At 42.4% G+C, this 265,343-nt stretch overlaps 6 protein-coding genes across 10 annotated transcripts; 2 read left to right on the top strand and 4 right to left on the bottom strand.

The window, feature by feature from the left end:
• The first annotated feature begins 36,100 nt into the window (after nucleotides 1–36,100).
• Nucleotides 36,101–101,688, top strand: CRACD (capping protein inhibiting regulator of actin dynamics). 4 transcript variants are annotated; one of them, XM_033159646.1, is made up of 11 exons: nucleotides 48,263–48,556; nucleotides 64,191–64,356; nucleotides 73,010–73,145; nucleotides 78,688–78,852; nucleotides 81,126–81,194; nucleotides 83,754–83,936; nucleotides 87,174–87,667; nucleotides 87,710–90,828; nucleotides 92,369–92,559; nucleotides 95,865–96,030; nucleotides 100,137–101,688. In XM_033159646.1, the coding sequence occupies exons 1-11, from the start codon at nucleotides 48,532–48,534 to the stop codon at nucleotides 100,295–100,297; spliced, it is 4,875 nt and encodes a 1,624-aa protein (XP_033015537.1). In that variant the 5' UTR covers nucleotides 48,263–48,531; the 3' UTR covers nucleotides 100,298–101,688. The 4 variants fall into 4 exon arrangements, with proteins under 4 accessions (XP_033015539.1, XP_033015537.1, XP_033015538.1 ...); XM_033159647.1 differs by having other exon boundaries at nucleotides 48,273–48,556; nucleotides 87,174–88,273; nucleotides 88,340–90,828; XM_033159648.1 differs by lacking the exon at nucleotides 48,263–48,556 and adding an exon at nucleotides 36,101–36,181 and having other exon boundaries at nucleotides 87,174–90,828.
• A 3,695-nt stretch (nucleotides 101,689–105,383) lies between these two features.
• On the bottom strand, nucleotides 105,384–129,778 carry LOC117052971 (beta-alanine-activating enzyme-like). The gene is made up of 15 exons (XM_033160388.1): nucleotides 129,753–129,778; nucleotides 128,797–129,048; nucleotides 123,355–123,475; nucleotides 122,183–122,493; nucleotides 119,120–119,312; nucleotides 117,972–118,213; nucleotides 117,216–117,322; nucleotides 116,171–116,343; nucleotides 114,646–114,838; nucleotides 112,717–112,832; nucleotides 110,966–111,728; nucleotides 110,116–110,279; nucleotides 109,367–109,492; nucleotides 108,540–108,671; nucleotides 105,384–106,842 (listed from the first exon to the last, which is right to left on the bottom strand). Exons 2-15 carry the CDS (start codon nucleotides 129,024–129,026, stop codon nucleotides 106,453–106,455), a joined length of 3,261 nt encoding a protein of 1,086 aa, XP_033016279.1. The 5' UTR covers nucleotides 129,027–129,048; nucleotides 129,753–129,778; the 3' UTR covers nucleotides 105,384–106,452.
• A 10,532-nt stretch (nucleotides 129,779–140,310) lies between these two features.
• Nucleotides 140,311–163,095, bottom strand: LOC117052789 (beta-alanine-activating enzyme-like). Of its 2 annotated transcripts, XM_033159959.1 has the most exons (14): nucleotides 162,816–163,095; nucleotides 160,788–160,908; nucleotides 159,619–159,929; nucleotides 156,608–156,800; nucleotides 155,459–155,700; nucleotides 154,702–154,808; nucleotides 153,658–153,830; nucleotides 152,141–152,333; nucleotides 150,189–150,304; nucleotides 148,178–148,940; nucleotides 147,328–147,491; nucleotides 144,935–145,060; nucleotides 144,140–144,271; nucleotides 140,311–142,146 (listed from the first exon to the last, which is right to left on the bottom strand). In XM_033159959.1, exons 1-14 carry the CDS (start codon nucleotides 163,043–163,045, stop codon nucleotides 141,757–141,759), a joined length of 3,261 nt encoding a protein of 1,086 aa, XP_033015850.1. In that variant the 5' UTR covers nucleotides 163,046–163,095; the 3' UTR covers nucleotides 140,311–141,756. The 2 variants fall into 2 exon arrangements, with proteins under 2 accessions (XP_033015850.1, XP_033015849.1); XM_033159958.1 differs by lacking the exons at nucleotides 140,311–142,146; nucleotides 144,140–144,271 and having other exon boundaries at nucleotides 144,866–145,060; nucleotides 154,723–154,808.
• A 5,598-nt stretch (nucleotides 163,096–168,693) lies between these two features.
• On the bottom strand, nucleotides 168,694–209,749 carry PPAT (phosphoribosyl pyrophosphate amidotransferase). The gene is made up of 11 exons (XM_033160911.1): nucleotides 209,538–209,749; nucleotides 180,118–180,184; nucleotides 177,506–177,712; nucleotides 176,492–176,604; nucleotides 176,033–176,178; nucleotides 174,615–174,687; nucleotides 172,189–172,340; nucleotides 170,739–170,866; nucleotides 169,973–170,194; nucleotides 169,426–169,546; nucleotides 168,694–169,032 (listed from the first exon to the last, which is right to left on the bottom strand). The coding sequence occupies exons 1-11, from the start codon at nucleotides 209,663–209,665 to the stop codon at nucleotides 168,857–168,859; spliced, it is 1,533 nt and encodes a 510-aa protein (XP_033016802.1). The 5' UTR covers nucleotides 209,666–209,749; the 3' UTR covers nucleotides 168,694–168,856.
• Nucleotides 182,549–221,140, top strand: LOC117053287. The gene is made up of 19 exons (XM_033160913.1): nucleotides 182,549–182,942; nucleotides 186,832–186,918; nucleotides 188,878–189,357; nucleotides 190,564–190,653; nucleotides 190,760–190,864; nucleotides 194,277–194,360; nucleotides 199,022–199,093; nucleotides 200,473–200,832; nucleotides 201,823–201,888; nucleotides 203,081–203,268; nucleotides 210,633–210,672; nucleotides 212,003–212,200; nucleotides 214,976–215,154; nucleotides 216,312–216,491; nucleotides 216,593–216,706; nucleotides 218,674–218,757; nucleotides 218,847–219,027; nucleotides 219,260–219,418; nucleotides 220,502–221,140. The coding sequence occupies exons 1-19, from the start codon at nucleotides 182,564–182,566 to the stop codon at nucleotides 220,666–220,668; spliced, it is 3,213 nt and encodes a 1,070-aa protein (XP_033016804.1). The 5' UTR covers nucleotides 182,549–182,563; the 3' UTR covers nucleotides 220,669–221,140.
• Nucleotides 221,141–223,337: 2,197 nt separating this feature from the next.
• LONRF1 (LON peptidase N-terminal domain and ring finger 1) lies at nucleotides 223,338–239,526 on the bottom strand. Its single transcript, XM_033159954.1, has 12 exons — nucleotides 238,674–239,526; nucleotides 234,239–234,357; nucleotides 232,737–232,859; nucleotides 232,316–232,462; nucleotides 231,424–231,652; nucleotides 231,247–231,343; nucleotides 229,912–230,026; nucleotides 228,575–228,696; nucleotides 227,057–227,215; nucleotides 226,806–226,968; nucleotides 225,458–225,610; nucleotides 223,338–224,612 (listed from the first exon to the last, which is right to left on the bottom strand). Exons 1-12 carry the CDS (start codon nucleotides 239,293–239,295, stop codon nucleotides 224,454–224,456), a joined length of 2,208 nt encoding a protein of 735 aa, XP_033015845.1. The 5' UTR covers nucleotides 239,296–239,526; the 3' UTR covers nucleotides 223,338–224,453.
• Nucleotides 239,527–265,343: the final 25,817 nt, after the last annotated feature.

Here is a 265,343-nt window from a genome sequence, read left to right as displayed (position 1 = left end):
CCACAACAATTTAACGATGCCCCTTATTTCAGAAAGCCCTACCTCCTTTTTTTAAAAAAAACTCCCTGGAACAAACTGCGGTTCCACGAAGGTGAATCACACGCGGGAATCGAATAACGCTCAAGTAGCCCCCCCCCCCGCCCCCAAATGATCTATTATTAGGCGAGGCTTAAGGGTGGGGCCGGAGAGAGAGAAGCCTGGTTTAAAGGGGGGGGGGAGCGAGCGAGCGATTGCGCCTCGACCTCCCCGGAGCCTGTTCCCTCCCTTCTCAACTTGAGGCTGCCGGGTTGCAGGGGGAGAGCGAGCATGTGATCGCCGGCATCGCATTGGCTCGCCTTGCCATGGTGTGGCAGCAGCGCGGGCAGCAATGGAGGCGGCTTAAGGGACGAGGCTGGGCGGCTGCTGCTGCTGCTGCTGGCTGGCTGGACTGCAGATGGGAAAGCCCGACCCAATTTCTCGTCGCCAAATCCAGGTAGGACCTTCGCACCCCCCCGCCCCGCCTTTTTGTCTTCTTTCTTACGCGTATTTACGCATAAAAGCATTGTTCAGAAGCCTCCGAGGCGTGGGTTTGAATCCTGCCGTCTGGTTTTGCGTTTCCTGACCTTGCCGCTTTCAGGCGTTCGCACCTCTTGTTCCGTTAACCCCCGAAATCCATTCTTGTTTTTTTTTTTTTGCGGGGGGACTCCGCGCCTGTCTATTGTTAGAATGCAGGCTGCTATTTCCTTGGGTGGTGTGTGTGTGTGGGTCTGTGTTTGCGTGGAAGGCTGGCTGTGCAGGCTGCCAGTCAACCTAGGGGATGTGTAAGCTTTCTGAAAACGGTATTTCTTGAGCATCAATGAAAGGCATCTGTGATGAACATACACATTGGCAGCTCTCCTAAAAGGGTTAAATAAAAGCAGAGCTATGCATGTTGGCAAGGCTTGCTTTGGCAGTACTTTCATACCCTATAGATTTCAGTGTGCACTGACTTTTGAATTTCTTCCCATTTTTTCCCATCCCTTGGGTTAGCGTTTTCTTTGATTCTTGCATTAATTTTCCCAGAGGCAAGTGGGAAAAGGAAGACTTTTGTTTGCTTGCTACATCTCCCACAAAGCTCCAGAGCTGCATTGCTTTGTCTAACCTTCTCTAAGGCCATTTATCATGGAACTCCCGTCACCATATTTTAATGAGCTGTGAAATCTGCTAGTTATCATGGTTGAAAGACGGAAGGTTTCATTTCCTGCGAACCCACCACCCACCCAATAACTAGATCAAGTGCCCCTAAAGGTTACACTACACGGAATGAGACGTCTGTTTTCTGTAAAGGCTTTTCATTCATAATATTATTGTGTGTTGTTTTTTTGCAAAAAAAAAAAAAGCCGACAGACTATAAGGGGACAATCCTAAAAAATGTTTACACTAGGAACACATCCCACTGAGCTCAGTGAGTAAATTTACTCCCTGGTAAACTGGTTTTAGGATTGCCCTTACTCTCACTTCTTCTTTTCTCCAGACAGCTGGAAAGTCTGAATTGCACAAATGCTGCTGTTTCAAAGAAGCAGGTGATCAAGGTCGGAATCCTTTGCAAATTCATGGTTTTCTTAGGAACTCTGCAAGCGGTCTTGGGGATTTAGGAAATATTCCATTTTTTTGCGCTCATCTGCCCAAGAGGGTTAAAGGAAAACTAGAAGCCACAACCGTACATGTTGAAATTTTAATATGGTTAACAATAGTGTGGCTGAAATTGAGATGCTGGGGGAGGGGAAGAGGTTAGTAGTAGAGAGAAGGGAAGGATGCCCAGAGTAGAAGGAGTACTCTAAAGCCCTTTTTTTTTCATTTGTCTCCCTTCTCAAAAGAAGTGGCTCTGTGATGATACTAGTACTGTCTGTGTGTTTTAGGGCATTGATACAAGGACGGAAGCGGAATCTTTATACAATAAATCCAATTTGCAATAAATATTCAGGAACACAGTAGGCAAGCTGAGTAGAGTGCAAATCTTGGGGGGGGGGGGAACAACCTCTAAATGTCACAGGAAAGTTTATTAGAGCTATCCAAAATGTTCACTCAACATGTGACATTTTTGCTTGTCCTAATAAAAAGTATTGTTGCGCTGTAAGAATGGCATTCACATTATTGAAAAAAAAAAAAAACCCAAAGGAAAAGGTCAGTATATTTCACTAGGTGTTACTCAGCTATTTGGTGGCGGGGGAAATAAACAGACTGCAGAAAATCATTAAGAAATGAATACTCAAGGAATGCAAGAGCAGACTCAAGATCTGCCATCATGCTTCCATCCACCTGTGGCAATGGTGGCCTCCCCCAGAATTTGCTTAGGAAGAACTGGTATTGCTGGTGTTGAGCCATAATGGTACACACCCATCTTGCCAAACTTCCCCTCCTGTATTACTGTGATGAGCCACTGCTGCACCACCAGCCCTCTGAACAATGTTACGCAATTATGTCGTATTGTTTGTAGAGGAATTGAGGTGAGCAGAGGGTTGGCACTCCTGGGCTGCCAGGTGATGGGTGCCATTTATTTTGCCCATAAGATCCCTCCTATTGGTGTTGCATCATCTAGCTCTACAATATACCCTTTTTCGATATGGAACGGCTAGAACGGTACCCATTATTCCAAATGCAGGCTGGCATATATTGATAGATCTGCATTAAATTACTGGCTATCTTGTGCATTACACTACTTGTAGGTTTTCAATTCCTTTATGTTAATCTTTAGCATAAAATTTGCGTTTTTCGCAAACACCACATACATACATCGGATTGGTTTTTTCACTGTAGGATCCACCATAACTCCAGTATAATTTTCCTAGTTAGTCACTGCCAGGTTATATACAGTCAATGCATGTGAGGTTAGGGATTTATCTGAGTCACTTTACGCTTCACAGTGCAAATCTTATACAGTACTTGGATATTCAGAAGTCATTCTCACTGAGTTCAGTGAGACTTTATCCCAAGTAAGTTGGGTTAAGGTTGCAGGCTGAACATACCTCAAACAACAACAACAACCAACAACAACAACAACATATTTATTACTTATACCCTGCCCATCTGGCTGGGTCTCCCCAGCCACTCTGAGCGGCTCCCAACAGAATATTAAAAACACAATAAAACATCAAATATAAAAAACTTCCCTAAACAGGAATGCCTTCTGATGTTTTCTAAAAGTCAGGTAGTTGTTTATTTCCTTGACATCTGATGGGAGGGCATTCCACAGGGCGGGTGCCACTACCGAGAAGGCCCTCTGCCTGGTTCTCTGTAACCTCACTTCTCACAGTGAGGGAACCTTCAGAAGGCCTTCGGAGCTGGACCTCAGCATCCAGGCTGAACGATGGGCGTGGAGACGCTCCTTCAGGTATACTGGGCTGAGGCCATTTTGGGCTTTAAAGGTCAGCACCAACACTTTGAATTGTGCTCAGAAGCGTACTGGGAGCCAATATGGGTCTTTCAGGATCGGTGTTATGTGGTCTCGGAGGCCACTCCCAGTCACCAGTCTAGCTGCCACATTTTGGATTAGTTGTAGTTTCCGGGTCACCTTCAAAGGTAGCCCCACGTAGAGCGCATTGCAGTAGTCCAAGCGGGAGATAACCAGAGCAATGCACCACTCTGGCAAGCAAGACAGTCTGCGGGCAGGTAGGGTTTCAGCCTGCATACCAGATGGAGCTGGTAGACAGCTGCCCTGGACACAGAATTGACCTGCGCCTCCATGGACAGCTGTGAGAACCTTTTGTTCTGTTTAGATGTTGATTCACCAAGATGTAAGAAACTTTTTGGTGGTGGTGGGAGGAGAGTTCTTCACAGTCTGATTGGATTTTCTCCATCAGTGATGGTGAAGAGCTACCTCACTGTTCACTTGGCTGCCTCACACTTTGCTTGGCTACACCACTGCCCTCCCCTGACTTTCCTAAGCAGATCCTTCCAGGAATCACACCGTTGATTTCCCTTCACTGTGAGAACTGGCCATTTGCTCTAAACTTTCCGCTCCCTTTTCATTACCCAGCAGTCAGAAGCAGTCTTGATTGTGTATGTTCAACTTAGCCTTTTAAAAGAAGAAAAGATAGCCTGAGAGTTCAAGTTTCTCAATGCAGGTCTGATGTTCCTGATTCTGCTGATTTACAAAATTGGGCTATTATTCAAACGTGTCATTACAGCTCTATAAGGTCACCTCAGTGGAGACAGCAAAGGGTACAGCCGTATGGACATTATGAAAGAAGGGTGATTTCTAGTGTTTCCCGTGTAATTGATTTTTATTTCTTTAGTTATTGCATCTTATGAAAGTTCTCTCTTATTCTCTTTTGGAAAGAGAAACTGAGGCTGAGAGAGATGTGACTTGATGAAAGGGAGCATTGCTCCTCCCTGGTCTTTTTTAATCTTGCACCATGCTGAACTAAGTCAAAGTTTGGTTTAGTATGTCATCTGAATCTGGGCTCATGGCTAAGCGCTCTCATCATTGACCACAAGCTGTAGCCAGCAAGGAAGCCAAGTTTGGATGACACTAAGCCGAACCTTGGTGTAGCTCAGTGTGTTATTAGAATGAAAAAGACGGGGGGGGGGGAATGCCTGCGAGTGTCTCTCCAAGAACATTGCATGTTCTTAGTAAGCCACAGTTTAGCTTAGCCTTGCTGTGCAAACCAGGCCAACACAGTCAGCTTTTAGTATGTTTTTATTCATTCTGTTGATTTTTCCCAAGTTTGTCTTAATTGCTGCTTCTATGGTCTAATTTTTGCAATGTACTATGAATTATGGTGTTTCATTATTTCGCTATAAGCTGCCCTAAGAGTTTTTATTGAAGAGTGGCATATCATTTTTTGGATATACAAGGTATTCAATGGGAAATAGTTAAGAAGTGTGACCAAAGCAGTACAGAAATTTCTGATTAGAGTCTTTTCAGAAGGTAATTTTTAAGAGTGCCATACTGTTAACCTTTTTTTTTTCTCGTTCTAGTTTGATCTTTATAACCCAGGGATAGTAATATAATTCCCAGCTCTCGCTCTCTCTCCCTGCCCCCCGCTTCTCCGCCCGAGAAGTACACATATCCTCTTACTCTGATGGAAGTATGGCATTCCTTGATGACGTAGACATGCTAATTTTCATGTTTCTGTAATGGCTTAACTGGAGGCAAGTCCCATTGACCTCGGTGGGGCTTGCTGCTGAGTAGACCTGTATGGGATTGCACTTTCTTGCCGTGTTGGTAATGGTGCAGCAAATGAACTTGGGCTGCTGACAGTTTGGTTACAGAGCAACTTTCAACAGACAGGCTCAAAGCAGGCCACTTTAAGGATGCAGTCACAAGAAGAGGCACAGCCAAGGAGCTCTCAGTGCAAGCTGTTGACCAGCCTCGCAATAGCCATGGGGTCAGCAAACTTTTTCAGCAGGCGGCTGGTCCACCGTCCCTCAGACCTTGTGGGAGGCCAGACTATATGATTCAAAAAATGAACGAATTCCTACACCCCACAAATAACCCAGAGATGCATTTTAAATAAAAGCACACATTCTACTCATGTAAAAACACGCTGATTCCTGGACCATCCGTGGACTTAGAAGGTCCGTAGTTTGCCTACCCATGCAATAGCTTCTTCCTGCTTATTTTTACAGGGCTGATTAGGAGGCAAGAGCCAATCTGAGCAGGGAAATTCAAGAGATGTCAGGCCAGTCTGCATTCCAAAACAGGGCAGGGTTGAGGAGCAATTCCAGACAATGGGTGATGGTGATAATCCACAGCAACTACTGTGGAAGACTTCCCAGCGTAGGCAGGGCTGACTCAGGATGACAACCCTCAGGGAATAGTTTCTGAATCCTAGTTGTTCGAATAGTCCCTCAGTCAGCACTTTGGGGGGGAAATAAAAATGGAAATTTTGAACTTATGGACCCCTAACGTATCCCTTAAGTTAATTATATGTAGCTGTTCATACATTTTCCCCAGGTGCTCGAGGGTGTAGCGTAGCGTTTCTTCTGTCAGTTGTGTTTCGAGTTCTTTCGTTGTATATGCCCACTGACTCTTATTGTACAAGTAGCTTCATAGATAGCAGCACCAAATCTTTAGAACAAATAAGTACCGTATTTTATGCTCCATAAGACGCACCTTTTCCCTCCTAAAAAGGAAGGGGAAATCCCTGTGCGCCTTATGGAGCGAAGGCTTCGCTCCCACTGCCTCCCCTCATCCCCTACCGCGTTCGGCGGGAGGTGGGGGGAGGCAGCAGCGATGTTGCTGGATCATGCCAGCACCTCCGTTCACCGAAAGAAGCTTCTTTCGGCGAGCGGAGCTGCTAGCACGATCCACCAACATCTCCGCTGCCTCCCCCGACCCCCCTGCCGAACGCGGTGGGGGATGGGGGGAGGCGGCGGGAAGCGAAGGGGATGTTGGTGGATCGTGCCAGCAGCTCCGTTCACGGAGCTGCAGGCACGATCCACCAACATCTCTGCCGCTTCCCCCCACCTCCCGCCGAACGCGACGGGGGATGGGGGGAAGCGAAGGGGATGTTGGTGGATCGTGCCTGCAGCTCCGTTCACGTTCATCTCTGCCGCCTCCCCCCACCTCCCGCCGAACGCGACGGGGGATGGGGGGAGGCGGCGGGAAGCGAAGGGGATGTTGGTGGTGGGAATCCTCTGGCTGCAAGTTCCACCCCCAGATTGCTGGGAGTAAATTTGACCATCCAACCCACCCCCATCTTGCGGGCGGGGTGGAATGGAGAAATAGGTTGGCAGGAAGAATGATTATTATTTACCCCGCTCCCTCCCACTGAAGTCGGTAATAGGGGTTAGAGGTTTGTGTAGATGTACTATCCTGTCCTTTGGATGCGGGTGGCGCTGTGGTCTAAACCACTGAGCCTCTTGGGCTTGCTGATCAGAAGGTTGGCGGTTCAAATCTGCGTGATGGGGTGAGCTCCCGTTGCTCTGCCCCAGCTCCTGCCAACCTAGCAGTTCAAAAGCACGCCAGTGCAATTAGATAAATAGGTACCGCTGTGGCAGGAAGGTAAACGGCGTTTCCGTGCGCTCTGGTTTCCGTCAGAGTGTTCCGTTGCTCTAGAAGCGGTTTAGTCATGCTGGCCACATGACCCGGGAAGCTGTCTGTGGATAAACGCCGGCACCCTTGGCCTGAAAGCAAGATGAGTGCCACAACCCCATAGTCTCCTTTGACTGGACTTAACTGTCTAGGGGTCATTTACCTTTACCTTTACTATCCTGTCCCACTTGCAGCAAACTCAGATTTGGCCAGCAGAGTCTTCCAGCCACTGAACCCTTCCTTAAGTATTCCAGGTGTCTGGGGCTGGGCATCTTGTTCCACTGCCACACTCCCCTATCTGCCCACAGAGCAGCACTTCCAGCACTTCCAAGGATTGAATAGCCAGAGGATTTCAGGGATAGCGCTCCACTTTTGGCAGCATTATTTTTTCCTTTGCAATTTTAGTTTTGGTTTGTAAGAGCAGGTGTGTTACCTAAGAAGAGCACTAGGAATAATGAGTGAAGTGCAGTCGTACCTCGGCTCCCGAACGCCTTGGGAGTCGAATGTTCCGGCTCCCAAAGGATCAAAAACTGGAAGTGAGTGTTCCGACTTTCAATTTTTTAAATTTTTTTATTTGGAAGCCGAATATCCTGTAGCCGATCAGAAGCTGCGCTTTGGTTTCCGAATGTTTCGGAAGTTGAACGGACTTCTGGAACGGATTCCGTTAGACTTCCGAGGTACCGACTGTACAAGAGAGTGTACCAATACTTTTATCTGCGATAACAAATTCTATTAAATTTCTATTAAGATGCAGCATCAAGATATTTATGATTAATATCATAATCACAAAGATGTTAGTGAGGGCTCAGATTGAAGCAGGTGAAATTGTTGCCAAACAAGGGGGTAATTGATGTAGAATTGTTTGATTTGAGATGTCACAATATAGAGCCCAAGACATCCTTCCTCTATAGAAAGCACGTTCTGTCTCTGCAAATGGAGCTACCATACCTGGCACCTACTTTGGCAAATCGACTCCGTTGGGGGCAAATTTGGATACGGTTCTGCGACTATGTCTTTCCAAGGACCCTTCCCCACCCCCACCCCATCAACTTGTCAAAAGGCTGCCTAGTCAGTAGCATGCCTGGCAATTTTTGTATTCCCATAGTGCAAAATAGCAGTCCATTTAATGTTTCCTGCACAATCACCACCTCAGCAAACAGGAACTGTTGCCCTATATTCTGGCAGTGGATTAATGCAGTTTAGTTAATAGTTCTACTAGGATAGAAGTAGATATTTATCTCGCAAATGAGAAGATCTTGTGTCTGCCCATTTTACTCGCTTTCGCTCCAAATGTCAACCTTCCCTCCCACTTTCTTCCATTTCCTTCATCAAAGTACACTGTAAGCTCCTCAGAGCAGGAAACTGCCTTTTTTGGGTTATGTTTGTAAACGATATAAATAATAACCTAGCAAATAAAAAAGGCACACTCAGCTTTTTGAGCAAGTAAAAGGACTGCTTCATTTCACTGCAGCAATTTGTTTTTCCTTGGTGTGCTGATTAAATATATATTGTTGCATGCCACCCCAATCTCCAAGCGGTGCCAGATTCCAAGGTTTCCAGGCGCTTACCCAGGCTTCGTGTTTTCTTTTGGAATGAGGCACAGCAGAGACTGCGGTGTCTTTATGTTGTATGGTTTAGTTACACATAAATACAATCTGAGCCTATGATTGAGAGGTTCACAGCATTAACACCCCAAAAGGGTCTTGCTTCTCCCATAACCACAGCCTTGGATTCAATCGGAAAGCAAACATTGTGCTCTGACTCTTTGCCTTTCCAGCCTGCAGCATTTTGCATCCAGCTCACATTACAGTGGTACCTCTGGTTACGAACTTAATTTGTTCTGGAGGTCCGTTCTTAACCTGAAACCGTTCTTAACCCGATGTACCACTTTAGCTAATGGGGCCTCCCGCTGCTGTGTGATTTCTGTTCTCCTCCTGAGGTAAAGTTCTTAACCCAAGGAACTACTTCCGAGTTAGTGGAGTCTGTAACCCGAGGTGTTTTTAACCCGAGGTACCACTGTACTTCTAAACTCTCTAAACTCTGACTTTATCTGTTGAGGGAGGGGGGGGCACCCATTTTCTATTTTGCAGGAGCCTTTGAGCCTTTATTCTCTTAATGGCCTATCACTCAGGTGCTCACCTCAACACAGGAGGCTATTTTGGCTTAATCTGGATCCAGGGATTAGGGATTAGTTTAACAGACCAAATCTAGATTAAATTCTAACACTTGGTGAATCTAGGGATTACAGGAGTCTGGCACCCAGAAACCTCATATAGTATTAAATGCGTGAAAAAGAATAGAGCAATTGAAGAGAGCTGATCAGATTTCTGGAAGGCTTACCATTTGGGGGTGTGGGGGAGAATGAAATCAAAGTGGATGAAAAGATGCTCTGACTATAAAACACACACACAGGCAGTTGGGGACCATTCAGATTAGAAAGTACTATAATACTCTTGATGATACTTCACAATGTTTCTGCTGAGTTATGACAGTTGTCTCCAAGAAATGAAGTTTCTCATTTTGTGGCAAGCTCAGATTTACTATGCCCCCACATTAATGGTTGTAATTAACATTTCTCCACCATTGGATAGAGGAGATGTGAACATTCTTTGATTATATAAATAACTGTTCTGTATCCCTTTTTTGGGGGGGGAAACTTTCCTCAGTACCAGTATTTCTTTTGGAAAATTTGAAACTACAAGCGAATATCATATGTGTTTCAAAATCAGCTCCCAGAGTAGCAGGTCTCCCACACATAGGACTGGGCCGTGGGTTGACTATGGCATTTCTCAGCTAGGGTGGATTTTTAAAGGCTGTGTTGATTTTATGTAGCACATTTTAATGGCGCAGTGAGTGGGGTGAGCCAAAGGACAAAGGGAAAATGAATATAAGAGATGAGAGAAGAGAACAGTGTGCGATTGCAATGCAGATGGTGATCAAATTCTGTCAACATGCAACCGAGTAATGCAAATTAGCAGTATTCTTGTTTACTATAGTTCTTGATGCTTCTCAAGTTTGATATATTTAGTTTAAGTAAGATTCAGTAAGAAGGCATGGTAACGTCAAATAATAAGCTTTGGCAACAACAGAAATTCCTAAAACTTAAAATATCTAACCAGCTGAGCAAGGGCAGGGAACTAGTTCACTGAGGCTGTTATTCAAAAGCCACACCCACGTCCCCTACACTTGAAGTCATGAGTTCCCATAGAGAGAGCTCACACACCTGAACCTTGCAGGAAAAAAAGGAGGTCAGTCTTGCTTGTTCACTATTATCTCCGTGGTCCAACTTTGGACAGGTGGCCAAATCATCTGGCATAATGATACTGCCAGATGATTGACAGTTAGGTAGTCCGGCCCACCTGTCAAAGTTGGTGTGTGGGGTAGAGGGAGATAAAAATCTGCCCAACCAAGCCACATAGGTGTTATCAAATGTTATCAAATGCACTCTGCGGGGTTGATGCCTAGCCGGTTGTAGCAAGCCATTTACTCAATTGTCATTGAAAAGTATTTTGTTTTGGGGATTATTTGAGTATTAATGGTACTTTTTATGCCCCATAACTGAGGTTCTCTTGGTGTAATTTGTTGTTGTTGTTGTTACTACCCCACATATCTGACTGGGTGGTGGCTTTGAACATCATAAAACACAGCAAACGTCAAATATTAAAAACTTCCCAATTCTGGGCTGCCTTCAGATGTCTTTGGAAAGTTGTGTAGTTGTTTGATCGCATTTTGACATCAGATGTCAAACAGATAAACAAAATACAAATACAGCATTAAAAAGTCAACGTAAGGATAAATCAAATGAAATATAATAAATATCATGACACTTGCACTGGATATCATCAAACCTCAAAAGGCCAAATACTTGGGAAGCCCCTGAATAGCTACAAAGAACAGAAAGGCCTTGGCCCTGTTCCCAAGTGCTACCTTTTGGACTCAACCATCCAGGTATGTTTAGCCTAGCAAAGAGATGATTAAGAAACTGTATGACAGCCATCCGGAAATATTTGAAGGGCTCAAAAGATGATGGAGCAAATTTATTTTCTGTTGCTCCGGCAAAAGGTTCAAATTACAAGGAAATATGCAATTTTGACTAAATATAAGGAAGTGCTTCGTGATGGTAGAAACTTTGAAAATGGCTAATCTAAGTCACTGCTTGCCATCCTTTCTGAGGTGTGTGCTGCAAGTGAAGTTCAAAATATGTAATCGTTTTGTAGGATATTCTGGATAACTGCGGGCCTTAATAATAATAATAATAATAATAATAATAATAATAAATTTATAACACGCCCATCTGGCTGGGTTTCCTGGCTCCCAACAAAATATTAAAAACACGATAAAACATCAAACATTAAAAACTTCCCTAAACAGGGCTGCCTTCAGATGTCTTCTAAACTCTGCTATTTATCTTGTTTGATTAGGGGCAACGGTCGATTCAGTTCTCCTTAAGTCATGATAAAGCTTGTTTTCTAGGAACAGCTGAAACAGTTTGATAATGAGCTTAGAAAGGTGTTTAAATGCATGGTGGGTTGTTGTTGTTGTTCAGTCGTTCAGTCGTGTCCGACTCTTCGTGACCCCATGGACCAGAGCACGCCAGGCATGCCTATCCTCCACTGCCTCCCGCAGTTTGGCCAAACTCATGTTAGTAGCTTCGAGAACACTGTCCAACCATCTCATCCTCTGTCGTCCCCTTCTCCTTGTGCCCTCCATCTTTCCCAACACCAGGGTCTTTTCCAGGGAGTCTTCCCTTCTCATGAGGTGGCCTTCAGGATCTGTCCTTCTAGTGAGCACTCAGGGCCGGTTTCCTTGAGAATGGATAGGTTTGATCTTCTTGCAGTCCATGGGACTCTCAAGAGTCTCCTCAAGCACCATGGAGTGGGTACCCAGCCTTAAAGCACATTCCTCCCCCCTCCCAAAGAATCCTGGCAATTATAGTTTAGTAACGGTGCTGGTAATTGTAGGTCTGTGAGCTGTGGACTATACAGTAGTTCTTAGGATAGTTGGGGAGGGGAGAGAGTATACTTTAAATGTGTGATTTGTACACAGACTAAGAAATAACCAGAAGTAACTAGAGTAGGTCACTTAACATGGTATGCATGTGAAACTCCTGGTAACCATAGTTGAACTCTTAAGTCACTTCCGAGAAAGCAGAGCCATGTGTGAATTTCAGCACTGAAAGGGAAGAAGAGACTTATTTGATGTCATCCCAGTGCCCAGGTAGATTTCAAGGTCCGACTCTCACTTATCCTTTGTCATCCTTGCAGCTACAGCTGCTCTGCTCCTGTGGGTGGGGAGAGGGGCATTATTTTCGCTCATCTTCTGCAGATAGTGGCGGCTGGGCTGATTCTTTTACAAGGACATTTCATTCCCTCTTTTGAGCGGAAGCAAAACCTTTTGAAGGTTGAACAGGGAGAAGAGATGCTGCCACAATGACAGAGAGGACATAATAGACGTTTAAAGAAAAAAATGACTGTGTCCAAACAATGGATAGAGCGAGGGATTTTTTTCATAATAGCAGCAATTGGGCTTATCTGCTAAAGATGTTTTACTGTAAGTTTGGGAGAGACCCAATAAATATATTCTTAGTGTATGGAATACTCTACCACATCTAAGGCTTAATGTCAGTCAAATCCATAGATGATATATCTATCAAAGGATATTGCCCATAATAGGTACTGTAAATGAAATCACCAGTTCTGGGGCCTTGTGTGTTAAGACGTAGAATCAAACACTGTGTGACAAAAAAAAAAACCCTCACAAAATCTTTGTGACATGCAAGAAATATTGTTTGTCTTATACAAAATAGGGTGCTGAACTTGGAAATGGCTTCAGATTTTTTCTTCTGCCCACCACTGTTATGCTGAGGAATTCATTATTAAGAGTCGGACATGACTGAACGACTGAACAACAACAACAAAGTGAGGCAAAAAATATCTGGGAGTGGGAGCTTTTATTAAATTATGAACACCTAAATTTTTGCTGATGTTGTTTTGCATCTGCATTTCACTTTTATATTTTACTTATGTCCCACAGTAATCTGAAAGTACGCTGAGACTAGTTCGGGCTTGACTGTCCCACTCACAACTAAAACAATAGTATCTTGTGTATTTCACATATCCCAGTTGTAAACTGAGGAGGAGTGCAGTTACTTTCAGATCACTGCAGATGTGCCAAGCATTGTTATTACAGCTATCATACTGAATGCGTTCTAGAAGACATCACATGTTGTCGTGCAATTCCTTCATATGGATGGCATAAGTTAGTGGAGCAGAAGGGTATTTGTTGCTTATGTGGAGCATCACTGCTTTCAAGTCGAGTCAAGCAGAAATAACAGTGTGACGTGTTCTATCCATGCTCTCTCCAGACCATGAGTACAGCAAACTGCATCCTGCAAGATTCCTCTTTTAGCCAGGCTGTCAGCAGGGTTATGTACCGTATTTTCGCTCCATAATACACACTTTTTCCTCCTAAAAAGTAAGGGGAAATATCTGTGTGTCTTATGGAGCGAATGGTGGTCCCTGGAGCTGAATTGCCCAAGGGCCAAAAGAGGATCATGCTTTTTATTTTACAAAGAGAAAAGGTTTTTTTGAAAGGACCCCGCTCAGCAGCTGATCAGCAGGAGATCGGGAGAGAGATAAGAGTCCTGGCTCCCTTTCAGCCCCACCCCCTTGCCCAGGCCTCCATTGTTGAATGTGCTGCAGAGGGAGGTTGTTTGTTTCCCCAGCGACATGTGACTGGCTGATTAGATTATCTGTTTGGAAACTGTAGAAAAGGCTCCCTTTCCTTTAGAAGCTGCAGAAATGTGAGTTGAACCCCATAAAAATGGGGCTTTTCCTCTTTGCTTTTCTCCCTTTGCAAAAGGAGCTTTGCTTTTTCCCCTTTGCAAAAACAAAGCTGCAAAACTTTTAGCTGATCCTCAAAAAAACCAGGGCTTTTAGAGGACGAAAATCAGAAAAAATATTTTTTTTCCCTTGTTTCCTCCTCTAAAAACGAGGTGCGCCCTATGGTCCGGTGCGCCTTATGGAGCGAAAAATGCAGTATGTTTTACAACAAATATGTGGGACCCATGGTCTTGATCTGAATACCGAAGTAAAATTTGTATTCCTTACGCACAAGTGGAGTGAAACTTGATTTCTGAGATTTAATGTTAATTCTTTGAGCACATAGCAGAAACTAAATGGGTGAATAACTGTGGCATTGTAGAAGCACAAGGACCATCCCAGTGCTATATGGGGGAACTGTGGTGCAAATGAAATATTTTGGTTCTTGATAACAGCAGCACAACACACCTGCCAAGTACTAGAGCATTGGATGAAACCTAATGGGTAACTAATCATGCGACATCTGAATATTTCAGCATACATATGTGTCTCACAACATCAATATAAACAAGTATAAACATGTTCCAGCTGATTACAAACACACATTAAAAACATGGCTTACGGAGCAATGCAACAAGGGCTGCTACCTATGTGGTAATATACCGGTAGTATGTTTGTAACTCAAAAACTGTGGGTGGTAGGCAAATTATGTTCTTATATTTGTTATAAGCATATAAAACACATTTGTGACACCTAAAAAAACGCATGTCACAAAATGGTTTTCTGTGATATCAAGGATGATGGCCTTTATTATTTCCTTGTAATAAAGCCAGGAAATTTGGATACTTGTACTCTGCTTTTCAAATCAAAACGTGGCTTATAGTATTAAACTTACAGAAATGCAATTAAACTAAATATAACAAGCCATAAAAGAAAAAATAGGAAGCACGTAAATTTAAATGGTTAAAAAGCCTTCCAAAACACGATGGTTTTTCAAGGAAACCTCAAAAAGCCATGAGGAAAAGGGAGTTGGCAAATCTCCCCAATAAGTGAGTTTCACAATTGCAGAACTAACATTGAGAATGTCCTGTTGGTTCTTATTTCATGGTTTGGCTGAGAGCATTAGATGCTTAGCTACCTCTGGACCAAAAGCATAAAATTGACATTTCTGCTTGAGGCAAGTGACCTGCATGCCACTCAACATGATGTTTCCACAAGAAAGAGTTTACAGAAAAGTGAACAGAAGTAGCCACATAAATTGACTTTCATTCTGATGCAGGATAAGGACCTATTATAAAGAGAAGCCTATATTGTAAACGGTCTTGCTCCCAAGGTTTAGAGAACAGAGTAAGACCACACTTCTGTCATGATCATCTGGTGTCGGTAGTCAGATTTTTTGTCACCAAAGCAGGCCTACTAGCTGTATCTACATAGTTGTCCAGTCAGTAATATTATGAACCTGAGCTGGAGTTTTGCATGGCATAGTTGCCGGAAATTGCTCCAGCCTCAAACCTTGGATAGCTACTGCCTGTCGGAACAGATAAGCTGGTTGGACCAATGATTGTCTGACTTAACATGAGGCAGATTTACTAGTTATTTTCCCTTCCCTTTTCCAAATGCATGAGTGTGTGCCTGCAAATACGTGATACGATTAATTATCTATCATGAATGGCACTTCCTATTCTTGGTGGAACTGAAATAGTAGTCAATTATCATTCCAAAGCAGCTCAAGTCCCCAGCCTTCAGACAAATCAAAGAAAAACCACTTGTTTCATATGTGACAACTGAGCAGATTGAAGAGCTGTTTCCCTGAGCACTCGGAGGCTACCACCACCATCATTCTATGGGAGAAAACAAGCTCTCACTTTAGCATGGTTGTTGACTACTTTGAGAAAAGGCCTCAGGAGCAGGCCAGAAATTTAGCTCTCGGAAGAGCAGGAGGACTAGTTTTGTCAGTCATATTTTGCAGCTATACATTATGCAGTTCGGGGGCTGAAAAACATACGTGCAGGGAGTTCGTAATCATATGGTCAGTTTCAACTGGTGGCCAGTCAGCCACACTGTGTATTTAAAAACTTCCCTGCTTTTTGACCAGTGTTGGGTCAAAAAGTGGGAGAAGACAAGGACATCGTTGAGTGTGCTTCCGCAAATTCGAGTTCCATAGTCAGGGCTTTCTTGAGGGGTGTATGGTGCCCCATCTCATGTATCACTCCCTTGTGGTGAAACAATGAGAAGGGGTCCGTCCATCCCCCAATCTAAGGAACTAGGCAGGCTAATGCAAGGAGAGAGGTTTCTAAGTCCCAAGTAGTTGCGGGGAAAGTTTCTTCAAAGTAAGTTCCTCTTCCAAAATGGTAGAGATTCCAACCACAAGGTGTTGAGGTTTGCTGCAGTAACAAGCGAGTATGAGGCTTAAATTAATAATCTCTGTAACATAACAGCAGCAGTTTAACCCATTCTGCTTTTCCTTCTAGGCTTGCAGAACCCTGCATACCCCTGTGTTTGCTGTATTGTTGTGAAGTGCCCTGGAATCAAGTTTTTTTGTGTTGAGGAGGATATTCTAAATTACCAAGTAGCACAAAAAATACTTGCCAGGACAAAACAGACATCCACGTGCCTGTTTGTCCCGTGATTTCCAGGCACAGGCTTGAGAGGGTTTTTTTCTTTTGTATCTTCGCTTTCCCCAGCAGAACCTGTTTACTGCTGAATTGGAGGAAATTGCAGTTGAGTTTTCTGAGGACTGCCGTTTGTTCTGATTCAGCAGCAGACGGCGGGTTTTCAGGTGTTATCTCTCCCCCCCCCCCGCTCCCAGTACATTTTGCCATCACTTTATTGCCAAAAGTCCAGTCTTTGGGGGAAGTTGTTGTGCAAGACCTTTCAATTTGCTATTATTGCAGAAGCCTTCTGGCGGTTCCCTCGCTGCGAGAAGCCAAGTTACAGGGAACCAGGCAGAGGGCCTTCTCGGTAGTGGCACCTGCCCTGTGGAACACCCTCCCACCAGATGTCAAAGAGAAAAACAACTACCAGACCTTTAGAAGACATCTGAAGGCAGCCCTGTTTAGGGAAGCTTTTAATGTTTAATAGACTATTGTATTTTAATATTCTGTTGGAAGCTGCCCAGAGTGGCTGGGGAAACCCACCCAGATGGGCGGGGTATAAATAATAAATTTTATTATAATTAATTAATTAATTAATTAAACTGACTATTTTAGTATGTGCATGATTCCCACCTGAAAGGAGCGGTTGTCTAGGACTGTGTAGACACCATACATGTACATTAAAGGCACATTATTTGCTCCAAAGAATCTTGGGGGGAAACGGAGCTACAATTTCCAGCACCCTTTACACACTACAGTTCCCAGGATAATTATTAATTATTAAATTTGTATACCACTCTATACCCACAGGTCTCGGGGCGGTTACTGCATAACCAAAATATCTTTTGAATTCCCAGCACACCCCTCATTTTTTTGGAACTTGGAAATTGAAAGTTGAAAAATTCACCACGCCTGACTGGGGTGGTGGTAGTGGTATTGTTTATGCTTGGTACTATGTTGTGCATTTTTATGTTTTCATATTGTAAACCACCATGTGATTCTTGAATGAAGGGCGGCAAAGATTTTTAATAATAGCTAAGTAAAAAAATGTATTCCCACTTTTCTGTCAGGAAAGCGACGGGGCATAGCAAAACCTCTTGGACCCCTGCCTAAAGATCACGAGACAAAAGGAAGAAATCACAGAATGAGCTCTAGGTTACCAAGTGGCAGCATGTTTACTGTACTAAATGTCTACTTCGTATACGGTCATTTGTATTTAGCCAGAGACACATTTTACCTCAAAATCTTACCCATGGGCAACACTTCATTTGTTGTCATAAATGCATACTTTCATTCTAAGAATTCTGGGCCCTGTAGTTTGTTAAAGGTCTCTGTTAACTGTAGCTCTCTATGGGGCAAACTGTAGTGCCCAAATTTATTTGAGAGACAGAATGTGTTTTGAATGTGTGTACACAGCGGTCTCAGCTTCCCATTTTGCTTTTCTAGCCTGTTTCGAAATCCTCTCTCCACCCCCAGTCATTCTGCGCACTGGCATTTATTTGACCTTTCCTTTCTATAATATTACAAAGCTCTGCCATGGCGTCGCGTCCTAACATTGTTTTTGCAAGCTGAAGTTTTGGAGCATAAAGGGCAGGGGGATCGCTGTAATTTCACGGTGCTCCAAGTGCCATGAGGTGGGAACATTTCCATTTTTTCATTTGCTATGCAAAACTATAAAACCTGGTTCCTGCCTAGAGCTCTTTATTTCCCCCCATTTGTATCCTGCCCTTCAGTGTGGCATACATGGCGGGTGGGGGGGGGGTTATCCTATTTTAGCCTCATCAGAAATATAAGTTCAAACTGACAGACAGCTAGTGCAAGGCGGGAGAACACAGAATACCCACGATTGGCCCCAGAAACTGGCATTCATTGAGTAGCATCTTGCCTCAGAAAAATGTGTGCTGGTTTTAGCTATCTCCATTAATTTGTCCTAATTCTCTTTTGAAGTTATCTGTAAATAAAATTTTGTAAATGAGTTGTGTGTTGTGTGAAGAAGTGTTTTCTGTCCTAAATCTACAGGCCGTTAACCTCACTGGGTGTCCAGAGTGGTTGGTATTATGTGAAACAAGTTCCTTTGTGCATAGTGCATAATTTTATAACCTTGATCGTGCCTTTAACTTACTCATGTCCTCATTCCCAACTAAAAAAGTCAAATGCATTTTAGCCTTTTTCTCCCAGGGAAAGTGTTACAACAACACCCTGGTCACTTTGACTGCCCTTTGCTGCAGCGTTTTCCACCTTGATATCTGTTGAGTTTTTCACCACTGCACAGTGGACTGTCAGTTTAATTCAATTATCCACTGCAACTTCAGTGAAGGCAGGTGGGACATTGGGGTGGGGGGTTGTTGTTGTTGTTGTTCAGTCGTTCAGTCATTTCCTACTCTTCGTGACCCCATGGACCAGAGCACGCCAGGCACGCCTATCCTCCACTGCCTCCCGCAGTTTGGGCAAACTCATGCTAGTCGCTTTGAGAACACTGTCCAACCATCTCATCCTCTGTCGTCCCCTTCTCCTTGTGCCCTCCATCTTTCCCAACATCAGGGTCTTTTCTAGGGAGTCTTCTCTTCTCATGAGGTGGCCAAAGTACTGGAGCCTCAACTTCAGGATCTGTCCTTCCAGTGAGCACTGAGGGCTGATTTCTTTAAGGATGGATAGGTTTGATCTTCTTGCAGTCCATGGGACTCTCAAGAGTCTCCTCCGGCACCATAATTCAAAAGGGGTTACCTCACTGCAATTCAAACTGCTCATGTGTACATAGCCTTTTTTTGTTTTTGGGTACAGCATTTATAATTTACGTATTTTCTGGAGTTGCCTGCATTTTGACAAGAAGCCTGGCCACAATGCTTCTCCGAATCTGTTCCAAACTTTTAGATTTCCATGATCCTGTGCAGGTCTGCTCAGAAGTATGTGTCACTGAGTTCATTTGGGTTTCCTCCCAGGAAAGTATGCGACTGCAGCCTTGTTTTGTTTTCTTGGGGGGCAAGAAAACCCATTTAGTCCTTTATAGAGGAGGGAAAAAACCTGCTACAAGATATCCCTAGTCATTTTCCTTCAACCGATCTTCATCAGCATTTTCATGTGCTACCCTGATTTGCTGCCGGCTCCTCCTCCTATTTATGCAACTCGCCACGCCTCCCAAAGGTGATGATAGGCTAAATGAGCTTTTGCGGGAACCCCCAATGACTAGCACAGGGAGGGGGGCCAACTCAACCAGCTGGTGAGTCCCACGTGGTCAGAGGTGCTGCACGCGGTCCCGCAAAGGGCGTCCACAGAGGAAGGTGTGAGCGCTCAATTTCATGTGCTACCCTGAGGTATTTGTGTACATTCCCTTTCCATAGGCACTCAGATGTGACAGTGAAGCTGCACCAGTTCATTTAGCCCTTTGCATCATTCCACAGGGGATGAAAGAGATGCTGTCGGTCTGTATGTATGTGATACAAAGCAGAAGCTAACTGCCTGACTCAGCACATGGGTACCACTCCATTGTTAGGATTTTCACCCAGTCTCATGGGAGATAGGGAAACTAATGCTGCCTTCTTGTCTCTTGCTAGTTGCAAACATTCACTCAAGTCTTCACTGCAGGGTTTTTTGTTCATTTAAGGAGGGACATACAAATACTGCAGTTCTGTCATCCGAAATGAACTTCGAAAATACCTAAGCAAAGATGCACTTTTTGGTTGGCACTCTTTTATATGGGTCATCTTACAACTAAGTTTGATCTGTACTATTATTAGCTAAAAGGCTATCTGTAAGAAGCCACCATTATAATTTTCTAGATTAAGAATTATGTTGGAGAAAACACACACACACACACACAGAGAGAGAGAGAGAAATGACACAAGCTTCACAGAACAAAAGTGCATTGGTCAGAGTATGTAGCTGAATCAAACCAATTCCGAATTCCTGATTCAGATCTCGTATGTTGGGATAATGTAGGGAAAGCAATAGCTATGTTGTGTAGGAACCCTGAGCATTATAAACTTGTCCAGGCGTAGGCAACCTTTGGCCTTCCAGATGTTTTGGCCTACAACTCCCATGATCCCTAGCTAACAGCACCAGTGGTCAGGGATGATGGGAATTGTAGTCCAAAACATCTGGAGGGCCGAAGGTTGCCTATGCCTGAACTTGTCCTTTAAAAAGTGAAAGCTGAGATTCCTGGGAAGCAGAACTCTACTCTATACAACGCTATTTTTATGTGCTTTACATTAATTGCTATTATTTTACTCATTTATATACTGTCCTCCATTTTAGAAATATACATCAGGGCAGCGTGCAACAAGAATATCAAAACACAATTACATTAAAACCCAATATTTACGATAGATTAAAACTGATTTACAGTGGTGCCATATCCTGAGCAGCAAAGGCATGGTAGGCAGCATAACACATGCAAAGCCTGTCTAAGATCCAGTAGAAATTTCACGCCCAAAATAATGGATTTGCTGCCCCAGTCTTCTCTCCCTTCACCACCATTTTCTCAATGTTTGGACCAACCAAGAACAAGAACTAGCCTTTATTAAACCACCACCCCCACAATGAATCCAGAGGATTGGCATTTCACCTTGTAATGGATTTTTTTCTTATGACACAGTCTTGATTTCTGCTGTCAGGAAAGCTATTTGACAAGTGCTGACAGGTACGATCTGATAACTTGCAAATAGTGATTCATAGGTAACAGCTGTAGTCACTGGGTGTTCTAGGAAAATGGGTTTTGTTTATAATTCACCTGGTTTGAATTTAATAATGTACCGATCTTTATGCACACCTGTAGTAATGTTCATAGTGGATCACATTTTAACACCCAAGTTCTCATGGGAAACTCATGCAGAACAGCTTACTCCAAAGCATGGGTAAAGCATATAAAATAAGTGTGTGGTCTTAACAAGAGCACAGAATACTCATGAATCTTTTTTTTTTTTTAAGCAGCAACCTTTAGGCTGCAAGAAGAGAGATCTCTCTCTTACAACCTAATCTGCAATCCACAGACTGAAGTACGTCATTGTATTGAAGTCAATAGCCCTAAATTAGTTTAAATCTTTGTGTGACAGGTTGAAATGTTATCTTAGCAACCATGTGTTCCCAAATCTACTAAAAGAAAAGAGAAAAAGTTAACATGAAGTAGGAAACACACAGGTGGTCCGGTTGGCAGGAGGAAGGAGTGTTTAACCCCTGCCAATTCTGCTGATTCATCCACAGACTATTGCTTTGGGTTTTGGAGCATGGAGAGGAATAAAAACCTTGAAAACGATAGAGGGAACTTTGTGGTGGAGAATCGGCAGAGGAGGAAGCAATTAAGCAACGCACCTGCTGTTAGGATCTGGCTATATCTTTGAGGGCACCTTAAGCTAGAAACCAGATCAAGAAGGAAGCAAAAGGAGAGAAAACCTGTTGTACTCAGTCATATATGTTAGAAAGCGTTTGGTCCGTTCATCTGTCCGTCCATTCTCTATAGGTTTGGCTGCCTCTAGAGCATGAGACTCTTAATCTAGGGTTGTGCGTTTGAGCCCCACATTGGACAAAAGGTTCTTGCATTATAGGAGTTGGCATGGGTGCTCCCAAGGCAAGGGCGGCAGATTCTGCCACTGCTTGGATGTCGCTTGCTTTATTGATGGTGCACCCAAACATCACTTTGGTATGACTTTGTCTGTTTTCTGGCATAAGTTTTGCCGCCTCTTGAGATATTGCTGTCAAACTCGGCACGATGCTTCCGGAGGTGGGATGGAGGTCTCTGTTAAAGTTTGTGTGGGAGGTGCAAGTTTGAATCAACATGGTGGACCAAAATGTTACTTTGGCATAGCTTGGGGCATGACAGGTCCAGACTCACAAATTGCACTATCCATTTAAAGATCACAGTATTTTTTGGTTTCTACAAATTCCCAGGCAGCCCTGGGTACTCCTCACTAGTTCCTTAGTAATACTGTTTATTGTTACCTGCTCATCAGTAAGCAGAGAAAGTTACTGGTACATCTGGCTTTGCATTACAGTTAACAAGGGAAACTTGAGGTTATGCACTCCATTTTTTTCTCTCATAACCTTTAGCTCTGCCAGTTTTTCTGAGCTTGGGGATCAAGATAACAATGGCCATTTTGTACCATGCATGTACACACACACACACACACACACACACAAAATATTGGGTTTTTAAATGTCACTTGAGAATGTTTTCCTGCCAGAATATCAATTCTACACACACACTCACACACACAGAAGAATCAGAGCTACATCTAATGGGTAGCTCTGCCCTAGACTATTGGTCCTCACTTTAGGGTAGTAAGCAATAAACAGAACATTCAGCAACGTTTTCACTGGAGTTCCTTGGAGATCAGAATGTAACAACAACAACAATTTTTGCTGTAGGCATGTGCAACTGACAGTGGAATTCCCATCTGGGTGTCCCAGTTCTAGTTTCACTTGAAGGAAGACATGTCCAAAATCAACTGGCTGCATAAATTAATGCCCCATTGAGAAGGGACAGAATTTGATGTTGCCAGAATATATATTTTTAATAACTATTAAGATTCAACAGAATGAGATGACTGCAGTAACAAAAATGAAGATAGTTTTTCAGGAAAATAGAAACACCCTTAAACATTTCAACAATTGCTTCCCTGACCCCGTCCCTGTTGTGATGGTCTGGAAAATATAAATGTTGAGGATCTGCTCATCAGAAGGGGTAGATTTTACGTTTTGTTGTATGTTATTAAACTGTCTTCCTTGATGGCTCTGCACTATGACATTTGGAATTGACAAGCACCATTTCAGGATTTCATGGGTGACCAAAGTGATTTCAGGAATAGTGGGAAATTCATTGCAAGTTTTCAGTAACCAATATTGGATGCATTTGAGATAAAATTGCAAGAACCGACACATTTTTAAAAAGCTTATTGGGATACTTTTTATACTTTGAAACAGTCAGTTACATAGCTGCTCCTGAGAAATAATTGCTTGTGGTCTGGAACACAGATGGAAAGTGTTTTTATATTCCATTGGAAGCCGCCCAGAGTGGCTGGGGCAACCCAGTCAGACAGGCAGGGTACAAATAGTAAAGTTGTTGCATGTTTAGACCTTTAACCTTCCCCAAATAAATTCATACAAGAGACAGATATTTGGTTTGGTTTTTGGCAGAATTTAGGCCACAACTTTATTGATTACAACCAAGTGAGTGGTTGCATAGGTTCTGGTTCAACTATCTCCCTCAACCCTTGCAGGCAGCCCTGCCCCAGAGCCATGTTCGTAGGACAGACAAGGATGAACACCAGGGACAGCTGCTGGTAGGGGTACCTATCAGCCGCCCTGATGTCCCCTGGACTCGGGCACTGGCCGGACCCCTTTCAGGGACCGACAAACCAATGAGTCCCTGGATTCCTGTACTGGAATATCCTGCATTTACATAGGCGTGGCCACATCATGTGTCACCCCTATCACCTGAACCAGAGCCTATCCGCAACTTAAGTTGTGACTAATTGCTACGCAGCAGGCGAAAACCCAAATGTCACCAGACAATCAGCCAAGTGGGGAAAATTCCTGCCGTGCCCCGGTCCCAACGACAGGCGACACACGACGGCATAGCAAGGTCAAGCGCAAGCCCTAAATCTAGGGTGAGGTGGGTGGGTGTTCTGATGCGAAAGGCCCCAAAGAGATAGGTCCCACGTTGCTGCATTTTACGACGCCCCATTGGTCAGATTTCACCCCAGCAACACGGGACCAACCTATCAGGGGTTGTGGCCACGATTTCCAATTACCCCCACAACACTGGGTCAGGTTGCCAGTTGCACCGCAACACGTGCCCTCTTTTAATGGAGGACCCGATTTGTTGTTACATTCAAAATGGCTGTCTCTGTGCTGCTCAGTTGGACAGTGGGCAAAGGTAAGTAGGACATTTCAGGGCTGGGTAGGCCACACTTAGAATGGCTAAGGACTACGTACAAGCCACAGGTTATCCACCTGTGTCTTAAACGGCAGCAAATGGGTTTTATCAGACAAACTGTGTACTAGATGATGATCCAGGTTGTCACTCTCCAAGGCAGTGATGATTCTATTTCTGTTGTGTTGAAGATCAATTGTTGATAAATTTGGCAGTCTTCAAATAGAGGTTCATTGCATTGCATAAAAATGAAAATCAATAGCGTGCCATCCAAAACGAAATTATGTGTCGTAACCAGAGTGCACTAAAGGTCTCTTTATTCTTTATCCAGCTGTATGAGATGCTGCAAGCACTTAATTTTGATCCATAAAAACCAGCGGTGCATAGCACACCGTCGGTTCTTAATGCAAACAGTAGCAGTGATAGATAAAGAAATGTATGCAGAATGCAATAAAAAATTTTTTTCATCTGCTCAGGGGAATTCACTTTAATATTAAAACTTCACTTCTACCTGGTAGATGCCAGGCACCAAAATGTCATGTTTACTTTCTCTTGCTCAGTTATTCTTTTAATCATATTCTAAATACTGCACTTATTGGGGTGGGAATAGTCAGTTGAAATCTAGGTTACATTGTGTGGGCTAGAGTTAGATTACAATGGAAAATTTCTTCATCTGATGAGCTTCCTATTTAATTTCAGTTAGCTTTTCCGTCTCGGTGTATATTAATTTATTGTTTATTTTTCAGGTTAGGTTTTCTCTGGTCATAAAAAGTATTTTTGCAGTTCCCAATACTAAACATTACCCAGAGGTAAAAACACTTGAGCAAAATAGGTCTTGCTTCCTGGTAAGCAAGTTATGCTCTCACTCCTCCTATGTGTTGTACCCAGATGTAGATAATCTGCGTAGGTCTGTTCTTCGTGCTTCAGGCATTCCTTGGTTGGCTGAGCTTTTTCCTGTCAAAAGAATGCATGTACCTATATAAAAATACACAATGGTAGGCGGAAAGTGCATAGCCACACTGGATGGAATCCTCCTGCAGGGTGTTGAAAACGGCATGGCATAAAAGCCACAATTATTTCCAAGAAACGAGACTTGTTTTCTTCAATTAATATTCTTTCTGTGTGGAATAATCTGTTTTCTCATCCTGTTTGTCTACACAATCATAGCTGCTTTAAAGCCAGTTAACAAACTCTACCAATGATCCACCAGAGTGGATGTTGACTCCAACAATAGTAGCTCAGCAGAGGTATTCTCATTTTTAAAAAATTGAATGACAGAGCCGCTCCTCTTCAGAGAGAGGTGAGGTTGTGTGCAGGCCTCGCACTTTCCCACCCTCAGCATGTCCCTTGCATCACAGGGGACTCCCAGCCCGCATCACGACCGCCAGCCAATCCGGCTGGCGGGGGGGGCATGGTTTGCCAGGAGCTCTTCCTTCTGCTCCCGGCTTCCATGGATCTTCCACCCTCCCACCGTTTCTTCTTGCGTTCGTCACCTTGACCTTGCTATGGACTTTGGTTGCTCGCCTGTTGAAGGGGCCTGGTAGGAATTTTTTCCACTTGGCAGATTGGCACCAGCCACTTGGTTTTCGCCTACCTCATAGCAAATTGTCACAACTTTGTAGGGTTTGGTGGTTAGGCATTGGAAAAGCTTGGTTTATGGGAGGTTAGGTTGTGGCCATCACCTACCTCTCCTCTTTAAGGGTATTCTGTTAAAGGAATCCGGAGGTCATGGTTCCTGTCCAAAGCCCGGGTGGAGGCTAGGATCATGGCATGACCTGTCCAGTGACCCTGGGGTGGTGGTGGTGAGGGAGCTCCAAGTTGATGTACATCAACAGGGCTCCCCCTACTGGTGGATAACCCTTGTTAGACTTCCTGCATGAGTCAGATATAGTCAGTTCGGGTCCAATGCCTAAAGCCAATACCACTCACATTCTGTAACCAATAAAGTTGTGGCCTTTATTAGCCCATTAACCTAAAAAAGTTGTGTCCACGTGTTTTATTCATCAAAGGAGGGTATGTGAGGCCTTGACACGCAACAACCATACTGCCACTACTGTTCAACTTACATTATGCCCAAACAACTCCTAAACTCACCAATCTCTCCTGATCTGTTGCTTGAACTGTGGGGGGGGGGGGCTGCATCAGTTTTATATAACAACTTTTCATGCTTGTGCCTGAAAGCACCCCAGTAAATGTCATTTTTAATACCAGACATATTGATTTTAGCAGGCCAGGAGTTGTCAAATAGCAATTGTCTAGAAATAAAAACATGCATTTCTCCAGTTAACATTTAGATTTCAGACCATGCGGAAACACATCCAGTTTATACCCACTAAATCATCTGAGCCGTAGACAGCGTTAATGAGTTCCTCATATAATTAAAATGAAAAATTGCTTGCTTTACAAGGCTGTAAAAAAAATATTCAATGGCCTTTTACTTTCCCTCCCTCCCTCTCTTTGGAATAACTGATGGTTCCTGAGGAAAATGGATATGCAAATTGAAAAGCTACGGGTGGCAGAGATGTTTATCATCTGCTTGGCTCTGTCTGCATCCAGATCTATTGGGTCAAGAAAGACACAACCCTGAATAGCAAAAAGGCTGAATGTTGGTTGTTGTTTTTTTCTTCAGTTGAATTATAGGCTAAGGTACCTAGGATACTTCCATAGGTTTTCAAAGTGGTGTGGATTTTTTAATTATTGTGCCTTAAAGTAGCCCTTCAAGGGTAGTTTACCAAAACAAGATAAAATAAAAATACAACATATAAATAGCATACAAAACATTCATTCATATATTTAAAAGCCTGGGAAAATACTAACATCTTTGGTGTTAAAAAAAAAAAGTATGTGTGTTGGTGCCAGGCAAACAAACAGGAGCATCTATTAAGGTGCTGTAACTAGCTTGCCAGTTGCAATCCATCAGTCATTTTGAAGTCCTGCCCAACTTCTGTTTACGCACAATACAAGCTTTCATAGTTACCACTGACCTCAGTGCCTGTTGAGTCAACACACATAGACTGTGGATAACAAAACACACAAGAGGAATGATCTAACCAAGTTAAGCAGTAAGTGCGCACTTGAAATCTCTCTCCTTGGAAATGAAAAGATGCTTAACAGTGGTTGGATCATACTTCATAATAAGTTTTACCTTTGTTTCAACTCATGACTGTTTTCCTACATGAGTACTGCGTAGATGTGTTCATTAGGCCTCCCCCCCCCCACAGTAGTGATATCCATGTAGAAAAATGAGGGTTGGAGAATTCCTTCTCTAGATGTTTCCGTATTACAATCTTTTTCTCTTCATGTTACCATCCCCATTCACTGGCCAAAGAACTAATGAAGCTTCCGGGTGGGATTAGAGTTGTTTTTCTTGAATAGCTGTCATCTTTATCACATGGCAAACTTCTTTGGAAATTAAGGGAAGGTTAAAAAGCAGTGTTTTATCTTGTATGCAGTTTGCTCGCAATGTTCAAAGAAAAAATAAATAGCAAAAATTACTCTGGCCCAAGTGGAAGCTTCTTCTGTGAGTCTAAGCAACTCTTTGGATTTTTCCCTGACCCTGTTTAAACTTTGTTCCACGCTTCTGCTTTATCTATATAAACGGAAAGAAAACAGATTCTTTAATCTGTAGAATAGAGCTGTGTGTGTGTGTGTTTGTGTGTAAATAAAATACAATAACTATTTTAGGATAAGTACGTAGCATTACTGCAGAGCAACCTCCATCAACAATTGATCAGAAAACTTTGCAGAACTGTCCTGAACTTAAGCCCGACTATGTGATCATATACTCATTCACCTTTCCGCCAATGGTAGTGATGAATCCATTACTCTATCAGCTTAATCAAATTATTATCCCTGGGTGAGTGACTTTATTGCAGTACTTTGTGAAGGTCAGATCAGGCAAACGGCATGTTTAATTACTGTGCTACGGATCACAGTTTGTTCTCTGGAGAGAGAGAGAGAGAGAGTCCACAACACAGTAGAAGACTTTAGCAACTCTGTGCTGTAATGGATCATGGGCTGACAAGACTGAAATTAGGAGTACTGTATCCTGCAAAGCATCTTGCATCTGCTATAACAAAAGGATGAATGTGCGTGCCACGGACCAGTGGTCTAGAGCACTACCTACCAAAAGGTTTTTTTTTTCTTCCACTCAGTGGAGAGAGTATTTCTGTCATGCTCCTCTGGTTATAAAAGGAAAGAATAGGCCATTTGCCTGGCTCTCTTTAATGATTTATGTTGAATTACTACTTCATAAGGCCCACAGAACTCCATTGTAAAACTGATTTACAAACAGGTACTATAGAAATGTTACAAATTATTTGCTGCCAATATGAAATGCTGGAATGTAAACGCAAGAAGCTGTGCTTGATCTCGGCCTGTACCAGGTAAGTGGGCTAAGAGGACTGAGAGTCAGGTGTTGTCACCTATGACTGGAAACAATTCGTGCTTTTTAAGTGAGTTGAAGGTCATAAGATATATCAGTAATTGTTTGTGGTGCATACCATCACATCTCTATTTTACCTATGTTTCCAGTCATTTGGAGTACTTGGGCAGTAATGAGACAGAAGAAAGTGAGATAATATGAATAGTGATTAAGTATATACCTTTTAATTTTTATATTTTGTTTTTGTTAAAAAAAAAGCCTATGTGTGCCAATTGTAACATTGCCTCTACCCTATTCCCTCCCACTCTCTTATAAAATGAAAATTTATAAAACAAAACTAGTAGATATGCTGCAAATACCTCTTTTAACATATTGAGTAAAGTTCCCTTGATTCACCACTCCATTCAGGTAATTTTAGAGATGTTGATCAAGTTTAGGCTTGGTGTACATGAGCAACCTCACAGCAACACAATTTGGCAATGGGAGGTAGCAAACCTCTCTCCTGAATGCCAAAGGAAGTAAGCCCTATTCATTTCAAAATCTATTGGATTTTGTTAAGCTTTGCTCCTTTATCCTATTCACTTTCCTCATGGGGTTATTTCACTTGCCTGAGTGAGAGTCTTGTAGGCTATCTGGAACTGCAACCGCTCTCCTTTGAGACTCCAAATACAAAGCTAAATATCAGCTTACCACAACATGAACTGCCTTTGTGAAACGTTCCTGTTGAACTGCTAAACCTTAGTATTGGAAAAATAAAATAAAAAATTCCTTCCAGTAGCACCTTAGAGACCAACTAAGTTTGTTCTTGGTATGACCTGTAACTTAGTATTGGAGTCAGTGTTTGAAGTAATCTGCATGTGAATATGTCTAAACATCAGTCAAGGCCACTTTAAGGTGCGCCCCGGTGAAGTTCCTAAAATGGGGCCTCCCCTCCCACAGAAAGGACCACAATAAATAAGGTACCACAAAACTAAAGCCAAGTTTGCATTCTTGGGTGCAAGTCCCATTAAACTAAAAAGGAAAATAAATACCTCTGGGTATATAATTTATAGAAGGGAAAGAAATGGAGGCAGTGAGAGATTTTACTTTCTTGGGTTCCATGATCGCTGCAGGTGCTGACAGCAGCCACGAAATTAAAAGACGCCTGCTTCTTGGGAGAAAAGCAATGACAAACCTAGACAGCATCTTAAAAAGCAGAGACATCACCTTGCCGACAAAGGTCCATATAGTTAAAGCTATGGTTTTCCCAGTAGTGATGTATGGAAGTGAGAGCTGGACGATAAAGAAGGCTGATTGCCGAAGAATTGATGCTTTTGAATTATGGTGCTGGAGGCGACTCTTGAGAGTCCCATGGACTGCAAGAAGATCAAACCTATCCATTCTTAAGGAAATCAGGCCTGAGTGCTCACTGGAAGGACAAATCCTGAAGCTGAGGCTCCAATACTTTGGCCACCTCATGAGAAGAGAAGACTCCCTAGAAAAGACCCTGATGTTGGGAAAGATGGAGGGCACAAGGAGAAGGGGATGGCAGAGGATGAGATGGTTGGACAGTGTTCTTTAAGCTACCAGCATGAGTCTGACCAAACTGCAGGAGGCAGTGAAAGACAGAAGTGCCTGGCGTGCTCTGGTCCATGTGGTTACGAAGAGTTGGACACGACTGAATGACTAAACAACAACAAATATGATTTATACCATCATACTGTGCTGCAAGTTAGCTATGCAGTAAAGTGAATTCTTAATGTGTACCTGTATTACAGGAGACATGCCTAAGCCTCTTTGCAAAATTTTCATATTTTGTGCTTTGCATTTTTTTGGAGGGAGGATTTTTTAACCTCCACTTACACTTACTGTGTAGTAATATTTACAGGAAAAAAACCTCTGGGGAGTTGAACTTGATCTCAGACAAACCAACCATAGGAATGATGCATCCTGGTTGCTTTGTAGAAAGAAAGGGCAATCTAAGTAGGTCCTTGAGATTTCAAGGACTAGAAAATAGCAGCCCTTCAAGATCCCAGGGATTCCTTGCACCTCATGTCCAAACACACACACACACCCCACTCATCATTCTCAGCTCTGATTTCACTCATTGGGTAAAAGCACTTGAAGGTGGGAGCAGCCAGACTGGCTAATCTCACAGAAATAGTACAGAAGAATACATGCACATTTAACTTCATAACTTTCAATCTAGCAGGACTAGAGATTTATTTATTTAAATTTAAAGCTTAGTGTTGGGGGGCCCTTGCAAGGGCCCCTAGTTGCATGCTTCTTTGGCTCCTGAACTAGTAATAGCTAATCGTGAGACCTCTGTATACCCTATACTGTATATTGGCCCACTTAGTTTTTACCCTCCTGGGAGTGTATATTGCAGTGTTGCATTAATTCTTACAGTTCATTTCAAAAGTTAGACCTTGCTTCCTAAAGGAACATTTGAGTCCTTTTTGATTTGAGTCCTTTTTGCTGATGTGATAACCACATGTCAGTGGACCACTTTCACCGCAGGAGGAAGTAGAAACAATTACTGTAAATGTGTGAAGAGCTTTTGTTTCTTACCAGTTAAGGAAAGAAGCCTCACTGGTGCTATTCAGGAGTGATAAATTTACAAGATCCCCACTTTCTCTAACTGCAGAGGCAGTTCAGGTTTATGAAACATCAAGGGATCCTTTTAGCTAGTCCTGTATATAACACACACACACACACACACTTTTGAATAAATAAAGCTTGCGTTCTCCAGACGAAGCACTTCCCTGGCATGCTATAGGGAATTCCCTCCCAACACCTTGTTAATTCAAGTGTGTGAAGTGGTTTTTTGTGTGAGAAGATAAAAGAGTGTAGTTTTCTCTGCCATCTGCGGAGTTGGGTTGGGGGAATCCAGATTGGGAGGGTTTGGAACAGGTAGTTTAGTTTTGGAGGGTGATCATTTTGATCATGGCTATTTTGTCTGAGAGAGTGGAATTCATGTTGTTCCATCTCTAAATACCTGCACCTCCCCACCTCAGAAGGAGGATGGGGAATCCCCAACATAGAAGCGTATTACAGTGCTAACCAAATACGCCGTATAATCCCATATATACTAGACAAAACAATGAATACACCTAGAGAGGGACACAATTGAAAATATCTGCACCACAGCATACCCACTCTTCCCAAACTAAGAAAAATCCCCACAACACTTAACAGGTACACACAAACCATGTTCAAAGCATGGAAAACAGAAACAGGCAAACTATCCCCAATCCCTCCCCACTAATTCCCCTGGCCTACCACCCATCATTCCACCATGCAGCACAAAACCTCCAAATAAAAACCTGGCAAACCAGAGGCCTATATCGTCTAATAGACTTTTATAAAAATAACAAACCTTTGTCAACACAAGAAATACAGGACAAACTAGAAGACACCCAAATGCCCTGGTTAGCACAACACCAATTACATGCCCTCTTAAACAATCCAGTAGTAAAATCAGCAGCAACTAGACCCCTGACAACCTTCGAAAACCTCATCCTAATGACAAAGGGACACGGCAGAGGGATAGTATCCACAATATACAAAATACCAGGGGCGTCGCTAGGGGGGTGCGGTGGGGGCGGTACGCCCCCGGGCGACAGGGGCGAGAAGCGGCGGGTGGGGGCGACAAGCGGCGCCCCTCCCGCCACTCCCCAGGCAACGCCGGTCACCCCGGGAGCAGCAGCGCTGCACGGATGGGGTGCTCCCTCGGCCGTGCGCTGTTGCTCCCGGGGCGACCGGAGCGAGCGGCGGCGCATGGGGGTGACAAGCGGCAGCCCCTCCCGCCATTCCCAAGCGCTGCCGCTCCCTCCGTCACCCCAGGAGCAACAGCGCACGGCCGAGGGAGCACCCCGTCCGTGCAGCGCTGCTGCTCCCGGGGTGACCGGCAGCGTGGGGAGTGGTAGGAGGGGCCGGCGCTTGTCAGTCCCACACACTGCCGCTGGCTCCGTCCCCCCGGTAGCAGCAGCGCACGATGTGTGCGGTGCTGCTGCTCCTGGGACAACGGAGCGAACGGCGGCACGTGGGGGTGACAAGAGGCAGCCCCTCCCACCATTCCCACGCGCTGCCGCTCCCTCCATCACCCTGGGAGCGGCAGCGCACGGCCCGACGGCGGAGTGCGCCTGCACGCGCAGGCGCACTCTGTCATCGGATCGCCGCTTCCACAGCCTCCTTTTGAGCCGGAGAGCTTAAAAGCGAGCTCTTCGGCTTAAAAGAGGGCTGCAGAAGCGGCGCCGGCACCCCCGGAAACGCCCTGGGGGAGGAGCGTCATGACGTCACAATGTGATGTCACGACGCCACGCCCCCGGGGCGTTTCCTTTGCCGCCCCGGGTACCGCGGAGCCTTACTCCGCCACTGCAAAATACTACTCAAAAATCCCACGAAATCCCTAGACGCAATAAAAAAACAATGGGAGGATGACATAGGATATGAGATCAACCCCACCCAATGGACCAGAATGTGGTCTAAACCCCCCTTTAAATCCATATCAATGAAAAGAAAAGAACTCACCCTGAAACTAACCTACAGGTGGTACCTAACACCAAGAAAACTAGCGCTAATACACCCAGGAACCTCACCAAAATGCTGGAGAGGGTGCACCTCCACAGGCACATACCTCCACATGTTGTGGGAGTGCCCCAAAATCCAACTATTCTGGACAACAACCATACGAGAAATATGTAAGGTAACCAAGCAAGTGCTGGAAATCACCCCAGAACTGGTCTTACTAAACATCTTCCAAGACAACAATGCTCACTTACACCACAAAGAACTCATAACCCACCTACTCTCAGCAGCCAGAAACACCATACATAACCAGACACTGGAGAGACCTGTCAGGAGTAAGCATGGACCAAGTAGTATGGGAAACAGCCCTACTAGAAAAACTAACTGAAGCTGAAACTGACATGGGGACAAATAGAAGAAGACACCTTCACCCCGGTATGGCTCTGCTTCATCACATACACAGCCCAACAAGACAGTGACAAAAATCTACTGACAGCATACAAATCAATATGGCTAACCTGATCGAAAACACTCACCCACCCCACTCACACAGGAAACCAAACATCACCACAGCAAATTGCAAATGAACAATCACACCCTACACCAACCCTGACCTCTCTCACAGCAAAAGAAGCACAAGTGAACAACAGAGAACCTGCACAAACTGCTGACACCAAACCTTACATATATTAAGTAAAATAGAAACATTGTCCCCCCCACCTCTTTCCCCCTCTTCTTCCTAATGTCTCAACAAACGAAACTGCTTTGTAAAAATGTTACATGGGGGGGGGGGGGGATACGAGAGAGACATTGCACATACCTTTGTAAATCAAGAAAATCTTTAATAAAAAATACTTTTTAAAAAGTGTGTGAAGTGGCAACAGAACTTCCATGGCCCAGCATTTTCCTCCCCTGTACCCCTGTACACTTTTTTTTTTTTTGCTTCCTTCTCCTTTTTATGAGGTAAAACTAATGTCCTGAGTCCTGTTTAGTTAAGGGAAATGTTTCCTTTCGGGCTCTTCTAGTAATTGGGATATTCTGGACAAGTTCTCCCAACTTTTTTTGACTGGTGCGGAAGGGCTTTTACTCTGCTGAGGTGTACTTCATGGCCTCCTTAGAAGATAGGAAGAGACCTGCTGCTTCAGGCCAAAGGTCTATCTAGGTCAGCATCCTGTTCTCACAGCGGCCAACCAGCTTCATTTTCATATATTTACAAGGTGTCTTGGACCAATTTTACGTCAGCGGGGAATTTAAATAATTTGCTTGGGGACTGGGCATGTCATGTTCCAAAGACAGAGCAGTTGGTATGGGGCACAATCTGAAAGGGAAACACAGCATGGTGGGTTAAGTTTTCTCTTGTGTTGTTTCGTTGCTGAACATCTTTCACAATTTGCTGTTTACTGCAGCTGCCTTCAGGGACCAATTTGGGTGGGAAAAGAGCACAGAGGGAAGGGTTGAAAGCCTCACCCTCCTCCCTCTGGTACTGCAGTCCTGATGCAGATCGGGGGAACTTGGTGACTGGTTTTTGTGAAGAAAGAGGCATGGCCTAAATAGTCCTAAAAACTATGTAGACATTTATATTGTATTTGGCCCCAAGTCATGTGGTAATAGCCTAATGATTTAGAGAAACTCCCTACCACCCAGAATTGGATGAGGCTTGCATTGTCTTTGGCTGGCAACTGGCTAACTAGAAGTCGTTTAAGCTTCAGGATGAAAAGAATAGAAAGAAACATGATAGCCTGTGATGACAGGCTCCAAAAAGGGTCACTACCTCTAGAGGGAAGCATGAGAAATAATTGAATTGTCGTCTCTCAGTTACAACAGGTTCTTTGTTGCCAGAGTGCTGTACTCTTGACACCTCCGCCAGAAAAGTTAGAATGGCGCTATTGCGATCGGTGTCGGGGAAAGAGACACTGGGAAACTGGGACATTGTCCCAACATAGTAGGCTCAGGTTTGAGTTTTCAGCCTTCACATTTAGTGGCTGTTTGATTTATACTAACAACTATTGCTGCTGTCTGTGTGTCATATAGAAGCCAACACTTCAGGCATATTTATGCAATGTACTCCAGTAGTTAAAACAATAGCCCCCCTTGCTTTAAGGAACCCTGGCAGCTTAGTTCATTGAAGTTTGCAGAAGCTCAGAGGTGGAGCACTTCTTTGCATGCAGAAGGTCCAATCTCTGGCATCTCTAGGTAGGACTGGAAATGTCCCCTGTGTGAAACCTCAAGAGAGCTGCCTCTGGTCAAGGTAAAGAACGTTGACCTAGGTGGACCAATCGTCTTGACTCAGTTTGAGGTAGCTTCCTGTGTTCCTATGAGAAGTCTAGGCATTTGTAATGAAATTCTTAAATACTCTCACCAAACTATAATTCTCAGAATTCTTTGGGGAGGCCATGATCTGTTTAGCAAGATTGTATTTTGTTGAATCAAATCTCCATTGACCTGGTTCACACACTATGCTAAACTATGGTTTGAGTAGTTAAACTGTGGTTTGTTAGAGCACCTGAACCAGAGTTTGTTTTCTGGTTGGTTTGTCACTGTGGTTTGGCATTATGGCAGACAAGACAAGCTTTGGAGAAACAAGCCATGGCTTGTTTGATCATGTTAGATGATGAGATGACTTATGGACTGTGTTTTAACATTAGCAGTGTGTGTGTGTGTGTGTGTGTGTGTGTATTAGTATGTACACAGCTTTAATACAAGGACTCAAAGCAATAAACAATACAATATTCAAAATATTTCAGTTTAAAACAGTTCAAAAACACTAAAGCCAAGAAGGCTGCAATTCTGTCCCCGCTTACCTGGGAGAAAACCTTACTGAACCTGAATTAAACTTACTCTGCTCTATAAATTTAGAGAAGTGTCTTCCTAAACTAAAACACTATCACTTTTTTCTCCTAAACAGCTGGAAAGAAGAGCATTAATTGGCGTACCGAAGAAGTGCATGCAAAGTTTTGATACTTAGGAAAAGCCTGAGTGGACCCGTATATAAGAAGATTAAACTTTGGGAAGGTAGGTAATACATTGTAAATAAATACATTTTGACAGCTAAGCTATTATTATTATTATTATTATTATTATTATTATTATTATTATTATTATTCTATGAATGTAGGTTTGGGTACCTCCTGACAGTGCTGTATGAAGAATCCAGTAAACATGCACTTTGTGTATATTTACCAAAAAGTGCTCAAACCTTGCCGTGGAGAGCAGCGAAAACTGTAGCTACAGACACTACAACGCTGGCTGCAGGCTGAAATTGCTGGGCAATGATAAACAAAAAGGCAATGCTACTTCTTTAACTCCAAGTAGGTACTCTGTGGGACGCAGGCAGCGCTGTGGTCTAAACCACTGAACCTCTTGGGTTTGCCGATCAGAAGGTCGGCGGCTCGAATCCCCACGACGGGGTGAGCTCCCGTTGCTCGGTCCCAGCTCCTGCCAACCAAACAGTTCGAAAGCACACCAAAAAGTGCAAGTAGATAAATAGGTACTGCTCTGGCAGGAAGGTAAATGGCATTTCCATGCGCTGCTCTGGTTTCGGTGTTCCGTTGCACCAGAAGCGGCTTAGTCATGCTGGCCACATGACCCGGAAAAACTGTCTGTGGACAAACGCCGGCTCCCTTGGCCTATAAAGCAAGATGAGCGCCGCAACCCCAGAGTCGTCTGCGACTGGACTTAACTGTCAGGGGTCCTTTACCTTTACCTTTTTTAGGTACTCTATAATAAAGCAGATAAACTTTCAGGGCTGATCAAAGAGCCAGTGTATATCTGGCAGCTAATTTTGTGGCTAGTTAAACATGATTTAGAGAGAGTAAGCTCACGACTTTTACGGTGGCTGGAGAATGGAAAGGAGGTGGGGAATGAAATTTGCTGTATCACGAGGGAATTGCTTCTTAACAGATAAAAAGAGGATGTAAAGAAGCAGAGGGAGGTTTAAATGGTAATGTTGGTTAGATATGTGTAGTTGAGGTGGCCTAGCTCTTAGGCAGGGACTGTACCATTTCAGTGTTCTCATGCAGGAACTGTGAGAAGTGATACATTTGGTCTATACTGCTCTTTCTCTCACGAACTGAATTCTTAACTTGAAGGTACTATTATGGCCTGCAACATTGGAGGATGCGTGTTCCCTACAAATAGTAAAAAGGTGCAGTCCTAAACTCTGATAGTAGAGTTTGTGTGTGCTATTGAACTCTGTGGGTTTTGCACTGCAAGTAAAGTTTTAGAAATAAAGGCAAAACATTTTGCAGAATACGAATTTTGGTCATTTATATATTATAAAGTAACTGATATTGATCCCTTTAGTTTTCCCTAAAGGTAAAGGTAAAGGGACCCCTGACCATTAGGTCCAGTCGTGAACGACACTGGGGTTGCGGCGGTCATCTCGCGTTACTGGCCGAGGGAGCCGGCATACAGCTTCCGGGTCATGTGGCCAGCATGACTAAGCCGCTTCTGGTGAACCAGAGCAGCGCACGGAAACGCCATTTACCTTCCTGCCAGAGCGGTACCTATTTATCTACTTGCACTTTGACGTACTTTTGAACTGCTAGGTTGGCAGGAGCAGGGACCGAGCAATGGGAGCTCACCCCGTCATGGGGATTCGAACCACCAACCTTCTGATCAGCAAGCCCAAGGCTCTGTGGTTTAACGCACAGCGCCACCCGCATCCCAAGTCCTACCGGTAAGTGACATTTATTCTCCCTTTCTCTCACACACAGACATACCAAGTGGTACAGTTAGGCAGCTTTTAGACTCTCAACTTACCGGTAGTTGTTTAGGTGGTAATGTTTATCGTTTTACTCAGTTGGTAAAGTGTGGTGAGCCAGCTCTCCTACTCATTGTGTTGAGTAGGGTCCTGGGCTTCTACCCCAAAGTGCTACCCTGACAGCACTACTGCCTCCCAGTGTGCCAAGCAAAACCATTCCTGCATTAACTTATGTTTGCAGCTGAAATAACTTGTACTTTTGTCTGACTGGAAGCCATGCACACTAGAAGATGCCTGCTGTAGGTGGAAGGAAATTCTTCGCAAGCATGTTGAATAAGTATGCAAGTTGTGTTGGCGTTTCTGCATTCCTTCAAATATATGCTGATTCCCAATCACCTACAGTTTTTAATATTTGGAACCAAGTGGATAAGCATATCCTGTTTACTCCGGATTGCCATAGTTATACATCTACTTTACCACCGTACTTATTTCATGTCACTATGCAGATAATTCTTTCTTTAAAGAATCCTTCATTGGCTGCAGTGCAATATGAAACAGCACACTGAATAATTTTTATTTTGCAGCTGTCTGTTGAATTATTGCATGTTGCTATAGTGCTGAAACCCATTGTTGCCATTAATTATTTGGTATGTTGTTTCAGGCTAAGGGTTCACTTTTTGATGACCTAACTATTGTTGCTGTCTTTCTTCACATACACACACAGAAACACACACACAAACCCTCTTTATTCTGTTCAAGCCTCTAGTCTCTCAAGTCTGCTATTCCATTTCCTCTTTGGTAACAGTTTCAGACACACACAGAGGCACACACAGGCATACTTTCTACTCTGTCTTAATTCCTTTGTCTGGTGCAAAATACGAAAAGCCTACATTTAGTTCTGCTTTATTAAAGCTATCTATTTTGTATGTTTCCTTCATAGTCATCTTTCCCTTTTTGATCCATGAATGTCCTTGTCACCGTTTTTCCTCCTTACAGTCATCCAAACCAATTGGGTGGCGGGGAATAAATGTAAAGTCCTATTTTATCCAGCACATCCTTTGTGATCTATTATGTTCACTCTCTACCACTCTCTCCGGGGGTAAAAGGGAATGGGGTCTGCAACATTTATCTCTGCAGTAATGCTCTGGATTGGCCAGACCTGGTATAAATGGGAGCCTTGCCCTTTTGCCTTGTCCCCAGAGCAGGTATCTGCTATGCTTCAGGCTCCAGTTTGTAGTTTTAAGTTCCCCCAGCTGGGTCGGGACGACATGGGGTTGGGAGGCCAACTCCCATCTCTTGTGGGGGCCCAATTAGTGCCAGCGCCTTCTGTCAGGAGTTTGGGTGTAACCTTCAACGCCTCTCTTTCCATGGAGGCGCAGGTTGCAGCCACAGCAAAGGTGGCATTTTTCCATCTCCGCCGTATTAAGCAGTTGGCCCCCTACCTCTCTCGCCCAGATCTGGCCACAGTGATCCATGCGACGGTCACCTCCAGACTTGATTATTGTAACTCGCTCTACGCGGGGCTGCCCCTGAAGATGACCTAGAAACTCCAGCGGGTGCAGAATGCCGCGGCGACGCTCCTTACCGGGTCTTTGCCGCAGGACCACATTCATCCAGTGCTCTACCAGCTGCACTGGCTCCCAGTGGAGTACAGGGTCAGGTTTAAGGTGCTGGTTTTGACCTTTAAAGCCCTATGCAGCTTAGGACCCTCGTACCTAAGGACCGCCTCTCTTGGTATGTCCCATGTAGGACCTTAAGGTCCTCAAATAATAATATTTTGGAGGTCCCGAGCAACAAAGATGCTAGGTTTGCCTCAACTAGGGCCAGGGCTTTCTCGGTATTGGCACCGACTTGGTGGAACAGTCTATCACAAGAGACCAGGGCCCTGCGGGATTTGGCATCTTTCTGCAGGGCCTGCAAGCCGGAGCTGTTCCACCTGGCCTTTGGGTTGGTTTCTCTTTGATACTTATGCTTCATTCTTTTATTGGTGGGCTATTTGGAAATGAGACTGCAGTTTTAATTTTGAATTTTTAAATTTGTATTTTAATCTGTATTTTAAATTGATTGTTTTTATGTTTTTGCTGTGATTTTAATTAGTGTTAGCCGCCCTGAGCCCGGTTTTTGGCTGGGAAGGGCGGGGTATAAATAAAAATTTATTATTATTTATTATTATTTGACACTTAACTTTGGAGAGTTTGAGCTAAAGAAGAAAAAGAAACCCTGTCTTTCACTTTCACTCCTCCTTTCTCTTTCCTTCCTTCTTCCTTCTCACTTTCCCATTCTTACTCATTCCTTTTCTCAGTAGTTCTTTCAGCATTTCCTCTTTCCCACTGTTTGCCCCAGTCCCACACCCTTCCTTTCTCTTTGCAACCATCATTTCCTTGCTTGTGTCCTCTTTAATTCTCAGTTCTTTCCTTCTTCCGCCCCCGTCTTCCATATTTCCCCCTTGTCCCTACCACATTGTCTTTCAAATCACTTTCTCATCCCTTTTCTTTCATCCTTCTCTCTCTTCTACCATTTCTGCCCCACCTGCCCATACTCTCCACTTCCTAGACTTTACCCAGTTCACATGAGTTGCCTTCCTCCTCCCTTGTTTCCTCCAAGGCAGGGTTTCCTAATGCTGGCTTTTGATGTGGCATTTTTTTTAATGTCAAGATTTCAGAGAATGATGTTTTGTTTTTTTGTTTCCCTCCCTTCCCCGTGGCTCCTGGGGAGGTGAGCAGCTGGCATAAACTAGTTGTAATGGGGAAAAAATTATGCAGTTCAAACCTTATCGTGCCCAAGCTCATTTGTTTTGTCTGATGACGGTGTAAACTAGAAAAACTACAACTCTCGTCATTGTTTATGAAAGGTAATCGCCATTCCCGTGTTGTGTAAAAAAAGGAAAAGTAATTAAAATAAGTTGCAGCCATTGTCTCTTGCACATTGCCTTTCTGGGGCGGGGGGAACCCAGCTAAGGTATGGTTCATTTCATTGTTAATCAGACAATGCTGAAACGAGCCTGCACTCTAATGGTGTTAAAGCTGAATTCCATGATTAATCGATGTGAACTTTGTCATGCTGTAATTTTGTTTCAGTAACATTTAGCAAAACCATGGCTACAGATGAAAGAGATACAGAACACAATGTTCAGTCTGAAGGACTGGGTAGCAATGCTGCAGGTATTGGGGAAAAAACCAAAACTCTAAACTTCTGCTTTGGGATGCAAATTAAAGAGACAGAATTTGATATTTGGTTAATTTTTTTGGATGTTCACATCCGTGTTATTTTAATTGATTTTATGGTGCATATCTTCTTTTGGAAATTGCTTGGGAAAACACCAGCACTGTGTAACCTTCCAACCTTTTGACTTCACTCCCAAAGGCGCACTCCTCCATTGTCTCCTGAGATAGACAGATGCCAACCAATGAAACAAGGGGGTGGGGGCAGAATCTGCACAGCAGAGAGAGACCCACAGGTTCCTACAGCTGCAAATGTTGTCTGTAACCAGTGGCTGAACTAGTCTAATGTTACCATAGACACAGAAGAACTTTTGTTTTACATGCAAAAGGGCCCACTCACAATCTGTCACATCTCCAAGTAGGCCTGAGAAGGAATCCTGCCTGAAATTAACTAGTGCTACTACCAGTTGGGATAGATAATAGGGCTGTGCACAGCCCTTCACAACCCAATCTGGGGGCCCTGAGCAGCCCTTACTTGAACTGGGCCAACCCAGGAAAATCCAACCCAGATTCTGTACTGGATCAATCTGTGGGTGGGGCTAATGTTCAATTAGGATTTTTTTAAAACCCTAATTAAACACACACAGTTGGGAGGGGAAGGGGTGAGGAGGAGGAAATGATACTTCTTTCACACACACACCCATCACAATGTTCAATCCCAGTTTGCTTGGGGATTCAGCACAATCTGGTGCACAGCCCTACTAGATAATACAGTCGTACCTCGGATGTCGAACAGAATCTGTTCTGGAAGTCCGTTTGACTTCCAAAATGTTTTGGAAACCAAATAAGATACCTTCCTATTTTCTAACACCCCAAGAAGACAAAAGCCGAAGGCTGCAACTGGTTTATGTACCCTGATGTCACATAAGGCCTTGAAACTCTTAAATCAGGTAGTCGAGTGCTAAGGGTCAACGCAGTAGATATTTAGAACTGAAATTATGAGGGCAATGAACTATTTTTGTTACATAAACCCATTTATGGTATTACTTACAAGCCATGGGCTTTTAAATGTGACATTAATACTACCAGTCATTTTGGCAGCCAACGTCGAACAGCGCTTCCTGTTGATGGGGTGGGATGACCCCAACCAGGAATGCAGAGCATAGGCAGCTATTTCCACGTTTACCCCAGAGAATAAGCTATAAAAAAGACAAGCAAGGCAAGTGTTTTAAAAAGCTTTGAGGCTAACACATACTGAATGAAGCATTCCACATCACTCAAACCCTTGCACCCTCGTGCATCAAGAGACATACTCTTGTTAAAAAGTGCCCCATTCATTGCTGCTATTTTATTTAGAGTTTTGTTCTCTCTCCCATAGCGCTAAACATGGAAGTGTTCCCATTGAAATCCTGAACAGATATACTTGCAATATAAGCTCATAATTTGTTGGATTTCGGCTGCCTACACTTAAGAGTTTGCAGCAGCTACAGCAGCTAATTCAAAACTTGGCACGTGGTTCAACTTGCACCGAGGCCAGAAAACAACTAAGGGTGGGGTTTGTGTAAGGCGTTGTTCCATTTTCTTTAGGCTGTCTTCCTCTGCCCTGAAGGGGAACACAACCTCTCCAAAGAAATCAGCCTCACTACCTAAGAAAGAGGGGAGCCAAGAAACGCACACTTAAGACAGAGACATATTATTGCTGCTGATGTGGAAATAAGGCACTGGTTGTGAATTATTGATGCCCTGCTTACACTTGCTTCATACAAGGAGTTGGAGAGGAGATGCAGCCTCTTAAAGGATTTGTGCCAGGTCAACAGCCAATGGTACTACAGCTCAAAGGCATAGGATGGAAATCATACTGATGCAGGAGGGGACCCAAATTGACAGACAGCTAAATATTCCAGTGTTCCAGAAGCAGCCCCAATCTGGAAAAACAAAATGCTTGCACAAGATTAGCTTTTTAAATGGATAAGAATATAAGAAGGAATGTAAGAGAGCCTGCTGAGAGCCTGAAAAAGTTTGTCTAGTAATTCTAACCCACCATTCTGCTTCCACAGTGGCAGATGCTTCCAGGAAGCTCACAAGCAAGCCTGAAGGCAATTGCCCTCTTCCATTGTTGTTCCCTAGCAACTGATGTTCAGTGGCTATTGTGGAATCATAGAATTGTATAGTTGGAAGGGACCCCTCCATCTAATCCACCCCCTGCAATGCAGGAATCTTGACTAAATAATACATGACAGATGATCATCCAACATGACACAGCCACCCTATCTCTGCTTAAAAACTTCCAAAGAAGGAGAGTCCACAACCTCTCAAGGGAGTCCATTCCACTGTCAGGCAGCAATTCCTGTCAAAGTTCTTCCTGATATTTAGTCAGAATCTTCTTCCTTGTACCTTGAAGCCATTCGTTCAGGTCCTGCCCTCCAGAGCAGAGATCCATCCTCCATTTGGCAGTCCTCTTGGTATTCAAAGATGGCTTTCTCCTCTCAAGTCTCCACTTTTCCAGGCTAAACATACCCAGCTCCCTCAACTGTTCCTCATTGATAGGTCTGTTCAACATGAATGGGTCTAATTTTCCTTTGAAGGCATCACTTTATCTCATAGAGGAGAACACCATACATTTGATTGTGGCTGCGTACATGTCATACATTTAAAGCACATTCAAAGCGCGTTCCCCACCTGAAGAATTTTGCAAACTTCTTTAGCTGTGTTACAGATGCTGAGAGTTGTAGCACTGTGAGGGGTATGACTGCTCCAAATTCTAGTTTTTTGAGAGGGGGAGGAAAAACTTCCCCTCTGTTTTCTCCATGCATTAATTTATAAACATATTGTCATGTCTCCCCTGAGACAATCCCCTTACCCAACTGACAAGGCCCAATCACTTTAGCCTTTTCGCACCGGAAAATGTTATACGAGATTTTGTCCTCATAACTTCCCCCAAAGCTGACTCCATAACTGGAGACAGAATAAAAGACTGAACCTGGTTATTTTTTCACTGGTCATTATCATATTTTTTTCACTGGTCATTATTATAAGTTCCCTCATATCTACACTGCTGAGAGGTCATAGGGTAGTACAGGGGCACTCAGTAGCTTGGGGCAGATGTTCCATTGGCCCCAATAGTTGGGTTGGAACTGGAGAAAGTGGAAGCATAAAGAGAACCAATGGGTGCAGTAGGTTCAGACTCCATTGTGATGGTTCTGTCTCTTTATAATTGCAAATAGCATGGGTTTTGTTTGTTTTTGCTGTGACTATTGGTGCAGTGTACTGACATGAAATTATTCAGCTGAAGAGAATAATTTCATTGTATGTTGAAGTGTGCTGTGTGACCTCACTAAATTCATTGCCTTTCTCCCACCCCTTACAATGGTGTTTTACACTTCTTTCAGTTTGCAGTTTTTATTTCTCTGGCTGTGCATGAATATTTTTTTAACCACCCAATCCATGAAAAGTCGCAGTGGAATTTACCTGTCAGCAGATACGTATGAGAAAAAAACAATACTGGAAGGAGCTTAAAGGATCTCCAACTTTAATTAGACAAGAAAGGCAAGGTGCCAGATCTCTTTTTGAGTAAAATATGAACACTTATGAGTTATGTCATTCAGACAAACACCTTCAATTATCAGTGTGGAGTCCTTACGAAGTTACCATAATTGCATGGGAAGTGCTGGAATACTGTTTAAATGATTACACAGGTTCCTCCTGACTAATGAATGAGCCACCTAATAATAATCACAATCATAATCATAAATAATTTATTTATATGCCGCCCATCTGACTCTGTTTCCCCAGCCACTCTGGGTGGCTTCCAACAAATTAAAACACAATACGACATCAAACATTAAAAACTTCCCTGAGCAGGGCTGCTATGAGATGTTTTCTAAAAGTCAGATAGTTGGTTTTTTTCTGTGACATCTGATGGGAGGGCGTTCCACGACTACTGAGAAGGCCCTTTGCCTGGTTCCCTGTAACCTCACTTCTCACAGTGAGTGAACCGCCAGAAGGCCCTCAGAGCTTGGATCACTCTGGAGGAAAGAGATTGGGAGTAAAATGCGCTGTGCTGGCGGTTGTTGGGGAGCTGCGATTTATATTGCCAGTTCAAAAAGTCTGCAACCGGTATCGCGATCTGAACGTCATACCAGTTTCAGACAATAAATTGAAAAGTTGCCCAGCTGTAATAATAACCTTATCAATAAAATTGATACCTAAATTAAGAAATAATTATCTTATGATTAAAGATAATAATCCTTTGCTATTTTCCATGGCTAGCACAAATGTGTGGGACAGGCTGAAGTCCATAAATGTGTGGCCCACCAAACGAAGTTCTGGAACAGTGGTTCCCAACCTTTTTTTGGCCATGCCCTACCTAAGCATCTCTAAACTCCTGATCCCTCCCCCCACCCCAGTGACATATAATTCTTACTATTCAAAAAGTGAACTCCTATTCACGTGGAGGAAGCCTAAAAGGCCATTCACTATTAATAACTCATTCTCGAATTGCCCCCCTGTGGGGCGTGTGCTACGTTGAGAACCACATCGATATTCCCTCCTGCTCTTGTGGTACTTGAGAAAGCAATAGGAGAGGTGGATTAAAGATTTTAGGAGAACATGGGAGGTGCTCTCTTGCTGGAACCAGTCCTACTACAGTGGTATCTCGGGTTACGGACTTAATTCATTCCAGAGGTCCGTTCTTAACCCAAAACTGTTCTTAACCTGAGGTACCACTTCAGCACACAATTTCCGTTCTCATCCTGGGGCAAAGTTCTCAACCCGAGGTACTACTTCTGGGTTAGTGGAGTTTGTAACTTAAAGCATTTGTAACCTGAGGTGTTTGTAACCCGAGGTACCACTGTAATTCCATATGGCGTTCTTTTCACAGACAACAAATTCAGCCCTTCGTGTAACTGCTGGGCATCTTGATTCTTTGTTTCTAATGGGGCGATTTTTGCATTCTTTTGCTAATTTTGGTTGGTTTACATTTTGTTAACATTCATCCGCGCTGACAGGCATCTGGAGCTAACTTCTCCCCCTCCCCCTCACCAGGGTGCGTATTTGTTGAACAGGCACAGTTGTCTTGAGTTCAAGGTCTAACTCTGGCATCAATTCAGACTCTCTTACCCCATTGTCTTAAGGTTGAGCATAATGCATATTTGAAAGAAGAGAAGAAAACAGCTTCATAAATCCTGATAAAGTGACCATGAAAGATTTATATCTAGATTTTAGTTAAAGAAGCTCTTAGCAGGCCCAGAGGCTGTTGCTCACCTTGAAGTAGGCAATAGAAATAGAATGTCAAATTGGTGTCAGTGCTGCTAATGCATTTCCCCAAAGGTCTTGCTAAGAGTTGTTCGCCAAGTTACTTTCCCCTATTCCTATATAAAAGACACAGCTCAAAAATGGACAAGGAAACTGCCCTTAATTACACATTTTCAGAGAGGGCAGACATGCTCTATTGTGAAGACTTGCCCATCTTTTTCTCTAGGCTTTTGTATAGCTCGAAAGCTAATTATGTAAGCTTTTTAATGGGCGTTGATGGGCAGTTGATGCTCCTGCTATTTTAATAGGTCACGCTGGCTATTTAAAAATCTTTTATTAGTGTGTTGAGTAATGTTTTCCAGGGATTTAGGGGCAACCTGTTAAGCCGATGGGACCCTGCTCTTTCTCCTTTTCATCAAACTTGGCTGAAGCTGTGGCAGTCCTGAAATTCTAGCCTAGCCTGAACGGGGAATGTAAACAGGAAGAGAAGGCATGGGAGGCCTGTATTCTGATGCCACCACCCTGATATCACTGTATCCTGGACCCTGCATTCTCCACTTTCGGTGGGGTCGGAAGGAGGCTAAAGACCTGTGTGGTTCTCAGGAGCCCTGTTAAGGCAGAGTTCCTGATTGCGTGTGGAGGCTTCTCAGTGTGTGCAGTTGAACAACCTTAGAAGCCTCTTCAGAGCTCAATATGGGAAAGTCAGGAGTGGAGGCTCGTTCACATGAGGGGATGGAGTCGACTTGTGTATGCCCAGCTCCTGCTCATGTTGACATTCCCTGAATCAGCCCTAATGCCTGAATAGGGCTGCGGTCAGTAACTAACCCAATCAAGATAAGACAGGGGTGCGGTGAGGAGTGACTCATCTGGACTCGGAGGTGATGTTGAGCTTGTTGTGGGCTGGGTGACGCTCTCCCGGAAATATCGAACGTGTAACTTAGATCTGCCATTTTCTTTGAAGGGACAAATGGCCTCTGTCGCTCCCAAGTACTTCTTACTAGCTGAGGCTGATGCACTAACTGCAATCCCTCTGGGACAGAAATGGCCTCACCACGGTCCTCAATGCCTCAGAGGAATGATCAGAAACTGTCGTTAGCAGAATATATACTGCTTCATGATCATTGGCTTGGACCAGCTGGATGGCTACTATTAAGTCGGTTTTGAATCTACTGTATTAGTCACCAGTTCAATCTCAAGCACAATTCCAAGTGCTGGCGTGTTAAGTCCACCTTTCTGCAACTTGCCTCATGCCTTGATATCGTTTCGCTGAATCTCCCTCTGTTCCTGCTCTATGCCACTGGCTGATGTCAGGATATGTTCCTGAGGAAAAGGTACCACAAAACTGGGCTTCAATTTTCAGCAGCCACCTTCTTTCTGTTCCTTAACAGCTTTAGTTCCAACCTATGCAATCAGCCCATAATTATCAAGGCGCACATATGTTTTCGCTCTGATGTGGTGAGGCTAAGTCATGAAGCAAGTGAATGGGATATATTTTACAATATTTGAGGCATCTGTGGGGCCCAAGCTCATTATTCCTATGCTAAACCTCATGAGAAGAGAAGACTCCCTAGAAAAGACCCTGATGTTGGGAAAGATGGAGGGCACAAGGAGAAGGGGACGACAGAGGACGAGATGGTTGGACAGTGTTCTCGAAGCGACTAACATGAGGTTGACCAAACTGCAGGAGGCAGTGGAAGACAGAAGTGCCTGGCGTGCTCTGGTCCATGGGGTCACGAAGAGTCTGACACGACTGAACGACAACAAACCTTTCTGTAGTTCTTGATTTAATGGGGAGGCAAAATGTCTCCAACCCAATCTTTTTCTGGTGGCCCCTAAGCTACTGTTTTTTAGAAGTCCATAGAGTTGTCATGACTTGATTAAACTGGGGAGGAGGTTTGAAGTTGGGGCTTGTGCATTTTGTTAATGCCCCCCCTTTCCTCCTGTTATATAATTTGAGTCCTGCCTTGCTGACTTTTACTGAGTAGGAACAATTCCTGCTAGAGGCTTCTTTACTTTCCAAAGACATCTGTGGGCGTTTCTTTTTTTCCTGAAATCCAAATATAGCCCATGTATTTTCAACTTGAACCACCAGGCTGTGCCCACACAAACTTCATTTGCTTTTAAATATTCTTTAACCAATTTTGGGATAAATTTTTCCATCCGTGATCTCATAGTTTCAGTTTTTCCTTTGAAGGGGATCAAAGCAGGAAAGGCTCTCTGCTTCTGCCTCTCACCTGCCGTTCAGAATGATCAATTTGCTTAAGAAGCCTTGTAAGTAAAATGCCTTTCTTGTGAATTATGAAGCACACAGTGATCTCTGATTCAGAAGCGTGCTGCTTTAAAAAAAAAAAAAGAAGAAGAGGAAGCATGTTGCTATAATGCTGGTGATTTGTAGCTTTGGTTTGATTTCTCTTGCAAGATGATTGATGAATGTATAACCTGCTGTGTTTCATATCTGCAAACCTCAGATGCTGTTGCTTTTCATTCCACGTTCACAACGCTTTTTCATAAGCATGTGTGCAAATTAGACTCTGATTCAGCTACAGCAGTAATAGGATCAATTTGTTTCCATTTATGATGCTGTTTGTTTTTTTGCTGGTAACCTTTGTTAGTATCAACTGTAGTTGTAGAATTTAGGAACCTGTTTTGACTGGCATTCGGATTTGCAACTGGTAGATAACAAATAGTTTAATTTCCATGTTTTTGATCCTGAATGCTGCAGGATTGGCAAATGAATTTAATGGTATACCCGATGGATTTGGGACTGCACAGTTGGCTACAGTTTTTTTTTGTCTGTGCTGATACTAGATTACCAGATTGGTGGCAGGTCTTTCATACCCATTATGCTGCAACAAACTGAGAAGTATCGATATGCCTTTGACTTCTGCAAGTAATCATGTGTCATTAGACTCCTATAATTGTTGGGTACTATCGTTTTTTAACAGTAAAAATTAGTAACCAATCATCTTGATATAATAACAGCACAAATCCCACTGAGTTCAATGAGGTTTACTCCCGGGTAAGTGATTATCGCCTAAGAGACATAGCAAAGGAAGGCAACAATTCTTAACAGATGAGCATGCTGATGCACAAACCTAATGCAGTAGCATCTCTTGGCAAGGCATTGATTGCAATATATATATTTATTTACATACCTGAAAAATCATCAGCAGAGGAGGTAATTGATTTAATTCAGATCCTATCGAATGAAACCACGCAATATATTCCACAATGAGTATTCATTGAATCATAGAGTTGGAAGGTATCTTGGAGCCCATTTAATCCACCCTAGGTACTAAGTGCAGCTTCTACAATGCAGGATACGATTTCAGAATCCCTGGCAGATGGCTGTCAGTCTCTGATTAAATACTTCATGTGAAGGAGAGCCAACCCTTTTTCCAAAGCTGTCTCCTACTGTTAGGAAGTGTGTCTTACTGTTTAGATGAAATCTGCTTCCCTACAGTTTCCATCCATTGGTTCAAGTTGTGTCCTCCGGAGCAAAAGAGGAGAAATCTGCTCTATTTTCAGTGTGACAGCCCTTGGTCTAGCACATTTGCAATGCTAAGCAGGGTCCGGCATGTTTTCAAATTGGGTGGGGGCCCGCACATTGAGATTCCTGCATTGCAGCGGGTTGGATTAGATGACCCTGAGGGTCCCTCCCAACTCAACAATTCTATGATTCTCTTCTCCCTGCCGAGCAAACATGTCTCTTTCAACCTTTCCTCATAGGTTTCCAGATCCTTAGCATTCTGGTCACCCTCCTCTAGAGAGGCTGTGTTCTTTTCAGCATGATTCTTGTATGTCCAGATTGGACACAGTGCTTGGGTTGTGTGTGTGTTAAACTGAAGTATTGAGCACTCATGGAATTTAGCTGACTTTGATGCCACATTCTGAGGATGACAAAAATGTTGCTTTTTTGTTTCGTTTTTTGCCAGGAGCGTCAAATCAATGAATCTTGTTCTGTACGCTGCCCACTTTTAATTGTGATACATATAGTTTTGTTCTGTTCTAGTTTTTAGGAAACGTTCATTGAATGTTGTTGCATTCTTGTTGCTTTTATGGAAGCGGCTTATAGGTTTTTATTATTAGGCGGTATAATTTATTTTTTTTAAGCAAACGATATAAATAAAACAGATACAAAAATCACTTGGAGATAACCCTAAGCAGTCAGTCTGTCCACTAGCCCAGCCAATGTGTTTTGTAGGTTTTGGTGTTCTCGAGAAAGCACACAGAATGTAACAACGCCATGGACAAGTGTAGCACACAAATACCTAGGGCTTTCTTTCTTTTTTAGTCTCCCCTGCCTCTGTGCTTTTTTCTTTTATGACAGAACAACTGCTCAGAGGCAGGGCAGCTTTAAATGTAGCCTGAAGCACTCCCAGAAGTGATGTCTGCATTTGGATGGGTCTGTTTTTTTATTTCATTTTTGAATACCTGTAGCGTTCATTTCCCTCTATGGTCAAAGGGGACAAGTTTCCTCTGCTTGGGAGAGGAGAAGGACAAATTCTCCTTCCTGCATGTGACAAGAAATGCTGCTGGCCAAATCTGGATGGGACCCTTGGTGCAGCCTTCTTTGTTTGCTTTCTTTCTTTCTTGCTTGCTTGTATTTATTAGGCATTTTGGGATTGCAGGACCAGCGAGAACAGTAAGGGGCCAGGCTTTGAGGCTGCATGGCCCGCTCCTTGCTGCACCGGTGCTCTCATTGGCTCTGTGACCCCCAAACTGTGGTCTGATTGACATAGCTCACTACCACGCTCACCCTGGAGTTAGAAATTTTAAAAATTAAAATGGCGCACAGCTAGAGCCTCTGAGGAGGTAGCAGGTGCAGTGCTTTGCCCTGTCTACCTGCCCTCCAACACAGCTAGCTTACCCAGCCAGGGAGACAGAAGAGCTTTGCCTGCCGATGGCAGTAGCAAGTGTGCATCTTATTTTTCTTTATTTATATTCCAGCCTCACCTTTTCCCTCCAAGAAGCTCAAGGTGGTGTGCGTCATTTTCCCCTCTCCCCACTTCCCCCATGTTTTTATACCCGCCAAGTGTCCTGGGGAAAATGGGACATCCCACTTTTTTGAGCGAGATTGCAATGGCCATTTTGGGTGCTGCATGCTCGTATGTGCCTGACAGGGGAGTGCACCCTCCTCCCCAAAATACAGTGGACCGCAGGGGCTAGGAGAGGTCTAGATTCAGCCCACCAGCTGGGAATCCAGTTCCCCATTCCTGCTCTAGATGGAGGTATTGATACTGTTGTCGTTATCATTTTTAAAAAAATACCCATTCAGTGGTTGGAACTGGAGGCGAGTTTTTGCAGGTCAGAGGCTGGTGCCTGTTGGTTTTTGGTGATTTGGAGATTGGAGCCTGGCAGATTTAGATGAATCAGGAGACATCCCCACTCCACAGTGCCTGATACAAAGAAGCAAAAATGCCAGAAGCCAGGCAAAATATTTGTTGGTTGCCAACTCTAGTTTCTTCCCAGACCTGAGTTTATTTTACCTGCAAATGTTGGGGACTGAACTGTGCAACTTCTGCATGCATAGTGCCAGCCCCTTTTCCCTTCTGCCTCCTCCCCACTCAACTTCCTGTTTACTAACGTCCATTCACCTGGCAAGCAAAGCAAAGTGGCATTCACCTGGAAAGCCACTTCCATTCACCTGGCAAGCAAAGCAAATCTGATCTGCCTGCTAGTTCATTCCATGCTATGTTAGCACCTGAGTCAAAGTCTGGCTTCAGTTCACATCCTACCAGGTTAATGTGTTTTTGAGGCCTACTTGTTTCCATGGCACACTTGATACGAGCGAGCAATACAATAGGGCCTCTGATATCAACTGCCCATTAATAGCAGGCAATGTGCGCCCACAATCTTCAGGAATGCCGCCAAGGGAGAGAGATATTTTTTCTTTTCTTTTTTTTCCTTAAGTACTCCAACGCATTCAGATGTCTTCAACTACTCTCTTCTTCAGAACTGTAAATTAAATGATCATTTGGCTTCTTGCACCACAGACCTGAATAATAAAGAAGCGTTTGCTTTGTCAGTGTGCGTGGGAGTACTGGGTGTTAGCGGAATACAAAGGAAAAGATTAACATTTGTCAAGCGGGTGAACTTCCTTAAAGCTCTCTTCTTTGTATGGTAGCTAAAGAAAGTTCTTTTGAGGCGCCATAGGCAGCGATGGATGCAGGCTTCCTTTCCTCTTTTAAGATATGTGAATGACTCATTACAGTACTAGCTGCTGTGAAGTATCCCAAATTCTCCAAATGTAAGTGGAGATGGTGCGATTGCAGGTTTTGATTTATGTCTGACTGCTTTCAATAGCCACTGATACAGACAGAGTACGCATTTCACGCCCTGGAAGTGTCTTGATTTTTCCAGGGACAGTCCCAGAACGATGAAAGCCATCCTCGCTTCTGATTTGATCCTGGAGTGTCCCTGTTTTCCTGGCCAATGCCGCCGCTGCAGAGCTCAGGGAGGAGGTTGAGTCGGTGCTTATCCTGAATGACTGCAGCTGCGAGGGAGCACTCCTCTGCCTCTCCATCACCTCCCCATGGCTGCCACTTCCGGCCTCCTCCCTTGGGCAACTCGTAATGGGCAAGGCAGAGGAGAGGCTGGAGCAAAGCTTGGTGTCTCCACATCTAAAAAACGTTATTAAAGTAAACTTTAATAAGTTACCATTTCAAAACTTAGTGCAACAAATACCACAAACTTTCAGGGTCCATGAAATAGCTGTTTTCTCTCTGGCACCGTGAGAGAGTTGCTGTAATTGAGAGTTTTGAAATGCTTTCCTATTAACATACTGTTTTTAAACGCTGGCTAGAAATTCTTTCCTTTTCAAAACACTTACCTTTCCAGTGTTTTGAGTATTTTAAATAATACGATCTACCACTGTGTTATGTCTGTAGCCTATGGCTGACTTTTAATTTTTTTTCAAATGCTTTGTAGGAGGTTCCTGAACTAGACAAAACACATTAAACTGTAATGAATCTTTTAAGAACAAACTTCTTATCTTTTTGCATTCTGTGTGGTTTCTGTGCAACACTCCTGGTTGCTTGTTTTTTAAATAGGCAAGACATTGTTTGCTTTAAAACACACACACACACACACACACAGACACAAACACACCCCATATTCTACTTTCATACACAAGGCGGGCAAATGGGTGGTAGGCTCATAAGAACAAAAGCAACAGAAACAGCAGCCCCCCCAACCCCACAGTCAGGGGCGTAGAAAGGTAAATTGGTACCCGGGGGCAAAAATTTTTTGTCAACCCCCCTCCCCCGAGGCATGGGAAGGTCAGGTGGTACCAGGTGCGGAAAATTTCTTGTCAACCCCCCCATTGATTTCCCCCCTTGCAAAAAATGGTTTTACGTTATTTCATATTTTCTTACAAAGGAATAATAACAAGTAATAATAAAAAAACTTTTATTTATATCCCACCCTTCCCAGCCAAAGTCTTCCTTTCTCCTTCTCCCACATTGTAATTATGCGCACTCTGCCTGTCTTCCTTCTTGGAGTCTGCGTCGCCATGACCTAACCCTGCCTCCATAACTCTATAGAGGAAAAGATCTTAAAATATTCAGGGAGAATATTTGGCCTTCTTTCATTGAGATTGGCCAATACCTAGCCAATAGGGACACAGTTAATGCATCAAGTGGATTCTTTTAGAATCTAAACCTATACCCTCAGCCAGTCCTCTGCAAGCACTTCAAAATATTTATTGGTGTCCCTGGGCCAATCAGAATTTATTCAAGGCTCTTGTCAACCAGAATCCTGCAATTCTGAGACAAGGGAGCTTAGCTTAGCCAAAACACCTTTTTGGAGACTGCTCAGGAAGCAGCAGAAAGACTGAGCATGTTGTGCTTGCTTTGGTTTAAAGCAAAGGCAAGGAACCATGACAAGAAACAGACAAAAATGGCTGTTGTGACCCCTGGTGCTACCTGCTCCTACCTTTCACCCCACCAGCCGCAGTAGACAGCTGCCACCACTGATATAGTGACTGACTGATTTCAAAGACCTGTATTGAGTTCTATGAGGAGCCGAAGTAAACGGGAGGCCATTTGGGGGCATGGCTGGGGTGCATGTGAGCCAGTGTGGTGTAGTGGTTAAGAGCGGTAGACTCGTTATCTGGGGAACTGGGTTCGTGTCTCCACTCCTCTACATGCAGCTGCTGGGTGACCTTGGGCTAGTCACACTTCTTTGAAGTCTCTCAGCCCCACTCACCTCACAGAGTGTTTGTTGTGGGGGAGGAAGGGAAAGGAGAATGTTAGCCGCTTTGAGACTCCTTCGGGTAGTGATAAAGCGGGATATCAAATCCAAACTCTTCTTCTTCTTCTTCTTCTTCTTCTTCATAGAACGTCGGGTTACCACAGGTAGGAAGCAAAGTGAGCTCCTATAATAGCAGTAGTCCCAACCGCACCCATTTACGTACTCATGACTGTAACCTGTTCCTATTGGGGGGGGGGGATTTAACAGTGCACCATGAACATCGTTGCAGTGAGCAAAACTTGCCCACGACCTATGATTGCCCAGCTCCATCAATAGGGGACTCCATTATCCCTTCACATATAAACCTTGTTCTCAATACAGTGGTACCTCGGTCTTCAAACGTGATCCGTTCCGGAAGTCCGTTTGAGTTCTGAAACGTTCGAAAACCGAGGCACTTCCGAGTTTTCAGCATTCGAGTTCCAAAATGTTCGGCTACGGCGGCCTTCGAAAACCGAGGTACCACTGTAGGTATTTTACCAATTTTTAAATAAACAGGACTGTCGTGAAAAATAAGAGCCCTACTTTAGCATTATTAATTTTTTAACATAGTTTTTATTTTTATTCATTTTCAGCTCCAAGCTGTTTTATTTGTGGCATTCAGCTATATATCTTTGTTTAAATAAAAGCCTATGAAATGCAACTATTACATAAAAATAAAGCAACAATAAAGCACTCAGATAAACGTTTATGAATATATTAACCAAAGTTGTTTCACAGTATCTATACCAAAATGATTACAGTTCTTACAGCTTAACTATGAAATATTAACTTAAGAATGGTAAAGTAAGTACTCTAGCAATGTTGCCTTTGAATAAATGACTGTGCAAATCTATTTCTAAATTCAGTAGGTTTTCCTATTGAATGCTTTTGCTTACATGGCTTCTTGACTTTAAAAAAAAAAAAAGCTTTGCATGTACAAAGGGAGATGAGGGAAAATGCAGCCATTCAGGACATAAAAGGATTTTCCCAGCATGCCGTGGGAAATCTGGCAACCTCTTTGACAGTAATCTGATGATGTTTGATAGCTAGAAAAACAAGGGCAGTTAAAACTATAATTTTATTGTATACAGAATTTTGCTTGTGATAAATGTTAACATTCATCCTCTCTTTCCAGAGATTTACAATTAAGATAGATGTTCATAGCTGTAAAATTACATCTGCCTCTACAAATCTTTGGTATTCAATGCTGGGCATATCAGAAATGTTTGCATAAACAAATGATTGCAACTGGATGCCTTTGAAAACTGGATTTTTCACTTATTGCGAACCAACCTGGCATATGACTGCTGCAGGAAAAATCTATGCCGGCTCCCAGTTATATTGTCTGCTGGAACACTCCCACACATAAGTAGAGAAAATTCAGCTGGTTTATTAATGTTTTACACAGCTCTCTGGCTAAGCTGTGCTGCTAAAGTCTGCTGCACCTTATCTGAGCCAAGGAGGGTGGGTAGGAGTTTGGATCATGGATAACAATCTACAGTTAATTTACTGTCCATAAAAGCAACACACAAGCCTACACTGCCTGTAGGGAAGAGATTTTCTAATGCCAGTACCATGTTTTCATCTTATCCTGGATCAGCTCTGGGCATGCCACTCCCATCAAACTTAGCCAAACATTTGGTGTGACTTTTGATTACCTAATACTAAACAATTTTTTTGCATTTATAAAACAGATAGACAGTTCCCTCTGAACGAATGACTAAATATTTGCTAAACTGGGGAGCAATCCTTTGGGGTCCCACAAAAGCAAAATTCCAAGGTAGCTATAGTACAGGTGAAACTCGAAAAATTAGAATATCATGGAAAAGTCAATTTATGTAAGCAATTGTTTTCATTAGCTACTGGAGTTTAATATATGAGATAGACTCATGACATGCAAAGCGAGATATGTCAAGCCTTTGCTTGTTATAATTGTGATGATTATGGCGTGCAGCTGATGAAAACCCCAAAGCTGAAATTGTTAATTTCGGGTTCTCATCAGCTGTATGCCATAATAATCACAATTACAACAAATAAAGGCTTGACATATCCCGCTTTGCATGTCACAAGTCTATCTCATATATTAGTTTCACCTTTTAAGTTGAATTACTGAAAATAATGAACCTTTCCACTATATTCTAATATTCTAATATTCTAACTGTTTGCTTTGAAATAGGATTGTCATTGCACCAATACTTCTTAGCCCATTTACAGTCTCCTGTGAAGGTAGTAGCCTTGCTTGCACATATGGCTAAGCCATATCTGTTTAAAAAACTATGGATTAACCACAAGTGGTCCCATTGATGGTCAGACTAAATATAGCTTGTTTTGCAGCTGCTTATGCATTTGATGCTTGGTAAGCATCTGGGATTCAGTGGCCAAACGACCAGTGGTTAAGAGAGGGTGCTGGGTTCACACATACGGTAACACCAAGCTGTAGATAAAACAAGGTTCATAAGTCAATAACAAACTATAGTTTCAAATTGTTTTTGTTGGCAATAAACAAGCCAAAGTTAGGTTGCTGGGTTCAGACAATCAAATAAGCCATAGTTTGATAAACCATGACCCATCAATATGTGCAGAGAAGTGTTTGCTTCAAGTAATGGATTGGTACGTTTATTCATTTATTAAATGGCTTTTCATCATTAAATTATGTAACTATTAAAACTAAGCTTAACGAACTGGTTATTTTTAAGGGTGCTATATTTCCTCAAATGTTGTCATGAGGCAAAAATGTGAAAGTCTGACAGTTTAAAAGAAATGTGCCAATATAGGAACGAGAGAGAGGAGCAGACTTCGTGAAGTTAATTCTGTATCCCCAACCACCCACACATACCCATTTCTTCCTTTTCTATTCCCTTTTGACAACAGTAGGGCTAAGAGTGGGTGTGAAATATGGCAGTGAAAGGTAATGGGGGGCAGAGGAAATGGCAGTGCGGCAGAACTTGTTATTGAAAATGCAGGAAGATATCGGGGAGATATTACAGTATTTCTTATGGCAAGCATTGATAAAACATGTTGCTTATTGAACAATGCATAAAATACTGGAACGTGCTTGTCAAATGTGAAGGCCGGGGGAGCCTTAGGTCATGGAATTTGCTTCTACAGGCCTCTTTGATTTGTGTTGAATTATTTTTATACCGTGTTCTTCAGTGGCTATAGAAAGCCGGCCTTGACCCTGAGCTTTTATTCACTTAGCGCTAGAGTGGAAAGCACATAGTAAAAATTATATAAATCAAATATTGTTTCTGGTTAGTCAGTTTTAATCTTGGTGAGCCATTTATTTTCCTATTGTATGTGTTGGTTGGTATTAGGTTTACTAGAACAAATTGCACCTGGGATCTGTATAATTTTCAGAAGCAATAGTAACACCCACAAAATAGGGAAGATTAAACAGCGAGGGTACTTTTCCTGTTTGCTGGTCAATACTTGAGTGCTCTTCTAGAATTTCAGCCACATACCATATTTTTCGCTCCATAGGACGCTCCGGACCATAGGGCGCACCTCGTTTTTACAGGAGGAAACCAGGGAAAAAATATTTTTCTGGTTTTCCTCCTCTAAAAGGCTGGGAGGGGGAGCGAAGGAGGCAGCAGCGGTGGAGGGACTGGGAGAGGAACATGCTACGGGCCTCCCCTGCCTCTCCCACCCTGCCGACACCAGCGAAAGTGGGGCAGAGAAAGGGGAAGCCCAGTAGCGATGCTGTAGGGCTTCCTGTCCTCCCACCCCACTTTCGCTGGTGTTGGGGAGGTTTAAAGATTTAAAGACAGCTGGGGAGAAGGGGTGAACGCTCAGCCCTTCTCCCCCGCTGCCTTTAAAAAAAGCGGGGATGAGCCTCTCTGAAGGGGCACCATGCACCCCTTCAAAAAGGCTCATCCCCGTTTTTTTTAAAGGGAGCAGGGGAGAAGGGGTGAGCGTTCACCCCTCGTCCCCAGCTCCCTTCAAAGCAAGTGGGATGAGCACAGGGTGTGGGGTGGTGGAGAAAGCAGCTGCTTCCTCCACCACCCAGCACCCAGCGCTGCTCCAAAAAGCCTGATTTCGGGCGCTGGGTGGTGGAGAAAGCAGCTGGGATCCCGGCTGCTTTCCCCACCGCCCAGCTCCCCGCGCCGATGCAGAAAGCCTGCTTTTTGGATCGGCGCGGGGTGCTGGGTGGTGGAGGAAGCAGCTGGGATCCCGGCTGCTTTCTCCACCACCCAGGGCCCCGCGTCGATCCAAAAAGCCTGCTTTCTGCATCCTGGGTGGTGGAGGAAGCAGCTGGGATCCCGGCTGCTTTCCCCACCGCCCAGCTCCCCGCGCCGATGCAGAAAGCCTGCTTTTTGGATCGGCGCGGGGTGCTGGGTGGTGGAGGAAGCAGCTGGGATCCCGGCTGCTTTCTCCACCACCCAGCGCCCCGCGTCGATCCAAAAAGCCTGATTTCGGGCGCTGGGTGGTGGAGGAAGCAGCTGGGATCCCGGCTGCCTCCCCCACCGCCCAGCTCCCCGCGCCGATGCAGCACCCAGTGCCCGAAATCAGGGTGGGGGGGAGGCCGCAGGGAGCGAAGCCTTCGCTCCATAAGACGCAGCAACATTTCCCCTTCCTTTTCAGGAGGGAAAAAGTGCGCCTTATGGAGCGAAAAATACGGTACCACCTAGACAACTTTGAGCCTGTTCTGACACCCCCTCATTCTTAGTGAGGGAACCACCTGCATTATTTTTTTTGCAGCTCTTTGGTCTTTAAGTCTTGTGAGGTGACATTGGGTAAATTGTCTCTACAGGAAGTATTTTTTTTAGAAGCAATTTATTCCTGGGTACAGTATCTCTCTTTGAAGGCATGGGTGTGGCACTCAGCTGAGTTTTAGAAGGTGGTAGAACAGGGGTCCCCCAACCTTTTTTGGGCCCAGGGACGCACTGGAAATGTAAAAATCAGTTGTCATTGCCTCAACATACCCATTTGAAAAACTGGCGGTCCTCGGAACGGCCCCACAAACGAGCCAAAAGCTTGCACACACCCCAAAGCAAATTTAAGTAACAGACTCTCCAAAAGAGACCAAAGGCCCCTAATCTAAAATGTATGTAAGTAGAAGCTTCTTCTTTTGGTTGCCCCAGAGGAGAGGGGAAGAGGGAGAACAAAAAGCCAGTTAATAATTGGGTTGTTACCATAATGCTAATCCATGGTTTAAGTTACATGTGAAGCTTCTTAGAATCTTCTAAATCCATTTCATATTTAAAAATGTATTTATACCGGGGGGGGGGGAGTTTAAAAAAAGATTGCCAGTTATTTCGAAGGTTAATGTGATTTTAGCTGTAATGTTCTCATTAATTTGTCCCTGATGTTTGAGTAATGCAGTATCAGAGGCACAGGAATTGCAATCTGTCGCGAGATCAGATGCTTTATTTTGTAATATTGCTTTACTAATGGGATTATGGGTCAGACAGAAAAATGGGAAAATGCTATATCTAGTTTCATGCTATTTCCATTTCCATCTTGAATTTAATTAAGTAAAGATTTTTTTGTCTGACAGTTAATATGGTTTTACACAAGTGCACCTGTTATGTTTTGGGGTGGCAGAGTTTTGAAGGTGCAAAGGTAAAGGTAAAGGGACCACTGACCATTAGGTCCAGTCGCGGATGACTCTGGGGTTGCGGCGCTCGTCTCGCTTTACTGGCCGAGGGAGCCGGCGTACAGCTTCCGTGTCATGTGGCCAGCATGACTAAGCCACTTCTGGCGAACCAGAGCAGCGCACGGAAACGCTGTTTACCTTCCCACCGGAGCGGTAGCTAATTATCTACTTGCACTTTGACGTGCTTTTGAACTGCTAGGTTGGCAGGAGCTGGGACCAAGCAACGGGAGCTCACCCCGTCGCGGGGATTCGAACCACTGACCTTCTGATCTGCAAGCCCTACGCCAGGCATCCCCAAACTTCGGCCCTCCAGATGTTTTGGACTACAATTCCCATCATCCCTGACCACTGGTCCTGCTGGCTAGGGATCATGGGAGTTGTAGGCCAAAACATCTGGAGGGCTACAGTTTGGGGATGCCTGCCCTAGACTCTTGTGGTTTAACCCACAGCACCACCCGTGTCCCTCTTAAAGGTGCAAGGGCACCCATAATTCTTGGATTTAGTAAAAGTTGGAATAAATCAAGGTTTGGTTAAACTGGGCTGAACACAGAAGCACCCTGAATTATATGTGTCCTTGCACCCACAAAATTCTGGCACCCCAACACTTCCCAGGTGACTTTGCATTTATTTGATCTTTGCAAAATGAAAAGGGCTGGCTTAAGAAATTGAAATATAGGCTGTTGCAGTGTTTGTTTACAATATTTCTATAACATAGTGGTTCTCGAAGCAGCTCACAATAAGATGAGATTTATAGGCAGATTATGTTGCCCACGCAAAAACAGATCCGGAATACCATCTGCTGCTGTTGTGCTGTAATACTGCATGGCTCATGGCTCTGTTCTCTTGAAAAGTTGTGATACTGGTGGGCATGTTGTTAAAATAAATAAATAAATAAATAATCCTGGGCAGCAGTGTTTTCCAGATTCTTCTCCTCAGTCTATCAGTTGTAGCTGCTCTCATTGCTAGTGCTTTTTGGGGGGGAATTTTATAGGCAAATTCAAATAACCCTTTATCCAAGTAGTAATATAGCAAGGTGTGGTAAGGTCTTCAATGCTGTGGCAAGTGGTGAGAATTTTACTAAACATCTGCTTCTGATTAGAAATTTGGCAAAGCAGTGGAGTTATTCTCTTCAGCTCCTGTTTGGCAGGCCATAAACGACAACCAGCTTAACAAAGTGGTTTCAAGCACACCATGGAAAATTGACAACTTCTTTATTAGTTATCTCCAGCAAGACAAAGATTGCGTAAATTCACTGGTATTGGATAAAGCTCTTTTTTCCCTTTTTTGGTAGGGCTATTCTATTCTCCCCCACCCCAAATTACAGAACTAAAATGTCATGTATTTTAAAAGAATATACAGGCAGCCCCCCGCTAACAATTGTTCAATATGTGTGTGATGCATCACACCGAACCTGGAAATGACCTGGAAACGTCATAAAGACGTCACTGAAACATAGACCCACATATTTGCTCATTTGTCAGCTAAAGTGGTGCTTCAGGTTAAGAACAGTTTCAGGTTAAGAACGGACCTCCAGAACGATAGTGTGATAGTTATATAGCCATGTATTCTAATACAGTGGTACCTCGGTTTTTGAATGTAATCCGTTCCGGAAGACCATTCAAGTTCCCAAATGTTCCAAAACCGAGGCGCAAAGGGTGGTCTGCAAATTTAATAGAGAAAATTGAGAAAAATAACATATACATTCAGTGGAAGCTGTTTGACTTCCGAAGCGTGTTAGCATTTACTTTTGGGTTTACAGCATTCGAAAACCAAAACGTTTGTCAACGGAGACATTCGAAAACTGAGGTACCACTGTATGTGGTAAAAGTCACGGGTCTAATCCAATGATAAGGCTTCCTTCCCTACATTAACCACCTGGTTACTAAATTGGTCATCTCTATGGTCATCTACAGCAGGTGTTACAGAGTAAGAATGGATTCTCCCAAGCTATTATGGAGTCTCATTGCTAGATCTGTCTTAAACAAATGTTTCTCCTTCCTGCTTTTTCTTCACATTCAGATTTTAAGTGTATGATTTCTAATTCAGGTGTTGTTTACGCGTTTTGTAGTATTTATTCCTTCACAGTTTCCCTGAGTTTTCAAAGTATTAAATTGATGTGTGCTGTTAAGTATGCATTTTGATATGTAAATAAAATTAGGCTCACTTTTTTAATATTAAGAAAACGACTGTTTATTTCTAGGAAATACTGGACAGAAACGGGGAAATGGGGTGGGGAAGCTTGAGGCTGGAATCATCCTCCATCCCAAAAGGAGTTCCCAGTTTAACTGCATGATGATCAGGTTGCTGCATTGTAATAGAAAGTTCGTTGTTGCTTATGTAAGAAACCACAGAGTAAGAAACCCTGAAGTTGCCATCTCTGTGTGTTGGGTGGTGTGTGTGGGTGTGATTACATATAATAGTTTCCCTGTTTAATAGCAACACAATCTTCTTTCTAACCCTTTCTCTTTCCTAAAAGAACTCCCAAAAACAGGAGGTGGGGGTGCTTTATTAACCTTTCGGAAACAATGCCTTCATCAGTATGAATAACCTTTATTACCGTGATAAGGTTAAACCATTGCCTTCCATCAAAATAAAGCAGGAAGCAACAACCAAAAGCTGCAGCAGTGCAGAGCCACTCAACAATTAGGGTTGAAGCAACAACGCCAGCTACAGCATACTGTACTGTACTACAAGGCTAGCCATAGTATCCCTGCACTTTTGCACACATTTAAGCAGGGGAACTTCCCCACATTAACAATGTGATTTGTTTGAGCATCTGCACTTAACCAGTGACTCAGTCTTATATGTGCTCTGAGACATAATTGAGATCCTGGGCTGCTACAGTTGCCGAGCCCTAACTGAGGCTCACCGGTGTCTAAATTGAGTTAAATGTACAACTCTCTAACTAGGGAGTGGTTCTTTATTTACCAAAATGCCATGACAGCGTAAATGGTATCGTGAGAGGCAGCAGTTGCCTTGGGATATGAGGAAGCTACCTCCCAGGTGCCCATAAGCAAGCCTGAGGAATAGCTTTGACTCAAACAAGCAAAACTTGAATCAACGTATTTGCCCAGTCCTCCCATCTTTGCCCCACCTTGTCATTAACCGAGCCATCTGTGTGATACTGACTGATATCACTATTTAAATATTAAGAACAATGAGCCTTGTGGCAGCTTCGAGACTGACAAATTTATCATGGCATAAGCTTTCATGGACTGCATTCCATTTCCGCAGACGCAATGCTGTCTGTCTGAATCCACACAATGGATTTCCCCCCCACTCAAACCACAGGTGTTAATTGTCTTACCAATGCCAGGATGTCTGCGTTCTAATTACTGTTTTTCTGTGACTGGCCATTGTTAATAAGGTTATGGTCACAGCCTGTACTTTGCTGAATTTAATTTCCTTCTGACCTTGCTGTTCGCTAACTCACCCCTTCCCCCAATGTATATATGCACCTGCAACTCAGGATGAAGTGGCCTTTAGTTGACAATACCTAATGCACTAGCCTACTAAGATGCCACAAGACTTCCCTTGCTTTTGCTGCAAGAGACTAATATGGCTACCCCTCTGGAAATTTAAAGAATAAATTAGTTGCAACTCCCCCTTCCACACTCTGATGCTTAGTATCTGTTGCAGGTAATATTCCTTCAGCAACAAAGCAGTGCGTTGCACAAAAAATAAAAATTCTGTCAAATCCACAGTGTTTTAGCATACTGGTTGTTGCATATAGTCCCGCTTTTTCCCCTTCTAAATATTAGTCTGGTCCTGACACCCGAGAGTGAATCTTTAAAACTTGAGGGCAGATATTTGAATGCTTTCCGTTTTGCTTTTGCAGTGCAGGGCCTTCAGTTTTAATGCCTCCAGTCTTGTTTTTTGATATATAGCGCCTTTCTCGGCGTTCAAGTGGAAGGCACGCATTTAAATTCCAAGCACAACGTTTGCTTAGACTTTTGACTGCTCTTTGGCCTCATTCTTCCTTGGCAAGTTGCTTAACTAACTGCCTTTTCCGTTCACCAAGGGTGCTGAGGTGCAGTGTTGATAAGCTCTTGTGTGCATTTGTCTCGTTATCTGCAGACAAGAAAAAAGCAAGCAAGTTCCAGCCTTTTAAGAAGTTTTTTGGTAGGAGGAAAAAACGGGAGGCGACCCCAGACCAAGAGGACACCAAGCTGAAACCAAGCAGTTCCTTTGGAAATGTCTGCAATGGACTGTCTTCTGATGAAGAGACAAACAGTGGTCTGAGGTAATGAAACCTGTGTGTTTTGCCATTGCTGCTGAACCTTTTGTCCTGAGCCTGCCTGGAAGAAAAATGGTTGCTATACTGAGAATTCTTATTTGAATCAAGCATGGCCCTTTTGCATTTTGTCAGCTATTACTTCAGTGCAGTTCTTTTGGAGTAAATGCTTCTGTAATTTGATGGCTCCCAAGGGACTGGTTTCAGGATTGCCACTTTTGCATCCCTGTATGCTGAACACTGAATATTATAAGGTGTTTGTTAAAATATTACTATAAAGTTAACTGGCGGACCTATAGCTGTGTAGGTGTTTTACAAAAGTTAAACTTGGAGATAGCTCCCCTCCCCCTACACACACAGCAGGCACTTCATGCATGAAACCATTTAGATGTTTATAAAGGTAAAGGTAAAGGGACCCCTGATCATTAGGTCCTGTCATGGACGACTCTGGGGTTGCGGCGCTCATCTCGCTCTATAAGCCGAGGGAGCCGGCGTACAGCTTCCGGGTCATGTGGCCAGCATGACTAAGCCGCTTCTGGTGAACCAGAGCAGTGCACGGAAATGCTGTTTACCTTCCCGCCGGAGTGGTACCTATTTATCTACTTGCACTTTGACGTGCTTTCGAACTGCTAGGTTGGCAGGAGCAGGGACCGAGCAACGGGAGTTCACCCCGTCACGGAGATTCGAACCGCTGACCTTCTGATTGGCAAGCCCTAGGCTCTGTGGTTTAACCCACAGCGCCACCCGTGTTCCTCTCTAAAATAAACACATAAATGTTCAGAACATGCAGGAGGAAAGAAATTGTAAGTAATGATGGGGTGAGTTTCTCCCCTCACCCTTGCTCAATTTGACATGAGCTCAGGTAGAACAATTTATTTCCATCCCTGAAATGGGAAGGAAATCATTCCATTTTCAAACTCATTCTGAATCTCAGCTCCTTTGCACCTCAGATTTGCAGCAGAATAGGCTTCTTCTGTTGCCACCTTCCTCCATTAGAGATGGAAGGATCTGTACATTTTGGTTCTCTTGGGTTCTGTTCCCCCCCCCCCAATCTTAAATGCAATTCTCAACATTTCTGCAGCAATTTGTGATTTATTTTATTTGAAAATTCCTCATGAAAATTATTCAACGTTTTAGCGTGACCCCCCACACCCCCATAAACACATTTTAGTATGTAGTTTGGGCTAATATAGACATTCTTGCAAGCAATGCGTATAAGCCTAATATAATGCATTTTTGTATATTTTCACTGTTATATTCATTTAAATGCAATCCCCCCCACCCATATATGTATTCTTGTCAGTATTTGGTTGGATAACTGCATTGCAAAATCTGGATAAGTGTGGATTTCAAAGGATGCCTGAGTTTCTGTTCTCATGTTGTTTAGGAAAGTGTTGATTTGATTTGGGTTTCAAAGCAAACTGAATCGACTTTCTCCTCCCTGTTCTCTGCCACAGCCCACTTCACTTTCTTATTTGTCCACAGGGTCAGCGGTGGTGGACAGAGCACCAGTTTAGCGATGTTTAAGTACTAGGAACCTGACATTTAACTAGCCAGGTCTCCTGACATTCCTAGTGTGGTGTCAAAAGTAATGGGTGCGGGGATTCTTTGCTGGAGCTTCCCGCGTGTAAGTTTAGGCCACCTACACGCGGGATTCCAGTTGCTGGGGATCCGCGGCCAGCACCTCACATGCGTAAAAGCACGGGCGCTGGCTGAGCCTGCGAACGGAGCGGCCGATAATTCTGGAGCATAAACTCGCACCGTACCGCTGTCCGCCAGGCTAAATCTGAAGGTGCGTGAGTGGTTCGGATGAAAATGCCTCATGAAAGTATCTACAAACACTTGCGACCTCCTGAGTTACTCTAAAGTTACATACCCAAGCATAAAGACTAAAGTTACGACCAAGCATTAAGGTTAAATAGACCCCGAAAAAGTTTAAATTAAAATGAAATAAAGACAGACAACATTACTTCTTTGAATGGCTTTGGCTGACACGCATAGGCTTTTATACTTCACTATTCCTAGCCCTATTCTAAGCTTTTCCTAAGCTAACAGACCCTGCACCGCCAAATCTTCCGCAATGCTAAGGCTAACTAAAACTGTACCGCCAAATCTTCCGCGATCTAAGCCTATGCTAAACTAAAGCTATCTAAACCTTTACCGCCAAATCTTCCGCAAGCTAAGACCTAACTAACTCCTGCACGCGCTTCCAACCCGTCCAACCCGTCCAACCCGCTCCCCGAAACCCCGTTAAACTAAACTGAACTAAACTAAACTGAAGATAAGCAACAAAAGACGACCTAAGACTAACTAACCGCCTAATACGGGGAGCTGCAGCCTTTTATTGACAACCAAGTGCAACGTCATGATCGATATATTTACCAATAGAAACGCTGTTGCTGCCCCCCAAAAAGGCGGGAAGCAGAATAAACGACCATTGACAACTCCAAAACCTCTGGAACTAACATTTTAGGCGGAGGGATCTCAGTGGCGAGATGCCTACTGAGCCCTGCTTTTGCTTTCACTTTTACGTGGAAGAACACATAAAATAGTACATAAATAACATTAAATTAAACAAATAACCGCGGGTTCAAAGGAACCCACGAAGTGTATTCCCACAAATGGGAACTGTGCTTCCAAGGGTTCCTGCAACATTGGGTCTAACAGAGCCCTTCCAGTTCCTGATGCCACCAATATCAAATAAATATTCAGATGGTGTAAAGGAAGTAGGTGAAGCCGAGAAAGTGGCTTAACTGAGCAGCCCCAAACTTTGGAGGATCTGGGGTCTGAATTGGAATGATTGCAGTGGTTTCCATACTGAGGAATGTTTGCTTCAAATCTCTTAGTTACAGAGGATTTGGGCATGTAAATTTAGGCATTCATTTTTTTATTATTATTAAAAGCAAAGGTTACTTGATGCTTAACTTTGAAGTGACTGGCTGCCAAATCTGCTTGCGGGAACTCTCAGCTTGATACATCCACCATGTTGACTGGGAGCCATACAAAGCCTATTGAGTCTGTGAATTCAAAATTAATAATCTAACAGAAATATTTAACCAATTGCTTTTGTCCATATTTCTAAGCATAACATTAAGCCTAATATTGTACGTGCTATTTATCTGGAGCTGCACATTTCCCCTTTCTTGCCTTTCTTCTCATTGTATAGTTCTATTTGGCACTCAGGTGCTTTTTATGATTTGTCACAATTGTATTCTGCATGTCTGAAACTTACCTCTCTTTATGCTCCCAGCTATCCTATGAGATAGGTTAGGGAGATTAACTTGACACTTGACCACCAAATGAGGCTCATAGCTGAGAGGGGATTCGCATTCAGATCTACGCAGCTCAAATCTAACCCTCTAATCCAGGGGTCAGCAACCTTTTTCAGCTGTGGGCCGGTCCACTGTCCCTCAGACCATGTGGGGGGCCAGACGATCTTTTTTTGGGGGGAAATGAACAAATTCCTATGCCCCACAAATAACCCAGAGATGCATTTTAAATAAAAGCACCCATTCTACTCATGTAAAAACACCTGGCAGGCCCCACAAATAACCTAGAGATGCATTTTAAATAAAACACGCTGATTCCTGGACCGTCTGTGGGCCGGATTGAGAAGGCGATTGGGGCGTATCCGGCCCACGGGCCTTAGGTTGCCTACCCCTGCTCTAATCCAATGGCTAGGAGTCTGTGGCCCTCCCTGATGTTATTGGACTCCACTTCCATCAGCCCCAGCCATCATGATCAAGGATGATAGAAGTTGGAGTCCAACAACATCTGGAAGATGTTCTCCATCCTGGCTCTAACCAGTTATATCTCAGAGGGGTTGGCCATATCTGCAATAATCTGAGCTGACTCCAGTCTTGCCTCTGAAAATACAAAAGAGATTATAAACACATTTTTTTTTCTGCAGGCAAGTATCTTATTTTCTCAAAGCTAGCATTTCTGGGAGGCGCTGATGCAGAATGTATGATATCGTTAAAAAGTTACAGCTTTTTTATTATAACATAAGATTTTGCATAAGGAAGGATATTTCCAACTGTGAAATTGGGTTGCATAAACTATTCCTCATCCCACAGTATGTTTGTAAAGGTTGAAGCTGCAATAAATAATCTCCAGCTGCTCTCTTGATCACTGATGTTGGGAAGTGATTCACCAGTTAGGCCAAGGTAGTCAATGAAGGAACCAGCAGGGATAATTGCATTGCATCATTCTCGTGGTAGTTAAGCCTCTGGCAGAGAGTGCATGTTTCAGTTCTGATGTGCATTGCGGGCCCAAGGCACAGTGGAGCTGTAGCTGGTGAGCCCCGGATCAGATTACAATAAACACAGGACAAGCATTGGGGATTTAAACAAGCCAAAACCATGTTGATTTCACAAGTTTTGGTGCAAGCATTGGGTGCATATCCTGAATCATCCAACCCAACTGCTGGTTGATTATCTTGCCATGGTTAACCAAGGCATACGGATCGCCCTGTGGAACACACCAAATCAGGGTGACCCTGCCCGAGATCACCTGGGTGGAGCTATGGTCCATCAGGCCCCTTCTGGGCATCTGGACAGAAGCACCACCAACCTGGATGCTTTCAATGGGATACCCTGATTCCCTGGAGTGGCAGGATTCCAACTGTGCTGTCTAACCAGACTCAAGGATCCAACCCTAAGCCTTATCCGCCACTCGAGTTGGACCCTCCAAGCTCTAACTGAGAAAGAAATGCCAGGGCGCAGCTTACTTTTATGTCCAGAGAGCAGACAAGAGTGAAGCCAGGGGGCAAGGGCTGCACTCAGATCCACTCACCAAGCCACACCCCCAAGCTCACCCGCGATTGGCTAGAATTGTGGGCGAGCTCCCAGAAGTGATTGGGGTTCATGGGAGGAGGAAATGACGTCCTCCCCTGGTTGCTCTGATCTTGGGTGGACATTTGTTGTCATGACTCAGGCTGAACTGCAACTGCCGCCACCCCACAGACACAGGCAAGCGGCCATTCCACCACAGTAATTCACAGTCAAATTTCTGATAAAAGCACCAGTGTGAGCTCAGCCTTGGATGCAGTGATCGTAAGTATCTGAAGAGTCACTCACATGTATCATGGCAACTGTTGTCATAGTATTATCATGCCATTTTAGTAAAAGGATTGTTAAGTGCACAATAGGACCTTGCTTCAAGCAATTCTTTATTCATTGTCAGGATTTAAAAAACAAACCAATAATTTGGCACCCCAAAAAGTGATATTATTTTGGAATTATTTTCTCAGGAAGGGGTAAAAACAAGAAGGCATATGGGTGCGAGCACACTGCAGAATGTTACTCGCGTTCTTTTCCATTTTCTTGTTGCTGTTTGCGAATGCCTCAGTAAGGGAGTGGGAGGCAGGTTTCTACACTCCTAAAAATATGTGGCAGCTTGAGGTTTCCAAAAGGTGATAATGGTCTTAGAATTGTGCAGCAAGGACGCAATATAGATAAATCACTATACTTGGAAATATATTCTTGTCACTGTAGGTGAACCATAAACATACTCACATATAGAAATACCCGCCAGGATATGTAGCGGATATAGCCATAAAGTATCATAAGAGGAAAGGACATAATCATAGAATCGTGGAAAGATTAAAGATGGAATGTGTCTAGAATGGACTAGAAAATTAAGTGTGTAGAAGAGCAAGTGATTTTATTTATTTATTTATTTGAATTGCCATCTTCTCTCAACTGGACACAAACAAACCACTGGGCTCAAAAAGTTCTCCCCCCCCCCCCGTTTCATGTTGAGTTTTTTTGGTTTTTGGTTTTGTTTTATGTATTTTATTAATAGTATGTAAGCCACTATGAGTCTTATTTTATAAAGACAGATGGTTTACACTTTTTAAAATAAATATTTATAACACTGGCCACCTATGTATTGTATCATTGGTTGTTCAGAGATATAATACTCTCCAGACATTACTCCATGTAGTTTAAAAACTCATTAGGCACTGCTGCCACCAGATTTACCTGCTGGAATGACACCTCAGATCTCTAATTAAATCGATAAAGTTAATTTTCCTATGTTATAACTATACTTCTGGCCTCTAATAGTGCTCCTTACTTTTATGTAATACTTGCACACTAGATACTAGGGTTGCAGGCAGTGGGTCAGATGTTGATGTGTTTTCTTTACAAATAGATCAGGAAGCGCCACTATGAAGTCTATAATTGGAACTTGTGATCCAGATAAGTCACTTGTGGAACTGCACACACAACCAGAATTTTCTTTGACAACTCCACCGCTGCAAGAAAGGCAGCCCAAAAGGCAAGCCGCTTTTAAGCCAAATAGCGGATTGACTGTTTAGCTGTTTGAAGAACTGTGGAGAAAACTTCAAAGAAAGTTCTAGCACTGTCAGGCAATTCTCCACACAGAGCTTTTTGGGGGTGGGGGGGTGGGAGGGAGGATGAAAGCTTATGCCTTAAAAAACTAGTTAGTCTTTAAGGTGCCACAATATTCTTTGTTGTTCTTGCTGCAACAGACTGTCATGGCTACTCCTCTGGAATATGATACGATATTCATAAATTATGTCTAAATTATTGTCCCGTCTGTTTTCAAATTGAGATTCTTTAGATGTAGATAAGGTTTCTAAAAACGAAGTCCCCTTCTACATTCATGTATAGTGCAATTTCATGTCCTAAAAATACATTGTGTTGTTGTCTTTATTGACACATAGCATTTTACTCTGTTGTGTCTTGAATTTTCTGCATTTCTGAATTATTCTCAACACTGGGTATGATCCTAGTGAAGTTGAGCACTTTTAAGGCTCATTGATTCTAGTGGCAGAACCAAGCAAGTGCTTAAACCTCCCCTGCTGAAATAAGTAAGACATCAACAAGTTTTACATTGGCTTGATTATGCTCAATGACTGAGAGACTTCAGCAGTAAACAATTATTTAGTGTCTCAAGCAAAACTGTCAAGTCTTATGAAGGTGTCCAGTGCTTCTTGTAGCTCTCGAAAATTATGATAACATGATGTACTGAACTACCGGTATTTTAAAGCTTACTAGCCAAGTCCAGCTCAAGAGAATTCTTTACTCTGCAAACGTGGCCTCTTTCTGGTACAACTGGCTGCATTTTATATTATACATAATGCCTTGCTTCTGCTTTGATTTATATTAGCGGCAGCTAGACTGGTGACTGGGAGTGGCCGCCGAGACCACATAACACCGGTCCTGAGAGATCTGCATTGGCTCCCAGTACGTTTCCGAGCACAATTCAAAGTGTTGGTGCTGACCTTTAAAGCCCTAAACGGCCTCGGTCCTGTATACCTGAAGGAGCGTCTCCACCCCCATCATTCAGCCCGGACACTGAGATCCAGCGCCGAGGGCCTTCTGTCTGTTCCCTCACTGCGAGAAGCAAAACTACAGGGAACCAGGCAGAGGGCCTTCTTGGTAGTGGCGCCCGCCCTGTGGAACGCCCTCCCATCACAGGTCAGGGAAATAAACAACTACCTGACATTCAGAAAAAACCTGAAGGCAGCCCTTTTTAGGGAAGTTTTTAATGTTTGATATTGTTGTATTTGGTTTCTGTTGGAAGCCGCCCAGAGTGGCTGGGGAAATCCAGCCAGATGGGCGGGGTACAAATAATAAATATTATTATTATTATTATTATTTAGAGAAAAAATGATTCAGTCAATTTGCATTTGTTAAAAGGCTCTTATTAATGGTTTACTAAGTTTTCAAAGACAAAAGCTTTTCATATCGTAATTATATAACAGCAAGAAGAAATTTTCATCTCTCCTATAACTGGGAATTGGAAAGCCTTTGAAATCTACATTCCTGTTTACTTTTGCTCTGTTTTGCTTCATAATTTAATTTCAAGGAAATCAAGCATTCAAAATAGAAATGGTAAATTGCCCTTGATTATATATATTTTACCACTCATGTGGATTAATGTTAGACTAGTGGTGCAGGACAACATATGGCTGATTCACACATCCTATATACAGTCTCTTTGGGAATAAGCGGAGCTACTGTCAGCTGATGGGCGGGGCTCTGCTTGCTTTGAGCAACCATGTGTCTGCTCAGCTGCCATGATTTCAGCAAGGTCAGTAGCTTGTTCAATTCCACTGCCAGCACAGACATTGTGAGTGTAGAGGCATTGGACCATATGAACAGCCCATAAACTGATATTAGAATGAGTATACAATGGCATATGGAATGAATTTTGAGCAATTAAAGTCCAAATTAAAACTTCTTAATTCAAGAAAATGCCTCACAGATAGACTTTTTATATTGGACAAAACAAATTCAGGATTGACTTGGGCTCATTTATTAGTCTCTGTCTTTGAAACTGAAGTCATAACTAACTGATATTCATCAATTTCAGTGGGTCTGCTCTGAGAATGATCTACTCAAGTACCATCACATGTAGCTAAAAACTAGTTTTTTGTGCCATGATTTGTATACTACAGACATCGTGCTCATTGGCCTTTTCCATATTCACCAAACGGTACTTGTGGAAAATGTAAGCTGTGGAACAAAAGTTGTGAAGAGAATGTGATTTAAATATTTTACCTCCCACCTTGAACCTTCAAAACCAGTTAGGACACAGTTTTAAATACATACATATTTGGGGAAGCAGTGCAATGAGAAATGGCAGAGATGCTTTTATAAAATAAAATCCTTTCTGTGTTGTGCTTCAGGTCTTCCAATCATAGTATGGGAACACGGGCCTTTTCCCATGAGAGTATTTTTATACCTGATGGGCGAACAGAGAGTGAAGAGTCTCTTCAAGCAATGTCACAAGAAAACATCCTAGGCAAAGTCAAAACCCTTCAGGTAAGATTTAGCAAGTGACATGACTACAGGTGTTACACTTCATACTCTTTTAATTTTTCTTGTTTCATCATCTTTCCTTCCTTCTGCTGATCCTCTTGCTATGCAAAATGTCACGCTGTTAGGAAAGTGGGTTCATTCTAAGTGTGTGTATTTGCAATTTACACTTTCTGGCAACGTTCTCCACAACCCTACTGCAGCATGAAGGCCACACATAAAATTAGGTGAAGCACTCACCACGTGTTCAAATACTGTTGTTTGTGCTACATGAAGTCTGCACAACTTAGAACCCACTAAACTGAACACAATCAGAAGTTAAATCTTGATTAAATCAAGATTGAATAATTAAGTTATCTGATGTAATGACAAAATATAAACCAACACCCAAGACAGCCTTAAAATGCACTTCCATCTCCAGAGGACAAAGGATCAGTTAGGGAGATAGGAAGACAGGAAGACTTTTTATTTTACTTCTTTAAAAAAAAGATTGATTAACATTCCTGTTTTAAAGTATTTATGCATGACTATATGTCTTTGAGAGGGACGCGGGTGGCGCTGTGGGTTAAACCACAGAGCCTAGGGCTTGCTGATCAGAAGGTTGGCGGTTCGAATCCCCACAACGGGATGAGCTCCCGTTGCTCGGTCCCAGCTCCTGCCGACGTAGCAGTTCGAAAGCATGTCAAAGGGCAAGTAGATAAATAGGTACCGCTCTGGCGGGAAGGTAAACGGCGTTTCTGTGCGCTGCTCTGGAAGGGGGCCACGGTTGGAACAAGGTTGGGAAACACTCAGGAGATATTGAAAGAGAACTGACAGAAATTTATTAATGAGAACATTTAATAGGACCCCATAGAAGAAAGTTCCCCCAAGAGCTTGGCTAAATGCAAGTATTAAGACAACTGTAGTTCCCACCGGCAAGGTCCTTATTGCTAATATATGTCAGTCGGAACAAAACACACGATAAAATCAAATAAAAATGCCATGCATAGAGGCATTTTGTTATTTCACTTCAAACACTTGCAGATTACAAAAGCCCCCCCCCCCACCAGTGCATTGTAGATGAACACATACAGCTTCCTTTGACACATAACATTTCTATCAGCAGCTCCATTCATAAACCTTTATCAATATTTTCAGCAGCTTGTGGATGGGAAAGCAGCACAATACCCATGCTATAAGAGGGCATCTTTATTTAGAGGCGCAGGTCAGCCTTTCGGAACAGACATAGGATGGGTAAAATGGCGTTGCAGTTATAAAAGATGACAAATGGATCTTCCAGAGGCTCATAGTCTGAAAGTTATGAAGGAACAGCGAGAAGGAAACTGCACAGGTAGAAATGTTGCAGGCTTGATGTTCCAAATGTTAGAAGGATGAAGGAAGAGTAAGAGACAGGGGGTTAAATGAGCCTCTTGCCAAAAGCCAGAAATTAAGGAATCGATGGAAGAGAACAAACGCATGGTTGATGGATACATATGACCCTCAGAGTGTAATAATGAGGCAGCAAGATAATAGTTCTTCATAAGCACAAGTAATTTGATGTCCATTTGAACATCAGTGCCTTGATGCCCGGGCTGCATTATGTGAAATACGACAGAAGAATTATGTGAAATCTCTAGCAGAATCTGTGCCCTTGGATGCCTAAAGGTTTCCTTAGGTAGGGAAACTGGGCTGCATTCTCTCTGGTGCCGTCAACAACAGCCAGTTCCCTTGGGGATTTTCCCATCCTTTGGGAAAGTTGGAGCTGTCCCCACGTAACGCTGCACACATGCACAGACATTTGTGTGGTGAATATGAAAGCCAGCACATGGATTGAACTCAGTAATCTGGAGTGCAGATTGGGTGCGAGCATGTTGAAGCGGTCAGGATCACTGTGTTGTGGATATTCCAGTCAGTAGATAACACAGAATCATAGAATTGTAGACCAAACCCCTGCAATGCAGGAATCTCAACTAAAGCATCCATGACAGGTGGCCATCCAACCTGTGCTTAAAGTCCCCCAAGGAAGGAGAGTCCAGCACCTTCTGAAGGAGTGTTCCACTGTCAAACAGCTCATACTGTCAGCAAGTTCTTCCTGATGTTTAGGGCTTGCTGATCAGAAGGTTGACGGTTCAAATCCCTGCGACGGGGTGAGCTCCTGTTGCTCGGTCCCTGCTCCTGCCCACCTAGCAGTTCGAAAGCACGTCAAAGTGCAAGTAGATAAATAGGTACTGCTCTGGCGGGAGGGTAAACGGCATTTCCATGCGCTGCTCTGGTTTGCCAGAAGCGGCTTAGTCATGCTGGCCACATGACCCGGAAGCTGTACACCGGCTCCCTCGGCCAGTAAAGCAAGATGAGCACCACAACCCCAGATTTGTCCATGACTGGACCTAATTGTCAGGGGTCCCTTTACTGTTCTTGTAACTTGAATCCATTGGTTTGAGTCTTTCCCTCCAGAGCAGGAGAAAACAAGCTTGTTCTCTCTTCCATGTGACAGCCCTTGAGATATTTGAAGATGGCGCTTGCCCCCCTCGCCCCACACACTTTCTCAAAAAATACTTCTTGGACAGGGTTAAATAGTGGGGCTGAATGGTGATTAAATACAGAATCTAGAGTCTATGAGTAAGATAAAAATCTAAAATGCTATTTAAATAAATTTCTTACTCATGGCAGTGTTGGTTTTTGTGCATTGCTTTTGTAGCATTCTACTGCTTTATCTAAAAAGGTTTTTTTTTTAATTGAGTCTTCTGGTCTTTCTGAGCTTAATTTCAATGGTTTATTTGTTTCTTCTGAGATACAATGTGAAACCTTGACCAAAGCTACACAGCAAATGAGTCATAGTTCTGTTTCATGTACAGCAGATATATATCTTATTTAATATATTTTATCTCTCTCCTGTTGGAAAGAATACCTCTATTTTGAAAATGTCTGTCTGGATTTGACAATCTCATATTTATTTATTTTTTAAATCAGCATGTATCCTTGTCTTTGAGCGTGCGTTTCCTGTAGATTTTCACACATTAGATGACAGGCAGAGAGACAAAACCCTGTGGTAAATTTCCCTGTAATTTGCAAAATAAAAAATAATTAACAGTCTCCTCTCTCCTAGCTGAGTATGATTCATCCAGCTATTTCAAGAAAGAAATGCTAAATTTTCCATTTGCCTGTTCCAAATACCTTTTAAAGAGTTTACTTTTCACATGAAATGTATGTCCAATTATTCAGTCCTTTGGTGCCAATCAGAGAAGTGCTACCTTTCTTCAAAGAGGGGTGGGGCGGAGGGGTGGGTGGAAGATAGCTGAACATTTCGGTGTACAATTGCAGTGAGGCCTGTGAGTTGCTAGTGTCAGTTGACGCTTACGGAACTGTCTGTAGGTAGAATCCACTGGTAGGCATCTGTCTTGGGTAGTGCATTTTGTGAATCTTTGTACTTTTGTCTATTTAATGTATTTATTTTTCCCGATTTGAACTATAAATTGGTGATTTTCTTCAGTCAAAATGAGAGTACCCCTAAACATTTTAAAAGAAAAAAAGCACTGGTCTCAAGTCATTTTATAGCACAATTGCTGCTAGGCCAGATATGTAGCAGAAAAAGAAGTGAAGCTCCTGAGGGGAATGACCACTCCCCACATCAAATGCCTTTTTTGTGGTCGTGCACAGCCCCCCCGGATCCGAGTGCGACTCGTGGTAGTTCAGGCTGGCTTCATCCTCCCCAGGCTGGATACCTGGAGGTCTCCGCCTACCTCAGCCAATCGCCCAATCCTGCCTGGGGAGGCGTTGCCAGCGGATTGGCTAGGTAAGAGGAGGGACCATCCTGCCCACACAACAGAAGATGAATCTTACCTGCAAAGCGGCAGTCGGCTCCAGAGTTTCTCCCACCCTGCCCTCCCTCAGTTAAGTCTTCTTTTGCAGGTTAACCTCTTCTCCGCAGGTACGCAGGCACTGCTACATCATGGTCTCTGTTGAAGGGCCAGAAAGGAATTTTCCTGCATTGGCAGGTTTTACCTTTCCCGTAGCAAAACGTCACAACTTTGGTAGTTTCAGGCCTTGGGCGGAATCCTTTAGTCTATCTTCCTAAATGGGGGGGGGCGGCTGTGAAGCGGTGACCCACGCCCCCCTTGTGGCAGTGATACCAGGGTTCCCCATTAAAGGGGTCTTGAGGGGGAGGCTTTGGCCATATGCCAAGAAGTCATCATTGCTCTGCCCCTCCAGCGGCAGCGAACTGGGGGCGGGCTCTCTGCTTGAACATATGTTCTCCAGAGCCAGCCCAATCCCCACACATTCTGGATAACCCTGAAGTCTCCCAGAACCCTGGCTGGGGACTGGGAAGGTTAAATGCCCAATGCCTGAGCCAAGGTCTCCCTACATCTGAAACTTAATAAAGTTGTGGACAATTTTAATCCCATAGCGTGTTGTCTTGAGTCATTATTTCCTTCGGGGGTTGCCTGGGGTTGGGGGGGACTCCGCCTGTCCACGCAAAATATACTCTCAAGCACTGGAAGCACTCCAAGTTACAGTGCCTGCTGTGGCTGTAGAGATCGATATGGGAGAGACAAGTTTTGTTAGTCATAGCAGATACTGTATAGGCGTTTGCTTGTGCTGATGCAGGTGTAGTGTGGCATTTGAATTCCATTTTGAATTTCACTTTTAGGTGAGTTTTTGGTGGCAACATTAGTGTGTCTCCCATTCTGCTGCCCATAAGCTGTCACCTTAGGTTGTTGACTTGCAATACTTTGTGTTTAGGGCTGCCTATTTATAACTTTTTTGTTGTGGAATGGAATCTTCGAAGCTTAGATACAGTCAGAACCAATTTTTACCAATAAATTATTCGTGGGGTTGGGTCTTGTTTCTCTCCCACCCCCATTGTTGGGAGCTTGGTTATTGACGGTTTTCGGGCCATTGAGTAGGGTTTATTCAGTACTGCACCCTCATGAAGATTGTCTGGTTTTAAATCTAAAAACTGGAGCCATTTGGATTTTGTGGAAACCTAGACTCAGAAGATCCTGAAGTTGAGGCTCCAATACTTTGGCCACCTCATGAGAAGAGAAGACTCCCTGGAAAAGACCCTGGTGTTGGGAAAGATGGAGGGCACAAGGAGAAGGGGACGACAGAGGATGAGATGGTTGGACAGTGTTCTTGAAGCGACTGGCATGAGTTTGGCCAAACTGCGGGAGGCAGTGGAGGATGGGGTGCCTGGCGTGCTCTGGTCCATGGGGTCACAAAGAGTCGGACACGACTGAACGACTGAACAACAACAAGAGACTCAGAAGAACAGGAGCCACTTCTGTGGAGAAACAGGATGCTCTATGGTTAAAAACAAACAACTGGTTCCAGCCACTGGGAATTGGTCGACATAAAAGATGGGAGTATTGGCACAAATCAAGATGTGCTAAGTGTAGCCTGTGATCTGTTGTTCTAATACAATTACTAAAATTAACTGCCTTCTCTTTCATCTGATAAAGCTGAATATTTTGGGCCTCATCACTGTTGGAGAGGAATAAACTGTGTAGGAGAGGGTATGAACAGCAATGTTTTTCCTTTCTAATATGCAGGGTGTTGTTGTTTTTTCCAGCAACAGTTGGCTAAGAATATTAAATTTGGCCAACCTTCACAAGTGACTGTTTCAGTGAAGACAGTTGGGGAAGCAAACGCTAGTTTGGAAGCAGATGTGCTACTCAGTAGCCCCATGGAGACTGAGGCACAGCAGGACATCGTTCTTCCAGAGAGCAATAATAAAGTAAGTCCTTGGTACCTTACTTTGGGAAAATGTCAAAAGCATTTGCCTGCTGGCGGTGGTGAGTTTGTACTTTCTCACACTGGGTGCACGTTGGGGATTGAGTTTGGAGGGACTAATTTCAAAAAGCTGCAGAATCATCAAACCTGATGCAATGTGGCTGTTGAATGCAGCACACACAACTTCATTCACTTCAGATACAACTATATGTTCACAAGTTCAATGCTCATGCAAGTCTTGAAGCTTGGTCTGAGAACCTTACATATTGGTCCAGTCTAGAGTCACTTTCCTGATGTAAAAAAACACAACAGACAATGGAAGACAGTATCTACAGTGAGGGGGGGGGGAGTATTTGATCACAACAGGAATCACAACAGGAAAAAACCTCAGAAACCCAGGTAAGACCTCTCCCTTCTCTCACAGGTCCTGTCTCTTATCTGTGGGTTTTCCTCTTGTGATTCTGTCTCTCACAGCGACAATAAACCTACCATTAAAATTATGGACTGGTCATTTCTTCGTCAGAGGGCAAACGGGCAAATTTAGCAGGGGATCAAATACTTCCTCCCCCCTCACTGTATATAGAGAAATGTACGTATGTTTTCACATTTCATTACCCATGATTCGTTTTGTGAATCGGCATTTTTTATTTGCTTCATGACTGTGTGTAATCCCACACTGTGTGCATGTCAAGGTCAAGACTTATCCATGACCTTCCAGCTCTATTACACATTTCAGCTAAGTGCTGATGATAATGTTGCCATTGCTTGCACTATAGCCCACATTGAGCTGGCCCCTCTCTCCTATTCACAGTATTTCGGGTAAGGTGAACAAGCTGAAATCTTGTGCTTAGTTCCTTGCAAATTGCGTTTTTGTATGTTATTCACATGTAACAACAACAACAACAACAACAACAATAATAATACAAAATGCATTTATGTGCACACTTTACTGTAGTATATGCAATTTTGTACATATTACATAACTGTTTGCAAAATTCAAAAAAGTTCAAATTTTGAAGGACAGCTGTCTTTCAGTTAGTGAATTGTTTCGAAAAGTGCAAATGATATAGATTTGCCTTTAAATGCATCCCTGGCTGAGCCACATAATTTCTTGGAGCTAGTTTGTATGTAGTATAAATGCAAGGACAACTAATCAGAGGTTTCGTTTTTGTTTTTAAAGAGCTGCCTACTGGGAATTGAGGTAAACAGGCAGAGGCAAGCACATTTTCTTGCAGGAAAGAAAATGCAATTGTTAAAAAAAAAGGAATTCAAGAAAAAGACAAAGAAAATACAGTCCCCACCAATTTCAGCATCCAAGGAGTTAAAAGCCTGCAATGTGGGGACTTATTTATAAAACCACAAGTGTCAGCAACCTTGAACTTAAGAGATAAATTGTTTGCTTTGCAGGCTTTCAGGGACACAAATGAATTATACACAATAAAATCCTTTCTCTTAGGGCAGCCGGGAAATGCAGGCCTTTATTCAAGAATATGTAGAGCATATTCTGAAGGCTTGTCTCGATGCTGGGTGTTGCACATTGCGCAAGTCTCTCTTAAGGGGGCTTGGAAGTGTGCATCATCTTTAGCTCAGTTGAACAGGCTTTGAAATTGTCAAGTACATTTCCCCCCCCCAGGTGGATCTTTGTAGTGCCACTGTGTGTAAGAAACTCTTAAAAATAAGTACATTCACTGAGGCTTTATTGCTTTGAATGTCAATGTAGACTAGAGTTGAATGCTCCAAGGCAGCTCCATATTTTATATGGCAAGCACAGCTATTATTATTATTATTATTATTATTATTATTATTATTATTATTATTACTTATTTCATTTCTATCACATCCTTCCTCCCAAAGGAGTCTAGGATAGCAGTCTTAACCCACACCTGTACATGTGTGTGAACTGTTTCTCTATCAGATAAGCGTACACAGGTATTTAAAGGCATGAGTATGAAATCATACTGTACATGTGTTTGTCCCTGAACACACTGGCACAACACTTCTAAGCAGGCAGCAATGTGTTCTGTATAAATTGTGGGTCTACCTTCAGTTCCCATGGCACCATATGTTCCCAGGGCAGAATGCAACACTATTTAAAATATTTTTTTTCTAATGTCCTCTCCCAGACCAAACTTCTGAGAGCAGTGAAACTAACTAGAGGGTCCCTCTGCTGAACAGAGGAGTCTGAGGAGATGGGGGGGATCGTTAAGATATTTCTACCAGTTCTGTAATGGTAGTCCATAGTTGTGATATTTGGCAAACATAATCTTATTTTTCCAGTCAGGTGGCACACCCGATTCATTAAGCCCAGCAAGTTTGCGTGGAACAAGGCAGGAAGTGGAAGATAAGGTAATAGTCATGAATAGTTCATTGCATTTGTTTCAAGGACCTCTATAGCCATTACATTTAAGGTTCTACCATAGGACCTATTTATTGAGCATTTGTCCTGGTCTGCTTACATGGCGGTTATATTATACCTGGTCTTCATTGAGCATTCGTTCTGATTTGCTTGCTTATACAGTGGTACCTTGGTTTACAAAACAGGTTGTAACCCAAGGCGCGCTTTCGCTAAGGGGGCTCCCAAAAAATTGGGTTGTAATCCAAAAAAAGGTTGCAAACCGGGACATGCACTTCCAGGTTTGACGTGTTTGTAATCCAAAACGTATGCAAAACAAGACGTATACAAACCAAGGTACAACTGTAGTATTAAAGCCATTATGCTTGCTTGGGAAGGTGGTTACTGTGGAAGAGTATATTTTGCCCATACTACTAGCCAGTGGCATAGCAGTTGCCCTGTTAGGGGTGCAAAATTTCAGTACTCATACCGCTGTGCATTTCTGTCAATGGGCTCCATTGAAAGCAGCTTCTCCACACGGACCAGGAGGTGATCTCTCCAGAAAACATAACAACTCTCTGTGGCTGCGATCTCCTGGGTGACATGGATGCCATTAGGCAGTTGAATGTGCATGCCCTTTTCTGCCAGCCCTGTGCGGCCCCGAGCACTGGCAACCCATGCTACGCCACTGCCACTGGCTATATGAGCACATCCTCTGCATGTACACTCTACCAAAGGCTAGAATAGTATGGGCAGGAAGGGAATCTGCTGATTGGAAAGAAGTCTCAGAAAGTAGAGGATATAAAGAGCAGGAAATCCAGAAACAGGAGTCACATCCACACCATACACTTAAAGCACATGGTCCCGTCCCCCACAAGAATCCTTGGAACTGTGGTTCGCTCCTCAGAGAGTTACAATTGCCAGAACCCTTACCAAACTAAAGTTCTAATTATTCTTTGAGGAAAGCAACGTGCTTGAAATGTATGGTGCAGATGTGACCAGGGTGTCTTAAGGAAGAGGACATAGGAGTAAAATGATTCTTTCAGGTGTGTCTTCTCCTCTCACTACATCACTGTGATAAAGAAATCTGTACCTGATGAAATTTTCCCTTCCAGGCAACACTTATGCTCAGGTTTTTGCAGGGTCTGAATCTGGCAACTCTTTAAGAGGGCAGTGAGATCCAAGCAGCAGCAGGTGGTGTATGAAGCTAACCAAACACATATTTGGCTGTGAGTGACAAAATAAATATAATGTCACATGATTCATTAGGCAAGAAATAGAGCTTTACAAAGCCCAGAATACCTAAAATATGGAAAGTGCTACACTCTATATAATTCTGTCATTACTGCTGCTGCCATTGCTGATTATGAGCCTATTAACATTTATGACATTTTGGCTGATTTCTACAAGGCATCTAACGAGCTTATTAAACAAGGGCAAATAAATATTAGATTTAAAAGCCTCTTAAATTTTGTGTAGGACTGCCAGTTAACATTTGCTTAGTCTCGGTAGAGTAATTAGTGATGAGTCAATGAGTGTCCCTTCCTGAATTTTTAAATTTCAGACCTCTGTGTCAGGGAACTTGTTACTGAATCAGAAGGGAAGCCACAGTTTTGTAAGGAAATGAGAAACAACTGCTTATTGACCCAGGACAAAGGATATTGCTTGATAAGGTCCTACGGAGCGGTAGAGTGGGTGACTTCTTTTAAGGAGGGGTGCTAGAAGTTGGAAGTGGGTCTCATACACCCAAAGTTTAGAATATATTACTGAGCCACAAGTCTGAATGGAGGCTTACTATAGTCCTGGCTCAATAAACAAGTATGGGTAGCATAATTCCTAGGATGAACTACAACTTTTTAAAGCATTATTTATACACAGCCTTGTGTGAACTGTTAAACTTGAAATACCTTACATTTGCTGTGTTGGCAAACAGAGAAGCTGTGTTGTGCAGCTGTCCTGGGCTTGCAGATATTTGAAGGACTTACCAAACCTAGTCTTGCCCCTAATTCACCTTCCCACTGCTCCCTTGGTTCTTGCATGACCATTGAGGAAGTGACACAAAGGGCGAACCCTTGCTGGCAAGGGGACTGATATACATCCAGTCAGCCTTTCTCTTGTGAGGCTGTACCGACGAAGTGGATTCTGTCCCAGTGCTAATTCCCAGTCCATATTAGCTGCTGCTGACAGAGTACTTGAGTGATCAAAGGGAGAGGTTGGACTAATTTGTGTGGGAGTGAGCAATGATGTGTGGCCCCATTGGGGGCGGACTAGATCTCTTGTCCTGTGTCTATAAACATCAGGAGCTGGTGGGTTGCATGGGGATAGCATGATGCTTGAGTGTCTTGGCTACATAATAGAAGAGGAGGCAGTTCTTCCATTTGACTGGAAAAAATGAGGTGCCCCCATGAGAAGCTATGTTTCCACAAAAGGAAACTTCTGGATTTTGCTCTGAGTTCATTAATGGAGATACTGTTCGATTCAGGGTTTGTTTTGTTTTAAATCTGCTAATCCTTTTAAATCTGTCGATTCAACTGTGCAAATCAAGTTCATTTCCACTTGCAACAATTTAACAGGTTACACCGGTCAAATCATCATCGCGGCCGAAAAGGCATCACTCACCTTCTGGCACAATTGAAACGGTTAACCTTGATGCAATTCCCCTGGCAATTGCCCGCCTGGACAACAGTGCAGCAAAGCACAAACTCTCTGTTAAGCCAAAGAATCAGAGGGTTTCCAAAAAGCACAGGTTATCACAGGTACTGAAATTTATCTGCTTTCTATATAGTCACAGATACAGACATAACTTAGATGAACATTTTAGTCATTGATTGTGAGACAGGCAGATCTACTAAGAGTTTGAACGTTTGAATCTTATCTGTTCACTCTTTGTTCAGTATTTATGTTCTCGATTAACCATCACAGAACACGTAGTCGGCTTAAGGTGTTCATTGCCACCAGACGCTATGATGAACACTGATTGAATCATGAAAATAAGTCCATAAACATTAGTAGCCTAGTAATTATCTAATAGCCTGTATGGCCACATACCTGTATGTATGTGTGCCAGTTGATATCTAAAAGCAGGGAGGGGTGGAGTGTTAATTTTAAGTAAACCATCTTTGCATGGTAACCTGGAGACAGTTTCTGTTTCTTAATGGTGACCAGGTGAACAGCTATTTATACACTGGCATTAACTGATTATGTTCCTTAAAAAAGAACTAGACACATTTTCTTTGCTTTTTAAAAGGTGGATAATTATAAAGGACAATTCCACCAGCTATTAGCTATAAAATAAGAATAAAGTCACGCGGGTGGCGTTGTGGTCTAAACCACAGAGCCTAGGGCTTGCCAATCAGAAGGTTGGCGGTTTGAATCCCCGCGACGGGGTGAGCTCCCGTTGTTTGGTCCCAGCTCCTGCCCACCTAGCAGTTCGAAAGCATGTCAAAGTGCAAGCAGATAAATAGGTACTGCTCCGGCAGGAAGGTAAACGGCGTTTCCGTGCACTGCTCTGGTTTGCCAGAAGCGGTTTAGTCATGCTGGCCACATGACCCGGAAAGCTGTCTGTGGACAAACACCAGCTCCCTTGGCCTATAGAGCGAGATGAGTGCCACAAACCCAGAGTCTTAAAGGTAAAGGTACCAGCAACTGGACCTAACAGTCAGGGGTACCTGTACCTTTACCTTTAAGAATCAAGTCACCTTGTTTAGAGGCAACATGTGCTTAATTACTAAATGCTGGAGGCAAACCACTGAGATGATCCTCATATTTTGCTTGTCAGTTTCCCAGGAGCATCTGCTTGGCTAATGTTTTTGTGTATTCTAGCAAGGCGGCTCTTTTATTCTCAAGCTTCCATTTAAGATAAGTACCTGTACATTATTCGTTCCAGTCTTTAGACACAAGATCTTGCCATCAGCTGTAATGCGAAAATTTCTCAGATGAGTGGAAACTGAATGGTAAAATACTTGTGATCCTGAATCACAAATACATATTTTCAAGAATCAGTATCTTTCAAACAAGTCCCTCTGACAGATCAACCCTCACAATCATGTTTGAGGAGTGGTTGTAGGGGCAACCCCACCCCCAAATAAATATGCTTTGTGGGGATTTTGGGGTGGTCTTGGGAATTCTCTTGCATGGTGGAAAACCATTGAAATGTAAATTGAGCCAGAATCAGAAGAGTCCCAAGAACAGTCATTTAGTTAAACAAAAACAACATAACAATTGGTTGTGTTAATTGCCCTGGCTTCCCGGCTTTTAAGCATAGCAAGCAATCATACCTTCTTGCCATGCACTTCGGCCCTCAGTTGCATTGCTGCCCACTTGTGCTATGTCTACTTATTTGTGCCTTTTTCACAAAAGGTTACTGCGCTGAGACATATAAAAAATGCAAGATTCAAATCAGTTGGGAATGGCTGCAAGATCAGTCATTCTTCCAATACCGTAAGTGACCATAAACCGACTGCTGCGTTGTTGTTTTCTACTCTGCTTGCCAAGTATTTGTTTTATTTACTTAGAAAATAGTGATATGTAAAGAAAATAAGAGGCTTGAAAGCAAAGGGAATCGTTGAGAAAGTAGGGTAAGCTCTGTGAAAGACAAAATTTCCTGTTTTCCAGCATATGTTTTGTTAATGACTATGCCTTTGCTGGCTGTAATGATGAAAGGCGGAGCTTTATTCTTACAGCATACACTTTTCCTTAAACATTTATTGAAAATGGTGGTAATGTGTTTTATTTTGTTTTTGATGACTTTAGAGTCAGTTCCTCCATTGGTGTAGAGCAGGCATGTCCAACTCCCCAGAGGCTGCAATCTACTCCCAGTATAAAATACTGAGCTTTTTTTTTTTTTTTGGAAAGCAGGACCCACAGTTGTTGAGCTTTTTTGAGAGTGGGGAGATCAAGAGTTGTTGAGGGTTTTTTTTTTTGGATCAACCTAGAACATCCAACAGATGACCTAGAACATCTTCGTGATTGACCTGTTGAACATGCCTGGTGTAGGGGATTAAAATGGGAGAGTTGCACCAGGGTGAAGGGATTTCGTAGATCCATGTCCTGAGGCTGCTGTGATCTTGCCTTTCTGTTCCAGAACGTCATTCCTAGTGAATGGCAAAGTATTTTGATGATCCACTGACTGCATTTTCATGTAGTGCTAAGCCATAAACTATGGGTAAGCCTAGGGGTCGGCAAGGTTTTCCTCGCCTGGGCCAGTTCACTCCAGTGGAGGTCCCTCCGTGGGCCGGATTGCGCACACGATGACAATTTCCAGCATCTGTGCAGACACAATTTTTGATGTTTGTGTCTGCACAGATGCGATTTTCGACACCACCCAAGCGAGTCCGTGCAGCGCGGCGCACCGGTTTAGCACAGCGCGTGGGGACTCGCCGAGCGGGTGGCTCGGTTTGGGGGCGGCTCATGGCCTGGTTAAATAACCCCCGTGGGCCGCTTGTGGCCCATGGACCTTAGGTTGCCTACCCCTGGGTAAGATATTTGTCTACAAGTTGTGTGCTGGTGAATGCAGCTTAAGTTCTTCCACTTTTCTCTTCCCTTCTTCCAGTGGGGGAAAATAACCATGAAACATCTGGCTTGGCATTATTTGTTTCTCTCCAACAGACTATGATTGGGAAGCTAAGAACAAAGCTTGGCTTCAGATTTTATGTTTGGGAGAAAAGAACCACAAGCACTGGTTGAAAAATAATGCTAAACCAGATGCTTCATGGTTTGTTTACTTGCTGGAGAAGAGGAGGAGCAAAGTGAGAGAACTTGAACTATGGGCGCAGACTGGTTAACTTAGCCATAATTTATGGCACAGTGTTGTGACCAAACATATGTGTATGCATTTATTTATAGCAAAAAGAACTAAAATGTAAGGTGGCTCATTATGAACTCCAGGCTTATTGACTTTAAACACTAATTAATTATTACCCTGTTACTCCACACAGCATAGGATGGATAAATAGAAAATGTTAAGTTAAACTGTTTCTGTTTCCTGACACTAGGAGATGCAAAGTGTGGCAGTAGCAGAGGTTGAACAAGAAATCCTAGAACCACAGTTGTATGAAGATAAGATCTCCAAACATGATGGCTACCATGTTGCAGACAAGCCTATTCAGCATAGGGAAAGACAAGAACAGAAGGAGGGCAAAAGAAAGCTAGAACATTGCTGGAGAAACTTGGAAACTGAGAAGAAAGTAGAAATGGGTGAAGCAGAGGTAAAAAGCCACACGGAACACAAAAGACTTCAAGAATGCCAAAGGGAAAAAGAAGGGAAAAAACAGAAGCTTCAGGAGGAAGAGCAGCTTTTGAAGATGGAAGAGAGAAAGGCTCAAGAGGGGAAGAAAAGTCTTGAAAAACGGAGGCATCAAGAATTTCAGATGCAGAGGCACAAAGGACTGGAAGAGCAGAGAAGGAATGAAGAGGGCCTTCATGAACCAGAGGAACAAATGCAACAAGAAAAAGGAAAGCAGCATGAACTAAAGGAACAAAAGCAAAGGCAACTGGAAGAGCAAAGGCATCAGGAACTGGAGGCTCAAAGGCAACTGGAAGAGCAAAGGCATCAGGAACTGGAGGCACAAAGGCAACTGGAAGAGCAAAGGCATCAGGAACTGGAGGCTCAAAGGCAACTGGAAGAGCAAAGACATCAGGAACTGGAGGCTCAAAGACAACTGGAAGAGCAAAGACATCAGGAACTGGAGGCTCAAAGACAACTGGAAGAGCAAAGGCATCAGGAACTGGAGGCTCAAAGACAACTGGAAGAGCAAAGGCATCAGGAACTGGTGGCGCAAAGGCAACTGGAAGAGCAAAGGCATCAGGAACTGAAGGCGCAAAGGCAACTGGAAGAGCAAAGGCAGCAGGAACTGAAGGCGCAAAGGCAACTGGAAGAGCAAAGGCATCAGGAACTGAAGGCGCAAAGGCAACTGGAAGAGCAAAGGCAGCAGGAACTGAAGGCGCAAAGGCAACTGGAAGAGCAAAGGCAGCAGGAACTGAAGGCACAAAGGCAACTGGAAGAGCAAAGGCATCAGGAACTGGAGGCACAAAGGCAACAGGAAGAGCAAAGGCATCAGGAACTGGAGGCGCAAAGGCAACTGGAAGAGCAAAGGCATCGAGAACTAGAAGCACAAAGGCAACTGGAAGAGCAAAGACACCGAGAACTGGAGATGCAAAGGCAACTGGAAGAGCAAAAGTGTCAAGAACTGGTGATTGAAAGGCAAAGGCAAGAGGAAGAGCAAAGACATCGAGAACTGGAAGAACAAAAATGGCAGGAACTGAAGGATCAAGAAGAAGTAGAAGAAAAGAGACACAGAGAATTAGAGGCAAAGCAACAACATAAAAAGCTCTTTCAGCAAGGGTGGAAAGACAGGCAAGAACAGGGGAAGCAAAAATGGCAGGAAGAAAAACAAGGGCATCAGAATTTAGGACAGAGAGCGCAAGGACTGGAAGAGCAAATGAATGAGGCTGAAAAGCAGGATGAACTGAAACAGGAAGTACTTCAAGTGCAAAAAAGTCAAACAGACCTGCGACAAAAAGATCTAGAGAAAAAAAGGAATCTAGAAGGTGAAGAAAGGTTGCAAGGGAAGCTTGAAAAGCAAAAGAGACCAGAAGAACTACCACAGAATCTAAAGGAGAAAATGAATAAGGACAAACAAGATCAGCAAGAACTGGATAAACCAATTAGATCAGCAGCAGAACACAAAAGATGTGAACCACAGCCATGGCCTGAGAAGAGGATGCAACAGGAAGAGTTGATAGAGAGGGAAGGAGGACGAAAGCTGGAAGAACAGAAATCCCCTAGTTTAGAAGGACAAAGACCACTGGAAAAGCCAAAAGAACAAGACAAATCCTTCCCGTTGCAACTGGACAAAAATATTCATTTGGAAGAGCAACATTTGGAAAGCCCTGAGAAAGATCTTCCACTTACAGAAACTAGCCAGCAAATGATAAAGCAGCCAGACAAAGAGCAGAAGGAAGAAGAAACTCTAAGGCACCATCAGAAAAGGAACATTGAAGCTCAAGAGCAGGAAAGAATCTTAGGTGAGGAGCTACGATGGCAGGAAGTTGACGCGAGGCAAAGTATGCCCAGGGGATTTACCTTCCAAGTATCCTCTGGAGAAAAGCAAATTATATTTCCGAAAGTAAATCTGAGCCCAGTTACGCCTGTCAAAGAGGCACCAACTCCTTCAGCTGCAAAAGAATTGATGACTCCTAAATCCAGCAAAGGTTCTCACGGTCCCCCGACTTCTTTGTGTGTCCCCCATACAGCAATTTTGGTCACTGGAGCACAGCTCTGTGGAACTGCGGTCAACCTCAATCAGATAAAAGATACAGCTTGCAAATCTCTACTTGGCTTAACAGAAGAAAGAAAAACGATGGACGCACGTAGAACGTCACCAGATGCGAAGCGTAGGAATAGTAAAATGAAATATGCCCAAGAGCCGTTGGGCAACCAAGCCATCCCAGCTGAGTGGGCTTCTATTAGGTCAAAAATCTTAAAAAGTGCAGAAAATGGCAAGCACAATGAGAGAGACAAAGGAAGCCTCAGTAGGCATAGCGATGATTGGACACCCAAAGGACAAAGCACTTCCCACGGTAATTTGCGCAAGACCTTATCTGCAAGCGCAAAGTTTTCTATAACTCCTGCTTGGCAGAAGTTTTCGGAAATCTCAAAGGCTAATGCAAGCGCTGAGAGTAAAGTTGGCCTTGAAGCAGAAAAGCCAGCCAAGCAGTTGGGTCCACCCACAGTCCATTCAACCCAAGAGACGGTTCATACCGAGGCACTTTCAGCTGCAGGGAATAATCTTGGAACACCTGCAGGAAATACTGAAATACATCACGAAGTGGCAGGCAACACCGAGGGTTGTAAATTTGCCAAAGATCTCCCATCTTTCCTCGTTCCAGGCGTCTCGCATTCTGTAAGTAAGGAAGTAGCCCAGTCGGAAAGTGCAGCAGCTGCTACGGAAACACAGCAGAAAGTTGGTACGAGGAAACTGGACAGCGCTTCCCCAAATGGAGAAGAAAATGTGTCCCCATTTGGGGTGAAATTAAGGAGGACCAACTATTCCTTGCGCTTTCACTATGATCAGCAAGCTGAGCAGAAGAAGAAGAAAAGGTACAGCGCAGGAGACAGTTTTGACGGTGTGCCCACCCCGCTGGTTACGCCTGACAACGAGAAAGGTGCAAATGATATGTTTTTAAAAGAGAACAAATCCCCAAGCCAAGACAGAAAGGATGTCATGGTTAATTCCGTGAAGAACTCCTCAGCTAATATTAATCAGAATTATACAACAGCTGCCCCGGTATCTCTCGCAGCTAGCAGTCACGTGTCTGCACCTAGTCAAGAGAAACCCACCTGCAAATCACCCCTCCTGCAGAAACCTGCATTGGCTCCAAAGCCCACCAGCCAAACTCCGCCATCATCCCCTCTCTCTAAAATGCGCAGGTCTCACTTAACCGAATCCACGGGGCAAAGGGTGGGTAAAACTGAGCCTGACACCACCTGGAGAAAAACGGAAGCTAAAGGGAGCTCTCTGCTTTCACAAGCCCACGAGGCAAGCAAGGGGGAAGAGGAAGAGTCCAGGGAGAAGAGGTCGTTTTTCCCATCCATCACCATGCCATGGAGAGAGAGAACGGAGAAGAAGCCAGAGGCATTGAAAAAAGGTAGGCGGGGGAAAATGCAGCCCCTAAATACAGCTCTGTGGTGAGCAAGGGGGGTCAGTATCCGAAATGTCAGCCTTAGACAGTATTGTATAATTTCCTCGGTGGTGGTTTTTATAGGTTCATTACTGGATTCCATCAAAGTTTTATTATGCGCACACCAGGGGTGATTTCACATGTCTCCTTAAGGACTGACGCATAAAGTGATTTTTTTTCATTGCATAAAATTAGATTACACATAGCGGGGAAAGTTTTTTTGTATCATGTCACATTGCAGCAAACGCAGTGCTTGACAATAGAAGCAACTAATTAATCTGAGTAATCTAGAGGTGTTCGTGCGTGTGTAAATGCATCCCAGTAAACTCAGTAAGGACTCCTCCACATTTTCCTACCTCTACATCTTTGGCAAGTCGTGTTATTGCAGTAAAGCCCCGCATCCAAATGTAGTGTCCCTATACAGAGCTCCTGTGCATGCAAGCCTTCCGCATTCACTTCAACAGGAGGGGTAGATCTGTGCATTAATCCTTTGGCTTGTGTTCCATTGAAATGAATGGCATTGGTGGAGTTCTGTCTGATGCCAGAGATTGCTCCACAGGGATGTAGCCCTTTCGGGCAGCAGTCTTGTGCGGGACTTCTAAACTTCATTTTCTGCAGCATAGCCATTTGCAGGCTTGAAAGTTTGCCCAAATATCCCAAAACAGCATGTCAAATAACTCCAAAACTGAACCCCCACGCTTTCTAGAAATAGACTGAGGTGTTAGTGCTCAATAGATGGTTACAGATAAAACAAGTTTTGACATTTCTAGGACAGCTTGCACCGAGATCTAAGGATGCGAAGATCTTGTTAACAAAATCGTTGAAAAAGTTGTGGCTGCTGAAGTCTTAGCCAAATGTTTTCTAGAAGTGCGGAGCTAAGCTCACAATGAAGGAGAAATGGATAAAAGGCTCAATTGGAGCCAAACCTGATTTGGCTAACAGGAAATGTTGAAGGTGAGAATAGCTATGCTGTGGGATCATCTGTTTACTACTTTTTTCAAAAGATCATAGATCATAGAATTGTGGGGTCATAAAATTGTAGAGTTGGAAGGGACCACAAGGGTCATCTAGTCCAACCCCCTGCATTTTTTTGCCCAATTTGGGGCTCGAACCCAGGACCTTGAGATTAAGTGTCTCACGCTTTAGTGACAGAGCTGTCAGCTGCTTTGATACACTGATGGGGTCTGAGCCGGCAGTGACTTGCTAGGAAAGGGATTTTAGGGTCATGGCAAATAGCTCAATGAAAATATTGACCCTGTGTTTGGCAGGGGGAAAGGTGAATTCCGTCCGTGCTAGGGATCATTAGGAAGTTATTGACTCCCCTAAAAAGAAATGTTACAGCAGTGGGAATTTGAACCTTGTTCCCCACAGTGCTAGTCCAACCCTCTGCACCACACTAAGCCATACTTCTGACAGAATACTGGGTGAGATACTCCTCTTGAATATCTTGTATGCATCTCTGTCTCTGTCATACAAATTGAAACCCTTGTGCGTTGTGTTCTTCTAGAAAGGCCGGTTCTTCAGAGCAGGCATTCCATAGACGGCTCCAAGCTGATTGAAAAAGTTGAAACCGCACAGCCGCTCTGGATCACGTTGGCTCTGCAAAAGCAGAAGGGCTTTCGAGAGCAGCAGGCAACCAGAGAGGAAAGGAGACAAGCCAGGGAGGCAAAGCAAGCTGAGAAACTTGCTAAAGAAAATGTAAGTATATAAATCTGCAGGTGATTTCCCCCCCCCTTTCTTTAAAGAGCAACAGCAGATCTAACAAATCCAAAAGAATGATCCCTGATGGTTCGTGCAGGCTTCCATTTAGCGTCGAAGTCACATAATGGTTGCTTACCAACAGGAAACGGCTATCTGCTCTCTATGTGTGGACATACTGCTCTTATTCTTTCACCATCTCCTCAATGATTATTGTGCAATATGGAAAAGGTTGCATTTCTCTCTCCAAACCACAAAACAGGCTTAGAAATGAGGACTCCCAAGATTCTTCTGGTCTCTCAACAGTCCAGTTCTACTATGAATGAAGAATGGTCATGACCACGACAATGCTACTTATTTCACCACTATCTTTACTAGTCAAAGCTTAAATAATTTCTAAAATCTGAAGGCAGCTAGGGGGAATGCTAAAGTAGGGAGTCAAGAGATAAAAGGAACAACTGGCAAGTTTGGCCTTGGAGTTCAAAATGAAGCAGGGCAAAGGCTAATAGAGTTCTGTCAAGAGAACAAGCTGGTCATCACAAACACTCTTTTCCAACAACACAAGAGACGACTCTACACATGGACATCACCAGATGGGCAACATCGAAATCAGATTGATTATATTCTCTGCAGCCAAAGATGGAGAAGCTCTATACACTCAGCAAAAACAAGACCTGGAGCTGACTGTGGCTCTGATCATCAGCTTCTTATAGCAAAATTCCAGCTTAAACTGAAGAAAGTAGGAAAAACCACTGGGCCAGTAAGATACAATCTAAATCAAATTCCTTATGAATACACAGTTGAAGTGAAAAACAGGTTTAAGGACTTAGATTTGGTGGATAGAGTGCCTGAAGAACTGTGGATGGAGGCTCGTAACATTATACAGGAGGCAGCAACGAAAACCATCCCAATGAAAAAGAAATGCAAGAAAGCAAAGTGGCTGTCCAATGAGGCCTTAAAAATAGCGGGGGAGAGAAGGCAAGCAAAATGCGAGGGAGATAGTGAAAGATACAGGAAATTGAATGCAGATTTCCAAAGAATAGCAAGGAGAGACAAGAGGGCCTTTCTAAACGAACAATGCAAAGAAATAGAGGAAAATAACAGAATGGGAAAAACCAGAGATCTGTTCAAGAAAATTGGAGATATGAAAGGAACATTTCGTACAAAGATTACCACAATTAAGGACAAAAGTGGAAAGGACCTAACAGAAGCAGAAGACATCAAGAAGAGGTGGCAAGAATACACAGAGGAACTATACCAGAAAGATATGGAGGTCTCATACACCCCAGGTAGTGTGGTTGCTGACCTTGAGCCAGACATCCTGGAGAGTGAAGTCAAATGGGCCTTAGAAAGCCTTGCTAACAACAAGGCCAGTGGAAGTGATGATATTCCAGCTGAACTATTTAAAATCCTAAAAGATGATGCTGTTAAGGTGCTACACTCAATATGCCAACAAGTTTGGAAAACTCAGCAGTGGCCAGAGGATTGGAGAAGATCAGTTTACATCCCAATCCCAAAGAAGGGCAGTGCCAAAGAATGCTCTAACTACCGCACAATTGCACTCATTTCACACGCTAGCAAGGTTATGCTTAAAATTCTACAAGGCAGGCTTAAGCAGTACGTGGACCGAGAACTCCCAGAAGTGCAAGCTGGATTTCGAAGGGGCAGAGGAACCAGAGACCAAATTGCAAACATGCGTTGGATTATGGAGAAAGCTAGAGAGTTCCAGAAAAACATCTACTTCTGCTTCATTGACTACGCAAAAGCATTTGACTGTGTCGACCACAGCAAACTATGGCAAGTTCTTAAAGAAATGGGAGTGCCTGATCACCTCATCCATCTCCTGAGAAATCTGTATGTGGGACAAGAAGCTACAGTTAGAACTGGATGTGGAATAACTGATTGGTTCAAAATTGGGAAAGGAGTACGACAAGGCTGTATATTGTCCCCCTGCTTATTTAACTTATATGCAGAATTCATCATGCGAAAGGCTGGGTTGGATGAATCCCAAACCGGAATTAAGATTGCCGGAAAAAATATCAACAACCTCAGATATGCTGATGATACAACCTTGATGGCAGAAAGTGAGGAGGAATTGAAGAACCTTTTAATGAGGGTGAAAGAGGAAAGCGCAAAATATGGTCTGAAGCTCAACATCAAAAAAACTAAGATCATGGCCACTGGTCCCATCACCTCCTGGCAAATAGAAGGGGAAGAAATGGAGGCAGTGAGAGATTTCACTTTCTTGGGTTCCATGATCACTGCAGATGGTGACAGCAGTCACGAAATTAGAAGACGCCTGCTTCTTGGGAGAAAAGCAATGACAAACCTAGACAGCATCTTAAAAAGCAAAGACATCACCTTGCCGACAAAGGTCCGTATAGTTAAAGCTATGGTTTTTCCAGTAGTAATGTACGGAAGTGAGAGCTGGACCATCAAGAAGGCTGATCGCCGAAGAATTGATGCTTTTGAATTATGGTGCTGGAGGAGACTCTTGAGAGTCCCATGGACTGCAAGAAGATCAAACCTATCCATTCTCAAGGAAATCGGCCCTGAGTGCTCACTAGAAGGACAGATCCTGAAGTTGAGGCTCCAGTACTTTGGCTACCTCATGAGAAGAGAAGACTCCTTAGAAAAGACCCTGATGTTGGGAAAGATTGAGGGCACAAGGAGAAGGGGACGACAGAGGATGAGATGGTTGGACAGTATTCTCGAAGCTACTAACATGAGTTTGGCCAAACTGCGGGAGGCAGTGAAGGATAGGCGTGCCTGGCGTGCTCTGGTCCATGGGGTCACGAAGAGTCGGACACGACTGAACGACTGAACAACAACAACATGCTTGGGGAATGCATATTAGTGAAATTATATACATTTGGGGGGATGTATATAGCACACATTTCTATATAACATGAGACTGCCTTGCAAAAGTATGCATTTTAGGAGATACTCACACTAAAAGGCTGATGAATTTTCATGTTTTTTGTTTTTGTTTTTATAAAAACACACACAAACTAATGTGGAAACATGGAGAACAAAACTTACAATTGGACAAATGAGAAAATGGGGGGCGGGGCGGAATGACATTGTCACATTATTGGTTCGTTTGCTTGTCAGTCTGGGTCTTATTCCTAGGTGAGTGCTAATTCATCTAGGCTGCAGTTCTACGATTACCAAAGCTGCAGTCTTATAACCCACGTGGGGCTACACGTGTACAAGATTGCACTGTAAATATATTATTACTATGTTATAATGAAATAATATAAATGTAATGTCGTGGTGGTTGGTGTTGTTGTTCTTTGCGCTAGGCCAGTATCAGCAGTCACGCAGATACTAAAAGCAGCAGCAGCAGAACTAGTACACTGCCTAGACCTGCAGCCCAGGAAGAGGAGAAGAAAGCTGAGACTCCTCTGTCAAGGTTTGAACGCAGAGAACAGCTTAAAAAATCAAACACCCTTCCTACATCTGTGACAGGTATGTTGTTGTTTTTTTTGTCACGGTTATATCACAGCCTTGACGTTTTTGTGGTCTCTGAATGGCTCCCCTGTTGACTCAAGCTATGTCCCCCATACTACATTTGAAGAGAATTTTTTTTATTTTCTGGCTTGTTTATCGGCATGGTGCCATGGGCTTTTGAGGCTCGGTGCTTCAGAAAACAAACACTTTCAACTGGAGCAAGTTCCATAACTTTTCTGACCTGACATGAGCACCGAGGGTGCTCATAGCTAACTAGCTCACACAAAAAAAATCATTTATTACTAGCATGCCTAGTTTACTCATATGTTGTACATTACCAGCAGCTTGGAAGAACTCCCATTCTGATTCGCACACGTTTTCTCATCTTGTCACCTGGAGGCAAATCTTACCATACTCAGCTAACCTCCGATTACTAATATGCCTTAGTGGGAGTTGTGGCCTCGGTGTTTGACTAGATGGAGGTTGGATGAATATTGTGCTTAGTTTTCTTGTCGTTTCTGCTCACGCCCGCGGAGCTGAATACCCATTTATCGACAAACCGGATGAATTCAGATTTTACAGCTTGGTTTGAATAGGCTCCTTACTGCTCATGGTTTGGAAAAAAAAGAAAGGGAAATTCTGCCTTTCTCCTTTTGGAATTAGCAAATTCCTCTTGAAAATATGGCCTTTGATAGGTACGTGCCTGGATATAATGCTGGCAGATGGCTGAGAAAGCTGTTATACTAATGAATAATGTGCTAGTATAATAAATACGTTGTTCCCTCTAGCGCACGGAAACCATTAAGTTCCTAGATTATACTGCCTAATTACTGCTTCTTTTGTGTGTCTCTTAAACTGTGCCTTTAAAACCTGCAGGCTGATTAGCTGATAGAAACAAGAAGGGCAATGAATTTTATTTCATGGTAGGGTAACACGCAGTGGTGGCAAGGGGGAGTAAAATTTTATGTACACCATATTATTTACTATTGCAATCCTTGTTCACATGATAGAGCCATAGCTTTGGAAACCATTTATTTTTGCGGAGGAGATAAATGAAGCACTTTTCTTCTGCCCTTCCCTCATCTATTCTAGGGTTGAGCTCTGGCATTAAAAACTGATACCGTGGCTGTTGGTTTTGATATCAACCACTTATAATGCTTAGAACTTTTCTCAGGATAATAACGTTGTGGGAAACCAATTAGCTCCTGTTTCAAGATGAGTGGCAAAAATGGGAAGGAGGGATTCCGTGTTCTTTCCAAAAGGGAGATAGATCTGGAAGGGTTGTGGGTTTTTTTTCCGGGGAACTCTAAATCAAGGAGAATGTACTACTACACAAGCTGAATGTGTGGCGTTCTCACACACACCCTCATTCCACATCGACTCCTTGTACTTGCGGCAGGAGCAATCCAGATATGGAAACCTGATTTCTCATGCAGATTGCCCCTTGTTGGATCAGCATCATTAATTTGTGTGTCTTCAGTTTCCTCTGTGAGGAAGAGCAGGTATTGCTTCCACATGCAGGCAGTTGGGACTGCCTAACTGAAACCTGGTATCTCCTTTGGTTGCCACAGCTTATGCAGAGTAAGGATGGGTGGGTGAATTGTTAGTGTGAATATTTTTGCTACGCTGATGACTTGTCAGATTTGAGTCTGTTCAGTGTATTTTAAATGCTATAAATAAAATGCTACAAAACAACAGGACAAGGACAAACATCATACCATGCCTGAGAAAACAATAAAAGGGGGTGAGCCCTCATCGCACCCCAAAGACATAACCCAAATAGCCAATCCCTTTTGGTGTTTCCTCGCTGACAGTGCACACACACACACACCCCTGGCAGGCTGGCCTTAGATTGCCACTTTTCCAGCATCAATGCAATGGGGGCTAGTTTGGGGAGTGCGCTGAACAGTTACAGCCATGCGGACTGATGGTCAGCAGGCTCAGTGGGACCTAGTCCTGATGAAAATGCCTCTCAGAAACAGCAGCCTCTTGGAGGCAGCTGTTTTTACAAGCGGAGAACGCAGGGCATCTGATGTCACCCAGTACCAGTGCCTCTCCCCGCTCCCCCTCTTCCAGCCACCTGCCTCACCCTACTTGCATCCTTATAATTAGATACTTATTACTCCTGAAGCTCAGAATATTGTTTGAAAATCAACGTATTTTGGAGTATTTGCATGTAAAGCTTATTCAGCTGGTGCAGCAAGGAAATAAGATATTTCAGCCCTGCTGTAAAGCTTTTGAAGTCTACCAATCTCTCAAATGTTAAGAGAGTCAAAAGGAGTCAGCTTCTGCAGGCTTAGAATTCCTACTGGTAAAAAAATAGGTCAGAGAAATGCAAGACTAATTACAGTTTCTCCCAAAATTATGCTGTATCTTTCCAAAGGTTTTGTTTTTCAAGGTTACAGATGTCTTTGAAGAGATTATGGTGAAGTGGAGAGATAATCTGTGCAGGGAGTAAAGTTCCTCAGAAAAGGAAATTCTCTTTTGTTTTGTTATTTATTGTTTACTAATTGCCATATATCTGGCATTGCATGTGAATTCTAAGGCACCAAAAATATCAGTGCAATTTTGAAAGGTTCAGTCTGCCATCTTAATTCAAAATGGCAGCCAACAATGTCCAAATATAGGTGAAAACCTGCTCCCTGATCTCCAGAAACAACATGCAAGATTTGGTTACACAATCTCAAGCGATGTCCCAGTGTATAGTGAACAATTTTCCAAAGCATTAAAAAAGATTTTTACAACAACCCCACCCCCAATTCTTGCTTCCTAATGATACAGTTGGCATGTAACATTAAGTCTCCATTTCCCATGGTTCACTCCCCACCTTCGGGGGGAACATTAGACAAAAATAAAACATACGATAAGTCATATTTGCCAGTTTGTCTTAAGCATGATTTAATCATGAATGTCTCTCTCCGTCCTGGGTGGATACACGACTCCCCCTTCCTGCACAGTCCCTGCATGATTCAAAAAAAGTCCTCCTGTGGTTTGTCATGTCTGAACCTGGAGAATTAAAGTTCAACTCCAACTAACTAATTTTGTTACCAACACTGACTTAGTATACCAGCCCTAAAATAACCATTAACAAATATAAGTAGGAAACTCTTCATTAGTATAACATGTCAGCAAGGTGGGCAGTCCTCTCCTTAGGAGTGTAATGTTTCTTGAAATAATTCATCCCCAACAAACTTAGATGAGAAAGTAGGGTGAATGGTTTGAATCCCTTTATGCTGTCCACAGCTACAAATTCAGCTTCCAATGATGAACGCTTCTGCAGCTTCAGATGAATTAAATCTTATGCATTGTTGTGGCCATACAGAGGACAGGTGATGGAGAAATGCTTCAAAATTATTTCCCCTGATTTTAGGCTTTTGTAACAATCTACTGCTTTAAGGAACTCTTGATCCCCTGGTACGCACCAATTTATGTAGTTAGTGTGTGTATATGTGTGGGTGCATGTGCTCTGAATGCAGGGCTGCTTGATCATCGGGCATTGTTCCAAAAGCTGAAATTGTTGGATTCTGCTTTGACTTAATCTACACATGAGTCGAGGAAGATGCAAACAATTAACTTTTATTTTCTTACAAAACTCCTCCTAAAGTTTAAGAGAAGTCTGAAACAGGACTCAACAGACATGGAACTTCTTCTCAGCTGCCACAAAAGTTCTTACTTTTCCAGAGGAAGGACTTGGTTTTCACTTAAAGAGTCAGAACTTACTAACCAACAATAAAGATAAAGTCTAGATTGAGGCAGGCTGAGTTTACCTTCCCCAGTGATAACACTGAACATTTTATAAAATACAGTATAAAATGGAAGAAACCCACATAGCTAGGGCACCATGGAGGAGGGGGTGGTTATTCCTCAGAAACGCCTATAACTCTGGCTGTTATGAATTATTTAAAAAGAGGAATAAGAATGCACTTCAAGTATATCTCCCTTTTACCAACTCAATCTTGGGCAGGCGTTTGAATTTTGCTGTGAAATCTTGCTCTCTCCAACTTTCTTGCCTGCCTATTTAAATGGCTCTCCTGCCACACTGAACATGCACATGACAAATGTTTCTGGTAGGTTTCTGCCATTTTACTTTGCAGTGATGGATCTTTTTCTTTTTCTTCATTAAGTGGAGATCTCTGATTCTCTTCCACCGTCACCCTTGACTAAAGAAGTCACCAAGAGATTCTCCACGCCAGAAGCTAATCCGGTGTCGACAGAACCTGCCTGGCTGGCCTTAGCCAAGAGGAAAGCAAAAGCCTGGAGTGACTGTCCCCAAATCATTAAGTAAACAATACTGGTTTTGCTCTTTTTCTGTTGTTTATTAATTGCTCTCTCCTCTTTATTTGTATTTTCACATGACAGAACCAATTGGGACAAAAATAAGCGCATATCCTGAAGGATGAAGAACATTTTTAACAGTTTTACCCGTTTTTTCCTGGCTCACTGCAGATTTCAGCTACATTTTAGAATCTTTTGCATCAAAAATCTAGGGACTATGGAATAGAGGTTTAGGCACAAAGCTCAAGTTTCATCTCTCTCGAAAGCATATGGATGTTATGTGTTACAGGTTCATATCACTTTAAGGATCGGTGCCGAAATGTTCCTGAATTTTGGCTCTGATGGTATGGATTTCCATTTGTGTTTTTTTAAAAAAATATGTTGCTGCAAAGCAGATATTCCAGCCACTTAAGCTGCTAAAATGAATGTAATGCACATGTTGTTTCCACTTTTGAATAGAGAAAGTAATACCATTTACTGATAAATTCAGTATTTTGTTTTAAAAAGCTTAATTGTGACAAAAATTGCCTTTATCAGCTGCTTCTAACTGGAAATATATATAAATAATTAACATGCTGAAACAGGGTGGCATCAAATATGCATTTTCCTGCAATGATTCTCCAAACCATGCAGAAGCTCTCATGCAAAATCCATGACAATATTTTCACTGCCGTTGTGTGCAGAAGTAAGCTATCCTGGTAATAAGCTACACACCTCCATCTTTCAGTGATTGGTAGCACGGCACAGATAATAGGATTAAAAGCACATGTGAAGGCAGTACGACCACAAACACTAATCTTTCAAATTATACATGATTTAAATATTATACAAAAACCCACTTGATTTAAATATTATACAAAAACCCACTTAGCCATGTACTGTAACTATCCCTATGCCTAAATGGTTGCATATTAGGAACCCAAAATATTAACAAAAGGAGACATGATTCCAGCTTTGTGAAAATGGGGAATTTTTGAACAGCAGGAACTAGACTGTTTGGACTTCGTTCTTATGGACCTTAGATTGCATATTCTCAGGAAAATAATTGTTTTCTGTACTTAATTAGCACTTTGATTTTCAACACCTGTGCCGGCATATCTGCATGTTACGCTGGCAAGAACATGACTTCAGCACTTTTGTTAATGGCATGTTTTAAAAATATGTAGTTACTGTTAGATACTCAGTACAGGAAGTCGTAGAGCAGACTTCAGATTGTAAATCTGGCTGAAGAACATTGCAGGGATAAGTGTAATTTATTTGCATGTAAGTCTTACTCCCCTTTAAATCTTTTTATCTCTAAAATGTGGAGGAAACAGTGATGTGTTTTTATGGTTACTTTTAAAATTGCTTCAAATTCAAGGATCACCAAATAGGTCTACAAGGTATGGAATTCAGATTGTTCCAGTAGATATGAACTGGTTTAAACAGAACTTCAGTTTGCCTGGTTTGTCGATTCTACAGCAAATGGGGTCTTCAACCTATTCCACATAAAACTAGTTATATTTTTAAAGCCCCTTTTGTTTATAAGAGGCAAAGGTGCATTTTGCTTAACTAATGGCTAATTCAACAGGATCCTTCATAGTACCACACTTGTTTTGCCAGAATAATGGAAGAACTCGATAATTAATCCAAGGAACATTTTGAGAACTGCAGTTCTGCTCCAGCGTATATTTTTAAGGCAGCAGATGCTGTTAATGAATAGGCATCCTACAGAGGAAACAAAAGGTCAGTTGTGTTTCTGTAAAATTGCAAGCACAAGGGGTTTTTGGCAGTTATGTAGCTGCTATACGAAGGGATGTCCATGTGGTTATTGGGCTATCAGTGTTGTTTTTGGTTTCATATTTAAATTCAAACCATAAGAGTTCCTAAATAACCCATCGATTTCAGGATTATTACAAATGTTTAAGGCAAAAGCAGCCTTTAGGATTTCGTGGGAATCAAGTTAATAAAGAGCCAGTTTCTTGAAGAACTGAAAACAGCTTATACGCTTCCACTTAAGCGGCAAAGATTTCAACCAATATAACAGGTATGCGAAGGCTTTTTGTTTAACCTATGGCACAAACCTATATACCTACGTAATACAAAGCACAGATCGGGCTCTTTTTGGCCAGCAATGACAAGATGGGAAAAGTCTGTTTGTGGATGTCCATCTCATGCAAAACTTACTGGTGACCCTCCTTTATTTTAGAGAGAGGTAACCTGCTGACACCAGGAAGAGCTCCTGCTGAATGTGGGATAAGTAGCACATAGTACAGCCTGTATACAAAGCAAGTACAGGCCAGCCTTGATTGGTGCAAAAGCCTCTTGCTGGTGGTAGAAAATGCTTTTTTAAAGCACGCTTAATCTAGTAGTGCTTAAACCTGGAATTGCATAAACTGCAATTAAAACTTTGTTTCCTCAAATCCATTTCCAATAATTTTTGGGAATAGGAGAGCAGGAAAGGGGAATGTTGGGGTTGAAAGCTGGAGAGTTGGGTGGGATGAATAATAATTTTAGGGTGAAAGGTGCTACTTGCATGATAAAAGGGGGGGAAAGACCTACCAAATAATTCTAGACACACTGTTAGCATAGAGCGTATAGTGAGTAAATAGTTCAAAAGCAAAGTGTTTTCAAGCATGAGGGGGTCTAGTGTACGAAAATAGTATTCAGAGGCTCTGATCCAGAGAACCAAGGAAACCAGAAGGCTGTTTCCCCTGTTGCTGTTAAAATGCTGTTCAACAGGAATACCATCAGCATCGATAGCCCTGAGCATACTGTAGGCAGTAAGGAACACCTGGACTTAAGCTGGGAGGAACCCACTTTCCCTTCACTCTGCTTTACACATGATCAGGGTATCAAGAGTTGACGTATTGGTTACACTGCAAGGAGTGCTGCCCCTGCAGATGTTTCCCCAGACATTTAATGGGGGTGTCCAGCTGGTGCAGCACTCTGTGCATTTATAGGAAGGGGGAACCCATTTCTACTCATGAATCGGTATCTGGATCAGAGTTGGGGGTATGTACAATATTGGTTCGGAAACATTTTTAGAAGCCTATATTTTCAACATTGTCATTTCATGTAAAGTCAACTTGAAAATTTTGCACTAAAATACCAATGAAGTGTTACTTTGCTTAAGCTCTGTCACAGCCTTTCTACTGAACAAACATGACATTTATTCAAAACACTTTAAAAACCTGATCTGACCACTATGTAGAATATGGTCTCAACTTTTGTTGGTGGTGGAGTAACTTATATACAAAAGACTTAAGCTATAGAAAGTTAATCATATCCAAGTTCTGTTGAAATGAATAGGGCTTAAGCCACTTATGAAAACTTCGTTGTATTGATTTCAACAGGAGTTGGGCATCACTAACGTTTGGGAACAAAATATTATTTCTGAGGTTACAGATGCATAACCTCTGTTGTTCATATAGTGGTGTATAAAATTATGAACAAATGTACAATTGTGGGGTTTTGTTTTGTGTACTTTTTTAATTTTTCAAATGTTTTAAAGTGCAATTGTTTCTTATACTAATGTCATTTTAATTCCTATTAAATTATAATCTGCTGAAAGTTATCAGAAGATGTACGTATTCATTGTCTTTTTGTTACAAATGTCAGGTTTATCTTCTAAGAAAAGCCTGAATTGCTATAGGTATCTATGTGTTTTTACCAACAATAAAACCTAAGTAAAATGATCTATGACTACGGGATATATTAGTGCAATTTCTCTTTTTTGGTTTTTGATCGTTAAATTTTAATGTAAATGGTTAATCACGGAAAATTTCTTCTATTTCAATAAAAAAGACAAGTGTTTATGTAGCTATGAAAGTACTTTTTATTTATGTTCTCATTTATGGGTTATTCATTACTGCTTGTTTTTTTAAGGTTACATGAAAATGTTTAACAAGAAGTTCATTCCTGTTGGTGATAATTCAGGGGAAAAACAGTGAGTTGTACTCCCATAAATGCAATTTCCCCTGCCTACCCCATCCCTCCACCCCGGTCCCTAAAATCTGCTTTATGGGCTTGGAGGACTTAGAAGCAGATTAGGATGGGATGGAGAGTTACAGTGAGGAAGACAGGAAAGGGAAGTCATGCCTTGTCTGCTCCCATGACATTAGATACCTCCCTGTGATCTTCACCCAAGAATTCATCCATAACTGTTAAGAGCACCTATATGGAGGTAGATATATTACCTTTTAAAAATGTCCTGTATGCTATGCGTGATCCTTATAGCATGTAATAGAAAGGGCACACTGTTTCACAAAATTAGCACTTTGATTTTCAACATCTACCTGTTTTCTGGAACAAATGTAAACTTCTGTTTTGTCATTTGCACATTACAGAAATGAGCCAAAGCAGCACTAAGTGTCCTGCCAGCACAAGGATTCCTGCTTAGGCAACAGGGCTTTCCCTCTCTTTCCCCCCAATCTGCTCTAACACAGCCATGGACAGTACATATTAGCCAGTTTTGTTATGATGCGTCCCGGTGGGGGCAAGTTGTGAGACTGACCCCCAGGTAGGGACGAAGCATGCATGCCCTCCTGGCTACTCGAGTCCAGGGGCGCACTGATAATATGCGATTGCTCTCCAGCATGAAGAACAACACACACAAGGCATTAAGGCTAAAACCTACTTTATTGCAGATAAAATGCAGAGTATGTCTCTGCGTGCCAGCTCAGATAGTCAGAGCTGAGCATAAAAGCGTAAGCTTTCAGTATACATATTACAGTAATTGTTTACATGGTTTGAATAGATTTTATCTTACCTTTAATGTATGTCTAACTTCAAAAACAAATTCATTTGCAACATGTGCTACATTCAGGTGGTGGCCATCTTTGAATGAAGCATTCTGGGAATAATTTGTTTGGTTGCCAAAACAATTTGATATGTGTACACAAACTTAACATGTAAAAAAATTATTATTTTTTAAAATGTTTTACATTTCCCCCCCTCATTTTCATAGAATGACCCCTCTGCGTGCCAGCTCAGATAGTCAGAGCTGAGCATAAAAGCGTCCAGCATCTCTCGAGCCAGAACCGAAAGTAAAAAGTACAACAGTACAGTACAAACATCACATGTGTGGGAAAGCCGGTAGGACTAGTGGCTTTCCCACAAGATAAAAACAGACACAGTCATGTGAACCTCGCTTTTGCAGTTCGGCTTGTAATAATATCACAACAATATTGGTATAGCAATATATGATAAAAAGTTAAACAGCTCATCCAGTCCTGCAATATTCAGTACTTTGCTATCACGCCATCAGTGTTGGGGTTGATGCTGTTCTCAAATAAAAAGCTCAAGCCATGTTTTTGAAATGCTTTGTATTAGCAAATTCATAATTTCAAATGACTCTTTCTTAAATATTATATGCTGCCTTTTGGGGGGAAGCTGGGGTTTAAATTAATAGATGATTTTGCGCTGAAGGCAAGGTTTTCTATTTTGTACTAGGCCTGGGCAATGTACTGATACATCGCCCAGGGCCAGACCACAATGGCTGCTTCACCTGGCAGTATATTGCGGGTGAAACTGGCGCTGCCGAGTCCCTCTGCCACCAGCAGGCAAGGGAGAAACGAGCTGTGGCTCTGGCCCTCATACTGCTGACAGAGGAACAAGCTACATTGGCATGTAGCTTTGTTCCTCTCTCAGCAGGGAAGTGTAGCAGTGCCCCAACCCCACCTCTGGCTCATGCAAGCCAGAGGTGGGGTTGGGGCTCCATTACACTTGAGGGAGCCCTGCGTACAGAGCCTGTCAGGCAAGTGGGGGGTGAGTGGGCTGCCTCTACCTCCTGGGAAAAAGAGGTAGCTCGCTGGGCTTCCTCAAGTGTAACAGAGCCCCCACCTCACCGAAGCCAGAGGCCTCCCTTAAACTTCTCTGTTCAGGGGCACGTGGCTGCCTGCCCCTCAACAGACATTGGGCTCGCTGAGCAGTGCAAACAAGCTGTATTGTCCCTGCCTGTGAGGCACTGGGGTGAAAGTGCCTCAGCTCGCACAGTGAGAGCTGCAGTAGTCTTACCCCACGCCTCACAGGCTGGGGCCAACGCAGCTTGTTTCAACATCACGGTGTATGGCCAGATCACAGTGCTTGGCTGCTGGTGCATCGTGATGTTGAAAACCTAACACCACCCAGCCCTATTTTGTACAAGCAAAATTAAAAATACGAAAAAGGGAAATTTTAGGCACCTTATTTGGCTTTAGAAACACATAAATCAAAGCAATAAATGTAGTTATTTCTACAGCCTACAATGATAGTTGTTCCCCATACAACAGGAGATGAGAACACTTCTCCTGGAAGCTTCTCTTCACCTTCTACCAAGCCAGTCTTGGCATTCAAGATCCATAGTTTGCCATCTGTGGATGCCACTGCCAGAAGCGTTTCATCTGGTAAGGAATGATGATGGAAAACAAATGGAATTGCATATACAGTTGATGTTGTTTCAAATTTCCACAATAAATTACCTTCTGTACTACAGCAGTAAGTAAAGTTGTCATGGGATCCAAAAAATATATCGCTGGAAAAATCTGAAATACATGGCGATGAAAAAATTGGTCCATCGGTGGAAAATGTCCATATCTGCATGACAATATTGAGAAATTAAACAAGTTATTGAAATTTCTGTTGCTGTCAACAATCAGCCACATGTTTTACTGCTGCCACAAATGAGTGCCTGCCTTTGTACCTCCTCACAAATAAATTTACAAATTATACAATTTGAGGCCTAATCCAGCAGACTCACCTTTTTCATTTCACCCACATGCATTCATTAAGATATTCAGTAGCTGCTGCTTCACTTGAAGCAGCTATCACAGCTCAAGCAGTACACAAAGAGCTTTCATATCACCTCACACATGTTTCCATATATTCAGCTGCAAGTCCTCAACTGAAACCTAAAGTGAAGCAGCTCCAAGTTACATGCATGTGTGAATTAGGGCTTGAAGATGAAGTCACAGAGTCCAACTAGAAAATTCAAAAGTGATCGATACAAGAACTGCAGTTTCCCCCCACTACTAAAATAAAATAAAATAGTAGTAGAGACGACATCTCACAATGCCCAGAGTGCTCTTGAGAGCAAAATCAAGGAAGAACTGCTGTAACCATGGATAACTCACAAAAACTGTGTAGATGCATGTTCCAGATATGACTAAGAGGCAAAATTTCTAGCACAAGTTGGCCTTGGAACCAAGAACTAGGGAATTGACCTTATACTAAATCCTAGGTGGTGAGATGGAAGTGTTGAACTGACTAGAAACAGCAAAGACAGCGCTTGCGACCTCAACATCTATGTAAAGTTCTAAGTTCTAACAGTCCTTGGCTAAAAGAAGTATCAAAATGCACATGTTGAGATAAATTATGCTTATAAATACATATTTAGGTATTAAAATCAAAGATTAAAGCAGAACAGTCTTATGGACTAGAAAGGGACTGAAACGATAATCCAGTTAGGTTATAACTATCAGCTCTAGTAAACTGGTAGAAAGCATTATCAAGTGTGCAATCCTACAGAGATTTACTTGGAAAAAGCCCCACTGAACTCAATGGGACTTGCCTCCAAGTAGACATGTATATGTGACTGGACGGTGGGTTTTGAATAATCACATGGCTTCTGCAAAGGTAAGTCCTGTCTCACTAACCTCCTGGAATTTTTCAGCTCTAATCTGGAAGATAGTGCATACATCAACTTTAAAAAAAAGCATGGAGTAGCTTCCAGCAAGGGCCCCCATCTGATCTCATCTTTCCAAGGCTTCCATCCTCAGACAGGAGCCCACTTGAGAAGACCTTTGGAGATGCATATCAGGCAGGCTATCAGCTAGCCTGCATTGTGCTTTCAAGGGCATTCCAATGCTCCCCACTGCATCAAGTTCTTCCTGATAGAAATGCTACTGGGCTCCACTGCCTGAAAGAGGAATTTGTCTGAGCCTGCTGCAATGATGGTGGTAACCTGCACTAGCTGTGGCTGTATGGAAGTAACCGGTGGACCACATTTGGCTTGTGGGCCAAAACTTCCCAATCCTTAGTAATGTGATGCACTCTGGTGCAAAAATGACATGAAGGCAATAGCAGACATGTCTGGCCCCTGTGTGAAACAGGATCCTAGACTAGATAGACCTTCTCTCTGCTCCAGTGTGACTCTTCTTACTTCTTAACTTGTGAAAAACAGATTTACATAACACAAGCTCCATTGGGCCAGTATGGATGTTAAAAGGAGTGAATTGAGTTAATTCTAATCCAAGTTTTGAAAACAAGAAAAGATAATAAAGACAGGTGCTTACCTTTTCTCCAAAGTGGCTAAAGCAATATAAATTTCCATCCACACATCCTACACATACACAGTCCTTGTTGCAATGTGGTGATGAGAAGATGGGTTTTCCGCAAAAGCTCTTCCAGATTGTGTCCCCCGTAATCTGAAAATGCATGCATGAAATGTATGGTTTTAGGGCATCCCAGGGCTTCAGCTAATGGGAAAATGAAGTAGCTGGCCAAAGACATAGATATATCTGATACTAGGAAAATGAGAGAACATTCTTCCTTTAGTATCTGAATAGCCACTCCTACAATGAAGATACTTCATTACTTCTAATTCCAATCCATTTGGAATTTGTGATTAACAGTATGAGGCATCAGCGACAAATGCAGTAACAAGTGAACTAGCACAGATCTCCATGTTTCCCCACTTCAGAGGCCCGAAGGTACATATTCTGCCATAAAATGGGAAGAACGTACAGCTGAAACAAGGCAATGCCATCAATAAAGTTAAGCAATTAGGGATGGTCCTCCTGTACTAGAGATATATGTTGCTGAAGAAACTGGCCATAGTTAAACTTGTCACCACCTTACAAATCACATAACTATACAAGAAGGGAAATGGTTCTGAACTAAGCCAATGGAATTAAAGAAAAAAGTAGCATTTTGATTCCCAAACAAGTTCTGTTTGTGATGGTGTTTCTTGTGGTGAGTGTATGCTAACAGCATGCGTTATTTCTCTCATCTCACTGTCTCCCAAGCTGCTGTTGCATCTACTATTACCTCTCCCCACCCTGAGTTCTTAATTCTCCATTTGTATTATTTCTGGACCATAAACCACAATCAAGTTACATACTGGATTTACAGCTAGCAGCAGCCCTCCAAGTGTAGCAATATACAGGTGATGTGGTAACAGATTTAGGTGAGGAGAGGAAAATACAGCTCCAGCTTCACTGTGTAATTTCCAGGCACACTCTTTCCTCTGTCAGCATAACAGAAAGACAAATGCAAGTTAATGATTCCATTGCTCAACTAAATGTTAAAGTGCAATACACGGTTTCAAAATTCTGCAAATTGGTACAGTGTTAGCATGTGTTCCACCGTGGATGAATCTTTGTGCTTAATTGGGATGTTACTTATACCCAAAGTTGCACCCAGTTCATTATTACTATTCAGGACAAAATATGGGGTTCTACCTCATAAACGGCATTAGATACATTCAGCAGCAGTAGGCAGGTAAATGCTAACTGTTCAGCTAAAAAGGGGTGGTGTTGCATGCCATACAGATTCTGTTGGGTGGTAACAATTATGGAAATAGTGGTGTGGTAAGAACTTTAAATGGCTAAGGTGTTAGGGTTGTAAGCACCAAATAAGCCGACCACATTTAAAGCAGGTCTAACAACTGGGATTTTAAAAAGCCCATAACAGCTGACGGTTTGTAGCTTTCAGTTTCTTACGGAGCTTGAGCTACAATTTACTAACTTGAGTTCTAAATTACCTAGAAGCTCCACTAAAATCAAAGGGACCTGCTTTGTGCTATATAGGTATCAGATATAAGAGGCATTTTCATTATTTCTTATTGGCCTAACATTCATGACTACTTACATAAATATCTAAAGCGTATACATGATGGTCATGAGATCCAATGAATACTATCCCTGTGGAAGGATCCACAGCTGGAGAACTTTTCACAGCATCCTCAGTTGCAAATGTCCAGTGTGTTTCCCCATCACTCCTTCTGAGGACATACACCAACCCATTATAACATCCTGCAAATAATCACAGCCACAGAAAGCAGATGTATTTAGATAGGCACTGAATTATTTAATTGTCCACGAAAATACTGAATTTTTGAAGTCCTCACATGCTTATCATTCATTCAAATACAGGAAGTCCATTCATAACATCTGTGGCATTCTTTATAAACTGGTCTCCATTGATGGGCACTGCTTTTCACATGCTGAGAAAACTACCAGCCCATGGTACACCCCACATTTATTTATTAGAATAAAAAAAGAACAAAATCGGCTACTGAACTATGAAGCGGTCTTACAAAATCACTAGTTAAGTTTTGATTAGAAGAGCAGTGGCTAAACTCTTTTGGCCCATGGACCTTATTCACTCTTGGCCAATGATGGGTGTAGTCAAAAGTGGGTATAGCCACACCACCGCCTTGTACACAAATATACAGGACACCTGACCTGAATCTGTTTGTAATTCCCCCCTCCCCACTGATCAAATGATCAATCAGGTGGCTGAGCAATGAGGTTCCTCCCCCTCAAAACCTCCTCCAGCACCCTGTCTTTTCTTGTTTTGTTTCTGCCACTGCCAACTAGGCTAAGGCCTTGAGGGAGAAAAGGAACAAAATTGCTTGGAGCAGGTAAGACCTGCAGGCTGAGGGTTAGCCACCCCTCGCTTAGAATGCCAAAGAGAAAAGCGATAGTTAAATACGTACCAACAACAAGGAAGTTTCCACACCTAGATATGCAGGCGGAAGACTCAATGCGATCTGCAAGGTTTCTCTCCCACTTGATTTTTCCTGAATATAGGTCAATTGCTTGAATCCTGTGAGAATGCGATCCAATATACACAAAGGCAGATAATTTTTCGGTGACAACTAGTGGAGATGCATCCACACATTTGCCCAGGTCTGACTTCCATCTGAGATGCAACATTAACTTTTCAGCCATTTGCCCAAGATTCTCATGTACAGGAGTGTTTAGTATAGAATCGCCTTCTGCCATATTTGCACTGCTGACAATTGTTTCATCCTGCACGCTCGGCAAAACTTCACTCTCTCCTGCTTGCTCTGTATTACTGTAGTTCTTCAATGGGTCATCCATAGACAACAACCGGTTTCCTCGGGTCACGGCAGTAAATCCAACAAGATTTGATTCAACTATTGGGGATGTTTCAGGTTTTAGCTCCACATACTTTTTACTGGGCTCCTCTCTGCTGCTTTCACTCAGCTTTCTTGTTACAGCATTGTTACAGCTTAATTTCAGGTTTTCGCTTGGGAAAACTGTTTTTAAGGTATGTCTGTAGACCTCTTCGATGGATCTACTGAGAATAATTTCCAGGAGGCCAGGGACAGTCTTGCCTACCATATGTTCAATTTCATCCTGGAGCTGTAATGCTTTTAAGGAATCCCCGCCACTCTGCAAAAACTGTGACTCTTTTAAAATGCTTGCGGATTCATCTGGGAAATTCAGAACAGCCTAGGGGGTGAAAGGAAGAAGCAAAACATGTAATGCACACACATTTGACTTTGATAATGCCTCTTTGCTTGCCTTGATGGAGCGGTGTGGTTGTGTGCATAGAAAACTTTGGCTTTTGCACAGCTGAAAGGCAGCATTTTGTACCAATGGTTCTGCCCACTTCTACTTCTGTTTTGTTCAGTACTGGCACATGGCCCCTGAAAGGTTGCCCATGTAGGAATGAAGTCCTTTTTTAAAATAAAAGTGTTTATACTGCCTTTTATATACTGCAATATTAAGGTGGTCTACAACAATAAAGCATAAAACAATATAAAGAGTACAAAACAATAATCAAAGTAGCTGCCCAGTCAAACTAAAGTTGATTATCCAATTAAGTTCTGCCCATTAATTTCAGTATGAATAACATAACCCGAAATCTTGGCTCACTCCAGATTTTTTTCTACAAAATAGGGCAAAACTTGTTGGGACAAAAGGAAAAGGAAGCAATTGTTATTGCCCTTTTTCTCTTACAATGAAATAAGGAGACCCTTTCTCTGTGCTCACTTTATGCCAACCTGGGTCTGACGTTTTAACTTAGCCAGGGGCATCTGCTGGAAAAGAACAATATAATCAAACAGTGTGTGCACATCATAAGAAACATAGGGTAAAAATTATGTTCATCTGTATGCAACTCCAGCTCATAAAAATTAGAACCTAAATATATTAGGAAGCACTACATATGAAAGTTTTGATAGATTAGATGGCAGCAAGCCAATCTGTTTGCTACAGTTGTTTACCAACATTTAAGCCTTCCACTAGGGTGAGTAGGGGAGAGGGATAATGGTTTCCATATAATTATTGCAAAGCTGTAGCAAAACACCAAATTAATGTAGGGATTTATACTATATGCTGCACATGACAAAAAATATTTAGACTATATTCATCTCCCTCATTCCTAACATGTATGAAAACTCAATTGCTATGATACAGATGTGGCTTAAAACACTACCTTCCATGAATGCTGCAATCTCTCCCACAATTCATTCTCGTTCAGCTTACTGTCACTCCTTCTAGAGTTCAAATGGTTGCTGTAAATCCTGCTCAGCTCAGACACATCTATTTTGCCTTTGTACAAAAGAAAAGGTTTTTTAAAAAATTATTTGAAAGGTAAGGATTTCAATATATTTGCTAAGGCTCAAAGTTTCATTAGGTACAAATTGGCATGCACATCTATTTTACTATAACACAGACCTCAAGGATGATGTACGCATTATGTTACCTACATTAGCAATCGTGTTGTGTGTATTTTAAAAATAAAATATCAGAAGCAATGCGTGGAGAATGAAAGTCACTGGAAACACAGCATTGCTGGAGGTTTAAGTCTTCCAACCCCAGTTATAATCGTGGTAAACAAACTGTCAACTCTCACCTCCCAGTATGGCAAAAAGCATTAGGGGAAAAACCTCACATTAATGTCCATGGTTTCTTTCCTAATGCAATTCATGCTGGAAGAGTGGGGTGGTGGTGATGATGGGGAGGCTGCAGGAGATGTGTATGTAGGGGGAGCTTGGGAGGTGTGCATAGACGACCACCCATCACAATTCAAGCTAGCTCTAGTGAAGCTTTACATATGGCTTGTCCTGCACCCTGTGTGGCAAACCAGTTCTGAGTGTTTCAAAGCTGTTTCTTGTATGTCTGTTGCTCCAAGAAAAAGGAAAATTAAAAGCTCTGAGAATGGCTCTGTTTTTGATGAGATTCACTAATGACCGTTCCCCACATCAAACGGGGTGCGCATTTTGCGTGGTTGTGCGCAGCCACCTGGATCCCAGAGCAGCTCCTGGTAGTGCGGGCTGGCTTCACCTTCCCGGGCTGGATACCTGGGGTCTCCGCTTACCCAATCCGGCCTGGGGGAGGTGTTGCCAGGGGGATTGGCCAGGTAAGGGGAGGGAACACAGACCCACACAATAGGAGGTGTTACATACCTGGGAAGCACCACTCAGGCTCCAGAGCTTCTCCCACCCTCCACTCCCTCAATTAACCTTTTTCATTTTTACAGGTCAACCTCTTCTCCACAGGTACACAGGAGCTGCTATGTCAAGGCCGCTGTTGAAGGGCCGAAAAGGAATTTCCCTGCATTGGCAGGTTTCGCCTTTCCCGTAGCAATACGTCACTACTTTAGCGGTTGCAGGCCTTGGGCGGAATCCTTTAGTCATCTTCATAAAAGGTGGAGGCGTGGGGCGGTGACCCCAGGCCCCCATTGCGGCGTCGATACCAGGGTTCCCATTAAAGGGGTCTTGGGGGGAGGCATTGGCTATATGCCCAGAGATTGTCATTGCCCTCCCCCTCCAGCGGCGGGGAACAGGGGGGCGGGCTATCTGCTTGAACATATGTTCTCCAGAGCTAGCCCAATCCCCTCACATGCTGGATAACCCTGAAGTTACCCAGGTTCCCAGCTGGGGAGCTGGGAAGGATAAACGCCCAATGCCTGAGCCAAGGTCTCCCTACATCTGAATCTTAATAAAGTTGTTGCCTAATTTTAATCCCATAGCACGTTGTCTTGTGTCGTTATTCCGCTCAGGGGCTGCCTGGGGTTTGGGGGACTCCGCCTGACCGCCCAAAGAATTTGACATATTTGTCTTCCACACAACAATTGAATACAACATATACGTATACTGCTTGCAAAGTTACACTGCAATTATAAGACAGACTCCCCAAGGAGACTTGACAAGTGAGATTTCTATGTAATCGTTGCTGTCATGTTTAGACTTTTTGTGGGGGGGGGTCAGACTTTCAAAACTTGGTATGCGTGGATGTTTGCACTGCATCAGTCCTGCATGCATTTTTTAATAATATACTTTCAATTGGAGCTGATTTTTAAAATGGAAGAGTGCTTAATATAAATTATTAAGGACATTTATTTAAACATAATTTATCTTACCATGTGAAGTGAATGGTAAAGTGTCAATCAGCAAAACGTCATCTGGGACTGCATGGCTAGGAAGACATTCCTGGAATTTCTTTAAAATGTCTCTTTTTTTTAAATTGCCTTTGGGCACAACGAACAGAATTAATTTTTCCTTTTGATACCATATCAAAGCACATGATTCCGCTTGACAGTAGCCTTCTGCAATCTGCAAAATAAATTAATTGCTCTGGCTTACTCCAGCAACAATTACAGAAAACTACAACTACAAGCAACATATAATGGAAGTAAATCAGATGCCTCTATTTTCCTCAACTCTTTCTTCGTTTTATAATTCAAATCAAATTTAGTGACCATAAAAATTATTGCACTGAAGAACAAGCAGAATATGTAATTTGAAAAGCTTGGTGGGTGTTATTGCACTGCTGGACCTAGACAATGAGAGATGCATAAGCACTTTTTATTGAACTTCTATTCGTGTAGGAGTCTATAAATATTCCACTTACACAGAATGCTTGAAAGGTAGCTATTTATCAGCTACAGAGAAAGGCAGGGGAGGTGGAGAGAGAACAACGCTGGCAATGAATACAAATATTTTAATCATGAGATAGTCATATCATAAATTCCTATCACATGATGTGAATGGAAAGTAAATAAATACTGTTGGCTGTGAGTATTGTTTGAATTTTCTAGTATGACTGAGATAACTATCTTTGGGGGGGGGGGGTCCTAGGCCACTATTAACCAGAGAGAATAATTTTAGAGCTTCAAAATGCATCTTCTATTGGGCAATTTCTGTAGAACAATATTCTACACCATGAAAAGAAGTTATTGAATCAATAGCAATCAAATAAGAGTTACTGAATACTCAATACTATTTCAGAAAAGTACAAATACGGATCTACAAAAAAATAGAGAGGGATGAGTAGAGAAGACAAAAACAGCCTTCCCACTAGTAATACAAGAAGCACACGGCTTAAGCAGAAGGTCTTCAGTTGGGTATCTATGAAGCCAGCTACAAGGTCATGTACCACTTTCTGAAAGCAGACTGCTTGCTCCTCTACAATGCCATGGCTATCAGAGGGTTTGTGTCTGTATGTTACTCTCTGTTATCAACATTCAAAGGCAAAATAAAAGTAGTATGCATGTGCAGCCCTCCTTCCCTCCCAGAGTTGGTATGGGAATGGGGGTCTAGATTTTTTAAAGGCAGGATTTTCTTGAATATCTTGGGGGACCCTTTTGTTTAGCGAGAATCCTTCCAATCAAGTCTCTTGCCCCGTTTTCCTGTCCAGTGTGTCCACATGAATTACGAATTGGGGAAAGATCATCAAAAGGAACTAATCCCCAGGAAACCTGTCACATGATTCCATCTTGTACAATAATCTTGCTGCTCTAGTTGCCTATTTCAGACAGTCTCCAAGGGTAGCCCTATGTAGAGTTCGTTGCAGTACTCCAGACTTGAGATCGACAGGACAAAGATAATGACCAGGCTCTCTCAGTCTACCTAAGAACTTTGATAGTTAGTTATTTATTACATTACCTGCTGTACATATTCAATACTGAGGCGCATGCCATAACGTTTAATTTGATTGTCCTTCCGTCCCAAGAAAAACATTTCGGTATCCTTTACTCTTACAAAGTCTCCAGTTGCTCTCATTGTGCCCTTAGGTAGTGTTACTTCATCATCAAGAAAGCAGACACGTTCCTCACCTCCTGTTCAAAAAAAGATTATGCAGACCAAAGTGGTCCACAAGCAGACATCAAGAGCCAGAAAGATGGCTAAATAGCAGATAACAAAAAAACAACAGATATGCCATCCAGCTGGGGGAAGGCACATTTTTTTAAAAAAAATCATATACTAAAAATCTGAAACATTTACACTAGGTGACTAGAATGGATACAAAAAGCAACATCCTGCCTGATTTTTTAAAATTTGGCTGATGCTGTCTTTAAAAACTTGTCTTAGGATAATGACAACCAAAAATACCAAATTTTAATTTGGATGTGCCAGTATGTAATGCCCAGCTAACAAGAACAGGAGATAACATGCTATTTCAGACAAAAAACTATTTTTAAAACAAATGCCGATCTGCTTCAAAGCACCACTATCTATGTTAATCACAGGCTTCAAGTCACCAGTAAATAAAATCTAAAAGCAGTTAATAATAAAATAAAAGCCCTGCTGGATCAGAGGAAAAGTCCACCTAGTCCAGCATCTTGTTTATAGTGCTGGTCAACCAAATGCCTCCAAGAAGTCAGAAACATTTTTACAGGAGAGTGCTGTTTATGGCTTCCCATAGACAACTGGTAATCTTTGCCATGGTGAAAATAAAATGCTGGTTTAGATGTGCCTCTGGTTTGATCGAGCAGGGTACAGCGCATGATGGGAACAGCGCATCACGGCAACAGCCTGCTCACTCCTCTCCAGCATACTGTCCTCGAACCTGGAGGCTCAAAGTAGCTATCATGACCAGCAACTGTTGATAGATTTGTCTAATCCTTTTAAAGGACCATTTAAGCCCATGGCTTTCACCACATCTTCAGGTAGTAAACTCTATAATTAAAAATATTAAATAGAAAATCACCTATGAACACTTGACCTTCGCCTTCTAGAATGGCAGAACCATTAGCATCTTTGACTTCAACTATTGTTCCAGACAGTGGGGTTCCCAGTGGTACAATGGAATCAAATCTAAAACCAAGGAGAAAAAAGGGGAAAGTAATGTAAGTGTAGGAGACAGGGAGAGTAGTTCTTAAAAATAACATCGAAAGTGAAGAATCCAGGAGTACTCCCAAACTAAATACTTGGCCCTCTTGGAGGAATGCAACTCTGCCCCGGACCACCAGAGTTGCGTATTTCCCAACCCACGACACTTGTCTGGTTCAATTTTCAACTTATTCCTTGTCATGTACCCAAATCTAGCCCCCAAACATCTGTTCAGATTTTCCATTGCCTCCTTGGGATTAGAAGATGGAAAAGTGTTGCAAAACTGTGTCTCATCTTCATGTTGATGACATCTCAGCCCAAACATCATGTAGATGTTAGAAAGCATCTCTGGAAAAAGAAATACCCCAACAACCATTACTGACAGATGCTTCAGCTCATGTGAATTATTTCTTAAGATTAAAGATGCAACACAAGTACTACTCAAAACGTGACTGCTTCTTTAAGGTCATTTTATCCAAATGTTAAGGGCCTGCCTTTGAAAATTCTCTCTCATATCAAACACCCACAGAAATCCACTAAGATGATTCTATCTACAGAGGATTTGTACTACTTTATCATTTATTCATCAACCAAAGTGTGCAGGCAGGCAGCAAAACAGAATGACATTTCCTACCGGTGATCAGAACTAAAAACCTCCTCGGGAACCTTGTAGCATGTGGCCCAGCAGGAAACTTCTGTAATACCATAGATATTAAACATGTGTGTTTTGTTTCCCTTTCCTCTCCAGCTTCTTAGCTCATCCAGTCCAGGAAATGCTTCTCCACCGAGAGCTAAGATTCGCAGCGATGTATCAGCAGACAACACTGTTGATTTAATGCACTGAACTCCAAATCTGCGCAGAAGTGTGGGTGTAGCCTACGCATTATAGAAAATAGGTTTTCAGATAACTATCTGCCATCCACCAAAATCTATTTCTGTTACTTGTACTACCATATACAGCAGAAACAGGCAACTAGAAGCCCTGTGGATAGAATTCAGACTGCAACAGACCACTAGCTAGACTTATACTAGGACCGCTCTGTACCACCAACTGAAACGTGAGAGTGGCAGCACTTTAACTTCCTATGCACTCTGTACTGCTTGGAAACTATTAATGTTGGATGAAAGGAGAAATCAGCAGAATCAGTTGTGTGGCTACTGAGCACCCATTATTACTGGTTCTGCTAGTCAAGGACAATGGTTATACAGACTAGGTTCTCAGGATTTGGACACCTGGACACTGTCTCATGATGCTCACAGTGAGTGATGGGGCTTTAATTCACTGCTGGAAGACAAGCTGTGGCTAAGCGGCCTCTTTTCTCTCTGAGGCAACCCTAAGCAGGAACTCTGCAAACAACAATTACTCAGTTACTGTTCTTTGAGTCAATGTCCAAATTTTAAGAAGCTGTAAACACAGTTGGCATATATCCTAAGTACACATATAGCTCAAATCCAAAATATTTACTTGGAAGCAACATGCTGATTATTTTTACTCATTTGTGTGAGGAATAACCTTAATAAAAGCAGGTCAACTGAGCCTAAAGCTCACATGGAACATTGACAGAAGCTACACTTGGAAAAACGAACACAGCACACACACCCCATCCTTTTATTAATGATCCTTAACATGTCAGTCTCATTTTTCACAGTTGCTGCACAATTTCATTGAGAGATTTTAAAATGCACAGAAGACAAATGACTGTACTGATTGATCATCACTGTATTCCAGAGTTCTGCAGAAGCAGCATTCAGAGCAAACAGTTAGCACGTCTCATATCTTACCTGTAATACAGACACTCTGTGGCGCTGAAAAAGAGCCTCAGACAACTCCTGTGGCATCATTTTAATCAGGTTAGGGACTATAAGCAGGGAAGCCCCACTTGCCAGTGAAATGAACAGCTCAATTACAGATGGATCAAATGTCAGGGAAGAGGCCATAAACACCGTATCATCTGGTGTAACCTTAAATAAATCTCTAAAGAAAAAGGATACACAAATACCTCTTCAACCATTGCATGCATTTTGGAATCCAAAACTAGCAATTTCACAGATAGACCCCCCACATATCTAACAATCGAGATGTACAGAATCATGCAAGCATCAAACAGGCCAATGACACCCCCTCCCACCAGTATAAGAGGGCATTACAAGTTGAAAATGCTCTACTGCCCCCTACCCACTTTCATTTCCCCCACCTGGAATATTCAATTATTCTGTGGGTCCAGTTTTCTCTCTCCATTTAGGTCTTCTTGTTCTCGAGCTCTGACAGGATATATATTTGTTTAAAATCTGTCAAGCTTGAATAATTATTTTCTATAACCTAGAATGTTTCTTAGGCTTCTTTAAAAAAAAAAAAAACCACTCAACATGAAACTGGAAGGTTTGCAATTGATTTTACTTTAATTGCAGGAAAATCCCAAAGCACAATAAAATGATGTAAAATTAAACAAACCCAGCACAGAATGAGGTTAATTTAAAACGGGCATGGTGGGTGACTGTAATCAAATTCTTCCTGTCCCACCAATAGCTTGTCTCCTTGTAGTTACTCCCCACCCAAGCTTTTTCCCTTAGTCATAATCACATCTGTTATCAGAGCACTCATTTGGGGGAAAGTGTTTGGGGAGAGGGGCGGTGGGCAGGTAAAGCAAATCTGTGGCCATGGGGAGTGTTCTGTATATAATCCTCACCCTGCAGCAACCCCCCAGCTCAGCCCACTTTCTATGTGATTGTGGCAGATCCTGAAATGCTGTTATCACAAAAGGCAGGGCACAATCGACTACTGTAGGGTACAATCCAGCCAAAGCCGAGCACTTTCAAATTCCATGTATCTGAATGGGAGAAAAATAAATGAAACCTAAAAGCACCTAACATTGCTGCATTACATCCAAAATGTTCTTAATGGTCCAAAATGAAAACCAGATCAAGCAGATAAGGAAGAAAAATAATGAGTACCATGTTAGGAAATAAACTGAAATGAAGAAAATAATACAAAAACTAAAGTGTTTCTTCAAGGCTGCCTGTGCTTTTTGCTTCTTTTTTAGAACTCAAAATGGCTTAATTCACCCATAAGAAACATATGGTTTATTATTTCTGTTATGAAAGCAGTGCATCCGAGCAATCAACTGGAATTATAACAAAGCTCTTGAAAAACAGAAATTCTGTTGGTGAGGGGAAAGTTTTAAAGACAATTGGAAACATCTTTAAAAGATAGGTTGTGATTAATATGAAAGCAACATGCCAAGATTATCTATCTTCAAAAACAATAGATATTTACTTCTTACTCTGCAAATTGCAGATGCAGTTAAATAACTAGCTGAAATACTGTACCAAAAAAATTTCCCAGTTTTCCAGGGGATGTTTCACCCATCCATCACTTGGTTTTGTTTTGTTTTTTTACACTTGATTACTGCCAACTAACTTCTTTCAAAAGCACAGCACTAGAGGTGATGGAATTCTGCTTGTAGTATTAAATCTTGGTGGGATAAAGTGATGAATATTGTATGAACCAGCCCCAAAAGACACCAGTCTAGGATGTATCTGCATTGCTTGAGTGATACACCTGTATTATTTGGGATCTTCAGTTGTCTCTTCCCCCCAACACACCTGCTGATTAAGGAAGTAAAAAACACAGGCCCACAAAAAGAACAAGGAATCTTCCTAATAATTTCTGCACAATTCATTTTTTTAAAAAGAGGTCCATATTCGTGTGGGAGCTCATATTTCATTTATTACCAATTCCTCTAACAGCCTTGTCAAGCTGAAGAGGACTGGGAAATCAACCAACAGCAGACACAGGGTTCTCCTGGGAAAATTTGTACTCAAATGAGACATCAGCTCTGAAACTCAACATTTGTTGCAAGGTGTATGAAGTTGCAACAGTTTTACTCTTGCAATGTTCAAGCATATCATACCATCACAAATAAATCAATGGCTGAGGTTTGCACATAACACTTAACTATGGTTTGGTGCTATGTAGATGAGTTTCAATGAGCCTGATCAGGCTCATCCACTCCCACCTCCCCCTGTGCAATAAGGAGGAGGAGGAGGTGGAGGTCTTCTACAGTATATTGTTTCACTTTTAAAGAATCTTGGCATATGAACCAAGGATTTTTACTAATGGCTACTGAAAAAAACCCATTTCATTATCAGTGGTTTGAAGCTTACTTGCTTAACAATTAACTATTGCTTGTTTTAAACTAAATCCCTGGTTAATACTTGCTAAGCAGAGATTCTTTGATAACAAAATTAAGTTCTCTCCTTGCTGTGAGAGATGAGGGTGGAATGAATCCAACAGGTCATTAGAATTCATGGAGGGTCTTCCACATAAACTGCGGTTTAGTCTAAGTGTGAACTGAGCCATTAAGTTTTTAAAGATGTACATTTTGACATCTGTCACATACTGCAATCCTGTAGCCGATTTCCTGACAGTAAGACCCACTGAACTCAGTGGCACTTTCTATTCAGTATGCATATATAGGTATACTGTATGTCCAAAATATGCCAAACTTTCACCACCCTAACAATGTTAAATATTAATTACAATCATACTATCAGAGCACAAACTACCACCAAACTCATTTATTTTAAAAAACCTAGTTTTAAATGAAGTCAGGCAAAAAACATGGTGTTGTTCTGATACAAGTTCTGAATTATGAATATTTACTACAAGCAAAATTTGGTGACAGCTATGGCAGAAAGTCATTGGTATTCTGACTTTGATCCCATGAAAAGGAAGACAGGCTATAAATGAAAGCAAATAAATAAATAACCTGGCCCCTAGCTATTCACCTTTATTTTTAAAAGTCTATGAAATGGGTTGGGTTTTTTTTTAAAAAAAGCACTTACCGAAGATGAAGAATATTTGGCAGTATACATTTATGAGGTACCCTGACAATTTTAGGGATTCCTGTTGTTCCAGATGTATGTAAAACATATGCTATGGAGCGTTGCTGTCTGACATCCAGCAGGTCTTTGAATGGTCTTGTCTCAAGCTGGTCCAAGGCTAGCGCCTCTAAGCCACTTGTCACTGCATAAGTTTCATTGTTATTGTTTAAATGTTCAATATTACTGCCCTTCCTCTGGAAAAGAATCAAACCAACTTTTGGTATTTCAAAGGAATTATGGCAGAACAAATGCCCATGTGCTACTGTGAATTTCTGAAAGAGAGAAATAATGGTTTTAATTGAATAATACTTGTGTGCACATACTGTTGTTCTTTTCTCTATAGTGTACTCCTATGACAAATAAAAACCTTTCTAAAGTAATGAGAAATTTGGGGTACCTAATCTGACTTCAAAGGAATGAGACATTTTAACCCTAAGGGTGCATCCTTAGAACTACACCACAACAAGTAGACAAACCGGAGTTTACAAACTGCCTATTATTTACTACAACCCAGTGAGTTCAATGGAATTTACTTCCAGGTATACTAGTTTAATAAGGTTTTGAATTTTGTTGATTCTTTCCATCCTCAAGAGACAAATTTCCATTTACTAAACAGATGTACAAATTACTGTGTATGTATTACGCAAAGTTTACATATAAAAATGAAGGTGACTGGGTTTTAAAACTAAGCAAATAAGCATTCAACTGCAATAAGAACCTAAAAGCCTTGTGGGATCATACCAAAGACCCAATTAGGCCAGAATTCTGTTCTCACAGTGCCCAACCAAGTGCCTATGGGAAGCGCATGAGAAGGAACTGAGCATAACTGCAGTCTTCCCACTTGTACAAAGAGTTCTCCCAGAAACTGGTGTAAAGAGGCATGCTACCAACAACACACTGTATACTAAGACTAGTAGTCACTGATAGTCTTAGCCTCTTTGCAAGTCATCCAAGTTGATGCCATCAGTATCCCATGGATTCTTACTTAGGAGTACATCCCACTGAACTCAGCAGGAAATTTCTAATAAAACATGCAATATTAAGCAGTATGTTTGATGAATGAAAGGTGAGGTGTAATTCCAAATCTCATTTTAATATCCCAATTAAAATATGTTGAAAGCTATTGCACTTACATCAACTCTGTCTTTCTCCACAAGGACATATTGGAAGTTACACTTTTTCATAAAATATGCAGACAAGTTTGGAGGGACATCTGGATCGATAGGGGAATAGGCAGCAGGCACTTGGAGAATTCTAGCAAAACAAAATACTTAATTTAGCAAGCATTCTAAATTCTAGCAAACGCTGTAGCAAAAATTCTCAGGAACCCAAATGGATAAATCTACATATTCACAGGTTTACTTTAAAAGTAGTCTTTTTGCTAGATGTTATGGCATTCGGAGTTTACTAACATAATGAAACAATTATTTTTAGGGCCAACTGCATGTGATGCCAAATGCATTACTAATTACCGTACATCAGATGTATTTGTTTTAAAAATTGCACAAACACAACATTTTTATCTGGAGAGCACGGCGAGCCAAAGTTTTGCCCTTACTTCCATAAGTGATCTCTCCCCCCCCATGCTGCATTTAGCAGGGGGGGGGATCTCCCAAAGACACCAAACCAAAACTTCCCCTCACCATGTATCACGGGCCAAATAAAAATCCCCTCCTGCACTATCAAATAACCAAGAAACTCTGACATAATTAGTAGCATGCATTTATTCATGTCTAGTTTGACCTTCAGGAACTGTTCCATGTGTTAGATTTCCCCCTGAACAGACATAACCTTTGTGAATAGGATGTGCACATCTTTGCATAGGAAATGCACATCTTTGCATAGGCTTTAGTTTATTGTACAGGCAACAACTGACTGATGTGTACCCAATTGGTGCGCGATTGCACACAGCACTGAACACAGAAGTTACCCTAAAATATCACTAAAAGGGCAGAACAGGAGTAGGGTGGAATGCTTTGCATGGGTTCCACCAACATGTGCGGGGACCCGGAATGTAACCACTGCCCCAAAGGAGTAAGGAAATCTACTTGGAAATTTCCACAGATCTTTTCTGTCAGGCAAAGTGAAAATGAATGACATACATCATAAATGACAAGTGTCTAAGATTTTTGCAATTGACCTAAAGACAGAAATAAAGCCGTTATCAATAAATAACTCAATGGGTGCATGCATTTGGAGGAGAAAGTGTGGAGGAGACTCATAAATGCCAAACACATTATAATTCTATTTTCATTTGTTGTGAGATTAGCATGCGAACTGCATGAATCGCTTACCTAGTAACAAGACATCAACTAGGTATATAAATATAACCTATCATTATTTTAGCCATCTCTTATATACCCATGTTTCAAAATAGAATTTCCCCAAAACCCTACTCAATGATTTATTTTTTAAAACGCTAGCGTCAACTGCTGACAAATGAAAAATGAACTAATCATCCTAGCATCTTACGTTTAACATTCCATGCTTCAAATCCAGAAGTGAACATTACTACCTGCCAATCAATATTGATATCAATATCAACCTGATATCTGGTGGAAGAGGAGAGTGTGCGCTGGATTCAATTTACCGTATTTTTCGCTCCATAGGACGCACCGGACCATAGGGCACACCTCATTTTTAGAGGAGGAAACAAGAAAAAAAATATTTTTCTGGTTTTCTTCCTCTAAAAGCCCTGGTTTTGTTGTTGTTGTTGTTGTTGTTTTTTGAGGATCAGCTAAAAGTTTTGCAGCTGTTTTTGCAAAGGCAAAAGGCCTTTTTTTAAGGATCAGCTAAAGGTTTTGCAGCTTTTTTGCCAAGGGGAAAGCCCTGGGTTTTTTTTTTAGGATCAGCTAAAGGTTTTGCAGCTGTTTTTGCAAAGGCAAAAGGCCTTTTTTAAGGATCAGCTAAAGGTTTTGCAGCTTTTTTGCAAAAGGGAAAGCCCTGTTTTGTTTTTGGTTTTTTTTGAGGATCAGCTAAAGGTTTTGCAGCTTTTTTTGCAAAGGGAAAAGCCCTGGGTTTTTTTTTTTAGGATCAGATAAAGGTTTTGCAGCTTTTTTTGCAAAGGGGGGAAAGCAAAGCTCCTTTTGCAAAGGGGGAAAAGCAAAGAGGAAAAGCCCCATTTTTATGGGGTTTAACTCACATTTCTGAAAAAATCTTAAGGAAAGGGAGCCATTTCTACTGTTTGTAGACAGATAATCTAATCAGCCAGTCACATGTCCTGGGGAAAAAAACAACCTCCCTCTGCAGCACATTCAACAAAGGAGGGCGGGGCTGAAAGGGAGCCGGGACTCTTATCTCTCTCCCGATCTCTTGCTGATCAGCTGCTGAGCAGGGTCCTTTCAACACTCCCTTTTTTCTTTGTAAAATAAAAAGCACAATCTGTTTTTGGCCCCTGGGCAATTCAGCTCCAGGGACCACCATTCGCTCCATAAGACGCACAGGTATTTCCCCTTACGTTTTAGGAGGAAAAAAGTGCGTCTTATGGAGCGAAAAATACGGTATTTTCCCTCCATCTCTAATCAAGTGTTATGAGCTGTACTTTTGGTTCCAAAGACAGTGAGGGGAACTGTGCATTCAACCCCAAAAGCTGGATTCAGCCTGGAAATGTACATGCAAAACCAGTGTACTTGCAATAAATTGTGTAGCACACACACCAACCTGACAAGGGATGTGCACGTCACTATCTGCTTACACACCCATCCACCCCACGCCTAGATGCATTGGAGCAAACTGCAACTTTTTCTTTCACTTAAAAAAATTGAGAACAAGTTACTTAAGACAATTCTCCAAAGGAATTACCGTATTTTTCGCTCCATAGGACGCTTCGGACCATAGGGCGCACCAATTTTTAAAGGGGAAAAACCAGGGGAAAATATTTTTTCCTGGTTTTCCTCCTCTAAAAGGCTGGGAGGGGGAGCGAAGGAGGCAGCAGCGGTGGAGGGACTGGGAGAGGAACATGCTACGGGCCTCCCCTGCCTCTCCCACCCTGCCGACACCAGCGAAAGTGGGGCAGAGAAAGGGGAAGCCCAGTAGCGATGCTGTAGGGCTTCCTGTCCTCCCACCCCACTTTCGCTGGTGTTGGGGAGGTTTAAAGGTTTAAAGACAGCTGGGGAGAAGGGGTGAACGCTCAGCCCTTCTCCCCCGCTGCCTTTAAAAAAAGCGGGGATGAGCCTCTCTGAAGGGGCGCCACGCACCCATTCAGAGGGCTCATCCCCGCTTGCTTTGAAGGGAGCTGGGGATGAGGGGTGAATGCTCACCCCTTCTCCCCGGCTCCCTTTAAAAAAAGCGGGGATGAGCCGCTCTGAAGGGGCACCATGCACCCCTTCAAAAAGGCTCATCCCCATTTTTTTTAAAGGGAGCAGGGGAGAAGGGGTGAGCGTTCACCCCTCGTCCCCAGCTCCCTTCAAAGCAAGTGGGATGAGCACAGTGTGTGGGGTGGTGGAGAAAGCAGCTGCTTTCCCCACCACCCAGCTCCCCGCGCCGATGCAGAAAGCCTGCTTTTTGGATCGGCGCGGGGTGCTGGGTGGTGGAGGAAGCAGCTGGGATCCCGGCTGCTTTCCCCACCGCCCACCTCCCCGCGCCGATGCAGAAAGCCTGCTTTTTGGATCGGCGCGGGGTGCTGGGTGGTGGAGGAAGCAGCTGGGATCCCGGCTGCTTTCTCCACCACCCAGCGCCCCGCGTCGATCCAAAAAGCCTGGTTTCGGGCGCTGGGTGGTGGAGGAAGCAGCTGGGATCCCGGCTGCTTTCCCCACCGCCCACCTCCCCGCGCCGATGCAGAAAGCCTGCTTTTTGGATCGGCGCAGGGTGCTGGGTGGTGGAGGAAGCAGCTGGGATCCCGGCTGCTTTCTCCACCACCCAGCGCCCCGCGTCGATCCAAAAAGCCTGGTTTCGGGCGCTGGGTGGTGGAGGAAGCAGCTGGGATCCCGGCTGCTTTCCCCACCGCCCACCTCCCCGCGCCGATGCAGAAAGCCTGCTTTTTGGATCGGCGCAGGGTGCTGGGTGGTGGAGGAAGCAGCTGGGATCCCGGCTGCTTTCTCCACCACCCAGCGCCCCGCACCGATCCAAAAAGCCTGGTTTCGGGCGCTGGGTGGTGGAGGAAGCAGCTGGGATCCCGGCTGCTTTCCCCACCGCCCAGCTCCCCGCGCCGATGCAGAAAGCCTGCTTTTTGGATCGGCGCGGGGTGCTGGGTGGTGGAGGAAGCAGCTGGGATCCCGGCTGCTTTCTCCACCGCCCAGCTCCCCGCGCCGATGCAGAAAGCCTGCTTTTTGGATCGGCGCGGGGTGCTGGGTGGTGGAGGAAGCAGCTGGGATCCCGGCTGCTTTCTCCACCACCCAGCGCCCCGCGTCGATCCACAAATCCTGATTTTGGGCACTGGGTGGTGGAGGAAGCAGCTGGGATCCCGGCTGCTTTCCCCACCGCCCAGCTCGCCGCGCCGATGCAGCACCCAGTGCCCGAAATCAGGGTGGGGGGAGGCCGCAGGGAGCGAAGCCTTCGCTCCATAAGACGCAGCAACATTTTCCCTTCCTTTTTAGGAGGGAAAAAGTGCGTCTTATGGAGCGAAAAATACGGTAATACCTAAAGGTACTATTGTCCTGATTTACATAAAAAGTTGGTTGCACCCAACTAAGTCATACTCTGAGTTAATCCACTGAAACCAACAGATTTAAATTAGTCATGACTTAAATCCATTGGTCTAAATGGATCTACTCTGAGCATCACTTAATCCAATACAACTCATTATCTACAATTGCTTCAATTTCACACTTTTATAAATGATTATGCATGGATACCAATAATACCGAGGCTCTGATCTTGTGTTTTGTGGGCAGCTTCACTCATATGATCCAGCAAGCTAATATTGAAACCAAGAAATTTCAAATGCTGTAGGGGAGGTAACTATTCATAAAGGGGGGTGGGGTACAGAATTCTACTATATGTCCAAGGCTTTGGGTGCATCCTTTTGGATCCTGTGCCACCAAATTAATAGCAGTTTTAGGTGAGCAAAGCTACCTGAAGTAACAAAAACCCAGTATTTTTAAAGACAAATGGGTTTGGTTCATCAGTGTGCTCATCACTCCATCTAATGGCTTAAATTACTGAACAAAACAAATCTTAAACTGGTGTGGTGATTTGGTTCAAGTGAAATCCCATACGCACTTTTCTATGAATTCAATGGGACATTCTTCTGAGTAAGCATTTATAGGATTTCTAGAGGGGCAACTGTGTTAATTTCTTGATGAAAAAAACAAGTAAGTGTCATATAGCACCTTAAAGACTAACAAATTATAAGTGAAAACAAAATAAAACAATAAAAAAATCCTTCCAGTAGCACCTTAGAGACCAACTAATTTGTTCTTATAAGTGAAGTATACAAGATTTTATCCTGGGCACCAGCCCACTGCACATTCACATTTAAACCATAGTTTATCCTGGGCACCAGCCCACTGTAATGCAAACAGACAATTGTTTTAAAACTAAGCTGGCTTAATGTGGTGACTGTAACATATTCTATATACAGTATAGCATATATAACATTCTGTACTCATGCTATTAACAATGTATAGAAATAATACCCTATAATCCAAGAAGGCAGGTTTATTCCTGGGTAGCAGTAGAGGCCTATTTCAAATCGTTTGGTGAAATTACAATGTTTCTTCAGGAAATCGCTAAGTTCTGTGGCTAGGTTAATAACTGTTTTGTAAGTGTAGATAACTGGAACCTTATTGGTGCATTCATCAAAGCATACTGCTCTTCTCTCAGGATATAAACTGGCTGCAGTCTGAACAATCTCCTGAAGAGTCATTGCAAATATTTATACTGCACACCTGTAAAAGAGAAAATAATTAAATATTTTTAAATTTAAAAAACCTTTGTAAAACACAGCATACTCTCAATATATATTTGAAAGAATGTGGAGACATGTTTGTTTCACAAAATATACTTAATATCCATTTATCAATTCTGATGATTATCCCAATTCCACTTCCAACATTTGTCATTCTGAATGAACAGTTGAGATGCTTTAAATATTATCTATTCTTCCAAATAAGGAGACAACATGAAAGATATATCGTAATTTTAAAAGAGAGAAATAAGCATTTTCACAAATGAATATACAAATATTTCTCCTAGGGTATTATAAATGAAACCCTAAACTAATATCATCTTCAACCTATTCCGACCTGGGACACATTTTTAATCCAACAAAGGGATACCCATGTAAATTAACAACAAATTCAGTCAAGGAGGAGCTGTGGGTAAAAGACTCAACGCTCTATGTGTGGCTACCAGAAGTTTCACCCACAGCAAAATGATTTCACCTGGATACTCGTTTGGAGACAGCTGGTCCAGTCCTATCATGTCAGTGTTAGGGAAAGTTTTACAGCCCGAAGATGCAGTTCCTCTTGGTAAATTCTTCAAAGGGGTGTGTGTATACGGCAACAGTGGGCATGACCATCTCACAGGCGGTGCTGTGGTCTAAACCACAGAGCCTAGAAGCACATCAAAGTGCAAATAGATAAATACGTACAGCTCTGGCGGGAAGGTAAACTGAATTTCCGTGCGCTGCTCTGGTTCACCAGAAGCGGTTTAGTCATGCTGGCCACATGATCTGGAAGCTGTATGCTGGCTCCTTCAGCCAATAATCAAGATGCGACTGGACCTAACAGTCAGGGGTCCCTTTACCTTTACGAAACTGCAACTGTCAAAAAAAACAGGAAAACATGTAACCACCAGACATTTTAGCAGCCGTACTTCTGAAGATTGTGGCTTCTGCCTCTCACATACTATATACCGTTTAAAAAAGAGAAACAAAACATGGGAGATAGCTCAGTAGTAGCATGAGACTCTTACTCCTAGGGCCATGGGTTCGAGTTCCGCGTTGCAGAGGGTTGGTTTAGAAATATAAATGACCCTCGTGGCCCCTTCGAACTCCGCAATTCTATGATTATAAAGCACATCCACTTCCTTGTCAAGAAGGCAGAGAGGGGAGCTTCACAACTTGGACTAACAGGAGGCTCCCTCTTCCCTCTTACTTACAGCGAAACGGCAGCGTTCAGAAAACGAAAGTGCCGCCTTCACTACCACCTGCTTAATACAAGGTGGCAGCCGCAGAGTGAACGCTAAGCCGTCGGGGAACCGTTTATTATGTAGCCTGTAACACGGCTTGGCCGGCCCTCGATTTGCTCTTTCGTTCCTATGGCAACCGCGCGAGATAAGGGGCCCGAGCGAGCGCGAGCGCGACCACCCACCTGCTTCATCTTCTTTCCAGCCCCGCCCTTGCAATCGCTCTAAATGAGAAGCGCTACTCGCGAAAGGGAACTACTTTGCCCCGCCCCGGACTTAACAGGCCCTGCTGCGTTTGGTCGATTTTTCCTGATGGGGCTGTTTCTGTCCTCGAAGCCGGAACGGTAATTCTTCTGCAGCGTGGCGTCTCGGGATTGGTTGATTAACAGAGTCAGGTAGTAAACCCCGTGGAATTCAGTGGAGCTCATGTCTTAGTAGGCATATTTAGGAGTGTAGTTACGTTTCTTGTGGAGCGCAATCCTATACATGTCTGCTCAGTTAAGCCTCACTGAAATTAAGTAAGTGTATTGCAAAGTTGCAAAGCCTCACTGAAATTAAGTAAGTGTATTGCAAAGATGGTTGAGATGGTTGGACAGTGTTCTCGAAGCTACTAACATGAGTCTGACCAAACTGCGAGAGGCAGTGAAGGATAGGTGTGCCTGGCGTGCTCTGGTCCATGGGGTCACGAAGAGTCGGACACGACTGAACGACTGAACAACAATTGCAAAGTGAATTCTACATCCGACAGGAATATTTGTCAGACATAAAATTTGGAGGTGTATAATTTTCTGGACATGATGAAACAATGCTGAGGGAAGTATGTGTTAATGTTCCACAAGTTACTATTACAACACAGAAATGATACAATTTGAAATACTTTTCCGCCAAACAGAAGAAATCTTGGCAGAGGCAGGGAAGGGGAAGAAATGATCCCTGAAACTATCAGGGATTATTTAGGTTTAAAGCTAATCTGTTGTTAACTTCAGGAGTACTGTTCACATTTAAATCACAACCCAGCCATAGGTTTATTAGGGAAAATCAGGGCAGCCTTGAGTAAACCTCAACTTCTCATCTGTAAAATGGGAACAACCGACCTTTATTTTCTCAAGGGCAGTAAGTGAGCAAGCAAGACCCTTAACCTTTAAGAATAGGCCTTTAATACAGTAGAGATATAACCTTACAAAGAAGGGGGCATACTTCTATGATAGATCGCGCGTTTCTGCAGGCAGAAGGTGCTTGACCCAATCCCTGGCATTTCCCCTTTAAAAAAGGGCTCAGTAGGAGGTAGTGTGAAAAGTCTCTTGGCTGATATGTTTGGATTCTGCAAGATGGACAAATAAAGCCACCTGGTATAAGTCATCTTCCTAACATAGGTACTTCAATCCTTTATATCTTCGCTCCATTTGTTTGGAACAATATGTTGTCGCCCATTGGTTCTTTCTTAACATGTTTGTGTGTTTGTTCTAGAGAAATAAATACAGAATCCTGTCATGACAAAGTAATATTAAACACCCTAAGTGACTTAGCCCTAGAACCAAGATGCCTTGAAACTGACCAGAGGGGAAGCAACCCTTGGTTGCATCGTAAATGGAGCCCTGGACCTGGTGTGAGATGTGTTGTTACAGGAGTCAGGGGCCACAGTGCTGTCAAATTCAACATATATATAAGTGGACATTTGCCAAGCAGGTCTGGTACAGCCACATTTGACTTCAAAAGAGGAAACTTCTCAGAAATGCAGGCACTGATTAAAAAAAGGAAGTTGACAGGGAAAGTAAAAACGGTCACATCTGGTTGTGCAGTGCCAAAAGTGACCTCTTTTTACCGCTCTCCTATCGAGTAATGAGTAAAGAAGTTGCATTCAACAACTTGCAGAGGGGAGCTATTATTATTATTATTTAATTCTGAAAGGTGAGGTGCAGGGTTTTTGCCATAAGGTAAGCCTCGGGGCTTTTTCACAACAGGAAGGGCAGGCAACCCAGTAACCTTTCTTCAGCACTTTGCTTTTCCTGGTTGCCTGCCCTTCCTGATGTGAAAAAGCCCCAAGGCTTAAAGGTAAAGGTAAAGAGTCGTCTGCGACTGACCATTAGGTCCAGTTGCAGACAACTCTGGGGTTGTGGCACTCATCTCGCTCTATAGGCCGAGGAACCCGGCGTTTGTCTGCAGACAGCTTCTGGGTCATGTGGCCAGCATGACTAAGCCACTTCTGGCGAACCAGAGAAGCGCACGGAAATGCCGTTTACCTTCCCGCCAGAGTGGTACCTATTTATCTACTTGCACTTTGACGTGCTTTCAAACAGCTAGGTGGGCAGGAGCTGGGACCGAACAATGGGAGCTCACCCCCGTCACAGGGATTCGAACCGCTGACCTTCTGATCGGCAAGCCCTAGGCTCTGTGGGTTAGACCACAGTGCCACCCGCTTTGGCAAAAACCCTGCATCTCACCTTTCAGAATTAAAATTAATAATAGCTCCTCTCTTTGCCAGTTTTTGAATGCAATTTCTTTACTCATTACTCGATGGGAGAACGATAAAAAGAGGTCAGTTTTGGCACAGCACAAGCCACACTGGAACAATACGCTAAGATCAAAGCTCTGCATTCAGGGAAATTCTTAAGCATCTTGAAAAGTCAATGCTTCATGTGTTAAGGCAAGGCTGCATGCACAGACTTCAGTGTGAATTTACAAAGGCTTCATGCTATATGAAGATATCCAAACAGACATGCATGCTCACTCTGAGGAGTCATGGGCTAGGTGACACCAGGAGCAGGCTCCGCTCATGTGTCAATTCAATGCACGAACAGTGATTTTTGAATTGGGTTAGTATGAGCTGCAATTCTAATTCAACTCAGATATCTAGGCCACCATTTTACAACCACAAAAGAATTATTTAGATTTCATTCACAAATGCACAGCATTAAAAAAACCCACTGAACAAAGCAGCAATATATATATACATTAAAGTGTATATATGTATATAACACTACCATACATTAAAATACTCTACTAAAATAAGTCCACATGATAATTTTTCAATGTTTTGAGTCTTCTTTGTTTTTTTTTAAAGAATTTATTAGATTTTCCAATTAAAAAACCAATTAAAGCCAATACATTATAATACATGGTTAAACACTCCAGGCTCCCCCCTCTCCCACCGAGGGGAGCAATACGCACCAAACCCCCCTCTCACAGAGGTAGCAAAAGTCATTTTACATTTAACCACATACTTTCCAAAGCACAGCGCGCTGACCCTCCTCCCGGGCCAGTCAATTAAATTCCAATCTTTATTCCTTTACAATGACTTCCTCAGTCCCCCTCTTACTGATTTCCAAATTATTACATAGTTCCAGCTTTATTTACCTTTAAACTCTAATTTAAAATCCATCTCATCATTTTACCTATTGAACATTTCTCTACCTCCGCCTCAAAATACTTCTGTAATTTCTCATTATCTTAACCAAAATTTTTCATATTGCTCATGCACCTCCCTCCCTTATGGTCCCAGAGTTTATCTTTCAAAACATTGTCTGTTATCGCAGTATCCATATCCAATTGTCATAACCATAATGAAATACCATTTCGTTGTTAAATTCTGATATTTTACCCTATACCCTCCCTTTCAAAGAACCCGGCCCATGAGACATAAAAAAGAAAATCCTGTAACTGTCCAACTAATCGCAGGCCTGTAGTCTTTTCACAATCCAAATCCAATCCAGTGGCAACAGGAACCAGTCTTTAACACTGTTAAATTCTTCTTGCCTAAAGGCTCCAATTGATGTATCCTGTTCCAACTCCTCTTTTTCAGCATTGTCACTGTTCCCTTCTTCCTTTTCCCTCTGTTCCAATGTAAAGTCCTCCAAACTGTCCACAGTCTCAATCTCCAATTCTTTATGTGCCAATTGTGCAATGCTGTTGATTCCCATGGCTACTTGCTGCAAAAGTTCCAAAGCTTGCTTTACAAACCGCGAGGACAGTTTTCCCTTTGTCATTTCAAGGTCGAGCTTCAAGTTGCTAGTCACAACAATTTCTTTCTTGCTACGTAGATCCTTACTGCATAAGTATGCCATTTTTATTTTTAATCATTGCTAAAGTTTGTAATATCCGCTCCATCTGGACCTCCGGGAAAGAGGAAAATAGATCCAATCCACTTTTAAAGCTAAAAACACCCATACAAAAGTTTCTTTGTTTCGATCGCATTGAAAAATAGCTTCAGTTACAAAGTCGCACTGTCTCTTAATCTCAGCAGAGAGGGATTGACTTCCGTTTTTAGAATCCCCTCCGAAGCCAAATCAAATCAAATTACTTACAGTTTTCTCTTCAGATTTCTTCATTTGTCCATTTTTTGTAAACTTGGAAGAATTGAAACGCTGTAGCCCCTCAGTATCGCAGCTTCGTGCAGGCAGGGAAAGCGGTATGTCCGATATGCCGGGGCTCCACTCCCTCGCTCTCGGGGGCTCAAAACAGAGCCTTACCGGGGAGGGAGGAGCACCCTTCTGGCACCTGCCAGACGACCATGCCCCCAAAACTCTCGATTTGGGGTTCCTTGGGGGTCTTCTGTGCTGTAGAAGACACCCCGTCCCTGCCGCACTCAGGTTTGCTCAGCCGAGCGAAACCTGCGACTGATGGCGGCTCCGCGCTCAACCGGAAGTCGTTTTGAGTCTTCTTTGAAGGCTTACATTCAGTAAAAACATTCACTCAGATTGCAGTTAAGTATTCACAATGAAAACATAGTGAGGAAAATTAGCAAAATAAATCATAGCACTCAGGATGGTTATCAGCCTAATTTTCCCTGTCAAATTTGTTAAGGCTCAAGGTATTAGAGAATTTTGGTTTAGTAATTCCCTGAGTCTCCCAGTCTCAGCAACATATTGTATAAAAATAATATTAAGTCTCTTTGGAAGCAAGTTATTACACATGAATTTAGTTACGTAAGCAAAAATACAGGCACTTACTTCATTCTTAAACAGAACTCAAACAGCTACCGGTAGATAAAAATTTCTAGGGAAGCATGGAATTCAGAATTCTATGAATTCAGAATTTGTCATGTATATAAAACCATAATTTTGCATTTCCCCCTTCCCGTCCCAGTTGAACCCTGTTCAAAAAATTGAAATGACTTAGGTAACGGCTCACAGTTTCTTTCAGAATGTCATTTGTAATAAACCAAGGTTGTGAATAAAAGCCTGAGAAGAGATCAAGTTTCCTGGCAGGATTAGGCCAGCTAAGGAATCAAGAAACTTTGCCACCCCATGTTACAGCACTAATGTTTATCATACTGCATAATTTTATTTCAAGTTCTTGAAAAGTCCTCACTATCCCGAATAAAGATTTAACTAAAATGAGTGGCAGGGATGGCTTGCCGGTTCCTCCTCCAGGTGGATCACATTTAGTCTAAACTCTCCACTATGACCTGTCCATCTTGGGTGGCCCTGCATGGCATAGCTCATAGCTTCCCTGAGTTATTCAAGCCCCTTTGCCATGACAAGGCAGTGGTCCATGAAGGTACTTTACCATAACAACCTATATATCTGTATAATTGGCCCACTCTTCTAATGCAAGAGGAAAAAACTATGGGTTTGCCTGTTTGCTCTGTGTGAAGCAACTTTAACTGATAACAGCAAAACTTGGCTACAATTTCAGAAATCCCATGCTGTCAGTGAGTAGGTAAGAAACCAATTTAAGCAATGCCTTTTAAACAGACACCAAATCCAGCAATTATTTATCAAAGGTCTTATTTATAAAAGGATTGAGTAATTTCCTTTAGTGAAACGCTATGGCTGTCAGTGATCTTTTCTTGCTCAATGTTTGACAGCATTATCTAACAGCCCGAGACCATGGCTTGGAGTTAGACAACGCAGTCACTGACCTCTCTGCACACCCTTGGACATTTACCTCTTTGCTGGATCAGCCTCCGCTGATGTAACTGACAAAATGATCCGTCGCATCCTATCTATCACAAGGGGAGCATCATCAAACAGCCAGAAACCAATTACATTAAAGGTCAGCATTCCACCCACTTCACCGTGATGAAACACAGAAGAAGTGCATAGAAAAAGAGGCAAACAATTTGGAATAACTGTGATTGCTCTGCCAAAATGTCTTCCTTCAATTAATTCTTCTGTGCTATCAAAAGATGCAGGGGTATAGCTCTACAGTATTGGAAGAATACTGTGTTTTTTCTGATGGTGACGCCAACCTGTTGCAGTCAATATAGGAGCCAACTCCTAGGGACCAAGGGGTCTTTGGTTCCCACCAATAAAATACTTGAGGGGGCTTCCCCCCAAAGTTTATGGGCACTGTCATTCAAATGATGTGTATGTCCTATGGCAGGTGATCAATTTTTTGTGGGGTGGGGCTTACCTGCCCCCTGCCCAATATTTTATTCAAATTGGGACCCCTAGCAGTCAATAAAATGATTTTCACAATCCATTTGGTGGACTGCCCCCCCCCCCGCGCAGAAATGAAAGAGAAGGGATAATAAATAACACACTGGTCCATTTACTAAATTAATGTAATTCTGGGGACACAACCATTTCGACGGTCAGGTTTGCACGAAATGCTAAGCCAAACAACAGCTTAGCACAAAGCTGTGAGCATGAGGCTACTGCATTCCTCCTCTAGTCTTCCTGCTGCTGCATGGCTATGAGTGAAATTATGGTTTGGCTTAGCATGACATGCAAACCAGGTCTCTTTATGCATAACACCTTCACTTTGTGTGACAGTGTTAGAAATTAGCCGGGTGCATTTCGCAACTGGCGCAGGTTCAACTGCGACCAAGCGGAGATCTCTGGATACCAGGCTGGTCTCAGACATCTCCACCGGGCTGGCTCCTCCAGCTTCCTTAAGCAGGGAAGCAGAAGAGCTTATTTATGGCACTTATATCCCACCTTTTTCTCCAAGGAGTATATTGTTCACCCCCCTACTCAAGTTAATCCCTACAAAGACCATGTGAGGTAAGTCAAGATACTGCAACTGGCCCAAGGTCACTCAGTGAGTTTCATGACTGAGTGGGGATTTGAACCCTGTTCTCCCAGGTCCTAGTCCAACACTCTAACCACTACACCACACTGGCTTCCTAGAGTACTTCTGCTATGGGGAAGCTATATAAATTTAAGCAGGTACATAAATATAGGGAAAGCAAAATGTGACTTAGAGAATGATCTGAAATATTCTCCTTGAAGCTTGAATTTGTTTTACAATATTCTGGATTGTTTTATTTGTTGTTTTAATGTGGTGTAAACTGCTTTGAGGTTGTTGTTTTTTTAAAAGTATCATAGAAAGTAAACAAATACAGTGGTGCCACGCTAGACGAAAATAATTCGTTCTATGAATTTTTTCGTCTAGCGGTTTTTTCGTCTAGCGAAGCGGCAATGTAAACCGCGGTTTTCGCTAGACGAAAAAAAAGACGAAAAACTTTCGTCTTGCGAGGCAGCCCCATAGATTTTTTTGTCTAGCGGGGCAGCCTCCCGCTAGATGAATGCCTTCGTCTAGCGAGTTTTTTGTCTAGCGAGGCATTCGTCTAGCAGGGCACCACTGTAACGACAACAGCAGCAGCAGCAACAACAACAACAATAAACATAACGGGGGAGAATGGCACCTAGACATTCCGTTGTGACAACTGTAACCCAGGTTTAAGGTGCCATTTAGCAATTAGCTTATGTATCTGAGTTTCCAACACTTCATTGCAAGATCCCCATATGTCATAATCACAAGCCAAATTCCCCCCCTCCCCTTCCACCTTGAGACCAAACTGTTAAGGAAATGAATAATAATTTTAGGGTGAAAGGTGCTACTTGCATGATAAAAGGGGGGGAAAGACCTACCAAATAATTCTAGACACACTGTTAGCATAGAGCGTATAGTGAGTAAATAGTCCAAAAGCAAAGTGTTTTCAAGCATGAGGGGGTCTAGTGTACGAAAATAGTATTCAGAGGCTCTGATCCAGAGAACCAAGGAAACCAGAAGGCTGTGTATACCCTGTTGCTGTTAAAATGCTGTTCAACAGGAATACCATCAGCATCGATAGCCCAGTAAGGAACACCTGGACTTAAGTTGGGAGGAACCCGCTTTCCCTTCACTCTGCTTTACACATGATCAGGGTATCAAGAGTTGACCTATTGGTTACACTGCAAGGAGTGCTGCCCCTGCAGATGTTTCCCCAGCCATTTAATGGGGGTGTCCAGTGCAGCACTCTGTGCATTTATAGGAAGGGGGAACCCATTTCTACTCATGAATCAGTATCTGGATCAGAGTTGGGGGTATGTACAATATTGGTTCAGAAACATTTTTAGAAACCTATATTTTCAACATTGTCATTTCATGTAAAGTCAACTTGAAAATTTTGCACTAAATACCAATGAAGTATTACTTTGCTTAAGCTCTGTCACAGCCTTTCTACTGAACAAACAGTGGTGGCGAGCCTATGGCACACGTGCCAGATTTGGCACGCAGAGCCCTCGCTGCTGGCACGTGCACCATCGGCCCACCCGTGCTGCTGTTGTTGTTTTTTCCCAAGGCTTGCGTCTGCTGTTGAAACCTTGAACTTTTTCTTTTCTTTTTTTGGCTAGTCGCTGGAGATTGTGTTCGGCGATTGATCTGTTTTTCAATTTGCTGCATCAGTAGTTGTTTCTGATTGGGCATAACAGCGTTCTTTTTTTAACCCTTATTGTGCTGTGTGTGTGTGTGTTTTTGGTGCTTTGGCAGACGATGATGTCGGCGCTGCATGTTAATTCCAGCGAAGGTATTATTTGTCATTTATTTCTGTTCTCCCCCCCCCAAAAAAGCTCAGCAGCTTTGGGGCGCCCCCCAAAAAAGCAAAGCAACTTTTGTGCGATCCCCCCCAAAAAGCTCCAAAACATTGGTCGGCAGCTCCCCAAAAAACGCTCAACAAGTTTGGGCACTTTGTGATAAATAAGTGGGTTTTGGTTTACAGTTTGGGCACTCGGTCTCTAAAAGGTTCGCCACCACTGCTATAGAAAGTTAATCATATCCAAGTTCTGTTGAAATGAATAGGGCTTAAGCCAGTTATGAAAACTTCGTTGTATTGATTTCAACAGGAGTTGGGCATCACTAACGTTTGGGAACAAAATATTATTTCTGAGGTTACAGATGCATAACCTCTGTTGTTCATATAGTGGTGTATAAAATTATGAACAAATGTACAATTGTGGGGTTTTGTTTTGTGTACTTTTTTAATTTTTCAAATGTTTTAAAGTGCAATTGTTTCTTATACTAATGTCATTTTAATTCCTATTAAATTATAATCTGCTGAAAGTTATCAGAAGATGTACGTATTCATTGTCTTTTTGTTACAAATGTCAGGTTTATCTTCTAAGAAAAGCCTGAATTGCTATAGGTATCTATGTGTTTTTACCAACAATAAAACCTAAGTAAAATGATCTATGACTACGGGATATATTAGTGCAATTTCTCTTTTTTGGTTTTTGATCGTTAAATTTTAATGTAAATGGTTAATCACGGAAAATTTCTTCTATTTCAATAAAAAAGACAAGTGTTTAAGTAACTATGAAAGTACTTTTTATTTATGTTCTCATTTATGGGTTATTCATTACTGCTTGTTTTTTTAAGGTTACATGAAAATGTTTAACAAGAAATTCATTCCTGTTGGTGATAATTCAGGGGGAAAACAGTGAGTTGTACTCCCATGAATGCAATTTCCCCTGCCTACCCCATCCCTCCACCCCGGTCCCTAAAATCTGCTTTATGGGCTAGGAGGACTTAGAAGCAGATTAGGATGGGATGGAGAGTTACAGTGAGGAAGACAGGAAAGGGAAGTCATGCCTTGTCTGCTCCCATGACATTAGATACCTCCCTGTGATCTTCACCCAAGAATTCATCCATAACTGTTAAGAGCACCTATATGGAGGTAGATATATTACCTTTTTAAAAATGTCCTGTATGCTATGCGTGATCCTTATAGCATGTAATAGAAAGGGCACACTGTTTCACAAAATTAGCACTTTGATTTTCAACATCTACCTGTTTTCTGGAACAAATGTAAACTTCTGTTTTGTCATTTGCACATTACAGAAATGAGCCAAAGCAGCACTAAGTGTCCTGCCAGCACAAGGATTCCTGCTTAGGCAACAGGGCTTTCCCTCTCTTCCCCCCAATCTGCTCTGGTGCTTCCCTCAACCCCCTGAAGCAGGTGTCTGTGCGGGGGAAGAAGAGGCAGGGAGTCCTGTTGTGCAAGCAGCGACCCTTGTGCTGGTGAGACACTTATCCCCACACATATATTGGTATAGCAATATATGATAAAAAGTTAAACAGTGAACCCTATCAGCTCATCTAGTCCTGCAATATTCAGTACTTTTCTATCATGCCATCAGTGTTGGGGTTGATGCTGTTCTCAAATAAAAAGCTCAAGCCATGTTTTTGAAATGCTTTGTATTAGCAAATTCATAATTTCAAATTACTCTTTCTTAAATATTATATGCTGCCTTTTGGGGGGATAAAAATTATTCCAAAGTGCCCTGGTAAACATAGTATGGCATCTAACACAGCCATGGACAGTACATATTAGCCAGTGATGACCATGGCTATTAAGAGAACTCTGTTATGTCAGGAAGCTGGGGTTTAAATTAATAGATGATTTTGCGCTGAAGGCAAGGTTTTCTATTTTGTACTAGGCCTGGGCAATGTACTGATACATCGCCCAGGGCCAGACCACAATGGCTGCTTCACCTGGCAGTATATTGCGGGTGAAACTGGCGCTGGTGAGTCTCCTCTGCCACCAGCAGGCAAGGGAGAAACAAGCTGCAGCAGAGGTTTCACCACTGGGTGAAGCAACCATTGCGCTCTGGCCCTCATACTGCTGACAGAGGAACAAGCTACATTGGCATGTAGCTTTGTTCCTCCCTTAGCTGCCTGCACAGGCAGGTGGCTCCTTTGAACTTCTCCATTCTGGGGTGCATGGCTGCCCACCCCTCAGCAGGGAAGTGTAGCAGTGCCCCAACCCCACCTCTGGCTCATGCAAGCCAGAGGTGGGGTTGGGGCTCCATTACACTTGAGGGAGCCCTGCGTACAGAGCCTGTCAGGCAAGTGGGGGGTGAGTGGGCTGCCTCTACCTCCTTGGAGAAAGAGGTAGCTCGCTGGGCTTCCTCAAGTGTAACAGAGCCCCCACCAGAGGCCTCCCTTAAACTTCTCTGTTCAGGGGCACGCGGCTGCCTGCCCCTCAACAGACATTGGGCTCGCTGAGCAGTGCAAACAAGCTGTATTGTCCCTGCCTGTGAGGCACTGGGGTGAAAGCGCCTCAGCTCCCACAGTGAGCGCTGCAGTAGTCTTACCCCACGCCTCACAGGCTGGGGCCAACGCAGCTTGTTTCAACATCACGGTGTATGGCCAGATCACAGTGCTTGGCTGGTGGTGCATCGTGATGTTGAAAACCTAACACCACCCAGCCCTATTTTGTACAAGCAAAATTAAAAATACGAAAAAGGGAAATTTTAGGCACCTTATTTGGTTTTAGAAACACATAAATCAAAGCAATAAATATAGTTATTTCTACAGCCTACAATGATAGTTGTTCCCCATACAACAGGAGATGAGAACACTTCTCCTGGAAGCTTCTCTTCACCTTCTACCAAGCCAGTCTTGGCATTCAAGATCCATATTTTGCCATCTGTGGATGCCACTGCCAGAAGCGTTTCATCTGGTAAGGAATGATGATGGAAAACAAATGGAATTGCATATACAGTTGATGCTGTTTCAAATTTCCACAATAAATTACCTTCTGTACTACAGCAATAAGTAAAGTGGTCATGGGATCCAAAAAATATATCGCTGGAAAAATCTGAAATACATGGCGATGAAAAAATTGGTCCATTGGTAGAAAACTTCCATATCTGCATGACAATATGGAGAAATTAAACAAGTTATTGAAATTTCTGTTGGTGTCAACAATCAGCCACATGTTTTACTGCTGCCACAAATGAGTGCCTGCCTTTGTACCTCCTCACAAATAATTTTACAGATTATACAATTTGAGGCCCAATCCAGCAGACTACCTTTTTCATTTCACCCACATGCATTCATTAAGTTATTCAGTAGCTGCTGCTTCACTTGAAGCAGCTATCACAGCTCAAAGCTATCACAGCTCAAGCAGTACATAAAGAGCTTTCATATCACCTCATACATATTTGCATATATTCAGCTGCAAGTCCTCAACTGAAACCTAAAGTGAAGCACCTCCAAGTTACATGCATGTGTGAATTAGGGCTTGAAGATGAGGTCACAGAGTCCAACTAGAAAATTCAAAAGTGCTAGATACAAGAACTGCAGTCCCCCCCCCCAACTACTAAAATAAAATAAAATAGTAGTAGAGGCATCTTCTCACCCCAATGACCACAATGCCCAGAGTGCTCTTGAGAGCAAAATCAAGGAAGAAATGCTGTAGCCATGGATAACTCACAAAAACTGTGTAGATGCATGTTCCAGATATGACTAAGAGGAAAAATTCTAGATGTCCTAGAACAAGTTGGCCTTGGAACCAAGAACTAGGGATTGACCTTATACTAAATCCTAGGTGGACCCAAGGACTCTGGGTGAGATGGAAGTGTTGAACTGACTAGAAACAGCAAAGAAGAAGAGTTTGGATTTGATATCTCGCTTTTCACTACCCGAAGGAGTCTCAAAGCGGCTAACATTCTCATTTCCCTTCCTCCCCCACAACAAACACTCTGTGAGGTGAGTGGGGCTGAGAGACTTCAGAGAAGTGTGACTAGCCCAAGGTCACCCAGCAGCTGCATGTGGAGGAGCGGAGACGCGAACCCGGTTCCCCAGATAACAAGTCTACCACTCTTAACCACTACACAACACTGGCGCTTGCGACCTCAACATATATGTAAAGAAACTTCTCAAAGTTCTAACAGTGCTTGGCTAAAAGAAGTATCAAAATGCACATGTTGAGATAAATTATGCTTATAAATACATATTTAGGTATTAAAATCAAAGTTTAAAGCAGAACAGTCTTATGGACTAGAAAGAGACTGAAACGATAATCCAGTTAGGTTATAACTATCAGCTCTAGTAAACTGGTAGAAAGCATTATCAAGTGTGCAATCTTACAGAGATTTACTTGGAAAAAGCCCCACTGAACTCAATGGGACTTGCCTCCGAGTAGACATGTATATGTGACTGGACAGTGGGTTTTGAATAATCACATGGCTTCTGCAAAGGTAAGTCCTGTCTCACTAACCTCCTGGAATTTTTCAGCTCTAATCTGGAAGATAGTGCATACATCAACTTTCAAAAAAAGCATGGAGCAGCTTCCAGCAAGGGCCCCCCGCTGATCTCATCTTTCCAAGGCTTCCATCCTGAGACAGGAGCCCACTTGAGAAGACCTTTGGAGATGCATATCAGGCAGGCTATCAGCTAGCCTGCATTGTGCTTTCAAGGGCATTCCAATGCTCCCCACTGCATCAAGTTCTTCCTGATAGAAATTCTACTGGGCTCCACTGCCTGAAAGAGGAATTTGTCTGAGCCTGCTGCAATGGTGGTGGTAACCTGCACTAGCTGTGGGCTCTATGGAAGTAACCGGTGCACCACATTTGGCTTGTGGGCCAAAACTTCCCAAAACCTTAGTAATGTGAGGCACTCTGGTGCAAAAATGACAAGAAGGCAATAGCAAACATGCCTGGCCCCTGTGTGAAACAGGATGCTGGACTAGATAGACCTTCTCTCTGCTCCAGTGTGACTCTTCTTACTTCTTAACTTGTGAAAAACAGATTTACATAACACAAGCTCCATTGGGCCAGTATGGATGTTAAAAGGAGTGAATTGAGTTAATTCTAATCCAAGTTTTGAAAACAAGAAAAGATAATAAAGACAGGTGCTTACTTTTTCTCCAAAGTGGCTAAAGCAATATAAATTTCCATCCACACATCCTACACATACACAGTCCTTGTTGCAATGTGGTGATGAGAAGATGGGTTTTCCGCAAAAGCTCTTCCAGATTGCGTCCCCCGTAATCTGAAAATGCATGCATGAAATGTATGGTTTTAGTGCATCCCAGGGCTTCAGCGAATGGGAAAGGGAAGCAGCTGGCCAAAGACATCTGATGCTAGGAAAATGAGAGAACATTCTTCCTTTAGCGTCTGAGCAGCTGCTCCTACAATGAAGATACTTCATTACTTCGAATTCCAATCCATTTGGAATTTGTGACTAACAGTATGAGGTATAAGTGACAAATGCAGTAACAAGTGAACTAGCACAGCTCTCCGTGTTTCCCCACTTCAGAGGCCCCAAGGTACATATTTTGCCATAAAATGGCAATGCCATCAATCAAGTTAAGCAATTAGGGATGGTCCTCCTGTACTAGAGATATATGTTGCTGAAGAAACTGGCCATAGTTAAACTTGTCACCACCTTACAAATCATATAACTATACAAGAAGGGAAATGGTTCTGAACTAAGCCAATGGAATTAAAGAAAAAAGTGGCATTTTGATTCCCAAACAAGTTCTGTTTGTGATGGTGTTTCTTGTGGTGAGTGTATGCTAACAGCATGCGTTATTTCTCTCATCTCACTGTCTCCCAAGCTGCTGTTGCATCTACTATTACCTCTCCCCACACTGAGTTCTTAATTCTCCATTTGTATTATTTCTGGACCATAAACCACAATCAAGTTACATACTGGATTTACAGCTAGCAGCAGCCCTCCAAGTGTAGCAATATACAGGTGATGTGGTAACAGATTTAGGTGAGGAGAGGAAAATACAGCTCCAGCTTCACTGTGTAATTTCCAGGCACACTCTTTCCTCTGTCAGCATAACAGAAAGACAAATGCAAGTTAATGATTCCATTGCTCAACTAAATGTTAAAGTGCAATACACGGTTTCAAAATTCTGCAAATTGGTACAGTGTTAGCATGTGTTCCACCGTTGATGAATCTTTGTGCTTAATTGGGATGTTACTTATACCCAAAGTTGCACCCAGTTCATTATTACTATTCAGGCAAAATATGGGGTTCACAGTTCTACCTCATAAACGGCATCAGATACATTCAGCAGCAGTAGGCAGGTAAATGCTAACTGTTCAGCTAAAAAGGGGTGGTGTTGCATGCCATACTGATTCTGTTGGGTGGTAACAATTATGGAAATAGTGGTGTGGTAAGAACTTTAAATGGCTAAGGTGTTAGGGTTGTAAACACCAAATAAGCCGACCACATTTAAAGCAAGTCTAACTAACTGGGATAATAATAATAACTAACCATAATAGCTGACGGTTTGTAGCTTTCAGTTTCTTACGGAGCTTGAGCTACATTTTACTAACTTGAGTTAAGACTGCAATTCTAAATTACCTAGAACAGTGGCGTAGCGTGAGGGGTGCTGGGGGGGCCAGTTGCACCGGGCGCAACATCTGGGGGGCGCGCTCACACCGACAACGACGACCCCCTCGGCACCCGCCTCCCATGACAGAGGCGCCCTTCTCTTCCCCTCCCGCACCTGACGCCGCTGCTGCTGAGGGAGCTGCTGCTGCTGAGGCGTTTGCCGGCCGACGGCAGCCGCGGGGAGCCTCCGCGGTGCCTTCTCCGCAGCAGCAGCAGGAGGAGGCGGCGGCAAACGGGGGCGCAGGTCGCCGCTGCCGCTGCCGCCATATCCAAAGGCCAAAGACGTCGCCGGCCTCTCGCGCCGGTCCGGGTCGCCGGCCGGCTTTGGGGAGGCTCCGCCTCCGGCTCCTCCCCGCGCCCGCCCAAAGGCAGGCCTCGCCGCTGCCGAGAGAGGCACAGGGGCCCTGGGGGGCAGGCCAAGTGGGGTGGTTCAGAGGGGGGAAGGAAATAGGGACTGGCTTCCTCCGTATCAGGGAGGGGAGCTGATCTGTCTCTCTTTCTCTCTCTCTCTCTCTCTCTCTCTCTCTCTCCACCAGCCCCCTCTCCCTTTTCTCCCTCCCTCCATCTCTGCCTCTCTTTCTTTCTTTCCATCTCTGCCTATCTTGCTCTCGCTCTCTTTCTGTCTCTACGGCTTTCTCTCTCTCTCTCTCTCTCTTTCTATCTGTACCTCTCTTTCTTTCATCTCCACTTCTACCTTTCTTTCTGTCTTTCTTTCTGTCTTTCTCTCCCTTTCTTTCTTTCTTTCTTTCTTTCTTTCTTTCTTTCTTTCTTTCTCTCTCTCCCTCTCCCTCTTTATTTCTTTCTATCTATATCTACCTCTATCTCTGTGTATCTATCGTTTAGCTATATTTCCCTACAGTATCTCTGTCTCCTCCCTCTCTGTTTCTCTCTCTCTCTTTCTTGACTTACTGTAGTTTATTAAATTGTCACATAGCTCCATCCAGATCACATAACATTTTTCTTGTTTTTCCTTTGACTTCCCATATCACTTCCCAAAATCTCTTTACTGCTTTATTGTTTATAACAATACACCCGATATTAACCTAACAATAGGAAAAAAATATTGGGGTCCCCCCCCCGGTTGCTTATTATGCTAATCCATCTTGTATTGCCAAAAAATCAAAATATTTACTTCGGTAATCCAAAAAGGGTTCTTCTACAAATGCCTCATTCTAGGGGTCTGGAGGTTCATTCTCTCTCTTTCTCTCTCTTTCTCCCCTTCTCTGTCTTCTATCAATCTATATTTTTATCTCATTCATTCTCTCTCCCCCACTCTTTCTATTGTGATCTACCTCCCTTTCTCTCTCTATCATCCCTTTCTCTCTCGTTTTTTTCTCCACCTCTACTGTCCATTTATCTAATTATCTATCTTAGATAGCTCAGCCAGTAGAACATGGGACTCTTAATCTCAGGGTTGTGGCTTGGATCACCACATTGAGCAAAACGATTCCAGCATTGCTGGGGGTGGACTAGATGACCATTGTCCCTTCCAACTCTACAATTCTGACTCGAGTGCTAAAATCCACGGGTTAGGGGGTGCAAATTACTTGCCTTGCCCCGGGTGCTGACAACCCACGCTACGCCACTGACCTAGAAGCTCCACTAAAATCAAAGGGACCTGCTTTGCGCTATATAGATATCAGATATAGGAGGCATTTTCATTATTTCTTATTGACCTAACATTCATGACTACTTACATAAATATCTAAAGCGTATACATGACGGTCATGAGATCCAATGAAGACTACCCCTGTGGAAGGATCCACAGCTGGAGAACTTTTCACAGCATCCTCAGTTGCAAATGTCCAGTGTGTTTCCCCATCACTCCTTCTGAGGACATACACCAACCCATTATAACATCCTGCAAATAATCACAGCCACAGAAAGCAGATATATTTAGATAGGCACTGAATTATTTAACTGTCCACAAAAATACTGAATTTTGGAAGTCCTCACATGCTAATCATTCAAATACAGGAAGTCCATTCATAACATCTGTGGCATTCTTTATAAACTGGTCTCCATTGATGGGCACTGCTTTTCACATGCTGAGAAAACTACCAGCCCATGGTACATCCCACATTTATTTATTAGAATAAAAAAAGAACTAAATTGGCTACTGAACTATGAAGCGGTCTTACAAAATCACTAGTTGTTCACTTAAGTTTTGATTAGAAGAGCAGAGGCTAAACTCTTTTGGCCCATGGACCTTATTCACTCTTGGCCAATGATGGGTGTAGCCAAAAGTGGGTATAGCCACACCACCGCCTTGTACACAAATATACAGGACACCTGACCTGAATCTGTTTGTAATTCCCCCCTCCCCACTGATCAAATGATCAATCAGGTGGCTGAGCAATGAGGTTCCTCCCCCTCAAAACCTCCTCCAGCACCATGCCTTTTCTTGTTTGGTTTCTTCCACTGCCAAACAGGCTAAGGCCTTGAGGGAGAAAAGGAACAAAATTGCTTGGAGCAGGTAAGACCTGCAGGCTGAGGGTTAGCCACCCCTCGCTTAGAATGCCAAAGAGAAAAGCGATAAATACGTACCAACAACAATGAAGTTTCCGCACCTAGATATGCAGGCGGAAGACTCAATGCGATCTGCAAGGTTTCTCTCCCACTTGATTTTTCCTGAATATAGGTCAATTGCTTGAATCCTGTGAGAATGCGATCCAATATACACAAAGGCAGATAATTTTTCGGTGACAACTAGTGGAGATGCATCCACACATTTGCCCAGGTCTGACTTCCATCTGAGATGCAACATTAACTTTTCAGCCATTTGCCCAAGATTCTCATGTACAGGAGTGTTTAGTATAGAATCATCTTCTGCCGTATTTGCACTGCTGACAATTGTTTCATCCTGCACGCTCGGCAAAACTTCGCACTCTCCTGCTTGCTCTGTATTACTGTAGTTCTTCAAAGGGTCATCCATAGACAACAACCGGTTTCCTCGGGTCACGGCAGTAAATCCAACAAGATTTGATTCAACTATCGGGGATGTTTCAGGTTTTAGCTCCACATACTTTTTACTGGGCTCCTCTCTGCTGCTTTCACTCGGCTTTCTTTTTACAGCATTGTTACAGCTTAATTTCAGGTTTTTGCTTGGGAAAACTGTTTTTAAGATATGTCTGTAGACCTCTTCGATGGATCTACTGAGAATAATTTCCAGGAGGCCAGGGACAGTCTTGCCTACAATATGTTCAATTTCATCCTGGAGCTGTAATGATTTTAAGGAATCCCCGCCACTGTGCAAAAACCGCGACTCTTTTAAAATGCTTGCGGATTCATCTGGGAAATTCAGAACAGCCTAGGGGGTGAAAGGAAGAAGCAAAATATGTAATGCACACACATTTAACTTTGATAATGCCTCTTTGCTTGCCTTGATGGAGCGGTGTGGTTGTGTACATAGAAAGCTTTGGCTTTTGCACAGCTGAAAGGCAGCATTTTGTACCAATGGTTCTGCTCACTTCTACTTCTGTTTTGTTCAGTACTGGCACATGGCCCCTGAAAGGTTGCCCTTTCTCTGTGCTCACTTTTTGCCAACCTGGGTCTGAGGTTTTAACTTAGCCAGGGGCATCTGCTGGAACAGAACAATATAATCAAACAGTGTGTGTACATCTTAAGAAACATAGGGTAAAAATTATGTTCATCTGTATGCAACTCCAGCTCATAAAAATTAGAACCTAAATATATTAGGAAGCACTATATATATATATATATATATATATATATATATATATATATATATATATCCATGCTCCATTTACTCCCAGTTGGCAAGTACTGATACAGTGGTACCCCGCAAGACGAATGCCTCGCACAATGAAAAACTCGCTAAACGAAAGGGTTTTGCGAGTTTTTAGTTGACTCGTGAGACGAATTCGTCTATGGCTGTTTTTCGCAAGACAAATTCGTCTGGCGAGGTACACTGTAAGCTGGCACAGGAGCCGCGCGGCGCCGCGTTTTAAGGCTGCAGCAATCGCGAACCCTCCCTCCGTTGCCTCCATCCCAAGGCCCCCTCCCTCCCTCCCGGAGCCGCGCCGCGTTTTAAGACTGCAGCGAGCGAACAGAAGTGCAGCTGTTCGCTCACTGCAGCCTTAAAACGCGGCACGGTGTGGCTCCGGTGCTGGTTGGGAGAGGCCCCCAGACTTTTTTCCCCATAGGAACGCATTAATTAAATTTTAATGCGTTCCTATGGGAAACGGTGCCTCGTAAGACGAAATTTCAATTAATTTCGTCTTGCGAGGCACCACTGTATAGTTCTTTTGGTTTGGAAAATGGTTTTCTGAAAGTTTTGATAGATTAGATGGCAGCAAGCCAATCTGTTTGCTACAGTTGTTTACCAACATTTAAGCCTTCCAAGAGGGTGAGTAGGGGAGAGGGATAATGGTTTCCATATAATTATTGCAAAGCTGTAGCAACACACCAAATTAATGTAGGGATTTATAGTATATGCTGCACATGACAAAAAATATTTAGACTATATTCATCTCCCTCATTCCTAACATGTATGAAAACTCAATTGCTATGATACAGATGTAGCTTAAAACACTACCTTCCATGAATGCTGCAATCTCTCCCACAATTCATTCTCGTTCAGCTTACTGTCACTTCTTCTAGAGTTCAAATGGCTGCTGTAAATCCTGCTCAGCTCAGACACATCCATTTTGCCTTTGTATAAAAGAAAAGGTTTTTTAAAAAATTATATGAAAGGTAAGGATTTCAATATATTTGCTAAGGCTCAAAGTTTCATTAGGTACAAATTGGCATGCACAAATTGGCATGGTTATTTTACTATAACACAGACCTCAAGGATGACGTACGCGTTATGTTACCTACATTAGCAATCGTGTTGTGTGTATTTTAAAAATAAAATATCAGAAGCAATGCGTGGAGAATGAAAGTCACTGGAAGCACAGCATTGCTGGAGGTTTAAGTCTTCCAACCCGTGTTATAATCGTGGTAAACAAACTGTCAACTCTCACCTCCCAGTATGGCAAAAAGCATTAGGGGAAAAACCTCACATTAATGTCCATGGTTTCTTTCCTAATGCAATTCATGCTGGAAGAGTGGGGTGGTGGTGATGATGGGGAGGCTGCAGGAGATGTGTATGTAGGGGGAGCTTGGGAGGTGTGCATAGACGACCACCCATCACAATTCAGGCTAGCTCTAGTGAAGCTTTACATATGGCTTGTCCTGCACCCTGTGTGGCAAACCAGTTCTGAGTGTTTCAAAGCTGTTTCTTGTATGTCTGTTGCTCCAAGAAGAAGGAAAATTAAAAGCTCTGAGAATGCCTCTGTTTTTGCTGAGATTCACTAATGACCGTTCCCCACATCAAACGGGGTGCGCATTTTGCGTGGTTGTGCGCAGCCACCTGGATCCCAGAACAGCTCCTGGTAGTTCGGGCTGGCTTCTCCTTCCCAGGCTGGATACCTGGGGTCTCCACCTACCCAGTCAGCTGCCCAATCCTGCCTGGGGGATGTGTTGCCAGGGGGATTGGCCAGGTAGGGGAGGGAACACAGACCCACACAATAGGAGGTGTTACATACCTGGGAAGCACCACTCAGGCTCCAGAGCTTCTCCCACCCTCCACTCCTTCAATTAACCTTTTTCATTTTTGCAGGTTAACCTCTTCTCCACAGGTACACAGGAGCTGCTATGTCAAGGCTGCTGTTGAAGGGCCGAAAAGGAATTTCCCTGCATTGGCAGGTTTCTCCTTTCCCATAGCAATACGTCACTACTTTAGCGGTTGCAGGCCTTGGGCGGAATCCTTTAGTCATCTTCATAAAAGGTGGAGGCGTGGGGCGGTGACCCCACGCCCCCATTGCGGCGTCGATACCAGGGTTCCCATTAAAGGGGTCTTGGGGGGAGGCATTGGCTATATGCCCAGAGGTTGTCATTGCCCTCCCCCTCCAGCGGCGGGGAACAGGGGGGCGGGCTATCTGCTTGAACATATGTTCTCCAGAGCTAGCCCAATCCCCTCACATGCTGGATAACCCTGAAGTTACCCAGGTCCCCGGCTGGGGAGCTGGGAAGGATAAACGCCCAATGCCTGAGTCAAGGTCTCCCTACATCTGAATCTTAATAAAGTTGTTGCCTAATTTTAATCCCATAGCACGTTGTCTTGTGTCGTTATTCCGCTCAGGGGCTGCCTGGGGTTTGGGGGACTCCGCCTGACCGCACAAAGAATTTGACACATTTGGCTTCCACAGAACAATTGAATACAACATAAATGTATACTGCTTGCAAAGTTACACTGCAATTATAGGACAGACTCCCCAAGGAGACTTGACAAGTGAGATTTCTATGTAATCGTTGCTGTCATGTTCAGACATTTTGTGGGGGTTTTTTTCAGACTTTCAAAACTTGGTATGCGTGGATGTTTGCACTGCATCAGTCCTGCATGCATTTTTTAATAATATACTTTCAATTGGAGCTGATTTTTAAAATGGAAGAGTGCTTAATATAAATTATTAAGGACATTTATTTAAACATAATTTATCTTACCATGTGAAGTGAATGGTAAAGTGTCAATCAGCAAAACGTCATCTGGGACTGCATGGCTAGGAAGACATTCCTGGAGTTTCTTTAAAATGTCTCTTTTTCTAAAATTGCCTTTGGGCACAACAAACAGAATTAATTTTTCCTGTTGATACCATATCACAGCACATGTTTCCGCTTGACAGTAGCCTTCTGCAATCTGCAAAATAAATTAATTACTCTGGCTTACTCCAGCAACTATTACAGAAAACTACAACTACAAGCAACATATAATGGAAGTAAATCAGATGCCTCTATTTTCCTCAACTCTTTCTTCATTTTATAATTCAAATCTAATTTAGTGACCATAAAGATTATTGCACCGAAGAACAAGCAGAATATGTAATTTGAAAAGCTTGGTGGGTGTTATTGCACTGCTGGACTTAGACAATGAGAGATGCATAAGCACTTTTTATTGAACTTCTATTCGTGTAGGAGTCTATAAATATTCCACTTACACAGAATGCTTGAAAGGTAGCTATTTATCAGCTACAGAGAAAGGCAGGGGAAGTGGAGAGAGAACAATGTGGCAATGAATACAAATATTTCAATCATGAGATAGTCATATCATAAATTCCTATCACATGATGTGAATGGAAAGTAAATAAATACTGTTGGCTGTGAGTATTGTTTGAATATTCTAGTATGACTGAGATAACTATCTTTGGGGGGGGGGTCTAGGCCACTATTAACCAGAGAGAATAATTTTAGAGCTTCAAAATGCATCTTCTATTGGGCAATTTCTGTAGAACAATATTCTACACCATGAAAAGAAGGTATTGAATCAATAGCAATCAAATAAGAGTTACTGAATACTCAATACTATTTCAGAAAAGCACAAATATGGATCTACAAAAAAAAATAGAGAGGGATGAGTAGAGAAGACAAAAACAGCCTTCCCACTAGTAACACAAGAAGCACACGGCTTAAGCAGAAGGTCTTCAGTTGGGTATCTATGAAGCCAGCCACAAGGTCATGTACCACCTTCTGAAAGCAGACTGCTTGCTCCTCTTCAATGCCATAGCTAGAGGGTTTGTTTGTGCCTGTATGTTACTCTGTTATCAACATTCAAAGGCAGAATAAAGGTAGTATGCATGTGCAGCCCTCATTCCCTGCCAGAGTTAGTATGGGAATGGGGTCTATATTTCTTAAAGGCAGGATTTTCTTGCATATCTTGTGGGACCCTTTTGTCTAGAGAGAACCCTTCCAATCAAGTCTCTTGCCCCGTTTTGCTGTCCAGTATGTCCACATGAATTACGAATTGGGGAAAGATCATCAAAAGGAACTAATCCCCAGGAAACCTGTCACATGATTCCATCTTGTACAATAATCTTGCTGCTCTAGTTGCCTATTTCGGACAGTCTCCAAGGGTAGCCCTATGTAGAGTTCGTTGCAGTACTCCAGACTTGAGATCAACAGGACAAAGATAATGACCAGGCTCTCTCAGTCTACCTAAGAACTTTGATAGTTATTTATTACATTACCTGCTGTACATATTCAATACTGAGGCGCTTGCCATGACGTTTAATTTGATTGTCCTTCCGTCCCAAGAATAACATTTCGGTATCCTTTACTCTTACAAAGTCTCCAGTTGCTCTCATTGTGCCCTTAGGTAGTGTTACTTCATCATCAAGAAAGCAGACACGTTCCTCACCTCCTGTTCAAAAAAAGATCATGCAGACCAAAGTGGTCCACAAGCAGACATCAAGAGCCAGAAAGATGTCTAAAGAGCAGATAACAAAAAAAGCAACAGATATGCCATCCAGCTGGGGGAAGGCACAATTTTTTAAAAAATCAAATACTAAAAATCTGAAACATTTACACTAGATGACTAGAACGGATACAAAAAGCAACATCCTGCCTGATTTTTTGAAATCTGGCTGATGCTGTCTTTAAAAAGTTGTCTTAGGATAATCACAATCCAAAATACCAAATTTTAATTTGGATGTGCCAGTATTTAATGCCCAGCTAACAAGAACAGGAGATAACATGCTAGTTCAGACAAAAAACTATTTTTAAAACAAATGCTGATCTGCTTCAAAGCACCACTATCTATGTTAATCAAAGGCTTCAAGTCACCAATAAATAAAATCTAAAAGCAGTTAATAATAAAATAAAAGCCCTGCTGGATCAGAGGAAAAGTCCACCTAGTCCAGCATCTTGTTTATAGTGCTGGTCAACCAAATGCCTCCAAGAAGTCAGAAACATTTTTACAGGAGAGTGCTGTTTATGGCTTCCCATAGACAACTGGTCATATTTGCCATGGTGAAAATAAAATGCTGGTCTAGATGTGCCTCTGGTTTGATCGAGCAGGGTACAGCGCATGATGGGAACAGCGCATGACGGCAACAGCCTGCTCACTCCTCTCCAGCATACTGTCCTTGAATCTGGAGGCTCAAAGTAGCTATCATGACCAGCAACTGTTGATAGATTTGTCTAATCCTGTTAAAGGACCATTTAAGCCCATGGCTTTCACCACATCTTCAGGTAGTGAACTCTATAATTAAAGATATTAGATAGAAAATCACCTATGAACACCTGACCTTCGCCTTCTAGAATGGCAGAACCATTAGCATCTTTGACTTCAACTATTGTTCCAGACAGTGGGGTTCCCAGTGGTACAAGGGAATCAAATCTAAAACCAAGGAGAAAAAAGGGGAAAGTAATGTAAGTGTAGGAGACAGGGAGAGTAGTTCTTAAAAATAACATCGAATGTGAAGAATCCAGGAGTACTCCCAAACTAAATACTTGGCCCTCTTGGAGGAATGCAACTCTGCCCCGGACCACCAGTCAGAGTTGCATATTTCCCAACCCACGACACTTGTCTGGTTCAATTTTCAACTTATTCCTTGTCATGTACCCCAATCTAGCCCCCAAACATCTGTTCAGATTTTCCATTGCCTCCTTGGGATTAGAAGATGGAAAAGTGTTGCAAAACTGTGTCTCATCTTCATGTTGATGACATCTCAGCCCAAACATCATGTAGATGTTAGAAAGCATCTCTAGAAAAAAATACACCAACAACCATTTCTGACAGATGCTTCAGCTCATGTGAATTATTTCTTAAGATTAAAGATGCAACACAAGTACTACTCAAAACGTGACTGCTTCTTTAAGGTCATTTTATCCAAAGGTTAAGGGCCTGCCTTTGAAATTCTCTCTCATATCAAACACCCACAGAAATCCACTAAGATCGTTCTATCTACAGAGGATTTGTACTACTTTATCATTTATTCATCAACCAAAGTGTGCAGGCAGGCAGCAAAACAGAATGACATTTCCTACCGGTGATCAGAACTAAAAACCTCCTCGGGAACCTTGTAGCATGTGGCCCAGCAGGAAACTTCTGTAATACCATAGATATTAAACACGTGTGTTTTGTTTCCCTTTCCTCTCCAGCTTCTTAGCACATTCAGTCCAGGAAATGCTTCTCCACCGAGAGCTAAGATTCGCAGCGATGTATCAGCAGACAACACTGTTGATTTAATGCACTGAACTCCAAATCTGCGCAGAAGTGTGGGTGTAGCCTACGCATTATAGAAAATAAGTTTCCAGATAACTATCTACCATCCACCAAAATCTATTTCTGTTACTTGTACTACCATATACAGCAGAAACAGGCAACTAGAAGCCCTGTGGATGGAATTCAGACTGCAACAGACCACTAGCTAGACTTATATTAGGGCCGCTCTGTACCACCAATTGAAACGTGAGAGTGGCAGCACTTTAACTTCCTATGCACTCTGTGCTGCTTAGAAACTATTAATGTTGGATGAAAGGAGAAATCAGCAGAATCAGTTGTGTGGCTACTGAGTACCCATTATTACTGGTTCGGCTAGTCAAGGACAATGGTTATACAGACTAGGTTCTCAAGATTTGGACACCTGGACACTGTCTCATGATGCTCACAGTGAGTGATGGGGCTTTAATTCACTGCTGGAAGACAAGCTGTGGCTAAGTGGCCTCTTTTTCTCTCTGAGGCAACCCTAAGCAGAAACTCTGCAAACAGCAATTACTCAGTTACTGTTCTTTGAGTCAATGTCCAAATTTTAAGAAGCTGTAAACACAGTTTGCATGTATCCTAAGTACACATATAGCTCAAATCCAAAATATTTACTTGGAAGCAACATGCTGATTATTTTTACTCATTTGTGTGAGGAATAACCTCAATAAACGCAGGTCAACTGAGCCTAAAGCTCACGTGGAACATTGACAGAAGCTACACTTGGAAAAACAAACACAGCACATCCCCCCCATCCTTTTACTAATGATCCTTAACATGTCAGTCTGATTTTTCACAGCTGCTGCACAATTTCATTGAGAGATTTTAAAATGCACAGAAGACAAATGGCTGTACTGATTGATCATCACTGTATTCCAGTGTTGTGCAGAAGCAGCATTCAGAGCAAACAGTTAGCACTTCTCATATCTTACCTGTAACACAGACACTCTGTGGTGCTGAAAAAGAGCCTCAGACAACTCCTGTGGCATCATTTTAATCAGGTTAGGAACTATAAGCAGGGAAGCTCCACTTGCCAGAGCAATGAACAGCTCAATTACAGATGGATCAAACGTCAGGGGAGAGGCCATAAACACTGTATCATCTGGTGTAACCTTAAATACATCTCTAAAGAAAAAAGACACACAAATACCTCTTCAACCATTGCATGCATTTTGGAATCCAAAACTAGCAGTTTCACATATCTAACAATGGAGATGTACATAATCATGCAGGCATCAAACAGGCCAATGACACCTCCTCCCACCAGTATAAGAGGGCATGACAAGTTGAAAATGCTCTACTGCCCCCTACCCACTTTTATTTCCCCCACTTGGAATATTCAATTATTCTATGGGTTGTTTTCTCTCTCCCTTTAGGTCTTATTGTTATCGAGCTCTGACAGGATATATCTTTGTTTAAAATCTGTCAAGCTTGAATAATTATTTTCTATAACCTAGAATGTTTCTTAGCCTTCTTTTTCGAAAAAATACTCAACATGAAACTGGAAGGTTTGCAATTGATTTTACTTTAATTACAGGAAAATCCCAAAGCACAATAAAATGTTGCAAAATTAAACCAACCCAGCACAGAATGAGGTTAATTTAAAACGGGCATGGTGGGTGACTGTAGTCAAATACTTCCTGTCCCACCAATAGCTTGTCTCCTTGTAGTTACTCCCCACCCAAGCTTTTTTCCCTTAGTCATAATCACATCTGTCATCAGAGCACTCATTTGGGGAAAAGTGTCTGGGGAGAGGGGTTGTGGGCAGGTAAAGCAAATCTGTGGCCATGCGGAGTGTTCTATACTCCTCACCCAGCAAACCCCCAGCTCAGCCCACTTTCTATGTGATTGTGGCAGATCCTGAAATGCTGCTATCACAAAAGGCAGGGCATAATCTACTGCTGTAGGGTACAATCCAGCCAAAGCCGAGCACTTTCAAATTCCATGTATCTGAATGGGAGAAAAATAAATGAAACCTAAAAGCACCTAACAATCCTGGATTACACCCAAAATGTTCTTAATGGTCCAAAATAAAAACCAGGTCAAGCAGATAAGGAAGAAAAATAATGAGTACCATGTTAGGAAATAAACTGAAATGAAGAAAATAATACAAAAACTAAAGTGTTTCTTCATGGCTGCCTGTGCTTTTTGCTTCTTCTTTTTTAGAACTCAAAATGGCTTAATTCACCCATAAGAAACATATGGTTTATTATTTCTGTTATGAAAGCAGTGCATCCGAGCAATCAACTGGCATTATAACAAAGCTCTTGAAAAACAGAAATTCTGTTGGTGAGGGGAAAGATAAAAGTTTTAAAGACAATTGGAAACATCTTTAAAAGATAGTTTGTGATTAATATGAAAGCAACATGCCAAGATTATCTATCTTCAAAAACAATAGATATTTACTTCTTACTCTGCAAATTGCAGATGCAGTTAAATAACTAGCTGAAATACTGTACCAAAAAAACCCCCAGTTTTCCAGGGGATGTTTCACCCATCCATCACTTGGTTTTGTTTTGTTTTTTTACACTTGATTACTGCCAACTAACTTCTTTCAAAAGCACAGCACTAGAGGTGATGGAATTCTGCTTGTAGTATTAAATCTTGGTGGGATAAAGTGATGAATATTGTATGAACCAGCCCCAAAAGACACCAGTCTAGGATGTATCTGCATTGCTTGAGTGATACACCTGTATTATTTGGGATCTTCAGTTGTCTCTTCCCCCCAACACACCTGCTGATTAAGGAAGTAAAAAACACAGGCCCACAAAAAGAAGAACAAGGAATCTTCCTAATAATTTCTGCACAATTCATTTTTTTAAAAAGAGGTCCATATTCCTGTGGGAGCTCATATTTCATTTATTACCAATTTCTCTAACAGCCTTGTCAAGATGAAGAGGACTGGGAAATCAACCAACAGCAGACACAGGGTTCTCCTGGGAAAATTTGTACTCAAATGAGACATCAGCTCTGAAACTCAACATTTGTTGCAAGGTGTATGAAGTTGCAACAGTTTTACTTTTGCAATGTTCAAGCATATCATACCATCACAAATAAATCAATGGCTGAGGTTTGCACATAACACTTAACTATGGTTTGGTGCTATGTAGATGAGTTTCAATGAGCCTGATCAAATCATCAGGCTCATCCACTCCCACCTCCCCCTGTGCAATAAGGAGGAGGAGGAGGTCTTCTACAGTTTTTTGTTTCACTTTTAAAGAATCTTGGCATATGAACCAAGGATTTTTACTAATGGCTACTGAAAAAGTCCATTTCATTATCAGTGGTTTGAAGCTTACTTGCTTAACAATTAACTATTGCTTGTTTTAAACTAAATCCCCGGTTAATACTTGCTAAGTAGAGATTCTTTGATAACAAAATTAAGTTCTCTCCTTGCTGTGAGAGATGGGGGTGGAATGAATCCAACAGGTCATTAGAATTCATGGAGGGTCTTCCACATAAACTGCGGTTTAGTCTAAGTGTGAACTGGGCCATTATGTTTTTACGATTTCCTGACAGTAAGACCCACTGAACTCAGTGGCACGTTCTATTCAGTATGCATATATAGGTATACTGTATGTCCAAAATATGCCAAACTTTCACCACCCTTACAATGTTAAATATTAATTACAATCATACTATCAGAGCATAAACTACCACCAAACTCATTTATAAAAAAAACCTAGTTTTAAATGAAGTCAGGCAAAAAACATGGTGTTATTCTGATACAAGTTCTGAATTATGAATATTTACTACAAGCAAAATTTGGTGACAGCTATGGCAGAAAGTCATTGGTATGCTGACTTTGATCCCATGAAAAGGAAGACAGGCTATAAATGAAAGCAAATAAATAAATAACCTGGCCTCTAGCTAGTCACCTTTATTTTTAAAAGTCTATGAAATGGGTTGGTTGTTTTTTGTTTTTTTTTGAAAAAGCACTTACCGAAGATGAAGAATATTTGGCAGTATACATTTATGAGGTACCCTGACAATTTTAGGGATCCCTGTTGTTCCAGATGTATGTAAAATATATGCTATGGAGCGTTGCTGTCTGACATCCAGCAGGTCTTTGAATGGTCTTGTCTCAAGCTGGTCCAAGGCTCGCGCCTCTAAGCCACTTGGCACGGCATAACTTTCATTGTTATTGTTTAAATGTTCAATATTACTGCCCTTCCTCTGGAAAAGAATCAAACCAACTTTTGGTATTTCAAAGGAATTATGGCAGAACAAATGCCCATGTGCTACTGTGAATTTCTGAAAGAGAGAAATAATGGTTTTAATTGAATACTTGTGTGCACATACTGTTGTTCTTTTCTCTATAGTGTACTCCTATGACAAATAAAAACCTTTCTAAAGTAATGAGAAATTTGGGGTACCTAATCTGACTTCAAAGGAATGAGACATTTTAACCCTAAGGGTGCACCCTTAGAACTACACCACAACAAGTAGACAAACCAGGAGTTTACAAACTGCCTATTCTTTACTACAACCCAGTGAGTTCCATGGAATTTACTTCCAGGTATACTAGTTTAATAAGGTTTTGAATTTTGTTGATTCTTTCCATCCTCAAGAGACAAATTTCCATTTACTAAACAGATGTACAAATTACTGTGTATGTATTATGCAAAGTTTACATATAAAAATGAAGGTGACTGGGTTTAAAACTAAGCAAATAAGCATTCAACTGCAATAAGAACCTAAAAGCCTTGTGGGATCAGACCAAAGACCCAATTAGGCCAGAATTCTATTCTCACAGTGCCCAACCAAGTGCCTATGGGAAGCCCATGAGAAGGAACTGAGCATAACTGCAGTCTTCCCACTTGTACAAAGAGTTCTCCCAGAAACTGGTGTAAAGAGGCATGCTACCAACAACACACGGTATACTAAGACTAGTAGTCACTGATAGTCTTAGCCTCTTTGCAAGTCATCCAAGTTGATGCCATCAGTATCCCATGGATTCTTACTTAGGAGTACATCCCACTGAACTCAGCAGGATATTTCTAATAAAACATGCAATATTAAGCGGTATGTTTGATGAATGAAAGGTGAGGTGTAATTCCAAATCTCATTTTAATATCCCAATTAAAATATGTTGAAAGCTATTGCACTTACATCAACTCTGTCTTTCTCCACAAGGACATATTGGAAGTTACACTTTTTCATAAAATATGCAGACAAGTTTGGAGGGACATCTGGATCGATAGGGGAATAGGCAGCAGGCACTTGGAGAATTCTAGCAAAACAACATACTTAATTTAGCAAGCATTCTAAATTCTAGCAAACGCTGTAGCAAAAATTCTCAGGAACCCAAACGGAAAAATCTACATATTCACAGGTTTACTTTAAAAGTAGTCTTTTTGCTAGATGTTATGGCATTCGGAGTTTACTAACATAATGAAACAATTATTTTTAGAGCCAACTGCATGTGATGCCAAATGCATTACTGCTAATTACCGTACATCAGATGTATTTGTTTAAAAATAGATCAGATGTATTTGTTTAAAAAATTGCACAAACACAACATTTTTATCTGGAGAGCACGGCGAGCCAAAGTTTTGCACTTACTTCCATAAGTGATCTCTCCCCCATGATGCTATTAGCAAGGGGGGGGGGGATCTCCCAATGACACCAAACCAAAACTTCCCCTCACCATGTATCACGGGCCAAATAAAAATCCCCTCCTGCACTATCAAATAACCAAGAAACTCTGACATAATTAGTAGCTCCTCCATGCATTTATTCATGTCTAGTTTGACCTTCAGGAACTGTTCCATGTGTTAGATTTCCCCCTGAACAGACATAACTTTTGTGAATAGGATGTGCACATCTTTGCATAGGAAGTATGTAATATGACACAGGCTTAAGTTTGTTGTACAGGCAGCGACTGAGTGATGTGTGCCCAATTGGTGTGCGATTGCACACAGCACTGAACACAGAAGTTATCCTAAAATATCACTAAAAGGGCAGAACAGGAGTAGGGTGGAATGCTTTGCATGGGTTCCACCAACATGTGCGGGGCCCCGGAATGTAACCACTGCCCCAAAGGAGTAAGGAAATCTACTTGGAAATTTCCACAGATCTTTTCTGTCAGGCAAAGTGAAAATGAATGACATACATCATAAATGACAAAGGAATTCATACCTAAAGGAACTATTGTCCTGATTTACATAAAAAGTTGGTTGCACCCAACTAAGTCATACTCTGAGTTAACCCACTGAAACCAACAGATTTAAGTTAGTCATGACTTAAATCCATTGGTCTAAATGGATCTACTCTGAGCATCACTTAATCCAATACAACTCATTATCTACAATTGCTTCAATTTCACACTTTTATAAATGATTATGCATGGATACCAATAATACCGAGGCTCTGATCTTGTGTTTTGTGGGCAGCTTCACTCATATGATCCAGCAAGCTAATATTGAAACCAAGAAATTTCAAATGCTGTAGGGGAGGTAACTATTCATAAAGGGGGGTGGGGTACAGAATTCTACTATATGTCCAAGGCTTTGGATGCATCCTTTTGGATCCTGTGCCACCAAATTAATAGCAGTTTTAGGTGAGCAAAGCTACCTGAAGTAACAAAAGCCCAGTATTTTTAAAGACAAATGGGTTTGGTTCATCAATGTGCTCATCACTCCATCTAGTGGCTTAAATTACTGAACAAAACAAATCTTAAACTGGTGTGGTGATTTGGTTCAAGTGAAATCCCATACGCACTTTTCTATGAATTCAATGGGACATTCTTCTGAGTAAGCATTTATAGGATTTCTAGAGGGGCAACTGTGTTAATTTCTTGATGAAAAAAACAAGTAAGTGTCATATAGCACCTTAAAGACTAACAAATTATAAGTGAAAACAAAATAAAACAATAAAAAATTCCTTCCAGTAGCACCTTAGAGACCAACTAAGTTTGTTCTTATAAGTGAAGTATACAAGATTTTATCCTGGGCACCAGCCCACTGCACATTCACATTTAAACCATAGTTTATCCTGGGCACCAGCCCACTGTAATGCAAACAGACAATTGTTTTAAAACTAAGCTGGCTTAATGTGGTGACTGTAACATATTCTATATACAGTATAGCATATATAACATTCTGTACTCATGCTATTAACAATGTATAGAAATAATACCCTATAATCCAAGAAGGCAGGTTTATTCCTGGGTAGCAGTAGAGGCCTATTTCAAATCGTTTGGTGAAATTACAATGTTTCTTCAGGAAATCGCTAAGTTCTGTGGCTAGGTTAATAACTGTTTTGTAAGTGTAGATAACTGGAACCTTATTGGTGCATTCATCAAAGCATACTGCTCTTCTCTCAGGATATAAACTGGCTGCAGTCTGAACAATCTCCTGAAGAGTCATTGCAAATATTTATACTGCACACCTGTAAAAGAGAAAATAATTAAATATTTTTAAATTTAAAAAACCTTTGTAAAACACAGCATACTCTCAATATATATTTGAAAGAATGTGGAGACATGTTTGTTTCACAAAATATACTTAATATCCATTTATCAATTCTGATGATTATCCCAATTCCACTTCCAACATTTGTCATTCTGAATGAACAGTTGAGATGCTTTAAATATTATCTATTCTTCCAAATAAGGAGACAACATGAAAGATATATCGTAATTTTAAAAGAGAGAAATAAGCATTTTCACAAATGAATATACAAATATTTCTCCTAGGGTATTATAAATGAAACCCTAAACTAATATAATCTTCAACCTATTCCGACCTGGGACACATTTTTAATCCAACAAAGGGATACCCATGTAAATTAACAACAAATTCAGTCAAGGAGGAGCTGTGGGTAAAAGACTCAACGCTCTATGTGTGGCTACCAGAAGTTTCACCCACAGCAAAATGATTTCACCTGGATACTCGTTTGGAGACAGCTGGTCCAGTCCTATCATGTCAGTGTTAGGGAAAGTTTTTCAGGCCGATGATGCATTTCCTCTTGGTAAATTCTTCAAAGGGGTGTGTGTATACGGCAACAGTGGGCATGACCATCTCACAGGCGGTGCTGTGGTCTAAACCACAGAGCCTAGAAGCACATCAAAGTGCAAATAGATAAATACGTACAGCTCCGGCGGGAAGGTAAACTGAGTTTCCGTGCGCTGCTCTGGTTCACCAGAAGCGGTTTAGTCATGCTGGCCACATGATCTGGAAGCTGTATGCTGGCTCCTTCAGCCAATAATCAAGATGCGACTGGACCTAACAGTCAGGGGTCCCTTTACCTTTACGAAACTGCAACTGTCGAAAAAAACAGGAAAACATGTAACCACCAGACATTTTAGCAGCCGTACTTCTGAAGATTGTGGCTTCTGCCTCTCACATACTATATACCGGTAGTTTGGTCGTTTAAAAAAGAGAAACAAAACATGGGAGATAGCTCAGTAGTAGCATGAGACTCTTACTCCTAGGGCCATGGGTTCGAGTTCCGCGTTGCAGAGGGTTGGTTTAGAAATATAAATGACCCTCGTTTATTATGCGGCCTGTAACACGGCTTGGCCGGCCCTCGATTTGCTCTTTCGTTCCTATGGCAACCGCTCGAGCGCGAGCACCCACCTGCTTCTTCTTCTTCTTTCCAGCCCCGCCCCCGCCGGCCCTTGCAATCGCTCTAAATGAGCAGCGCTACTCGCGAAAGGGAACTACTCTGCCCCGCCCAGTACTTAACAGGCCCTGCCGCGATTGGTCGATTTTTCCTGATTTCTGTCCTCGAGGCCGGAACGGGAATTCTTCTGCAGCTGCGTTTCGGGATTGGTTGATGGGAAGGCCGCATTTTGATTGGGTGGAGGCGCGGTTGGGAGGGCGGGATGCCATCCCGTTCTGATAGCCTTTGGCTATGGGCGGCGGATGCTGTTACTGATCTTACCGAGACGCCGTCACTCATCTCCCTTTTCCCCTTCCCTTCCCTGCCCTAGGATACCCGGATGCGATATGCGCCGGCCGATGCTTCGGAATGCGGGGCTCCCGCTTGTCTCCACCGCCCTCGAGGCAGCCTTGCTCCTATGCGAAAGCACCGGCGCCCCTTGAGATCAAGCGGGCGCCCGCAAAAAAAATGAATAAATTTTTGTTTAGACAAGCCTACCCAGATAGCAAAGAAAATTTTGATCTGTTGCAGCATTTTAACTTCGTAACATTGTACTAAAGTACGGCTGTGAATTTTTCTCATATTTTATCGCTTTATATTTTTGTACACCAGTTCGGGTTCTTTTGTGTGTTTTTTATCAAGCGGTGTAATAAACAAACGATTAAATAAGTAGTGCCAGGAGTAATTCTTTGCGAGCGTGCGAACTGCTCCGGGCGGAAGAGTTGGCGTTGCTGCCTTAACTACCTTTCCTATGTAACGTTTGTCCTGCTGTATTCCCCCCGTTGCATCAGAAGCAGCAAGGAGCATAAACTTGTTTTACCGAGAGAGGCAGCGCCCCGATGGTCAGTCGCGTTGACGACATTTACGAATTTTAGGTCTCGTGCTTGGGACAAAACAAACACACCCTTTCGCTTCTGCTGTGGGATTATGGTGTATCTTGGGCAGTCCCCTTCTGCCTCCCCACGCCACAAATCAAGAACGGATTTTGACTTCTGCTGGGACCCCAGTCCTTGGCTTTTTTGCTGTCTCCATCCCCCCCCCCCGCCCCTATCACTGATCTTGTTGCTTGATCCTTGGGAGGTTTTTAAGCAGAGTTTGGATGGTCGTAATTCATATCCCACCTCTCCTCCAAGGACCAGGTGGTGACATTCATGGTTGTCCGCTTCCCCATTTGAGCCTCCCTCACAACAATCCTGAGGTAGTGATTAGCTCAAGGTCACCAAGGGGGCTTTATGACTTGAGTGGGGATTTGAATCCTTGTTTCCCCATTTCCTAGTCCGCTTAATATATTTCTACCTTACTCCACATTCTTGACAAGATATAGGTGGTGCTGTTCTCCACGTGGGCTAGAAGCTTAATAGGTCTCTTGTTAACAGTCTTCTATAGTACCTTTAAGATTAACCAGTATAGACTGTGATCCTAGAAACTTAACAGAGTCAGGGAGTAAACCCCATGGAATTCAGTGGAGCTCATTTCTTAGTAGGCATATTTAGGAGTGTAGTTACGTTTCTTGTGGAGCGCAATCCTATACATGTCTGCTCAGTTAAGCCTCACTGAAATTAAGTAAGTGTATTGCAAAGTGAATTCTACATCCGACAGGAATATTTGTCAGACATAAAATTTGGAGGTGTATAATTTTCTGGACATGATGAAACAATGCTGAGGGAAGTATGTGTTAATGTTCCACAAGTTACTATTACAACACAGAAATGATACAATTTGAAATACTTTTCAGCCAAACAGAAGAAATCTTGGCAGAGGCAGGGAAGAGGAAGAAATGATCCCTGAAACTATCAGGGATTATTTAGGTTTAAAGCTAATATGTCGTTAACTTCAGGAGCTAATATGTCGTTAACTTCAGCCATAGGTTTATTAGGGAAAATCAGGGCAGCCTTGAGTAAACCTCAACTTCTCATCTGTAAAATGGGAACAACCGACCTTTATTTTCTCAAGGGCAGTAAGTGAGCAAGCAAGACCCTTAACCTTTAAGAATAGGCCTTTAATACAGTAGAGATATAACCTTACAAAGAAGGGGGCATACTTCTATGATAGATCGCGTGTTTCTGCAGGCAGAAGGTGCTTGACCCAATCCCTGGCATTTCCCCTTTAAAAAAGGGCTCAGTAGGAGGTAGTGTGAAAAGTCTCTTGGCTGATATGTTTGGATTCTGCAAGATGGACAAATAAAGCCACCTGGTATAAGTCATCTTCCTAACATAGGTACTTCAATCCTTTATATCTTCGCTCCATTTGTTTGGAACAATATGTTGTCGCCCATTGGTTCTTTCTTAACATGTTTGTGTGTTTGTTCTAGAGAAATAAATACAGATTCCTGTCACGACTAATATTAAACACCCTAAGTGACTTAGCCCTAGAACCAAGATGCCTTGAAACTGACCAGAGGGGAAGCAACCCTTGGTTGCATCGTAAATGGAGCCCTGGACCTGGTGTGAGATGTGTTGTTACAGGAGTCAGGGGCCACAGTGCTGTCAAATTCAACATATATATAAGTGGACATTTGCCAAGCAGGTCTGGTACAGCCACATTTGACTTCAAAAGAGGAAACTTCTCAGAAATGCAGGCACTGATTAAAAAAAGGAAGTTGACAGGAAAAGTAAAAACGGTCACATCTGGTTGTGCAGTGCCAAAAGTGACCTCTTTTTACCGCTCTCCTATCGAGTAATGAGTAAAGAAGTTGCATTCAAAAACTTGCAGAGGGGAGCTATTATTATTATTATTTAATTCTGAAAGGTGAGGTGCAGGGTTTTTGCCATAAGGTAAGCCTCGGGGCTTTTTCACAACAGGAAGGGCAGGCAACCCAGTAACCTTTCTTCAGCACTTTGCTTTTCCTGGTTGCCTGCCCTTCCTGATGTGAAAAAGCCCCAAGGCTTAAAGGTAAAGGTAAAGAGTCGTCTGCGACTGACCATTAGGTCCAGTTGCAGACAACTCTGGGGTTGTGGCACTCATCTCGCTCTATAGGCCGAGGAACCCGGCGTTTGTCTGCAGACAGCTTCTGGGTCATGTGGCCAGCATGACTAAGCCACTTCTGGCGAACCAGAGAAGCGCACGGAAATGCCGTTTACCTTCCCGCCAGAGTGGTACCTATTTATCTACTTGCACTTTGACGTGCTTTCAAACAGCTAGGTGGGCAGGAGCTGGGACCGAACAATGGGAGCTCACCCCCGTCACAGGGATTCGAACCGCTGACCTTCTGATCGGCAAGCCCTAGGCTCTGTGGGTTAGACCACAGTGCCACCCGCATTGGCAAAAACCCTGCATCTCACCTTTCAGAATTAAAAATAATAATAGCCCCTCTCTTTGCCAGTTTTTGAATGCAATTTCTTTACTCATTACTCAATGGGAGAACGATAAAAAGAGGTCAGCTTCATGTGTTAAGGCAAGGCTGCATGCACAGACTTCAGTGTGAATGTACAAAGGCTTCATGCTATATGAAGATATCCAAACAGACATGCATGCTCACTCTGAGGAGTCATGGGCTAGGTGACACCAGGAGCAGGCTCCGCTCATGTGTCAATTCAATGCACGAACAGTGATTTTTGAATTGGGTTAGAATGAGCTGCAATTCTAATTCAACTCAGATATCTAGGCCACCATTTTACAACCACCAAAGAATTATTTAGATTTCATTCACAAATGCACAGCATTAAAAAAAACCCACTGAACAAAGCAGCAATATATATACATTAAAGTGTATATATGTATATAACACTACCATACATTAAAATACTCTACTAAAATAAGTCCACATGATAATTTTTCAATGTTTGAGTCTTCTTTGAAGGCTTACATTCAGTAAAAACATTCACTCAGATTACAATTAAGTATTCACAATGAAAACATAGTGAGGAAAATTAGCAAAATAAATCATAGCACTCAGGATGGTTATCAGCCTAATTTTCCCTGTCAAATTTGTTAAGGCTCAAGGTATTAGAGAATTTTGGTTTAGTAATTCCCTGAGTCTCCCAGTCTCAGCAACATATTGTATAAAAATAATATTAAGTCTCTTTGGAAGCAAGTTATTACACATGAATTTAGTTACGTAAGCAAAAATACAGGCACTTACTTCATTCTTAAACAGAACTCAAACAGCTACCGGTAGATAAAAATTTCTAGGGAAGCATGGAATTCAGAATTCTATGAATTCAGAATTTGTCATGTATATAAAACCATAATTTTGCATTTCCCCCTTCCCGTCCCAGTTGAACCCTGTTCAAAAAATTGAAATGACTTAGGTAACGGCTCACAGTTTCTTTCAGAATGTCATTTGTAATAAACCAAGGTTGTGAATAAAAGCCTGAGAAGAGATCAAGTTTCCTGGCAGGATTAGGCCAGCTAAGGAATCAAGAAACTTTGCCACCCCATGTTACAGCACTAATGTTTATCATACTGCATAATTTTATTTCAAGTTCTTGAAAAGTCCTCACTATCCCGAATAAAGATTTAACTAAAATGAGTGGTTTGATAACTCCCTTGGTAGCAATTTATGGCACAACTTTGGGTGTGATACATCTTCTCAGTTCCAAACTTTAATTCAGTGGTAACTGTATTCTGAAAATTCACCATTCTAGCTCTACAGGGTATTTTCCAACAAGGCAGGCTATGCAATGGCCAATTTTCCCCACCCGAAACTTGTTGGACTTAAGGTTGTTTTCATTATCTTGTTTTGCCTTGATGCTTTCTTGCACAGATGATACCAATCCTTCTACCGAAAGATAAACAACACTGTCAGCTCCTAGGAGAAGAAAAAAGACAAAATAATAATAATAATAAATTAAATGCTGCTCCATTGTACACACCCTAAAGCTGAAGAAGGTGGTACCCAATGGTGAGGGGTCCTCTAGCGGATGGAAATCTGTCAGCAGAATAGGAAAGAAGGCAATTTCGGTGATCTTTCTGAAGCATCCTATAGTTACCCTCCCCAAATCTGCTCCAGAGGGTCTTCCAATCTCTACTGCAGCTTTAAAAAGGGTGGGGGCATGCATAGGTGACAATTGTCTCTCTCCCTGTTTCACTGGTAGATTCCCTTCTGCCAGAGGATAGTCACCACCCAAGCTGTTTAACACAAAGAGTGTCCATGTTTCTATGTATACCTTTGCTGACAATGATTGAAAATGTAATGTTTTACCTATGTAGTTGGCTAGGTCATGAAATTCAGGCTTATTGGCAATGAGTTCTTCTTTTGTTGGAATGTTTATTCCCATGTAACAAGGAAATCTTATTGGAGGCGAAGCTACACGAACGTGCACCTAGGGAGGAAGGGGAGCGAATGCTATTATGATATTGACACTGTTTCAATTATGCCCTTCTTTCGTATCATTACCATTATTTATGTAATTTTTATACTGCCCTTCATCTGAAGATCACATGGTGATTTACAATATAAAAAACACAAAATACATATCTTAATAACCAACAAAAATAATACCCACTCCACCACCCACAATTCCAACAGGCAGCACCAGCAGAATTCAAAGTCACTGCAAGGAGGAGAGAGGGCTGATTGGTTGGCAACAGAGCCAATAAACTTGGGTTTGCTCTTAGGAGAGGAGCATAGTACTGCCTTCACCTCCACCTCAATCAAGACACTTGAGAGATTATTATAAAGTTGAAACTACACCAGTCTTGTCCCTCAGTCAGGCCTTCCTCAAAAACCGACGGCAATACTTTCTTACCTCTTTAGCACCAGATTCTCTCAGTAGTTTAATTATGGGTGAAATGGTGTTGCCTCGTACAATAGAATCATCAATAAGGACAACACGCTTCCCTCTGAAGTTGTCTGACAGGACTCCAAATTTTTTGGCCACTCCAAGCTGCCTTAGTCTCATGTTTGGCTGAATAAAAGTTCTTCCTACATATCTGTTTTTGCACAGTACTTCAATGTATGGTAGTCCACACTAGAAAAAGAGAGAGAATGTAAAAGTCAAAGTACCATATAAAGTCAAGTGGCTAAGATCAATTCTCCATCAACATTCCTTTTCTTTTCTATACACAAAAGAGTTGACTAAGTGGGAACAGTTCAACTGCAACAGCCAAATAAACTTATGCAATCTCTTGGATAAAACATGAACTTCATTGGTGTTTGGGGAATTTCTTTGGGAAATGGTAAAAAGCTAGTAATTCACACAGGGTTGGGGGTGAGGTAATATTTTTATCTGGCTGTTGAATTTTATTAGCATGTGTATTTATAGTCTATATTAATGCTGTGTGGTTATTTTTGAAAGTAATTCATTCGTTTGATGTATTTATCTTTTTCTTGTAAGCTTCCAGTCAGGAAGACAAGATTGAAACTTCTGGTGCTACAAGATAAACATCTGCATTAAAATGTTTTGTGTTACAAGTTGGTATTATGTCAATTAAAAATTTTAACAAAAAAAAAACACATATTCCTACAACAAAAATATGAGATTTCAGATTAAAGAGAAGAATCAGGCACATTACCTTTTGAGCAAATCCAAGGGCTGCTGGTGTTGCAGATTCTGGGACTGTGCTAACCAAATCAGCTTCCACTGGGGCTTCAATTGCAAGCTGTTGGCCGCATCTCCTCCGTACAGAATAGACCATTTGACCTGTGGAGAATGAGAAAAAACTTGCATTAGTTCTGTACAGTTTTGTTTCCAGCATCTTCAACTGATTTTTTTTCCCTACTGCCTTTAAAAAACCAAGGCAAGAGTAAAGGTTTAAACCGAGTGTCACGGACTGGTTGGATGGAGAGGAATGATAGGAGGAGCCAGCAGGGAAGAAGGCTCAGAGCCCGGGAAGTGGTAGTGGGGCGACAATGAGTGGTCAGAGAGGGAAGACTGGGAGGAAGTATCAGAAACTAGAGAAGTAACAGGGCTTTGGGGGGGAGTCTGTGGCAGAGAGAAACCCAGAATCAGAGGCAGAAGCTGAGGCAGAAGAGGAGGGAGGCCAAAAGGCAGAGAAGAGTCTGGCTAGTGAAGAGGCATGGGTGTCTCCCCCTCCTGCTGTGACAGGCTCGCCTCCCACCTGGTCTCCCAGAACCAGGAGAGGCACAAAGAGAGTAGAGGAGAAGCTAGCTTCATGCAGGCACAGTCTCAGATTGCTTGGGAAAAACCTTTCAGACTTTGGCAGCTGTGGTGAGGCAGGGACTTTCTGTCTCAGCAACTGCTTCATGGAGGAAAGACCTGCCAGAGATTAGGTGCTGTGCTTAATAGGCCTGATACTCCTGTGCAGATCCTTTTTTTTTTTTTTTTTTGCTAATAGTTAACTCCATCTTGCTTGGTGTGATTTACTGCTGGCTCACTCCTGTTACCCAATCTCTTCAGCATTTGCTTTGTTAACAAGGGCTATTTCTTTCCTTTTACTGAAATGATTTTTTTAACAATACAAATAAAGCAACATTCAAAGAAAAAGTAGGAAGCATGGGGAAGATGTGTGTGACCATAGATATTGTAAAGGGAAATACACTGCACGCATTATGATGCTCCACAAGCTAACCAAATAGTCTCCTCTATTTTGTCTCATTTAAAAATGTATCGTGCAAATGGGCAACCAGGCCACTGGTCCAATAAATCCTTTTCAACCCAGCTACCCACCCACAAAGTACTGCAATACAGCTTCTGGTAATACACTGGAAAGACCCCATGTTATTTATTTATTTATTATTACGATTTAAACTAGCAGAAAATCATGAAGATTATTTTGCTCTCCCTGTATAGAATCTGTAAGGAAAGCTCACAGTTCTCCAAGTAACCCTACTCTGCTCCCTATAGATAGCCATAAAATCGATCTTGTGAGACTTTCCTAATGTACCCTCAATTGTTGGGGGGGAAAAGATTGTCCAATGCTTTTGTGGACCTTGATTCAAATACGTCGGTATAATTTTCATCAATCTAAAAGAACGACTGATGAACCATATTTCATATCTTGCCTTCAAAGATGCTGTCAGGCCTCGCAAAATACACATATTCAAATATGCAGAATGCGGATGGATCTCCCGCAGGTCTTGGCACAACATCCAACGTCTGGACATCATTTCTGGATATCTTCACAATCTCTCCAGGCATGACCTCACGGTAATATCTGGAAAATAAAGTTAGATATTATAAATCTTCATAAAACCGATCTTTAGAAACATTGCAATTGGAAGAGCATTAGTTATTATAGACACTGTGCCTTTGGTTTGGAAAAAGCCTGGGGGCATGTGTATTCCTTGGTGGCTGACACAATCACAATAATATTGTGCGTGCAACAATTTCGCAGACATATTAAATAAGTTCAGAATGTGATCTAGAACTAAGATTTTGGAAAATCTCATTTTAAAAAAATGCAGTTTTCAGTCCTTTTGCAGCTGTGAAGATAATGTTTTCAATCAGTACTACCTGAAATCTCAGTTGTAAGAAAATGACTGACACTGTCCATTTGAGCTTAATTGGGCTTACTCCGGGGTATATGTGCATAAGATTACACTTAATGAGATTTCTAGAGCTTAGAGGCAGGCCTTTAGTATCCTTCAGTATCTCCTTATCTGGGAGATATTGACTAGGAAAACTAGAACAAATGTGATCAATCTGGAACACCAAAGTCAGCTTTGTTTTTTACAGAACACCAAAGTCAGCTTTGTTGATGAAGAATTTTAATTTTAATTAGCCCAGATGGTACAGATATGTAACTATAACTGACATTTACTGTGATTTAGAGAAATAAACAATCACAATACTCCAAATGTTGATCTCACAGAGTAAAAAAAAATAATTCCAGAGTTTCACAAAATAGTTTTGTTAACCAAGCAAAAGTTGAGTATTAAAAGTTGACTAATACACGTGCAAACTGAAAGACATTGGTTTGGCTTACATGCAGTGCCAAACCATTGTTTGATGTTGTTTGAATGCACAAAGTGTGATCCCTCCTTTCTCTTACTTTTGTGTTGCAGCCAACCACTAACCTATGAGGGGTTTTTGTCTGCCGTCCAACCAGGTTTGCAGATCACAATGTGAAACTGATTTGGAATATAAATGCAATCCACAGTTGGGTGTCTGGCTATAAAGCTTGTTACAAACCAGGAAATAACTAATTCAGCTGACATGAAAGAGAGAGAGAGGGAGCTGGCAACAGCAAGGCTCAGTTATGTAACACTACTTATGTTTAGTGTCATATGTGAACTGACTGAGGGTGTCAAAATGTCTTTGGAAAATAGTGGCATTATTAAATCAGTTTTTATCTTCTTTCATAATCTATTTATAGCTGCCACCTTCATGCTTTCCTGATGGCAGACTTGTCAATTATATTGTCAGTTCCTGTTAGACTAATAATTCATAATGGAATTTAACACGTCTGCCATTTTCTAAAATCTGGCAACAAACAGGTGCCTTAACAGGGAAATTCCAGGTATCCACAGGCTTCTTTTTGTGAAATATTGGTTTCCCCCTTTTTCCTCTTTGTGGGCAGAAGTTACCTACTATATGAGGGCGACACAGAAGATAGGATTCCCATATCAAGTTTTCTTCCCACTGTTGCAATGTGTCACTTACTGTGTGTTATGTCATGATGCCATGCATTTTTTCTGCATCCATTCCACCTGTAGGCTAGTGGAGGCAGAGAAACATGCAACTTGAGAATACATTTTGGAAGTGTTGTTACCAAAAGGACCAAGGGAAGAATTCAAGTCAGGAATGCAGTGTTTACCAGCAATCCCATGTTTTCTGTAATGCGCAGTTTCTCCCCAGATGGGAAAGATACCTTGCGAAATCTAAATGGCCTTTGCCTTTTTTCACAAACTGCTGGTCATTATTCTGCACGTCATTAACAAAAGATTTTTTTTGTCATTTTCTCTTCCCAAATTCTAGAGACACATTTTGTTGCTATCCTTAGAAGTCTGAGGAGGGAGGGAGGGAGGGAGAGATTCCATGGCTCTCTGAACACAAAAACGTGATGATTGTTTTGTTTATGTAACATACTTATACAAAAGCATGAAAAGTAAATAATTAACTGGCTAATAGTTAGTTGGTTGTCAAAGATCACTTGTCTGTGTTTTGTCTTCTAAATATAGAGGGTGTACAATTCAACTCCCTTCAAAGCAATGGGTCATTGACTTCAATGGAAGTTTAATTTTCAGACCAACAATAGCTTTTCTTCAAGTTGTTGTAGTACAAAATAGCAGAAATAATCTGGTTTGACTTCATGTGTAAGGAAACACAGAATCACAGAACTGTAGAGTTGGAAGGGACCATGAGGGTCATCTACTTCAACCCCCTGCAATGCAGGAATCTTTCGCCCAACGTGAGGATCCAACCCACGACTCTGAGATTAAGAGTCTCATGCTCTACCAACTGAGCTATATGTAACAAACGAACTTACTCTGCTCCAATAGATAAAAAGCTACATGATTCTGAAGAAACTACCCATCCTTCAGTTTCAGCATTCGGTTTCCCTGTAATAGAGTTTAAAACAGTAATAACAGCATTAAAAAACAACCTTCTAATTGATTTTTTTTTGTTAAAGGAAAAGTAATACAGAGTTGCAGAATAAAATAACAACAGTAGAACATTGTACCAACTTAACTCTATTATTAGGTCTTTAAAAATCTGTTGCAAATGTTCATTAATTTCTCAAACAACAACAGTCAAATATAATACTGTTGATAATTTATCAATGCAGCATCTGAAAGTATTATTCCAATGGTGACATTGCTTGTAAAACATCTTATCAGACTGATGGCCAACCACGAGTGATATGACCGTGAAACTCAGTCATGCATTCAACAGTAATTTTGTTTGTTGTAAACTATACTGGTGTTTGCTACAGCATATATATATATTGTGAAGGGCGGAAATGCATCCCTAAACAGGCAGTGGGCCTGTATGTGAAAGCATGGCACAACCATAGCTAATCAGCACATGCCAACTGTCTGTTTAGGAATTAATATTTCCTTCACATTTTTCATGGTTACTGCAAGATGTAACCTCAGCAAACACAACTGCTATGTAAAGTGTGAAATTGCTCCAACATAATAACACAAGTTAGTGGCTGATCTAGGTACCAAAGATGTCCCAAAGATTCAGTCTAGATTGAGCTGCTTAGAATTAATCTTTATAGTGTTTCTGAAGATGTACCTATGAAACTAGACACACATTTTTGTTGTATTTATTGGTTGTCTATATGTTGTTCCCAATATCTCAGGTGTTATGGATGAATAATAACATTATTACCCAGAATTTAGCATTTTATTTCAGGTGTATATTACCAGTATATAAAATTTCATGATGCAATCACAAGTGAACTGAGCCACAAACTTAAGCAGAAGAAACAAAATTATTTCCTCTATTCTACCATTTACTTTTTGAAATATGGCAGCCCTGGTTATTTGATACAATAGCAACATGTATTAGGCTTTTATCACTGTTACTTAAGACTGTATTCAGTGTAACTAGAACCCTATTTTCTCCTGCGTTATGTATTTTTTTCCACTTTTTGTTTCCTCTTTTCATGTAGGATTACTGTTCTTCCACTAAATCCAATGTTTATCTATGTAGCTGAACATTAAAAGCATAAAGAGTACAAGTGGTAAGTGTTTCAAAATGAACATTGATGCAGTTAACTCGAAGCATAGCTCACATATGAACATATCAAATATGATGATGGTGATATAGTTATTTATACCCCACCTTTTTCCCTAACAGGAACTCGGTGCATCTTAGAGATTTAAACAACAACAACAGTTACCCCAGACACTCTGGGTGGCTTCCAACAAATTAAAACACAATATGAAGTCTTACCTTTTCCACTAATATCACCTACTGGTACAAGACGGCCAATACAGAGTGGACGGTTCCCATAGGGATCACGAACAGCATAGATAATATCTTTATGCATCATCAGAAGCGAGTATGAAGTGGGTGTTTCATTCATCAGATTTTTTATCCTGAAACATGAGAGCTCTTTTAATATACAGTGGTACCCCGGGGTTACAAACACCTCAGGTTACAGACTCTGCTAACCCGGAAGTAGTACCTTGGGTTAAGAACTTTGCCCCAGGATGAGAACCGAAATTGCGCGCTGGTGGCATGGCGGCAGCGAGAGGCCCCATTAGCTAAAGTGGTACCTCAGGTTAAGAACGGTTTCAGGTTAAGAACGGACCTCTGGAACGAATTAAGTTCGTAACCAGAGATACCACTGTACTCCTTTTGCTTAGTGCTGCTTATTTCGCTTATTTCCCTTCAAACCAATTGCTTTACCTTGCCACCCAATCTGGGGTGTCGTCATTCTCCAAAGGGGGCGTGAAGGCCAGCAGCTGAGTGATCAATTCACTGTCAGAACTGGTAGACAGTCCCACTCCATGGCGCATTAGCTATTAAACAAAGGACCAAAATGCAGCATTAATCAAGTATATGCAACTCTCGTATTATCTGCAGAAGAAACACGCATGAGTACATGCATAACTACACCAATGGTCTAGAACACAGAAGTAACACGAGCCAATTTCTGCTCTCTGAAATCAAAAGAAGTGGTATCCGAAAGGGAAGGGCACAAAGAGGACATCTACACCACACATTTGAACTGGTTAAACTGTTATTTCTTCTTCTGAGGAAATACTAGGAATAGTAGTTATGGGAAAGAAAATGTCAGAGAGGGAGAACCACACATCTGACAACAGGATTCTTCTGAGCACTGCGATATTTTTTTCAGGAAGTTGTCATTACTTAAAAGTTAGAGCCTAATAGAGCAATCCTATACATTCAGAGGAGGAATCATGGTGGAGGGAGTTGTTTGCACCTTTGGCAAGGGAAGGAAGACTGAGCTACTAATTCAAGTGTAGGGATCAGCTCTTCAGTGAGATGGGTACTTTAACTAAATTTGGGATATAATACAGATAAGAGAAAGAGATGATCATCCCTGACCACTGGTCCTGTTAGCTAGGGATGATGGGAGTTGTAGTCCCAAAGCAGCTGGAGGGCCAAGTTTGGCCATCACTGTTGTAAACCAATGGCCATGACACCTGTAGACTAAAACAGTGTTTTTCAACCACTGTTCCGCGGCACACTAGTGTGCCGCGAGATGTTGCCTGGTGTGCCGTGGGAAAAATTGAAAAATTACTTTATATATAGTCAATATAGGCACAGAGTTAATTTTTTTTAACATTTTCTAATGGTGGTGTGCCCCGTGATTTTTTTCATGAAACAAGTGTGCCTTTGCCCAAAAAAGGTTGAAAAACACTGGACTAAAAGAACTACAGGTTGGGAAATTTGTACCTTTCTTCTCAGTCGTGCAGCATTTGTCAGCTCCCCGTTGTGGGCTACAGCAATCTTCCCATGCAGAGTTTCCACAACAAATGGTTGACAGTTATCCAAGACAGAGACTCCGGAGGTAGAGTATCTTGTGTGGCCAATTCCAAGATTTGAAATGTACAGCTTCTTCAAACTGTCTTCGCTGAACACATGATTAACCAGACCCATCCCCTGCAAAACAAGAATGGGAAATGATTACATGCTCTTAAGAGCTGTTTCCAATACTGCCCAGAATATTCTAGCAAGCTAAAATTAATCCACATGTGTGCCCACACAAAAAAACAAATTCCTGTCCCCAAACTTCTAGATTGAAGATGATTCGAAAACTTCAATTGGCCCAAAAAGCAGCAGCCAGATTGCTGGCTGGGTTTCCCTTCACATAAACCCTGTTTGAAAACAACTGCATGGATTGCCAGTTCTTTCCCTGGCCCAATTTGAGGTGTTCATGTTAGCGTTTAAAGCCCTAAAAAGATTCAGGCGCCAAATGTCTGAAAGACCACCTCCTTTCCTACAGACCCTCTGGGAGGCTAAGATTGTAGGAGGTTACCCTCTTAGTTTTTCCACCACCCTCAGAAGCTTAGGGTGTTGCAGTCTAGGAAAACACATTTTCTGTAGCAGCCCCTAAGTTGTGGAACTCCCTTTCCACAGAGGTGCATCTAGCACAATACTGGGACGCAGGTGGTGCTGTGCCACTGAGCCTCTTGGGCTTGCTGATCAGAAGGCCGGCAGTTTGAATCCGTGCGACGGTGTGAGTTCCTGTTGCTCTGTCCCAGCTTCTGCCAACCTAGCAGTTTGAAAGCATATCAGTGCAAGTAGATAAATGGGTACTGCTGCAGCAGGAAGGTAAACGGCATTTTCGTGCGCTCTGGTTTCCATCACGGTGTTCCGTTGCACCAGAAGCGGTTTAATCATGCTGGCCACATGACCCGGAAAGCTGTCTGTGGACAAACGCCCACTCTCTTGGCCTGAAAAGCAAGGTGAGCACTGCACCCCATAGTCACCTTTGACTGGACTTAACAGTCATGGGGTTATTTACCTTTACCTTTACCTGCATCCAGCACCTTCACTATACAGCAGGGGTAGGCAACCTAAGGCCCGGGGGCCGGATGCGGCCCAATCGCCTTCTCAATCCAGCCTGTGGACGGTCAAGAATCACTGTGTTTTTACATGAGTAGAATGTGTCCTTTTATTTAAAATGCATCTCTGGGTTATTTGTGGGGCCTGCCTGGTGTTTTTACATGAGTAGAATGTGTGCTTTTATTTAAAATGCATCTCTGGGTTATTTGTGGGACATAGGAATTCATTCATTTTTTTTTTCCAAAATAATTCCGGCCCCCCACAAGGTCTGAGGGACAGTGGACTGGCCCACGGCTGAAAAAGGTTGCTGACCCCTGCTATACAGCTTTCGGCAAATACTGAAGAGGTGCCTCTTTTACCCTTGAGATGCATATATATATATTAAAGGTAAAGGGACCCCTGACCATTAGGTCCAGTCGTGTCCGACTCTGGGGTTGCGGCGCTCATCTCGCTCTATAGGCCAAGGGAGCCGGCGTTTGTCTGCAGACAGCTTCCGGGTCATGTGGCCAGCATGACAAAGCCGCTTTCTGGCGAACCAGAGCAGCGCACGGAAACGCCGTTTACCTTCCCGCCGGAGCGGTGACCCGCCTTATTTTTGTAATTTCAAGTTGTTTTAAACAGTTTTAAATACTGTGCAATATTTTATATTAATATTAATGTTGTGTTTTAATTGTATGAAAGGCAAGTAATAAACTGTAGTAGTAACAACAACAACAACAACAACAACAACAACAACAACAAATTTTCATGTAATGATCATTTGGCACTTGGAATAGGTAAATAAAGTTATGCTACTGTGGTGTAGTGGCAATAGTTTTGGTTTGTAAACCACTGCCTGGCCTTGGGCAAATCACTGTCTAGCCGAACTGACTTTCAAACCACTTGGCTTCACGCTAGGATCTCCAGCGTAAGGGGTTGGGGCAGGGGCATTGACCTCATATTCAATCGCTGTGTCCTTAACAGCAGCTTGATCTGCAGAAAATAAACAGGTCAAGCTTTTTAAGGTAAGGACAAAACAGAACAGAGAAAGTTGGCAACCCTGCTTTATCCATCTTATCTTCCCTGCATTATCACAGAGCACAGATACTGTATAATATAATTTGGCAAGACTGCATTTCTTTTAAAGGGTTTAGTGATTCCATACACATGGTACTCTGGTCAAAAAATAATAATGGGTACATGTGATGATGATTTATACCTTTTGCTCACTTTCCCTGCTCCTCTTTCAGGAAAACTGTTGTGTTTGAAGTAGCATGGTGTGATGCTATTCACAATACATGTACACAATTTATAACGTAGATACTGGAAATTCATATTCAAAACCTTGTTCAGCCATGCAGCTTCTGCGAGGTTTACCGCAGCAGAATACAGTGAATGGTTTTTCAGCTTCTCGGCATTATTTTTAACATCTCAGAGTCTGAAACGGAAATTTTCTATGTGTGAAAGCCACACCTTCTCTTAACTATATAAATAAACAGTAAACAAGCTTCCCAGTTTACCTTGTGTAGTTTGAATGAATGAGCTGACTCGCCATCACTTGTCACAATCCCAGCACTCTCTTGGCCTCTAGGAGAAAAGCAAAAGCAGATGATGGCACCAAAATGGCATTTATATATTCACAGCCAACACATTAGCCAAGTGTGGATTCCTATGTAGCCAAAATAGCACCATCCATACACAATATGGAAGTATCAAAATGCCTAGAGAACATATTTGTATGCAAACAAACAAATAACCTTAAAGGGGGGAGGGGGGATCCTACGGCAAGAGAACCCCCATCCTCCTGAATTTCACCTTCCCTTATCAACCACCAAATCTAGGTACAAGGTTCTGGTTCCAGAAAAAGTATTTGGGGTGGAGACACAAAGAAACACAAAATCTTACAAACAAGTTCAGGATACGTAATATGCTTTTGTTTTTAATTTAATTTGTTTTTGTTTTTGTTGACACCAATACACTTTCTTGTCTATATTGCACTGTGTTGTAAGAAAAAAAATCTGCCCTTATTCCCTTATGGGGTACCCAAGAGCCCTTGCAAAGTCCTTTGTAGGTTCTCCATTGGTAGGAGTAAAAAACAGAGGCCAACCAGAGAAGATTGAGAAGCAAAGCAGCTAGTAAGCTTGATCTTTATTGAAGCTGTTGCAACAGTGGTGATTTTCAGGGGGAAAGACCCAGAACAATGCAGGCATGCGCTTATAAAGACATTTCAAAATCCCTCCTGGAGTCTAGCCCACCCCCAGAAACAGCATCCAATCACAGAAGAGGTTATCCCAAGACCACCACCACCCCAGATACATCAGAGCTACATCACAAATTGGGGGCGGGGGTGGGGGGTCAGAGGAGGTAACTTGGGAATTTTCCACACCTATGCAATCTCTCCTTGACCCCTCCCAGGCACACATTTCTGCAAAACAAAAGGTTTCCTCCCTGGCCGGTAGGGCTAATGGCTGTCCTTTGTGAGGGAAATGGCCCATCCTCAGGCAGAGACTTCTCACCTGGCATTTCTAAAAAGAAATTGCAGGGCTGTGAGCATAGGCGTAGCCATGATTTTTGATAGGCAGGGTAGGCGTTTTGTTGGGGGGGGGCAGAACCTCAGTTAGCTATGTATTTTTGTTTATTTTTATTGATGAGGGGGACAGCTGCCCCTCCTGGCTATGTCCATGGCTGTGAAGGTTTTACTTCCCAAGTTACATCTGAAGAAGTGTGCATGCACACGAAAGCTCATACCAAGAACAAACTCAGTTGGTTTCTAAGGTGCTACTGGAAAGAATTTCCTATTTTGTTACTTCCCAAGGTGTACCCACACTTTTAGTCCTAGTCTTCCCTTCTGGGAAGGTTCTGCAGGAATTTTGAGATAATCAACACCCTGCCAAACCTGTTTGCCAGATGTGAGAGCAGCACATACCATAGGCAGTGGTCCCTCTTTTTAGACAGCCCTTGGGCTCTCCAAAAAAGTAAAATAAAAATATTTTCTTTCCAGACTGTAGCTCATTGATGGGGAACCTGTGGCTCTCCAGATGTTACAGGACTATAGTAGAAAATTCATGAAACTCAGGTTAGTCATGATCATCTTAAGTTCCACTGATTTTAATGGGTCAACTCTAAGTGTGATTAAGTCTGAATTCAATACAATATGTATTTTTATTTCGTTATTTTTGAGAAAAACCAAACTTTTATTTGGAAAAGACAAATCTACTTTCGTGGACAATAAAAAAGTCTAATATAGTTTCTCTGAGACTAATTTATTCTTCTTCTTTTTTTTGGTTGCTCATTTTTGTGCATTGTTGGTAAACTCAAATAAATGTCACCCACATGAAATTATTACCAATACCTTTGAATCTTCAAAATGTCAATTACAACCATTCTGTTTGCTACAAATCACAAAATGCCTAAACGTGTGGATACGGAATTTACTTAAACTGCTAAATTTGCAGTTAGACTAGATCAATCCACCGTACGTATAAACATGCCAGCATTGTGAATCACAGGCTTATGGCAGAGATCCTAATCTACTTGAACATACTTTGAAATCAAAGGCACTTACTTGCTAGTAAGTATTACAGCACAAGGGTCCAAAGCTATTGCAATTCAGTCTGCAGCATATATTTAGAGTCTCAATTTTCATTTCAAAGCAGCGACTACATTTTAAAGCACTGAGCACAACAAGGGTTAAAGAATGCATTTTGTCAAGCAGAAAACAGCTTATTCTGAGTGCCAATTATTAACATACTTTGTAATCATTTGTGCCTGAGCTGCTTTATTTTCCTGCCTCTAATATGGAACCTGCTTATTTGGCAGTTTCTCAAGTTACTCCCCTCAGGCAGCTTGAGCCAGTAAAACTAGATCCTTTCATCTCTGTGGAGCTTACTGACAACCAGCCGTCTGGTTTCCTAGGAAACAAAATCTTGGCTAGAAATAGTGAATCATTTCCAGGTCACTTTCAACATGGAGAGTGGAGCAGGAAGGCACTGGACTGAGGAGGAGGTTAAAGCCTTGTTAAGCGTCTGGTCAGAAAAAAACATCAGAAAGCAACTCCATGGAACACTAAGGAATAAAGGAATATTTATTTACATTGCTAAAAGGCTACAGGAGCTGGGGATCTGCAGAGACTGGAAACAATGTCGTGCAAAGTATAAAAACCTGAAATATGAATATAGGACAGTTAAATATGCCCACAACTCAGGAGATGCTACAAAGACCATGAAGTTTTTCCACGAATTGGATGCCATATTGCAACATGAACCTGTCACACAGTTAACAGAGGAAGAAAACGGCAGGTGTTCAGCAAATGACATCATAAATGCCACCAGGGAGAACAATGAAGGTAAAAAAAAAAAAAATGAAAATCGTTTCTGTATTATCTTTACCTGAAATACATTAAGAGGCTGCTAGGGTTCAATCCCCACTTTGCACCACAGATGGCACAGTTGGAAGAACAAACTGACTTAATGCACTCTCTCCTTATCTGTGTGTATGTATGTGTGAAGGGGGGGGGGAGGACGGTTCTGCTCACCAGCGTTTCTATAAATACATAAGCCTGATGGTAGTTAAACCAGCTGCTGGAGCTAGCTAGACTCACGAGGCCTTTCCTGTAAAGGAAAGTCAAAACCTCAGAGCGGGGGCTTCCAAACTTCTATTGCTTTTTAATTGGGATTTATCTGTCACTGTTCATATAATTATGTATATATATATATATATAAGCTATCTAGCTCATACTGAAGAAAATTAATAATTGTGGAACGAGCTATGCTATTGTAATACAATTTAAAATGCTGCAGATGATGCATTTATGCTCATGTGGAATGAAAACAAAAGAGCCAAGGTCAAAAGACACATATTTGTAGTGATGGGAAGGTGTCCCTTTTTGAAGTAGCAGTTAATGAATAATATATATCTTTTTCCTTTTTACAGTGATAATAAAAATAGCTGTAGTCTTCAGAACAGCTCCTCATATTAATCTGTTCAGCTGTGAATATTTTTGCCATGTCTCTCGCTCCTCTGTATGTCCCTTTCGGAGCTTGTAGCTCTAAAAAGCCACTTAAAACGCTTTAAATAATAGCAGTAAGCAATATGCATTGCAAGGCAGCTTAATGTTTTCCAGAGGCCTGTATGATGATATGTGATATTTTTTTGCTCGTCCCTTAAAATCAGAGAATTAAATTTGGAAAGGCCAAACGTTGCAAATACAATCCACAATACAAAAGTATGTTTATTATAAAATAAGGAAATTTGTATATACTGTAGTTGAGAGAGTGGAGGTTCTACTGGAGAGGGTTAATGGGCCTCTCCTGTTTAACGCTTCAAGTTGGTCAAACCTGCTGGCCAGGTCTGGCCAGGCTCATCCTTTGTTATGTAAATAACAAGAGGTACGTTGCCGTGGAAACTAAATAGTTAGACAATTGCTCCTTGAATGTTTGGAATAGGAAAAAAATTAAGGGGGGGGGCAGACCTCCCTCCCGACTAATAATCAGATTATTCAGGTGTCTGTGTGAGAAGACTGTAGTTTAGACAGAGAAAGAGACAGACAGACAGTTTTAGGCATCTCAGGGTGTTTTCAGTCTCCTGGAATTCTGATGTCTGAGCAGCAGACTTCAGCTGGGGAGTATTTTAAAGCACTATCTTATCTTTTTAAGTCCAATCACTGATAGCAGTAAGGGCCAGAAATGCCCCCAAATGCTCTGCAACACATATTTATATTAAATGCAAAAAGGACAAACTCACTACAATGACTTTAAAAAACAAATTTTAAATAATCTTACATTTTGCAAGGAGGGCATGTGTTATGCAAGAGCTGCCCACCCCAAAGAGAGCCAACATCCATTTAAAATACATAAACAGCAATAATAAATATGGACAATAAGCCTCTGTCCTAGCTAACTCTTATCTTTTTTTGTTGTTGTTCCAGCTTGAAATACAAATACAACATCTTCCTGTCCTGCTTTCACAGACACATTGTAATCACTGTACGAAACATTTTGTGATGATAATGAAGAAAACACTGGCCTCCCTGCACTCTAAAGTGATTATGACTATAGATCATATTCACAGAGATTTAATGGAAAATAAACGTGACGCGGGTGGCGCTGTGGGTTAAACCACTGAGCTTAGGGCTTGCTGATCAGATGGTCGGCTGTTCGAATCCCCGTGACGGGGTGAGCTCCTGTTGCTCGGTCCCAGCTCCTGCCCACCTAAGCAGTTCAAAAGCACGTCAAAATGCAAGTAGATAAATAGGTATCACTCCAGCGGGAAGGTGAACAGCGGGAAGGTCACTCGGCCAGTAACGCGAGATGAGCGCCACAACCCCAGAGTCGGACACGACTGGACCTAATGGTCAGGGGTCCCTTTACCTAAACAGGAATTAAATGCTCACCAAGTTATTGATATCTTTTAATCCGATAATAATAATAATAATAAATATTTTCCCCTGACCCTCTAAGAAGCTATGGGCAACTTGCATGGATGACCCCCCTCCATTTTATTGGCACAACAGTCTTCTTAGGGAGGTTACTCTGAGTTATGGTGACTGTTCTAAAATCAGTTAATCAGCTTGTTGCCTCGCCAATTTTAAGTCCCACAGTCTAGTCAAAATGCAGTGGGTTGTTATACTCCACATAGCACTAAGGCTAAGATTCTGTCAACGCAAAGATTTCTCATATAGCACAGGGTGCAAGTGGGGAGGTGGAAACAAGGGGAAATTCCTGTCGTGTTGGCTTCTGCTACCACAACAATTTAGTTGAACATGGCCCATTATCTTTGAAAACTAGCCATCAGATTGCTTTCTATTTTAGTCTCTTCATACATTGCGATTTCCTACATGTTGCATGTAGGAAGTGCACAGCCAATAAACACAGGACTGCATTCACACACAACACTGAGCCATAGTTTAATGCTACGTGGATTATAACATATTTGAACAATTACATGATTACTTTCAGATTTAATAAATTTATTGTAATGCAGAAGTATTGTGGGGAAAATAGAAGACTGGATCTTTCTTTTAGCTTTTTCATTACTGAAGTACGTGGGAAGTAAGAGTATCAGTCCTGGCTAACAATGAATTGTGCTGTAGTTTTCATTTCCTTTTAAAACATGTGATACAACTTGCTTTGCTTACATGCGTTTCACGTACCACAGAAATCGATGTCCCGTAACTGCATAGATATTAACAAACAAACAAATGTTTTGTTTTTAAACGTTTTAGCTGTTCTTATTTTATCTAGTTACAGGTAGGTAGCTGTGTTGGTCTGCCATAGTCGAAACAGAATTAAAAAAAATTAAAAAATTCCTTCCAGTAGCACCTTGGAGACCAATTAAGTTTGTTCTTGGTATGAGCTTTCGTGTGCATGCACGCTTCTTCAGATACACTGAAACAGAAGTCACCAGACCCTTCTATATAGTGAGAGGGTATCTGTTAAGCAGTCTTGAGTCCATGTCAGGGGAAAAGGCACAGTATAAATAACTATACAATAGCAACAACAACCACTGCTCCTGCTAATAATAATAATAATAATAATAATAATAATAATAATAATAGCACCACCACTCCAGATTCAATCCTATACTCACTTCCCAACTAGTAAGCCCCCACTGGGATTGTACTGCAAAAATAAATAAATGCACAGATGCTAAATAGCCTTTCATTAGATGAAGATTGTGTGATTCTGACCTCTCCTGGCCTACATCATCGAATTGCTTTGTAAAAGAGAAAATACTGGCTTGGATCTAACACTTGGATAAGTCAGTCACATCTTCCACAAATCCGAGGGGGGGGGTCTCCTTATTCTCTGGGGTGGGTTTTGGAAGTCAGAAGAGGGTGGAAAGGCCCCATCTCAGGAGTAAAGAGTTCTGCTCAAGATTCTTTGAATCACTATCTACACTATCTACTACTTCACATTATCTACACTATACATACTGTATCTACTACTTCACATCTAAAGATCCTTTATTTCTGCCTCTTCTTCTTCTTCTTTCATTTTTACTTTTTTAAATGTTGTGTTATGTTAGGATAAGATTTGCTTTAACTATTATTTGAAACTAATATATTCAAGGGAGTAGCCTGGCTGAGAATACCTGATTACTGTGTATCAATGTTGTCGCTTCAATAGGAAGTTTGCATTAGAAATATCTATAGCAAGTCATAATTCATACGACAATATCTTGCTTTTCCTATGTATAACAATTCTTTTTTTTTCTCTCCCCCCCCCCAATCACAGGTGAAGTTGCAGTTACACTGGAAGAGGAGGAAGACCCTCCTGCAAATCCACTACTTTTTATGTCCCACTGCCGGCCCATTCAACTAGGTAACAAAGGATGGCAAACGAGAGACAGCAAATACTCTGTTTCTCATACTCGTTAAGAATGGAATATTATTGTGTCAGAGGGACAGAACAAATATGTTGGAAAGGCTAGGGCAGGACCATCCAACAGGTAGATCGTTGGGTGCCCGTGGTAGATCACAGGACCCTTACCCCCCCCTTATATATAGTGTGAGTAGATCTCAGTCTTTTGAAAGTTGGACGTGCCTGGGCTAGGGCATTCAGGGATGGTTTACTATTGCCTGGTTTCTGTAGTGTTTGCTTTAACGTCTGCATGAAATACAATAAAACGAAATTACTTATTTTATGCAGCAATTCAGTTCTTGATTGGAAACAAGAACACGGTTGTGTGCATCTAAGGCAGAGGAAGTAGAAACTCAACTCAACATGCAGTTCATGGGCACTGATATAAGGCTATGAAATAAAATTGTCAAACTCTTCTGCTTCATCAGCAGAGATTCAGAGGACTATGTGTGAGTGTGCAAGTGCTTCTGTGTGCACAGGTGTAAGGGTGTGTGTGTCTATTGTTCATTCTTTTAGGAAACAACCTCTTAAGAGTGCTGCTGCAAAGGTTTTCAGACTTTTCCAGGGCTCTTCAGGAGCCATCTGGTAGAAGGCTTCTGTTGAAGCAGAAGAAGTCAGTCTAGCGTGTTTTTGGAACAAACTATGGAATCAGACTATGAGTGGTACTTTCAGGTGCATATCAGATGATAGAAGAAGTAATCAAAGATCCTGCAAATTTATTTCTCATGTACTGTGGTGGGTGGTATTCCACTAACAAGTCCTTGTCAGCACAATAATTTCTGCTTGTGCAGTGAGACTTCTCCCCTCCCCTCTCCACATATGCCACACACCCACTCCTCAAATCTGTTCCATAGGGTTGGAGGAAACCCTAGAATGGAATTCGGGAAGAGAACTTTCCACAGCATACCCTTGCGCTGACAGAATGATTGCCTTAGCACTGCACTAAGTTGCACTTAAAATGTTTTGGAAAGTTGCTTGCTGACTATGCATTTGGACATCTCTTAAGATATCTTAACCAAATTTTGAATGATGGTTCCTGAGGTGAAGGAGCAGGTCTTCATCTATGTTTGGATACAATTGGACATCATTTTGAATTAGTGTAGTGCTCTGAATCTTTCAAAATGGTACCGATTTTTACCACTGATTTAAAAACTGCACTGATCTTTCACACTTTATATTATACACAGTTATAAAACCATGACCCCCACAGAAGAATGAGAGCACCATTGATAATCTGGTGCCATCATACCCTCAAAAAATTCTCTGTTGAAAATAGGGACGTTCCATTCCATATGGATAATTTTACTATTTATATCCCACACATCTTATTGGGTTGCCCCAGCACTCGGGGCAGCTTCCAACATACCGGTATATAAAAACATAACAAAACTTCCCTATACAGGATTACCTTCATTTCGGGATCAAATCAGAAACTGGGACAGCTTCTGTAAATCAGGGACACCCCTGGAAAATAGGGAAACTTGGAGGGTCTGTGCCATTATCTCAGATTCTGTTTCTGCAGTCAGTACGGCTTTGCTTTAATAATGTATGTAATGTTGGCTTTTGTTAAATCGGAGAACTTATATGTCAGAGTTTTCCTGTTTTTGGACTACAATTCCCATCATACCTAACAACTGGTCCTGCTAGCTAGGGATGATGGGAGCTGTAGTCCAACAACAGCTGGACAGCCAAGTTTGGGAAACCCTGTTATAGGCTAAACCAATTTGGTTTCTACCATGAATTTATTTTTATAACAGTGCCCAGAAGTAAAACTCACTGAGCCTTACTCCCAAGTAAGTGTGTATAAGACTGCAGCCTAAAGGTGCACAGGAATTAAAAAGTTCACCAAAACCATTTTCTCTCTCTCTCTTCTCCCACCCTTTATTTTACCTTATCCTGACCCCATCCCACTCAATGCAGGTAACACATATCTGAGTCTCTCCCCTATTCTGCCTGATGCAGGTAACCCAACCCCAATACTAGATGCGACCAGAAGTCTGCCATACATTCCATCTGTAGCAAATGAAGGAGGAAAACACTGGACTATTAATGAAGTTAGAGCTCTAATACGTGTCTGGTCAGATAAAAGCATCCAGCAACAACTCGAGGGAACGGTGAGAAACAAAAGAATATTTGAACATGTTGCTGCTAGACTCCAAAAATTTGGAATCGACAGGGACTGGAAGCAGTGCAGGACAAAATATAAAAATCTAAAGCATGAATATAAGAGTGTAAAAAATGCCCAATATTCAGGCAACACAAGCAAAAGTATGAAGTTTTTCAGAGAGCTGGATGCTATTCTGGGCCACAGCAATGCAGATAAAACAAGCAGATCGGATAATGATGACAGCGAGAAGCCTGCAGAATGGGTAGAAACTAAAACAGAAAAGAATCTCAGAGGTAAGAGTTCTAAGCCATCAAAATTAGTTTTATCAGTTTTGCACTAGTAAATATATGAAAGTTTATATATAAAAGTCTGTTTACAAAAGTCTGTTTAATTCAAAGTACAAAGTACAAAGAAATTAAAAATAATAATTAAAAGGTCAAAGAAGACAACAAAACAAAACAAAACCATAAGTGCAAAAAATAAGAAGGAATGTGAATTGTGGTGGTGTTTGCCTTGTGCCATAAAGAGGATATTCCATTACAAGATCTGAATAGAAATACAAAACTACTGTTTATGATAACTCCAAATGTCATAAAGTGCAATGCCTTAGTGATAAGGTAGAAAGATGAATTTGTACTCTAGTGGATCGTATGGAAACACAAGTATCATTGGGGTGGGGTGGAGCCTTGAGCCACTGCTACTAAACTACATTGTACCCCCATTTCCTTGCCACCCAGTCCTGAGCAACTTGTGGCTCACTGACATGAATGCAGCCAGTCAATTGGTTTTTCTGTCTGAAACTGACAAAAACTCTGTGTGTGGAGGATGTTTGTGTGTGTGAAGCACCTGGGAATATTTAAATACCTTTAATTCCCTTTTTTAAAAATGGAGGTGCCAGAGATCATTTGCTGGAAACACATTTACAATGTACTCATAAGGCAATGAAAAACACAAGTATTTATCGTATAAATAGTTAGCTACAGTTCTGTGCTTCCTGACCTCTACGTAATACATTTGCAAGAGCATATGATTCAACTGAGGAACAAAACCTTATTTATCAGAATGGCTTGGAGGCCAAAGTAGAGATAAATAGCTGTACTACACGTAATATTAAACTGGCAGGGACTAGAAGGGGAACAATAGAAGTTTGTCTACTAGAAAGTTCCATCCCTTGTTATCTTTGCTTCTTTCATTCTTTTCCTCACTCCGGTGTATCTAATCCATTTAAATGTAGGTTGCAAGGACCTTATGGACAAGAGTCCTGGTTTTGTTTAAGTTACTTTGCAGAATTAAGCCACATTGTTGGTGCTACATAAAATTGGATTAACTCACTTTTGATTTTCTGGGGGCCATCTAGAAAATGCCTAAGCATCTTACTATTTTTATTTATTTTTTATTTTTTTAAAAAAAAACTGTTTCCTTAGAATAACTGCAGTAAGACTTCTTTCTGTTATAACAATTTCACAACCTAATATCATAACCTGTAACGTTTCACTCAGAATTACGAGGAGACACAGGTGCGGAAGATTCTGTTAGTAGTATGTCAGGAGATCTGCAGCTCACAGACACAAGGAAAGTGAAAGACCCAGGTAAACACAGAGATACTGTTTGTGAATCCCTCGATTAAAATACAAGTAAAATATAACTGCAGTAGGATATCAGCATTTGCATAACTATCTCTTTTTGTGCGTCTAGTGCTCCACAGCGCAGTAGACAGAACTAATTATCTAAATGGAGATTTGGAAGAGTCCATTACTACACATGTGAAGGAAGACATAAAAGAAGAAGTTACTGACTTAGGTGAGCAGCATTCAGTTACAATCTACTAAATAACAACAGAAGGTTAAATGTGAGGATGTAGGTTAGGTGACAGTTTAAAACTGTGAGCCAAGCCCAAGCTTATTCAATGACCAACAATAAAGGTGGGTAAGGAGGAGACTTGTACAAATCCCATCCTATAGAATCATAGAATTGTAGAGCCGGAAGGGACCACTACAGGCATCTAATCCAACCCCTCTGCAATGCAGGAAACTTTTTGCCCAACATGGGGCTTGAACCCACAACCTTGAGAATAAGAGTCTCATTCTTAGCTATCCTGATGGGGATACTTTGTCCATAGCAGAAACAAAGACTTCATCGAGGTCAAGTGATGAAAAACCTAAAGGACAATCTTTTGCATGTGAAAGTTGCCTGTAACAATAAGCCAGGTTTGTTGGCTTATCTTTGTTTATTGTTAATGAGCATCATGTTCATGCGTGCAGCCTGATCGCTTAACACTTTGCTCATCCCCTGTGTGAACTGAAGAAACAAACCATGAAGCTGAAATTACACATGGCTTGTTAGGTTCTCTGAACCTGGAACCCTGGTTTTGATCACTAGACTTAAATCAAGGTTTCCTGATGGATTACGATCCTGGCTTGTTTGGAACACCAGGATCACCGGCTCAGATGTCAAAGCAAGACATGCTTTAAATGTGGCTTCCTTGTATCTCCCACTCATGTCAGGGGAAGAGCAAAGTGAGAGCAACTAGGCTGGCTGCATCTCACACTGCTCAGTCACAGTAAATCATGGTAAGTCAGGCTTTTCATTACCTTTGAATGTGCTCCTGCCCACCTAGCAGTTCGAAAGTGCAAGCAGATAAATAGGTACCACTCTGGCAGGAAGGTAAATGGCATTTCCGTGCGCTGCTCTGGTTCACCAGAAGTGGCTTAGTCATGCTGGCCACATGACCCGGAAGCTGTACGCCAGCTCCCTCGGCCAGTAAAGCGAGATGAGCGCCGCAACCCCAGAGTCGTCCGCGACTGGACCTAATGGTCAGGGGTTCCATTACCTTTACAAACACAGCAGGTTTCTGAGATACTTCCCCCCCCCAAAAAAAAAAGATTTACTACACATAGTTTACTTAAACAGCCTCGTGCTGGCACCAACAGAGGGTGCCAAATTACTTTACTGCTGTTTTTGTTCAGTCGTGTCGGACTCTTCGTGACCCCACGGACCAGAGCACGCCAGGCTGTCCATGGAGTTTTCTTGGCAGGGATACCGGAGTGGCTTGCCGGTTCCTCCTCCAGGTGGATCACATTTAGTCTAAACTCTCCACTATGACCTGTCCATCTTGGGTGGCCCTGCATGGCATAGCTCATAGATTCCCTGAGTTATTCAAGCCCCTTTGCCATGACAAGGCAGTGGCCCATGAAGGTACTTTACCATAACAACCTATATATCTGTATAATTGGCCCACTCTTCTAATGCAAGAGGAAAAAACTATGGGTTTGCCTGTTTGCTCTGTGTGAAGGAACTTTAACTGATGACAGCAAAACTTGGCTACAATTTCAGAAATCCCATGCTGTCAGTGAGTAGGTAAGAAACCAATTTAAGCAATGCCTTTTAAACAGACACCAAATCCAGCAATTATTTATCAAAGGTCTTATTTATAAAAGGATTTGAGTAATTTCCTTTAGTGAAACGCTATGGCTGTCAGTGATCTTTTCTTGCTCAATGTTTGACAGCATTATCTAACAGCCCGAGACCATGGCTTGGAGTTAGATAACGCAGTCACTGACCTCTCTGCACAGCCTTGGACATTTACCTCTTTGCTGGGTCAGCCTCCGCTGATGTAACTGACAAAATGATCCGTCGCATCCTATCTATCACAAGGGGAGCATCATCAAACAGCCAGAAACCAATTACATTAAAGGTCAGCATTCCACCCACTTCACCGTGATGAAACACAGAAGAAGTGCATAGAGAAAGAGGCAAACAATTAGGAATAACTGTGATTGCTCTGCCAAAATGTCTTCCTTCAATTAATTATCTTATTAGAGAATTCTCAGTGTCTTCTGTGCTATCAAAAGATGCAGGGGTATAGCTCTACAGTATTGGAAGAATACTGTGTTTTTTCTGATGGTGACGCCAACCTGTTGCAGTCAGTATAGGAGCCAATTCCTAGGGACCAAGGGGTCTTTGGTTCCCACCAATAAAATACTTGAGGGGGCTTCCCCCCAAAGTTTATGGGCACTGTCATTCAAATGATGTGTATGTCCTATGGCAGATGATCAATTTTTTGTGGGGTGGGGCTTACCTGCCCCCCTGCCCAATATTTTATTCAAATTGGGACCCTTGGCAGTCAATAAAATGATTTTCACAATCCAGGCTGGTCTCAGACATCTCCACCGGGCTGATTTGAACCCTGTTCTCCCAGGTCCTAGTCCAACACTCTAACCACTACACCACACTGGCTTCCTAGAGTACTTCTGCTATGGGGCAGCTATATAAATTTAAGCAGGTACATAAATATAGGGAAAGCAAAATGTGACTTAGAGAATGATCTGAAATATTCTCCTTGAAGCTTGAATTTGTTTTACAATATTCTGGATTGTTTTATTTGTTGTTTTAATGTGGTGTAAACTGCTTTGAGGTTTTGTTTTTTTTTAAAGTATAATAGAAAGTAAACAAATACAGTGGTGCCCCGCTAGACGAAAATAATTCGTTCTGCGGTTTTTTCGTCTAGCGAAGCGGCAATGTAAACCGCGGTTTTCGCTAGACGGAAAAAAAAGACGAAAAATTTTCGTCTTGCGAGGCAGCCCCATAGACTTTTTCGTCTAGCGTTGCAGCTTCCCGCTAGACGAATGCCTTTGTCTAGCGAGGCATTCGTCTAGCGGGGCACCACTGTAACGACAACAGCAGCAGCAACAACAACAACAATAAACATAACGGGGGAGAATGGCACTTAGACATTCCGTTGTGACAACTGTAACCCAGGTTTAAGGTGCCATTTGGCAATTAGCTTATGTATCTGAGCAATTAGCTTATGTATCTGAGATCCCCATATGTCATCATCACAAGCCATATTCCCCCCCTCCCCTTCCACCTTGAGACCAAACTGTTAAGGAAATTGGAAACTCTGTGTACATATCCCATACCCATGTGCAGTCCACTACCTGCAGGTGAGCCAAGAGTGAGAACAAGACAAGTTACATGGGAGACGACCCTAGGTCTTCTCGTCTCCAGTCTGGCACACTGACTGCATACTGAAGCTGAGAGGGTAAATGCGCACTTAGGCCATATTGGGACCCCATCACATGCAGGCATTATTCCCACGTGGAAAGGTTATGTCTAATGTGCTATACAAAAGTACCTAGAAATCTCATATGCTATCTTGGACCCAATAATAATTAGTAAATACATTTCTAAAGTTTATTTTGAATTTGCACAGAAATCCCAGAAGATGACGATTCCATCCACAGTACTCCCGAAGGTACAGAGCTCACACACATAAAGCAAGAGCCGATTGACGTAGGTAAGTCAAACCATTTGCCATGTGAATTTGTAAGCTCTTCCATCCTCATTCCAGTACAGAGGTTTTACTTTTAAAAGATAGTTAGCTTTAACTATTTAGCATTTTTATATGTATAACTCAGTGTGCTTCTCATGCAACACTAAACTGTGGTTCAGCGGTATGGTATGTGGATGAACCTCAGCAAATCTCCCTTCCTTATCCTCATTCCAAATCGTCAGGAGGAGGATTTCTGCTGAGTTTTCTTTCAGTTTCAAAAAAAATCTTGGCTTAGCACTATGTGAGAACCAGTAATCCTGGTTTACAGTGGGCCACACCCGCTTCAGCCATGTGACTCTGGGAGCACTGGTCCCTTGGGACAAAAATGGTGAGCCACTCCTTGGCTAAAGTAACAAAGAATGGGCATTTGCAAACTTCACACCTATGATCAAGACTATCTCCAAATCTTAGCTCTCTGTGACAATTCTGTTCATGACCTCAGGGAATTCCTGAAGTGAACTTCCACTGGAAATCAAGACTGACAGACCTTAAATATGGTCATGCAAGACACCTTAATCTTCAACCCTAAGCACACTTACTAAAGGAGTCAGTGGTACCTCGGGTTACAAACACTTCGGGTTACAAACTCCGCTAACCCAGAAGTAGTACCTCGGGTTGCAAACTTTGCCCCAGGATGAGAATGGAAATCACACGGTGACGGCGTGGTGACAGTGGGAGGCCCCATCAGTGAAAGTGTGCCTCAGGTTAAGAATGGTTTCAGGTTAAGAATGGACCTCCAAAACGAATTAAGTTCATAACCTGAGGTACCACTGTACAGTTACGTGCTGGGCCTCCATGCATATAGGCGAAAACCACTTAAGTGGAGAACCAGAGTTGAAGCTCTGGGACCAGCTGGAGGTTGGAGGTCACATGAGCAGTGGTGGTTGTGCTACCCCGAGCTTCAACTGCTAGGTAGAGAGGCTGAGCAGCTTTCATGGCTCTTTGGGGATTCCTCCCCCTTCACTGAAGTCCTCTTTGGGCTCTGGGGAAGGTCTCTTAGTGAGCCACAAGGACTCTCCAGCTCTCTCCCATTTCCTGGTTTGAATCTATTTATTTATTTATAAGCGCCGCAGGTATATGCGGTCACAAACTAGTCAATTGCACATAAGTGGGAGGAAGTCTGTACATGCCATCAACTTTACTTCCACACAAACATGCACAGAAATGCATGCTGGATTAGGGATCTACAATACGGCACTCTGCTATCTATATTTATTGTCTCTCGACCCCTTAAATCCAGGAACTGATGTAGGGTGAAAGGGCCGTAAAGACAAATTTTGTGTTTTTAGGGACAATCAATAAACAATGTGTGCAGATCATATAAATGCTATGGTAAAGGAATGGTGAAAAACCACATTAAAATAGCTCAGTGAAGTAAACATAGGACTCAATGCAGCCTTGCTTCCATAGAGGGAACGCAACATCTGTGCAAGTTGAAAGACAGAATCACATCACATGAGTGCAATGAAATATTCCACACAGTAGGAAAGATAATGCAAATGATAAAGTATCATGTGAACTGATTCCCTTTCTGCAAAATGCCTGCTCTGTTTTGGACATGTACACTCCATTTGAGGAAATTAGCTGCATGAAATCAGCAGCACACAAATTCCTTTGCCAAAAGAAAGCATAAGTAGTAGTTTAAAAAAAAGGGTAAATACTGAGTACTTCAGCACAAGCCAAGTACCCCCACCCCCCACACCACCCCAGTTCTGGGCTCTAAAACTGAAGGCTAAACAAAATCTTACAAAGCAAACATGGGGCCCAGACCTGTATTTCATTCATAGTGCAAACATGTAGGCTGGGCTGAAGGATTTGCAAAGGAGAGTCAGCAGGCTTCACCAATTCTATTCTGCAAATGCCTTCCCCTGGTGCAATCTGTCATACCTCCCACCAGCTTGGTCCTGAAACCAAAAGCATTTCATGGAGAAAGCCTTCCCTGGGGTGGGAGATATTTGAAGCTCTTCCTCTTTGCAGTCCTCTCCTATAAGTGGCCCACAATTGCATCTACCATTATTTTCAGGAAAGGGGCGGTCAGGACCATATATTTGCCAACATGATCTCTAATGGTCTTGGCTCGGAGAGCGTGGTAGGAAGGCACAGGCCTGGGAACTGCAAGTGTGGGAAAATAAGTGCCACTTCTACTGTGCCTTATGAAGAGAGCGTGGAGCAAAATCTGTGAGAGGACCGAGATACTTGGAACTCACACATCTCCCCACACAGGCAAGAGCCCCAAGCCCCTTCCCACATTACAACAGAGGCCTGTTCTACCCATGCACCAAAATGGGAAATGAGGTAGCAGAGATCTGAGGTTCCCAAATAGGTGGATCCCTAGTTCCTGAATGCTTCTGTGCTGAGTGGCCACGAGACTTAATTTATGCAGGCCCAGATTACACCCAACGAGTAGCGAACAGGCTGTCTGTCCCAAGTACGGTACAAACTGCTGTTTTAAGCACTTCCCAAGCCACTTTAGGAAGGTTTATGGAGGACTGTAAAGTTACATTCATGTCTACCATACATATACATGGTGCAGTCTAGAACAAAATTGAAAGTACTGTCCGTGCCTGCGTGATTATATGAACAAATCCTAAATAAATAAATAAAATATTTCTATCCCGCCCATCTGGCTGGGTTTCTCCAGCCATTCTGGGCAGCTTCCAACAGAAGGTTAAAAATACATTAAAACACTAGTCATTAAAAACTTCCCTAAACAGGGCTGCCTTCAGATGTTGTCTAAATGTCATATAGTTGTTTATTTCTTTGACATGTGATGGGAGGGCATTCCACAGGGCGGGCGCCACTACCAAGACGGCCTTCTGCCTGGTTCCCTTTAACTTTGCTTCTCCCTGTAACGTCTAACTTATGATTATTTCTGTGCATGCCTTCCTCTGTCCTGATTTCAGAAGTTATGAAGCAGTATAACTGAAGCTGCATATACCATATGCCAAAAGCATCTGAATTTGGTTGTGCAATCCAAAAGGCTTATATAAATGTTACACAATTTACATGTTTTGTTCCAAATTGCAACGTTTGCATTTGAAATTCTGGCAAGGAGAGGAAGGGAAAACATATTAATATTAAAAACAGCAACACACACACTCTAAACAACCCCCCCACACACACACATTACCCCAACCCAAGTCTGTTGAGCAGCCTCAGCTTTTGTAACTGGAGTCAGTCAGGGCCCTGCCCTGCCCTCCCAGGCCAGGTAGGGTTAAGGCCTGCAAGACAGAGAGCAGGTCTTCCTGGACTCACAGCCAATATTGTTTTGTTTGGGATAGTTTTAACAGGGAAACAATATTTTCATTTACTTTATACATTAACAGTGTCATTCTGCTCATGAAAGGAACCCCCACAGTTGTTTCCACAGTTCCTGTGTACTTGGGAGTAGGCAAAAATAAGATGTTTCTATTCAGACAGATTAATGTGAACTCAGATGTGAGTTGAATGAAAAGTGGGTTTTCTAGCCTTCCCCCAAATACTGGTGTGTTGTTGTTTTTTATATTCAGCTACTCTGACCAGTAGCAGATTCAAACAAAAAGTCATCAAGACACCATTCAGAGGCTTTTTGAATGCTTTAGCCAAGGCGACAAATTGGACTCTGGTGCTCTGAAGTATCCTACACTTAAGTAGCTCAACTTGAAAGACAGATTTCTCCTCCTAAGGGACAAACCGTACATCATGTGCCAGAAACCCTTTTGGACATCTATACTGAAATCTAGCGTACACTGTATCATACCAAGAGCATAATAACAGAGCTTGTTATTATGTATTATGATCAGCAATGTAGGCGAATTTGGAAAATAATGACCCTCTAAAAGGCTAAAACAAGGTATCTGTTTAAGGCTGCAGATCTCTGTACACTGGAGAGCAAATCCAGTTCACTCCAGTAGGAGTTGTTTCCCAGTAAGCATGCATAGATTGGATGGGGCTGCACAAAACTCTTAGGTTAGAGTCAGACCAGATTACTAATGGTAATACTTTGTGATTTTTAAGAAAGCAGCTGTTTACCGGATGAAATATGAAATTTTGTTACAAGACAACAAAGCTAGATGGGCAGGTTATTATTATTATTGAGATTATATATGCAAAGGAAGAGTGAAGGCTGCCATGGAGCTACAGATTAAGCCTGACCATGACAGTCCAGGCTATAGCTCCACTCATACACAACTGTTGTGGACATTATTTGCAGCTCTGCCCAGTTGTAGGAACCTCACTGGCTTTTTTGCAATGCAGCTGTTAGGATGCTACAGCTGAGCCACTTGGCAGCCCTCTGACTAGCTTATGATGCTATTTGCCAAAGGCTGCAAGGTGGATAAATTATTTTTAAAATAACAGATTGTGCATACACACGATTAGTGCCTACACACACTTTGCATGTTCAGGTCAACATTTTGAAAAGAAGGTGGGGAAAGTTATGTAGAGAATAGAAAGGGCGCATGCTTACCATTCCTGTCTTTTTCTGAAACCACTCATCCTGCTCAAGAATATTAATGTAGACGTGTGGGAAACACAGCTTCAAATTTTATTTCGATTATTGCTGTTTTAACTGCAATTCTAGATATAGATCGATCAATAACAGAAGCTATACTTCATTTTTTTTTAAATTGTCTTTTTTAAAATAGATGATGATTCTATCAGTACAACCTCAGAGGACGCACCTGGGTTTTCAATGTGTAAACAGATAACAGGGGCAGGTAAGTGATTGGTCCTTTGCTTTGGGTTGAGGAGCAGCGGGGAGGAGGAGACTGTCAAGACCCTCCTTCATGGATTCTGGTCCCTGGTCTTATGCCTCTACACATTCCTAGCTCTCAGTATTGTACATTCGTAACGAACAAAAGTGTTGCAACATTCAGTGTTAACATGCATGTTTCCCAATGCAGAATCTGATTTTTTTTTTCCAAATAGGATTCTAGATTCCTGTGCAGTTTATAATCCTGTTGCTGCTCTGAAGCACACTCAACTCTAGTCATTATCATGATTAGGGAATATCTATAAAGTCACATTTGATTCTGCCCCCCCCCCCCGTTACGTTATATTACATGTCTGAAGGAGCTTTCTGAAACACGAAGACCACAGTTCTAGACACACTTCCCTGAGACTTAAGTCTTGCTAAACTTAACAAAGCTTAATTGCTTCTCAATAACTGGAAAGTTACAATACTTAACACACATGTAGAGAGCAAACCCCACTGAACAAAGTGAGGTTTACTTTTGAGTAAACATGGCTAGGGTTGTACCGGCAGCCTTGGATACAAGCTTTGTTTCTTTTGGGGTTCCCCACCCCTACAAAGTAGAGTACGTCCATGAGCAAGAGAAGTGGCACTTATAGCTTTGGCTGCACATCCTCTTAATTCTTTCCCAGTTTTTCCTGTGTGAACCAGCTCTTAGGAACCATGTTAAGGTGGATGCTTGGATTCTGAAAACCTGGCCATATGCTATGGTTGGACAATTGCTTCACCACCGAAATGCACTCCAGCCTTCTATGCCCATCTCGCATATGGATAGCCAAAGTCAGAAGACCAGCCGTAAACAGTTTGCAGGAGTGCCCTGTTCAATACAGAGATTTCTGTGCCAAAGTAGGACTCTATGTCAAACAAGATACAATATTCTACAGCACACTCAGAAAGCAAGTTTACTCTTCCCATTTGGACCTTTCCTGCGTTGATACATGGTGGAACTAATTCAGAACATTTTCTGTTACCTTTAAAGTGGTGTTTCCCAAAGTTGAGTCTCCAGCTGTTTTTGGACTGCAACTCCCATCATCCCAAGCTAGCAAGACATGTGGTCAGGGATAATGGGAATTGTAGTTCAAAAACAGCTGGAGACCCAAGTTTGGGAAACACTGCTTTAAAACAAGGGTGGAGAATCTGTGGCTCTCTAAATGCAGTTGGACTCCAACTCCCATCAGCCCCAGTGTGACCAATGGTTAGGGATGATGGTAGCTGCAGCCCAACAATATCTGAAGGACCACAGGTACTTTACCTCTGCTTTAAAAGGGGGAAATAAAGTTGTGGTTGTTTTAGTTTCTGAATATTAATCTATTATCGGTTATTTATTTTATTTTGAACTTTCAGACCATCAAATGTCCTTAAATGAAGCACAGAATCACTTTAGAGTTATTACAATTAATGACACAGGAGCAGGAAAGCACTGGTGTGACAATGAAGTCAAAGCTCTGATAAATATTTGGTCCGATGAGGAGATACAGCAAATGCTGGAAGGAGCAACAAGGAACAAAGAAATATTTGAGGAGATTGCCAGAAGGCTAATGAAGCTTGGAATAGACAGAGACTGGAAGCAGTGCCGCACAAAATACAAAAACTTAAAATATGAATACCGTGCATTGCAAAAAGAAAACGATCAGGTTGGCAATGCAAGAAAGAGGATGAGGTTTTATGATGAAATCAACTGCATTTTGAGAAGTCAGCCCTCAGGTATGCATATCTGCAGAACTGATAAAACTAATTTTAGGTGAAGACACCGAGAACATAACTAACTGAAGCAGCAATGTGTAAAAGTTGGTTTGAAATATTATATGCCTCATACATGTTTATATTTCAGGAAGGTGAGAGTAAGTTGTAGTTCAATGACCAATGCGTCATATCCCTACAGAAAAATCAGAGCATGGATATACAGCCTACAAACAGACCATTAATCATTACTAAGCAATTGGCAGAGGAAGAGTAGACCAGAGGAACAAGCTTCCCTTTCTCCACACCCAGCATGGAAACCAAATGGAATTGGGAAAGAGAAATGCAGATATCTGTTCTTCCTCAATCAACCCACTCATGGAATTGAATTACTTATTGCCTGTAGCTACCAGATAAGCTGGTAAATACAAGGCTGAATTAATCTTGCTCACCACTTTACTAAAATCTTGGGTTAAGCTGGAAGTCTGATTAGCACTAACCCCCAGGGCCTGGGTTTGCTGTGATTACATTATCCAGGGGTATTGTGTCTGTCTGAACCAGCCCATTCTTTGTAAGAACAAAGCTACAAACAAGTAAAGCTGGAGTTGAGGCATGTGGTTGTGGTTCAGTATTAGCAGACTGGAGCACAAAATGAGAGATCCATCTTCCCTACTCCAGGTTTTCTGCATAGATAGAAAAGATTCTGCCCCTCCCTCAAGTTCACTGGCATATTAAGAAAAAACTTGTGGGAAGAGAAACTCACCTCACTTTACACTGAGAATCTGTCTGGCTACATTTTGAACTTGGGCCAACAGTATTACATATAAATAAGAATGATATTCATTTTGCCATTATTAATAATCCACATACTAATAAAAACTGATGTCCCAGCCTGCTTCTTCCTTAGGGCTTCAAGCTGTCTTCTTCTTCGAGCTAACACTTTAGCTATGTTTTTACTATTAGGATGCATCTTTCTTAACATTTTGTCACAGAACACTTATTGTCTTTTTAAAGATACAGCTGCAGAAGTTACCACAGGCACAGCCCAACTGAGCGTCAAAAGAAAAGCCTCTCAAGATGGTAAGAATTTATTTGCATTGTTACACAATTTTGAAGGGTAGATTGATGACACAGAATCACAAGAGAATAAATCTCTAATGCGTTCATTTTCATCTGTGTCAAGTGCTTTGTGCACACTAAACCTCAAGAGAACAAACATCTGGATAGGAAACAAGGATGGATAAAGAAATCTGCCTTTTGTGTGTACATGTTGCAAGGGATGCTATTGTGCGTACAGGTTGCAAGGGATGCTATTGTGCGTGCAGGGATGCTATTGTGCAAGCTGCCTGTCAAACATAGCTATGGATTCATGAGGCTGAATTGTAATCACATGCAACCCTATCCAAACCAGCCCACATCACTCCTGCATTATACAAAAGATGGTACACATGCTCCTCTGCCTTCCACAGCAGATGTAAATACTTCTGTATACTCTGTATACTCTGGTTCATGCCCAAGAAAGTGCCAGGCTTACACACACTCTCTTCCTCACCTTACACAGGTGGGTCCATAATGTTAAGACATGATTCTTTAAATAAAGTCAGCAGGAATCTACCTCTTTGCTGCATTGGGGGGAAATGCATTGGGTGTAATGTGTGAGCCCAGTACTTTGCTTGGACTCATTGGCACTCATGCACATAGCACGAAAAACCATGATTTAGCGTTACATGCAAACGCAGCCATGAAGCTATATAAGCAGCAGTGATTTACATCAATGATGCAACTAACTCATTAACAAGCAAGCTCAAAAAGACAACGGCATACCAACATAAAATCCCAAAGTTTGCAGAAGTACAAAATATAATTTTATTTTTTAAAAAACAAAAAGCATAACCCCAACATAACCCAAGGAGAACTGAGCATGTTCATGGCTACAGATTTCTGGCCAGTGGGGGGAAGAAACAGGTAACTGGGGAAAGGGGGAAGGGAAGGGCTATGGCTGGCAGGCACTTTGTACATGAGCAGTCCACACAGCAACCTTTCATTGACGATCCCACTCACAAAAGTATCTCATGTACCTACCTCTATGAGCTCCTTTGAGGAATGGCAGGATACAATTGTGATAAATAAATGTTACTGTTCACACTCTAGCAAGTTTACATCATTCCATTGGTCTTCATGACTTGACTATTGACGCATGCTAGATTCAAATGAGCTAAGGTAGGGTCACCTCGTCACTAATTTTTTTAATTGCTTTTTTCCCCTTTTATAGACCCCTCACCCATTCAGTTTAAGAAAAGTGTTTCTGATAACTTAACAACCCAGTCACAAAGTGTGTCTGACAGCATGCGTACTGTAATCAAGAGCCGAAGGATGCTTCTAGAGAGATTTTACAAGCAGGAAGAAATGCAAGATACCAGCAGAACACAGATGAATACCAGCATGTCTGCAGTGCAACAGGTTGGTTTTATCCCCCCCCCCCCACAAGATAGACATGTTTGTTTAAGAACAAAAAGTTGCATACTGCTTGATGGTAACAAAACCTCTCTAAGGAGTTTACTAGAAACATTAGTGTTGCATTTGTAACAGTGCTGGGTCTACACATCAAAACCATTAAATTAAGTGGGCACGTATGGGCGGCTTCCAACAAATATTAAAATACATTAAAATATCACAGATTAAAAACTTCCCTAAACAGGGCTGCCTTCAGGTATAATAATAATAATAATTATAATAATAATAATAATGCTTAGAAGTAAAGCCTTGGTTGACAGCAGTGAAAAGCTAGTAGCCAATGATCCAAAATCACACACACACACACACACCTGCTGCCAGATAAACAGTAACAAACTTAACTGCATAGAAAATTCATAAAAATGGAGAAATCCCTGCTTTCTCCTGTAGTTCCCCCCCCCCAGAGTAGTAAATTGTGCTAGTCTGTTGTTTAAATAAGGAATTAACACAGAATCCTGGCAGAACCTTTCAGGGATCAGAAAACACACACAAAAAAGCACATTTGACAAAGCCAGTTCAACTTCACAGTGTCTCGTGCCACAATAGTTTTGTAGTCTTTAAGCTGCCAGTGAACTGTTGGTTTTGCTGCTAATTATACAGGCTATCACAACAAAACTGCTCTGTGCTTTGCATTCCTAAAATTTCAAATACTTTAGTTTGTCAGAAGCCCATGCATGCCTAAATTTGTTTGCAGCATCCCACTTTCCATTATATGGTATGAGACTTCATCCTTTAGTAAAATTTCCCATTCTACAGTAATTCAAAGGTCTCAGACAGTATCTTCTCTTCTGTAGGTGGTAAAACAGAAAACGCAATTCAATGGAAGCAAGTTTAAAGTGATGCACATTGGGGCAATCTTTTATTTCACATATACGCTTGTGGGGGTCTGAACTGGCGACTGACCAGGAATGAGACCTTGGGGTCATAGGGGACAGCTCTATGAAGATGTCAACCCAATGTGCTGCAGCTTTGAAAAAGGCAAATTCCATGTTAGGGATAATTAGGAAAGTAATTGAAAACTGCTGATATCATGCCATTATACAAATCTATGGTGTGACTACATTTGGAATACTCTGTACAGTTCTGGTTTCCTCACTTCAAAACACATATTGTAGACTTGGGAAAGGTTCAGAAAAGGACAACCAAAATGATCAAAGGGGTGGAGCGACTCCCCTACAAGGAAATGTTGCAGTGTTTGGGACTTAAATCCTGGACACCACCCTTAATGTCAAAAACGACCCTGTAAAAATGAGGCCAAAGGAAAAAATTGTAGCCATTTCCCCAAGGACCAAGGTGAGGATTTTTATTCTCCAGAAATTAACTTATAAAGCACATTTTTTGAAAGCACGAGAAATCTTATCTTTTGAAATGAAGTATCTTTTTATATACTCTACAATGACAGAAAGCAAAAAGGGCCAAAACATAAAAAACAAAAAAACCACCCTGAGAATTATTATTTTGCAACAGTGGTTAATGCAAACTATGAGGGCACCGCTTCCCTCCTTTTTCCTTGTAACAAATCTCATGGCTGTTCCATTAAAATGTTACCATGCATGCTGGCTGCCAGATGTTCAGATTGGGAGGCAGCCTCGCAAATGTTCTGATTGGGAGTAAGTGGAATGTGTTCAGAAACTCCCATAGTCTGTGGACATCTCATTCTTGCCAAAGTATTTCTCAAAATGGAGCGTCTGTTGGAAAAAAATTAACAAACCCAAAGCTTGTTCCAAAAGGCATGCTGCAGAACAGCCTGGGTCAAGGACTCACATGACGTCTCCCCCCCCCCAACTTTTATTAATTAACATAGATTAAGTGACTGGATCAAGATATTCATAATATTGCTCAGTCTTCTTTCTTTGTTGGACAGCCTAGTTTTGTAACAGGTTTTATAACTAACCAACCCTATCTCGTGTTTGCAAGTAACAAAAAGGCTAGATTTGATAGATCAACAGCTTGCGGTAGTTTTGCATAGCAAATGATGCATGTATGTTTCAGGCATTGCAACAGACAGCTTTTGTATATGAACACATGAAGCATGAATTCTGTAAAGGATGTTATTAGTATTTAGGCTTTAGGGTACCCCCAAGAACTCCTCAAGTATGTTGAGTTGCATCCTAATGTACAGGCAACTCCCTGTTTGCATGGGAGTTGCATTCTGGGTCACCATGCACAATGGTGGACTGTGCATGAGCCCCCCCCCCCACCTCATTTTCTGGCCACTTCCAGGTCGACCATGATGCTCACATGCACTGTCATACATAAATTGGATGCACATAAATCGGTTATTGCCTGTACATGGTTGAGACCTGTGACATTTTTTTGTAGAAATTGGCCTCAACACAAAACTTTAGAAGGACTTACCCGAAAAGAAAACACCGCTAAGATGTGCCCTCCCCGAAAAGCTTCTGTTCCCATTATAATGTACATGGTGAATCCAAACACTAATTGTTGTGGGAATGTGTCCTAAGGTTTCTAACATACCAAACCTCAAGCATCGTATTATTTTTAGGAAGGATTTCCTAATCAGACACTGTTGTTGGCTGAACCTATGCATCTTGTATGGAAAAGTTTCTGGACACTTAAGCAAGCATTGTTTTTAATGTGCCTTTCTCAAATCAGATGCCTTCAAAGTCCCCCTTCCCCCATTTCACTATCTTCAGTTTAATCATATGATTTATGGCAGAACCAATACCATTTTGTGTGAAACAGCAACATATGCAACACATATACAACAGATAATTTGCAGCATGATTTTAGGAGGTCTTTCTCCAAATTGCACCCTGACTTCGTTCAAAAGGGCCAAATTAGATGCAATGGGGCCATTGCCTTTCATTTTTCTGCTCAAGTCACATATGAAGCAAGCAGGTAGTGATGGGTCTTACTTGGACAAAAAAGTACCATGCAAGAGAAGGCTCTGAGTCCTCCCATCCTGTTTCACCGTAACTCAACCCACCACCTCCAGGTTCTTTTCTCTGTTCTTGTCTCACCATCAAAGTGAGAACCAACCAACAGCAGGGAGGTGAAAAACAGGAGTGGGAGGGTGCCCGCCTTCTGTACACTCTTTTTACAGATGAGATTGTTAGTGCTGATTCATGTGAATACATCACTTTTGCTAAAAAAACATGTCTAAAACTATGCAAATGTATTGACCTGATTATAATACTAAGTCACAGTTTAGTGTTGCGAGCACAAGCCTTGGGCTCACGCACTCCCCCAGAGCCTCTTCTTGTTTGTGAAGCCTGGAATGAACATTGGGGGTCAAAGGCAAGCACCGCTAAAACGATAAGGCCCTTCTGCACCTCTTTGGTGCTTTGCATCACCATCCTGGTTTGCATTCCTGGTATGTTTACGGATGCTAAGTCAGAATTCCCCAGGTTGGGCTAACAGGAAATTTTGGCTTAATGCAAACCATAAATGAAATGCTAAAGTAAGGGGATGGGCTGTCTGCTTCAATACTTGTTCTTGGCTTTAAAAATCATGGAACGATCATTTAAACCAGACCATAATGTTCAAGCCAAGAAATACGGCAAAGGTAATTTATGGTTTAGGAAAATGAAACAAGCCAGGATCATTAACCACTGTTTGAAACTATTTTGTTTTCCTGAACCATGGCTAACGTTAACCAGTTTGTGGTTGGGGAACAGAGCTTAACCATGAGTCCCTGTTTGGATGGTGTGCATGCTAAACTAAACCTTGGCCTAGTGCAAGACAGCAGCAAAAAGGACTGTGGAGCAAAGTGTCTGTGATTTCCTCTCTAGGAGTCCATGTGCTCTTGCTAAACTAAAGCTTGGCTTACTGCGTCACACAAACCAAGCTAGTGTTGTTTCTTGTGCAAGTGGTACTAATCTGATTTGGCGTAATGTGTGAGTGCATCAAAGGATACATTACTCTGTCAAGTTGATATATACTCTACTACAAAGGTTTTTGACCTTTTTGAGTCCACGGCTCCCTTAACCAACCCCGTTATGTCACCCCTTGCCTGCAGAGCTGGCAGCCTCTCACCCTTTTTCAAACACCCTTCCTTGTGGAGTGTTCCCTCAGCCTCCTCTCCTCTCCCCTCTCCTTGGGAGTCTTCCAGGCAGCTGGTGCTGCCCCCCTGGTCTCTGAGCTGCCCCCCCTTGCCCCAAAGAGAGGTGCCTCCCAGAGGCACTATTGGCCTGCAGAGCTTATAGCCAGGTATGCTGCAATAAACAGCTGTTCAAGCCTTGAGGAGGCAGAGATGCAAGAGGGCATCAGAGGAGGAAAGGAAGGAAAGAGGGACAGAGGCCAATGTTTCCCATGGCACCTGACTATCATTCAAGGCACCCCAGGGTGCCACGGCACATTAAATGGTCCAGGCACAAGTATGAAGAGATATTAAGGACTGACAAGTCAGTAGAGAGGGGGAAAGGTCAGGCAGCTATGTAAGTGTGAGCTATATGTAGGGGTAAAGGTAAAGGTACCCCTGACCGTTAGGTCCAGTCACGGATGACTCTGGGGTTGCGTGCTCATCTCACTCTATAGGCCGAGGGAGCTGGCATTTGTCCGCAGACAGCTTCCGGGTCATGTGGCCAGCATGACTAAGCCGCTTCTGGTGAACCAGAGCAGCGCACGGAAACACCATTTACCTTCCCGCCAGAGCAGTATCTATTTATCTACTTGCACTTGACGTGCTTTTGAACTGCTAGGTGGGCAGGAGCTAGAACCGAACAACGGGAGCTCACCCCTTCGCAGGGATTCGAACTGCCAACCTTCCGATCGGCAAGCCCTAGGCTCTGTGGTTTAACCCACAGCGCCACCCGCGTCCCTCATATGTAGGGGTAGGGCCTATAAATAGAGGGATGCAGCTCACCTCCGGTTTTAGGGTAAAATTAGCACATACACAAAATGAACTATTATATTGTTCTATTTTTACCACTACGGTGTGTGCCATTATTATTTTCAGGGTGTTTGGTGATATTTGGCTAGATGAGACAAGCCAATGTTTAGCGAGTATTTTGATGACAAAGCAAGCCCCAAGCAGAGATGTGCAGTGCATTCCTATGCACATTTACTCAAAAGTCAAGTCCCGCTGACTTTCCTAGGATTTGCTTCCCCACAAATGTGCAGTGTTCAGGTGCTCAGAATTTTACGAGCCATTGTCAGATACGGTCAGCGCATTGGAAGTGCAGTGCCTAATTAAATGGATGAGTTGGAGCTACTGTTGCTACAGTTTTGTCTCTCTTCGCACCCCTCTAATTTCTCATGAGCAGCAATTCTATACCACTTTATAAACAGTCATGGCTCTCCCCTCCCCAAGAATTATAGGACCCGTAGTTTATTAAGGAAGCTGGGAGTTGTTAAGAGGACACCCCCCCCAATCCCCTCACAGAGCTACAATTTCCAGAGTTCCCTCAGAAGAGGGGTTGTTAAATTACTCCAGGATTTGTAGCTCTGAGATCTTGGGGACTGTGGCTTGTTAAGGGTGCTGGAGACTGTAGCTCTGCGAGGGGGTAAATCTGAGTTTCCAGGCGTGTTTGGGGGAAGCAATGGGCTTTAAATGCATGGTGTGTTTACAGTCACAATGGTGCATTCTGCATAGTTCCTGCCCTGCATCTATATATGTAAAAACACCATGAGATAAACAATACTACTTGTGCTCTAGCATGCATTAGCCAAGCAGGAAATTAAGCTGTTCCAAGTGCTTAGGCGAAACAATAAAGTTTGTGGCAGGATATAATGGGAGTTCACACGGTTCTGAGTATGACAGTAATTATGATCAGGATTCAGTGCAGGTTTGATGCCAGCCCTGGTTTTGCATACCGCTGCAGTTTTAAACTTACCTGCAACTACCGGACTTAAATGTAAGGAACTGCAGCAAAAACGCAAGGGCCGTAGGATGCAATCCTGCATACATTTACAAAGGCGAAACCCGGGAAATCAATTCCACTCAGCACACGCATGCATGAGGTGGGACACGGCTGTGCGCTTCTTTACTGCCTCTCGGCGCAGCCCGATCCCAGGAATGCACAACCCAAAAACCCCAATCCCGCTCCCACCGGTTTAAATGCACTTTCTCCCCAGCAGTTGTACACAAGACTGGCGTGCAGTTGCATGCAACAGTTGCCTTTTGTATGGAGCTTGCCCTAACAGGGTGCATCGAGCCCCCACAACCTGCGCCCAGGCCTTCCAAACAACCCATCCTCTCCCCCCCCCCGCTCCCCCAGACCGCCTGCCCCCCCCACCGTCGTGTACCCTACCTGTGCTGCAGCCCCACCAGCCCCAACGTGATCACATGGGGCACGTCCAGCTCCGTGGGCCACATGCCGGAGGCGATGCACCCGAACACGCCGCACTCCTCCCGAATCCCCAGCTCCTCGAATTCCATGGTGCCCGAGCGAACACGTGTTGTTGTCAGCGCAGCTGCTTCTGTTATTGCCGCTGCTGCCGCCGCCGCCTGGGTTTGTGGGGGGGGGGGGCGGAGGAGGGAAGGAGGCGGCGGCCTCAGAGGCGCGAGTTCCCCTCCGAGCCCACCCCTCGCGCCCGCCTTATTTACATGCATGCATTACGAAGGGAAGGGGCTGGGGGGGGGCGAGGAATTGCCCGCCTCTGGGTTGCTCCGCGTTGCCTCCTGGTGGTGTTGGTTTTCCCACCCCGGAGCAGTAGAGGTCGCCTTCCGGGGGTGGGGTGGGGGGGGGCGAGGCTACTTTGTATCTGCCTGTGGGCACAAGTTCGCGCCCTCTCGCTCTTTCTCTCTCTTTCCCCACGAGTTAACTTTGTTTCCCTCTCTCTCGGCACGCGCGCGCGCTTCTGAAGACTGAGTTTTGCCCAGGGGCTCCGAGAGTGTAAATGGGTGGCCAAAGCGCTGAGGAGACCGCGAAGGGCGGAGGGAGCTCGAAGCCGGGCTTTGCGCGCGACGGAAGGGTTCCCCCCCCCTTTCGGAAACGGGGTTTGAGGGAATAAAGGGGTGGGGAGGGGACTTCGGTTTTCGCGCGAGGCGAAGGAAGGGGGCGATGGCGGGCGCTCGCCTCAGATTGGAGAAACGGTACCAAAGGGTTGGGGGGGGGGTTGTTAAAAACATCCCTCCCTCCGTGGGTGGAGGAAAGGGGGCTGGAAGGCAGGATGTGGCCCCGGCGGAGAGTTTTAGGTGGCCCAACCCCTTCCCTTTCCAATGAGATGGAAGCATTGGCGGGTTTCTGCAGCCGCGCCCCCTTCCGCTGTGTCCCCCCCCCTTCTTACGCAGCCCCAAAAAGTGCCTCCGGGCTCCGAACGTCGCGCGCTTCTTTTTCGGGTCGCTTCCCTCTCGTGCTGCGCTTGTCCTCGCGCGTTGCTAACTCGGTTTTGTTCTATCCTAGGCGTCCCAGGCGGTCTCTGCGATGCCTCCCATACGCTCAGGTGAGTCGCTTCGCCCGCGCTGCGAGAGGGAAAGAGCTGGTGGCGGCGTCCAGCATTTGCCCCTCGCCAGGAACCCTGCCCGCGTAGTATATAATAGTATCCCACCTCCCCATGTAGATTATAGGGAAATCGTGTCTTCGGTACTCCCCGGGCTTCGTCTCAAAAGTTTCTTGCGGGAGGAAACTGGTACACAGCCCTAATGTGCGTTATACCTATAGGCAGATTCCTGTTGCATGGAGGACATTTTTTCCTAAGATTCTTCTGCGGGCACTGTACAGATCTGCTGCTTGAGAAAGGGAGTTTCCAAAAGTTTTATGTTGCTTAGTCGAATTTCACTTCAGTTGTGCTTATTTTTTTGTCAAAAGCTCTACTGACGACTAAGGTGAATAATCCAGTGCTCCCCCCCCCCAGTTCCTTTTGTATAAGAAACAACACATGCAATTGTGTTGATTTCGCATGCCTCAGATTGTGTTCACAGTCTGTGTGTGCTGGGCAAGCAATTGAAATTTGCTATAAAACAGTGCATGCAGTTATTTTGATGCATGTGGTGTTGCATGCGATCCTCTGCATTCTTTCTGTGCAGGAGGTGCAGGTTAAAATGCCCTTGGGCATTTTCATAGATATTACTGGAATTTGAGTGTCTGTCTCTTGGGACCTGCAACAAAACTGTTGCAGTGTGGAGCGCTCATGCCCTGAGTTCCAGCCAGCCAAGTTTTAATGGACTACGTAAGGATCCACACGTGAAGAATGAAGTTTCTATTGTACAATATAATTTGGTTTAAGGCAGGCTTCCTCAGCCTCGGCCCTCCAGATGTTTTGAGACTACAGTTCCCATCATCCCTGACCACTGGTCCTGCTAGCTAGGGATCATGGGAGTTGTAGGCCAAAAACATCTGGAGGGCCGAGGTTGAGGAAGCCTGGTTTAAGGGATTTATACCACATCCTTCTGAAGGTTCCCAGTGTGGACGAAAAGTTAAAATCTGAATCCATTAAAATCCATGGAAGTTTTCATAGTCTCTAAAATTTGTCTCATTTATCGTTTTGAATACTGTGTATCTGAAAATGTGAATTCAGGTAGCCTTACAGTGAAAGTTGCATGCATATTAGTTGAACTGGGATCCTTGCCGTCCAATTTGCATCTGCTTTTGTGGAAGGACTTTGGTTTACCTCACAGTAAGATCCACTGAATACAGTGCAAATTACTTCTGGGGGGAAACATGCAATAGCGTTCCAAGATGAAGGGCTGTAAGTTGCTAGGTTTCCTAATTGAATTGCAAAGCTGCTTTCAGAACCTAACAATTTAAACTGTATTTTTCCACCCCCCCTCCAGAACTTAAACTTGGCAAAAAAATAAATGAGGGGAAAACAAAAGAAGTCTATGAATTGCCAAATCTCCCGGGATGTGTTCTGCTTCAATCGAAAGACCAGATAACGGCCGGAAATGCAGCTAGAAGGGATCTCATGGAAGGGAAGGCCGCAATCTCAAATACAACAACAAGCTGTGTGTTTCAGTTGCTCCAGGAGGCTGGTAAGTGGTGGAAATTATGGAGCTGCATTGGAGAAAGCTACTTACCGGCAAAACAGTTTAAAGCAATAAAACCATAATCAGTCACTATGAGGTTATATCGCTCTGCAACTTATGAATATACTGTCCACCTGGTAATACGGAATCTAGTATGTTTTAAGTACTATTTTGACCACATGGGATACATTCTCAAGATTTGCAACACCAACATTTCTGGGGGGAAACACCCATGTAAAAATGATAAAGCTACTCATTCCTTACACGTAGGTTACATGGAATACCTGTGTCTTCCACTACCACTGATGACACTTAAAGGTCTCGCTCAGGCAGTAGGCTTTAGCATGTATTTGTACCTTATTTGTGCCCAAATGAATTAAGCAGTTGAAAGCGTTCCGCATTGTCTGTTCAAAATGGATGCAACCCTAAATGTATTCATACTACATTTTGAGTGTTCAAACTATTTCACATACATTTAAGTCTTACAAACGCCGTAAAAGGTATCCCGTTATTCTCCAAATATTGCTAATGGGGAGATAGCAGAGGCTATGGGGGAAGTATTTTAAAGCTACCTAGTGAGTTTGTGGCTTGGGGTAAGAGTTGAACCAGGGACTCCCCAGCTACTACACTTCAGGTGAGACCAAAGGCCTGTGCAGTTGAATATCCACTAGCACAGCGAGGCTTCTCCCACCGCCTGGTGTAATCCTCCCCCCCCCCCAAATCTGAAGGGTTGATGGAGGCTCTGGGGCAGATTTTAGGAGCGAGAAAATAATGTGAAGATCCCATTGCACAGGCAAATTTCTGTGGCATATGTGAGTGTTAGGAGTCTCCTTATGCCTTATCTCTGTGTGTGGATTATTCTAAAGAATTTGGGCCATGATTGCAGTCGTAATACCAGTAGCCTGGTATTACAACCGTTGTACATTAAAGTCTGCAGGACAAAGAATAACGCTTGCAAACTATAGGTTATTCAAAACTTCTAATAAAACTTGCATCATTATATTAGAATGAGCTTTTCAAACTTGCAGCAGGCCAGTGTGCTATGAGGAAATGGCGGTATTGAGCAAGCTCTTTGGTTTAAAAATTAACTCGATTAGAGCCCTTTCTCCTGCTTCAAATTGAACCCCCCCCCCCGAACCATTGAAACTTTGCTGGTTTAAACATTGCCTACCATTTTGGAGGCAAGAAGGTCTGTATCTCTTCCAGATTAGTGCTGCAGATTCCCAAGCTGAACTTAATGCTGCACTCCCAGAATATGTGATGGTATGCCTTTTGGGAAGAGATTGCTGTGTAAATTACGTCATTTAACCTCCCCCCCCCACTCTTCCTCAAAGAATATAAAAACCTAATAAGAGCTGGGTGAACCAGGCCAATGGTCCATCTGGTCTTGCATCCTGTTCTCACAATGGCCAACCAGATGCCTGTGGGAAACCTGCAAGCAGGACATGAGTATTCTCCCCTCCTGCAGTTTCTGCCAACTGATATCTGTACTGGCTCTAAAGCTTTATTTACTATACTCCTGCTCCTTCTCAAAGATTCATAATATTCTCCTGCTACCTGGTCCTTGACAGCAACTAACAGGTATGAGTTCAGAGAGCCATAGTGGTTGCCAAACATCTTGTATTAACTTTGTAACAAGCAAAAATCTGCCCTTATTCCCTTATGGGGTACACAAGAGCCCTTGCAAAGTCCTTTGCAGGTTCTCCATTGGTAGGAGTAAAAAGCAGAGGCCAACCAGAGAAGATTGAGAAGCAAAGCAGCTAGTAAGCTTGATCTTTATTGAAGCTGTTGCAACAGTGGTGATTTTCAGGGGGAAAGACCCAGAACAAAGCAGGCATGCTCTTATAAAGAACTCTTATACCAAGAACAAACACAGTTGGTCTCTAAGGTGCTACTGAAAAGAATGCTCTTATAAAGACATTTCAAAATCCCTCCTGGAGTCTAGCCCACCCCCAGAAACAGCATCCAATCACAGAAGAGGTGTAACCCAAGACCACCACCACCCATACATCAGAGCTACATCACAAATTGGGGAGGATTAGAGGAGGTAACTTGAGAATTTTCCACACCTGTGCCATCTCTCCTTGACCCCTCCCAGACACACATTTCTGCAAAACAAAAGGTTTCCTCCCTGGCCTGTAGGGATAATGTCTGTCCTTTGTGAGGGAAATGTCCCATCCTCAGGCAGAGACTTCTCACCTCCTCCCTGCAGATGAAAACACTTGGCCAGCTAGGAGTCAAAATGGAGTGAGGCCTGTCTTTCTGTGCTGTTTTCAGACATGTGGCCTTATTTGTTTTGGTAAATTAATAACAATTTCATATATATATGAAAGAACTTGAAATTCTTACAACAACTTGCACGGAATGCTGAGACTGAAATCCTATGCATGTGGAAGTAAAGCTCATGGACACAATGGGATGGGCTTCTAAGCTAATATTATTGGGCTTGTTGTTCTATAAAACCTCATTGGCTTCAAACCATCCATAACTGTACTCCAGACATTACAAAGATTTGAGGGGGAAAGTAACTTTTCTTTTCCTGCTCCAAGCCTTGTCTCCCCCAGCTGCTATTTGCTTCTTATATCTATAGTATTTGTCTCCTAACATTGCTTATTTCTGTATGCTTCGCCCGCCAATTTTGGGCAGGTCGAGATTGCTGTGCCAAACTCTTAAAATGTGTTTTCTGTGTTATAAGTGTATAGATTATGTTTCCCCCGCCACTCTTGGTTTAGAAGCGTGTTTCGGTCATAGGACTAATGAGTTGTTCAATTCCCTTTTCAGGAATTAAAACTGCTTTTGTGAGGAAACATAGCGACACGGCTTTTATCGCTGCTCACTGTGAAATGATTCCAATTGAATGGGTTTGCAGAAGAATTGCTACAGGTTCCTTCCTGAAGAGAAACCCTGGTGTTGAAGAAGGTTACCGCTTTAACCCACCTAAGATTGAGATGTTTTATAAGGTGGGTAATGTAGATATGGCTTGGCTGTAATGGTGGTCATGGGATACCAGACATCAGCTGATTCTAATAGACATTTGGGAACGACTGAAGTCATTCCACTTCAGTAATATGTTAAAACCGTGATATGGTAAAATTGGTGGTCCGTGCAGGGCCGGATTTAGGTTTGATGAGGCCCTAAGCTACTGAAGGTAATGGGGCCCTTTATATGTCCAGCTGTCCTTTGTCAACAACAAATTGTCACTGTTTTTCGTGTTGAATATATGCTATATGGTAATTTATGGACCTAATAAGTATCTAAAGCCATTTGCACACGTTGCCATGCAACCAGTCCATGCAGAATGTAGGCACCCTATATATAGAAATGAGCAAACCAGTGATATTTTAGGGAGCAGGGTGGGCCCATTACTTACATCATAGGAGTCTACACAACTCAAAACACTGTTGCTGTATGTAGGCTTTATTTTATTTGTTTTTATCTTATATTTTGGAAGTGTACATCCAGTTTTTTTCCTTTAATTTTTTTTGGGGGGGGGGCCAAGAGAGTGGGGCCCTAAGCTATAGCTTGTTTAGTTTATATGTAAATCTGGCACTGCATGGACCCCAGGGATCCGCGTAGCCCACCCAGGGGGTCTGGGGCACATACCTGTTGACTGGAACATCCTGGGTTTTTTGGGGGGGGTGCTCGTGTGACTCTCATGGAATATGCATGGTGGCGCCATTCACATAACAAAAACTACCACAGAGATAGCAACTTTTTCAAAAGTAGTGGGTACATGGCTTGGCTTTTGAAAAACAGGGTGTCTGCAGTACTTAGCTAATTGGGAACCACTGTGGTAAAACTAAACTTCCCAATAGAAACATACTTCTTTTAGAGGGAGAGCAAGATAATAAATATGAATGATGGATGTGTCTGTACTGCTGTCAGAGTCAGAATGATTATTTTGATGGTGGCTTTTAATTGTTGGGTACTGACAGATTAAGGATTTGTTCAAAATAATCTTGTTGATGCATCAAGTAAAAACGATGTACTTGAGTCAATAACACGTTCCCAAAATTTCCAGTTCTTTCCCCCCAAAATGATGGCGTGCTTTTTGAACTGGGTGCCTGGTGAAAATGCGAAGCTGTTCTAAATAAAAATGCACTGTTTGTTTTACCAGGATGATGCAGCCAATGATCCACAGTGGTCTGAAGAGCAACTCATTGAAGTTAAGTTCAAGTTTGCGGGCCTTGAAATTGGGCAGACTGAAGTTGACATTATGGCCCAGTCTACTCGAGCCATTTTTGAAATACTTGAAAAAGCATGGCAGCCCCTGAACTGTACATTAGTGGACATGAAGGTATAATAAAGTGATCTTTTAAAAAACGTGTGTCCATTTGAAAGCAACAATAAATTAGCTAACTTCCGACTTTTCCCCACCTTCCTTTGCGATATTATTAGGTTGAGTTTGGTGTGAATGTAGCTACGAAAGAGATTGTTCTTGCTGATGTCATTGATAATGATTCTTGGCGATTGTGGCCATCTGGAGACAGAAAACAGCAGAAAGACAAACAGGTAATTCTGCGCTTACGGTTTGTTTGTTTTTTGTTAGTTTTACTATTAAGCCAGTATTCTGAGCTCCTATCTTTTGCTCTTCCACTACTGCTGCAAAAACTCTGTGCTTGAAGCTTCATAGCCTAGAATGCCCTAACTACAGTGGTACTTTGGTTCTCAAACTTAATCCATTCCAGAAGTCTGTTCCAAAACCAAAGCGTTCCAAAACCAAGGCGCACTTTCCCATATAAAGTACCGTATATACTCGAGTATAAGTCGACCCAAATATAAGCCGAGGCACCTAATTTCCCTACGAAAATGTGGGAAAGCTTATTGACTCAAGTATAAGCCGGTTCACCTTTGCCACTGTGGTAGAGGAGGAACGAGCAGCCCAAAGCAGCCCTTTGGGCTGCTCCTTCCTCTTCCTCCTTTGCTGCTGTGGAGCTCACCCCGTCGCAAGGTTTCGAACCGCCATTCTTCTGATCGGCAAGCCCTAGGGCTCTGTGGTTTAACCCACAGCGCAATGTTCCCTTGTGTTATACAGAGAAGGCTGGGATCCTGTCCTGTTCAAGCGGAGCCAGGGAAAGTGAGCACCTGTGGGGTTTTAATACTTCCTTAACTGATAGGCTTTCTGCCTTCTGGGGTCTAAAGTTTGCATTTATGTGAGCAGTTCAGGAATGGAACAAGCTGCCTGGGGAGAGTAAAGAACCGCCGTTCTTGTACACTTCTTAAGGAATGGTTGACTTGAGTATAAGCCGAGGGCAGCTTTTAAAGCACAAAAAGTGTGCTGAAAAACTAGGCTTATACTCAAGTATATACGGTAATGCAAAATGGATTAATCCGTTCCAGACTTTTAAAAACAACCCTTAAAACAGCAATTTAACATGAATTTTACTGTCTGGTGAGACCACTGATCCATAAAATGAAAGCAATAAACAAATGTACTGCAGTCACACAGTTAATCAATCAGTAGCTGAACTGGGTTCCATGCAGTCACAAAAACAAAACAAAAAGAGCCGCAAAATAAATAGCAAAAACAGACAGACCTCAGCATAACGCTCAAAACGGAAGTGTGGCACTCAAATTGGAACACTCAAAACACAGCACGTTCGGCTTCCGAAAACAGTTCCCAAAGGAACACTTACTTCCGGGTTTGCAGTGTTTGGGTTCCAAGTTGTTTGAGTACCAAGGTGTTTGAGAACCAAGGTACCACTGTACGGTGAAGGGACCTTCTTATGCTTTGACCTGTATGGGACATTATAAAGAGAGTGCCATGTACTCAGCATGGGGCCAGAATGTACATAGCCTCCTCCATGGGGCAGAGCTGGGCCAATGAAACTGTGCACTAGACACTTGTCTTCCAAAAGTATTTAAAGGGAGAAAGGAGAGTGAAGGCACCATGAAACTCTATTCTCACAATAATTGAAAATCCTCTGCTTGGTGTCGTAACAGCAAGCTGGCTTTTTGTGTTTTGGCACCGTCTTTTAAAACTGTTATTCTTGCTCTGTTGAGAAACGTACATATTATCTCGGGTTTTGAATTTCAGCTCTTCTTTACCTTTGCACCTAATGACCCAACCTTGGGTACAAGATCTGTGGGGGGTGCAGGATTGGCTTCTGATTGTGGGAGTATAGCTTAAAATAATCATAATGTCGTGAATTCCACACATTCAGATGTAATTTTCATAATTTGTTGTAAAAAAAATTACCCTCATGTCACTAATAAAATAATGGTATTATCAGTCCCATGTGAGTAACTGATTTTTTTTATAGTGAAATAAATGTGAAAATAATTTTTAAATGTATGGGATTCATTTGATTGGTTTTTTTAAATTCAAATTTACCAATGATAAATAAAACACGCTAGTGCGATTATGTGAAACTGGGTTGTTTATTAGCACCTCAGTTGAATTAAGGCTCAACTTTGCTTGCCTTCATAAGTCAGATGCTGTAACCAGTGGAATGTATTTTGTTTTCTGTTTCTTTTAGTCTTACCGCGATCTCAAAGAAGTGACTCCTGAAGCATTGCAGATGGTGAAGAGAAACTTTGAATGGGTAGCTGAAAGAGTGGAGGTATTGGCACCAGCCTGCATGAGACAGATAATTCTCTTTGCTTCTCATGCAAGTACTTAAAATTGTCCTTTGACTTTCCTTTCTGCTAGCTTTTGTTGAAACCGCAGAGCCAAGGCAGAGTGGTTGTGCTAATGGGATCCACTTCAGATCTTGCCCACTGCGAAAAAATAAAAAAGGCATGTGGAAACTTTGGCATTCCTTGTGAATTACGAGTGACCTCTGCTCACAAAGGACCAGATGAGACACTTAGGATCAAAGCTGAATATGAAGGTAAAACTGGTTTTTGTTTAAACCTAGAGTGATAAGTCATTGTTACTTAGCTTAGACCCATTGAAATCAATGGACTTAAGTTACTTAAATGCACTGATTTCGGTCTATCTCTTGACTATAACTAACACGGGAGATTATTTCTATTCCTGTAACACAACAGTTTTCCTGGGGAAAAGGGTAAAGGAAGGCATGCATAGTATTTGATGCTAGGTATTTTTGTGTCAATTATTAGGTGATGGAATTCCTACAGTGTTTGTAGCAGTAGCTGGCAGAAGCAATGGTCTGGGACCCGTGATGTCTGGAAACACAGCATATCCCGTTGTAAACTGTCCTCCACTCTCGGCCGACTGGGGTGCTCAGGATATATGGTCATCCCTGAGGTTGCCCAGTGGTAAGTACCTGCCCTTGAAACAAATTGCTGTTTGCAAAGAGGAAGTACATATTTCAAGGTCAAAGCATAGCTATGCCGTTGCCCGTAATTTGATCAAAACTGCTCACTCCAGTCACATTTGTCACTTAATCGGGGCTCACTTCAAACTTAATGTGCATTTTCTGAGGTGGCTCCCTATTTTTGGAATGCTCTCTACATGGAGGCTCGCCTGACACCAGGCAAAAAACACCCCCTTCTCCCAGGCCTGTGGCTAATTAAGCAGCTGTATGCTAGCTCCCTCGGCCAATAAAGCGAGATGAGCGCTGCATCCCCCAAGTTGCCCGCGACTGGGCCTAATGGTCAGGGTTCCCTTTACCTTTATGGCCTTTTAAACTAGGACAGTATTGTTTGTTACTATGCTATGTATTTTTGTGTTTTCATAACGTCCAGTTAGGAAATAATAAAAAAATGGGCCCAATAAAAGGTATTGCCCAAGTGTAGATTTGTGTTTTAGCCATTGTTGTGTATATTCTGCTCAGACTTTTCCAGTTATATTAATAAGGCATATCTGCTTAATTCTGTGTAGTTTACAACTTGTGTTGAATAGTGGTTGGAGTGGAAAGGGGGGGGGGAAGAGGACAGCAAGAGAGAGCTTTTTTAAGAGAGAGTCCAAGTTTATTTCCTGAAAACCATACCTAGTCTGAGCAGTTAAACGTATTTCTGGCACATTTTAAAAATATCTAGAGCTATCAGGGCTCCAAACATCCTTGACAAACAGAAAAGCGGAACTTTCAGTGTCTTCAGATCTGCATTAGACTAGATGAACTGTACAACTCAAAACTTGACTTAAGTTAAAACTATACATGATGGTTCTTCAGAGCAGTTTTAGAATTGGACCAGGACAAGTTTTGAGTAGTGTTGTACTGCCCTCTCGTGGTTGGAAATCTCTTCCTCCCAAACCCACTTTTCTGGGGTTTGGTTATAATTGAAAATTATATCAGGGTTTAGCTTAATTATGGTAACTGCATTTGCCTGCAGTTGTAAAATCAGGACAGTTGTAAAATCAAAACAAAGGCTATAACTTTACTTTTTATTTTTAAACAGGTCTTGGCTGTTCCACAATTCTTTCACCCGAAGGTGCTGCCCAGTTTGCTGCTCAGATATTTGGGTTGAATAACCACTTTGTGTGGGCCAAGTTGCGCTCAAGTATGTTGAATACATGGATCTCGCTCAAGCAGGCTGACAAAAAGATGAGAGAATGCAATTTATAAACCGCTTCTTCGTTCTGTGTTCTGCCAGCTATCAGAATATGGCATACCATTTCTAACTCAAGAACACACTCACCTAACAAGAATTTCTTCTTACAGTTCTATCATAAACAGATGAGTCTGCAGGTTCCAAGCACATAAGGTTAATCTTCGGCTTTCTGAAAGCTGTAGAACTTCACAAATGTTGCCAGTGTTATGGAGTAGTTTTTACTGATCCATCTCAATAGCTTATTAAACAGAGCTAGTTACCTGTATTGATTTGTAATCCTCAACAGAATGTTAATTCTCAAAGTTTCTTTTGAACAGCTAGCAATAACAGCAACTGTCTTAACCTAGATTCTAATTAAGAACCTGTTCAACATGCAACAATGCTGCAGAGGAAAGAAAGGCTAGCCATTATTTCAAAATAGCATTGTGAAATCTGTATTCAGAGGGAAAGTGTTTACCAAATAGGAATAAAAGAAGCTTTCACTAATGTGGTATATATATTTTATCTTACAGTAGTGTAAATCAAGTAGGAAAGCAGTTGTCAGCCGTTCAGTATCACACAAATCTTAAATCTCTCGAATCTGCCTGATGCTAGAGGGTTATGAATACACTGTCCACCTGGCAATTACTTCCTTGGAAAAGAGTGCTTAGGACAAGGGCAGCCAAGGTTGAACCCTGCAGATGTTTTCGATCAGAGCTCCCATGAGCCTTGGCCAGCCTGGCTAATTATCAGGGATGGCAGCTGTAGTTCACATCTGGAATGCACCAGTTTGGCTATGCCTGGCTTAGAAAATATACACTCATGTATGTTGGGCTTCTGGGGGAAAGAGATTGGCCTTTGGTCAAACAAAGAGATGTTCAGATGTGCCTTTGCTGTCCTATTGACTGTAGGGACCAAGACTTGGCAAATACATTAACAAAACCCAGAATGCAACTGAAAGCCTGGAGAATGAGGAAGATTGCTTGCAGCTCTCACCAGCTTATACTGTGAACCCCCTTATGTTCCACACCCCTGAGCCATCCTTGTCCTTGTGCACAAGCTGAGAGGTACTAGGGAGAGATGGGGAGGCCATAGGTAAGGAAGACTGAGGTGGCTGTGATGCAGCCTGCAACAGCTCAGGGGAAACAGAACCCAGTAGGGCCTCTCTTGGTTGGGAGCAAGCTGCAGACTCTTGGTGCAGGAGGTATTTGCTTGGGAGTCAAAATGATGCATTACCTCAGGTCTCAGGTTTATGGTAGTATCCTCCTCCTCTAACAAAACCTAAGACACTTCCTGTCCCCAGATGGAGGGACTTTGAAGTCACGAGTCCACGGGAACAGTGCTGACATAATAGGCCCAAATGGAAGCTGGGTTCACTGCTGACTCTGGTTTGGTCTGCTCAAACATCAGGGCTGTCTTGTTTTTAATCTGCTCAGCCTCAACTGAAGAATCATATATCCAGGGCCCTTAAACTTTAAAACATGCTTTTAAAGGCTTGGGTGGCTGCACTTGGGGGATATGGGCAGGGAGTCAAGACCACAGAGCAATAGACTCAACAAGGTAAGGCCACATGTCTGATTGGGCTTTGCTGGCTACTAAGAGGCAGCTACCATGATTTCTCCGCTCACATGCATGGGGCAGGAGCAAGAGCAACAGAAGAGTAAGCCACAGTGCATGCATCGTAGCTGCTGATCGTAGCTGCTGGCAAGGGCAGAGCCGTGTTGCTTACCTAGCTCCACTTAAAACTTCTTACCCATCATTAGCTTTAAATTAAAATATAAGCTTTCTGACGACAAAAAACATCATTGCTGACAGCATGTTCTCACCTACTATTGAATAGCATGTTATTGCCACCTAGAAATATTTGATGGTAACTCATTCAGTAGCAAAGGACTCCATTAAGAGCAACATAGAATGAGAAGTTCAATGCACTCTAAAATGGAGCATACGCTCCTGCTCCATCATAAAGCACTTTACCCATTAGGACTGGTGAAAAGATAGAATAATCTCATTGTATTTAGCAAGGATACAAAATAACTGCACAAGATATGAACTAGAAAATATCTGATCCAGGCACCTGTCTGAGTTCTTCCAACAATAAGCAGAGGCATAACATTATCATGACTCAGCTTGCTGGAATAAGCCCAAATTTATCTTTTGGCCTCTGCCTGCAACAGTAGGTATGATGCCAAATGGGGTTGAGTCAAGAACTGCAATTGTTCTTAGAACCTGCTCGCTGCAGAATTATCCAGAAAAGTTGACGCCAATCTATTCCATTGCACTTTCAGAGACATGCATTTCCTGGGTTTACTCCCAAGAGAGCATTCCATCAACATCAATTGTGTCCTTTGAATGGCACTCAAATAGTTCCAAGACTCCCAGATTGCAGCAAAGCTCTGTATGGATGTGGCCTTAATATTTCAGGATAGTGTACTTATTGATCAAATATATGCCTCAAAACAATGATATGGGCGTATACAGGAAGAGGTCCTTAATGATTATGAAGTACTAACAACAGAATCAAAAGACTGTTCCATTCCCACCCCAAATATTTTTTTGTATGTTGAGCCAATAAGAACATAGCCAAGCTGTAGGGATTGGACATTACTGTGATCCATATATAACAATTCAGGTTTCTGGTAACTATCCTTTAGGGCAGAGGTGCTATATAAAAAGCCCAACAGACAGAAAAAAATATTAGTTGTAAGTTAAAAAAAAATAAAAGTTTTAGGTTTATTGAAAATTAAATATTAGCAAAAGCAAGAGTTTTACAAAATGATTTCACATACAAGTCAGACATTCACAAACAAAACTACAAAAGTACCTATTGGCAAGCAGAATGCTAACCTTTGCATTGCTGTGTAATAGCGATATGAATAAGGCATGGAAGTCCTATTTGCACCAAATGTTTTTGAACTTTCAAAAACTAGTTAGACCCTTAACTTTTGTAGCAATGCTTCAGTAGTTCCCAAACTTTCATGAGTTGCCTAGAAGGGTATGGTGAGTGAGCTGCAGCTGACTCATGGAGCAAAGAGAAGCAGTCACTGATAGTATTTTCAAATCTGCTCATTTGTCAGAGAAGTTTAGGAATCACTGTTGTATGCTTAGTGCATTAAATCATATTTTTGTTATGTATTGGAAAGACTAGTGCTCAAAGCAACCACTCCAAAGAGTCATCTAGTAGTCATCTGTATCTAATCCAGTCTCTCACAATGCACAGTTATAGGTAATGTGTTCACAGTTTCAATAACTTCTTGACCAACCTATTTTTCAATTGTTCTTTAACATGGCTCCAAATTCATACAATTGTTTTTATTTTGAAAGTATGCAAGGAAGTTAACTTGTGCCATATTTATAGTTAAGACACTCACAAAACAGATGTTTTTTTTAGCAACATTCAATACTATGTTTTAAATACTTTGTGCAAATAGCAACAGGGTGCTGTATCAGAGGCAAGTTCTGATTTGCAAGATTTTGAATGCATCCTTAATATTGTAAACTTGGACATTTTTAAATCTTGCACTTTTCAATGCAATCAGTGGAAATACATCATAGGATGATACATTCTCACTTGTATATAGTGCAAATAAAGTAGAATTTTCCCATAGTTTTTTCTGGATTTAATTTTTCTGTGTGCAATTTTAGTGGTGCCCTTCAAGTTGAGGGGACCCATGTGAAGAACTGATTAATAAAGGAAGAAAGAAAGCAGTTCTGATACAGTTCTCAGACCAGTACTAAAAGTGCAAATGCTGCAAGAACTCCAGCTGTACTTAGTTACAGCTAGAATAGGGTATTGTTTCAGCTAGATCCGGACAGTCAGTCATTTGGACTGGTCTCTAGAGAAATACATCAATATATCTTGAATTTTTATTAGTCGTTCTCTCAAAGATCTCATAGACAGCACAGAAAGCTGATATCTAGGGTCCACAGGCAGGACAGCTAGAAGCCACCAACACCATGCAGGTCCATTAGCCATTCCCTAAAAATAAGGAACAAAAATTTAGAATACACTAATTGTAACAAATGGCTTACAACACAGATGTGAAATGAACAGGTTTTAGAGATCAAAATACATTGTTTCATTTTCCATTGCCATTATCAACCACCAGGTCCTAGGAATTCAAGATTTCCTGATAACGTAAAATGAGGTGATTTTATTAGCTAGTTTACACAAAAACAACTTCCAGAAGTAATCTCGATGTGAAGTTTTAAATATTGTCTTCTATGTCTGTGACTGAAAGTGTTTGCCCTAAGGCAGCTGTGTCATACAGCGCAAGATCAAGATGGCAAGTGTATCCCTGCTGTAAATTTCACTACCATTATAGACAGGCTAACACTGTCCATCAGATGTTTTAGTTGAAATGTCTTGGACATCTCAAAGCCACTTGGCAATGCAAAGCTCCAGTCTACCTATGCTGACAGCCACTGTGACAACAGCACTTGTCCATCCCACTAGGGACATGCAGTTTTGTCATCTGTGTTGCCTATTGTCACAAAAAGTGAACAGCCTCAAAATAGTGTTGAGGAAGATTTATTCCTTAAGTGTAAATAGAAGAATATTCTAGAAGGAGTTCAAGAACTGGTTTTTTAAAAGCCTGGTTTCATTGCCCGATACAACCACATATTTAAAATACACACTGGGCTTTTTGCAATTCTTTGAATAAATATTAATTGGCACCATCTTGGCTTCTCTCTCTTTTAGCTGCTGTCGATTTTTTGCCATATCAGTTACTGTACTAATCTTTCTACTGCTTCCTTTACTAACAAAGCAACCGATATCAAGCCAAGAATTGCTAGAGAGATACTGTATGGTGTTCTGAATACCTGTATGTTTCCTTCCCTCTCTGGCATTGGACCAAAGTGCTGAAGTATTTGGCTACGAAATTTGTTTCTTAAGCTTTGGAACCAACTGCAAGCTTGGCTATATACAAAATTATGGAGCACTCCAAGTTTCTTCATCTCACCTTCATCTTCAACCTATGAATGAAGAAAGTGCATAGTCACAAAACAAAACAATTAAACTGTATATGTGAAGACTTTCACAGTTAATTTACATAAAAAAGAAAAAAAGCATGAGTCTATATTTAAAGAGAATGGGAAAAATTCAGTGCTGAAGTAGTTCATCAAAATACTGCCAGCAGCAAAGCATCTCACACAAAAAACTAGATTGGGTCAATAATTCAAACCATGTTTTGGGGTATCAGCTCCTAGGCCCAAGCCTTTCCCCCCAATGCCTTCATGCATGGGCTTAGGAAATTACTGCCTTAAATCCATCCATCCATCCATCCAAATGAGAGCCATTACAAGTTATGTTTCCAGGATGCCTCTCAAACTAGGATCAAACAGTGGTATACAACACTATTTGGGAGAGTAAAATGAAACCACAGCATGTTTGTTTGGGTAAAATGGCAAACTGGAAAACAGACCAGAAAACAACACATTAAGCTGTGCATAGAAAAGAGTGGAGAACATTTGAACCTGTGATTTTTCAAAACCAGAGCCTGGAGGATTGTCCAAATAAGCCATGTCTTTCACATTCAGAGTTCCATGTGCAAGGCAAAACACAGATGAAAGTTCATGAGCTCCAATGTCAAAAGCAACTCTCCATGCGCACAGGGGATGCTTGCACTTAAACAGCACTTTCAATATGAAAGCTCTTATATATGAATGAGAACAATAGTGTTTTAAGTAACATTTAATGTAACCGATAACCTTCAATACCTATGCTCAAAAGTGGCAGTTTGACAATAACCCTTTCTTCAAGTATCCAAGAGTACTCAAATGGTAAGACCACCTGTTTCATTTGTTGTGTGTTACTTTCAACATTTAAGCTAGAAATTGGTTGGGCTCCATAGCCAGAATCAACCACAAGGCAGTAGAGCAGAAAAGCATTTTTTTCCCGAGCAGAAGTGGACATCTGTTCCCTAACTATATTTTTTGCAATGCTAATCTAAAACATGTCTTCACCTAAAATCTGGAATTAAAACCTCTTACCATCCATTGTAAATTTCAAGTTTTCATTCTGATTAAGAAGGGGATGCTAAATGTATATGCTTTATATACAAAGTAGCTTTACATTTGAACAAGTAGGCTATAATCTGTATATCCAATGTTTAGAAAATGCATTATTAAAATCCTGTTTTAAGCAAAAAGTGAATGTGAAATCCAATACCTTTATATCTTCTAGATACTCAATGTCTGCAGTGTAGTAGCCATCCTTCATCCCTCTTTGCAGAACTCTGAATCTTCTAAATCCAACTGTATCAACAACAGACCGTCCATCTGGGAGATAGTCAAGGCTTCTAATGTACAGCATGCAGCCATAATCTGCAAAGCTAGAAAAAAGAGGCACTGTGTCAGTATCCACTTCGGAAACACTATATATATATATATATATTTAAAAATTGTGGAACACATACATACCCATTTTTAGGGTCACTGATACACATCCCAAATTGTTTTGTCCCTGTTTCTACACTCCTTCGAATCATCAGTCGATACCTTGGCTCAAACACATGGAGGGGACAAGGCACAGTTGGATAGGCCATAGTGCAAACGAAGATTGGAACATTCTTAGTCAAGCTGAAGACAAAATACGAAAAATATATAATAGTATTTTTTAAACCTACATTGCCCCAACAGTACTCTTTTGGTACAGGTAAATAGTAGGTCATGTTTTGTACATATACTCCCTTAACCTCTTACAAAAGCTAGGCTATAGCACAAGGCCTGAAATCAGGAGGAATGAAGGTGTATACAATATGAAGAGAAACAAGGCTTAAGACTCAGTGCTTTTTTCTATAAAAAAAAAATGTTAGGTTACTCTCATTTTGACTCAAGAAAATCATCATTTCATAGTGCAAGTTGGGAAAAATAAATACAGTAAATGGACAAAAGTACAAAGATTCACAAATGTTTGGAGGTAACGTCCCCCTAGAAAAAAGCACTGTTAAGACATGTAAATAATTTAATTCAAGTTCTTTTAAGTCATCCAAATGGAATGTAGATATTCAATTAGCATAAAAATTTCACTCATCTGTTTTTGTTGCAATTCTAAACCAAAGTACTATTTTTATTAATTATTATAGTTTCATAAAATTTAGAAAAACCTTAAGGTGGCTTACTAAAGATAAAACAGTAATATCAAGGGGGGGGGGGAATCACAACCCTACTTTAAAACATACAAATGTTGAAATACTGAAACAGGTTAGAATGACTTCACATTTCTAAGCAATAGCAAAAATCAACAGGAAAGAAAGCTTTTAAATAACATCTATGTGATGATATGCCAACCATGTATAAAGAGGAGGTAGAATATGATTTGGAAAGAGAAGTGTATGGGCAGGATGTGCTGGACCCTTCCCCCCATCTCTAGAGCCAGAATCCAATACTAGAAGCAAATCTGGCTATGACACAAGAGGACAGACAACAAGGAGGTAAGGCTTGGACAGGGAGAGACTCCACACCCCCTGCTTTATGCATACCTTCTGCTCTTAAAATCAAGCCCCCAGTCCTTGCTCTATACATAATTGGAACAGATCTGTATTTAAAAATAAAAAATATGCCATTGCTATGCAGTGCTTGGGCCTGAGATATTGCTACCTGGCTATAAAGTTCACTGATTCTTTTGAATCATTGGTGTGAGGATAACACATGATGTTGAGCTCCTTTGGAACTGTTGCAAGAAAAAGCAGGAAGAACCACCTGCACTTGCAAGCATCAAACAGGTCTGTGTACCTGCTTGTACCAAATGCATGTTATTCTGTTTGCTCTCTTCAGTGAGGTGACTCAGTAACAATCCAAGTAGACCGAGACCTACACTTCAAAAAATGAGGTAAATAAAAACATAGTTGAGGGGGAAAAGCTTTTCAAAAGCAGGCACAACTGAAAAGGTTTAGTACTTGTTCCTAAACTTGTTAATAAGTCAGTTTATAAACTTACCTTGAGTATTCAGCTGTTTCTTCATCATTAATTCTTTTTCTCTCTGATAGCTCAGCAGGTAAATATTTTACTATTAGTTCTTCCAGCAGCTGTGTAATTCTATATTTTCTACTTGCCAAATACTAGAAGTAAAAATAAAATCTTAAGTCATTATAGCTTAATTACTGCAAAGATGTTGCTAATCCAAATTGTTTTATACCAGTGTTCAATTTCTAGACATCAAGCAAAATACAGGGTGATACAGCAATCCTACATTGACCACTTTGTTTCCCTTGAATAGTTTTTACTTTAGAACCATTTATAATAATCCACTGCACCTCAAATTTTCTTTCAACAGAGCTTTTACTAGGGTTAATTAGTTAATTAGCAACATGATTGTCAATTCAATCAATTAAAAAGTTATGCCCCAATCAAAATTTTGGCCCAATATACGGCCACCCTGTGCAACAACCTGTTTGTAGCATAAACCTCACAATGCACACTTAAGGTTTCACTTTCTGGCTCTGCATTTCAGCTAGCTCAACCAGATGTGACAAGCCTCTATTGATGCCCAGTGACAGTTAAAAGAGACCATTTTTCTTTTGCAAGGTAGGCAATGCCATTTTTGCAGGAAGGCTGAGAAGAGAGGCAGCAGCAGTTTATTCTGTATGTAGTTGGCTGTTGTTGGGAACATATGCTGCCACTCATTTGGGTTAGGTGACCATACCATACTGAGGTCAAGCAAGACTGTTCTTGTGTTCATTATTGTGGACAGGCGAACTTCGTAAAGAAGAGTGAGATATACATTTTAAAATCACACTCAAATCAGCTAGCTGGCTTCTGATGGACATAGGAAAAGGGAAGTTTAGGGAAGTTATAATGTTTAATGTTTTATTGTACTTTTACTATTCTGCTGAGAGCCACTCAGAGTGACTAGGGAAACCCAGATGGGCGGGGTATAAATAATAAAATTGTTGTTGTTTGCTTCTCTCTCTCTGGCAGCTGACATCAGTGTACAGGGTTTTCTGTGTTGCCATTTATATGTTGCCTTTCTATGATAAAAATCATACTTAAGGCAGTTTACAAATAAAAATATAAATCACATATACTACCACATGCACTCACTTTCTATGGCTAATAAAATGTATTTCTTGAGCAAAAATTAGCAACCCTAATTCCTACTGATGATACTTTGAACAAAAGAAACTTCTGAAACTGGAATACTGAAAACCATTTCCATTGCAGAAAAACATCTTAACAAAGATTTAGCTTCCACCAAGTTTTTATTTAATGGTATATATCCCATATTACAAATACTTGTTTATATAGACAGCAATGTTGTGTAAGGTAAATATTACCTCTTTTAAGCTTTCTTTACAGAGAGGACACTGAGGAGAATGGTCTAAACATCGTTCTAAACAATTCTTACAGAAAGTATGGCCACAGGGTGTCGTCACAGGATGAAAGTAAAGCCTGAAAAAAATTTCAAGAAGTTAATCATGCTACAGTCACTTTAGTGACAAACATTAAAACATGTAAATTAAGTCAAGTCAGAACAAAACAAACTCTCATTTTTCAGCTAGTAGTTATGTTATCTTCGGTAACTTTTCCTCTGTGAGCTTCACAAACTTAGCAGTATTCTGGGAGAAGTTAGTTTAGGATCTGACACAATATTCTTTAACACCATTTCCTTGACATCCAGCTTTTCCTGACGTCCCCTTTACTATATTCATGAAGGTGCATATCCTTTTTCCATTAGGATGCTTTTATCTTGTAAGCACCTTAAGCACCTTGCTGTTGTAGGCTTAGAATAATTAAAAAATAAGATAGATCTGTTATTCCTCCTAGCAGACATTTGGCATTAGTGACAATGCATGTTCATTAGACTTCCAAGCTCTATGAAATGTCTGTGTGGCAGAAGTGTTGAAGAGCAGCTTTCAATATGTTCCATACATCCCCTAAGATGCAAAAAAGTGCCAAATAAATGTAGCAAATGTCATGGAGTCATGTCTTGGGCAGTCAGATGCAAACCAATTGCACAGAATTTGTAGGCTTGATTGTTTATGTTTTGTTAACCAGACTTATGTTCTTGACAGGGCTTGACAAGAAGTTGCCAAAACTGTACTTTTGGCAATATTAGGGGGTCATTTGGTTAAACCCTAACTCTCTTGCAGACATTCCCTTATGATGTCTATTAAACAATATATTACTGCCCAAGAGAAATATTTGTAAGTCTTCCACCATGTGTACCAACCTGATCGAGTGAAGAGTTCACTCATTGGCACTAGCAAAAAATGCACAACTGACATCAATACTATCTCGTCAGACCACTTACTAATTTTAATGCTTGTTGTAGGAATTGTAATGTGCTGTGTTACATGCTGTATTGTTTTAATTGCTTTTGTTATTGGTTTTCCAAAGACATGCCACAGACCACTTGAATTAAGTTAATGGATCACTGGTTGTCTAAGGACCACAGTTTGGGAGCTAAAAGGCTGGCACATGTAGCAAGACACTTAAATATTGTGATTCACTCTTTGCACAGCATGGAGCAATTTGCACACCGAAGCAATTTTCAGCAGCTTTAGAGCAAGAACCTTAACATAAAAGCTGTCCGAAGATGGAGAAGAGATCAAAGACAAAGATGATCAAATGGGTAATAAAAAGGCTGATTAAAGAAACCACTGTATTACCTCATACACAATGAACACTCAAAGTCTGAAACATCAATCAAATCCTCTGGAACTGGTCCATAATTGAATGGGAAGGTGGCGTCCCTTTTTGTAGTTTCTAAATAAACAATACAGGATATAATCAAAGCATGAAATACTGAATTTATCAGACATCAATATGCATTACTAAATAGTTACCTCCTTGTTTTTTATGTTTATTCCTTCCATCTTCAATAACTTTAACATCTTGTTCTGAAAGGGACCACTTTCTTTTTAATAAAGCACCTTTATCTTGGCTGGAAAGCAGAGGTTCAGAAGAAACCCTTTTTAATCCATCGTCTTTGGCATTTATTTCTGTTGAATTGAGAGAATGGGCAGACTGTGCACGATGCAGGCTTCCTCCAACAGGCTCTTGCATTTCTAAATCCTACCAAAAAACAATGGGTGGGGGGAATGGAATCTTTATCAAATTTCAGATAAACTGGCAACAATATCCGCCAGCAGAAGCACAATTTTTCGGATAAACCCTCCTTGTTATCCAGAACAGGCACATTTCCTAGTGGCAAAGGGCCACCTTGAAATTTCACAACTTCCATGTGTGAATACAGACCTCGGAGTATAAAAAGAAATATTCTAAAAATACAGACTTGCACAATATTCTACTGTGCTGAAATAGAACTTCAAGAGTCCCTAGACACAAAGAACTGTTTGGAATCCAGAATTCAAGCAAACTTAAAATTCTGGCTCTAAACTGCTTCATTGTTTGCTTAACTTGCACCGCTAAACAACTCTGACTGTGGGAGCAGAAGCATGTACAGGAAAAACTTTTTTTTAAAAAAAGGTATTGCTTCACAATTGTCATTTTAAAAACCATTCCCATAATTTTCATTAGCATATAAATAACCTTCTCCCCACAATGTTGAATATTGTTCTAGATTCTTTCCACATTCCCTATCAACCCATAAATTTCAAAATTATATGTTATCAAACTAGAATAAGATGAAACAAGAAGCAAGTCAACAGCACAACCTACATATTGTGCATAGCAACATTTGAAATATCATGTGTGGGGAAGATAATCATTACTTACTGGCTCTGAACTATGCTGCAAATTTTCACAAGACTCTTCCATTTCAGAACCATGTATAAATGGTTTAATTCGAACATGTGAAGAATTCATAGCAGATTCCTTCAGACTCTTTCTCACACTTTCTGGTGATAACAAATCACACAGCATCTGTGAAATGGACAATATTAAGGAATAAGCAAGCTATTACTAAACTTTTGTAAATCCAACCATCCCAGTCTTCTAACTTTTTAACAGTGAACCAGCTGAGCTTTTTAAGTACCGGTAGTTCACCAGGCTTCAGATCTCTGGAAAACTTAACTGTTATGCAAGTTTTGTTTTCTACATGAACATTGGTAACTTCCCCTTCACAGGAAGTAACTACATTTGAAAAGTATTAGAACTGAAAGCAAAAACTAAGCATTGATTTAAAATATATAAATACCTTCTCAACTTCTAGTTTTGCTGGAATAAATTCTTCATCAAGGGCTAGGCAATGAAGAAGGAGCTGTAAGGCATCATCTTTAGACCCAGCATTATTAAGTATTCTTGCTCTCCGAAAGTAGACCTAAAAAAAAAAAAAAACCTTGTGATTCAAAGGTATTTAAATGTTAATCATTTGGTTTGCATCACAGAAAGATTTAGAAGCCTGAGCCTAAGCATATTTCCTTTGAAGTTGGCCCCACTGGGTACAATAGAGCTTTTGCTTCCTATAGCTACCGGTATGTATGCCACTGAATTATTTGATTGCGATCTTACAAGTTGCTATAGAAGAAAGCCTCAGTGAAACCAATAGAACCTACAATGACACTAATGGTTTGAAGAGTTAGTGTAATACCTGATGTTATGCAATGAGACACAATAACAGCAGAGAACTCAAACAAAAGGATGACACATCCTATGCATTCTACCATCACTGTTTCCTACAGTCCATAGAACCAATTGGAATAAACAGCATACAGGCATAACACACTCCATTCATTCACTTCTTTCAGACCTTGTTTTACCCTTTCATACTTAGCACTCATCCACACTTCTGTTTATCCTGTGCCTAGAAAGCATGGATGCTTATCCCATGCTTTCTAGGGACAGGTCTGAGCAGTTTTGCCTTTGCCCTACTGCTTTCACCTGGAAAACCCGCACTTTAGTGATAAATCAGAACAAATGGCAATCCACAGAAAACCAGATGGCCATTTGCTCTGATTCAGCACTAAACTGCAGGTTTCCCTGAGGGAAAGCAACGGGTCAAACGTAAGAGTGAACAAGCCCTTATTCTGCACCGTATACGTATAGCTACTGTTGAAAACCACCTGTTTGCACCATGCAAATTTGATTTATTCATCCACAGTGTGAATGCAGTTTATATTCTTGTTTCATGCAAAATTCTATGTATGTGCATGTGCACACAGACAAAGCTAACCAACTGCAGAACCAGTTGCAGAACAGGGGGTGGAGGGATCATTTAACTCTTGACTTGAAGTGCTTATAACGAAGATTAAACACTCCCGCCTTTTTATCTTGACAAAGCTTTTCAACTTCTGCACAATTGTGCTTGAAAACATAATTACAATCAGAACAGGGCTTCTGCCAGAAGTGTGCAGTACTATGCCTGCTGAAAGACTCAATCCACGTAGTGAACCTGATCCAAGGTGGGTCAAAACAGCAGTACTACCACCATGCAAATACATAGGAAAAAATAAGAAATGGTTCCCAAATGTATGCCTGGGATAAAGGTGGGTTTGGGTTTGAAAATGCTGACATAATTTTTAGCATCATGTTTTTGTATTTTTCATAATACAAGTACACTGTATATGATATTCAATATCAGTCATACTTAAAAGACCACTGAAATCAATGGACTTTAGTTCATCAACTTTAATAAGTCAACTCCGAGGATGACTTAATAGGATATTATCCTCCTAAGCATTTACCACTTTATAGACTTACCTCAGACCAATTTGGCATTTTAGCAGTAACAGCATTCAGGTCATCCAGGGCAGATTTAAATTCTTGGAGGCCAGCATAGGATTCAGCTCTATAAACCCGTAGTATCAAATCACTAGGATCTAAAATAAAAACCAATGACTTTGTCATGTAGCTGAACAGAAACTGCTTATGTTTTTATAATCCAAAATACACATGCAGTGCAGACTTAGAAATAGATATGCACCTATGGAAAATAACATTTTCCAAGAAGCCAGACCCAAAAAAAAAACAAAAAACTTTCTAAGTTAGTAGAGTAGTAGTTCATTATTTCATGCTGTTGATGTAGACAAGCTTGTTAGTAAAGATTTGTGACTTACTAAATGTTAAAACACCCTTGCAAATAAGGTGATAGTAAAGATTCTGAAAGAGCCTAATGCAATTAACCTAATATCTGAATGCTAGTACAAAGCCCAAACAGAAGTTTAGGTTGGTTTTGTGGACCCAGTGTGGTCTTAAAATCTGTATAGACATAGTTTGTAAGACAAGACCAGTCTTCCTTCAAACTCCTCCCAAGTTAGGCAATCTGCAAATCCTTGAACCACCCTAGTCTACAGGATAAGCAAGGAAATATAGGACAAATAAATTAAAGAAAGCCCTCAACAAAGGACAGAATTTAGTGTTTTCTGTCTACTAGTGTTTTGGCACTGTATTTCTAGCCTTTATGCTTGCAGCAGTAAAGTTTACTTAAAAGGATAATATTGGCGCAGCCAGAGTAGATGCAATATCAGTGAATTTGTAATCACATCTTCCACTCTGAAAACAAAATGAACTACTTGAAACCACACAGATTGTGGATATCACCATGTCACATCTAGTTGCCCGTTTAACTCCCTTAGAGCTTGACAGTTCAAGAAGACAACACTACTTTTGTGCAAGATGTCAACTTTATGGTCTCTAACCCTTAAATTCCAACAGTTTGAAATACCTCAAGAGTTTTAGATGCTGACAGGATATGGTCTCAGTTTTCCAAACATCTTACGACACATTTTAATCATGTCCCAAAGTGCATCTAGGCACATCATGTAATTATGAAACTAGATCAACTGCTTCCAAGTTTCTCTTTTCTTTGATTATGTGGGCAAGGTGCTGAGTAAACACACTTTATTATTGTTATTTTATATTAAAGTATGCTTTTTCTAATTACTGTACATTAAGTTATAATAACATTTTTAAATCTGGGAGGCAAACGTACCATAAAGGTGGCATATTAAAAAATATACAATTGCTATACCCCTGCTCCCAGTACGTGTTTAAATAACTTCTAACTTAACTCTTCTAAAAAAAATTATCCAATTTTCATAAAGGATTAAGTCATAGAAAGGATGCCTTCCTTTCTATGACTTACAAATTCAATTCCAAAAATATTATTATTACTAAAATTAATGTGCCATAAAGGTAAAGGACCCCTGACAGTGTTTAATAGCAAGTTTGCACATACTGAAAGGGGCCAACACAGATCATATAAAAAGGAAACTAACCCCTGCTTTGAGGTTGCACAACTGAATGGTACACACAGTCTAAAAGATCAGCTGATTGCTAAGACCCACAGCATACTGCACATACTGCCCTATATGTATATTCGAAGTTGTGCAAGTGTCCTCTCATGTGATTACCGGTAGATTTCACCTTCCTCTCTGCCCCTTAACAGCTCTGCAAATCTGGTCCCATAACCCTCTAGAAAATATTGGGTGGGTGTGGTTTTTAGGGTGGGAGAGAGACTGCAAGGAGAAAGAAGCTCCTGAGTCATACAGTAGCATTTTCATGAGGTACTGGCAGGAAGCAGATGAGTTTACAACATTAGCATAATGAACTTCAGGCACTAGACAGGCCAAGAACCTAAACATCAGAAATTCAACTCCGTGCTGAACTAGAGCATGAAAGTTGCTAGTTTTGCCTATAGCAATGCAGTAATTAATGCTGGTATCTAGCATTTCCCATCCCGTGTATTCATATGCATCTGAATGGACAGTGGAGACACTCTCCTGGTATACAGCAAGACCAAAAACAACTCAAACAAGTCCAGCTGAAGTCCTTTCTAAGTTTTTATGGCTGTTTATAGCTACATTATATCAGATGCCCCACATACTACTCAGACACTTCTGCTGATCAAGTCACATGCTGGAGATTAGGAACTGAATCTAAGGTCATATAAATATGGCACAATAGGCCACTTCCCAAATTTAGCCTAGCCTATTGGATGAAAGCATCAAGAGTAAGACTTCTGCACTAGGCCTTGAGGTTCACTCCCATATTCTTACTGACTTGAAATTAAGGACATGTGGTGCACTATGCAAACCTCTAACTCTGCAAAGTTTCTGTCTCATAGCAAAATAAACATTTCATTCCCTGTAACTATCCTTCCAACACACCCATTTTTATTTCAGGCAAATGTCCTTGTGTAGTAAAAGAAGAATATTACAATTCCTTGAACAAATTAGACAATTTTCAAACAATAATAAAACTTTCATCAGAAAGCAGTACTAACATATTTGAATTAGGCTTTCAAGTTAGAAACTACCGGTAAGATGCCCAATGATTTTAGTTGGTCATTGCTCTGCATCACAAAAGTAAGATACCAGGACCACAGAAGCACAAGTGCAAGACAGAATACAGTTGTACCTCGGGTTAAGAATTTAATTCGTTCTGGAGGTCTGTTCTTAACCTGATACTGTTCTTAACTTGAGGTACCACTTTAGCTATCGCCGCACAATTTCTGTACTCATCCTGAAGCAAAGTTCTTAACCCGAGGTACTATTTCTGGGTTAGCGGAGTCTGTAACCTTGAATCGTCTGTAATCTGAAGTGTCTGTAACCCGAGGCACCACTGTATAGTGTTCTCAAAGAATGAGAATTTAGACCCCATTATGATTTGAACAGCTAGAAAACCAGAAGGTCACAATCACCAAGTCCAGATTCAACATCTTTCAGAGATATAAAAGCATGTGCACAATTAAACCTTCCTTAGTTTATTTCATACAGTGTTACTAGTACTCAGTATTGAACATACTGTGAAGTGTTCCCAGAATATTAACATAGTTATATCTCTAGACCTCCCCATACAAGTCTTTTCTAAACAGTGTTGTGAAAGACTCAACACTCCCATCTGTGATGTCACCAGCATTATACAACCTTTTCCCCTTCCACGCCCCCATCTGCTTATGCAACTAGCTTGCCTCCTGCGAATTGTCTCGGTAACACTTTAGGAGACTGAAAATAGGCCTCTGGTAAAAGTGAATTCATCATGAGTAATTACTGGTCCTCAGTGTTACAGGTTTCACAGCCAAGCCTCTTCTGACCACCACGTCCAAAACACAGTTGCTAAGCCCAAGTGAATGAGTGCTCTTTCACCCATATTTGCATCCCTTCTTTTAGAAATAGACAGGTTTTTATTCAAGGCTCCCATTTTTATGTAATAATACTCTGAAAATGGGTTCCAAAATTTAGAAGCTGAAACTTTTTCACTACCTTTCAGAAAATGACAGTCCCACAGCACTTCATCAACTAACAAAGCTAACCCCATAGAATGCATCTTCAAAGATTCCTCTTTGCTTATACATCTAAATGCCAGCTTTTGGAAACTCTGGAAAAGTTTACAGAAAGAGCACCAGAAAAACAAAACAAGCATTTTTACCTCCCTACAAAACAAAGGGTAACAGGAAACGCACAGCTCCAAAGTAGGGACTCTCTTCAGGTCACTCACAACAAAGCTTTTATCCACATTATGCAAAATAACCAACATGATACCTCAAACCCATAATGCCCCCTAGAAACCATCAGGGTTCACTGTTCCACCTTAAGAACTCACTGAAAAGGTGGAAGACAATCTGCAGTATGAGTTTCACTTGTGAAATTCTTGCAAAAAGCCAACTCTCTAGGAACTTCCAAAAGTCCTGCATACAGGCTGCCACCTCTGAGGGCCATGTTAAATTCGCAATCTGATGTGCACAATTTCACTGGAAAACGAGCTACAGTTTCCAACTGAAGTGCGCCAGGGACTGTTTCACATATAGGAATCTGGATTACGCTTAGGTTATGCAACACTCACTTCCCGGCTGAATGCGTGACTTCAGCTCGCCCAGAAGTATTGCGTTAGGGCGATATGGAGCATCTGGCCTCTTTACAAAGCCGGTCCTTTATACAAAGCCATCAAGTAACCGGCGCGCTTCTGGGTACGAAGCAAGCATGCACACCTGTGCATGCCTACATGCATGATCCCCACAGATTCCTTCACGGGACCGATCCCGATCGTCTGGAGCCCAGCGCTAAGCACAATCGAGTTCGATCAGGCTCCCCAAAGCGCACGACTGTAGTCAAAGGACCATTTTCACCCCGCAGGAACCCCCCCCCTTTCCCACCCCCACAGCTTCAGAGGCCCGAGCAGCGGCCGTCGCTCTTACCCTCTTCGAGGGCCTGGCTGGCGGCTTCGCTGGCTTCCCGCAGCTGCCCTTGCACGAGCATCTCTCCGAGGCGCCGCCAGGTGCGAGCCCTCTTGCACTCCTCCGGGAACCACTTCTCCGCCAGGTGTCCCAGGGCGACGGCGACGGGCGACGAAGCCAGCGGGTCCCCGCAACGGCGGCAGCGGGCGCGGAGGTGCTCGTGGACGCAGCGGCGGCAGTAGGCGTGCCCGCACGGCGCCACCACCGGCTCGCCCAGGAAGCCCTCGCAGCCGGGGCAGCGGAAGAGCCCCGCCGCCGCGGAGGAACAGTGTTCCCGGGCGGCGGTCCCCTGCGGTTGCTCCGCCGCCGCTCTCTCTCCGCCGCCTTCCCTCGGCGCGTCGACCGCTCTCTCGCCGCTCTGCCGGAGGCGGTAGTGCAGTACCAGGCAGTCCACCAGCGCGCCCAGGCGGCGGCGGGAGCTGGGCGAGCCCAGGCGCAGCGCCGCCGAGTAAGTCTCCAGAGCCTCTTTCAGGTGGTTGCCCAGCGCCAGGAGCTCCCCGCGACGTAGAAGCAGCTCCCGCTCCGAATGGGTGCCGCTGCCCCCCGGCTCTGGGGCCGACTCAGGAACCGGCGAGGACGCCATTTCCACTCCCGTCCGGCTCACCAGAGGGGGTGTGGCGCGCGACCCCAAGCGCCGCCGCTTCTCTGAGGTAACAGCACCGACGACGGAGCCGGCTGGCGGTTGACGAGGCCGGGCGTGCGCGCCCCCAACTCCCTCCTTCCTCTTGACAGGCGCTGCCTTTTTCGGACGTTGTTGGCGGTTGAGCGCGCTCGCGGGAGGCTCCGCCCTCTTTTCAAGTCCCCTCAACCGCACCTCGCACTCTTCCCCCCCCCCCCTCACCTTAAGGTCCGGATTCCATCTCTCCAAAGAGCCCCGCCTCCGCGCCCCCACCCCACCAATCTCCTCTCTTTCTCTCCCTCCCTCTAACCGCGAGAGCGTCGCGGGCAACGCCAGGGCCTTACATAAAACGGAGCGTCATCCGGCTTTCCGCGTAAGGCTTACTTGCGATTGGCCGGCGGGCCGCCGCGAGGAGCGCGACAAAGGAAAGGGGCGGGGCGAGAAAATTATAAAACAAGGCCACGTGCTCGCGCTTGTTCTATAACTTTCCTTTGCCGGATGGCAACGGTGAGGGGCGTGGCCGGCTGGCTGGCAGGATGGTCGGCCCTGATAGGGAAAGGGTGTGTCGTAGGAATTTAGCGCTCCTCCTTCTCCTCCTTTTCTGCTGACTTCCTAAAGACCAGTTTGCATTCCCACGCGCAATGATGCGCTGACGCAGGGGTCGGGAACTCTCCTTGCCAGACTTGGGCTGTACACTATGCAAAGGCCCGATGCCCCTTTTTATTATAATTTTCCTTTACAGAGGTTTTGCAGCAGGAAAAGCTCAACCTGTAGGATTTCTCCTGCAACACACAGGAGCCCAGCCAGAAAAGAGATGGCAGCTCGAGTTGTCCTCGGGAAGGGATGACATCCACATTTCTTTCTGTCTCTCAATATTAGATATAGGGGACAACCAGTGAAGCTGAATTTGGACAGATTCGAATTTGGCAGAAGAAAGTACCTTTTGCACAACATTTAACTAAACCACAGAATTTGCATTAGATTCGTGGAGGAAGAGGCTGGCAATGAAAATGTTCCATTGTCCTTAAAGAATCAATGATTAAATGGGCAATAGATATTGGAAAGAATATTATGTTAGAGCAATGGGAAAAATTATGGAAAGAAGATATGAATTTTACTAGATGTAATATATTGAAAGAAAATTATTTGAAAATACAACACAGGTGGTACTTAACACCAGAAAAAATAGCCAAAATAAATAAAAACTGCGGAGATGTCTGCTGGCGATGCAATGCAGGAAAAGGCACCATGATACACATATGGTGGAATTGCCCCAACATAGTCCGATTTTGGGAAACTGTATATAACGAGATGAAAAGAATGTTTAAATACTCTTTTAAAAAAACACCAGAAGGTTTCCTACTGGGAATAGTACCAGACAGTTTAAAGAAGGAAGATAAAACATTATACTTATATGCAACAGTAGCCGCAAGGTTACTGATAGCAAAAAATTGGAAAAGTGGAGCAATCCCAACAAAAACAGAATGGCTCGCCAAACTTCTAGAATATCACAATATGTCTAAAATAATGGAAGAAATTGGAAGGACCACAAAAGAAAGGGCAGACAAAGATTGGAAAGCGTTCAGAGGATACTTGAAAAATTATGTTGAAAAGTCAAATCTCCTATTATAATGAACAAGTTTCGTTACAACTATTGGATATTAAATACGTTAGACAACAAAGGGGAACTGTAAATAAACGAGAAATTGGAATAATAGTGTGTTAGAAGAAAGAAAGAGGAGAAACAGAAAGAAATTATAGCTGAGTTGACTGGAAGTCATGCACAGGGTGGGGTGTGGGGTGTTGGAAGGTGGTGGGTAGAGTGTGATGAAGATAAGGAAAGTATGATGGAGTGTTTGGTTTTTAAGATGTTGAAAAATGTATGTAGGTTGTGTATGTTTTGTCGGAAATATGTGTATGTATTATACTTTAAAACATTAAAATAAAGCATTTTTATAAAAAAAAGAAAAAGAAAAAAAGAAAATGTTCCATTGTCACTGTCTGAAGCAATACTAAAAACAAAATTAAAAAATCCTTCCAGTAGCACCTTAGAGACCAACTAAGTTTGTTCTTGGTATGAGCTTTTGCGTGCATGCACACTTCTTCAGATACACTGAAATAGAAGTCACCAGACCCTTATATATAGTGAGAGAGTGAGGAGGGGTATTACTCAGAAGGGTGGTGGGAATGGGTGATTGGCTGATGGGTGTGGAAAACCTGTTGATGACTGTTAACGACTGCAATTAGTCCTAAAGGAAAAAGCAAGGGGGTAGATGGCTGAAGATAGCTTTGTCATGTATAATGAAATAAGAATCCAATGTCTTTGTTCAGAACTTCAGACCACGTCTCTCCATGGTTTTGAGTTTGGTAATGAGTAGCCACTGATGATTTTTGTACTCAGATAGGTCTAGTTGGCTTCCTGTAAGCATTTGATTGGCCACTGGGAGAACATGGTGCCTGACTAGATGCGTCCTTGACCTCATCCAGCATGGCTTTTCTTATGTTCTAAAACTTTTGAAAAAATGAAAGGTTAAACAACCAGATTGTTTATGTTTTTAAAGGGAAAGGGACCCCTGACCATTAGATCCAGTCGCAGACGACTCTGGGGTTGCGGCGCTCATCTCGCTTTACTAGTCAAGGGAGCCGGCGTACAGCTTCCGGGTCATGTGGCCAGCATGACTAAGCCGCTTCTGGTGAACCAGAGCAGCACACGAAAATGGCATTTACCTTCCTGCCTATTTATCTACTTGCACTTTGACGTCCTTTCGAACTACTAGGTTGGCAGGAGCAGGGACCAAACAACAGGAGCTCGTCACCCTGTCGCGGGGATTCGAACCGCCGACCTTCCAATCGGCAAGCCATGGCCAGGGGTAGGCAACCTAAGGCCCGTGGGCCAGATGCGGCCCAATCGCCTTCTCAATCTAGCCCATGGACGGTCCGGGAATCAGCGTGTTTTTACATGAGTAGAATGTGTACTTTTATTTAAAATGCATCTCTGGGTTATTTATGGGGCATAGGAAGTTGTTCAATTTCCCCCCCCCCCCAGAATATAGTCCACCCCACCACATAGTTTGAGGGACGGTGGACCAGCCCACGGTTGAAAAAGGTTGCTGACCCCTGCTCTAGGCTCTGTTGTTTAGATCACAGCGCCACCCGTGTCCCTGTTTACGTTTAAGTATCAAAAACATTTTTGTCTGTTATTTGTGTTTGCCTGTAACTCCAGCTATACCTTCAAACCCTTAAAAACAAAAAAACAATTATTATTATTTTACACTTAACTGTATCAGGCCCTTAGGCTTGCCATAGAACAAAAATAGTGTGAACCAAGGATCGACACACCCAGCCATGCCCAGTTTCCTCTCCTGCACCATAATGGTCATGTATGACCAACTTCTCTCCATGAGAAAGTGAGGAAAGGCAGGCAAAGACACTAATATGCCTGCTCCTCGATTCATAGGTTGCCCTCCTCCGTCATACTTTTCTCTGTCTTAATTGATCAGCCCTCATTTTGCAGTTAGTATTAAACCACCAGTAGAAAGTTGAAAACACACACCCCTTTCTGCCCTATCATAGTTTCATTTTACAATTATTTGTAAATTGCTGTTCAAGCAGCCCTCTGGGGGAAGAGAGCCAAAATTAAACCCCCACTGTGTGTCAAATACTTCTGCAACAGGTACTTGTATGACTATCATGAGCACCTATTGGATAGTGTCTGTGAAGTTGCTAATGATAATGCACACAGAGAACAATCCTTAAAGGCAGCTTTAATGTTTCACAAAATCTAGCACATGGAAATGTCATGAGGAAGATTTGCAGAATTATGTCAGTTGCCACCCTTGTCCTAAATTAATTCATTTTCATAACTAAATCTGGACTAGTAGGGAGTGTGTGCGTATATATGTGTTTACTGGTTGGTTGTTCATTCCAACTATGTTAGGACCGTACCTGTGCCAGTCCTATTAAGTATTATTTGTGCTTGCTTTTTTTTAAAACGCACTTCAGTCTGTTAGTGCTGCCAGAATTCCATTTACAGAGCTCAGAATGCCATTTACAGAGCAATCCCATGGAAGCCGGGTGTGTGTGTCAGTGGTAAATGAATCACCACTTCCTAACCCCTGCCAGGCTCATGCTGGCTAGAGCGGGAGGTGGGAGGGATGGCGATTCCCTCCCTTTCTTTTGGATGGTGTAGTTTTTCTCCCTTTGCCCGGGGCAGCTCAAGTGAATGGGGAAGGGAAGCTTTGGATCCCGTGGAGGTCTCCCCCAAAATCCCCCCTTCTAAGCCCTACATGAAGAATTAAGATTGTATGTATATGTCATAAAGACAGCAGTTTCTAACTTCTAACCATTTTGCCTTACAATCAGAATACAATTCATTTATGGAGATCTGTCAACTGAGACTGCAGCTTTTCGCTCTGTTATATAAAGCATACAAATGGTTTATTTCCTTTGAAGCAGGGTTGCATAATGTACAGGGCACTCAAACATAACCAAAATGCACTCAAGGCTTCTTTTTATCAGGTAAAACAGGCAAGGAGTGCATATTTAAGCATTCTAATTTCCTTTTACATAAGCATTTTTTAAAAAAATGTGTGATATAATATTAACTCTTACAAAACTGTAAAAGAGTTTCTATTCTCCAGCTGTTGGACCATATTTGAGAAAATGATTCCATTAGAGAACAAGTTGGCACAGTGTAGATTGCATATCTGTTTTAAGTCACAGCCACACTGTACATTTCAAGCATTATGACACCACTTTAAACAGTCATGGCTTCCCACAAAGAATTCTGGGAGCTCTAGTTTTGTCAAGGGTGGGAGTTGTTAGGAAAGGTAAAGGTACCCCTGACCGTTAGGTCCAGTCACGGACGACTCTGGGGTTGCGCGCTCATCTCGCTCTTTAGGCCGAGGAAGCCAGCGTTTGTCCGCAGACAGCTTCTGGGTCATGTGGCCAGCATGACTAAGCTGCTTCTGGCAAACCAGAGCAGCGCACAGAAACACCATTTACCTTATTGCTGGAGCAGTACCTATTTATCTACTTGCACTTTGATGTGTTTTTGAACTGCTAGGTTGGCAGGAGCAGGGACCGAACAATGGGAGCTCACCCCGTGAGGGGATTCGAACCGCTGACCTTCTGATCGGCAGGCCCTAGGCTCTGTGGTTTAGACCTCTATTCCCCTCACAGAACTGAAATTCTCAGAGTAGTTTAACAGTCAATCTCTCTTCACAGGGAATTCTGGGAACTATAATTCTGGAAAAGGAATAGGGGCTTCATAACAACTCCCCAAACCCTTAAACTACAATGTCCAGATTTCTTCTGGAGAAGCCATGACTTTTTAAGTGGTATCATAATGCTTAGATTTATGGTGTCAGTGTGACCTTAGCACCTTCAGCCACTAATTTCCCACTGCAACTGGAGTCTTAACTACAGAGAAGGAGTTGCACAGGGAAAAATTGCAAGTTTCAGATGTATATACCCCACTGTTATTCATTTATTTAAATATTTTTTTGGGGGGGGACACGCACACCCAAAAACAACAACCCTCAAAGTGGCGGTTCTTATCTGAACAAATTCCCTTTCAAATGTTACCTCCGTAAATGTAACCTCTGGAAACACAAAGCAATTGTGCAGGTGGCTATGAGCACCTTAATGTCCAAAGAAACTCTTGCAAATTGATCTTGTGAGCTGCTGCATAAGCACTGGACCCTCCAGGACCAGATATGAGAATCCCAGCACTGAGATTGTGATGCTGGGACCTAATTCCCTCCCAGGCATTGGCCCAGGCAGTTGTACAGAAACGGCTGCTCAAGACGGCTGGAATCAGCATATGCGAGGGGCTCGTCTGCCCACCCAACCCTTGTGAACCTGTGACATTAATAATAATTCTTTGTTTGCTTGTTTTTACTTTAGTGCAGGTGGGGAGGGGGAGCTCCGGGTTTCAGCCACTCAATGAGCTTTTCCCTCTTTCTCCCCAGAATACAGAGGCTCAGAGGCACTCTTGACAATAGGAAAGCAAGGAAGGTGGTATAGCAGCCCAGATAAATGCCTGGGGATGGTTTTTAAGAGCATGAAGGGGAAGGGGAAATAAAGAAAGGACCCCCTTATGCCTGGGCAGGAGTGCTGGTGGGAGCCTGGGAAGCACTGAAGAGTGCTGCCTGTTTAGTAGTGTGGCTTTTGGATCTATAGAATTATCTGTGTGTATTGGTGTGGGTTTTGTCCTTTGGGATGAATATTGCTTGGTCATGTTTGGGTGGGGGGAAATTGCCTGGTTATGTTTGTGGGAGTGCATACCCTCCAACATTTCTCTGGTGAAAATAGGGACATCCCATTCCATAATGATAATTTTACTATTTATACCCCACATATCTTACTGGGTTGCCCCAGCCACTCTGAGCAGCCCCCAACATACATAAAAACACAATAAAATATTAAACATTAAAAAACCCCTTCCCTATACAGGATTGCCTTCAGACGGTAACTCCATACCCTCCAACGTTTCTCTAAGGAAAATAGGGGTCCTAAGGAAAAGTGGGGCACTCCGGGATCAAATCAGAAACCGGGACGGCTTCTCCAAATCAGGGACATCCCTGGAAAACAGGGACACTTGGAGGTTCTGGGAGTGGGTTTGGATGTTTCTTTGGGCAAGAATTAGTGTGTACCCATGACAGTTTCTCAAATTTTGAAACCTTTTCACTATAGGGATATGGTCAAGAGATTTGCTGAGTGTTTCTAAATGAAGCTATTGCATACGTGGTCTGAAAGATACTCGGAGTCCAGTGTGACTTTCATGCTCTTTATTCAGCTCATAGTAGTGAGGAATGTAGTTCCCCCAAAACGTTTGCTTTATATACACTATTTACACAATGGGCCCCACGTGATTGGCTAATTCCGGGATACTCCTGTATGCCAATCAGAGTGCGGATTCACTTTCACCTGGAGCTGGATTGGGTGGCTCCTGCAGACTAATCAGACTGCTGCAATCTCAATCCTATTGTTCTGGGACCAATCAGACTGCTGCAATCTCAATCCTATTGTTCTAGGACCAGTCAGACTGCTGCAATCTCAATCCTATTGTTCTAGGACCAATCAGACTGCTGCAGTTGGGATCCTATTCAACTCAGTACATAACATGGTCCATATTTTGTTCTAGACAATTCTATTTATTTTTGGAGATTAACTGTGTCCTCTCTGCCACACTGTATGGTACACAATCCGATGTTGTCAGTGTCTCAGTAATAGAATTACTTAGATGAGATGCATGCCTAAGCTGTTTCTACTCTACAATAATAAAAGCAGTATGTTTTCATCATGTTGATGCAGAACTCTCGCAAGTTTGTTATTCCAGAGCCTGAATTCACTGCCAAAGATTTTCCCCGCTAGCAGTTCTTGCTTCTTGCTTTCTATCCTTTTTATCCTGATTCTTCCCTTCATTCTCAGAGTCCATGTCTTCCCCCACCCAAATTTTTTTTTTTTTACTGCCATTTGGCATTAAAATCAGTATCTGAATGGATCATTTGGGGAAACATCCTGTTTTAAAAGAGTGTGTGTGTGTGTGTGTGTGTGTGTGAACATACAAATTGGCCTGATATGGGAAATGTCCTGTTCCTTCCTCCCTACACCCCACACCATAAGAAGCAAAGTATCTCTCTCCCAGATTTTTTTTTTTTTTTGAAGATGATTGCACATTTCTTTTCTTCTAATTTCTCCAAAGCATCTGATGCACTGTTGACTCAGGAATGTATTAGAAGGGAAGAGCTGGATCTCTGCCAGTCACTTACATAAGGAAGTAATAATAATAAAAAATGAGACTTTTGTTTTTGCTGTGATCTTCTGGCTGCCCGGATTAAACTCAAAACAACCTTTGATAACCTTTCTTGTATCAATGATTAAAGGCTACATAGAAGCATTCCCCCCCCCCCCATGTAGAAAACAAGGTTGTTTTTGCTTCCTGCCTCGACATTTTAAGAAATGTTATTGAATAGCTACCCTGATTCCCAAAGTATTTAAAAGTGTAATCCTATGTTGTAAATCCATTCATTTATCACCCGCTGGCAGATTGGCTAGCCTCTTAAGCAACCTCTGAAAAACGGCAAGTATATTCCAGGAAAACTAAATATTTTGGATTCATTGCTTTAGGAACAAGGCTGTTAAGCATACCATTCAGCATGGTATGTTAAGCATACCATTAAGAGCCATGCTTTTAAAAGCATTGTTACTCCTGCTGATCTGCCTATCTGGGGGGGGGGGGGAACACAACCACATGTTACAGCCCTCTGGGGAATATGGCCACTTCATGATGCATGTGAGGGATCACATGATTAAATGCTTTCCAACATCAAAAACCCTTGCGCATGGAAAATTAGAATGTCAGGTGGAAGCTTCTTCCTTAGTTTAACCCATAGCATGCTAGGGTGGTTTGTGTGTGTGTGTGTGTGAAGTGGTTTGTTTTTGTTTGTTTTTTAACGGAGTTTTCAGCTCTATGATGTACCTATTTATCTACTTGCACTTCGTGCTTTCGAACTGCTAGGTTGGCAGGAGCAGGGACCGAGCAGGGGATGGGTAGTAACCTTGGTGAGGGACATGTCGTGCTCCTTCTAGGGCAGTTTGTCCAGCCTGCACTCAGTTCTCACCAGTGGCTCCTAGAAGCATATGGCAGTGGCCACACCCTGGGAATGGCTTCTACTGGCCAGCTAAACCAGGTGAGGGTAGCTGATTAGGGACTTCCCCTGCATGTGAAGAAAGGCTCCAGAGGATTGAGCTGATGAGACTAATAGTGGGTCCAATGGTCAAGAAGGCAGTTTCTGCCCATGCTGTAGAGGGAAGTGAGGACAGACATCAACCTGCAAAGGCTGCCCATCTAGGAGAAGGAAAACTCCAATCCGGACCTCTGCTGCCTTGCAGGATGTCTTCAGGAGAAGAAGAGGCTAAGGAGTAAACCCTTCACAAGTGTGGAGTGGAATCCCTAAGATGGTTAGCCAGCACCTTGTATGTCTCTCTGACAACTCCTGAAGCCGAACTAATGCCAAACGTATTGCTCCGCTTTCCTTTGGACCACATCAGTGAGGGGATGTCTTGTCATCTGGGCAGCCCAGGACTTCCGTACACACTTCTGAGGCTTGTGCCCTGAGGAGGTCACTTCACCCCCGGAGGCACACTCTATTGTCTCTTGAGGCAGACAGATGTCAAAAAACTCTAAGGAAATGGTTGCTTATAATCAATGCCACCTTCCTAGTTATATATGGCATGATTTTAGCTGTCTCTTTGAGCGGTGACTCTATTGTTACTTGGATTATTTTGCTGTTGCAGTTCCTTCCTTCCTTCCTTCCTTCCTTCCTTCCTTCCTTCCTTCCTTCCTTCCTTCCTTCCTTCCTTCCTTTGCCTTTAATTTATTTTAGAGGCAGCCAATGTGTTACCCTCTGGATGTTGCTGGACTCCAACTCCCATCAGCCCTAGCCAACATGGCCAATAATTGGGGAATATGGGAGTTGGAGTCTGGCAACGATTGGAAGGAACCCTGGGTGACAGAGATGTGGTTCCCAGGCAGTTGCTTACCCAGGCACAGCCTAGGCACAGACAGGCCTGCTTCGCTTCAGAAAGGTGGTGGCCTCCTATTGCTCCAGATCTTCCCATTTCAGGTGAGAAGGAGGGTTGGTGAATCAGTGGGCCATCAGTATTGTTCTGTGGTTACACTTTTGTTTAAAATAATAATAAAAATCTTAGTGAGGGAAAAAAAGAATCATACATATGAACAGGTTACATAACCAAGAAGAGAGATTTTATCACAACGGCCAAGTATAAAATAAACTATAGCGTGTACTATTTGACCAAGTTAAAAATAAACGATTGCGTGTACTGTCTTGAGTAGCTGAACAACACTTTACTTTCCCTTAAGTTCTAGGCACTGTGTTTTCTCTCTCCCTCTTGTCCTTGTGACAGATCTGTTTGGTAAACTCCACTTACGCTCTGCTAGAATACATCTTTTATCTCAAATCCCTTCTAAAAATTAAACAAGAAATTCCATTATTACGACATTTGCAACATTGCTCAGGAGGTGTAGCCTTGAAGCACGTTACTGGAAGTAATGTTCTTGTTGTTCACTTGTAAAGGATTTGTTTTGCAGATTTCTCTGCTAACCGAGTGAGTCCTGCCCTCTCAACAATTGACTAAACTTTTCTGCCTTTTTTTAACATTCTTGGAATCATTACCTTCTTTAGGTGATTTTCCAGACCTCCTTTACTTACTGTCACTATCAGTAAAAAAAAATCCTGTTTTTAACACAACGTTTTAGGCCATAACTGTGGTGTAATTTTCTGTACTCTGATTGTTCCAGTTCATTGAATAACACACACACAGTTGCAAAACTCTTTATGCAATATGTTTTATAAGACCTGGGAAGGAAAATATATTAGAAGCTAGTAGGGGCAATCTTGCCATAGACTACTAATATTATATTCTGTCCAATCCTATACATATCTACTTGGAAGTAAGTCCAACTGTCCAAAGCAATGATGCATAGGATTGCAGCCATACAGTGCAATCCAATGTATTTTTACTTGGAAGTAAATTCCACTCTGTCTAATAGCCTGGCTCCCTGCTAAGCATGTTTACAATTGCAGCCTTACAGAACAATCCTGTGGGCGTCTACTCAGAAGTAAATCCCACTACGTTTAATTGTTGTTATTGTTCAGTCGTTCAGTCGTGTCCAACTCTTCGTGACCCCGTGGACCAGAGTACGCCAGGCACACCTATCTTTCACTGCCTCCCGCAGTTTGGCCAAACTCATGCCAGTCGCTTCGAGAACACTGTCCAACCATCTCATCCTCTGTCGTCCCCTTCTCCTTGTGCCCTCCATCTTTCCCAACATCAGGGTCTTTTCCAGGGAGTCTTCTCTTCTCATGAGGTAGCCAAAATACTGGAGCCTCAACTTCAGGATCTGAACTTCCAGTGAGCACTGAGGGCTGATTCCTTTAAGGATGGATAAATTTGATCTTTTTGCAGTCCATGGGACTCTCAAGAGTCTCCTCCAGCACCATAATTGTACTTTAATTGTACTTTCTCTCAAGTAAGTGTGTATATCAGCATTCCCTTGCCTCATGCCTCTTGTTTCAGATTATAACCCTTGTTATTCCTTGCCAGCATAGCCAATGGTTAGGGGCGATGGGTGTTGTAGTCCAAACCATCAGTACTATTCTACTGAAATCACTCCTTCCCAGGGCTTTTTTTCAGCTGAAAGTCCCTGGAACTCATTTCTGGTCCCTCTCAGGTGGGCACCATTGCCATTCTAAGAGACCAAGGGAGGAGTTCATGGTGAGGTCAGGTACTGTACCTCTTTCCCCAGAAAAATGGCAGTGCTCCCTCCTTTCCACTCACCAGGTCAGTCATCTTTTAAGAAGGAGTGTTACCTGTTTAGGATGTGTTTTGAGTTTACACATAGTCTGGCCTTCTGGGGTTCACTATTGCTCCACATGAAGTTTACCCTAAAGCCCACCTAACGCTTCCCCATAACTCCTTGCATTTTAGGAGACCCTTGGTGGTGGTAGGCATGCATTCAGTAGTTTGTGTTTGCTGGAGCTTGAGTCTGGACTAAGGATTCTGAGCCCCTGTGTTCTGATTTGATACATGATATCCAATCCAGGATTTGGGCCTCTGCCATTGGCCCTTAAACTCTGAGTTATGATTCGCAGCTTGGCAGTTTAGATAGCCAATCACGTTGGGAGTGGGAATGGCCCAGGCCTTCAGAAAGGTATATAAGCAGTTGCTTTGCCCCTGCTGTCTAGTTCTGTTTTTTCCAATAAAGGTTCTTGCTGTTATCACTGTGTCTTGCCTCGTGGGAACCCACCTACACTTCAGTAGTCAACCTTGTCTTTCAAGGAAGCTTATCTGCCACTTCTGATTTTGTCGCTAAGTTTCCAGTGGTCCCCCTTCCCCACCCAGAGTTCTCTGAAACACACTTGGAAGGCCACCAAGTGCACCAATCAAATTTACGTTTTGCAACACCTCAGCAGAAGTGCTTTTATAACTGTCCCGGATGAAGATTACAATAGACAATGCACAGTGTAGGGAGGAACGGAATCGCTTTGGCAAGATCATCATCCTAAGGTATCAATTTACACACCTGCAGCCTCCTCGGGTGCATACACACTGCACTGTACAGGCTCGTACATGTGATTGGGGGGGTTCTGTTTTTTTGTGCACAGCAGAGGTACCACTTGCAGTCATGATCACACCCCTCTCCATGACTATTCGATGTTGTGTGCATTAGAACATCTGAATTGCACTAATTTTGTGAACGTTTGAGAACTTTAAATGTAAAATATAGCAACAAAAGCATTAAAACGTGCATTTGAATATCAACGTTGATTCCTTCTTTGGGTGGTAAAGTCATCTGAGGACTCCTGAGACACCTGAAACCAGGGCCCCGCCCTGCCTTTAGGACAGAAAGTTGGCCATCCTTTAATTCACCTTATTATCATATTTTCATTGCTGTGGATTTTCTCCAAGCACCGAAGTGCCCCAAGCAACCTCCGACAGATGCGGACAGATTCCATTCTCAGAATATGTTTCAGTTCCTTGGCCATGGTTTGCACAGGAGAACATCTCAGTGGATTGTGGCTGCATTCTTATATGCACTTTCTTTCCCACGGAATTCAGTGGGGTTTATGTCCATGTAGACCAGGCATCCCCAACCTTCGGCCCTCCAGATGTTTTGGACTACAATTCCCATCACCCCGACCACTGGTCCTGTTAGCTAGGGATCATGGGAGATGTAGGCCAAAACACCTGGAAGGCCGCATGTTGGGGATGCCTGATGTAGAAACATAGAGGACTGCACCACAGATCCCTCTCTGAAACATGTAAGTCTATCCAATTGGACAACAGGAGCCTGGTCCTTTTGCTCAGACTCAGTCTTATAAAATCGGCTTGCTTAATCAGGTGGCAATGGTCAGTAAATGCTGGCTATTTCTAATCCTTTCTAACCAACTCTGTGATTATTTTTAATAAAGAGCAAGCAAGAAAATAAACAAATACATTTTTAAAAGTTATATGACCTCCCATTTGAAACTACATTAAGATAATAGCCAGAGTCCTTTCTCTGCGAGTCTGCACTGTCTTTAAAAAAAAAAAAAATAATTTTTTTATTAAGTTTTCCAATTTAACAATCCAATAAAGGCCACATTAAAGACATTCTGAATTATAAAATAAATTATAGTCTGCACTGTGAAAGATTCTATGGATAGCAACCAGCGAAAGGGGGTTTTAAAGTAAAGGCGTCGTGACTACTGAATGCTCTCGCCAGGGTTGTTCATTTGTAACTTAGGCTGGATCTACACTGACTGTTTAACATTATTTCCCCCTATTAGAATGATATTAGATATATCATTCTAAAACATCACAGGGCATACTTGTTAATTAAAATGTTTTTTTTTTTACTTTGGTTTTCTCTCCCCATCAAATGTAAAGTAATACCCAGCCACACCATTTCCCAAAATGCTGTTTTTTTCCTTGTGGCTGATCGCTGGTTGCTCTGCTCCACCCTCTTGGTGTCACATTTTAATTCCTCCTTCCTGAAGAAGGAACACCACCCCTCGAACAGCATTGGAAGGGAATTGGAGTTTGAATGCCGTAAAAAAAAAACTAAACAAAGGTAAAACACAACATAGGGACATATGAGCAGTGTTTCACCAATATAGCAGCATAAAACGATTAAAAATCAAGCAATAAAAAAGACAAGGTAATAACGCATTATGATAATAAAAAGCAGAACGTCATGTGTCCATCTGCGTTATGAAAACCATTCCTTAACATTAAAAACCGTGAGTGTGGTTCCGCCCTTAGTCTGATAAGTTTCCAGAAAGCAGACCAAAGGCTTTCAGACTGATCAGAAAAATATCAATGCTGCTGTTTTACGGTATCATTCTGTAAACTAATAGTGTTTCCAGTTCTCTGCATGCTCTTCCTGCTTAAGCCAAAACAGCATTACCAGCAGCAGGCATCGGGGGGCGGGGCGGGGGGGGGGGGGACGGACGAACCCAAGATGTGCAATCAAGAGAGAGAGAGAGAACCTCAGCTGTGAGACTCGCGAAGCAGTTCATAGAATCATAGAATCATAGAGTTGGAAGAGACCACAAGGGCCATCCAGTCCAACCCCCTGCCAAGCAGGAAACACCATCAAAGCATTCCTGACAGATGGCTGTCAAGCCTCTGCTTAAAGACCTCCAAAGAAGGAGACTCCACCACACTCCTTGGTAGCAAATTCCACTGCCGAACAGCTCTCACTGTCAGGAAGTTCTTCCTAATGTTTAGGTGGAATCTTCTTTCTTGTAGTTTGAATCCATTGCTCCGTGTCCGCTTCTCTGGAGCAGCAGAAAACAACCTTTCACCCTCCTCTATATGACATCCTTTTATATATTTGAACATGTTCAGTGAGGTCAGTTCAGTGAGGTCAGAGCATGCTGTTGATTGTCGAGAGGGAGGAATGGAACAGAGTGTCTGGAATTCTGAACACTGTAACATTTAGGAAGATGCTTTAGTAAATTATTTTATTTTGGCATGCATGCTACAACAAGGTCACATCTTTCAGATGGTCTCACTCAGTTTGGATGGAGAACCTGAAAGCTGCAGTGCATCTGTGTCTGATTTGCCACCACCAAAGGGAGAGAACTAGTTCACATCTCTTGCATAATGCCGATGTACTAGATTAGAGAATCTTATTCCTAGATGTTTCCTGCAGTGTATAAAAAGCCTGCTACTCAGTTAACTACCAGTTTAGCTCATTCTGCATTGCTCCTTCACTTCCAATCCTTTAATTGGTTTATTGGTATAATCCTTTCCACACGCTAAGCATGCAAAAAGTGGACTGGCTGATAAAGTCAGAGGTTACAGAAACGGAAACAGAGCCATGGAGGGAGCTGTTATTTTGGTATGCGAAGAGGCTAGCCTTTAACCACTTGAGCAATTTTACATGCAACAGAAACATGTTGCAGTTGTTACTCGTTGGCTGTGTGGCATCCAGATTCTTTCCTACAAGCAAATGCTTTGCCCTGATGAGCACCACATTTCCCAATCCCTAGAACTTAAATAGTTCTGGGCAGAGAAACTATCATTCTTTCTTCGAATGCAAAACCTGCAGCAGTGGTGAAGACGGAGCCAAAGACAGGCATAACCTAACGAGAGATGGAGCCAGTTAATTCTAATTTTGTCCCCATCTTCCTCCTCGTTGAATACTACAAGGCCAACGCTGAGATGAGGAAAGAAAAGCTGAAAGGCACTTGGCAGGGACAGGCAAAACTGCCAATTTATTATCCATTAAAGCTTATGGCAGCAAGGACAAATAATATAGTGCATACACAGTATTGTGGTATGATTCTTGCCAGTATTTCAATGGTCGCAGAGGCATTGCCTATTTCTTTAGTTATGAAATACTATGACTATGTAGTGCAGTGGTTAGATGAGGGGGCTGCCAACCTTTTTGGGCCCACGGGCATATATGGAAACCTGAGAAAACTTGTGGGTGGGGCCACCTGCCATAGCCCCACATGCCCCTTACGGTCCCTGCAACTCCCCCCAGTGCAACCTCACACACCCTGCTCCACCCCCACACCTGAACAGACACTCCCAGCCACGCCCACCCCTGGATACAGAACCTCCTGCCACCCTACACTCTCCAGTAAAAAGCCCCACACATTCTGACACACCATCCCTCTGCCCCCCATACCCTGACACACCCACAACCCCAATACTCCCCTGCAACCTCACACCCCGACACACACTAACTTCACACGCTCTGACAACTCCCACACCCCTAACCCTACATACCCAGACATACACAAACCACAACTCAGAAAATAACACATTTAACTTACATAAGGAGCCTACAGACATGGGTCAACTCACGGGCAGATTTCTCTTGCAGTACAGTAGGGCTCAGATGCTTCCCAAGGCAATACAGGAGAAAGACAACAAAGGGCATCTTGGCTGGTCTCAGGCACTCCCATCCTCCCCACCTGGATTTGGGCCTGAAAGACCAAGGAGAAATGTGGATGCATGGAAGGTAAAAAAAAAAAAAAAAAAAGCGTAAAGGACTTCTGGATGGTTAAGTCCAGTCAAAGGCGACTGTGGGGTTACGTTGCTTATCTCGCTTTCCGGCTGAGGGAGCCAGCGTTTGTCCACAGACAGACTTCTGGTTCATGCGGCCAGCATGACTAAACTGCTTCTAGTGCAACCAAACACCATGATGGAAGCCAGAGCGCACGGAAACGCCGTTTACCTTCCCGCCACAGTGGTACCTATTTATCTACTTGCACTGTTGTGCTTTCAAACTGCTAGGTTGGCAGGAGCTGGGACAGAGCAACGGGAGCTCACCCCATCGTGCGGATACGAACCGCTGACCTTCTGATCGGCAAGCCCAAGAGGCTCAGTGGTTTAGACCACAGTAAACTGTAAGCACATTACACCGCACAACGTCCTTGTTGGTCATGGGGCATGTCTCTTAAGCCATTAGCCTTATCTTCCAGTTTCCTTGCTTTGTGGGGCTTGAGCCATCATAAGATAGCCTTTACTCAGGTCTTAAACTGGTAGGTTTTTAATCATTGACTTGTGCTATCAGTGTACCTGTAACATGGCTAAAGAAGACAGGACCTTGGTGAAGAAAACGTCCTCTTCCTCTCTTCAAATGAGCTACACCGGCTTTATTTCCCAATTCATTAATCTGAAAAGGCTGCTTCCCTGTTAAGCACTGTGATTATGTAGCTATTTCTGAAGCCTCGTCCAGTTATATTCATATTTAATGATGAGTAGCCCACCGTTAAGACGTTATTGTTTTGCCAAGGTATAAATGAATCGCTGTTTGTATCTTCAGCTTCACAGAAGGCCTGTGTTATTTGTCGTCCTCGAGTCTAAACAATTTCTGCTTGTGGTTATAAAATATGCTTATGCAATGCAAACCACCAGCCTGCTTGAATCCTGTTTAAACTTGTTATGTTTGTGAGGCTCTTGCCGGAGTCCTTATCCAACTCTTTGTTGTGTTTCTGCCAAACTTTTAAAATATGGAGCACAGGCCTCGCGTCCCAATGCTGCAGAATGCCAGTTCTGTCGCCACATGTTGGCAGCGACGTATTTATCTTTGCACAGTGTTTTTTGCAGCAACAATCCGGGGGGCGGGGGGGGGGAGAGAATCCTATTTTATAGTGCTGTTTTGCTCATTTCATAGCAACCACTAGAATAAACCAGATGCTTATATGCTTCGGGGAAGAACAATCAAAACAGAAGAAGTATTCATCTCAAGTTTTAGGTCATAAAGTGCATTACTGGGTGAAATCAAGCCAGCTTACACATAGCACATTTTTGTTTTGAGGAGGATATTTTATTTGGGCATCACTCATCTGTCCTGGGGTGTGGTTCCAGAGATATTGGGATAGGCTTTTGAGGGGGATAAGGAAGTGCCTGCTGGAAGTTGAAGAGGACACTGATTGGACCATGGTACAGAAACCACTAACGACACTTATTTGTTTTATTTTTTAAATTTATATTTTATTAAGTTTCAACATTTTTGACATATACAGTCAAAACACAATTTCGTCTTTTATTTATTTCGACTTCCCACCCCTTTCCCCATGGAGTTGTTGTTTCTTCCCTTCTGCTGCACCCTATCTCCTGTCAAATCATAACCACAATATTATAATCTAATTACTTCTGTAGCTCGTAGCTCGAATCCTGCTCACAAGTTCATCATGCTGCTTCTGCCCCACCCCCTGTTGTTGATTCTGCCGCCACAGGACTGCCACCGCTTCTGCCACCTAGTAGGCCTGCTGACAGTCTGGAAGTCGCAGATTATTTGTATTCACTATGACTTATCACCGTACTGTACTTTGGATTGTCCAGAATACCACCGTTTGGTAGCCAAGCTCCAAACCAAAAGTCTTAATTTGGATGCATTTTGGCTTGCCTGCTGCTGAAAGTGACCGTGAGGTGATTGATGATATCACCATTTAGCAGTTTTAGACCCTTAAGTAGTAGCAGTTGCCAGGACATTGTTCTGTTCACCTCTGCGTAGTTCCTTCTTTATTTCCGATATCGTGATATATCAATATATTGCGATGTTTAGCTGGTGATATATCGTGATACTGAAAACCAGTTATTGCCCAGCCCTAGTCTTCAGCTGCATTTGGACTACAGTTCCCATCATCCCTGACCACTGGCCATGCTAGCAAGGGATGATGGGAGTTGTAGTCCAGCAACAGCTGGAGAACCAAGTTTGGGAAGCCCGGTTCTAGACAAACGGCCTTTTTGTTAATTCCTAACTGCAGCCATTCCCACCTGCCGCCCTGGCCTTCTAAAAGCCAACGGAGTGGTTAGAAACCATCACCTCACCTGCAGTGGTGGACTTTGGGCTCTCAAATTTCAGCAGTGCCCTGTGTGACGCTAAAATTTGTCACCCCCTGCTTCTCGTGCTCAGTTCTACAGCATTGTTGTGGCGTGCCCTGCAGGGTGGCGCTCAGTGCAGCCAAACTGGTCACACTAAAACCATCTCTGTTACCTGTGAGTCTACTGACCTATTTCCCCCGGCTGACTCCAGCTACTACTGCTGACCATCTTGCTGTTCATCCAGAAAAACCTGCTGCTCAAGATGTCTAGACACTATCGGACTGGGGTGTTGTTTAAGAATTTTTGTTGGGATCAAGATTAAATTTCCAAGATTATTTTTTGTGTGTGTTTATTGCTAGAAACTGTTCTGAATTATGTGGGTACCTTGATTTTCTTGTACATTTCTGCTGAGATGTTTTCACCAGGTTATTGTTTAGGACTGTTTAAATGTTGTCATTCCTATAACCGTTAGAGTGAATTGTGCAATATATATATATATATTGATATTGTAAATTACCTTGACTTTTGGAGAGGTGGATTACAAAGTGATGATAATGAAGATGATGATGAAGAAGAAGAGTCTGGATTTGATATCCCACTTTATCACTACCCAAAGGAGTCTCAAAGCGGCTAAAAATCTCCTTTCCCTTCCTCCCCCCACAACAAACACACTGTGAGGTGAGTGGGGCTGAGAGACTTCAAAGAAGTGTGACTGGCCCAAGGTCACCCAGCAGCTGCATGTGGAAGAGCGGAGACGCGAACCTGGTTCACCAGATTACAAGTCTACCGCTCTTAACCACTACACCACACTGGCTGTCAATGATACATTGCCTTGATCAGATGGCAGGGGAAGCTTGGGAAGCCATTTTAATCAGAGCTATTTCTACTGCATGAAAAAATAGCTCTACAATACCACCTTGCGCAATGCACTTCTTTGCATGTTTGTTCAGAAATATTTCATATTGTGTTCAGTGGAGGCAAAGGTGTTCAGGATTGCAGCCAAAGTTTCTGAAAAGTTAGCACCTAATGCAATGCCTTAGGAGCATGTGAGGGAGCAATTTGGGCTCTGTTGTCAATTTGGCTTGTGTAAACCATGAGTAAATCCATCTCCTCTGTCTAATCTCTCTGAAGAATCTCTGCAACACAGCAACTACCGATAGAAAATTATCCTAATAAATTGCCCAACTTGAATTACCCATAATTGGAAGGTTTGGTTGCACCACAATCAAAAGCTCCTAACTGATCACCACAGTCTGAGTAGGTAATGAAACAAACAAACAAACAAACAAACAAACAAAAGCTACAACTTCTAGAGTTCCCTGGGAAGAGGGATTGATTGTTAATGCACTCATGCTTGCTGAAGGGAATAAGAGTTTCCTAACAACTCTCAGCACCTTTAACAAATTACAGTTCCCAGGATTCTTTGGGAGAAGCCATGGGTGTGAAAGTGGTGTAATAGTGCTTTAAATACGTGGTGCGGATGCGCCATAATGGCAGAATTATTTCCCCCCAGGATGTTTATATCTTCTTAATTTAATTCATTACTACTTTGAGACCACTTCTGTCATATGCCTTCTCCACTTTTAACATTGGCAAAATGGCTGGTTGATTTTTTTAAAAATGGTTTTCATAAATTATATTAACCACTATTTTTATTCTTAAGACTCTTCTTCTCAACAATTCCAGCTTGACCATCTTTGATGTATTTCCCCAGAAATGAATTGATTTAATCTATTTGCCATCATATGATTCATAATCTATTTATAAATACCTCAAAACCTCCTCAGTATTGATCTTTCTCAATGAAGTCAGTGTTTAAGCAGCTCCTTTCTTCTTTTTCTGCCTTAGCTCTGAGTTGCCACATTATCTTTGTGTAAGTGCTGCCACCTAGTGGTGCTTCAGTTCTATTGGAAAAATGTTCTTTTCTTTTTTAAAAAGCACCGGCTTGATAGCTGCTACCTAGTGCCAGATTAATGTATAGGCTAAGAAGGCTGAAGCCTAGGGCCTCTAAATCTAGGGGGCCTCGCCAGCCTGCCATCTCCCCAGTGCCGCAGTTTCCCTCTCCCAAAATTGCAAACCCAAGACTTCATGCAACGGCAGGGCAACTCAGGCCCAGCAAATATGAGACTCACGGTTAGATAGTGGGGCACAATTTGAAGCAGTGGGGCCCAACTTTAGGTTAGGTTTTGTTTTTTTTAGGGCCCCAGTTCACAGCCAAAGTCTGCAAAATCTTATAGATATAAATAAAATTCATCTAGATTACCCTAGTTTTGGGGGGGCCCTTAGGAGCGGCCCACGGGGCCCAGTTTGGCCAAATTGCTCCAGTTGCCTTAAGGTCAGCCCTGATGAGACTGTGCAGGGGTTGGACTGACAAGCCCTGCACCTTCTAGGTCCTTGGTGTCACTATTCAGAGTACAGACTCAAGGACATGTTATGGAAATAAAGGGCGGGCACTTATTGGAAATCAGTTTTGTCACCTCCCTCCCCCCCCCCAAAAACCCCTGGGACAATGAGCCCAGCCTCCTTTTATTCGCAGTCGCATAAGCACTATACTACAGCATGGCCACAAACCTGTACATTCAACCACTGAAATATACAACCAGTATGTAGCAATAGATATTTATGTTCCTGCTTTATGAATGAACACTGTGTTTTATTAATGGACTCGGTATTTTTGAAATTACCTAAGAGCCACCAATAGGGAGCTCTAGAATCTGACAGCTAACCAATCGGATACTACCAAACAGCGACCCCTATTGCTGAAAGCAGGTAACCAGCAGGAAATGCTTCCGCTCAGTCTTTGCACTGTTGACTGAACACCCCCTGCTGTGCAGATAATGGAGAAAGTTCGTAAATTGTATCCCTTCTGGCGTCCTGGCCAACTCTATTACGCTGATGTAAACCCTGGTGCACCAGGAGCCCAGAATAGCAGCAAATAAAATCCACTCATACGTCAGCGACTGATAAGACTTGTCAACCAGTTCTTCCAAAGTCTTTCTAAATTATACAGGCCAAAAGAGGTCTGGAAAGAGCGAGCCATACAATGGGCACCACCGGTGAAAAGGCCCTGCTCCGTGTAGCTCCTGCCTTGTCATTTGATAGGGTGCCCACTTGCCCTCCTTCTTGACATGAAATGCATTCTATTGGAGTATCCAGGTCCTATATACCGGTAATGGCCATAAGAAGGGAGAGTAGGGACCTTGAAGTTCCTAACAGCTGTTAATCAAGCAAGCAAGCACATAGGTCACCTTTTATTCACAGTCGCATAAGCACTACACTACAGCATGGCCTGCACCCAATCTTGTTTTTGTACAATCTTGTTTGTTCTCAGTAACCAAAATTATGTTATCAACATATACAAGCAGAAAAGTTGTTTTCCCTCATTTGCAAGGAATCATACAAAACAAAGTGGCACTAATAAAGAAAAGTTCCAGGGTGACAACAGAAAGCAAACTAAAAATGCTTTTGCAGTTCATCAGAACTATCCAGCAATATCAAGTTATAGGAAAACTGGTGCTATTAATAGTAACCCTTCTAGTTGGTTAATTGATTTGGCAACTTCCATGCACATGACGTCTGATGCTAATCCCACCCCCAAGAGTTAAATGATAATTTATCAGAGGCAGCTACAGCTGGAAATGGAAACAAAATATCTGTGAAAGGAAGTGGAGCAGGTTTGCTCAAGTGTGTTGCAGGTAGAAATACCGTTTGTAATGAAGTGAGAGCAGTTGCTCGAATGAACAAATAAGAAAGTTTTGAGAATTTACATGCTAGATTAAAATTGATTAATTCATTGAGAAGGGGATTGTAAGAAAAACACTGGGGCCTTGTCAATCCCAGCAGGTATAGAAAACAGGAAGACCTGTGGCCTGCCCAGGCAAACATGCAACATGCAAAACAGGCACATGTGGGATGCACTGAACCCACTAAATTTCTGTGTGTACACAGTCAAAATGACCCGAATTAGGCTGCTGAAAGCTGAGAAGGAGTGGACTTTTGCATGAAGGAACCGTAGGCTCAGTTTGGTTCTGGCGCTGGAGACAAATTCCTATGCTCAGTGCTCAGAGGCACCCTGTTGTTTTAAATTCTAACTGCATGCCCTTTGCATGTGGTCTGGTTGGTAGATCTGCTGGGGTTCTAGTAAAAAACAAAGCAGATCAGGCAAGCCTCAACTCTGCCACCCCTGCTCTGTTTATAAACATTCTTTGTTTGAAGGGATACCGAGTCCAAGTCCAGTTAAAGAAACACAAGAAGGGGCAGGGGGCTTGAAGTTGCTCATCAACTGTTCCTGGATAGCAGACTTTGCAGGCTTACAGGTCAGTCTTCCTCACTATGTTTCCATACACATCGTCCTTAGGTTCCCTTCCAACGTTTTGATTCTATGCAAATCTGTCATCTTTTGTGCTGCAGCTTTCCGAATGATGCATTTCCTGCTTTCTATGCTGCATAAATCACCATGCTTATATAAAAACAATAGCAATTGTATCAGTTCAAGGTAAAATATTTGGGTGTGTGTGTGGTTTGTTCGTTCTTTAACCAAAGGGAGTTGTGTGTCTCTAGCATGCGCATTGACTGCACAATGTAATGGTTCGTAACAATAGTTACTCATTGTGTAGAACCAGTGAATTGACCAGAAACATTGGAAAAACACACACCACCTGATCTGAAATGAGGGGCTGCTTGTCCCACCCTTTTGTCCATCGCTGCCCCAAGGAATTTCATCCTTGAAGGACATCTGACAAGTGTGGTTAATCAAATGTTTTGGTAAGCGGAAATGTTAGGCAATTTATGAAAATCTATAGCTTGTTTATTATACGGTCCATGTGAACTACAGTACACCATGTGAGTTATGCTCTCCTCAAGAGCTGAAGTACTGGAACAAAGACTATACAAATGATGAATCCAGAAAGGGAGATCCCAGCTGTTCAGGCAGCTGATCTGTGACTGTCCAAAGCTAGCTATACATTCTCATGAGTGTGAAAAGTAAAGGATATACAAAATTAGCTGTACAAAACCAATTTTGTCTGTTCTGCTCTGCTTTGGGCTGGGCTGTAAATTTAAATGGGCCGTGTCGATTATTAAACATCCCCCAGGCATTATGTGATTTTATGAGTCATGCTGTTGGCATATATATGCATGATCTGGTGCTGTTATTCAAGTGTTAGTTAAAAACCACTTAATGCTTCAGAATGCTTATGATTCTTGTAAGTTGACTCGGGGTAGATGAATCAGGGAGCACACTCCTCTGGATGTAGTGTAAGAATGAATTCTTGCCAAGAATGGTTTCTGTAAGCAATGGGTAGGCCCATATACATTGATGTAAAGAACCAGGCGTCTCAAACAGGGAACCACAACTGAAAGCAGCTTACCAGCTCAGTGTGATGCAAAGGACCAATATGGTTTTTCCTAGTCCTATTAAGATCTTTGGGAATACAAAGGGATATGTGTGAATGGCATTGTGGCCGTTGGCTTCACACACTGACCCCAATTGTTTGTAAAGTTGAAAAGATGCCTTCTGGGATAACTCAGTTGGTAAAGCATGAGGCTCTTACTGTAATCTCAGGGCCTTGGGTTTGAGACCCATGTTGGGCAAGACTTGGCTCATTCTAGGCAATTAGGTCAGACTTCTTGGAAGAATTACAAAATGTCAGGATAAGAGATTCTGATGCTCCAAGGACTGGATGAGAAAGTCTATGCAAATTACCATCACCCAATGACTAGATGACGCTTGTGGTCCCTTCCAACTCTACAATTCTATGATTCTATCTCAGTGTATTTGGAAATCCATTTCCCTTTTCCCAACCCTGCCATTGGTATATATTCTACTTTCTCAAATTATAAAGCAAGACTTGACTGGGGCTTAAAATTTCTCACCACTTTTGGAAGATGTCCAGCCAAAATATTTTTTCAAGTCCTACAGATTCTCAGTAGGAGAGATTTAAAAACATTCTTAAATCTACAATTGAGAACGATGTGGATTTTAAAAGTGCTCTTCTGATAGGATTATGCCCCTGTACTTTCAAATGCAATGAATTTAGGCTTTACACAAGTTCTTCCTCCCTCTGGAAGACTTCTGCTTCGATACAGGGCCCCATCTTGTCAAAATGTATAATATTTGGAGACAAAAAAGCTTGATAGAGAAACAAAGAATAGTTGCATGTTTGTTCATCGGGTGATGGTAATTTGCATAGACTTTCTCATCCAGTCCTTGGAGCATCAGAATCTCTTATCCTGACATTTTGTAATTCTTCCAAGAAGTCTGACCTAATTGCCTAGAATGAGCCAGTATCAAAGCTGAGATAGCTCAGTTGGAGTGCGGTGCTGATAACTCCAAGGTTGCAGGTTCGATCCCAGCTGCATACTCCTGCATTGCAGCGGGTTGGACTAGATGATCCTCAGGGTCCCTTCCAACTCTATGATTCTGTGACTTAATGAAACTTCTATGACTCCCACTAGTTTCTATAACTGAAACAGACATGAAGTTTTGTGGGAAAGTGTTGCATGTTCCCCACTACTATGAATCTTGGTGGCTTAAAGACCACCTCCCATGTAGCACATGGGTGGTCCCCTGCCCCAAGTCATGTGAGAAGGTATTATATATGTGCTGACTGATTTAAAAGAACCATTTTATGTACAGGGTTTGCAGAAGTGCCAAAGTCACAAAAATAAATTTGATTTTTATTTTTGCTCTGGTTAGAATTACATTGATTTAAAAAATAATAATGGGTCAAACAGATTTTTATAATCTCAGAGGCAGTCAGATGTTTTCTTAGCCACATGGCTGGCATATTCATGATATGGAGCTAATCCAAATGAGTCTCTCAGCAATTCAAACATTAGTCAAGATCCATTTAATGGTGCTGATTGTTTATGATCCTTCTAGCTGGAGTCAGCTGCATCAGAGCACATCTTTTTTGTGTGGTATGGGATACAGTACAGTCGTACCTCGGGTTACGTATGCTTCGGGTTGCGTACTTTTCGGGTTACGAACTCCACTAACCTGGAAGTGCAACCTGAATCGTGCGCGATTCGCACATGTGCAGAAGCGTTTTCGCAGTCTGCGCATGTGCAGAAGTGATTTTTTCGGTCTATGAATTATTTGGGTTATGTCCTTTTCGGGTTACGTACTGTAACCTGGAATGAATTAAGGACATAACCCGGGGTACCACTGTAGTAGAATAACAGGAACTGTCCTACACTCATAAACTATGAAACACCCCCCCCCCACCCAATCGATCAGCTTTGTATACTCCTATCTTCCCACAATACATTTTTAGACACTCAAGAGATTTGTAGGAATATAGCCTAGGGCTTGCCGATCAGAAGGTCAGCAGTTCGAATCGCCGCGACGGGGTGAGCTCCCATTGCTCGGTCCCTGCTCCTGCCAACCTAGCAGTTCAAAAGCCCATCAAAGTGCAAGTAGATAAATAGGTACCACTCCAGCAGGAAGGTAAACAGCATTTCCATGTGCTGCTCTGGTTCGCCAGAAGCGGCTTAAGTCATGCTGGCCACATGACCCGGAAGTTCCCTCGGCCAATAAAGCGAGATGAGCGCCGCACCCCAGAGTCGTCCGTGACTGGACCTAACAGTCAGGGGTCCCTTTACCTTTACCTTAAAAATGTGCAGTCCAACACGCAAGGTTGAAGAAAACT

Source organism: Lacerta agilis, chromosome 9 (assembly GCF_009819535.1).
Source record: "Lacerta agilis isolate rLacAgi1 chromosome 9, rLacAgi1.pri, whole genome shotgun sequence".
Lineage (NCBI taxonomy): Eukaryota > Metazoa > Chordata > Lepidosauria > Squamata > Lacertidae > Lacerta > Lacerta agilis.
Note: the sequence above shows the minus strand (reverse complement) of the source record. Positions and strands in the feature narration are given on the sequence as shown.

Excerpts from the sequence above, each read along its gene's own strand:
- CRACD (XM_033159645.1), top strand. The coding sequence starts at position 48,532 with ATGATCAATTTGCTTAAGAAGCCTT. Across the intron at positions 78,853-81,125 it reads TTCCAGAGAGCAATAATAAA|TCAGGTGGCACACCCGATTC; the intron begins GTAAGTCCTTGG and ends TTATTTTTCCAG. Across the intron at positions 81,195-83,753 it reads GGCAGGAAGTGGAAGATAAG|GTTACACCGGTCAAATCATC; the intron begins GTAATAGTCATG and ends ACAATTTAACAG.
- LOC117052971 (XM_033160388.1), bottom strand. The coding sequence starts at position 129,026 with ATGACTCTTCAGGAGATTGTTCAGACTGCAGCCAGTTTATATCCTGAG. Across the intron at positions 118,214-119,119 it reads ACAGAGTGTCTGTATTACAG|GCTACACCCACACTTCTGCG; the intron begins GTAAGATATGAG and ends TATAATGCGTAG. Across the intron at positions 117,323-117,971 it reads GTTTTTAGTTCTGATCACCG|ATTTGATTCCATTGTACCAC; the intron begins GTAGGAAATGTC and ends CCTTGGTTTTAG.
- LOC117052789 (XM_033159959.1), bottom strand. The coding sequence starts at position 163,045 with ATGACTCTTCAGGAGATTGTTCAGACTGCAGCCAGTTTATATCCTGAG. Across the intron at positions 160,909-162,815 it reads CTGCCTTCTTGGATTATAGG|AATTCTCCAAGTGCCTGCTG; the intron begins GTATTATTTCTA and ends TTGTTTTGCTAG. Across the intron at positions 148,941-150,188 it reads GATTGCAGCATTCATGGAAG|GCTGTTCTGAATTTCCCAGA; the intron begins GTAGTGTTTTAA and ends TTCACCCCCTAG.
- LOC117053287 (XM_033160913.1), top strand. The coding sequence starts at position 182,564 with ATGGAGAGTGGAGCAGGAAGGCACTGGACTGAGGAGGAGGTTAAAGCC. Across the intron at positions 212,201-214,975 it reads TCAGTTGCTCCAGGAGGCTG|GAATTAAAACTGCTTTTGTG; the intron begins GTAAGTGGTGGA and ends TTCCCTTTTCAG. Across the intron at positions 215,155-216,311 it reads AGATTGAGATGTTTTATAAG|GATGATGCAGCCAATGATCC; the intron begins GTGGGTAATGTA and ends TTGTTTTACCAG.
- PPAT (XM_033160911.1), bottom strand. The coding sequence starts at position 209,665 with ATGGAATTCGAGGAGCTGGGGATTCGGGAGGAGTGCGGCGTGTTCGGG. Across the intron at positions 177,713-180,117 it reads ATTCATTCAAACTACACAAG|GGGATGGGTCTGGTTAATCA; the intron begins GTAAACTGGGAA and ends CTTGTTTTGCAG. Across the intron at positions 170,195-170,738 it reads CCCTTGGATTTGCTCAAAAG|TGTGGACTACCATACATTGA; the intron begins GTAATGTGCCTG and ends CTCTTTTTCTAG.
- LONRF1 (XM_033159954.1), bottom strand. The coding sequence starts at position 239,295 with ATGGCGTCCTCGCCGGTTCCTGAGTCGGCCCCAGAGCCGGGGGGCAGC. Across the intron at positions 228,697-229,911 it reads GTAAAGAAAGCTTAAAAGAG|TATTTGGCAAGTAGAAAATA; the intron begins GTAATATTTACC and ends TTTTACTTCTAG. Across the intron at positions 227,216-228,574 it reads GAAACAGCTGAATACTCAAG|CTTGACTAAGAATGTTCCAA; the intron begins GTAAGTTTATAA and ends TTTTGTCTTCAG.